The 288,358-nt window shown below is 41.2% G+C and overlaps 10 protein-coding genes and 1 long non-coding RNA gene across 31 annotated transcripts in view; 5 read left to right on the top strand and 6 right to left on the bottom strand.

Moving 5' to 3' along the window:
* Itpr (Inositol 1,4,5,-trisphosphate receptor) overlaps positions 1–21,027 on the bottom strand; it is a 266,291-nt gene extending 245,264 nt beyond the window's left edge. Inside the window, exons 1-4 of the mRNA XM_071662011.1 lie at positions 20,940–21,027; positions 19,006–19,301; positions 16,358–16,428; positions 13,368–13,483 (exon numbers count right to left, since the gene is read on the bottom strand). Of these exons, the coding sequence (XP_071518112.1) occupies positions 13,368–13,483; positions 16,358–16,428; positions 19,006–19,100 (282 nt within the window). The 5' untranslated portion in view covers positions 19,101–19,301; positions 20,940–21,027. The remainder of the gene's footprint in view (positions 1–13,367; positions 13,484–16,357; positions 16,429–19,005; positions 19,302–20,939) is intronic.
* Positions 15,072–74,234, top strand: LOC139748688 (condensin-2 complex subunit D3-like). Of its 3 annotated transcripts, none has more exons than XM_071661998.1 (16): positions 15,072–15,184; positions 21,690–21,794; positions 28,198–28,374; positions 36,763–36,929; positions 40,133–40,286; positions 42,277–42,475; positions 42,868–42,988; positions 44,738–44,927; positions 46,966–47,117; positions 50,030–50,186; positions 50,787–50,918; positions 51,570–51,741; positions 53,830–54,026; positions 63,073–63,090; positions 68,471–68,608; positions 72,932–74,234. In XM_071661998.1, exons 1-16 carry the CDS (start codon positions 15,158–15,160, stop codon positions 74,039–74,041), a joined length of 3,216 nt encoding a protein of 1,071 aa, XP_071518099.1. In that variant the 5' UTR covers positions 15,072–15,157; the 3' UTR covers positions 74,042–74,234. The 3 variants fall into 3 exon arrangements, with proteins under 3 accessions (XP_071518099.1, XP_071518097.1, XP_071518098.1); XM_071661996.1 differs by lacking the exon at positions 15,072–15,184 and adding an exon at positions 26,093–28,014 and having other exon boundaries at positions 21,701–21,794; XM_071661997.1 differs by lacking the exons at positions 15,072–15,184; positions 63,073–63,090 and adding an exon at positions 26,093–28,014 and having other exon boundaries at positions 21,703–21,794.
* A 7,887-nt stretch (positions 74,235–82,121) lies between these two features.
* Positions 82,122–102,325, bottom strand: wcd (U3 small nucleolar RNA-associated protein 18 homolog wicked). Its single transcript, XM_071662001.1, has 9 exons — positions 102,308–102,325; positions 98,037–98,329; positions 96,568–96,789; positions 96,146–96,335; positions 95,267–95,467; positions 94,015–94,212; positions 91,626–91,794; positions 91,054–91,349; positions 82,122–82,397 (listed from the first exon to the last, which is right to left on the bottom strand). The coding sequence occupies exons 2-9, from the start codon at positions 98,288–98,290 to the stop codon at positions 82,233–82,235; spliced, it is 1,695 nt and encodes a 564-aa protein (XP_071518102.1). The 5' UTR covers positions 98,291–98,329; positions 102,308–102,325; the 3' UTR covers positions 82,122–82,232.
* A 447-nt stretch (positions 102,326–102,772) lies between these two features.
* Positions 102,773–107,577, top strand: awd (nucleoside diphosphate kinase). Its single transcript, XM_071662010.1, has 3 exons — positions 102,773–103,025; positions 106,856–107,070; positions 107,252–107,577. The coding sequence occupies exons 1-3, from the start codon at positions 102,840–102,842 to the stop codon at positions 107,367–107,369; spliced, it is 519 nt and encodes a 172-aa protein (XP_071518111.1). The 5' UTR covers positions 102,773–102,839; the 3' UTR covers positions 107,370–107,577.
* A 4,312-nt stretch (positions 107,578–111,889) lies between these two features.
* LOC139748691 (peroxisomal trans-2-enoyl-CoA reductase-like) lies at positions 111,890–141,959 on the bottom strand. Of its 7 annotated transcripts, XM_071662004.1 has the most exons (10): positions 141,731–141,780; positions 139,383–139,487; positions 135,802–135,925; positions 133,099–133,259; positions 132,810–132,934; positions 131,534–131,695; positions 128,931–129,045; positions 126,829–126,922; positions 112,654–112,780; positions 111,890–112,250 (listed from the first exon to the last, which is right to left on the bottom strand). In XM_071662004.1, the coding sequence occupies exons 1-10, from the start codon at positions 141,759–141,761 to the stop codon at positions 112,245–112,247; spliced, it is 1,050 nt and encodes a 349-aa protein (XP_071518105.1). In that variant the 5' UTR covers positions 141,762–141,780; the 3' UTR covers positions 111,890–112,244. The 7 variants fall into 7 exon arrangements, with proteins under 7 accessions (XP_071518105.1, XP_071518106.1, XP_071518108.1 ...); XM_071662005.1 differs by lacking the exon at positions 112,654–112,780; XM_071662007.1 differs by lacking the exon at positions 112,654–112,780 and having other exon boundaries at positions 112,230–112,263.
* On the top strand, positions 121,225–124,297 carry LOC139748692 (elongation factor 1-beta-like). The gene has a single exon (XM_071662009.1). It carries the CDS (start codon positions 123,039–123,041, stop codon positions 123,774–123,776), a length of 738 nt encoding a protein of 245 aa, XP_071518110.1. The 5' UTR covers positions 121,225–123,038; the 3' UTR covers positions 123,777–124,297.
* An 11,130-nt stretch (positions 141,960–153,089) lies between the features above and the next one.
* LOC139748687 (uncharacterized) lies at positions 153,090–178,329 on the bottom strand. Of its 4 annotated transcripts, none has more exons than XM_071661992.1 (5): positions 178,280–178,329; positions 176,096–176,223; positions 171,991–172,190; positions 157,523–157,586; positions 153,090–154,894 (listed from the first exon to the last, which is right to left on the bottom strand). In XM_071661992.1, exons 3-5 carry the CDS (start codon positions 172,156–172,158, stop codon positions 154,740–154,742), a joined length of 387 nt encoding a protein of 128 aa, XP_071518093.1. In that variant the 5' UTR covers positions 172,159–172,190; positions 176,096–176,223; positions 178,280–178,329; the 3' UTR covers positions 153,090–154,739. The 4 variants fall into 4 exon arrangements, with proteins under 4 accessions (XP_071518093.1, XP_071518094.1, XP_071518095.1 ...); XM_071661993.1 differs by having other exon boundaries at positions 171,991–172,186; XM_071661994.1 differs by lacking the exons at positions 176,096–176,223; positions 178,280–178,329 and adding an exon at positions 178,086–178,272.
* LOC139748686 (uncharacterized) lies at positions 172,443–189,331 on the top strand. 2 transcript variants are annotated; one of them, XM_071661991.1, is made up of 5 exons: positions 172,443–172,468; positions 187,283–187,380; positions 187,661–187,828; positions 188,086–188,192; positions 188,577–189,331. In XM_071661991.1, the coding sequence occupies exons 2-5, from the start codon at positions 187,284–187,286 to the stop codon at positions 188,886–188,888; spliced, it is 684 nt and encodes a 227-aa protein (XP_071518092.1). In that variant the 5' UTR covers positions 172,443–172,468; position 187,283; the 3' UTR covers positions 188,889–189,331. The 2 variants fall into 2 exon arrangements, with proteins under 2 accessions (XP_071518092.1, XP_071518091.1); XM_071661990.1 differs by lacking the exon at positions 172,443–172,468 and adding an exon at positions 187,073–187,140.
* On the bottom strand, positions 180,024–184,567 carry LOC139748685 (uncharacterized). The gene is made up of 6 exons (XM_071661989.1): positions 184,388–184,567; positions 182,639–182,750; positions 182,082–182,249; positions 181,708–181,817; positions 181,284–181,415; positions 180,024–180,599 (listed from the first exon to the last, which is right to left on the bottom strand). Exons 1-6 carry the CDS (start codon positions 184,403–184,405, stop codon positions 180,447–180,449), a joined length of 693 nt encoding a protein of 230 aa, XP_071518090.1. The 5' UTR covers positions 184,406–184,567; the 3' UTR covers positions 180,024–180,446.
* An 867-nt stretch (positions 189,332–190,198) lies between the features above and the next one.
* LOC139748684 (uncharacterized) lies at positions 190,199–205,440 on the top strand. Its single transcript, XR_011712794.1, has 4 exons — positions 190,199–190,291; positions 190,446–190,572; positions 193,870–193,965; positions 195,901–205,440. It is a non-coding gene; the product is annotated as an uncharacterized lncRNA (long non-coding RNA).
* LOC139748683 (transforming growth factor beta-1-induced transcript 1 protein-like) lies at positions 194,850–279,326 on the bottom strand. Of its 9 annotated transcripts, XM_071661983.1 has the most exons (14): positions 279,115–279,325; positions 276,558–277,872; positions 276,006–276,521; positions 269,860–269,996; positions 256,752–256,899; positions 229,550–229,640; positions 225,441–225,603; positions 221,520–221,804; positions 220,509–220,898; positions 211,509–211,793; positions 210,703–210,876; positions 209,601–209,831; positions 199,403–199,523; positions 194,850–197,875 (listed from the first exon to the last, which is right to left on the bottom strand). In XM_071661983.1, the coding sequence occupies exons 2-14, from the start codon at positions 277,036–277,038 to the stop codon at positions 197,730–197,732; spliced, it is 3,168 nt and encodes a 1,055-aa protein (XP_071518084.1). In that variant the 5' UTR covers positions 277,039–277,872; positions 279,115–279,325; the 3' UTR covers positions 194,850–197,729. The 9 variants fall into 9 exon arrangements, with proteins under 9 accessions (XP_071518084.1, XP_071518081.1, XP_071518083.1 ...); XM_071661980.1 differs by having other exon boundaries at positions 276,006–277,872; positions 279,115–279,326; XM_071661982.1 differs by having other exon boundaries at positions 221,556–221,804; positions 276,006–277,872.
* Between the last annotated feature and the right edge of the window lie 9,032 nt (positions 279,327–288,358).

Genomic DNA, 288,358 nt, shown 5'->3' with positions numbered 1-288,358 from the left:
AAATTGGAGGAAGTGAAGTGTTTTTGAAATCTGGTAGTGGACTTAGCAGTGGATGGAACCATGGACGCGGAAGTGAGTTACAGGGTGGGGGAGGGGGTGAAGGTTCTGGGAGCAATGAAGAATGTGCAGAAGGAGAGAATGTTATCTTAAGGAGCAAAAATGGGTATATTTAAAGGAATAGTGGTTCCAACAATGTCATATGGTTGCGAGACATGGGCTATAGATAGGGTTATACGTAGGAGGGTGGATGTGTTGGAAATGAAATGTTTGAGGACAATAAGTGGTGGGGGTGATTTGATCGAGTAAGTAATGAAAGGGAAAGAAAGATTTTTGGAAATAAAAAGAGTCTGGTTGAGAGAGAGCAAAAGAGGGTGTGTTGAAATGGTTTGGACATAAGAAAATGAGTGAGGAAAAATTGACAAAGAGGATATATGTGTCTAAGGTGGAGGGAACAAGTAGAAGTGAGAGACCAAACTGGAGGTGGAAGGATGGAGAGAAAAAGATTTTGAGTGATCAGGGCCTGACCATGCAGGAGGATAAAAGGCATGCAAAGGAAAAGAGTGAATTGGAATGATGTGGTATACTGGGAGTTGACAGCACGTCAATGGACCGAACCAGGGCATGTGAAGCATCTGGGGTAAACCATGGAAGGGTCTGTAGGGCCTGGATGTGTAGAGGGAGCTGTGGTGTTGGTGCATTACACATGACAGCTAGAGACTGAGTGTGAGAGACTGAGTGTGAACGAATGTGGCCTTTTTTTTCTGTCTTCCTGGCATTACCCTACTGAAGCAGGGGGTTACGATGCTGTTTCCTGTGGGACGGGGTAGCACCAGGAATGGATGTAGGCAAGCAAGTATGAATATGTACATATGTTTGTGTGTATATGTATGTATATGTTGGTATGTTTTTGTATATGTATATGGGTATGTGTGGGCATTTATGTATATATCTATGTGTATATGAGTGGATGAGACATTCTTCTGTTTCCTGGCTCTACCTCACTAACGCGGGAAACGGCGATCAAGTATCTACGAGAATGGATGAAGGCAACAAGTATAAATATGTACATATGTATGTGTCTGCGTATGTATATGTAGATATATGTGCAAGTATAGGCGTTCATGTATATATATATGTGTGTATATGAGTGGTTGGGCCATTCTTCGTCTCTTTCCTTGCGCTACCTCGCTGACGCGGGAAACAGCGACTAAGTATAATAATAAATAAATAAATAAATAAACACACACACACACACAAATATATATATATATATATATATATATATATATATATATATATATATATATATATATATATATATATAAGTTGATGGCCTAGACAAATGCAGACTAAAACAAAACAAAATCCAGCAATAAGGATCAGAAGTATTTAGGTTTAGAGGCAACAAACATTGCATAAATGGTGTGTCACAGTAATACAGGGCTAGAGTACTATGGAGAGTGACCGTGATGGGGAGAGGACATACATCGATCTGCGAAGCCGGACGGGAACAGCCTTCATCTTTAGTGTTACGGTCTTGGGGCAGAGGAGGGAAGCACTCTGCAGCTCACGAAAATAATGCCGTCTAACTCTGTCCCAATTCATGAAATTCTGAATCCCAGTGCCACAACTATGTCACCACCCTTCTAACTCTTCCTCATCTGTCTCATGTTTTTGTCCGAGAAGTAATACTATTACTAATGAAAATTTTTTACATGTGGTCGCCTTTCTCGCCCAAGCCAGGCGAGTCACGACCAGATGAATACATAAAGGCCTCATTTCCACAAATAGAGTTTCCACCTATCTTGCGCCAACTACCTGATTTGTTGGATAATCACAGATCAAACGTCCTAATCAGGTCCCTCCCTATACACGCACTCGATGCCTTAGCACTGATTTCGGAGTTTTTTTACCCATACATCTCGGGCAAGAACCAAGCTGTCGTGTCCTTGGCTTGTAAAGCCTACATCACCATCACGTTATAAATGACACCCTTTGTAGGAAGAAGAGAGAGCCTTTTCAAAGTTCTCCAACGAGCAATCCATAATGTCTCTTGCAGCTGTAATGCAATATATCAAAATGCTTTAATCCTACTGTAATTTTGGCACCTCTCAATTTCTGGTGTAACATCTTTCATAGCCTTCCATGCTACCAAGGACTAAATAATCGATTGCAGAAACTGATAACTATGCCTCCCAAGACTTTCCATATGTAAATTATGATATATCATCCCTGTCTGCGTTCCAAGGAGTACAGCCTTAGTGCTTCCAATCGTTCCTATATAAGAGCTATAACCAATTCAGTAAGAAATGTCACAGCTCTCTGTACCTTAACAAACCCTTTAAGGATAGAAATGTCTGCACACAACAATATTCTCTAAAGCGAGAAAGTGTACTGGGGAAAAATAAATCCAATGACAGTAATGTATAATAATAAGTGGTATCAACAAATGTGACTAGGAAGAACGACTAGTTCAATACTGTCGGAGTAATTCATATGTATTTCACGTGAATAATGCTGAACATGCATGCATGTAGTAAAGCCGTGCTCAAGGGCTAATAAAGAAAACTGTGTATTACACCCGACTGAAGAGGAACCCGCCAGAGGCTATGCCACACTAAACCTTGCTATGAACCTCGACCTTAAGATAACACCAAAATCAATATCAACTTTCCATTACAAATAAATCATATGATTCTACATATGAACAGATCTTGACCTCTGACACTACCACCGAAAACCTGCAATAACCTGGAAGACAGTAATGAAAGAAGTTTTAACTCGGTGTAGAAAAAAAATAATTATTCAACCTACACACATGACTTTAGAGCTTAACACATCAGTTTTCCGCCAGGCACTAACGCCAGAGGGTAAGTGTTCCACGTTTGGTGTTCTGTCCACCTTAACCTCTGACCGAACTCTGACCTTTTGACCCTAGAATCAATAGCGATCTTACACATCCGACGGCGACCTTTCCCTAATCACAGAATTCGTGCATCCAACTGCCTGTTTCTATCCGATGAAACAGAAGTTGACCTCTAACCTTTTAACCTCAATATCATGCACGACTTGCTACCTAAAGGGGGTCCTACGAGGATTGTTTGGCATTTATCTCAGACCTGTGACTGAAGCTCCAACAATGATATATATATTTTTTTTTTCAAACTATTCGCCATTTCCCGCATTAGCGAGGTAGCGTTAAGAACAGAGGACTGGGCCTTTTTCGGAATATCCTCACCTGGCCCCCTCTGTTCCTTCTTTTGAAAAAAAAAAAAAAAAAACGAGAGGGGAGGATTTCCAGCCCCCCGCTCCCTCCCCTTTTAGTCGCCTTCTACGACACGCAGGGAATACGTGGGAAGTATTCTTAATCCCCTATCCCCAGGGATAAATAATATATATATATATATATATATATATATATATATATATATATATATATATATATATATATATATATTCAGATATAATATCATTAAACCAAGAATCATTAATTTTGTCTAAACAATGACCAAACATTAGCAACCGCTAAAAAATAGTTTTTTGTCTTCAGTATAATACCCTTCTCAACTGTTACGTTGAAACTGTCATGAAAAATAAGGTTTATCAAACTTTTGGATCTAATTAGACAAGAGTGTCCATTCAGAGTTATGACTGGGTATGTTAATTATGATAATGTAAGCTGATTATGATCCATTAGTGGTAACTAATATATCTCCCTTAACAGGCCAACTGGGCCCCGTTACATAATTGTAAAACTGTTGCTTAATCATATATCAACTATCCACAACCAATCCATTCCAATGGCCACAAATATTTACTGAAGGTTTTGAGTATTTCTTGAGGATTGTAAATGACTCGAACCTCAGCGATCTGAGCCCAGTTCGGGAATATCTCCACATCCACCTAAAACAAGGGGCGTAATTAATGTAATGTTTATCCAACGGAATTTGCGACTATTACCCAACAGTCTGACCTCTGACCTTCACCCCATCATTGGTGACCTTTCCCAAACCAAAAATACAGGTCCCTCTACCAACTGGTGTGCATTCAAATTCTCCAAAAGATATGAAACGCGTCGATAAACGCCTATACACACAGAGACTAAAGCAACATATACTAAACCCTAATGGAACTTTCCCCTCTGAGGCAACACAGGAGGTTTGTATAAGCCACATACCCCCCACGAGCAAGCGCCCACCCATCACTATATAAAGTTGATACACCGCTACCACGGCATACCCAGCCTTCCCCGCGCTTAATATTAAGTAAGGCGCAGGATATAATGAAATGTCATTTGTGCACCATGGGGACTGCCCATCCTGGATACCTACCACAGAAACCGGAGTATTTCATCTGATTGCAAGCATGTAAAAAGATGAACCCCTTGGTTACGCAGACCACACTGTGGACATACAACAGGCAGGCTGAGTCCTGTTATCGAGGTGAGAAACTTCGTAACACACACACACACACACACACACACACACACACACACATTGAACTCGTCTGTTCTACTCTCCAATATAGGTTGAAGAACCTTGAACACACCTTGATTGTATAGTTGTGAACACCAAGTGGAGAACATTGCTGTAGACGGTATAGCAGTGATGAATACTGGAGAGCAGCATTAACACCCAAAAGAACATGACTGTAACGAGCGAACACCAAAGTGTAGGACATGTTTGTACACCACAGAACTGTACTGTAGCGAACACCGGAGAACACGACTGTATAGTGTGTTACAAGAGAAAACAAGAAGCTATGAACAATACACTGAACACCGGCGTGAGATGAACACGTGCAGAAACAACGGGAGTTTCAGCCTTAAGCCCCCCAGGACCGGCCACAACAATCTATCTAATCCCACACATATCCTCTCGTGCTGTCCAGGGAGACTCGCTCTACTCTCTGGGAACTCATGCTACTCCCAAGGAACTCACGCTACTCCTAGGGACCTCATGCTGCTCTCAGAGACTCCAGTGTACTCAGGGATCCAAAAAAAATCACGTAAGAGGTGCGCTACCACCTAACCGCCCAACTACCTCACAAAGAAACCGACCACTTCAGAGTCCAAGCTACCACAAGCGTGTTGCCGCCCAGCGACTCAACGGAAAGAGGCCTTTAACGAAACGCTGTTAACATACCCTCCGTTAACGGCCAACACATCACGCAACTCACACCAGAAGAGTATTTACGGCGCGGCATCTCACGCTTCACAAGTCACGTTAACATTTGCCACCTGTTGCCCATGGCTGGGTGGCACATGCCTCCTCATACTTCGGCTTCAAACTACCGGCCACTAAATGACCCTACCGTCCAGCACCTGGATCATTCACATGGCTATTTCCTCATACTCATAGCCGCTGCCTCACACTGAAGGTAAAAATCACACTAACAGCCTAACACTGCTGCCACACTGAGTCAGTATGACACGTGCGATAACCTGTAAGTCACACTAATTGTCCTGACCTCATGCTACGACCCGTCCCTCACACTAGCCCATACTGCCTCATACTTAGGCAAATGCCTCATACTAAAGGTCTCCAACACTCCCTCCGCCCTCATGCTTACAGCTTGCGGTCCGGCAAGACACTTTAAGGGCACCGGACATTGATGCTCTTCTCTCTACTGTTCCCTCACTATGTTCCTTGGAAGAGTTAATTTGCATACTCTACCATGTCTATCTCCCAGCGAAGAATTATCTATACAGAGCTTGGCACCACGCTAAAGTACCACTACCTCACGCTACAGATAATGCAGAAGATAAATAATACATCCGGAGCCACTAGTCTTTCCTGTGATCATTGTCCACAAGTAGGGCCCTTCGCACTAGACGTCCTGAAAACCGCACTGTGTCCTTCAAACGTTATTAGGCGTCCTGAAACGAAAATACTAAACCTAAATTGTCAAGAATATTTCTCTCGCGTCCGTGTCCATGGGGCCAGTTACCCTATATTACCCCTCGGTACATTAATATTTTGGTTCCTAACATATTCCTCCAACCAAGAAAGCGGAAAAAAAATATCATATGCGCTCAAATCACCAGTTTACCAAGCAGAGACAGTTGGAACCAACAGTTATTACCCCATCTAAATTATCCAGGCCGTCAAATTAAAACCAATTTACCCGTTTAGCGTCCGTCCATTAACTTGCATTCATCTCACTTGGAGGGACTTGAAAAATGAGTCAAACAGCAGCAAAGATATCTTACTTATGTTCTGCGTGTGTGTGGGTGTGTTTACCATTTGTGTGTTACAGGAGCAATTGCCCCGTATGTAGGCACCCTGTCTTAACCCCATGTAAACATAAACACACGCAAACATATCCTAGCTTAAATTTCGTGTAAGTGTGTGTGTGTGTGTGTGTGTGTGTGTGTGTAAAACTAATATGGCACAGAAGACGGAGGAGGCGAGGAGCAGTGTGAATGGAGTCACTGATGGCAGTGTTAGTGTTACAAGGCAGTGTTACAGCAAGTCATACTACAAGTTGCTTTTATCTTCATCCTCCGCATTCTGCCGGGTTCAGTAATAGCATACTGATACGTAAGCTCCGCCAATACCCTACTCCCAAGATTTTCTGTGGTACGAATCATTTCAAGTATGCTTCCAATGGTACAAATTCTTCGAAGTCTTAGAAGGGCATTAGGAACTCCTTTACTGTTAAAGGTTAGGTCAAAGGCCAAGCCAACTTCCCCAAGACTGGTTAATGTCCTAAAACTGGTTAGCTCATTCGTATGACTAGTTAAATGTCTTATAACAGGTTGGAGGTCTAAGACAGGTTTAATTTGACGTAAGACTCGTTAGGTCTGTCCTAACACTGATTAGATCTGTCCTAAGACTGGTTAGGTCACTCGAAAGATGTGGTTAGATGTCTTAAAACTTATCATATTTGACTTTCGACAGGTTAAGTCATTCGTAAAACTGGTTATATCTAACCCAAGACTGGTTTGATGTCCTAGGGCTAACTGTAAATGATGTAAGCCACCTCGAAGGCTATAATTAACTTCCAGGTCTCTAAAGTCAGGCTTGGATGATGGTTATAAGCTTAGTGAGAGAGGCTATAAGGCTTATAATACAGCTAGAGGATTGGTTATACAACACTCACTTATAGTACGAGCTGAGGACTGATGGTGAGGAAATATTTACGTTTACCTTCCTCACCAACACCACCTCCTGTCAGGGAGGTGCTGAGGTGGAACACTGACCTCCACCCGTGTTGCACTCTATCTTAGGCTTCCGTGGCCAAACGTCAATAAAGGGCCATCTTGCCTCCCTCAGGCTCTTCCTCTAATTACCATCAATAATCAATTTCATTTCCAGGCGAGGGCTCCCAGCCTGAGCCTAAATGAGGGAAGTTAAACCATTAAAGGCACGTGCTGGACCAAGCAAACACCAGTTGGCAACCGAGGACAATTATTACCTTTGCGATTAAACCGGTGAGCAAGACGGTAGGACCCTTGACCACAACAGCATGGGCAACAACCCTAGCAAGTTCATTTAACCTGTCCGTATGGGTCATGACCCGTTAAATGGACACCTGGTAGGCTCATTAGACCTATCAGTGAGGGGATCCCTAAAGAAACCCAAACAGAGTGACGAGCTTTGGGCTGGCTGAGCCTGTCACAGCTGTGGTGCTTCGCCCCTAACCGGAACTAGTACCCAATTATATACAAACCATAGAAAGGATAAACAGCCTGCTCGCGCCGGGGCACAGACCCTGGCGAGGGGATCAACATTGGCCACATTAAACACAACACCACCGACTCACCTCTTACTAATAAGGATGGGAATAAAACGAAACAAATTTCGAACGTGAAGCTCTAGATTTACATATCTTACTCTACTCCGGCTACCACACATCATCATTTACACAACCACTGTAACAAACTTCACTCAAACAGCCAATGTAGCTAACACTGATCATTTACATAACCACTGTGCCTAGCTTATATAATATTCACAAAGTCACTTCTGAGTATTTTAAGCTCTGGAGGTCTTGTGATACAGGCCCAACCACAAACCATCCACCACATCCTCTGAATTCGACTCCCCGTGTCACTCCAGGATACTGTTTCCACTCATCCGTCCTCGAAAACCTGGCGTGAACCCATGATATGCACGACAACGCTTCTTCAGTGAATATCGCACCGAAATTTAAGAAGACACCTTTAAGGAACCCTCCACAATCATATGCAACTCGGCTGGCAATGGTGGGATCGCCGGCACACTAAGCAAGACTGGCTATCGATACGTCAATTTCAACTTTCAAGTGTTACGACCGACTGCCATATTATCCAGGGAAGAACCAAGAGAATAAAGCCATTTGGAAAGCAAATAAGGCCATATCAACCTGCTTTTACGCGCGCCTGACTGTGGAATAATCAACACTCCTGGTATTATGACCCACTGCCATTTCTCGCTAATGGTTGGCTAATTTCACGAATAAATACGCCTACGTCTCACTCCAACAACACGCCATGACTGACACATTGCTGCTACAAAAATATAAATTTCATGATTTTCCACTTCAATGACGGGGGTTAAACAATGTGCTATCTGGTACGTTCTTTAAATAAGATGTTGCTAACGATCGGTTATCAGAAGCAGCCGAACACGAGAGCGAACGAGCTCAATTATGTCTTAGGAAAAGGCCCAGGCGGGACGCCCTTATTTTCGATATCATTTCGATCATTATCATTATTTCCATGGGAAATTGCTGGCTACATAAAGACCACTCTCAAGAATTTAAAGGTTGACTCGGTCTTAAAAAATGATTACGAGAATTTCGTATTTCCTTGCCGGCTCTATCCTGTGTTCTTGACTTGCTGATGAACCAGGCAAAGCCAACCACAAGCTTCTCTGAAAGTCCACTAGTGTTTATATTCTGATTTAATAAAATCTCTTTTACGCAACCAATATGACCTACATAATACAACAAATCTTATCCCCTCCCCCTTTCAAATATGTTCCCCCGCTCATGGTTACAAAACTTAGTGTATAGATTGAAGAAAAACCTTTAATCAGTGTTGGCCTAGAAAATTCTGCCACCAAAGAGAAGAGCTCTTGGGACATGGCTACAACAGCACGTTCGCTGCGTGAGAAAAAAAGAAACATATTGAATTTCGTTATTTCATAATATAAAAACGAGTCCTATTGTGACTGTTCTTGTTCTGGGAGTATTACGTGACAAATAGAAATTCATGCTCTTTAAATATAAAAAAAAGGTAAACCCTGCAGTTACACTAGGCTTTGATTCAGAAATTTTAAACTGATGATGGTACGTGCCCTTGAGTACATGGTACGACCCTAGGGCACGACTGTGTTGGCCTGTACTCTGACCTGAAGTACAAATGAAGTTGTCACACCACTTTCAAGAGCCGTGCTATCGTGCTCAAGAGTCTTACCATAATCCTGAAGGGTCGTAACATCTTGCCAAGGGTCGTAACATCATGTTCAAAGGTCATAACACCATGCTCACGAGCCGAAGTCCCACCAGAGCGCTCACAGGATATCAATTCACACAAGAAAAATCCTGTGCAGCATGGTTCCCACTCGACACTTAAAACTCGTTCCCTATTCCCATGATATGCACAGTTTCTATTTCTTGCAACAGCACCAAGAGAACTGTCATAATCGCTTCGAGAGAAAGCTGGGTAAAAAATCTTGTATTGCTCCACAATTACATCTCCAGGGCCTTAGACAAACTGTTTATCTTCAAGGGTTTCTGAGGCCCATCCTCTCTATATGATAAACAGAATAGTCCTCATCCCTCGTGCTCTTATAGACTAATATGGTTCGTCACATTAATTTTCACCAAAATATATTACCATGAGCCGTTACTATGGGTGTCCTATGGTTTTCCCCGAATATCAATTTTGCGTCTTTAACGCATGGAGGTAATATAATGCATCTTATTTAAGTGTGTCTTAAAAGTTCTGTACATTTCTGCAAGGTTCTTTTTCTAGCTCTAATTACCTCCTTAACATACATAACGGATGCGCACATCATACAAGGCGTAGTCAAAGCTCAGCAGGAGCAATAACTACAGTACAGGATCCATTGACAACAGAATTAACAGAAGTACAAAATACAGTACCAGAACAACAGTAATATATGATGCACAAGCAGCAACAGTAACCGTAAAAAATATACAGGAACGGCATCAGAGCAACAGTATAACTGCAGTACAAGATGCAGCACAGGGCAACAGCAGTGTCCAAAGTTCAAGAGGTTATGGCGAGGCAGCAGGTAGAGCAGGGGCAGGATTGGCAGCGTGAGTAATTCAAACACTAAAGGAGAGATGTTGGCCGGGGAAGTGAGCCTGCTGCCCACGACCCCCCACCCCCCATCCCCTGCCACCCCTCAAATGCCCGTCATACACAGCCCTGTGTATTATCAACTACCATGACGTATAAAAGCAGGCACACAGGTACACTTGTGCGCTGGCTAGTTAATACAAAACACAAGTCATGGTGTGCACAAAGAAATCATAACTACGAGTGTAAACCATCACTCGTAATCCATAAATAGTACACTCACAAATAATATTTACACACACACACACACGAAGCTACACGAGTGTAAAACTCTCCCTCTGTGACATAAATAGAAATCACAAACTGTCATGAGACAGAAAAAGCTGACCTACAAGAAGATATCAACGGACACAATATTGCCCACATTGAGAGTGAAGGGTAAGAGACAATATTGCTCATTTCAAGTTTCAACATCAATTTAACAATGTCCCAATCAAATGCTTTTCTCATTCGAGGAACCGAGATACTACAAATAACAAATAATAATAATTTACAGAGATGTAAAGACATTTATAGATTCCTGAACGAATGGAACACTAAGTTGAAGAAATTCAATAAAGCTAATACTATACTTTAAATTACTGAAAAATAGGGTCCTAGAAGTGTGACATATCCTCGCCTTATGCAGGAAAACTGCAGTCAATAAACAGCAAAAACAGACTTATCAATTTACTCTACTTTTAAGGACACTCGTGTACCGTCCCTGGTTCACGTATTACGTAACGTACTATTCTCTAAAGCTACATTGAATATATAATGCTCGAGTGAAGAAAGTTTGGGTATCAATCACGAGAATAACTTGCATATAATAAAAGCCAACACTGTGTCAAAAGTTTAAACCGTTTAAATTCTAATGTTCACACACTGTTCCTACTCCCTTCAGGAAAAGTATGTGGGTCGCTACACAGGTTCTGACATATGTTTACGTCTGTTGAACGCGGATGTAAACCCAGCCTAGCTTGCCCTTACGTCTCCAGAGATTCTTCAACTGCAGATATATATAACTATATGGTTATTTTTCTCATTTCTCTAACATGTAAAAGAAAAAAAAATTACATTCCTTTGTTTTTCGAATATAATAACAAACCAAAACTTTCTTGTTCCGTCTGTCACATTAATATTAACATAGAAACAAGTCTCGTTCGTAATTTCCTAACAAAAATTGCTTTTTTTTTTTTACGTTATTTGCAGCAGCAAAGTAACGATGTGCAATTTGTGACTTTCAGTAAGTGCACCTAGCCTAATCGCCTAAGAATCGTGAGATACATGGGTTCGCCTCACTTTCGTCTACCTAATTACATTGGTTCTTGGGTGCCTGTCTTAACCCCACAGCTTACGACACCTGAACCCGGGTGGACGTGAGGCATGATGATATGCATTATTCATGAGGGCTGCCAGCACGCAAGGGTACTATGCAAGTTACTCATCTGCCTACCACAACTTGCCATTACCTTACGCGCGAAATCCCTAACTCGACTGTTATCTACAAAGTATGGTTGATCACTTCAGTTCCTCTCTTTTCCCCAAAACGTTTTTATATTTCCAGGAAAAGCTAAACAGATTTGGACCCTACGTGTTAATCTAACTAGCAGTGAGTGAGAGTTCATAGTTCGTACCATCATCAACCAGCAAGCCTAGCCAAACCAGATGTCGCACCGGGCCACGGTGTCAAGTACCTTTCTCCAGTCTCAACACCTGTGGCCATACAAATACACAGGTATCTTAATAATGCAAACGTATGTAAATATATCAGTTTAAATCATTTATATACATATCCTCAACACAGATGTAACTTTCCAATTTGCCAAACGCTGGGTTTGGGGTCTTGTGCCCCCCACCCACAGCCCAGTCTGCCACTACCGTTCCTACTTAAAGACTCGGGTCTGTTGCTTCTGTCTGTATGTTGTTGTGTAATCTGGCTCAAATGCTGTCATCTCACCCAGAGACCGTCTTTGAGAGCATGTAGGGGACTAAGCCCTTAAGCATCCTCCTGGAGTACATAATGGTATCTCTCGCATCTGTTCGAATGAGTAGTTTGAGCTATTACACGGTCCCTTTTCGTCAGACAAATGTGTTGGTGCAGAGGAGATGGGAGTTATGAGAACTTTAATAATGAACTCATTATCATACATACATTTGAGCCTTATAAAACACCACCAATGCAGTCATAATATCCAACATCGTGTCTTAACAAGCCCATTACGACTGGTGCATTCCTGTAAGGTTTCACGCCACTTCCGCGGTTATGCGGCGTACAGGTCAGGTCTCACGGCCCAGCATTACAGCACCCACTTTATAACAGTGAACTGCACAGGGAACCGCCGAAAAGATTTTATTGCTATTTCCTACACTTTTGTAAGAGCATCCATGTCCAACAACTTTAGTATCCTACTACCCTCTGCTTCTACCGCTTATATCAATATTACTACAGCAATGTAGCAAGGCCTTTGACACACATTTCGCCCTAATCGCCCACCCACAATATGTCCAAAATCAATGAAATGCGAACACACATCAGAGAGTATTGCTATAAATAAAAATAGAAATGGCAGATCCAATCATCTACGCCAGTTTACATATTGGGGAAGAAATTCTGACAATTAGTTTACCAAATTAGTTCCCTTGGGTATAAAATAAAGGGTGTGTATGTCAAAGAATCAGTTCTCTCCATCTGTAGAACACAGCTGTAGGAATGCGTCAATGAGGTATATTACTATAATGTTACTTAGCAAACATAGCAAAAAAAAAAAAATCAACCATTCCTCACCTAAAACTAATACTTATGTAAGATTACATCCATTTCAAATGTATGTGAACATTTACTATATAAATCAAGAGGTTATTAAAATGGAGAACACTCAGCTACACTTCCTCAGAAGACTTTTCAAAAATAAATGTTTGGAAGTGACAGATGAGAATCCTATAACATGATGTGGTGTGAACAATAAATACTGGAAAGCATGACACACCAAGAACAGAATAGACAGGTACAAATAAAACATAAACATACAATAAAGTTTGTTACCAAACAATCTAAGATGTATGTACTTACGTGAAGACGGTTGAGTAAGCTCGGGTCGGTGGTAGAGTTGCCACTATGCTTTGCTGCTTTCCAGAACTGCTTCTGGGCCGAATACCGGTTACTGGGGCAGATACTGAACAAGCAGTCTAGTGGAGAATACAATACATCGGTTTACAATATGTATAACACTATGGCATATATCATGGCTTCAGCAGCCTCCAACTGCCATGGTAAATATTCACACAATACTTCTGGGCACAGCACAGTCCTAAAAATGCTAAAAACAATTAAATACACATACACCATCTGTACACACGAATGGATAACACTAAGTCACATGAGGGGAAAACGTTTGAAACAAAACATCCTCTGTGCAGTCAGCATGTAGGTTTCCTTCACAGAGGTTAGAGGGTAGCTAAAGCCCACGGGAATCATATTTCTGCCAGATCAAATCAGAAATGTCAGACAAAGCCCAACTGCAAAACTTCTATATGAATCTTTTTAATACGCCTCCCTCCATAGGAAAAAAAAAAAGTTTTAACAGTTTTTTCATTCATATTTTCCTACCCAACAATTAGCACCCTAATCCTAGTTTAGCTTAAATGACAGGTTACAGCCAGCGTTGTCAGATGTACAATAATTATTGTATAAGTACGATAATTTTGACCAGTGAACGATGTACCTAAGCCTATATGTGCTAAGTTGGCCCACTCTGACTACAAATATACGCCATCGCACAGGCGGCTTCTGACGTCACGCGGCCCTGAACCCTCAGTTGCAAGGAAACTGAAAAGGTATGGATTCTGTGAGGAAAGGTATAGAAAGTGTGAGCAAAGTGTAGATTAATCAAAGTTTTTGTTAGCCCTGTACCAACATGTTTTTGATAAGGGCCAATAACGTAGCATACAGACTCCAAACACATGCATATGGGTCGACTTGGTTCTATATAGGCCTAGTTATGTAAAATAACATTCATTCGACAATTTGAAATTTGCGACGATATTCATATACAATTTGCGATACTTTTTCTGAAGAAAAGATAAATGAGAAAACAATAACTGAGAATAATGAAATTAGTTGTATCAAATAATAGCCTAACTTGTCTCGCGCAAGTGTGATGGCGCTGCGAGTAGAGGGACTTTCAGTTAATCAATTGTCGTTCATACATCATGTCTGAACATTCTGGTAAGCAATAGGGAGTGGAGAGAGGGGAAGGATCTGGTGCAGTGAAAAAAAAAAGGTGAGAAGAAATACATCGATGAGTGGGAGAAACAAAAAGATCCACCTAAGGCTTTGTCGCAACTGTAACAACTGTAATGGTGAATAACTGCTAACAACCATTAAGTTGCATAAAAAGTGAAAACTCCACAAGAACTGAAAATGAAAAGGAAAAGTGCCATAAAGCGTGTGTAAATGTTATGGTAGTCTCTCACAAAACAGAACCAAATTAAACACTTGAAGTAGACCAATTTCAGCATTCTAGTGGTTGAATCTACAGACAACCATCTCAGAATTTATGTATCATCATGGCAAGAGTGGCTGAAGAAAATGCAGTTTTTCCCAAGTTTTCGGATTTAGAGCCGATATTAACTTTCACCTCAGAAACACAGAATTATGTAATTTGAAATAGCAGTATATTTCTATAAGACTATGCTTACACCATCCTCAAAAAAATACATCCTAAAAAAAAATCATTGTACGATACTTTTGCCCAAAATACGATAATTCTAACCTGAGTGGTACGATATCTTGGCTGAAAGGATCTGGCAACGATGGGTTAAACGTACCAGTTGGCGCCAGTGTTTCTCAAAAGTGTGGAGATGACGAGCTTTACAAGACTTGTTAAGGTATGTCACTGACTAGTTCATTCAATAGAAGCCTTAGAAGGGGGCTAAAAATAATTCTAAGTCCCAAATTATATACAGTGAAGCAACAGAAAAACACAATGTTGTTAACCGAGCAAAACATGTAGTTAATAGCCATGGCATTATCTCATCATATGTACTAGTGTACATGTATAAATCTTAATCGTTCATCATCTGTCCTTTCAACATATCTGAACCATTTCAGCACATCCTCTAACATACAGGACTGCCCATCACACCTCTCTCACAATGTCATCCCTTACTGGATCAAGTTGTCACATATTATCAAGCATTTCATTTCCAACTTGAACATTTTCTTGAGTTCTTTTGCATTCCAAGCCCATAACTCGCATCAGTGCAACAATACTGGACCTAATATAACAAAAAACCCTGATCTGTCTCAGCATCAAATAAGTGTTCATTGTTTATGGCCATCTTTCATATATGTAACAACCACACCTCATAATATTTTTAGAATATGTTCGAGTTGTTTGGCATTCACGATTAAAAGATGGCAAGGTTAGGTACTTTACATTATAACACAACTAATGCTGTGCTTTCAACTGGCTAAACCAAGTAATGTGAAACAAACCATCGTAAAGTTTGTGGGACTTGGAAGTGGATGGTAGGCTTTGCTTTCAGTACACTGTAAGTGAAACTTCCATGAATGTTTGTAAAAAGGGCCACATTTCATTTGTTCCTGATACTAACTCTCTTGAGGAGGAAGGATCTGTTAATTACAAAAAGATAATAACATATTAAATAAGCATATTTGTGGGGGCAAGGGATGGTCTGGCAGATAACCTATAAGGTGACAATGAACCCATTACTACCAAAACCCCTATAAAAAATAAAATTAACCACTTACTGCAAGCCACGGTTTCCAACAGTTTGGGGAATCAATGATCCAACCCAACAGCCCGGGCTCAGTCTGAACTGTGGGGTAAAAAGAACCCAAAAGACTATGCCGCGCAAATAGGTACACCATGTACATACAACTGTCTATTCTTTTCTTTCTCTACCTCATCACTATCAATTACCACTACAAATATCTCTATTCCCCCTACACCCTTAAATCTATCTGTAAAAGATTAATTTTCACCTGGTGCATTGACAAAGTCTCAATTCATAATTCAGGAATGTGATATTACTTACCTCTGAATTTCTTAGGTGGGGTGCTGAGGTCACCCGCCTCTGGGTTTACCACACAACGAGCATCCACCAGCCTAAATAGGAAAAAAAATATGTATGACTTTTCTATCATCTGGTTGATTTATTGCAAAAATAATCTAAACTTTCATCACTGATTCAAAAATTATAGAACAAGTTATAGCCACGAAAACTTCTATCTGGAAAAACAAGAAATCTTCGGAAAAGATTCTAGTCTTGAAAGATTGCATCTGCTATCAATATATCTTAAAATAACTCTCTTCATTTAAACAAGATGAATTAAACAGACAGAATCTCATTACAACATAAATTCCAATGTGTGAAAGTGAGCAAAGGCTCCCATACGAGCAATGCACAGCACTTCTCAATTTTTCAATTTTCCACCCTGTATTAATAGACTACTACTTGTTACTAGAAACATTTAGTGGATTATGTTGAATGACTGTAATGCCACATAAGAGCATTGTGGATAACTATCTAGAACAAGCTGTGAGAAGGGAAAGCTTGAGCAAGTAGCAGTGGAAAATTCAAAAGCCTTTTTCATGAACATCCAAGGGTAAGAGGTTGGGTTCTGACAATATTAATGCCTAAGCTCTATGGGCACAATGCACATGGCTCACTTCACGAGTGCTACATGAGCCTCATACACGATCCTGGGGTTAACTAGGTTCAAGTAATGAGGAGGTAACACGTTTCTATATCTAAGAAAAAATGCACTACTAAGAGTGCTCAAAGGCTTCTGACTGTTTGGGGCATAAGTCCTTCATTCTGCAATGCTGTACCTATCACAAGTTAACATCCTGCATAGCCGCACCATCTTGAAAGCCCTTTATCATATGCCTCTTTAATGATTCTGCCACTCCCCTTCCTCCTGTCTTCATTTTTTACTTATTCTCCGAATTCCAAATATAGCATACTAAATAAGTTATCTGAATCTACTGTTCTTAATTTCACCTACATGGATTCATCCTTATATCAAAGAAGTAAAAAGCACTTCACCAGACACGTTTCATGCACACTCTAAACTTAAACTATCATCAAAATTTAAGACCTTCTTTGAACGATTTAACTCAATGAGGGACAGATTAGTTGGGGTGTGAGTTTGAATGGAGAAAATGTGGAGGAAGTAATGTGTTTCAGATACCTGTGAGAGGACATGGTAGCAAATGGATCCACAAAAACAGAAGTGAGTCATAGGGTGGGTAAGGGTGCAAAGGTTTAGGGAGCACTGTAGAATGCATAGAAAGAAGTCACTTTAATGTATATGTTTGAAGGTACAGTAAAAATGCTGAATGGATGCGAGAGTAAGCTATACATGAGAATGTGAGGAGGAAGGTGCATATGTTGAAAATGAAATGACCGAGGACAACAGCGCTATGATGTGGATTGATCCAGTAATGAAATGGTAAGATAGGGGGGTATGGTAATAATAAAAAAGAGTGGTTGAGAGCTGAAGAGGGTTTGCTGAAATGCTTTAAACATATGGAAAGAATATGTAAGAAGAGGGTGAAAGGAGTGCACAGGATAGAGTGAACTGAAATGATATGGTAAGCAGGGGTCGACATGCTGTCAATAGACTCAACCAAGGCACATGAAACAGCCAAGGGAGACCATGGAAAGGTCTGTGGTGCCAGGTTGTGGACAGGGGGCTATGGTTTTGGAGCTCTGGCCATGAAGACCAGTTGAATGGATGTGAGTGAATGCAGCCTTTATTTGTCTGTTCAGGCTCTACCTCACTACTGTGGAAAAAAGTGATCAAGTATGAAAAAACCTCACTGCAATATGTAACGAAAAGATTACCAAATACTACATCTACTCAGATTAAGTGGACATTCATGCTATTTTGCCGCCATGTGGGGTTAAGGTCGGGGGGCCCCTAGTTCTGAAAAATGGCCCATCCACTCATATATACACACACACACACACACACACACATATATATATATATATATATATATATATATATATATATATATATATATATATATATATATATCCCTGGAGATAGGGGAGAAAGAATACTTCCCATGTATTCCCTGTGTGTTGTAGAAGGCGACTAAAAGGGGAGGGATCGAGGGGCTGGAAATCCTCCCCTCTTTTTTTTTAATTTTCCAAAAGAAGGAACAGAGAAGGGGGCCAGGTTAGGATATTGCCTCAGAGGCCCAGTCCTCTGTTCTTAACGCTACCTTGCTAACGCGAGAAATGGTGAATAGTTTGAAAAAAAAAATATATATATATATATATATACATATACATCCATACACACACACACACACATATATATATATATATATATATATATATATATATATACATACACAAATTAACATATACATGCATATACGTACACAGACATATACATATATATATACAGATGTACATATTCATACTTTCTTGCCTTCATCCATTCCAGTCGCTACCCTGCCACACAGGAAATAGCATCGCCATCCCCCGCTTCAGTGAGGTAGTGCCAGGAAAACAGACAAAAAAGGCCACATTCGTTCACACTGTCTCTAGTTGTCATTATATATATATATATATATATATATATATATATATATATATATATATATACCTCTGAAACATTCTACATGAATAATTCTTAATAAATACAGCATTAAAACATTACTTACCCAAGGGTACTGATGAATCCTGATACACTGCCTTCTGCATAGAGGGACACAATGTCACCCATATGCAAGAAGGAGGCAGATCCTTCAGGCCCCATGCTGACTGCCTTCTTAATTTTTCAAGTCTGTCTCTTTAATCTGGGTCACACCAGGGGCATGACCTTACGTAGTTCACACCTGATGGTGGCCCTTAATGTATGATGTCAGGACCAAGTCATCACTACCACAGTATTCATCACTGTCATCATTTAGTCATTCTACTCACAAATCAGTTTGTCACAACTACACAAAGGAAGGCTCTACAATTTCATTGTTTAATGTGTCAGTGCATCATCAAAATTATTCAAACATTAATTCAGAAGCAAAAATACATTAGTTAACATACATGTATATCTGAACTACATTATAATTTGTACACGAAAGTCTAGGTATAGCAAAGCTACAATAACATAAACGTTGCAATAAATACAGTCTCGGTGAAACATGGGTTCTATGTTGCTTTTTACTGTATATGACTAAAGGTTAAGGAAGATTACTGGTTATCTTGATTACTTCTCAAAAGGAACAATTTCCTCAGATATGCATAATCATCGAGTTCCAATAGCAAATTCCCATAAAAATATACATAAAAATTCACTTCAGAATACTGCAATAATCTGCTTTGGGAAGAAAATGCACATAAAAATTCATTTCAGAATACAGCAATAATCGGAAGTGAAATTTGAGGAAATTGCATCCTGCTGTGCCTCCACCTGACAAAATATTTAAAAATTAAAAGCTTTCCTAGTCAGAGTATTATTCCTGCTGCATGCACCAGTAAAATTGTAACATTTATCACCATCATATTCCACGGAACTTAAGAAAAAATATAAGCAGTTTAGAAACAACTATCACCAGTCCCCTAAATTACACAGTTTAAATGAACTTAAGTTTTATAGGGATAGTTCCAACCCAGATGCCTGAGGACAAATTCATAAATGGCCAAGTTTGACCAAGAATCCAAATAACGGACCACTTTTGACCAAGAATCCAAATTACAACTCAAGGAATTTGGAGATTTCTTAAGGATTCTCATGCAGAATGTAATACTTTATATCTGATTAATACAGCAAACAATATTCACTAGTTTGCAAGAGTCGGTCGATACTACATATATTCTTAAAATACCTAACTTAATTCAGTCAGATCCCGTTAAAGCTGGATAAAGAACAAATGGGATTTAGTCAATGATGGCTAAACTAATTACAGGTTAAAATTACAGTGGTTTGCAAGCTACAGAAATCACTTGCAATCTGGAACAGTACAGTGCATACAAGGACCATCCCTTGGTCCTTCTCCAATTTTCTGATACATAGGAATTGAATTTCTAGCAACAGGTCTTACGACTTCTGCAATATAAATTACTGTGGCGATATCCCTGGGGGCCTAAGAGCCTACCTGCCATATGCAAATTGATTCAGAGTTAACATCCTAACATAATACGGATTTCCTCACCCCTAATGATTTCCCGGCACTAATTCTAAAGCTGCCACTCTTGGCTTTTCCCCCATCTCCCTACCATTTATCATCACATTAAAGAGCTTCAACCATACCACTTGGCCTTATCAACAGTTAAGTGGATCAAACCTCCACAACTAGAAATGTACCAAACAGTATTAAAACTAATTATCATTATATGAAAAATATTTCACTTTGAATGTCAGTATAAAAATGATGATGTGCTCTGGGTGCTGGCTGTGACGAGCTGATGAGTTAGAGGTGTAAAGGTAACCTCTTGTATGAAAATCCTGTTTCCGAAGATGTACACCACCTTCACTTTACGAGCAAGATGCACTTATTGCGGCCCAAATGCGAGGTTTCACAGTCATCTATCCACATTAAAGTACATCAAGAAACAAGAGTTACGTCTCTAAATATATTAATGTCATCAAACGAACTTGACAATCTGGGTGTGTTGGAGTAAAATTCACACGTCTTCTCTCCTCACCGTCACGAGCAACACTGCCGCTCACAGCCACCATCATTGCCAGAGCTCGCCGGTTGCTCTCCCTGCAGCGCTTCTAGAAATTTGTGCCATTGATTACTCGGGCCTACAGACCTTGCCATGAAAATGGCATTATTCTAACCCTAACTTTAAATGTAGATTTAGATGACTTTAATGCATCCTGTCATTGTCAAAACTTCTTTCTTGTCGAGCTCATCATTGCATATGACATCACGTGTCCCGTGATTTTTTACGTATTTATATATCACGGAATTCTGGCCCATATTGCAAAAGAGGATAGAAGCTATTTTCTAAGCGAAGATGTAGACTTTAGAAAAAGAATACGAAAATAATGAAACAAGGGTAGACGACACAGAGAGCAGTTAAAGGAAAGTAGACAACATCCCTAGAGAGAGATGAAATAAACGACTGTTATGAGTAACTGGAAATTAACAATGGCTGGGATATATTATACTTAAAGTGTGTATAGACTGATCTTAATATTGATGTTCAATCAGTATTAAGTGACAAGATTAGCGGTCTCTATACTCCTAATTAGTAGTAAAGTGAAATAAAAAACGCTACAGTATTTTTAGTTATATTCCACTGATGGACTTGCACGAGATTATATGAACTCGTATATCTGTGTGTGATCGGTATATGTCTACCTATGCCTTGTTTTAAATTTATTGTCATTTCCCAGTTTCCTGCTGAAGCAACACAAATGTCGCAGCCTCTTGAATTGTTGGTCAGAATTGAATTCTCAAGTAGGTTCTTCCAGCCCGGCGCAAGACACACATTCTCACAGGTACTTACAGATCCTCCTCTAGATGTAGGCCATTCGGCTTAGAGAACCAGCTATCTCATATTTTATTAGTATTTTTTATTCTGGCTATGTCTGATTGCTGAACCTTGTATTTGTTTGATTGCCAGGAACTTCATCCATCTACGGCACAGCCTTTTATTGTTAATAATAATTAATAATTTTGTAACAAAATAACTTTTCTCCCAAGTCCAGTCTTGGTCTCTTCTAGGATGTATTCAAACACTTATGTTGCATGATCTGAAAAACTGTAACTGTTTTGTATTACTCCTGTTTATCACTTTTTAATTTTGTAATTCTATTGTGTTTCATCACTGACTCATATGTTAATCCTGATTTAAATATCACGCCTTCTTTTCTGTGCGACACTTGTGCACTGGAACCAAATCTGTTGCTCTTTTCAGGATGGCAGTTTTGTCTCATGGTAATTCCAGATTTAATTTTCGATTTCAATATGTGAATTCATTAATCCTATATGTCTAATTTTCCTATGACTTTCCATTAAAATGAGCCCGTTTCCAATTGCTCTAATTTTGCGGTGTTGCCTTTTAGTCATTTTTTTTTTCAAATATGATTTTCATACAAGTAACTATACCAGTATATATTTTTTCAATTTCAGTCTGTTCCACTTAATTGCATTCAATGTCGAAGAGAGTAAATTTCCTTCGTGAATTATATGTTTGTGAAAGTTCATTAATTGTGTCTAGGATGATGTTTATTGTGGGATACTTTATATGAGTGCTTGTGGTGTACACTCGACTATGGAAGCAAGATGTCAGGTCTGTCCATATTCTTTCTGCTTTTAGAAGTAAGAAAACTATGTCCCACAGCAAGGTCATTCTCGACCCCCTCACACCACCTCTCCGGATTTGTATGAACGGCTTTAAGGGTTGTTACAAAAACACTGCTGACGATCTTATAAGAATTATTGTACCTTTTTTTTTTTTTTTGACTACGACAGTACGACCCATGGATTTGGAATCATGACCTTTGATGTGACTCTCAAGAATTAGGTCAGAGGCCAGGCCACGGCACCTCAAGTGCTTACCACTATCCTCGAGTCACAGAGTTCGTGCTTAAGGGTCCTGTCTTGTTCGGGGGTGTACCATTGTGCTCAAGGGTCGTTCTGTCATGCTAGAGAGTCGTTCGGTTGTGCTCAAGGAGAGTAGCCCGATAGACTCTCTACATCAGTATAGATACAAAACAGTGCTCATTAGTTGATATATTTTTTACCAACACAATTTTGCATTCGGTGAAGGTTGTTATTTTGATGAAAACAATGTACATATGGATTTACTGACTATCAACAGATGGTGGTCATTAAGCCTGTATCACTACCATACGTCAAGCTTGCAGCACACAAAAAAAAATGTATTGTCAATTGTTGTCCATTATAAAGAGATGCGATTTTTTGTGTGGGCGTTAGATTTAATTAGTAGACAGGTTTCACTTTATCCAGAAAAATTCGTCAACAAATATAGAGCATAATCTTTAATATAAAAGGATTTATGTTTTTTCTGCAAACCGCTGAAATGCATTATGTTACACGCGTTTAATCTCTTCGCCAAGTATCTAGTTCCTTGTGCACATTCACTATTGAGATTTAATTACAAAAGTATATACCTTTACCTTTCATCACGTCTCCTTTAGACAATGAAACAAACATGAACTCCACCTCTCCTGGATCGGGGCACAATATTTTGTGCAAAAGTTGCGAATAGTATTATAATAATTACTTCCATTAATATCTCGTATTCATTAACGAGATTCAGTATAATCCTGATACACATATGGGGACTATTCTGATGTGTATCTGATTTACAGACTCGTTCAGATATATTTATGAAATACTTTCTCCTATATTAAAAAGATTTATTATACATTTTGTGGAAAAATAAGAACTACGATTTCTATATTGATTTTCCAAAATTATAAGTTACATCTGGAGATTTTCTGTTAAGAAAATACATGTAATAAACATGACGATAGAGTCGTTAAAGTTATTGGGACGGGAGCAAAATGCTCTTGCCCGTGAATTTTTGTATTTATTGAAACCATGTATAGTGCCACTGGAAGTAATGGCACCCGCAGCACACACACCAGACTTGTGCCAGTAATGGCACACCCAAGAACAAGCTCTCACTGAGGCTTCCTCACTCCATGTTCACCCACCTTTGTACTTTTAGATTTTTCTTTTATTCATATCAATCAGCATGTCAAAACTGAACCCATACAACTTATGTTTATGGACATTTCTGCTGTGAAAATATATCTTTGCAGCACATCCGCAGGACCACACAATCCAGTGTCTTTCACAATTATACCAGGAGCAGCCTCGTACTTGTCATCCTGTACAGTCCAGACTTATATGTCTATATGTCCACATACACATGGGTTCTCTTCTGCGTCAACTTCCTCAGTGTGTTCTCTGTTTACTACCAGAAAGTATCGTATTCATCATATGCCTATTCCATCTGTATCCTTAAACAATTGTCGCTAAACCTATACCACCGTCGCCCCACACCCCTTGAACCTAGTTTAGCATATATCTAAATATTCTACATTTCTCTTCTTCAAGCTTTATTTTGCATTCATGATTCATTTTTCTTGTATTTCGTTCAACACATGCGAGCCTGCAGCATTTTTCGAAAGTGATTGCAGACTTGCCGTACACTACCTATGTATGAGATCACATGAACATTCTGGGTGGATGAGTTTGACAGAGGTCCCCAGACTAACCGGTTGGGTAATGTGTCTTGTGTGTGTGTGTGTGTTTTGAGAGATTCATCAAGACTAATCATAGCATGGGTTCCTGTCAACGATAGCCCAATATCGGGTGCACCATTACTGGCACAAGTCAGGTGTGTTTGTACTATGGGTGCCATGACTGTCACAGGGCTTACGTGGGCTGTCTTAAATGACAGCTTGTGTTGTATGAATTGCCTCATATCGCATAATCTGATCATTGAATGCTTGAGGGCCTAAGGTTCACTGTGTTGAATAGTTTGGCTGAATTCTTCAGACTGACTATGTGGAACAGTTTGATTGGTCACTAGGGTACCCAGCCTTCAGTGAACCATAAGTTCCTACCTACGTGCTTCTACAAGGGCATGGACGACAAAGACCCTTTGCGTGTGTGTGCTACTATTATGTGCAACCACAAATCTTTATCTGCTGGTAATACAAATTATCCCAGTGTATAATCATGGATGACTATACTCAAATGATTCTTTTACCATTGTAACCATATAATTAAAGGTGAATTTAAAGATATACGTATGAATTTTCTGAAGATGATATATTCTTCACGCCATTGTTGTCACCTTATAATTACTAGCCGCATGGCTGTTAATCATTAAGTTAGCGGAATGTGTCCGAACTGTACTGGAATATGTCATTACTAAACGTTCATCATTATAGCTTGGATACAAGAAGTCAATCATGCATATTAAATGCATTTTATAATGACTACATACTGGGAATGTGATGCGATGAAAGTAATTAACATACAGTAAATAAATTTTATCAATTCATTTTCAATACTTTATTCCTTTTTGACAATATAATTGGTTACATATTCATAGATACACAGCAATACGTGAAAAAGCCAAAGACAATATCCACTCCCCCCTCCCACCCTCTTTTCATTACTAAGATAAAACAGTAAATGCACTGTCTAAATTTGTTATTGCATGGACAGTTCATGAGATCCATCACTAGTCATATTTATTTGTCTAACCAACCTGATTATTCTGGAGGGCGATCAATCTCTGGGATGACTCCACAAAAAATGAGACTGATTTGGGATACTTGACCATATCTTGGGATATACAGTATGCAACTTGTGGAAAGTAGGTACATGTAAATATCTTGACCGTGGTCAGTTTTATTTCACTATTGATTATCCATATTAAGCAGCCTGGGCTGCTCATACTTGTCCTGTTTAATCGTTGTCGGTGCCCTCGGTATGAGGAATCTAATGTATTTTTTTTTTTTTTATAAGATGAAAGTCGTCTTTGTTTATGAATTCTCTCATCTTGAATTTTGAAAAATGTTTGTCATTAACATGTATCTTATGGAATCTTAATTTTTGGATCATTATTTTTGATAGTAGTAATCATTTGTATACTACTTCATGGTGACGTAATTTTTTTTCAAGAAACCCTTGATAAGTAAGGAAAGTTTTATATTTTCGTCTTATTAATCAAGTAATTCTGTAATGCAAATAATGTGCTGGAAACTATGATATTTTGCAAATTATTAGCGTCAATTTTCTCCCCAAGATAAAGTTGGCACCACTGAGTCGCGCGGACTGATTCAAATAATGAACACATTCAAGATGGCCGAGGCTGTGGATGAGGCCAAGGCCCACCAAGTGGTGGAGTTATTGTCAAAGTTCTCTGTAGATAAGTTAGTGCACCCCTGGATTAAGAATGTTATCGACTCGGACTTCACAGAAGTGGAAGACCTACCCTCTGAGTTTGAGGATCATCATTACAGCACAAATTTGGGCGGTTTGTTCAGCGCTGTCAATGGAATTTGTCGTCAGTGGGTGGACACCCTCCCACCCATTTCGGCTGAAGATTCGGAAAAAAGATTGTTTACCACCAGTCTCAGTACAAGTGCCGATGTCACCATACATTCAAGATTTTGGATTGACCTGTCTGAGGATTTGAAGGGTCTTATGGCACTAATGTTTTATTACTGTTCTCGGGGTCAGCGGTACGATGCTAGGGAAGCTGAGAGGGAACTGGGCATCCAGGCTGCCAGCTTGTACTTCCTTCTCCTTTGTATCCCAGGCAGTAACGCTTTTAGGCTTTTCCATCCTGTGATGTACATCAAGGCTCTTGACATCTTGCGTTTGACCCTGAAGTTGAGAGTTGGAGCTGCAAGCCCAAAGAGAGGTCGTCATGGTGTGGTTCGTGGGAGTCAGCGTAAGTCTCATGATGACCAAGTATCAGTCGAGGTTGACGATGATGACGATGGTGAGTTGACAATGCTTTCACCAAGTGAAGCTAGTAAATTGATCAGATCTTTAAACATTCTTCTGAATGATTTTCTACGCCTGACACAAAAATTTTCACTGAAACATTCCCCAGAATCCCTGGACGAGACCATTAGTATATTGATAGATGTGTCCCGCTGTGAAACGAACAGTGCTCATGGAATATTTATTGGGAGGCATGGCTCTGCTACTGTCACCGCTTTGGCATACAATGCTTATGTTGCTCTTCAATCTGTATGTAATTCAATTCATGGTAAGGTTAAGAAAATAGTTATAATTATTATGAAATACATTATGCATAATATACTAATGAAGTCTCGAGGATCATCTGATTTGTCAGCTCGATCACTGGGAGTTATTCGGGACCATTCACAGATTTTTGTGAAATACCTCTTGACCCAGGTGAAGCAAGATGCCTATGAAGGAGTATATATTCTTATTCAGCACCTTTGTATTCGTGTTCCTGATAGAGCAGAATTTCGACAGAAGACTGCTCAGTCAGTCGTTGAAATTCTGCGATATCTCCCTGTTCAACTCTACACGCGTCTTATGAAGTGGTTCTTTAAGTTCTCCCACAATGAAAAGGCTGGTCATAGGCTGTTCTTGCTTGAAGTGATATCAAGGATGTTAGGGGAGGAAGAACGGCACATTGAGGGTGAGGAGAAGACACCTAGAGAAAGCATACAAGATGATCAACCTCGTAGGTCAAGACTCCAGTCAATTGCAGAATCTGAGGAGGATGAAGGAGATGGCGAAATTAGTTTTCTTAATGTCTCTGTAGACCATCCTGTTGAGGTCCCGCAGGATCGTAATATTCTCTCCCACAAGTTCTTGCTGAGCATTATTTTCTCCAGATGCCGTGACAGTGCTGCTACAGTGCGTTCAAAAGCACTCGCCCTTCTTGCTGAGTGTACATTTTCCAGTAATCCTACCATAGTGCTTGCCATGAAACAGATTTTTTTCCGTGGGCGGCCAACAATGTTCACAACACCACACATTCCAAATAATAATATCAACTTGGAATCTCCTCTCAACATTGAGGAAGAGGAAGATCTTGACTTGCCAAATGCTGTAAGAGTGGTGTCTATGTTGCGTAGACGAGCATTAGATGAGAAGGTGACAGTGCGCAAATCAGCCCTACAAGTGATGGAGAACTTAATGCGATTAGACAACGAAATGCTCTCTGACAGGAATCTAGAGGTACATTATTCAACTTACATGCTGTTAAAAGATTTACTTGAGAAATGAAGAATAGAATGATTTAGTGAAATGCAATAAATGTCATACATATACATCTATTTTTTTTTTTGCTGTTTATGGGATTGGGAATAGAGAATTGGTTTCATCTTGTTTTGGCACTAGGATTAATGTATAATTTTCCAGGTGTTAGTAGAACATTGCCGGGATCCATCATTACTTGTAAGGAAGCAGATAATTACATCTCTTACAACTCTTGTGGAGTGTTACCCGGAGCATGAAGCTGTCACTACAACCTGGATTAAAGGGGTTCTTCCTCTCATCCTTGATCCTGAGACAAAGGTTCAGGAACGTGTTGTGGAGGTAAAGTGAATTTTATTTTATATTATTTTCTAACATAAGTTTATGTGGCAGATATAGGGTGTTTTGGTCGAGGTGGTGTGCAAAGTGAGAGGGTTAGGGAAAATGATTTGGTAAACAGAGAAGAGGTAGTAAAAGCTTTGCGGAAGATGAAAGCCGGCAAGGCAGCAGGTTTGGATGGTATTGCAGTGGAATTTATTATAAAAGGGGGTGACTGTATTATTGACTGGTTGGTAAGGTTATTTAATGTATGTATGACTCATGGTGAGGTGCCTGAGGATTGGCAGAATGCGTGCATAGTGCCATTGTACAAAGGCAAAGGGGATAAGAGTGAGTGCTCAAATTACAGAGGTATAAGTTTGTTGAGTATTCCTGGCAAATTATATGGGAGGGTATTGATTGAGAGGGTGAAGGCATGTACAGAGCATCAGATTGAGGAAGAGCAGTGTGGTTTCAGAAGTGGTAGAGGATGTGTGGATCAGGTGTTTGCTTTGAAGAATGTATGTGAGAAATACTTAGAAAAGCAAATGGATTTGTATGTAGCATTTATGGATCTGGAGAAGGCATATGATAGAATTGATAGAGATGCTCTGTGGAAGGTATTAAGAATATATGGTGTGGGAGGCAAGTTGTTAGAAGCAGTGAAAAGTTTTTATCGAGGATGTAAGGCATGTGTACGTGTAGGAAGAGAGGAAAGTGATTGGTTCTCAGTGAATGTAGGTTTGCGTCAGGGGTGTGTGATGTCTCCATGGTTGTTTAATTTGTTTATGGATGGGGTTGTTAGGGAGGTGAATGCAAGAGTTTTGGAAAGGGGGGAAAGTATGAAGTCTGTTGGGGATGAGAGAGCTTGGGAAGTGAGTCAGTTGTTGTTCGCTGATGATACAGCGCTGGTGGCTGATTCATGTGAGAAACTGCAGAAGCTGGTGACTGAGTTTGGTAAAGTGTGTGAAAGAAGAAAGTTAAGAGTAAATGTGAATAAGAGCAAGGTTATTAGGTACAGTAGGGTTGAGGGCCAATTCAATTGGGAGGTGAGTTTGAATGGAGAAAAACTGGAGGAAGTAAAGTGTTTTAGATATCTGGGAGTGGATCTGGCAGCGGATGGAACCGCGGAAGTGGATCATAGGGTGGGGGAGGGGGCGAAAATTCTGGGAGCCTTGAAGAATGTGTGGAAGTCGAGAACATTATCTTGGAAAGCAAAAATGGGTATGTTTGAAGGAATAGTGGTTCCAACAATGTTGTATGGTTGCGAGGCGTGGACTATGGATAGAGTTGTGCGCAGGAGGATGGATGTGCTGGAAATGAGATGTTTGAGGACAATGTGTGGTGTGAGGTGGTTTGATCGAGTAAGTAACGTAAGGGTAAGAGAGATGTGTGGAAATAAAAAGAGCGTGGTTGAGAGAGCAGAAGAGGGTGTTTTGAAATGGTTTGGTCACATGGAGAGAATGAGTGAGGAAAGACTGACCAAGAGGATATATGTGTCGGAGGTGGAGGGAACGAGGAGAAGAGGGAGACCAAATTGGAGGTGGAAAGATGGAGTGAAAAAGATTTTGTGTGATCGGGGCCTGAGCATGCAGGAGGGTGAAAGGAGGGCAAAGAATAGAGTGAATTGGAGCGATGTGGTATACCGGGGTTGACGTGCTGTCAATGGATTGAATCAAGGCATGTGTATGGGGGTGGGTTGGGCCATTTCTTTCGTCTGTTTCCTTGCGCTACCTCGCAAACGCGGGAGACAGCAAAAAAAAAAAAAAAAAAGTTAGAGTATTACTGGTAAATTATATGGGAGGGTATTGATTGAGAGGGTGAAGGCATGTACAGAGCATCAGATTGGGGAAGGGCAGTGTGGTTTCAGAAGTGGTAGAGGATGTGTGGATCAGGTGTTTGCTTTGAAGAATGTATGTGAGAAATACTTAGAAAAGCATATGGATTTGTATGTAGCATTTATGGATCTGGAGAAGGCATATGATAGAGTTGATAGAGATGCTCTGTGGAAGGTATTAAGAATATATGGTGTGGGAGGCAAGTTGTTAGAAGCAGTGAAAAGTTTTTATCGAGGATGTAAGGCATGTGTACGTGTAGGAAGAGAGGAAAATGATTGGTTCTCAGTGAATGTAGGTTTGCGGCAGGGGTGTGTGATGTCTCCATGGTTGTTTAATTTGTTTATGGATGGGGTTGTTAGGGAGGTGAATGCAAGAGTTTTGGAAAGGGGGGCAAGTATGAAGTCTGTTGGGGATGAGAGAGCTTGGGAAGTGAGTCAGTTGTTGTTCGCTGATGATACAGCGCTGGTGGCTGATTCATGTGAGAAACTGCAGAAGCTGGTGACTGAGTTTGGTAAAGTGTGTGAAAGAAGAAAGTTAAGAGTAAATGTGAATAAGAGCAAGGTTATTAGGTACAGTAGGGTTGAGGGCCAAGTCAATTGGGAGGTGAGTTTGAATGGAGAAAAACTGGAGGAAGTAAAGTGTTTTAGATATCTGGGAGTGGATCTGGCAGCGGATGGAACCATGGAAGCGGAAGTGGATCATAGGGTGGGGGAGGGGGCGAAAATTCTGGGAGCCTTGAAGAATGTGTGGAAGTCGAGAACATTATCTTGGAAAGCAAAAATGGGTATGTTTGAAGGAATAGTGGTTCCAACAATGTTGTATGGTTGCGAGGCGTGGACTATGGATAGAGTTGTGCGCAGGAGGATGGATGTGCTGGAAATGAGATGTTTGAGGACAATGTGTGGTGTGAGGTGGTTTGATCGAGTAAGTAACGTAAGGGTAAGAGAGATGTGTGGAAATAAAAAGAGCGTGGTTGAGAGAGCAGAAGAGGGTGTTTTGAAATGGTTTGGTCACATGGAGAGAATGAGTGAGGAAAGATTGACCAAGAGGATATATGTGTCGGAGGTGGAGGGAACGAGGAGAAGAGGGAGACCAAATTGGAGGTGGAAAGATGGAGTGAAAAAGATTTTGTGTGATCGGGGCCTGAGCATGCAGGAGGGTGAAAGGAGGGCAAAGAATAGAGTGAATTGGAGCGATGTGGTATACCGGGGTTGACGTGCTGTCAATGGATTGAATCAAGGCATGTGTATGGGGGTGGGTTGGGCCATTTCTTTCGTCTGTTTCCTTGCGCTACCTCGCAAACGCGGGAGACAGCAAAAAAAAAAAAAAAAGTTAGAGTATTACTGGTAAATTATATGGGAGGGTATTGATTGAGAGGGTGAAGGCATGTACAGAGCATCAGATTGGGGAAGGGCAGTGTGGTTTCAGAAGTGGTAGAGGATGTGTGGATCAGGTGTTTGCTTTGAAGAATGTATGTGAGAAATACTTAGAAAAGCATATGGATTTGTATGTAGCATTTATGGATCTGGAGAAGGCATATGATAGAGTTGATAGAGATGCTCTGTGGAAGGTATTAAGAATATATGGTGTGGGAGGCAAGTTGTTAGAAGCAGTGAAAAGTTTTTATCGAGGATGTAAGGCATGTGTACGTGTAGGAAGAGAGGAAAATGATTGGTTCTCAGTGAATGTAGGTTTGCGGCAGGGGTGTGTGATGTCTCCATGGTTGTTTAATTTGTTTATGGATGGGGTTGTTAGGGAGGTGAATGCAAGAGTTTTGGAAAGAGGGGCAAGTATGAAGTCTGTTGGGGATGAGAGAGCTTGGGAAGTAAGTCAGTTGTTGTTTGCTGATGATACAGCGCTGGTGGCTGATTCATGTGAGAAACTGCAGAAGCTGGTGACTGAGTTTGGTAAAGTGTGTGAAAGAAGAAAGTTAAGAGTAAATGTGAATAAGAGCAAGGTTAATTATCAGGTACAGTAGGGTTGAGAGTCAAGTCAATTGGGAGGTAAGTTTGAATGGAGAAAAACTGGAGGAAGTAAAGTGTTTTAGATATCTGGGAGTGGATCTGGCAGCGGATGGAACCATGGAAGCAGAAGTGGATCATAGGGTGGGGGAGGGGGTGAAAATTCTGGGAGTCTTGAAGAATGTGTGGAAGTCGAGAACATTATCTTGGAAAGCAAAAATGGGTATGTTTGAAGGAATAGTGGTTCCAACAATGTTGTATGGTTGCGAGGCGTGGGCTATGGATAGAGTTGTGCGCAGGAGGGTGGATGTGCTGGAAATGAGATGTTTGAGGACAATGTGTGGTGTGAGGTGGTTTGATCGAGTAAGTAACGTAAGGGTGAGAGAGATGTGTGGAAATAAAAAGAGCGTGGTTGAGAGAGCAGAAGAGGGTGTTTTGAAATGGTTTGGTCACATGGAGAGAATGAGTGAGGAAAGATTGACCAAGAGGATATATGTATCGGAGGTGGAGGGAACGAGAAGTGGGAGACCAAATTGGAGGTGGAAAGATGGAGTGAAAAAGATTTTGTGTGATCGGGGCCTGAACATGCAGGAGGGTGAAAGGAGGGCAAGGAATAGAGTGAATTGGATCGATGTGGTATACCAGGGTTGACGTGCTGTCAGTGGATTGAATCAGGGCATGTGAAGCGTCTGGGGTAAACCTTGGAAAGCTGTGTAGGTATGTATATTTGCGTGTGTGGATGTATGTATATACATGTGTATGGGGGTGGGTTGGGCCATTTCTTTCGTCTGTTTCCTTGCGCTACCTCGCAAACGCAGGAGACAGCGACAAAGCAAAAAAAAAAAGAAAGTTTTTGTGTGCCAGCCAGATGATTTTGTCTAATATTTTGGGTACATCTAAGCATGTGGTTGTGCCTGAATCCACGTTTGATGTTTACTGTTATTTTCTATCTTTAATATTTTTTTTTATTTACAGATGGTAGATGTAACATATAATATGTTACATTATAGAGCCTCACCAAAATTAACCTAGCCAAGGAAATATTGAGTAGAACTTTGAAATGCACCCACATACTTGGATGTTCCTTGTAGTAGCAGTTGATAATGACACATAAGTCATTTTATAGGATTTTATGAAGCACTTTTGATTGTCTCCATTTTTAGCACTTTTCCTCATGCACATCTGTCAATGTTTCCCCCATGCCAACTGCATTAGCCTCTCAGGCCTTAGCAGTGAGAGACGGTTAGTGTAAGTAAGTGTGTTATTTCTGAGTTTCCCCATTATGTTTGTAATTATTTGAATAACATGTAGATTTGAGATGGGAAATGACATTCTGCAGAGAACTGTGAAGAAAAATGTATTCACACAAATATCTTTGATATCATATTAAACTTTTGCTTCTCTAAAGGCTCTTTCTACTTCTGCCCATATTTTTCATTACTTTAGTAGATAACGAAATTATTATTGAAGAGAACTGTGTGGGAAAAAAGATGATCCTGCAGTTTCCATATGATTTCAAGAGTTCATGTGAAGTAGCTATCAATGTTTGCAGTTTTGTATCCTCTTTCTTCCTAAGTTATACAAGTATATATAGATAAATGTTATATTGTGATTTAGGGAAAAATAAATGATGTACTAGCTAAGTTTTGACTGATTGGTCATCTGGGTTATCAAGTTATTTTTATATTTTTATTTGCCCTGAACTTAAAGTGCAAAAACTGTGATTTGACTTTTGTTTTTATATTTTGATAATGTAACATGTATCTAGGGACCAGTGTTGAGTGCACTTTGATTGTATTTGGACATGTTGTTTTATAGACCTAACATATAATCGTAAAATCTTTTTTGTTTATCTTCTCTTTTCTACCCATTCCTCATACTGTTATTAATTTAGATTACCTTTTTAGCTACTTCCACTCTTACACATCCTTAAAATTCATCATATATCATTTCTTTTATTATCCCATTTTCTCTTTCTTGCTAAAAAAAAAAAAAAAAGTTCTCAGCCCCAATATTGCTGATAAATTCCTTTTACTACTTGTCCTACAAGCAGATTGTCCCTGCATGAGGTTACACTGCAAGTGAAAAGTAACCTTTGGCAAGGCTGTATCATTGGAAATATAGTCTTGTTCTTTGAAATTTTAACTCCTAAGGAGTCCATATTTCTCTCTTAGTGAAAGAGGTGTAATCCTGGGTTGCAAGAGTCTTTGGAAAGACTTCCTGGGTAACACCAGAATTCTTTCTAAGGAAGAGGTCCTAGGATAATTATAGATAGGTCTGCACAAAAAAAATGGCACAACGTTTAAGGATCAATACTTAAAACAAGTCGTATTTCAGGACTCGCATTGGAATTAGTCTGAAAGTATTTATTTTTGTTTTGCAATGGTAGTATAGTGTTTAGAGAATTTGATTAGGCTGGTAGAGCATGATTTGAGTGCAGTGATTTTTTCATTTCTCCAGTAACAAGTTAATGGTAGAGAGGACTGTGAATATAAGGGTAAATATTGGGTTAATTAACTGAAAAAGTAGCTGAAACACCTCTAGACATCTTTAGAACTTATGAGAGCCTCACATGTTAATGCAATTATGTGATCGCATTCATTTTTGTATATTGAATGCACATGGCTTTGATTAAGGGAAATGTGGGGTTGATTAATGGAAAAGTATGGTAAATACTTTTAGAAATGAACAGAATTTATGAACACCTTATCAGACTTCACACAGGTGCTACAATTTTTTATTTCAGTGTTTTTTATTTCTTTTTTATTTTACATATTGTTCTGAGAGCATTGAAGAATGTGTTGAAGGTGAGAATGTTATCTTGGACGCAAAAATAGGTATATTTGAAGGAATAGATTTTCCAACAATGTTATATGGTTGCTAGGCATAGGCTATAGATAGGGTTGTGTGGAGGAGGGTGGATGTGTTAGAAATGAAATGTTTGAGGACAGTATGTGGTGTGAAGTGGTTTTGATTGAATAAGTAATGAAAGGGTAAGAGAGATGTTTGGTAATAAAGAGAGTGTGGTTGAGAGAGCAGAAGAGGATGTGTTGCAGTGGCTTGGACACATGGAGAGAATGAGTGAAAAAAGATTGAAGGAATAGATTTTCCAACAATGTTATATGGTTGCTAGGCATAGGCTATAGATAGGGTTGTGTGGAGGAGGGTGGATGTGTTAGAAATGAAATGTTTGAGGACAGTATGTGGTGTGAGGTGGTTTTGATTGAATAAGTAATGAAAGGGTAAGAGAGATGTTTGGTAATAAAGAGAGTGTGGTTGAGAGAGCAGAAGAGGATGTGTTGCAGTGGCTTGGACACATGGAGAGAATGAGTGAAAAAAGATTGACAAAGAAGATATATGTGTCAGAGGTGGAGGGAAGAAGGAGAAACAAGAGACCAAATTAGAGGAGGAAGGATGGAGTGAAAAAGATTTTAAATGATCAGGGCCTGAATATACAGGAGGGTGAAAGGCATGCAAGGAATAGAGTGAATTGGAATGATTTGGTATACTGGGGTTGATGTGCTGTCAACGGATTGAACTAGGGCATGTGAAGCATCTCAGTTAAACCATGGAAAGGTTTGTGGGGCCTAGATGTGGAAAGGGAGCTGTGTTTTCGGTGCATTACACAGGACAGCTAGAGACTGAGTGTGAGCAAATGTGGCTTTTTTTTTTTTCTGATGCTGCCTTGCTGGAGGGGGAGATGCTAATTCATGTGTGGTTGGGTGGCGATGGGAATGGATGAAGGCAGCAAGTATGGATATGTACATGTGTATATATGTCTGTGTATGTATATGTATGTATAGGTGTATGTGGGTGGGTTGGGCCATTCTTTGTTACCTTGTGCTACCTCACTAATGCGGGAGATGGCGATTAAGTATAATGAATAAATGAATAATATTGTTTGATGCTTGACATCACATGGTTAGATATACAAGCTTCTAACGTGTTTGGGTGAAGGAATACACTTGTGTCTGCATGAATTTATTCAATGCCAGCAACTGATTGCAATTATAACACCATAAAAATTACATATTTTTCAGATAATATAAGAAATAAGGTAAATATCAGCTACAGCAGAAAGTTGTGTGAAGTTTTCTGTTGATTCATAGGCATTTTTCATATACTTTTTACATTAATTAACCTAACAGTTTTCCAGATCTTTATAGCTCTTCTGCTCAACTACTGTTATTTATTATTACATTAATTAATCCAAATCACACTTCATTTTATTCTCTTGACAGTACACTGTCATTGCAAAACAAAAGGAATATATATTCTAAAGCATGTTTCATAATGAGACTAAGCTGAAAATTTATCCAGATTGGCTCTCAGTCTTGTATTTCAAAGATGTTTGATCTTTATATAGTAAGGGAGGGTGTGTTGTTGCAGCATTTGTTGCTCTCTTCATGTCTAGAAACTTATAAGCGGTGTGTATGCTTATGAACTTTCACATACCATAATTTTCTCATCCATTCCTCCATCACAGTCGGGTGACTCTAAGCATTTTGAATTCCTACCCTTTGGGAAATTTTGCGTTAAGGCCTGATTTCATATTTTGACACCTACATCTCAGATGTAGCAGTTCAGTTTTGTAAATCCACACTTTTTAATAGGTGCTTCACCAGCTGTTATTGAAGCGCTTGCTGGTTCATGGCCATCCACAATCAGAGACTCCTGAAAACAAACTTCCATGGTGCATTCTTAAAATCATCACCAAACATAGCTATCATAAATTCTTCAACAAGGCTCTGCTTTTGTGGTCCAAGTCAGAATATCTGAGGTAAGTATTTGTAAGTCTTATTGATGATGTAGAATTAGAACCACAAGCTGATTTACACATCACTTGTCTGAAAAAATTTCTGAGTGGAGATTGTTTTAATGATTCAGATAGAAATATTCAAATATTAAAGTAAACTCTGGTTGCTCTTAGTTTCCCCAAAGGAGCTTTTTTCTCAGAAAAGAGAGGGATTTCCTTCTCCATCATTGAATCTTTTTTACCTCTCACATTGAAGCTCCATCTTATTGTTCACCAAACACTATTAAACTGTGTACAATCCTTTTGTGATTGAGGTTTTATCATTCCTGCACTTTCCAGCACCTGATACTGTATTGAACTTTACCTGTAACCTGTACTGCACACTGGTTTTTGGTCTCCTTTCCACCACAGCTCAGATGTCAGCATGCTGTCCCATTACTCCTGACTTGGTGCAGTAGCATCAGGGACAGATAAACAGTGGTTTCATTTGAGCACATCCCCTTTGGCTCTCGGGTATATTGCATCAAAAACAGAATTACCATCCACAGCTAAGCCCCACTTAGCATATGACCGTTTATCTTGACTGCTATGTATATTCTGGTTCAGTCCATCGACAGCATGTTGCCACACATTATACCTCAGCAGTCCAATATGTTCTGTCCCATACATACATCTCCCTTCTAAATGTTCAGATTTCAATATTCCAAAGCTTATTATTACCCCATGACCAATTTGTGGAAGATTCTTGATGTTAACCAACTTTCTAATAGTACCTGCATCTACTCTACTTCTAGTAGCAGGGAAATACTGAGTCCTTTGGACTGTGAAGTTCTTTGATGAGACCATACTTCCAATGATAAAGCCTGTCTAAAGGTTACATTTCACTTGTGATAAAACCTCAAGCAGGGGGAGTCCAGTAATACCTGGTACTATATTGTCCTTCCCTTTCCGTCTTCCACTTTTGACACATAGATCTTATTGTTTCTGTATTCATCTTATCAAAATGCTCAGGTCATTTCACCAAATCTAGGTCAGTTCTCTTAGACTGCACATACTGCTGCACCTCTCTCGTGTATTATCTGGTTAAGTAATTGGGGGAGTGTTGGTGAGAACATTCACCATTAGAAATAGAACACTGATGGAGCAGTTCAGTATGTGCATATATAGCAGAATTTTTTAGTGTTACATTTTACAGTCTTCATCAAGACTAGAGAAAGTACAAATTAGAATGAATTCAAAAATGCTTCTCAAGTAAAATCTGTGGAATGAAGTATTCATCATGAGAGTTAAAAGAAGTTGAACACTGTAGCCTTGAAAGAATAGAGATATATGATGACTTTTACTAGGCAGTGAATAAAGGGAATTAAAAACAATATATTTTTTCCATACATATTCACTATTTCTCGTGTTTGCGAGGTATTGTTAAGAACAGAGAACTGAGCCTTAGAGGTAATGTCCTCACTAGGTCCCCTTCTCTGTTCCTTATTTTGGGAAATTACAAATAATGTACTTGCTATAAAAGCATCTCATTATAGAAGAAACTTAGTAATGATGTACCAAGTACCATGTATCAAGAGGACATCAGACAAAATTAGATTAAAGCCCATCAAGAATGATAGAAAGGTTGTTCATTGTGCTGACTGGTGAAATTATGATCATACATTAGGTAACCACAGAAATATTCAAAATAAGCCTAGATGAATGGCTTGCAACAGTTCCAGGTGTGCCCAAGATTGGTACTTATATAGCTGTGCAATGTGCATGGCAGCGGTGACAAACAGCATTGTTACTAAGCGAGATATACGGATAGGATTTTGCACACGTTCTGCTTACTGGCAAAAATCTCATTGTAGATGTGATAGGTAGATTGGTACACTTTTATTCCTTAAACAATCAACATGCCCTCCATCACATGTCATGTTTATCATTTGTAACATGTTCACATGTTTCCATTCTTTTGTATTTAAAGCCCAAGTCTCACATCCATAAACATTGTTGGGACTACCATACCTTCAAATGTACCCAAACAGATACTGGCCTTTCCTTCCTCATGCTCCTTTTTGTATGTATGACCTCAGCCCCATCTTTGACCCCATGGCTCTTCATCCCTCATGGTGCTATCCACTGCTACATCCACTTCCAGTTGGTTAAAGTACTTTATGGCATCCAGGTCTTCCCTATTCAAACTTTCACTTAGACCATCCTGTGTGACCCCCTAGCTGCACCTCATTATCTTAGTTTTGTTTACATTTAATGCCAACTTTCTTGTTTCATACATACTTGCAGACTTTTGCCAACTTCATAAGATTCTGTTTGGAGTCTGCTGTTAGAGCTGTATCATATACAATCAACAACTGGTTCTTTTCCTTGCTCCTACACTGTGTGCTATATACATGCCCTTGTTCTAAGGCCCTTGTATATACCTCCATAAGTGTATTAAAGAACCACAGTGACATCACACAACCTTGATGCAGAACCACCTTCAGTGGGAATCACATACCCTCCTCCCTTCCTTCTCCCAAACAGCCCAAATCTCCTAGTAAAACTCTTCATTGTATATAGTAACTTTCCATTTACCCCATATATTTGTAGCACTCTCCACATGGGCTCTGTCAGCCATATCATATGCTTTTTCTTGTTCCATAAATGCCATGTACAGACCAGTCTCAGGAATAGACAAATGATGGCCTCAGTTATGCACAAACTACTGGAGATTGCGTGTCTACAAATGAAATCATTGTACGTAGATGGGCAAAAGACATATTTATACTGCAAATGATCCTCATAGAGCTTGGTGATTTTTTCTTTTTTAGTCATTTCATATTAATTTTCCTGATATGTCTCCTAAAGATTGGTTTCTGATTAGCAGCTTTGCAAAGTCAGGTTGGACTTGAATAAAACACCTTAAAAATAAACTTAACACGGAAACATATTGTAGCTTGAAGATGATCTTAATCCTGTGTTTGTAGGTGAAACTAAATTAAGCACTCTTATGTACGTCTCTGTTAACATTATAAATGGTGGTGGATTCTGATAATTAATTGCTAAATCATACTGTATTGTTGTTAGACATTCTCAGATAATACTTTTTTATGTAAGAGGTAAAGGATGAGATGCTTCTGTTACAATTGTATTGCATGCATTTATGATAAATTTTAGTGCTCTTCAAAATTGATTATAAAACATGTTGATGGTTATTAGAAAACAAATGTTTTTCTATTTTTAAGGCCTCAGGTGATGGATGTATCACGGACTCACATTGGCAAGGAAAATAACGAGGAGGTGTGGACCTTGTTGGCATTGATATCAAATTATGTAACTGTGAAGGATGCTACTTTTGCTGTAGACTACTTTGAAGAGCATTTTCAAGTCAATTCCACGGTAAGCCTTGGTACTGTACATAAATATATATATATTTATGAAGTATGACCTCTGTTGTGAATGAGAGAGCTTGGGAAGTGAGTCAGTTGTTGTTCGCTGATGATACAGTGCTGGTGGCTGATTCATGTGAGAAACTGCAGAAGCTGGTGACTGAGTTTGGTAAAGTGTGTGAAAGAAGAAAGTTAAGAGTAAATGTGAATAAGAGCAAGGTTATTAGGTACAGTAGGGTTGAGGGTCAAGTCAATTGGGAGGTAAGTTTGAATGGAGAAAGACTGGAGGAAGTAAAGTGTTTTAGATATCTGGGAGTGGATCTGGCAGCGGATGGTACCATGGAAGTGGAAGTGAATCATAGGGTGGGGGAGGGGGCGAAAATTCTGGGGGCCCTGAAGAATGTGTGGAAGTCGAGAACATTATCTCGGAAAGCAAAAATGGGTATGTTTGAAGGAATAGTGGTTCCAGCAGTGTTGTATGGTTGCGAGGCGTGGGCTATGGATAGAGTTGTGCGCAGGAGGATGGATGTGCTGGAAATGAGATGTTTGAGGACAATGTGTGGTGTGAGGTGGTTTGATCGAGTAAGTAATGTAAGGGTAAGAGAGATGTGTGGAAATAAAAAGAGCGTGGTTGAGAGAGCAGAAGAGGGTGTTTTGAAATGGTTTGGGCACATGGAAAGAATGAGTGAGGAAAGATTGACCAAGAGGATATATGTGTCGGAGGTGGAGGGAACGAGGAGAAGTGGGTGACCAAATTGGAGGTGGAAAGATGGAGTGAAAAAGATTTTGAGTGATCGTGGCCTGAACATGCAGGAGGATGAAAGGCGGGCAAGGAATAGAGTGAATTGGATCGATGTGGTATACTGGGGTTGACGTGCTGTCAGTGGATGTATAGGTATGTATATTTGCGTGTGTGGACGTGTATGTATATAGATGTGTATGGGGGTGGGTTGGGCCATTTCTTTCGTCTGTTTCCTTGCACTACCTCGCAAACTCGGGAGACAGCGACAAAGCAAAATAAATAATAAGAAATAAAAAAAATTTATATATTATACTTTGTTGCTGTCTCCCGCATCAGCAAGGTAGTGCAAGGAAACAGACGAAAGAATGGCCCAACCCACCCACATGCACATGTATATACATACACGTTCAGACACGCATATACATAACCATACATCTCAACGTATACATATATGTACACAGACATATCCATATATACACATGTACATAATTCATAGTCTGCCCTTTTCATTTCCGTCGCCACCCAGCCACACATGAAATGACAACCTCCTCCCCCCACATGTGTGGGAGGTAACACTAGGAAAAGACAACAAAGGTCACATTGGTAAACCATGGAAAGTTTTGTGGGGCCTGGATGTGGAAAGGGAGCTGTGGTTTGGGTGCATTATACATGACAGCTAGAGACTGAGTATGAACGATTGTGGCCTTTGTTGTTGTTTCCTAGTGCTACCTCACACGCATGTGGGGGGGAGGGGGTTGTCATTTCATGTGTGGTGGGGTGGCAATGGGAATGAATAAAGGCAGCAAGTATGAATTATGTACATGTGTATATATGTATATGTCTGTGTATGTATATGTATGTATACGTTGAAATGTATAGGTATGTATATGTGTGTGGACATGTTTATATATATACATGTGTATGTGGGTGGGTTGGGCCATTCTTTTGTCTGTGTCCTTGCGCTAACGCGAGAGACAGCGACAAAGTATAATAGATAAATAGATAGATGTATAAACTACATATGTATAATGTGGGAAATGGCAATCAAGTTTGAATGGAGAAAAAATGGAGAAAGTGAAGTATTTAAGATATCTGGAAGTGGACTTGGCAGTGAATGGAACTATGGACGCATAAGTGAGTCATAGGATGGGGAAGGGTATGGAGGTTCTGGGAGCTTGCACAGGAAACAGCATAAGTATGAAGAGAAAATAATAGGATTTGTTAAATCTGAATATTCCTAACTAAAAACTATTTTCAGGTGGGCTCTTATACCTTGCTTCAAGTGTTAAAGGTGTTAATTAATAGTATAAAGCATGTGCCTGGGGATCGTGCAGAGGCATTGCAGCAGCAGCTTCTCAAACCTATCACCAACTTCTGTGTGGGTGCTGAGCTCATATCTTCAGTGATGGATACCATAACACTTCTCAGCTACAGTTTGCATGGTGATGATACAGAAGGTATGAAAATTATTTCCTTGTATATTTGATTGAAAATTAACCATGTTTTAAGAAACACTGTTCATCCTGTTCCGTTTTAAACCATGTGTCCAAACCATACTTATGCTTTATTTTTTGATATCACAGCCCAACCATTCTATATGTCACACATTCTGACATTTGCATACAGTATTTCTGATTTGTTTTGTAGAATTATGGACAGATTAAGATTTAAAGAGTGGCTTTTTTCATCATTTGAATTTAGTAAACCAAGTGCCATTTGATTATATACCAATAACATAGAATATGGATGAGGGATAGTATAAAATTATTCCTGGCATTCCAACTTGGCTCTTAATTCTAAGAAATTGCAATTTCTCAATTTTTGATTTATTCAGCAAAATCTTTTCCAGGTCAAAAAGCAATAGAAAAATGGGCATCTCCAATTTTAAAGGCATGTGATGAACACCTGAAGTATGTTTTATTTGAGAAAGCAGATCCATTGGATAAAGCAGGGGAAGAGATGCTTTTCAGGTAAGGGCCTAGAGATATTAAATTCCCTTCATAGCATGTAGTGAAATAATGGATATGGCAGCAAGTGGAACCATAGGAACAAATGTGAGCCATATGGTGGGTGAGAGGGGAAAGGTCCTATGCACATGAGTTTATTTTTTATTATTATACTTTATCGCTGTTTCCCATGTCAGTGAGGTAATGCCAGGAAACAGATGAAGTGTCTTTAAAAGCAAACATGGATATATTTGATGACATAGTAGTCCCATCGATGTATGGATTTTAGGTGTGGGCCTTAGGTAAGAATGTGTAAAAGAGGTTAGATGTGTTTGAAATGAAGTGTTCAGAGACAGCATTTGGTGTGAGGAAGACTGGTCATGTAAGAAACGATAGGGTGAGAGAGAGGTGTGGTAGTATGAGGAGGATTTATGAGAGAGCTGGAAAGGGTGTGCTGAAATGGTTTGTGCATATTGAGAGGATGACTACCTATCTATCCATCTATATCTCTGACGCCCATTCCCTCTGGGTACTCCCATCAAGGAGTTGCCATGGCAAAAGTCTCCACATCCATTCTTACATGCCTCCCTGGTATACACCATTCCACTTATTCTTTCTCTGTTTCTCTCCCTCCGGTATTCCTCCGCCCTATTTGCCATGTTACGGGTGGTCTTCCACCCACATCAACCCCTTTAATTATACTATCATACACTCCTTGTGAACTCCCAGTCTTGCATTCTTTCCACACGCCCAAATCGCCTCAAAGTATTATGTTTTAATCATTTTACCACTTCACAATTCACTTCCTTTGCATTCCTTGCCATACCACATCTCTCATACACCCTTTCATTTCTTTCTTCATTCCATCTAGTCATTCCACATGCTCTTCTCAAATAATTCATTTCCACAGCCTGGATTCTTGACCTCTGTGCCTCATTTCATGTCCACGTTTCAGCTGTATAGGACAGGGTTGGGAGGACTATGCTGTCCTTTAGTCCTCTCTTCGCTTCCATACTTACACCTCTATGCTTCATTATTCTATTAAGGGACCCAATGACTCTTCTACCTTGCACTGCTCTCCCTTATCTCCCCTTCCCTATCACCACACTTATCCAAGACAGCTCCCAAATACTTAGATCTCAAGTGGAGGGAACAAGTTAACAGGGAAAACCAAGGAGGAGATGGAAGGATGGAGTGGAAGATGCTGTGATTGTTTGGCGCCTGAACGTGGAGTAGGGTGTGAAGCATGCAAGGAAAAGAGTGAATTGGAGCAATTTGGTGTATGGCATGCTACCAGTGAGCTGTACCAGGGCATGTGAAGCAGTTTGGAGAAACTACAGAAAGGTCTGTGTGATCAGATTGTGGATAGGAGGCTCTGGTTTTGGTGCATTATATATGACAGTGGATACTTCTTTGGTTCCTGGCGGTATCTTGCAAACATGGAAAATGGCAATTATGTATGAAAAAAATAATTTAGAATTACTTCCAGAGTGGTAATCTTTGTAATAAGCACCATTAGTGACCAGGAGACACTTATTAGCTATACAAGTATCAAAATACTGACAAGTTTGTTCAAAATAAGCCTACAAAAACTTGCACTCTTAGGATGACTCCCGTTGCCTGATACAAATATACAATGACTCTTGAAGTTTAAGGGTTAATAGCTGATATATTTGTAATCTCATATGTTATGGTGAACCTTGGAAGAGTCTGTGTCAGATGCGAGTTTGGTTTCCATTTCATTCTGAGTATCATTTCTTTTTTCCCTAACAGACATCTGTTCACTTTGGGAGAGGCATCCATGTTGTGTCCTCATAAAGTGAACAAGAGAATGTTCCTCATGCTTCAGAGTATCATTTTCCATCAGCCTGGAGAGAAGTCCAGCTCCACAACTGTCCCATGTTCACAAACTCAGAGCTCCCAACCTGCTATGATTGCCTTCACTCCCTCCATGCGTGTCCAGGTGATTATTAAAGATTCTAAAATGATATTGTTTGATTTAGGTGTTGTTCATGTAATCCATTATGAGGTTTATGTACAGAGGCTGAATAGTAGCATTATCAAGGAGTAACTTCGTCAGAGAGTGCTGGAGGGAGAGAAAAGGAGGAAGAATTCATGGATTGGTGTATATAAAGGTGTCATGTAAGGACAGGGATAAGTAGAGACTCTTGCTGTGGCCACCCCTTGATAGGAACTCCCTGAAGGAATGGGCATCAGAGATATATAGTTAGATTGAACATAGTTTCATGAGCCACCCCAACAGCCCTTGTAAGAATTCTTTCATCCTAGAAAATAAGGAGTATTGGATGAGTTTATTAGATGAGGAAGAAAATTTCATTCTGATTTATGTGAAGAGAAAAGCAGAGTTGAAATTTACTGCATAGTGAGTGAAGAGTACATATATGAGAATTGTAGGTGCACCCAGTGGAGGACTAGCAGGATCAAAGGTGAGTTTTGTTGTGTTTGTGTGGTTAGAAGGTAGTGATTATAGACTCGGTGTGCATTCTTTTAATAACCTTGATTGCAGGATCATAATTTGTTAAAAGTAGATTACAGTTTTGATGTTTTGATACTGCTGGTTATGTTTGAACATACAGCAAGGCATAGGCTATAGATAAGGCTGTGTGGAGGTAGTTGAATGTGCTGGAAATTAAATGTTTCAGAACAATATTTAGTGTGAGGTGGTTTGATTGAGTACATAATGAAAGGGGAAGATTGATGTGTGGTAATGAGACGAGTGTGGTTGAGAGAGCATAAGAAGGTTTGCTGAAATGGTTTGGACAAGGAGAGTGAGTGAGGAAAGGTTGACAAAGAGCATATGTGTGTCAGAAGTGGAGGGAACAAAGAGAACATGAAGGCCAAATTGGAGCTGGAAGGATGGGTTGAAAAAGTTTTTGATCAGGGCCTGACAATAGAGGGAATTAGAATGATTTGGTATACTGGGGTCAACATGAACTAAACTAGGGTATGTGAAGCATCCATGGTAAACTGTGGAAAGGTCTGTGGTGTCTATTTGTGGATAGGGAGCAGAGGTTTCAGTGGATTACACATGGCAGCTAGAAAATGGATGTGAGTGGATGTGCCCTTTCATTGTCTGTTCCTGGCACTACCTCGTTGTTTCCTCCATTAATGGGGTAGCATCAGGAACAGATGACATCCATTATCTATCTGTCATGTGTAATGCACGAAAACCATAGTTCCCTATCCTCCTTACTCCAGATGCTTCACACGCCCTGGTTCGGTCTATTGACAGCATGTCAAGCCCCATTTTTTCATACTTGTTCACTCTATCTGCTTGAGTGAGCTAGTGTCAAGAATAGATGAGTTAGCCTAAAATGAAAATAGACCCTTATATGGCTCCTTCCTCTGTTCTTACTATTGGAAAGTAAAGGAAGGGAGGATCCCCTGCTCCTTGCCCTCGTAGTTTCCTTCTGTGACACGCAGGAAATACTTTGGCAATATTCTTTCTCCCCATTCCCCAGGGATATAATTATATTTATGGAGGATTTAAGAAAAATGTATTCCATGTATTATGGCAGCTTAGTTTAGATGAGATAGTTTTTGTAGAGGATTATACTAGATCAGTAATCCCAGTTATCCCTGGGGATAGGGAAGAAAGAAAACTGCTCGCATTTCATGCGTGTCGTAGGAGGTCACTTAAGAGGGGTTTGAGTGAGTGCCTGGGAATCCTCCCTTCCTGTATTATTTTCCAAAAGAAGGAAAGAGCAAGGAGCCAAGTGAGGAATTTTCATCTAAGGCTCAGTCATCTGTTCTCGATGCTACTTTCTCATGTGGGAAATGGTGAGCACATGTGAAAGAAGTAACCTTACTGCCTTTAGATTATATTGTATTAGCAATAATTTTTCAAAAGAAGGAACAGAGAAAGGGGGGCCAGGTTAAGATATTCCCTCTAAGGCTCAGTCCTCTGCTCTTAACACTACCTCGCTAATGCAGGAAGTGGCAAATATGTATGAAAAAAAAAACAAATTACACTTTTACAGGCCTTGGCTGTCGTAACATTAGGTAAGATGTGCTTGCAACATGAGGATCAGGCCAAGCGCATCATTCCTGTTCTGGGCAAGATGTTGGACACGTCTAAGTATTCTGCTTTGAGGATAAATATTGTCTTCACCTTGTCAGATATGTGTGTCAGGTATGTCAAAAAGGTTTACTTGATTATCATGAGTCATATATGTTTTTTAGTGCTAAAAAGAAATGTGCATCTACCTTTATTTATTTATTTATTTTATTTTGCTTTGTCGCTGTCTCCCGCGTTAGCATAAGTGGGAGGCCATTTCTGTGATAACAGAGGGCCGAAAGTGAAATACCACTACTTTGATCGTTTCTCTACATACTCGGTTAGACGGAACCGGAGCTTTCCCCAGGCGGGATAGCCTCCTCCTTCTAGACCTAAGTGGCGGAAGGGTTCTTCTCTCTTGTTCTCATCCTCCTCTTCATTTCGAAGATAGATATTTATCTACCTTAATACTGTCATGATAATTTTGTTCTGTAATATTAATTACCTTTTACTCTTAAGATTTGTTAACTTATTCCCATTGTTTAATGGAAATGTGATATATATTGTATTATTTATGCTATACTTGATTGCCCTTTCCTGCGTCAGTACGGTAGCACCAGGAAACAGACGAAGAATGGCCCATCCTCTCATGTACACACACACACACATATATATATATATATGTTGTTCGCTCTTGATACAGCGCTGGTGGCTAATTTGGGTGAGAAACTGCTGAAGCTGGTGACTGAGTTTGGTAAAGTGTGTGAAAGAAGAAAGCTGTGAGTAAATGTGAATAAGAGCAAGGTTATTAGGTACAGTAGGGTTGAGGGACAAGTCAGTTGGGAGGTCAGTTTGAATGGAGAAAAACTGGAGGAAGTGAAATGTTTTAGATATCTGGGAGTGGATTTGGCAGCGAATGGAATCATGGAAGCAGAAGTGAGTCACAGGGTGGGGGAGGGGGCGAAAGTTCTGGGAGCATTGAAAAATGTGTTGAAGGCGAGAACATTATCTCGGAAAGCACAAGTGGGTATGTTTGAAGGAATAGTGGTTCCAGCAATGATATGTGGTTGCAAGGCGTGGGCTATAGAGTTGTGCGGAGGAGGGTGGATGTGCTGGAAATGAGATGTTTGAGGACAATATGTGGTGTGAGGTGGTTTGATCGAGTAAGTAATGAAAGGGTAAGAGAGATGTGTGGTAATAAAAAGAGTGTGGTTGAGAGAGCAGAAGAGGGTGTATTGAAATGATTTGGTCACATAGAATGAGTGAGGGAAGATTGACCAAGAGGATATATTTGTCAGAGGTGGAGGGAATGAGGAGAAGTGGGAGACCAAATTGGAGGTGGAAAGATGGAGTGAAAAAGATTTTAGGTGATCGGGGCTTGAACACGCAAGAGGGCGAAAGGTGTGCAAGGAATAGAGTGAAGTGTAACGATGTGGTATACCGGGGTCGACGTGCTGTCAATGGATTGAACCATGGCATGTGAAGCGTCTGGGGTAAACCATGGAAAGTTGTGTGGGGCCTGGATGTGGAAAGGGAGCTGTGGTTTCGGTGCATTATTACATGACAGCTAGAGACTGAGTGTGAACGAATGTGGCCTTTGTTTTCTTTTCCTAGTTATTCTTTACCTAATAACCTTGATCTTATTCACATTTACTCTCGGCTTTATTCTTTCACACACTTTACCAAACTCAGTCACCAGCTTCTGCTGTTTCTAACATGAATCAGCCACCAGCGCTGTGTCATCGGCGAACAACAACTGACTCGCTTCCCAAGCTCTCTCATCCACAACAGACTGGATACTTGCCCCTCTTTCCAAAGCTCTTGCATTCACCTCCCTAACAACCCCATCCATAAACATATTAAACAACCATGGAAACATCACGCACCCCTGCTGAAAACCAATCACTTTCCTCTCTTCCTACATGTACACATCCCTTACATCCTCAATAAAAACTTTTCACTGGTTCTAACAACTTGCCTCCCATACCATATATTCTTAATACCTTCCACAGAGCATCTCTATCAACTCTATCATATGCCTTCTCCAGATCCATAAATGCTACATACAAATCCATTTGCTTTTCTAAGTATTTCTCACATACATTCTTCAAAGCAAACATCTGATCCACACATCCTCTACCACTTCTGAAACCACATTGGTCTTCCCCAATCTGATGCTCTGTACATGCCTTCACCCTCTCAATCAATACCCTCCCATTTAATTTCCCAGGAATACTCAACAAACTTATACCTCTGTAATTTAAGCACTCAATTATATCCCCGTTGCCTTTGTACAATGGCATTATGCAAGCATTCGGCCAATCCTCAGGCACCTCACCATGAGTCATACATACATTAAATAACCTTACCAACCAGTCAACAATACAGTTACCCCCTTTTTTAATAAATTCCACTGCTATACCATCCAAACCCGCTGCTTTGCCGGCTTTCATCTTCCACAAAGCTTGTACTACCTTTTCTCTGTTTACCATGCCATTCTCCTTAACCCTCTCACTTTGCACACCTTCTCGACCAAAACACCCTATATCTGCCACTATCATTCTCTCTCTCTCTCTCTCTCTCTCTCTCTCTCTCTCTCTCTCTCTCTCTCTCTCTCTCTCTCTCTCTCTTCATAAATGCCCATACACACCCTTTCATTACTTAATCAAACCACCTCACACCACATATCGTCCTCAGCATTTCATTTCCAACATATCCACCCCCTTCCATTTGACCCTGTCTATATCTCATGCCTCGCAACCACATAATCGTTGGAACTACTATTCCTTCAAACATACCCATATTTGCTCTCCGAGATAGTGTTCTTTCTTTCCACCCATTCTCCATTGCTCCCAGAACCTTTGCCTCCTCCCCACCCTGTGCCTCGCTTCCACTTCCATTTGCTGTTAGGTCCACTCCCAGATATCTAAAACACTTCACTTCCACCAGTTTTCCTCCATTCAAACTTACCTCCCAATTAACTTGTCTCTCAACCCTACTGAACCTGATAGCATTGCTCTTATTCAAATTTGTGTGTATTCTTTCAGGTATGCAACTTTAGTTGATCCATTAATGCCACAGGTTACAGCCTGCCTCAGAGATCCAGACATTCAGGTCCGTCGCACCACACTGACTTTACTCATCAACTTGTTACAGGAAGATTACCTGAAGTTGAAAGGATCTGTTTTTTATAGAATATTACAGGTTAGGAAAATTCTCATTTACTTTTGCAAGGGGTTAAACTCGGAAGGATGCGTTGTGACTCAAAGTGCAGCTCCCAGTTATAACAGAATTCTTAGTGGTTATGGAGACTATTGCTGTGGCCACCCCCTTTAGGGAGTTCCTGAAGGGAACATGTGTCAGAGAAATAGATAGATAGCTTAGTGGTTTCTAACCCCATTTTGATTTCTTTTCTTCTTTGCTTAAGGTGAAAATACATAACCCCATTTTGATTTTTTTTTTCTTTGCTTAATGTGAAAATACATACCTGAAAATACTGTAAATTGTATTGTAATGAGAAAGAGTAATTTAGCCATGTACTTTTAGTGCAAAGGAAGATTTTTTTTTTTTTTTTTTTTTTTTTTTTTTTTACCATTTTTCTGAAAGTAAATTTTGATCCTCCAACCTAATTAACAGGTTTGTCTGTCTCTTTGTAAATCAGTAAAGTAGGACTTGCTAGTTGTTGCCTTTTGAAATGATAGAAGTTTTTATTGATAATGCCATTCTCCAGTGTAGAGGTTTACTACTTAGAAAGTTTGTGGCTATAAATTGCCTGTCTAAATGGTAATTAGATATTTCTTACAGTGTCTTACAGATGACCATGAGGATATCCGCAGCACCGTTGTTTTTTACGTTACAGAAAGATTGCTGAAACGCTTCCCAAAAATTCTGTGTCAGCACTTCATTGAATGCATTTTCCACTACAACTGTTATGAGGTAAATGTTATTTATGATTTTGATCCAAAATTATCTATCATCAGTTTATTAATACTCATGCCCAGAGGGATGAACCCCTTAGGTATCTCTGAATATGTAGAATTGTAATGCTGAAGTGATTGTTTGAGACTGTTAATCAAAGAAATTTTTTTTTTTTAGGAATTGGGCTCAGTTACAGCCCCAGAAATTGGTTAAAAAAAAGCAGTGTAGGGTATGGTTTTGAAAAGTTATATGTAATAACTCCCTCTGTTTCTGATGCATAGAACTTTGTCTTTCTGCAGCCATCTTCTCCATATGTCTGAAACATTTCAACACACTGTACTCAGATCCTTATATCAGTCTGCATACCACTGCAGAGTCATTCCTCACCCAATCAACCTGCTCCATGCCACATATTATCTTCAGGCATTTCATTTTTAACATGTCCATCCTCTTTTATTCTACAGTTGTCAGAGGGTAGAATCATAGAGAGTATGCTTTATTCTTTGGGCTAAAACAACATTTAACCCACATGTGGCAATTGCTTTCTCTGTTTCTTATGGGCTCTGCCCTCAGTAGAAAAATAGAAGAATAGTTTTTTATACTTTAGAACTTTCATTTTCATCCGTAATCAGTACAATGAAAATAGAGTTTTTCGTGTGCTCATTACAGGAGCATGAGAGTTACAACAAGTTTACACAGAGTACCTTAGAAAAGGAATTGTTCTCCCTCGCGGGTAAAGAGCACTCAAAGGATCGCCATATGATATACAGATTTATGTTGGACCACATGTCAGATGACCAGCGGTTTACAACTACTCAGCGACTTTGCCAAGATGTTCTTGGTAAGTACACTACAATGATTTTAATTTGGGTTAGGCAGTCCTTTGGAAGGTAGTAGTTGGTAGGCAGCCACCTACCAAGGAGCTATGTTACTGGTACTACCCACCTGGGTTTTGGGAGGGTTAGTGACGGTTGCATAATGACCCAGCACTTCAGTGGTTGTCAAGTTGCACTCCATTGACTCAGGTAGCTGTCTTTTCTTTCTGCCTTACCTACGAATTGACTGCTAGCATTATGTCCACATACAATTTCTCTCCTTGTCACACATAACACTTGACAGCACTTAACACCCTCAACTCACTCTTCGCAACTTTAGATTTTCCTGCGGTGAGCTCTTTGCACTTGCCCTGCCTTTTGATAAAATGGTAGGAGCAGTTGATAGAAGTAGCAGGTTGGAATGTGAGGTACAAGTAGTGGGTAGGAGCATTAGGTAGAAGTTTGGAACATAAATCTGGAAAATTAGGTAGAAACATTAGGTAGGAACACTAAGTAGGGGCCTTTGAAAACACTGTGCTAGAGTTTCCTTCTGTCATTGGCCTATAAGGGTGAGGTACTAAAGGCTAAGAAGTGACACTGGAGTTCACCAGCTATGGTGCCTTTTTTTTTTTTTTTTTTTTTTTTTTTTTTTTTTTTCCCCCACCCACCCACTTAATGGAGTTCCCAAAGAGAACAGGCATCAAAGGTATAGGTTTATGCATTTTGAAGAGGGGTAGGTAAAATTGAAGAATCTGATATATTGTTGATTTGTAAAAAAAAAATATGGGATAATAGTAAAGTAGAATTGTAGTATTAGCTTTAGAATGATAGGGGAGCAAGAATACTTCCCACGTATTCCCTGCGTGTCGTAGAAGGCGACTAAAAGGGGAGGGAGCGGGGGCTGGAAATCCTCCCCTCTCATTTTTTTTTTTTTTTTTTTTTTTTTTTTTTTAATTTTCCAAAAGAAGGAACAGAGAATTGGGCCAGGTGAGGGTAGTCCCTCAAAGGCCCAGTCATCTGTTCTTAACGCTACCTCGCTAATGCGGGAAATGGCGAATAGTTTGAAAGAAAGAAAAGAGTAAAGTAGAATTGTAGTATTAGCTTTAGAATGACTAAATTCATTGTGTAGAGAACTGCTCTTTGTTTCTATAGTTATTAACTTTGAAACATGAGCCTAGATTATCTGTAATATTTAAGATTTTTTATAAGAAGCGTAAAGGACATGAGAAAATAATTTATTATATTTCTACATGTTTTTATTTTTATTTTGATTTTTATCTGTCTCAGCTAATGTGTGGATGTGAACTTTGAATTTATATAAGTCAAGATAAATATAAGGATAAGAGCAGTAGAGATGGATAATTTGAATACTTCAGTAATGTTGAAATTGGGTTAATGGAATATGTAGATCATGGGGTGGGTGAAAGAGCAAATATTGCGAGTGCAGTGAAGAGTGTGTGGAAACAGGTTACTGTTTGTGATGGCAAAGATTGGTGTACTTGATGATGTAATAGTCCCAACACTGTCGCATAAGTGTATCTTGGACCCTGCACATAAAGGAATGGAAGAAGGTGGATGTGTTGGAAATTAAATCCCATAGTGCAAAATATGATGTAAGTTGAGCAGATCACATGAGGAATTGACAGGGTAAGCGAGATGTTTGACAGTAAGCAGAGTATGATTGAGAGTGGACCAGGGTGATTTGAAATAGTGAGGTTAAGCAAAGAGACATTGAAAAAGGAATCACATTTCAGGAGTGAATGGAGCAAGTGGAAGACCAAGGAGAAAGAAATATAGATTGAGAAAAGCTGAGAGCTGTTGGGGCTTGAATATCCAGAAAAATGAGAGACATGCATAGGATAGAGCAAAGTGGAATGATGTAGTATAGAGGGGGTGACTTGCTGTCATTTGGCTAAACCAGGGCATTTGAAGGGGTCATGGTAAACCTCAGAACAGTCTCTGGAGTTTAGATATGGTTTGGGCCTCTGGTTTTGGTGCATTTTACATGAAAAGTTAGAGTGTATGTAGGAAATGTTGTACACGTATTAAAAATGGCTGTTGTATATTTGTGTGTATTTTTTATGAGCTTATTTTACCATGAAATGTATGCACAGGTGGAGTGGTTGATAGTCGCATTAAGCTAACCCCATCTAGCCTGCCCATGCTAGAAGATACACTCACTGTGCTAAGCAGTGATGAGATAAAGCTTGCATCATTGAAATCCAGGCCAGAGGACCTTGACCAACCCACAGACCAGGCTGAACAAGCAGCTATGGCAGGCATTGCAATTAAGAAGACTATCATATCACAGGTCAGATTGTCTTTTACATGTAGTAATGTGATCTTTGTCTTTCAGCATTGTTTTGGATACAGTTACTAGATTGATTGATGTATTCAGTTTTTATTTACACATGGAGTAAATAGCAGTGGTAAAAGGTGACAAAAATTAATGCATACTTGTTTGTAAATGCTTTGTTATTTACTGGTGCTAGGCATGTCTTAAGCTGAGTGGAAAATTAGCTTTACACACATACTGTGCAACCAGCATTCTGTATATTCTAACCTCAGTCATTGTAAATACATTAGATTAAGTTTCATGAGCTTGGACATTAAATACTATTCAAGCAAACTTTAGGGAATGAAACACAAGCTATCCTGAAAGATTGAAAGAACGTGGACCATATTAGCAAGAAAGAGAAAGATGTGTGATGATTAGTACACTACAACAAACTGAAAGAATTAAAGAATTATTTTTTTATTCTGAATTGTCATGGACTAAAAATTTCACATTTTGGGAGGAACGGGGTAATCAGATCAACAAGAATTCCTTAGAATATATTAAGAGGCATTAAACGAAGATATTGAAGAGTCAAGCAAGAAACTTTAGATACTTTTAATGTATTGCTAGTTAAAAGACCTACAAGGAGTTAGTAGTGAAATCTTTAAAGGAATTGTAGACAAATGGCTAAAAGCAATTTAGGTGTACCCAAGGTTGAAATTTATGCAGTGTGCTTGGCAGCAGAGTAAATTTAAATTTTCATTGTGAGACATGCAGTATATGTAGTTAAAGTCTTGTATTAGCCTTGCCTCATGACAAAGGTCATTGTAAATATTCATAGGTAGGCATTGTCTCACTCCTCCAATATTGGAATAATGTTTTTAAAGACAGGTTTAATACTCATGCGTTAGTTTAAAACAAGGGAATAAGGAAGAAAAAGGAAGATACTAAAAGGTAAAAAGCAATAGATGAATAGAAGAGAATATGAAGAGTTGTATCAAGTAAGGGAAGGATAGAAGAGCCAGGAGAAAAAAGTAAATGTTAAAGAATCAGTGGAGTTTCATGAAAAGGAACAAAGAATGAATTGAGAAAATAATCACGAAAATTGAAAAGAACCAGAAATTACTGAGGCTAGAACTTTTAAATTTGGAGAAAAGTATGGAAACGGCCCCAAGTTAACCTACATAATGTAATGAAACAGAAAATTATATTTGACCATCAGATTGATGTGAATACCATCTTGAATGGTACAGTAGCTGAGGGTAACATGGTAGAAGTGATAGATGAACTTGTAGAAATCTCAGTTGGTACTAGATGAAGTACAGGCTAGCATAGTGGAAATGGCTTATATAATATATTACGAATTGGTGAAATAGATAACTCCCAGATGAAAGAGTATAGACCAGTAAATTTGATATCCCTGGGGATAGGGGGAAAGAATACTAACCTTGTATTTCTTTCATGTTGTGGAAGGCAACAGTGGAAATTGGTAAACAATTTGGATAAAGGAAAACACTTGTGGAAATTTCACATATCGTTCTCTCCTGATTTCTCATTACTTGTTAGTAATGATTTTTGTATTTTTGATATGACAGCTTAATGTCCATCATAATGCTGTATTAGATTGAATGTATGCTTCTTTTTGGTAAGAAGTCACATGCAGAGTGTTTGGATGAAAGGTTTTGGTTTCTCACATATAAACTGAGTAGATAGGCTTTTGAACATTGGAAGATTCTCCATGATTGGCTTCTCATGCAAATTTGTAGAAATAGGTTGACAAAGAGGATATATGTGTCAGAGGTGGAGGGAACAAGAAGTGGGAGACCGAATTGGAGGTGGAAGGATGGAGTGAAAAAATATTTTGAGCGAGCAGGGGCAGAACATACAGGAGGGTGAGAGGCATTCAAGGAATAGAGTGAACTGGACATTGTGGTATACCTGGGTCGACGTGTTGTCAGTGGACTGAACCAGGACACGTAAAGTGTCTGGGGTAAACCATGGAAAGGTCTTTGGGGCCCGGATGTGGTTAGGGAGTTATGGTTTAGGTGCATTACACATGACAGCTAGAGGATGAGTGTGAGCGAATGTGGCCTTTTTTTTTTTTTTTTCCTGGCACTGCCTTGCTGAAGCGGGGGGTAGCGATGCTGTTTCCTGTGGGGTGGGGTAGCGACAGGAATGGATGAAGGCAGGCAAGTATGAATATGTACTTGTGTATACATGTATATGCCTGTGTATGTATATGTGTTTATGTGGCATTTATGTATATATGTGTGTATATGAGTGGATGGGCCATTCTTTGTCTGTTTCCTGGTGCTACCTTGCTGATGCAGGAAACAGCAGTTAGGTATGATAGATTCTTTAGTGATGATCTCTATGCCTCATTTATCTTTTAGCTGCTAAAAATTGGTTATAAGCTTTAGAACACAAAACCATTTACAATAGACTGTGGGAGCAACACCTACAATCATAATTCATGTATAAAATTAAGTAGATTTTTGAAAAGAAACATATTTTCAAAAAAGAAAACTTCCTGGGCAGGAACAGACATACATTAGTCTCATTTGCTTAAATACCTTTTGTAGCTATCATGCTGTCATTTATAATGTGCTGAAAATGGGCCCTACCCTCCACAGCCAGGCCCCACAGAGTAACTCCATAATTTTCCTTAACATACCCTAGGTCAGTCTATTGACTGCATGTTACACACACACACACACACACACAACATAATAGTGTTATTATAGGAAATGTTCTCTCCTTACCATATGATATTGAATTTTACACCTCATAAAAGTGATGTGATGTCAGACTGGTTGGAATCTAGGAAGGCTTTATGCATCAGATTTGATTAAATTCCTTAACTCTGTTTATCAGTAAATATGATATCTATAGACTCATAGTTCAGTGTACTTCACCAATGCAGGAAAGATGATTTAGGTATAGAAGTCAACATGTTGCATTTCACATTTTGGGAGGAACGGGGTAATCAGATCAACAAGAATTCCTTAGAATATATTAAGAGGCATTAAACGAAGATATTGAAGAGTCAAGCAAGAAACTTTAGATACTTTTAATGTATTGCTAGTTAAAAGACCTACAAGGAGTTAGTAGTGAAATCTTTAAAGGAATTGTAGACAAATGGCTACTTCACCAATGCAGGAAAGATGATTTAGGTATAGAAGTCAACATGTTGCATTTACAACACTTGGACTTTTTATTGTCTGCATAGCTTTGCTGTGTTTTAAGAGAAATTGAAGTGGTATTTAAATTGAGTTTGTTGTAGCTTTTTATGTTTTTGTTAAATTAATCATTAGAGATATGATTGTCAACCTTGATTGGGAGTATTTACATGCTTGTAAGATCATTATTTTCAGTATTGCAATTCATGGTCAGACATGTTGATTTTTGAATTATAAAAGCAGTTATCGAGGATGTAAGGCATGTGTACGTGTAGGAAGAGAGGAAAGTGATTGGTTCTCAGTGAATGTAGGTTTGTGGCAGGGGTGTGTGATGTCTCCATGGTTGTTTAATTTGTTTATGGATGGGGTTGTTAGGAAGGTGAATGCAAGAGTTTTGGAAAGAGGGGCAAGTATGAAGTCTGTTGGGGATGAGAGAGCTTGGGAAGTGAGTCAGTTGTTGTTCGCTGATGATACAGCGCTGGTGGCTGATTCATGTGAGAAACTGCAGAAGCTGGTGACTGAGTTTGGTAAAGTGTGTGAAAGAAGAAAGTTAAGAGTAAATGTGAATAAGAGCAAGGTTATTAGGTACAGTAGGGTTGAGGGTCAAGTCAATTGGGAGGTAAGTTTGAATGGAGAAAAACTGGAGGAAGTAAAGTGTTTTAGATATCTGGGAGTGGATCTGGCAGCAGATGGAACCATGGAAGCGGAAGTGGATCATAGGGTGGGGGAGGGGGCGAAAATTCTGGGAGCCTTGAAGAATGTGTGGAAGTCGAGAACATTATCTCGGAAAGCAAAAATGGGTATGTTTGAAGGAATAGTGGTTCCAACAATGTTGTATGGTTGCGAGGCGTGGGCTATGGATAGAGTTGTGCGCAGGAGGGTGGATGTGCTGGAAATGAGATGTTTGAGGACAATGTGTGGTGTGAGGTGGTTTGATCGAGTAAGTAACGTAAGGGTAAGAGAGATGTGTGGAAATAAAAAGAGCGTGGTTGAGAGAGCAGAAGTGGGTGTTTTGAAATGGTTTGGTCACATGGAGAGAATGAGTGAGGAAAGATTGACCAAGAGGATATATGTGTCGGAGGTGGAGGGAACGAGGAGAAGTGGGAGACCAAATTGGAGGTGGAAAGATGGAGTGAAAAAGATTTTGTGTGATCGGGGCCTGAACATGCAGGAGGGTGAAAGGAGGGCAAGGAATAGAGTGAATTGGATCGATGTGGTATACCGGGGTTGACGTGCTGTCAGTGGATTGAATCAGGGCATGTGAAGCGTCTGGGGTAAACCATGGAAAGTTGTGTAGGTATGTATATTTGCGTGTGTGGATGTATGTATATACATGTGTATGGGGGTGGGTTGGGCCATTTCTTTTGTCTGTTTCCTTGCGCTCTTTCGCAAACGCGGGAGACAGCGAAAAAAAGAAAAGAAAAGCAGTTATGACTATTTATTACATATTTGATGGAAAAAACATATTCCTGAAAACAACATTGAAGCTGTAAAGTCCGGTATAGTTTGTTTATATTAAATTTTCAATTATATTATCATTGCCCATGTAAGTTTGCTTTTTGTCACTTTAAGGAAAACAATTAATCATTACTTTTACCAACCTCAAGATTGTCTCCAAAATTATTACCACCTTTTTTAATCATTTAGCATCATTGTCTGTATATCATCATCATCATCACATGAAAAAATGCTTCAAAACTGTTATATATATTTGAGGGGATAGGGGAGAAAGAATACTTCCCATGCATTCCCCGCGTGTTGTAGAAGACGACTAAAGGGGACCGGAGCAGGGGGTTAGAAACCCTCCCCTCCTTATACTTTAAACTTTCTAAAAGGGGAAACAGAGGAAGGAGTCATGCAGGGATTGCTCATCCTCCATGAAGGCTCAGATTGGGGTGTCTAAATTTGTGTGGATGTAACCAAGGTGAGAAAAAAGGAGAGATAGGTAGTATGTTTAAGGAAAGGAACCTGGATGTTTTGGCTCTGAGTGAAACGAAGCTCAAGGATAAAGGGGAAGAGTGGTTTGGGAATGTCTTGGGAGTAAAGTCAGGGGTTGATGAGAGGACAAGAGCAAAGGAAGGAGTGGTACTACTCCTGAAGCAGGAGTTGTGGGAGTATGTGATAGAGTGTAAGAAAGTAAACTCTAGATTGATATGGGTAAAACTGAAAGTGGATGGAGAGAGATGGGTGATTATTGGTGCCTGTGCACCTGGTCATGTGAAGAAAGATCATGAGAGGCAAGTGTTTTGGGAACAGCTAAGTGTGTTAGCAGCTTTGATGCACGATGGGTAAAACTGAAAGTGGATGGAGTCAGAGATCATGAGAGGCAAGTGTTTTGGGAACAGCTAAGTGTGTTAGCAGCTTTGATGCACGATGGGTAAAACTGAAAGTGGATGGAGAGAGATGGGTGATTATTGGTGCCTATGCACCTGGTCATGTGAAGAAAGATCATGAGAGGCAAGTGTTTTGGGAGCAGCTAAGTGTGTTAGCAGCTTTGATGCACGAGACCAGGCTATAGTGATGGGTGATTTGAATGCAAAGGTGAGTAATGTGGCAGTTGAGGGTATAATTGGTGTACATAGGGTGTTCATTCTTGTAAATGGAAAGGTGAAGAGCTTGTAGATTTATGTGCTGAAAAAGGACTGGTGATTGGGAATACCTGGTTTAAAAAGAGAGATATACATAAGTATACATATGTAAGTAGGAGAGATGGCCAGAGAGCGTTATTAGAGTACTTGTTGATTGACAGGCACATGAAAGAGAGACTTTTGGATGTTAATGTGCTGAGAGGTGCAACTGGAGGGATGTCTGATCATTATCTTGTGGAGGAGTAGGTGAAGATATGTAGAGGTTTTCAGAAAAGAAGAGAGAATGTTGGGGTGAAGAGAGTGGTGAGAGTAAGTGAGCTTGGAAAGGAGACTTGTGTGAGGAAGTACTAGGAGAGATTGAGTACAAAATGGAAAAAGGTGAGAGCAAATGATGTAAGGGGAGTGGGGGAGGAATGGGGTGTATTTAGGGAAGCAGTGATGGCTTGCACAAAAGATGCCTGTGGCATGAGAAAGGTGGGAGGTGGGTAGATTAGAAAGGGTAGTAACTGGTGGGATGAAGAAGTAAGAATGTTAGTGAAATAGTGCAAATGACAGAGATGTACAAAAGAAAGAGGCAAGAGGTCAAGAGAAAGGTGCAAGAGATGAAAAAGAGGGCAAATGAGAGTTGGGATGAAAGAGTATCATTGAATTTTAGGGAGGTGAAAAAGAGGGCAAATGAGAGTTGGGGCGAGAGAGTATCATTAGATTTTAGGGAGAGTAAAAACATGTTTTGGAAGGAGGTAAATAAAGTGCATAAGACAAGAACAAATGGGAACATCGGTGAAGGGTGCAAATGGGGAGGTAATGACAAGTAGTAGTGAAGTGAGAGGGAGATGGAGTGAGTATTTTGAATGTTTGTTGAATGTGTTTGATGATAGATTGGTAGATATAGGGTGTTTTGGTTGAGGTGGTGTGCAAAGTGGAAGGGTCAGGGAGAATGGTTTGGTAAACAGAGAAGAGGTATTGAAAGCATTGTGGAAGATGAAAGCCAGCAATGTGGTGGGTTTGGATGATATTGCAGTGGAATTTATTAAAAAAGGGGGTGACTGTGTTGTTGACTGGTTGGTGAGGATATTCAATGTATGTATGGTTCATGGTGAAGTGCCTGAGGATTGGCAGAATGCATGCATAGTGCCATTGTACAAAGGCAAAGGGGATAAAGGTGAGTGTTCAAATTACAGAAGTATAAGTTTGTCGAGTATTCCTGGGAAATTATATGGGAGGGTATTGATTGAGAGGGTGAAGGCATGTACAGAGCATCAGATTGAGGAAGGGCAGTGTGGCTTCAGAAGTGGTAGAGGATGTATGGATCAGGTGTTTGCTTTGAAGAATGTATGTGAGAAATACTTAGAAAAACAGATGGATCTGTATGTAGCATTTATGGATCCGGAGAAGGCATATGATAGTTGATAGAGATGCTCTGTGGAAGGTATTAAGAGTACATGGTGTGGGAGGTAACTTGCTAGAAGAAGTGAAAAGTTTTTGTCGAGGATGTAAGGCATGTGTACAGGTGGGAAGTGAGGAAAGTGATTGGTTCTCAGTGAATGTTGGTTTGTGGCAGGGGTGCATGATGTCTCCATGGTTGTTTAATTTGTTTATGGATGGGGTTATAGGGAGGTGAATGCAAGAGTTTTGGAGAAAGGGTCAAGTATGCAGTCTGTTGTGGATGAGAGAGCTTGGGAAGTGAGTCAGTTGTTGTTCGCTGTTGATACAGCCCTGATGGCTTATTCAGGTGAGAAACTGCAGAAGTTAGTGACTGAGTTTGATGTGGTGTGTGAAAGAAGAAAGCTGAGAGTAAATGTGAATAAGAGCGAGATAATTAGTTTCAGTAGTCTTGAAGGACAAGTAAATTGGGAGGTAAGTTTGAATGGAGAAAAACTGGAGGAAGTGAAGTGTTTTATATATCTGGGAGTGGATTTGGCAGCGGATGGAACCATGGAAGTGGAACACAGGGTGGAGAAGGGGGTGAAGGTTCTAGGAGCGTTTAAGAATGTGTGGAAGATGAGAATGTTATCACGGAGAGCAAAAATGGGTATGTTTGTAGGAATAGTGGTTCCAACAATGTTATATGGTTATGAAGCATGGGCCATTGATAGGGTTGTGCGGAGGAGGGTGGATGTGTTGGAAATGAGATGTTTGAGGACAATATATGGTGTGAGGTGGTTTGATCGATTAAGTAATGAAAGGGTAAGAGAAATGTGTGGTAATAAAAAGAGTGTGGGTGAGAGAGCAGAAGAGGATGTATTGAAATGGTTTGGTCACATGGAGAGAATGATTGAGGATATATGTGTTAGAGGTTGAGGGAATGAGAAGTGGGAGACCAAATTGGAGGTGGAAGGATGGAGTGAAAAAGAATTTTTTGAGTGTTTAGGGCCTGAACATACAGGAGGGTGAAAGGCGTGCAAGGAATAGAGTGAATTGGAACGATGTCGTATACTGGGGTCGATGTGCTGTCAGTGGATTGAACCAGGGCATGTGAAGCGTCTGGGATATACCATGGAATGTTTTGTGGACCCTGGATGTGGAAAGGGAGCTGTGGTAATGGTGCATTACACATGACAACTAGAGACTGAGTGTGAACGAATGTGGCCTTTGTTGTCTTTTCCTAGTGCTCCCTTTCACGCACGTGGGGGGAGGGGGGTGCCATTTCAGGTGTGGCGGGGATAATTGAAAGCAGCATATATGAATTATGTATATATGTATATGTCTGTGTATGTATATGTATGTATACATTGAAATGTATAGGTATGTATATGTGTGTGTGTGGGCGTTTATGTATATACATGTGTATGTGGGTGGGTTGGGCCATTCTTTCGTCTGTTTCCTTGCGTTACCTTGCTAATGTGGGAGACAGCGACAAAGTTTGATATTAATGATAATAATAATTATTATTATTACCACCTTTTTTGGTCATTTAGCACGATTATCCATCTATCATCATCACATGAAAAATGCTTCAAAACTGTTTTATGTATTTGAGGTATTCTGTAATGATGGCCAAGTGGTGTTGAATACAACTTCATTGGCCATTGTCCTGGAAAGGTGTTTTGAACATACTTCTACCATCTGTATATATACAAGAAGGTAGACTGGCAGATAGAAATATTGTTGCAAGTGTTTTAATGCCTCTTCTTTGCTTAAAATTTAATCATGGCTTACCTCATCCCTATCCAGGATAAAAGTTTTAATTGTTTGAAAAAGACTGATTTAGATATGAAAACATATGAGTCATTATTTATATATAGTACTTTTTATAGTTGGTGATGATGATCATGAATATATAGCTAAAAGAATTTCATGCATTTTTCTCAGAATCATGGGATAAACAAGGTAATCACGAGAAAGTTTCTCTTATACCTTAGCTTTAATTGTTCCTTATTTGCCTTGTCTCAATACGTAATACATTTTCTTCCTTAGTTATTCATGTTAATAAATGAAAAGCCATTTTTCAGTTGTATACAACAGCATTTTGGAGCTATCATATTGTATGAATTTTAGCATTTTTGTTTTGCATGGCATTGTTAAAATAACACCAAAACATAGTATTTTTTGTATTTGTAATAGTTTGTGATAAAAAATTTACACTGGTTATAAAATTTCATCTGGAAGTTATAGCTGCACTTTGACTTTGTAAAATGTTGATCATCTGACAGAAATAATATATAAAACTTAAAACATCTTTTGAAGAATAATTTACACGATTTCAGAGAATTCTATGTGTTGGTGTTATCTTCAGTTTAGGCATGTTCTGAAAAATTTAAGATTGCTTGACTCAGGTTTTCTCTAAAATATACTCCAGACAGAATATGAAAAAAACAATGTATAAGCTGTTTCTTGTAAACTATTATAGAAAATGTGGATACATTGTATGAAAGATGCATGTATCATTTAACGGACGTGCTTTACCTCATTTTTATGTCCACGGATACATTTTGATTTCTTTAGTTATAATAGTGTGTTTAGTAAGAATTTATCATTTCTTATGCAAAAACCACTTAATTGAGGTATTTTATCTCATTCTGGTTGTATGTAACTCAAGGATTCAGTTAAACATAGTTTCATGTACAGCAAAGTTTTGAAGCTGCTCACATTAAAGCTTTTTACTCACTCATGCCACTTACTTCAGAAGAAAGTAGTCCATTAAAATGCAGTGAAAACCAAGAAATGTATGCTTAAAGCAGTTTCAAGCTCTGTACAATACCAAGGTGAGATGTACAGTTAAAGACTTAAGAAAGAGCACAGATATGCAGTAGAAATAAATCTTTTATGATTGTCTTAAGTTTGACTACTCATCAGCATTTGGATACTGGAGGTTGATTACTCCCATCATAGTGGCATCTGGAGAGTGCAGTTTCTCAAAGCTGTGATCATTAAAGACTCACAGTTTATACCAGAGCATTAAGTTGATTTTGCATCATTTATCCTTGAATTTAATATCCTGGGGACAGGGGAGAAAGAATTTCATTCAGATAACTTCTGCATGACATAGAAGGTGACTAAGAAGAGAGGGGGAGGGGGCTGGAAGTTATCCCATCTCATATTATCACTTTCCAGTAGGAGCAGTGAGGATTTTTCCTTTAAGGCTCAGTCATCTGTTCCTTGCACTACCTCACTAAAGTTGAAAATTGTGAAGAGATAATAGTGATTAGAGGAAGAAAATATATATTAATTTTTTTTATGTTTGTGTGCCTATCTGTCTATCTTTGATGCCCATTCCTTCCTGGAACTCCCATCAAGTTGTACCCATGGCAAAAGTCTCCACTTATCCCAGTCCTTACATACCTCCCTTGCATACATCATTCCACCACACATTCTTCCTCTGTTTCTCTCTCTCTAGCATTCCTTCACCCTATTTACCCATATCACAGGTGGCCTTCCACTCACACCAACCCCTTTACTGTCATACATTCTCCTCGTTTGCCATTTCCTGTAATAGGAAGGTAGTGCCAGGAACAAATGAGGAATGGCCTAATTCATTCTAGCTGTCATGTCTAATTCATCAAAACCAGGCCTCAAGGACCTTTGCATGATCTCTAGACTGCTTCATGTGCCCTGGTTCAGCCTACCAACAGCACATCTTCCCCTGTATACCACATGAAGAATGGCCTCATTCACTCTAGCTGTCATGTTTAATTCATCAAAGCCAGAGCCCCATCTCCACAACCAGGCCTCAAGACCTTTGCATGATCTCTCTAGACTGCTTCATGTTTCCTGGTTCAGCCCACCAACACCTCATCTTCCCCTGTATACCACATTACTCCAGTTCACTCTATCTTATGCATGCCTCACACCCCTTTGCATTTTCAGGCCTTGATGTTATACAGGCATTACTGGACTCCTCCTGCTTATAGTTATGCTGTAGGGGAAAACTCACCTTTGAAGAGTTTGTATCATTAGAGTACACCCTTGTTACAAAATTCACTCCAAAAAAAGGCCATCCTGTCCCTGCTGCTGATTGAAACACAACTTTGAAGCTGCAGGAAACCCTGGAGATTTTTTTTTTTTTTTTTTTTCTAAATCGCCATCTTCCATGTCAGCGAGGTAGCACAAGGAAACAGATGGGGAATGGCCCAACCCATCCACGTACACATGTATATACATAAATACCCATACACACTTTTTTTTTTTTTTTTTTTCTGTCTCCCGTGTCTGCGAGGTAGCGCAAGGAAACAGACGAAAGAAATGGCCCAACCCACCCCCATACACATGTATATACATACGTCCACACACGCAAATATACATACCTACACAGCTTTCCATGGTTTACCCCAGACGCTTCACATGCCTTGATTCAATCCACTGACAGCACGTCAATCCCGGTATACCACATCGCTCCAATTCACTCTATTCCTTGCCCTCCTTTCACCCTCCTGCATGTTCAGGCCCCGATCACACAAAATCTTTTTCACTCCATCTTTCCACCTCCAATTTGGTCTCCCTCTTCTCCTCGTTCCCTCCACCTCCGACACATATATCCTCTTGGTCAATCTTTCCTCACTCATTCTCTCCATGTGACCAAACCATTTCAAAACACCCTCTTCTGCTCTCTCAACCACGCTCTTTTTATTTCCACACATCTCTCTTACCCTTACGTTACTTACTTGATCAAACCACCTCACACCACACATTGTCCTCAAACATCTCATTTCCAGCACATCCATCCTCCTGCGCACAACTCTATCCATAGTCCACGCCTCGCAACCATACAACATTGTTGGAACCACTATTCCTTCAAACATACCCATTTTTGCTTTCCGAGATAATGTTCTCGACTTCCACACATTCTTCAAGGCTCCCAGAATTTTCGCCCCCTCCCCCACCCTATGATCCACTTCCGCTTCCATGTTTCCATCCGCTGCCAGATCCACTCCCAGATATCTAAAACACTTCACTTCCTCCAGTTTTTCTCCATTCAAACTCACCTCCCAATTGACTTGACCCTCAACCCTACTGTACCTAATAACCTTGCTCTTATTCACATTTACTCTTAACTTTCTTCTTTCACACACTTTACCAAACTCAGTCACCAGCTTCTGCAGTTTCTCACATGAATCAGCCACCAGCGCTGTATCACATATACACATAAATATACATTTCAATGTATACATACTTATACATACACAAACATATACATATAAACACATGTACATATTCATACTTGCTGCCTTCATCCATTCCCATCGCCACACATGAAATGGCAAACACACACACAGACACACACACCACCGCCACCACCATGTTGTGTGTGTGCATTATAAATGTCTGGGAGTGGAAATTGCAGCAGATGGACCACAAGAGCTGAAGTAATCCATAGGTTGGGTGAGAGAGCTGAGGTCCTGAGTGCACTGAGGAGGTTGTTGGAAAATGATTGATAATAGTCTTGATGGTGCTTTATGGATGTGAGGTGGGCTATAGATAAAAATGTATGGAAGATGGTGGATGTGTTGGAAACAAAATGCTTGATGGCAGTATGTGAAGTGATTTAACTCAACAAGAACTGATGAGGTAAGAGAGAAAGGTGTTTGTAGAGGATGCTATTGGATTTTTTTTGTGTGTCTGAACCCAGCACCAATAAGTGGTTTGAGGGCAATTAGTTTGTTGCATTTGTGTGTTTAAGGTCGGATGTTGTGTGTGTTTGTGTTATAGATTTGTGGGATTGAAAATGGCAGGAGATAGAACCATGGGACCTGAAGTAATCCATAGGATGTATGAGGAGGTAAGGTCCTGGGTGCACTGTGGAGGGTGCTGGAAGAGAGATCACCATTTGTGAGGGTAAAGAAGAATGCAGTTGATGTTTCAGTTAGTCTTGACAGTGCTGTATGGGTGCAAGGCAGGTTTTAGATTAAAAAAAAAAAATGGAAGAGCGTGGCTGTATGTGTTGGGTCTAGTTGTAGAGAGGGTGCTGTGGTTTTGTTGTATTATATAGAACTAGAGAGTGGATACGAGTGAATGAGGCCATTTCGTCATCTGTTCCTGGAACTGCTTCATAAATGCAGGATGTGGCAAACGTTCGAAAAAATAAAGAATTTTTCCATACTCCTTCGCAGTTTCCTGCGTTAATGAGTTAGTACCTGGAATAGACACAGAAATGGCCTCTTTGGTGAAACCAGAGCCCCAGATTTGGGTCTTACAGACATTTCCATGGTTAACAAACCACTTCATATGCCCTAGTTCAGCACATTGTCCTCTGTATACCACTTTGTTCCAATGCTTTCGATCCCTTGCTTGCCAGACTTCCTCCTGTATGCTTGGGCCTTGAACCTTCAAAGCATCTTCTACTCCATATTTCCACCTCCTCCATGGTATTTCTCCATTTCCTTGTTCCGTCCACTTCTGATATGTATTCCATCATTGTCATCCCCTCTTCACTTATCCATTCCAGACATCCAAACCATTTCAGCACACCCTCTACAGCTCTCTGATACATACTCTTTGTATCATATTGTCCTCCAACATTTAATTTCCAAAACTTCCACCTTCTTTTTATTTTTGCCTCATCCATATAGCACCTACTTGAGTACTATACCATTAAACATACCCACCTTTCCCTTACAGATAGTGACCCCTTTCCACACATAACTGAGATGTGCCCTGGACCTTTGCTCTCACCCATCCTGTGGCTCACTTTATCTTCCATGGTTCCTTTCACTACCATATTCAGTCCAGTTTACATATAATTATCCCAGGACCAATTTCAGTGAAAGAGTCGTGGTGTTACCAGATATCGCTTGAACAAGGTTAGACTGTGAGTGAGTAATTTTTGGCAAGGCTTTATCATTGGGTATATCTCATTGAAGAGCTGTTCACACTAAAAGAGCCCATCGTTTCCATACTACTGGATGTAGTGAAGCCTTGGGCTGCAGAGGCCTCAAGAAAGGAGATTCTTGGTAATACCAGGATCCTTTCTGAGAAAGTGATCCTAGGGAAAGTATAAATGAATAAAGAAAATATTGTTTAGTGACTTGTAGTTAGGTGATTTACTTACCTTGAATGTTTTCTTTTTTTCGGTATAATTTGTGCATATGATACAAAATAGATTTAGCCAGAACATTTTATATGGGGTTGCATGAGTCTTGTAGATTAGAAAAGTTTATTTAAGAAAGTTTGGGATATGTATATATAATAACATTTGTATGTATTTAGATTGAAAAGTAGAACTGTTATGCTGTTTTGTAGCTGCAAGTTTTTAATTTGTTTTTGTATTCAATAGGTAGTGAAGCGCAATGTGATTGAAAATATTGTCCCAATTCTTATTGCTGTTAAGCATAAACTGGAAGAAAATCGCTCGCCTCTCATGAAGCACCTCTTGCTTTATCTGAAGGAGATCATGAAGGATTACAAAAATGAGGTACGTTTATGTCAAGGTACTTGAGATGTTTTTGATTCCTTTGTAGTACAATAGGTCTTGATCACATGTGGAGTATTATTTTAATAGGAATTTGAAGTGCATAAATGCACACACTCATGCAGAGACAGATAAAACTCCATGAGTATAAAATTAATTTCCCTGTAATGCACAGACAGTAATCACATTCTGGATTTTACAATAAGTAGTCAAAATTTTAAGGGCATAGTTGGGAAAGGAAAGGAAAATTTATCCCTGGGGATAGGGGAGAAAGAATACTTTCCTCGTATTCCCTGAGTGTCGTAGAAGGTGACTAAAAGGGGGGAGAGTGGGGGGGTGGAAATCCTCCCCTCTTGTTCTCTCTCTCTCTCTCTCTCTCTCTCTCTCTCTCTCTCTCTCTCCCCCCAAAAAAAAAAAAAAAAGGAACAGTGAAAGGGGCCAGGTGAGGATATTCCCTCAAAGGCCCACTCCTCTGTTCTTAACGCTACCTCGCTAATGCGGGAAATGGCGAATAGTATGGAAGAAAAAAAAGAAAGTTGGGAAAGGAGGAAACATTCCCACTTATTCTTTTTTGAAATTACATCTGCACTTTCTGATGATATGCATGTTTTTTGAATATTATATTTTTAAAAGACAAGCTATTTTAAATGTTGTTTGGAATGGATTTTCTCATTAATTGAGTTCCTTCAAGGAGAGCAAGTGGCATATGCAAGGGGGGGAGGGTAAGGACAGGGTTATGTGGAGAATCTTTTGCATTGGCCACCCTCTTGATGGGAATTTCCAGAGGGATTGGGTGTCAAAAATTTAGGTAGATAGAAAAGTAAGTTTTAATTTTCAAGATCATTTAGATAAAGGCATCTTTAAGGTAGTAGTTTCATCTTAAGGGGGCTTGATTCCTTTCCTTTAAGTGTATACAGCATCCAAGTGAGTCTGGGGATGAAAATTCTTTGGCGAGTTGGTATACTCAGGTGGGGCACAACCTAGCTAAAATTATTGCATGTTATGTCTTTAGTATCATTAAACTCTAGGGAGAATAAAAAGATATTGTGGAAGGAGGTAAATAATGTGCATAGAGAACAAATGGGAATATTGGGGAAGGGGACAGTGTGGAAGTAATAACAAGTAGTGAGAAGGAGATGGAGTGAGTATTTTGAAGATTTGTTGAATGTGTTTGATGATAGAGTGGCAAATATAGGTTGTTTTGGTCAGTGTAGTGTACAAGGTGAGAGGGTTAGGGAGAATGGTTTGGTTAAGAGAGAAGAGGTAGTGAAAGCTTTGCAGAAGATGAAATCTGGCAACCTGGTGGGTTTGGATGGTATTGCAGTGGAATTTATTAAAAAAAGGGGTGACTGTGTTGTTGATTGGTTGGTAAGGATATTCAGTGTGTGTATGGACCAGGGTGAAGTGCCTGATGATTGGTGGAATACATGCATAGTGCCATTACACAAAGGCAAAGGGGATAAAGGTGAATGTTCAAACTACAGAGGCTTATGTTTGTTGATTATTCCTGGGAAATTATATGGGAGGGTATTGATTGAGAGGGTGAAGGCATGTACAAAGCGTCAATGGGGAAGAGCAGTGTGTTTTCTGAAGTGGTAGAGGATGTGTAGATCAGGTGTATGCTTTGAAGGATGTATGTGAGAAATACTTAGAAAAACAGATGAATTTGTAAGAGGAAGGTCTTAAGAGTATATGGTGTGGGAGGTAAGTTACTAAAAGCAGTGAAAAGTTTTTACCAAGGATGTTTACAAGTAGGAAGAGAGGAGAGTGATTGGTTCTCAGTGAATGTTGGTCTGTGGCATGGGTGTGTGATGTCCCCATGGTTCTTTAATTTGTTTATGGATGGGGTGGTTAGGGAGGTAAATGGAAAAGTTTTGGAGATAGGGGCAAGTATGCAGTCTGTTGGGGATTAGAAGGCTTAGGAAGTGAGTCAGTTGTTGTTCGCTGATGATACAGCACTGATGGCTGATTTGGGTGAGAAACTGCAGAAGTTGGTGACTGAGTTTGGAAAAGTGTGTGAAAGGAGAAAGTTGACATTAAATGTGAATAAGAGCAAGGTTATTAGGTTTGAAGGACAAGTTAATTGGGATGTAAGTTTGAATGGAGAAAAATTGGAGGAAGTGAAATGTTTTAGATATCTGGGAGTTGACTTAGCAGTGGATGGAACTATGGAAGCGGATAAGTCACAGGGTGGGGGAGGGGATGATGTTTCTGGGAGTGATGAAGAATGTGTGGAAGGAAAGAACATTATCTCAGAGCAAAATTGGCTATGCTTGAAGGAATAGTAGTTCCAACAATGTTGTATGGTTTCGAGGCATGGGCTATAGATAGGGTTGTAACGAGGAGGGTGGATGTGTTGGAAATGAAATATTTGAGGACAATATGCGGTGTGAGGTGGTTTAATAGAGTAAGTGATGAAAGGATAAGAGAATTGTGTGATAATAAAAAGAGTGTGGTTGAGATAGCAGCCCTATCTATAGCCCATGCCTCGCAATTATATAACATTGTTGGAACCATCATTCCTTCAAACATATACATTTTTGCTCTCCAAGATAACATTCTCACCTTCCACAGATTCTTTAACACTCCCAGAACCTTTGCCCCCTCCCCCACCCTGTGACTCACTTCCGCTTCCATCCGCTGCCAAGTCCACTCCCAGATATGTAAAACACTTCAATTCCTCCAGTTTTTCTCCATTCAAACTTGCCTCCCAATTAGTTGTCACCTCAACCCTACTGAACCTAATAACCTTGCTCTTATTCACATTTACTCTCAACTTTCTACTTTCACACACTTTACCAAACTCAATCACCAACTTCTGAAGTTTCTCACCTGAATCAGCCACCAGTGCTCTATCATCAGCGAACAACTGACGTGCTTCCCATGCCCTTTCATACAAAACAGACAGCATACTTCCCCCTCTCTCCAAAACTCTTGCATTCACCTCCCTAACAACCCCATCCATAAACAATTTAAACAACCATGGAGACATCACGCACCCCTGCCACAAACCGACATTCACTGGGAACCAATCACTTTTCTCTCTACCTACTTGCATACATGCCTTACATCCTTGGTAAAAACTTTTCACTGCTTCTAACAACTTACCTCCCACACCATATGCTCTTAAAACCTTACACGAAGCATCTCTATCCACCCTATCATATGCCTTCTTCAGAGCATACACCTAATCCACACATCCTCTACCACTTCTGAAACCACACTGCTCTTCCCCAGTCTGCTGCTCTGTACATGCCTTTACCCTCTCAATCAATATTCTCCCATATAATTTCACAGGAATACTCAACAAACTTATTTTGAACACTCACCTTTATCCCCTTTGCCTTTGTATAATGGCATTATGCATGCATTCTGTCAATTCTCAGGCACTTCACCATGATCCATACATTCATTGAAAATCCTTACCAACCAATCAACGACACAGTCACCGCCTTTTTTAATAAATTCCACTGCAATACCATCCAAACCCACCGCCTTGCTGGCTTTCATCTTCCGCAAAGCTTTCACTACCTCTTCTCTGTTTCCAAACCATTCTCCCTCACCCTCTCACTTCGCACACCACCCTAACCAAAACACCCTATATCTGCCACCCTATCATCAAACACATTCAACAAACCTTCAAAATACTCACTCCATCTCCTCACTTCATTACTTGTTATTACCTCCCCATTTGCCCTCTTCACCGATATATGAATGGATGGGCCATTCTTCATCTGTTTCCTGGCACTACCTCCCTGACGCAGGAAACAGCAATTAAGTATAGTAAGAATAATATACCTATAGTATTGTCGATAACAATGTGAGCTTGAACCCAGAGGAATAAGTTGGAGGATCCTTGAGAACATTAGCCTTTGCATGATTTTTAAACTCATAGTGATTGTATTACAGTTTCTTCTGTATCTGAGCTCCTTCACTTAAAACTTCTTACATATAATCCATATTGGTCAAAAGTATAAGCAGTGAATAGGGGAGAAAGAATACTTCCCACGTATTCCCTTCGTTTCGTAGAAGGCAACTAAAAGGGAAGGGAGCGGGGGGCTGGAAATCTTCCCCCTCGTCTCTCTCTCTCTCTCTCTCTCTCTCTCTCTCTCTCTCTCTCCCCAAAGGAAGGCACAGAGAAGGGGGCCAGGTGAGGATGTTTCCTCAGAGGCCCAGTCCTCTGTTCTTAACGCTACCTCGCTGAGGCGGGAAATGGCGAATAGTATGAAAGAAAGAAAGATTGTTGATATGGATTGTGTAATAAAGTAATATTAAATAACATTTTGATGTTTTTGTTACTTCTAATTGGAATGTTTCAATCCTCAGGTAAAAGAGATCCTTGCAGGAGACAAACACCTGGCAAAGGAAATAGAATTTGATTTACGGCGGTTTGATCAAGAACAGTGGGTAGAAGAGGAGAGGACAGATGAAGTGGAACATGATGTTGGTCAGGAGACTGAGAATAATCAAGAGCAAGTCGATAACCATACTGAAGGAATAGGTGAGAGTGGTGTTCAAACAGATACTGTGGGTTCCTCCCCACCTCTTGTAAAACGAATATTAACCCCAGGCAAAGAGAACCCAACTTCCATAATTGATTCAGCTAACAGAACCTCAGTTTCCAATCGAAATGAGCTCAGGAAGGCCTTACTTACCAGCAGAGCTGTTCTGGCCAGAAGGAAGAGTATTGATGTTCCATGCTTTGATTTGTCCAGCAAGTCTTCACAAAAAATTTCGATTGAAATGAGACAGCGGAGAGCTAGTTGTAGTGACTTTAGAGAAAAAAGTGCTGAGACTCTTGTGTTAAAAACACTACAGAAAAACAAGAGTCATGTGGATCCACATCCATGTGGTTCATTCTCAGCTGATCAGAACATATCAACACACACTCCACAAAAAGGCAAGAGTAGAGAGGACTTAATACGTGCAATTAGTACCCCTCAGGCTGAGAAAAGTGTCATCAGTAATATAACATTTGTAAATGAAACACAGGAACTTAGTGAAATAAATTTAGAGTCAACCTTGCTGCCAGTTGATCACACACAGGAAGGGAGACAACCAAAATTGCTTCTTCACCTTAAAAGTCCTGAGGCCTATGCAAAAGAATCTGAGTTTAGTCGCTTACGTAAAACTACAAGAAGAGATCTTAACTCTGATCTATTGAAGGTTAGTAAAGATAAGACAAAAGAAACTCGTAAATCAGGAAACCTTTTTGAATCTTGTTCCAGTGAAGTAACAGATAGTGAAGATGAGTCTCTTATCCAAGACCCAATACCAAGTAACAAAAATACTGGCAAAACTAAGAAATTGGAGAGTCGTGCAAAAGTGAAAAGAACAAGAGATGTGGCATCTCTTAGCCCTGTTCCCACGAAGACACAACCGCACAGTGCAACAACAAGGCCGAGTCAGAAGAAAAGCAGAACAAGAAGTAAGTGATCAAAAACATGTTATTAGAAATAGTATACAGGTTTCTGTAAATAAATTGTAGAAAAAAAATTATTCAAGCATTTAATAGTCTTGTAATATATATTTTTACCATGACAAATTTATGAAAACTTTTATTAGAAATCTGATGAACATTTTTGAGTCTGAGTATTAAAAGAAGCGTTTGTCTGCATTTTATTCATAATTTCTTGTCCTCCAGCAGTACTTGACCATTTTTTCATATTATAGACTCTTTTTGAAACAATCAAGAGACAAGAAGCATGTTTACAAGGATTTTCTTTAAATATTACAGTGTAATGACTAAATTAATTGTACACAAGTTAAGATAATTCTCAAAAATGAAGAAAAAGTGTGGTGCCCAAGCATATGATTGATTTTTCAGGGGAAGATGAAGCAATTGTTGTAGGGGGCATTATACATAACTAGAGATGTTTGTAGTCTGTTCCTGAAGCTATATTTTCTGACACCAGAAACTAAACAAACATGAAAAAAGAAGTGGCATCAAGTCAGGGTGGCAGATGTGAAGTGTTTCAGACTTGGAGGTATATAAAATGGAAAGTCATGGCAATTGGTTTGGTGCAAAAAGGTGGTGAAAGCCTTGCATAAAATGAAGTGCAGCAGAGTAACTGAGTGGTTGGGATTGCTGTTGTATATTTTAAAGGGAGTGACCATGTTGTTGATTAGTTAAAGGTTTTCAGTATATGTATGGCTTGCTGTGAGGTGCCTCAGGATTGATGGAATGCCTGTGTAGTACCATTATTTAAAGGCAAAGGAGTGAATGTTTGAATGACATTGGATTAAGTTTGCTGAATGTACCTGGTAAGTTGTATGGGAGGGTTGTGATTAAGAGGATAGTAGCATGCACAGAGTATAGGTAGATGTCTTGGGAATAAAATTTTTGAGGACAGTTGATGATGTGAGGAGGGTTGATCGAATACAGGAAATGGTAGGGTAAGATACAGTGGTGAAAGAAGTCTGTATGAGATAACTGCAGAGGGTGTGCTGAAACAGCTTAGACATTTGGAGAGGATGAGTGAGATGATGATTAATAAAAGAGGGTATACATTTCAGAAGTAGAGGGAATAAGAAAAGGAGAAACTAAGGAGAGTTGGAAAGGGTGAAGTGAAAGACGCTTTGAGTGCTTAAGGCCAGAACATCTAGTCAGGTGTAAGGGGTGCAAGCAATAGACTAAGTAGAGCAGTGTGGTATCCAGTGGACGATGTGCTGTCAGCGGACTGACAACAGACATATGATGTGATTGGGGGAAACCTCAGAAAGTTCTTTGTTAGTTTGGTTTTGGATAAAGGGCCCTGGTTTCAGTGCATTATTCGTGACAGCTACAGAGTGGATGCAAGTGAATGAGGCCATTTCTTCGTTCATTTCTGTTGCTTCTTTGCTATGCAGGAAACAGTAAACATGTACATACAAGAACCTAATACCTTGCTCTTATTCACATTTACTCTCAGCTTTCTTCTTTCACACACTTTACCATACTCGGTCACCAGCATCTGCAGTTTCTCACCCGAATCAGCCATTAGTGAACAACATGTGACTCACTTCCCAAATCCTTTCATCCACAAAAGACTGCATACTTGCCCCTCTCTCCAAAACTCTTGCATTCGAGGTACCTCCCTCTAACAACCCCATCCATAAACAAATTAAACAACCATTGAGACCACGCACCCCTGCCGCAAACCAACATTCACCGGGAACCAATCACTTTACTGTCTTCCTACTCGTACACATGCCTTACATCCTTGATAAAAACTTTTCACTGCTTCTAGCAACTTACCTCCCACACCATATAATCTTAATACCTTCCACAGAGCATCTTGATCGACTTATCATATGCCTTCCCCAGATCCATAAATACTACATACAAATCCATTTGTTTTTCTGAGTATTTCTCACATACATTCTTCAAAGCAAACACCTGATCCACACATCCTCTACCACTTCTGAAACCACTCTGCTCTTCCCCAATCTGATACTCTGTACATGCCTTCACCCTCTCAATCAGTACCCTCCCATATAATATCCCAGGAGTACTCACTATATATATATATATATATATATATACTACACTTTGATCTTAGCCAAAAGGCCGAGAAGCGAGGGCCAGGTAAGGATATTCCCTCAAAGACCCAGTCCTCTGTTCTTAACGCTACCTCGCTATCGCGGGAAATGGCAAATAGTATGAAAGAAAAGAAAAAAGCTTGGGAGGTGGGTCAGTTGTTGTTCGCTGGTGGCTGATTCATGTGAGAAGCTGCAGAAGCTGGTGACTGAGTTTGGTAAAGTGTGTGGAAGAGGAAAGTTGGGAGTGGGTGTGGATGGGAGCAGGGTTGTTAGGTGCAGTGGGGTTGGGGGTCAAGTCAATTGGGAGGTGAGTTTGAATGGAGAGAGGCTGGAGGAAGTGAAGTGTTTTAGATATCTGGGAGTGGATCTGTCAGCGGATGGAACCATGGAAGCGGAAGTGGATCATAGGGTGGGGGAGGGGGCGAAAATTTTGGGAGCCTTGAAAAATGTGTGGAAGTCGAGAACATTATCTCGGAAAGCAAAAATGGGTATGTTTGAAGGAATAGTGGTTCCAACAATGTTGTATGGTTGCGAGGCGTGGGCTATGGATAGAGATGTGCGCAGGAGGATGGATGTGCTGGAAATGAGATGTTTGAGGACAATGTGTGGTGTGAGGTGGTTTGATCGAGTAAGTAACGTAAGGGTAAGAGAGATGTGTGGAAATAAAAAGAGCGTGGTTGAGAGAGCAGAAGAGGGTGTTTTGAAATGGTTTGGGCACATGGAGAGAATGAGTGAGGAAAGATTGACCAAGAGGATATATGTGTCGGAGGTGGAGGGAACGAGGAGAAGAGGGAGACCAAATTGGAGGTGGAAAGATGGAGTGAAAAAGATTTTGTGTGATCGGGGCCTGAACATGCAGGAGGGTGTAAGGAGGGCAAGGAATAGAGTGAATTGGAGCGATGTGGTATACAGGGGTTGACGTGCTGTCAGTGGAGTGAATCAAGGCATGTGAAGCGTCTGGGGTAAACCATGGAAAGCTGTGTAGGTATGTATATTTGCGTGTGTGGACGTGTGTATGTACATGTGTATGGGGGGGGGGGGGGTTGGGCCATTTCTTTCGTCTGTTTCCTTGCGCTACCTCGCAAACGCGGGAGACAGCGACAAAGTATATAAAAAAAAAATATATATATATATATATATATATATATATATATATGTTATCCCTGGGGATGGGGGATTAAGAATACTTCCCACGTATTCCCTGCGTGTCGTAGAAGGCGACTAAAAGGGGAGGGAGCTGGAGGCTGGAAATCCTCCCCTCTCGTTTTTTTTTAATTTTCCAAAAGAAGGAACAGAGGGGGGCCAGGTGAGGATATTCCACAAAGGCCCAGTCCTCTGTTCTTAACGCTACCTCGCTAACGCGGGAAATGGCGAATAGTTTAAAAGAAAGAAAAGATATATATATGTGTGTGGATGTATGTATATACATGTGTATGGGGGTGGGTTGGGCCATTTCTTCCGTCTGTTTCCTTGCGCTACCTCGCAAACGCGGGAGACAGCGACAAAGCAAAAAAAATATATATATATATTATTTTTTTAATATACTGAACACCCCATGGTGTACATGGGATGTTCAGTGTTGTAAATGGAAATGGTGAAGAGGTTGTTGATTTGTGCTGAAAAAGGGACTGGTGATTGGGAATACCTGGTTTAAAAAGAGAGATATACATAAGTATACATATGTAAGTAGGAGAGATGGCCAGAGAGCGTTATTGGATTGTGTTAATTGATAGGTACATGAAATAGAGACTTTTGGATGTTAATGTGCCGGGAGGTGCAACTGGAGGGATGTCTTATCATTATCTTGTGGAGGCGAAGGTGAAGATTTGTAGAGGTTTTCAGAAAAGAAGAGAGAATGTTGGGGTGAGGAGAGTGGTGAGAGTAAGTGAGCTTGGGAAGGAGACTTGTGTGAGGAAGTACCAGGAGAGACTGAGTACAGAATGGAAAAAGGTGAGAACAAAGGATGTAAGGGGAGTGGGGGAGGAATGGGATGTATTTAGGGAAGCAGTGATGGCTTGTGCAAAAGATGCTTGTGGCATGAGAAGTGTGGGAGGTGGGTAGATTAGAAAGGGTAGTGAGTGGTGAGATGAAGAAGAAGATTAGTGAAAGAGAAGAGAGACGCATTTGGATGATTTTTGCAAGGAAATAATGTAAATGACTGGGAGATGTATAAAAGAAAGAGGCAGGAAGTCAAGAGAAAGGTGCGAGGGGTGAAAAAGAGGGCAAATGAGAATTGGGGTGAGAGAGTATCATTAAATTTTAGGGAGAACAAAAAGATGTTTTGGAAGGAGGTATTGCAGTGGAATTTATTAAAAAGGAGGGTGAGTGTATTGTTGACTGGTTGGTAAGGTTATTTAATGTATGTATGACTCATATTGAGGTGCCTGAGGACTGGCAGAATGCTTGCATAGTGCCATTGTACAAAGGCAAAGGGGATAAGAGTAAGTGTTCAAATTACAGAGGTATAAGTTTGTTGAGTATTCCTGGGAAATTATATGGGAGAATATCGATTGAGAGGGTGAAGGGATGTACAGAGCATCAGATTAGGGAAGAGCAGTGTGGTTTCAGAAGTGGTAGAGGATGTGTGGATCAGGTGTTTGCTTTGAAAGATGTATGTGAGAAATACTTGGAAAAGCGAATGGATTTGTATGTAGCATTTATGGATCTGGAGAAGGCATATGATAACAGTTGATAAGAGATGCTCTGTGGAAGGTATTAAGAATATATGGTGTAGGAGGCAAGTTGTTAGAAGCAGTGAAAAGTTTTTATCGAGGATGTAAGGCATGTGTACGTGTAGGAAGAGAGGAAAGTGATTGGTTTTCAGTGAATGTTGGTTTGCGGCAGGGGTGTGTGATGTCTACATGGTTGTTTAATTTATGGCTGGGGCTGTTAGGGAGGGGAATGCAAGAGTTTTGGAAAGAAGGGCAAGTATGCAGTCTGTTGTGGATGAGAGAGCTTGGGAAGCGAGTCAGTTCTTGTTCGCTGATGATACAGCACTGGTGGCTGATTCGGGTGAGAAACTGCAGAAGCTGGTGACAGAGTTTGGTAAAGTGTGTGAAATTAGAAAGCTGAGAGTAAATGTGAATAAGAGCAAGGTTATTAGGTACAGTAGGGTTGAGGGACAAGTCAATTGGAAGGTAAGTTTGAATGGAGAAAAACTGGAGGAAGTGAAGTGTTTTAGATATCTGGGAGTGGATTTGGCAGCGGATGGAACCATGGAAGTGGGAGTGAATAATAGGATGGGGGAGGGGGCGAAAGTTCTGCGAGTGTTGAAAAATGTGTGGAAGTTGAGAATGTTATCTTGGAAAGCAAAAATGGGTATGTTTGAAGGAATAGTGGCTCCAACAATGTTATATGGTTGCAAGGCGTGGGCTATAGATAGGGTTGTGCAGGAAGGGTGGATGTGCTGGAAATGAGATGTTTGAGGACAACATGTGGTTGGTGGTTTGATCGAGTAAGTAATGAAAGGGTAAGAGAGATGTGTGGTAATAAAAAGAGTGTGGTTGAGAGAGCAGAAGAGGGTGTTTTGAAATGGTTTGGTCACGTGGAGAGAATGAGTGAGGAAAGATTGACAAAGAGGATATATGTGTCAGAGGTGGAGGGAACGAGGAGAAGTGGGAGACCAAATTGGAGGTGGAAAGATGGAGTGAAAAAGATTTTGAGTGATCTGGGCCTGAACATGCAGGAGGGTGAAAGGTGTGCAAGGAATAGAGTGAATTGGAACGATGTGGTGTATCAGGGTCGACGAGCTGTCAATGGATTGAACCAGGGCATGTTAAGCATCTGGGGTAAACCATGGAAAGTTTTGTGGGGCCTGGATGTGGAAAGGGAGCTAGGGTTTCAGTGCATTATACATGACAGCTAGAGACTGAGTGTGAACGAATGTGGCCTTTGTTGTCTTTTCCTAGCGCTACCTGGCGCACATGCAGGGGGAAGGGGTTGTCATTTCATGTGTGGCAGAGTGGCGACGGGAATGAATAAGGGCTGACAGTATGAATTATGTACATGTGTATATATGTCTATGTCTGTGTATATATATATATATATATATATATATATATATATATATATATATATATATATATATATATACACACGTACGTTGAGATGTATAGGTATGTATATGTGCTGTGTGTGGATGTGTATGTATATACATGTGTATGTGGGTGGGTTGGGCCATTCTTTCATCTTTTTCCCTGCGCTACCTTGCTAACGTGGGAAACAGTGACAAAGTATAATAAATAAATAAATAAATAACGTTGTCACTGTCTCCCGCGTTAGCACAATGAAATAGACGAAAGAATGGCCCAACCCACCCACATACACATGTTGTATATACATAAATGCCCACACACGCACATATACATACCTATACATTTAAACATATACATACTTATACATCCACAGACGTACAAACATACACCTGTACATATTCATACATGCTACCTTCATCCATTCCTGCTACCACCCTGCCACACATGAAATGGCTTCCCCCTCCCCCTGTGTGCATGCGAGGCACCACTGGGAAAAAACGAAGGCCACATTCATTCACACTCAGTCTCTAGCTGTCATGTGTAATGCACCAAAACCACAGCTCCCTTTCCACATCCAGGCCCTACAAAGCTTTCCATGATTCCCCAGACACTTCACATGCCCTGGTTCAATCCATTAACAGCACATTGACCCTGGTATACCACATCGTCCCTCCTGTATGTTCAGGCCCCGATCACTCAAAATCTTTTTCACTCCATCCTTCCACCTCCAATTTGGTCTCCCACTTCTCGTTCCCTCCACCTCCGACACACGTATCCTCTTTGTCAATCTTTCCTCACTCATTCTCTCCATGTGACCAAACCATTTCAATACACCTTCCTCTGCTCTCAACCACACTCTTTATTACCTCACATCTCTCTTACTCTCTCATTACTTAATCAAACCACCTCACCACATATTGTCCTAATTCATCTTATTTCCAACACATCCACCCTCCTTCACACAATACTATCTATAGCCCATGCATCGCAACCATATAATATTGTTGGAACCACTATTCCTTCAGACACCCATTTTTGCTCTCCAAGAATAATGTTCTTGTCTTCCACACATTCTTCAATGCTCCCAGAACCTTTGCCCCCCCTCCCCCAGTCTGTGACTCACGTCCACTTCCATGGTTCCATTCACTGCTAAATCCACACCCAGATATCTAAGACACTCCTTCCTCCAGTTTGTCTCCATTTAAACCTACCTCCCAATTAAACTGTCCCTCATACCTACTGAACCTAATAACTTTGCTCTTATCCACATTTAATCTCGGTTTTCTCCTTTCACACACTTTACCAAACTCAAGAGATCAACGTATGCAGTTTCTCACCCAAATCAGCCACCAGCGTTGTATCATCAGGGAACAACAACTAACTCACTTCCCAAGCCCTCTCATCCACAACAGACTGCATACTTGCCCCTCTCTCCAAAACTCTTGCATTCACCTCCCTAACAACCCCATCCATAAACAAATTAAACAACCATGGAGACATCACACACCCCTGCCGCAAACCATCATTCACTGAGAACCAATCACTTTCCTCTCTTCCTACTCGTACACATGCCTTGCATCCTTGATAAAAACTTTTCACTGCTTCTAGCAACTTACCTCCCATACCATATACTCTTAATACCTTCCACAAAGCATCTCTGTTAACTCTTATCATATACCTTCTCCAGATCCATAAAAGCTACATACAAATCCATTTGTTTTTCTAAGTATTTCTCACGTACATTCTTCAAAGTAAACACCCGATCCACACATCCTCAACCACTTCTGAAACTACCCTACTCTTCCCCAGTCTGATATATATATATATATATATATATACTTACCCTAGCCTGAGTCAGGTACCAATTAGTTCAAAGTTTGCAGCTGTAATCTTCCTTCAGATAAGGTATCCATAATTCCTTTGGAGGCATAGAGATGTTGTTAACAATTATATTAAGAAAAAAAAAAGGGAAATTTATTAACTAATTACAACTTTATCTGGTTTGAATATTAAAAGAATATGTTTTGGAGTTATAAATTGCAACAAATGCTACAAAATATTTGATGTTAAAATTAATAACTGGAGAAATGTTTCAGTCTGTATAAAAGGGCATTTCCACGATTGTTCCCTGCTGCTAAGAAACCACTCTTTGGAGAAAAATTAAGGACTTGCACCTTGTGTAGATTATCTTCAAATGGAGGAAAGTCAGTAAAGTATGTCAATGATGGAAGGTGTACCTGCAGAGGAGACAGAATAAATTAAAATCAATATAAACAAGATTAAATTGAAATATCATTGCTGTTCCAATCCATATCCAAAGAGGATTTAGTGGTACGTTACCACCTGCACAAAATAGCCCAATACAGTGGATCTCGTCTACATCTAGAAGCAACCTCCGTATTGTTCTATCTATTTAGCTTGATACTTGAAATGTAAATTATTTAGTTATACCTGATGATTTCCTTCCGCCACTTTGAAAAGTCAATTTATTATCCTGGCTAACATCTGCATATCAGAATGTCAAAAAGAGAACATCAGGTAGGTAGGTAGGTAGTAATTAGTATGCAGCCAATGACCAGGGAGGTATAATTACCAGTATTACTAACCACCTGAGTAACAAGAGGGTTCGCGATGGCTGTGTAGAGAGCCAGCACTTTAGTTGTCAAGTTTCACTCTTCTGATCCAGGGAGCTATCTTATAGCCTCATCCACATGTGGACTACTGGCATTCTATCCACAAAAATATTATATCCTTGTCACACATATCATTTAACATTACTTAACTCACACAGCTCATTCTTCGTAACTAGATTTTCCTGCGGTGAGGACTATGTGCAAGTCCTGCCTCTAGGCAAAATTGTAGAAGCAGTAGGTAGAAACATTTGGGTTGGAGCATTATGTAGAGACATTAACTAGAAATAGTAGGTAGGAGCCTCTGCAAACACTGCATTAGAGTTGCCCAATACCAGTGGCCTGTTAAGGGTGAGGCACTAAAGGCTAAGAAGCAGAGTTCACTAGTTATGGAGACTGCCATGGCCACCCCCTTGAGGGAGTTCCATACAGATGGAAGAGGGTGCATGTTTAGGAAGTAAATAAGGTGTAGTGTAAGAAGGGTTGATCAAGTATGTAATAAGTAAGAGTTCTGGTAGTAAGAATAGTATGGTTGAGAGAATTAAAAGGGTGCGCTAAAATGGTTTCGACTTGTGAAGAGATTGAGTGAGGAGGAGGTAGTAGTTGGTAGGCAGCCACTGACCAGGGAGACATCTTACCAATTTTCTGTGGTGAGTGCTATGTGCTAACCCTGCCTTATGGCAAAATGGTAGGAACAATAGACAGAAGTATGTAGGAACATTAGGTAGTAGTCGTAGTAGGTTGGAACATTAAGCAAACAATAGGTAATAGTATGTCGAAACATTAGGTAGGATCCTCTGAAGACACTACACTAGAGTTGCCATCTGCCAGTAGCCTGCTAAGAGTGAGGCACTGAAGGCTAAGAAGCAGAAATGGAGTTCACCAGTTAAGGAGACTTTAGAAAGTGTGGCCATACCCCTTGAGGGAGTTTCCAAAGTGAACAGGCATCAAAGATACTGATAGATAGACAGTGAGGAGAGGTTAACAAAGAAGTGGAGGGGTTACGGAGAATGGGGAGATCAAACCGAGATGGAATGAAAAAGATTTTGAGTGCCTGGGGTCTGAACATAAAGGAGGATGAAAGGCATGCACAGGAATGATTTGGAGTGATGTGCTCTACAGTGAGCAACGTGCTGTCAGTGGACTGAACCTAGGCATATGAACCAGCCATGGGAAAGATCTGTAGGGCATAGTTGTGGATAAGGGGCTGTGGTTTTGCATTACATGTGACAGCTAGACAATGGATTCGAGCAAATGAGGCCTCCTCTTCATCTGTTTACTAATCTTGCTATTGCAGGAAACAGTGAAAACGTATAAAAGAAAAAGAAATGGGTATATTATACTTTGTCACTGTCTCCTGCGTTAGCGAGGTAGCGCAAGGAAACATGAAAGAATGGCCCAACCCACCAACAAACACATGTACATACATAAATGCCCAAACATGCACATATACATACCTATACATTTCAACATATACATTTTTTTTATTATACTTTGTCGCCGTCTCCCACAGCAGAGGTAGTGCAAGTTAACAGACGAAAGAATGGCCCAACCCACCCACATACCACATGCATATACATACACGTCGACACACGCACATATACATACCTATACATTTCAACGTATACATATATATAATTTATTTATTTATTTATTTTGCTTAGTCAGTCTCCCGCGTTAGCGAAGTAGCGCAAGGAAACAGACGAAAGAATGGCCCAACCCACCCACATACACATGTATATACATACACGTCCACACACGCAAATATACATACCTATACATCTCAATGTACACATATATATACACACAGACATATACATATATACACATGTACATAATTCATACTGTCTGCCTTTATTTATTCCCATCGCCACCTCACCACACGTGGAATAACAACCCCCCTCCCCTCTCATGTGTGCGAGGTAGCGCTAGGAAAAGACAACAAAGGCCCCATTCATTCACACTCAGTCTCTAGCTGTCATGTAATAATGCACCGAAACCACAGCTCCCTTTCTACATCCAGGCGCCACACAACTTTCCATGGTTTACCCCAGACGCTTCACATGCCCTGGTTCAATCCATTGACAGCACATCGATCCTGGTGTACCACATCGTTCCAATTCACTCTATTCCTTGCACGTCTTTCACCTTCCTGCATATTCAGGCCCATATCACTCAAAATCTTTTTCACTCCATCTTTCCACCTCCAATAAGGTCTCCCACTTCTTGTTCCCTCCTCCTCTGACACCATATCCTCTTAGTCAATCTTTCCTCACTCATTCTCTCCATGTGACCAAACCATTTCAAAACACCCTCTTCTGCTCTCTCAACCATATTCTTTTTATTTCCACACATCTCTCTTACCCTTACATTACTTACTTGATCAAACCACCTCACACCACATATTGTCCTCAGGCATCTCATTTCCAGCACATCCACCCTCCTGTACACAACTCTATCCATAGCCCACACCTTGCAACCATACAACACTGTTGGAACCACTATTCCTTCAAACATACCCATTTTTGCTTTCCGAGACAATGTTCTCGACTTCCACACATTCTTCAAGGCTCCCAGAATTTTTGCCCCCTCCCCCACCCTATGATTCACTTCTGCTTCCATCCGCTGCCAGATCCACTCCCTGATATGTAAAACACTTTACTTCCTCCAGTTTTTCTCCATTCAAACTTACCTCCCAATTGACTTGACCCTCAACCCTACTGTACCGAATAACCTTGCTCTTATTCACATTTACTCTCAGCTTTCTTCTTTCACACACATTACCAAACTCAGTCACCAGCTTCTGCAGTTTCTCATATGAATCAGCCACCCGTGCTGTGTCATCAGTGAACAATAACTGACTCACTTCCCAAGCTCTCTCATCCACAACAGACTGCATACTTGCCCCTCTTTCCAAAACTCTTGCATTCACCTCCCAAACAACCCCATCCTTAAACAAATTAAACAACCATGGAGACATCACACACCCTGCCACAAACCTACATTCACTGAGAACCAATCACTTTCCTCTCTTCCTACACGTACACATGCCTTACATCCTCGATAAAAACTTTTCACTGCTTCTAACAACTTGCCTCCCACACCATATATTCTTAATACCTTCCACAGAGCATCTCTATTAACTCTATCATCTGCCTTCTCCAGATCCATAAATGCTACATACAAATCCATTTGCTTTTCTAAGTATTTCTCACATACATTCTTCAAAGCAAACGCCTGATCCACACATCCTCTACCACTTCTGAAACCACACTGCTCTTCTCCAATCTGATGCTCTGTACATGCCTTCACCCTCTCAATCAATACCCTCCCATATAATTTCCCAGGAATACTCAACAAACTTATACCTCTGTAATTTGAGCACTCACTCTTATCCCCTTTGCCTTTGTACAATGGCACTATGCAAGCATTCCGCCAATCCTCAGGCACCTCACCATGAATCATACATACATTAAATAACCTTACCAACCAGTCAACAATACAGCTACCCCCTTTTTTAATAAATTCCACTGCAATACCATCCAAACCTGCTGCCTTGCCGGCTTTCATCTTCCGCAAAGCTTTTACTACCTTTTCTATGTTTACCAAATCATTTTCCCTAACCCTCTCACTTTGCACACCACCTCGACCAAAACACACTATATCTGCCACTCTATCATCAAACACATTCAACAAACCTTCAAAGTACTCACTCCATCTCCTTCTCACATCACCATTACTTGTTATCACCTCCCCATTAGCCCCCTTCACTGAAGTTCCCATTTGGTCCCTTGTCTTACGCACTTTATTTACCTCCTTCCAAAACATCTTTTTAGTCTCCCTAAAATTTAATGATACTCTCTCACCCCAACTCTCATTTGCTCTCTTTTTCACCTCTTGCACCTTTCTCTTGACTCTTGCCTCTTTCTTTTATACATCTCCCACTCATTTGCATTTTGTCCCTGCAAAAATCGTCCAAATGCCTCTCTCTTCTCTTTCACTAATAATCTTACTTCTTCATCCCACCACTCGCTACCCTTTCTAATCAACCCACCTCCCACTCTTCTCATGCCACAAGCATCTTTTGCGCAATCCATCACTGATTCCCTAAATACATCCCATTCCTCCCCCACTTCCCTTGCTTCCATTGTTCTCACCTTTTTCCATTCTGTACTCAGTCTCTCCTGGTACTTCCTCACACTAGTCTCCTTCTCAAGCTCACTTACTCTCACCACCCTCGTCACCCCAACATTCTCTCTTCTTTTCTGGAAACCCCTATAAATCTTCACCTTCGCCTCCACAAGATAATGATCAGACATCCCTCCAGTTGCACCTCTCAGCACATTAACATCCAAAAGTCTCTCTTTCGCACGCCTATCAATTAACACGTAATCCAATAACGCTCTCTGACCATCTCTCCTACTTACATACGTATACTTATGTAAATCTCGCTTTTTAAACCAGGTATTCCCAATCATCAGTTCTTTCTCAGCACACATATCCACAAGCTCTTCACCATTTCCATTTACAACACTGAACACCCCATGTATACCAATTATTCCCTCAACTGCCACATTACTCACCTTTGCATTCAAATCATCCATCACTATAACCCACTCTTGTGCATCAAAACCACTAACACACTCATTCAGCTGCTCCCAAAACACTTGCCTCTCATGATCTTTCTTCTCATGCCCAGGTGCATATGCACCAATAATCACCCATCTCTCTCAATCAACTTTCAGTTTTACCCATATCAATCTAGAATTTACTTTCTTACACTCTATCACATACTCCCACAACTCCTGTTTCAGGAGTAGTGCTACTCCTTCCCTTGCTCTTGTCCTCTCACTAACCCCTGACTTTACTCTCTAAGACATTCCCAAACCACTCTTCCCCTTTACCCTTGAGCTTCGTTTCACTCAGAGCCAAAACATCCAGGTTCCTTTCCTCAAACATACTATCTATCCTTTTTTCTCATCTTGGTTACATCCACACACATTTAGACACCCCAATCTGAGCCTTCGAGGAGGATGAGCACTCCCCGCGTGACTCCTTCTTCTGTTTCCCCCTTTAGAAAGTCAAAACACAAGGAGGGAAGGGTTTCTGCCGCCCCCCCCAGTTGCCTTCTACGACACATGAGGAATGATTGGGAAGTATTCTTTCTCCCCTATCCCCAGGGAAATGGTGAAGAGCTTGTAGTAGATTTATGTGCTGAAAAAGGACTGGTGATTGGGAATACCTGGTTTAAAAAGAGAGATATACATAAGTATACGTATGTAAGTAGGAGAGATGGCCAGAGAGCGTTATTGGATTATGTGTTAATTGATAGGTATGTGAAAGAGAGACTTTTAGATGTTAATGTGCTGACAGGTGCAACTGGAGGGATGTCTGATCATTATCTTGTGGAGGCGAAGGTAAAGATTTGTAGACGTTTTCAGAAACGAAGAGAGAATGTTGGGATGAAGAGAGTGGTGAGAGTAAGTGAGCTTGGGAAGGTGACTAGTGTGAGGAAGTACCAGGAGGGAATGAGTACAGAATGGAAAAAGGTGAGAACAAAGGAGGTAAGGGGAGTGGGGGAAGAATGGGATGTATTTAGGGAAGCAGTGATGGCTTGTGCAAAAGATGCTTATGGCATGAGAAGCGTTGGAGGTGGGCAGATTAGAAAGGGTAGTGAGTGGTGGGATGAAGAAGTAAGATTTATTAGTGAAAGAGATGAGAGAGGCATTTGGGCGATTTTTGCAGGGAAGTAATGCAAATGACTAGGAGATGTATAAAAGAAAGAGGCAGGGAGTCAAGAGAAAGGTGCAAGAGGTGAAAATAGGGCAAATGAGAGTTAGGGTGAGAGAGTATCATTAAATTTTAGGGAGAACAAAAAGATGTTTCGGAAGGAGGTAAATAAAGTGCGTAAGACAAGGAAACAAAGGGGAACTTCAGCGAAGGGGGCTAATGGGGAGGTGATAACAAGTGGTGGTGATGTGAGAAGGAGATGGAGTGAGTATTTTGAAGGTTTGTTGAATGTGTTTGATGATAAGAGTGGCAGATATAGGGTGTTTTGGTCAAGGTGGTGTACAAAGTGAGAGGGTTAGGGAGAATGATTTGGTAAACAGAGAAGAGGTAGTAAAAGCTTTGCGGAAGATGAAAGCTGGCAAGGCAGTGGGTTTGGATGGTATTGCAGTGGAATTTATTATAAAAGAGGGTGACTGTATTTTTGACTGGTTGGTAAGGTTATTTAATGTATGTATGACTCATTGTGAGGTGCCTGAGGACTGGCGGAATGTGTGCATGATGCCATTGTACAAAGGCAAAGGGGATAAGAGTGAGTGCTCAAATTACAGAGGTATAAGTTTGTTGAGTATTCCTGGGAAATTATATGGGAGGGTATTGATTGAGAGGGTGAAGGCATGTACAGAGCATCAGATTGGGGAAGAGCAGTGTGGTTTCAGAAGTGGTAGAGGATGTGTGGATCTGGTGTTTGCATTGAAGAATGTATGTGAGAAATACACAGAAAAACAAATGGATTTGTATGTAGCATTTATGGATCTGGAGAAGGCAGATGATAGAGTTGATAGAGATGCTCTGTGGAAGGTATAAAGAATATATGGTGTGGGAGGCAAGTTGTTAGAAGCAGTGAAAAGTTTTTATCGAGGATGTAAGGCATGTGTACGTGTAGGAAGACAGGAAAGTGATTGGTTCTCAGTGAATGTAGGTTTACGGCAGGGGTGTGTGATGTTGTAGGTTTGCGGCAGGGGTGTGTGATGTCTCCATGGTTGTTTAATTTGTTTATGGATGGGGTTGTTAGGGAGGTGAATGCAAGTTTTGGAAAGAAGGGCAAGTATGCAGTCTGTTGTGGATGAGAGAGCTTGGGAAGTGAGTCAGTTCTTGTTTGCTGATGATACAGCACTAGTGGCTGATTTGTGTGAGAAACTGCAGAAGCTGGTGACAGAGTTTGGTAAAGTGTGTGAAAGAAGAAAGCTGAGAGTAAAAGTGAGTAAGAGCAAGGTTATCAGGTACAGTAGGGTTGAGGGGCAAGTCAATTGGGAAGTAAGTTTGAATGGAGAAAAACTGGAGGAAGTGAAGTGTTTTAGATATCTGGGAGTGGATTTGGCAGTGGATGGAACCATGGAAGCGGAAGTGAATCATAGGGTGGGGGAGGGGGCGAAAGTTCTGGGAGCATTAAAGAATGTGTGGAAGTCGAGTACATTATCTCAGAAAGCAAAAATGGGTATGTTTGAAGGAACAGTGGTTCCAACAATGTTATATGGTTGCGAGGCGTGGGCTATAGATAGAGTTGTGCGGAGGAGGGTGGATGTGCTGGAAATGAGATGTTTGAGGACAATATGTGGTGTGAGGTGGATTGATAGAGTAAGTAATAATAGGGTAAGAGAGATGTGTGGTAATAAAAAGAGCGTGGTTGAGAGAGCAGAAGAGGGTGTTCTGGAATGGTTTGGTCACATGGAGAGAATGAGTGAGGAAAGATTGACAAAGAGGATATTTGTGTCAGAGGTGGAGGGAACGAGAGAAGTGGGAGACCAAATTGGAGGTGGAAAGATGGAGTGAAAAAGATTTTGAGTGATCAGGGCCTGAACATGCAGGAGGGTGAAAGGCATGCAAGGAATAGAGTGAATTGGAACGATGTGGTATACCAGGGTCGACGTGCTGTAAATGGATTGAACCAGGGCATGTGAAGTGTCTGGGGTAAACCATGGAAAGTTCTGTGGGGCCTGGATGTGGAAAGGGAGCTGTGATTTCAGTGCATCATTACATGACAGCTAGAGACTGAGTGTGAACGAATGTAGCCTTTGTTGTCTTTTCCTAGTGCTACCTCGCACACATGAGGGGGGAGGGGGGTTTTATTTCATGTGTGGCGGGGTGGCGATGGGAATTAATAAAGGCAGACAGTATTAATTACTTACATGTGTATATATGTATATGTCTGTGTGTGTATATATATGTATACGTTGAGATGTATAGGTATGTATATTTGCGTGTGTGGACGTGTATGTATATACATGTGTATGTGGGTGGCTTGGGCCATTCTTTCATCTGTTTCCTTGCGCTACCTCGCTAACGCGGGAGACAGCGACAGAGCAAAATAAATAAATAAATATAAGAAAATAAAGACCTTCAAATAAGTAGTAAAGGCCTACACTACACAAAACAATGTTCAGCTACACCTTGTAAAGCAGTGTTATGTTTTATAGCTGGAGATAATAAAGTATAACAAATATAAATAATAAACATTACACTGAAACACTCTTACCAGTTTCACAGCTTTATCCATGTATGCAGATGTCATTGCCAGAATTTCAGAGGAAGGATTAAAGGTAAGATCGGTAACTTTAGTTAACAGCTTATCCAAGACCTTTACTGGACTTGGTGTTCTATTAGAGACACTGGCCATCTCATAAACATTGACGATTCCAGAGGAAGATCCACATGCCAGATAGCGGTTGTTAGGTGATACAGTTATGCTTGTCCCATCTACACAGCCATCATCATAAAACTTATGAATACAGAGACGTGAAGTCATATCCCATACCAAAACATCACCACCACCTGAAAGGTACAGTTCTGAATACTATCTTCTAAATTCAACATTTCTTCCATTTTGCAATGATTAAAAGGTCTATTTTTTCTTACACAAAGATCAGCTTTTCTTGACTCAAATAGAAACAAACCTACTGGTCATTTTTTATACCAAACTGTTTACATTAAATCAAAGAATTATGAGGTGTGAATCTAGCCAAAACAATGTGTTGGTGTCCAGCCATACTATATCACTAGATTAAGTCTGTATCCATGAAAAAGAAATGGTGATGCATCTAAACTTACTGCCATGTGTATACATCCGAGAGCCATCATTATTGAATGCGACTGCTTCAATTTCCTCAGGAGAATGTAGAGTTTCAATAAGGGAGAGTGCATTAGCATCAAAGATGTGAAGCAATCTCTTTGTCATCAAGAGCACAATAAGCTTTCCATCAGGCGACACATAAAAATTCTAAAAGAAATAAGAAAAGAATCATTGGAAAAGTAATTATCCAAAAAAATGCACAATCAGACATGTTTGAAAGTAAATCTGTTAAAATTTATCTGCATTTTTATGGATATGCTGTAGAAATACTTGATAGTCTGACTTGATTAGCCAGTTTAAGCACTCAAACAATAACCTAAAATCAAACTACTTGGAAAAAGTACAGTTATTTCTCATTCTAACAGACTAACTAGGGGAATGGTGGACTGTTAGAAGACAAATTCCAGTGCATCCCAATTTTTCTGAGGAAAATCAATAAATAACTAACAACTGTAATGGATCCTAACTTATTCCTTCAGGCTAGAGATGTTCAAGAAGTAGCAAAACTACCCTAAATCAGACTGATATAGTTCCAGGGTCACCTGGAGACATCTGAATCACCTACCGATTGAAAATTGGGCTTCCATGATACAGAAGGTACTCTTTCCATGCTTGTGACTCTCAATAATCTTCAGCTTTACAGCAATGCTGTGGTGTTTTTAGGATCTCTTTGTTACATACAGTATTGATTGCACTCATCTGTCTTGACTTATTACAAAACATCTGGCCTTTGTACCAAAAACACAGTAACTGCATGAATACAGAGGCACTTTGTTTATGTGTTGACCAAGTAAGCACTCATTGCAGACTGATGGGCAGTGACCAAGCTGTCTTGTTTGGTTCAAAATTTCTACTTAAATTATCTTTGTAAGTATTAATGCACAAAACACTGCACCATTCAATTTTTGTAAATCAGTGTAAAACTACAAATATGTGTAGAGAACATCAAATGTTAGTTACAGAAAAAATTCACGAAAGCTGCCATACTTTCTTGACACCCAGTGTCACAGACTGAGGTTGGGAACTAAGACTATTCAGTTACATCCCAAACTCATTCCTATGGGTCCTTAACCTACTGCACTAAATTTGTGATGTAGTGTATTTTAAGAAAACTTCCTATAAATCCTAAACTTAGTCTGGTGGCATCCGAGGTACCCATTAATAGCTGAAGTCTGATGCACAAATATCACTGAATGAGTGTTTACTGTAGGTACACATTATCCTACTGGTATAACACTTTCAACAACTGGGAAACTACTCTCGTAATGATCAGTTGCTAATAAACCACTCCAAACACTTGCCATTATTATTGTATATGACTAAAAAATTAATGAGCTTGCATCTAATTAAACCATTCTATGACGACTTGGAATACAGGACTGAAAGTGTGTATTTTATCTCCTCACAACAGCTGAACTTATCCATACAAGGCTGGGGACTTTCAGCAAAAATTATAATGGGGATAATTTCTCTCTTAATTGTTTCTAACAATCCTGCCAATACCACTTCTAAAAACAAAGGATTCTGTAATAAGCATTACTACAACTTAAATATTTCAATCATAATGAATGTGTGTAATCTCAGTCCAGTAAAATGACTGAAGGTTTTGGAGGAGATTCTTGCTGCACCAACATACCCGTAAATATGGTAAGTGGCAGATTTGAATACTAATAAAATAATTCTGAGCAAGATCAACAAGCTGTGAAAGCAGTGATGACTTCATGCAAATAAATCCTAATCATCACGTATTACTTTTTTTGTATACCCATATCTATAGGTTACACTTCAAGTACCTCATGGGGGGGTGACCACAGCAGATATCTCCTTAAATGGTAAACTTCATTGCCACTTCTTAGCCTTGAAAGCCTCATCATTAATAGGCCATTGTCAGAGGCCACCTCTAGCTAAGTGTTTTAGAGGCTCCTACCTAATGTTCATAAGGACTACTTTTACCTAATGTTACACTCTAATGCTCCCAAATGATGTTCCTACCTGCTAAAACCACCTTATTACTTCTACCTATTGCCCCTACAATATAGCCAAGAGGAAGGGCTAGCACAGAAAAATCTATAGTTAGAAGAATAAATCTATAGTTACGAAGAATGAGTTGAGTGTCGTTATATATGTGAAAATGGGAGATTTTATGTTTGAGGACAAAATACCAGCAATCCATGTGTTAGTGAGGCAGAAAGAAAAGACAAAAAAAGACAGCTACCTGGATCAGAGGAATGCAAACTGAAAACCTTTATTATGCAGACAGGTAGTCCAGGTAATATAACTCCCTAGTCAATAGCTGCCTAACACCTATTACCTAAAAATATACATCGACAAAAAGAAAAGGCTTAAAAGACTAATTTAATTACAAACCTTAATATAATGATGCCCTTTACTTTTAACACTAGGTATCTTGGTTTCTCTTGCTGCTTCCATGTCATACACATAAAAATAACCATACAAGTTGGATCCAGTGATATATCTTCTGCCACCTTTTAGGAATTTAGCACATTTTATTGGATATTGTGGAAATTTGACAGACTGAATCTTGTGATTATATTCCCCATCAACCTGTAAAGGAAAACGAGTTTGATACAAATTCTTATTCATTTAGCAGAATATGATATGAGCTACAAAAACAAACAAACTGGAACTTGAAAGTTGTTGCTGTTAAACAACCAATAAGAGAACAAATACCAATATAATGAGACTGTCCCTCCCTCAAGTGACTTGGAAAGGAAAATCTTAAGTCTAACTGGAAAAGACTAATTAATCACGTGCTGAACTGCTCATAATGTTTGCTGTACCCCTTAGGTGGACAGGCACTGTGCAGATATCTTGATGGAAGTTCATCTGACCTTTGACATTAGTTAATGAATAAAACATAATGAGCAATTAGGTCTGGACCAATGGCCAATATGAGTCTTCACAACTGAAAACACATCAAAGAGCTGGTTCACTTTAACTCCTTTTCAGTTCCAAATACTGTCACATCCACTCAGAGGTATCTAAAGCATTCTACTTCCTCCAGGTTCTACCCAACAAATTCGCTTTCAAATCACATTTACTCATCATACTTTCACATATTTATACAGATAAAAACAGCTTATGCATCTGAACCTTAACTTGTATGCTTACTTTCATAAAGCAGGTTCAATACATAATTCTTATTCAGAGGATGGGCAGAGATCTTGGAAGATAACAACTATGTGACCTACCTAGAGTAACATCATTCAATTATTGACCTACCTGGAGTAACTAACACCTCTCAAATATTTGATTAACACTCTAACCTCATAATTACACATTGTGAAGAGTAAGCAGACTCATAAATAACATCTTCAGCTATAGTGGGAGAAAAGCCTCTGAAATCTAGATATAAGTATAGTGACCTTTCTGTATGATTAATTTTTTCCCTTATGTGCCCCACTGTATTTGAGTATTACTAAAAATTCCGTTAATTTGTTTTTACTTGTGCACTTTTTTCTTTAGTTTCTGACTACATGATAATTCTTTTCTTTTCATTCACCACAATTTTCTATGGGTTTCAGCTTATATGTCTTCTCAGCAGACTAAACTGCAAATATATAATGAATACAATTTATCACAAAAAGCTATTTCTCACCTGGAAAAGAGTGGCAGCCCCAAACCTATTATTCGAAGATCCAGCAACCAACCCCACCTGGAATGCTGGGTTAAATTCAACTGCCTTAATTATAGCACCCTCAGAATAGGATGTATGATTCAAACTGTGCAGCTTCTTGAATTCTAGTCGTGTCTTAGGAAGGTTGACTGAGGGCTCTTCTGATAAGTAGTTAGCCGTGCTCTGGAATTAAAGTACAAGTATTTTCAATGCCACCTCTTTCCATTCCTTAATGCTTCAGAGCTAAAAAGTCAAACAACGATTAGTCTGAACATGTAGGTAGTTAATAAGATTTAACATACACCGAAGCTGAACTTACAAATGCTTAACTTATAATCCTCTAAAAGGGATAAGATCAGGTATCTGAACATTATACAACTTAAGGGCTGCCTTGTCATTCATTTATGTTGGATATATTTTTTTGACAGTTATAAAGTAATAGTCATATGTAAAGCTACAGCAGGTTTAAATGCATTCACATTTTTTTTTAAAACAATACATTTCATACAAGTATACTAAAAAGTCTTTTGACATAGCCATTTTGGACCTGCTAAACCAACAAAAACAGTAAAAAGAATATACCAATACAGACAATATGCATGTAAAATGCTTTGTTTTCATGGAAAGACAAATCCTGTCCATTAGCATTACAGTGAGCTTATGACTTAATAATGATTGACTGCTAATTTATATGATGCCCAACAGTAAGGGTAAGTGGCAATGACAAAGAAAACAAATGGTCCATATCACAATCTTGACAGACTACAACATGATGAATATAAATCACACACAATACAGGAAATATAAAGTATCAATACAACAAGCAAGCAAACACACAATATCAAGAATCATGGAACTTACACGAATCATTTCGTCTTCATCATCAGACTCCTTTTTGACTTTGTGGTCAAGCTCAGCCCATTCAGGAGTACTGCTAAACACATGTTTAAACATTCTTTGCAGAGTCAATTCATACTTTTGTTCTGAGCTTTCTGTGATACCTCTCTTGCCTTCAGCTTTTTTCATATGGCTGGTCACTACATCCTTAACTCTGTTGAGTCAGATATTTTTTCAGGACAGAATTTTGGTATTAAACATGGAACAGTACTCATATATTGCTCACTAAACAAAAAAATTGTTTCCAGGCACATGAATGAAAGTAAGTTGAAAAAATCAAAATCGCTTTAGTAAAATTCCTAAAGAGCAAAAAGTACCGAGAAAGGACACATGGAAACTACAGAACTGAATCAGGACATTAAGAACAATAAAAGGTTCAAACATACTTGATATTCTCGTCATCTTCATCAACCCAAACTGGCTTTCTGGAAGGCTTTGTCACCTGGTGATGAACATCATAGGGGTCATCAGGAATTATTGATTGTGGGACTTCCTCAAGAGGGCTCTCAGTGGATACTTGTGCAGTGGGAGGATCATCGCCACTAATTTCTCCAGTGATGTTGAATGGGGATTCTGCATCACCTCCAAACAAGTCTGTAGCCAATTCTCTAAAAATAATGCAAGTATGTGAGCAGAATCAATAGCTTTAGACATGTAAATATATGCATTTGCATAGCAGCAACAAAGACTGTTCAAGGGATACATAAAATGCAATTACCCATTCTGTATACATCTTATAAAAATAAAGAGACATGTAAGTACATGTCCGGAAAACAAGAAAACTTTAAAAATGAGTCATTAAAATAATATAAGTAACATCAAAAATATTATCTTATGTTCCATTCTTTAAAAAAGGGGGACTGCAAGTCTATCCTTAACAAATGTCAGCATCAATATAACTTGAATTTTTCAAATGCTTAGCTAAAACTAAAGACAGCAAACATTACATCTTGTAGTTTACTATTTTTAGCCTAGACCATGGCTCTCAAAGGAACAGCCTTTTAATTCAACTTTTGTTGCAATCTCATCAATACATTGTAATATATTCTTATCCTGAACTTACAGGAGGGTGAGAGGTGTGTAAGGAATAGAGTGAATTGGAACGACGGGATATACTGGGGGTTGAAGTGCTGTCAATGGACTGAACCAGGGCATGTGAAGCATCTGGGGTAAACCATGGAAAGGTCTGTGGGGCATGGATGTGGATAGGAAGCTGTGGTTTCTATGCATTACATATGACAGCTAGAGACTGATTGTGAACAAATGTGGCCTTTTTTGTCTGTTTTCCTGGCACTACCTCACTGAAGAATGGGGTAGTGATGCTGTTTCTTGTGGGCCAGGGTAGTGCCAGGAATGGATGAAGGCAAGCAAGTATGAATATGTACATTTCATATATGCTTATGTCTGCGTATGTATACACATATATATATATATATATATATATATATATATATATATATATATATATATATATATATATATATATATATGAGCATGTATGGGCATTTATGTATATATATGTGCATATGAGTGGATGGTTCATTCCTTCTTTGTCTGTTTCCTGGCACTACCTTGCTGATGTGGGAAACAGCAATTAAGTATAATGAATAAATAAATATTCTTATCCAATACTTCACAAAGAACTGCTTCCTGCAGCATTCCAAACTGTATAATACAAACCCTCCTAAACAACACCAGTTCCCCTGAACTTTTGCATTATAGTAAGTGTATTGTCTAGCAACATCTGACACAAGTCTAGCCAAGTTAATACCTCTGTAAACCTGTTTTTTTTTTTTTTTTTTTGCAAAAATGGTAAATAAATGGATGAAAGGATGAAAATGTAGGAAAAGATTACCTTTCTTTTTCCAGCACGCTGTCATGACCCAATACATCTTTCGCACTCCTTTTTGATACCTTATACTGTGATGGTGTCTTATGCTCAGAAATACTGCCATCCCTATCTATAATGAATTTACTTGATTTTGCATTATTTTTGTTTTTAATCAGTTTGGTACTATTTTTGTTTTTTTTCAATTTGGTACTAAGTAATTTCTTCTTTGGAAATTTCTCAGGTACATTTTTAGACGAAAGCAGCTGTTTCTTTTTCATCCTCTTAAAGGATTCCAAAACTTCCACAATATGGGAAACCTGAAAGATAAAATCATATATCTTAGCCACATAAGTCTGATCAAGAAGGGTCTCCATACAGCATACCAAAGCAGAGTTCTTAGTTGGCATTAGGAACTATTATACATCAAACTACCCCAGAAATGCCATACATTAAGTAACAATTAGGGTAATTTTTAACACTCATTATTACTGGATTCATCATCTTATCCTACTGTAGAAAAGATGTTACAATTATCAAGATTCCTATAAACAAGCATTCTGACATGCAAGAAATATGAATCAATTTCTATATTTAGTAAAGGCAAAAAAGGCCACATTCGTTCACACTCAGTCTCTAGCTGTCATGTATAATGCATCGAAACCACAGCTCCCTTTCCACATCCAGGCCCCACACAACTTTCCATGGTTTACCCCAGACGCTTCACATGCCCCGGTTCAATCCATTGACAGCATGTTGACCCCGGTATACCACATTGTTCTAATTCACTCTATTCCTTGCACGCCTTTCACCCTCCTGCATGTTCAGGCCCCGATCATTCAAAATCTTTTTCACTCCATCTTTCCATCTCCAAATTGGTCTCCCACTTCTCCTCGTTCCCTCCACCTCTGACACATATATATTCTCTTGGTCAATCTTTCCTCACTCATTCTCTCCATGTGCCCAAACCATTTCAAAACACCCTCTTCTGTTCTCTCAACCACTCTTTTTATTACCTCACATCTCTCTTACCCTATTATTACTTACTCGATCAAACCACCTCACACCACATATTGTCCTCAAACATCTCATTTCCAGCACATCCACCCACCTCCGCAAAACTCTATCTATAGCCCACGCCTCACAACCATATAACATTGCTGGAACAACTATTCCTTCAAACATATCCATTTTTGCTTTCCGAGATAATGTTCTCGACTTCCACACATTCTTCAACGCTTCCAGAACTTTCGCCCCCTCCCCCACCCTATGATTCACTTCCGCTTCCATGGTTCCATCCACTGCCAAATCCACTCCCAGACATCTAAAACACTTCACTTCCTCCAGTTTTTCTCCATTCAAACTTACCTCCCAAATGACTTGTCCCTCAACCCTACTGTACCAAATAACCTTGCTCTTATTCACATTTACTCTCAGCTTTCTTCTTTCACACACTTTACCAAACTCAGTCACCAACTTCTGCAGTTTCTCACACGAATCAGCCACCAGCGCTGTATCATCAGCGAACAACAACTGACTCACTTCCCAAGCTCTCTCATCCACAACAGACTGCATACTTGCACCTCTTTCCAAAACTCTTGCATTCACCTCCCTAACAACCCCATCCATAAACAAATTAAACAACCATGGAGATATCACACACCCCTGCCGCAAACCAGCATTCACTGAGAACCAATCACTTTCCTTTCCTCCTACACATACACATGCCTTACATCCTCGATAAAAACTTTTCACCACTTCCAACAACTTGCCTCCCACACCATATATTCTTAATACCTTCCACAAAGCATCTCTATCAACTCTATCATATGCCTTCTCCAGATCCATAAATGCTACATACAAATCCATTTGCTTTTCTAAGTATTTCTCACATTCTTCAGAGCAAACACCTGATCCACACATCCTCTACCACTTCTGAAACCACACTGCTCTTCCCCAATCTGATGCTCTGTACTTGCCTTCACCCTCTCAATCAATACCCTCCCATATAATTTCTCAGAAATACTCAACAAACTTAAACCTCTGTAATTTGAGCACTCACTTTTATACCCCTTTGCCTTTGTACAATGGCACTATGCAAGCATTCTGCCAATCCTCAGGCACCTCACCATGAGTCATACATACATTAAATAACCTCACCAACCAATCAACAATACAGTCACCCCCTTTTTTAATAAATTCCACTGCAATACCATCCAAACCTGCTGCCTTGCCAGCTTTCATCTTCCGCAAAGCTTTTACTACCTCTCTGTTTACCAAATCCTTCTCCCTAACCCTCTCACTTTGCACACCACCTCGACCAAAATACCCTACATCTGCCACTCTATCATCAAACACATTCAACAAATCTTCAAAATACTCACTCCATCTCCTTCTCACATCACCACTACTTATCACCTCCCCATTAGCCCCCTTCACTGAAGTTCCCATTTGTTCCCTTGTCTTACGCACTTTATTTACCTCCTTCCAGAACATCTTTTTATTCTCCCTAAAATTTAATGATACTCTCTCACCCCAATTCTCATTTGCCCTCTTTTTCACCCCTTGCACCTTTCTCTTGACCTCCTGCCTCTTTCTTTTACACATCTCCCAGTCATTTGAATTATTTCCTTGCAAAAATCATCCAAATGCCTCTCTCTTCTCTTTCACTAATAATCTTACTTCTTCATGAATCAATTTCTACTTGAACATTTATCGAGTGGGAGCTGGAGTAGAGGTCTTACCCTTGACTGTTGGGTACTTAGGCTGAATTTGAATAATGTTCTTCCTTTAAATCTATTGTTAGAGTCTGTTTATGATTTTTCAATTTTAGTTTCTGTATTTGGAGAATATTAAAAGATTTTTATTTTTTTAAAAAGATTTTTACTGGAAGACAATATTTGCTTTAGCTAAGTCTCAAAGCAATGCAACCATACTTTCAGCAATTTGAATCATTTGCAGCAAGGTGGGAAATCAAAGTCTATGCTTATTGTAGCTAAGAAATTATCATACATGTGTGAGTTAACAGAGGTAGGCTAGGGTCAAGGGGCTTGCGATGACAGAGCCCCTACAATCAGTGGTTAAGTATAACTGGTTTGTCTGTTTTAACTGAACAGCTTCTTTGTACTTCATTATGGCCGTGGGTTTGAGCTGTCATCTGTTTGATCCCGTAAAATTTTCATATGGGAATCAAAATTAATCTTTTTGAATATAAACATACATTCTTATAGGAATCATTATGATTGCACACACTGTCTATAAAAAGTCAATAAATCCAGTAATTTAAATGCACAAGGAAAGTAAATGATTAATGATAATTCAAAGAGAATAACCAGCAAATTGTAAATACGACTAATCAGACATGAATAAAGTTGTGATTTAAAAATACCTGCAGTCAACCAATATACCTCAAGTTTTCTGTACTGACCAATATCTAATAAAGTACAGTAATGAAATACATCAGGTAAAACATGGAAGTCTACATTCATCATTACCTAGTGATGAACATGCTTTTGTAGGTTATGATAATTTTATTTCTCTATATAACTTGCACCTACTTTTACATTAACCTTACAGTTGTCCTAATATACACAGCCCTCACTAGCATCGCCTTATTTACTATGGTGAAAAAAAAAATGCTGAAAGTCATGCTCCTGAGAAGAATGTAATCTGACCCAACAAAGCCAAAGTATCGGCAAAATAATCGCTACGGTAAACATATGAAGGGAACCTCACCCAAGCCGAGGAAAATATAATCCGACCCACCACTGTCAAAATATCGGCAAAATAATCATGTATGCAATTTCACAATACATCTTACTTGCCTAATACCTAACACAGTCAAATTAAGAATGTACCAGCCACTGATTAGTCCACCTCTACCCCCTTGATCGTACTTCCAACATCTCCAGGACGCCAGAGAAATTAAATGATTCTACATAATCATTCCCAACACAACGAAATCACAAAAATATCTGCTTCTGCTCATGTAACTCGAAAACTTAAGCAGCACTTTTAATATACTTACACTCCACAAAGAGCACTTAAAGGTCTTACAAACCAACGAGAGAACAACGTGTTGGTTTGTGAGCATTCAAATGTCATATAAACCAAAGAGATAACAGCTTGTTGGCTTGTGAACATTAAAATGTCATTTGAACTAACGAGTAAACAATCAGTTGGATTGTGAGCATTATAAGACTACGAGAGAAAATGGGTTTCCCTCGAGTTTTGCAGCGCTCGTTCACATGGTGAACCAACATTCCAATTTCAGAATACAAAGATATTTTATGGGTTACTTGTGATGGGTAATACAGATGTGTCTATCATTACTTTCACGTGCACATGAAGAAAGAACACTACACTAATAACCACCTAATACGTGTTTGTGAAATATTCTATTTTATGCGGAATATAAGTTTCGCTTCGACTTAATTTTATTATGCCAAACATCCACTGAAATAAGTTTAGGCTATTTGAGCACTAGATTTTATTTCCAAGTCAAGACTAGTGATAATCAGATCTATGAAAGCCTTCTACAAATACTTATTAAATTAGAGCATTAACCCTGCTATCCCTCACCAACATTTCCCATTCTACTTTCTTACACACATATATATGTTACGGTAAAGTACGGAATTCTACTCCCTAGAAATAGTACTGAGGCAAGCAAATATATATATATACAAGTTAAGATACTGTCAAAAAATATATTATGTCGACTGGTTACAAAAAAAAAATACAAAAATATTGCTACCGGCGAGACATGGCAGTTAGCGTGGCGAAGCCGGGCTGAGTGTCAGCGGGATCCTTCTCTCTCGAGCGAACCTTATGCTGGTTAGCTTGTTGTCCTTTGTCTCCTTCATCGCACGTCAACTCACGCCAATATCCATCATGGTTCGCGAACGTACCTTCATAGCTGTGAAGCCCGATGGCGTCCAGCGTGGCCTGACTGGCGAAATCATCAAGAGGTTCGAGGCTAAGGGCTTCAAGCTGGTCGGCATGAAGTTCATGCAGGTAAAACAAAAACTTTTATGGCAGAGCATGGCGCTCTTGCCGGCTCCGGCATGCCCTTGACCACTTGTAGGACTTCAGTGTTTAAGGATGTTGGAGGATTTTGAATGATAATCCAGTTATTAAGGTAATAATGGGGTGCTGATGCCAGCTGTCGATGGAATGACTCGATTGGGAATTGTCTGCTACTGGAACAGACTGGAACTTCTCTGGAGTCTTCCAGGTATGTTCCTAGTCCAGAATTATTCCTTCCCCACATATCTCTGGAAGGTTTCGTGGCACACAGCAGTGGATTCCAGTGACTGGTTTATTCTTTTTGTGACAAAACCTGTCACTGTAGATTTCTTTGAGGCTTGAGTATAGTAAACCAGATGTTTTGCAGATTATTAAATGACTCGTTACCCATTCTCATGTGTAGTATTTAATTACTCGTTATCCTTTCTCTTGTGTCCTTATGGTAATCTTCGTACAATTAGGAAATATATGTAATATACTTTATATTTTTCTTAGCCTTGTTCTTCCTTTGAATAGCCTTGGTGATGTTTACTTATGCCGCCACATTGTTGATTTTTTGTAAAACACCTTATTAGGGTAATTAATTTGATGCTAGAAATGTGGAATTTGTAAGATTAGCAACAATGACCTCCACATGCAGTAAGTGCACTATCCCCCCCCCCCAGTTCAAAGTGGTTAGGACTTTAAAAATCGTGGAATATATACCATAAAATAAAATATGAAAATTTTTGCACTACTTAGGTTACCCCTAGCTTAATCTGGGGTTAGATAAGGTTGATGCGTGAACTAGTTATCTCGGTAGAATAGTGGGCTACAGGCTGTATCTGGTAGTTGTACGGAAAGACAATGGTAGCACGTTTGATTTTGAATATCCATTACACATATTGGTGTCAAAAACATGCGTAAAATCTGCATCAACCCAGCAATCTTGGCCCACCCTTATTATGACTCGAAGTGTTGATTGATAACTTGATTTATGTAACTTCAATGGGCAATACACAAACTAACATGCATGCACGAAAAGTTAAAGTTCACAGATTAAATGGCATAAGGGACAAGAAAATAACATTTAGTTGTGGATTTCTCATGTCTTTCATTTTTACCCTCTTCAAATAGCCTTTCTTTGAATTAGGTAAAAAAAAGTTAACAAGCAAGCTCTTGTTAGAGGACATGTGCTTTTGTTGGTACTACAGTTTATTTTGTATTACGCGTTAACACCTAATATTGGCATTTATCGGCCAGATTTCTGACTATTCAGTAATGTGGTAGTTAAAAGTGCCAAGATTAAAAACTTTTCATTGCAACCCAGACCTACAATGTATACTAGGTGTGGTACATCGAGAAGTTACATTGAAATTTCAAGAGATAGTTTCACTAGAGGTATCAATAAATCTGGGAGTTGATCTGAGAGGGGTTTCATTCACTGGTGTTCCAATTTCTAAAACCTCAGAACTGAAAGGAATGTATGAGAGATACCCTCACGTCGAGTCTGATAATCATTCAGCAGGACTTCTCCCACTCGGTGACCCATCTGGACACTATGAATTTACATTTTAGTTGATGAAAGGTGTGCTTTGGCATACGTCTGCCTTTTTATTACCAGCTTGGTGGTCTGCTTGCCTGTAATGACATTTTTGATGGTTTCTGAGCTTGAGTTCTGGTACTTCTTATCCTATTTAAATTTTCATGGTTAAATGTCACAAGTATCCTGTTCTGTTAGGAATAACAGGGTTGCAGGCATCACTGTAGCAGATGTTTTGCCAATGAGGGAGGTCAGGGCATGCACATAAACATCAGTAGGGCTTTTATAGTGTTTGGGTAGGCTGCTGAATGGTTCGAAAGTCCTAATGGATGATGATCAATCAGCTTGATATAATTTGCTTTTGCTGAAAGGTGATTATTTATATGGATATTCTTAATTTTGTTGTGGTAAATGGAATTTCACCTCCTCCCCTCTTTCATGAGCTGCAGCTCTCATATGCTCACAGTGCTCTTCTTTTGGTAAAATGATTTAAATTCCTCAGAACCTACTTTCTGATGGACACTGTGTCATAGCTTCTTGTAGTGTGGTGTAATATAACCAGCAGCAGTTGAAGTACAGCTTATTTTTGTTTTTCCAAGGCTTTTTGCATTTGGGTTTTTACTTGGGCAAAACATAGATTTTGCTACACACTTTGGATGGTTATAGCACTAGATGTATTCAGTATATGCTTTAATATAGCTAACAGTAGTTAAAGCAGTCTGTTTTAAAAGAGTAAATAAAAGTTTTTCTTTTCTCGAGGCTTTTTGCATTGTTTCTTTACCTGGATGTATTTTCTTGCATCCCAGTGAAATTCCTTGGGCTACCTTGCTAATGCAGGAAACAGTGATTAAGTATAATACAATATATATATATGTAATTTTTTTTCATACATATTTGCCATTTCCCGCATTAGCGAGGTAGTGCTAAGAACAGAGGACTGAGCCTTTGAGGGAATATCCTCACTTGGCCCCCTTCTCTGTAGTACCTTCTTTTGGAAAATTAAAACCGATAGGGGAGGATTTCCAGCCCTTGGCTCCCTCCCCTTTAAGTTGCTTTCTACGACACACAGGCCCCTAACACACTGTAGGTTTTTATCTCCTACTTAGGTAGACTAGTTCACTCTTTTGGCAGAGCTGCTTTCTGAACACCTTCTAAGTCACACAGTCTTCTCGCAGGATATCTGCTTGTTCCATGTATATTTTTTTATCTACAATAGCAGTACTGTGGTATCCACTACATTCTTCACTTTTTGTTTTCGGAACCTTATCTAACATATGTTTCATATGGCTGTTCTCAATTGTGCCAATAGTTTCTTTCTAAATCTGATATGAGAAACATGTTTAGTTTTGATATCTCAACATTTTTTCATATCTCTTGTTAATACAGAATAAGATGGAGCACTCTCATCTCTGCTGCTGGGATCTTCAGACCTGGTCATATGCATTTCTTGATATACCATTCATCGCTGAGCAATCACTTGCTTAAAACCTATATAGTGATAAAAAAAAAATACTTCCAGTACAATCCCATCTTAGTACCCAGTTCTTTGCCACAAAATTATCCATTCTGCTTAACTAACCACAAACTGCTTGGCAAAAGGAAGAAGTTCACCTTCACCTCGCACATTAGCAGCCTGTACTCGTAAATTACCCCTCCCCAACAGACAATTGACACATATTGTAAAACCTTGATAAGGCCTCGCTTATCCTGCACTCGCTCCAGACACACATATCACTGTTTTTGCCCTATGTTCCTACTTGGGAGATGTGGCTAGCTTTGCGAGTGCTGCAGGAACCTCCATAGAAGGAGTTCCAGGGGCTCAAATATTTAAGAAATAATTGTTTTCTACCCCAGGATCCCCTTGGGCTTCCACAAGACTGTGGAAACTGGTCATATTTGCCAGGTAGGACCACATGTCAAGAATTGTGAAGTGCATGTGTGAGTTGAGTACAGGAGTATTGAGAAGTGCATGTAGTGTCATCATTGTGAAAGCTGCATCTTGGACATGAGGGGGTCTTTATGTTGAATGTGATTATGATGGAAAGATTGATAATTTTAGAATGCAGATGAAAAAATGCAACTCAAACATGCCTCGGTATGTACATTTTCAGGTAGGTGATTATTTAGGTTAAGTTTACCCACACGGTCATTTCACTTTACCAGCCTGAGGGATGTGGGTTCCTGGTTCTGCAAAATGACTTTCTTCCATAGTTGCACACCTGTAATGCATTTTATTTGCCTGTGTAAATACAGTAATATAGTGATAATCAAGTTAAACGACATACCTATCAAACAGGCATCCGAGGATCATCTTAAGAAGCACTATGCTGATCTTTCTGACAAGCCGTTCTACCCAGGCTTGTGCAAGTACATGTCATCAGGCCCACTGGTAGCCATGTGCTGGGAGGGTACTGGTGTAGTGAAGACAGCTCGTGTCATGATGGGAGAGACACGCCCAGCTGACTCCAAGCCAGGCACTATACGTGGAGACTTCTGTATTGAAGTTGGCAGGTAGGGTTATTTACTATTATGGAAGATTCCAATTTAGGTATTCTAAAACTACTTTTGATATTTACATCGTGGGGGGTTGATAAATGTGTTATTTTCGCGTGCATCTAATAACTAAAACAAAAGCTGCTGTTGAATAGAAAAATTTTCTTTAGGAAAATTATTTTGAAAACATTGTTTTCAGGAACATCATCCATGGTTCGGACTCCATTGAATCTGCGAACAAGGAGATTGCTTTGTGGTTCAAGCCAGAGGAGCTTTTTAGCTGGACACAGGCTAATGAGACCTGGATCTACGAGTAAGGCGTGAGAAGTAGACAGGGGAGGAAGGGGACTATTATAGTTCCTTGAGGTGATGTGAAATGGCGCTCATGTGGCTTAGCCTGTGACCCGCAATTTTAGCTAGTGCCATTCACCCACTGCAGGACTAGTCTTGGGACCCTTCATACTCAGGCTTTTTTTTTTTTTTTTCTTCTTTATATATATATATATAATAAAAACCTTTACTCTATTGGCAGTTTTATTTTTGAAGATTATTCCTCTTATCACACTTATCTAGGATTAGTAAGCTCAATTGACTGAGAAGGCAAGGTTTTAATAGTAATTTAGTGAAGGAGGGCTTATTTCTTTTTAAAATTTTCATTGTATAAGTGAACTTTAACATCACAGTAATAAGACCTTTCAAAAAAATTGCACAACTTTAGGAAATTAGTGATAATGATTCCACATTTTGTTTGCTTGAATTTTAAAATAGTGGTAGTGGTTGTGCAGTATGAAGTGTGATTATATATAATGGCAGTAATTAAGTTGCAATGAAAATGAAGCATAATTATCATCACAAGTTTAACGTCAACAAAGATGTTTTAAGCAGTGGCATGATAGATTCATCAGATAATATTACAGGCATCATGATTCATTCCTTGAATGTTGATACTGACATTGTTTGAGTAAACAATATCTGAAGGAAATGATAGGGCTTTCCATGAAATGCAGACCCATTAGGGATTTTCTGTACTACAATTTGGATACAAGTCTTCATATCTTTTATCTTGCTAATTTGTATTTTTCACAACTTTCAATGAAAGGCCATGGTATTTAACATAATGGAAGGGAGATAAGAAAAAACTAACAATTTTACTGTACAGTGTTTAAAAAAGTTTAACTTAAATTTGTACCAAATTAATATGAACTAGACAAACTGACAGTCAACATAATCCCCTCCCCATGTTAGAGGTAGCATGAGGAACGGATGAAGAAAGGCTGCATTTGCCAATGTCCATTCTCTAGCTGTCATGTAATGCACCAAAACCACAGCTCCCTATTCACAACCAACAGACCTTTCCATGGTTTACTCTTGATGATTCACATGCCCTGGTTCAATCCGGTGACAGCATGTCAAGCCCTGCATACTGAATTATTACAGTTGACTCTATCCTGTGCATGCCTTTTACCTTCCAGCATGTTCAGGTCCAGATCGCTCAATATCATTCACTCCATCCTTCCACCTCCAATTTGGTCTCATTCTCCTTGTTCCCTCCACTTCTGGCACATGTCCTCTTTGTCAACCTTACGTCATTCATTTTCTCCCATGTGTCTAAACCATTTCAGCACATCCTCCTCATCTCTCAACCACACACTTATCATACTTCTCTTCTTACCCTTACATTATTGATCATATTGCCTCACAACACATATCGTCCTCGGACATTTTGTCTAACACACCCGCCCTCCGCCAGACAAGCTTACCTACAGCCCATATAATATTGCTTGAACTACCATACCTTAAAACAAATCCATTTTTGCCCTCCCAGATACCTATGTAAAGATAAAATAAATTTGAGTACTATGTAAAATATGGTAGGTGAGTGTGAAGTGTCATACATGTACAGATCATGCCTATTAGGCTATAAAAACAATAATTGGCTTTAAATCATTCTATCATACTCAAAAAGAGAGGTTTTATAAAATAACAAAAACTGTCATTTCAACAACTAGATTTTTTGTTAAACAAAAAATCTTGGAAATATATTTGCTAAATTTTTTTAAATACTTGCTATTTTTGTAAGATGACTGATAAATCCATATGCCAACTGCCCTGAATGTGTGTACTCACATGCTTGAATTGGGGGTAAAAGTCTGTCGAGTATAAATGGGAAGGTGATAATTTACACAGCAGCAACATATGCAAAGCATCAGAGCAATGAGATGCATGGTGATTGAGAGGGCCATGATATGCACAGAGAGTGAGACGGGAGGAGCATTGTGACTTCAGGAGAGGTACAGGATGTATAGGCAAAATGTTTTTGAAGAATGAGAAATACTTGGAGAGACAGGGATTTGTACGAGGCATTTATGGATTTGGAGAAAGCATGATTGATAGGCTTCATATAAGGTACTGCGAATAAAGGGTGTAAAAAAGTTTCTAAAGGCAACATAGAGTTCTTACTAGGGGAGTAAGGAATGTGTCAGTAGGGATGAAGTGCCAAGCGTTCCTTAAGGAAGTGGGTGTGTTGAAGATGTGTAGTTGTATCATTATGGACTATATTAACAGACAAGGTGGTGACAAAGGCAAATGCAAGAGTCTTTGAAAAATGGGTGGGTATATGGTGTGATTGGGGTTGGGTGCCTGTGTGGGTATGGGAGGTGAATTGGTTGCCATCTGCAGATGAAAAGTATGTTGCAAAATTATAGAGACAACCTATTGAAGCTGGAGACTGTTTGGGAGTATGAAAGTTGAGTAAATATGAACAAAAGGTAATTATGTGCAGTAGGTAAATGAGTTAGGAAGGTTTGAAGGTATAATTGTTCAACAATAATGTTATGTGGATGAGAGTCTTGGGCTGTGAATGTAAAAGAAAGGAATAGGGGGGAGCACTGGAATTAAATGCACAAGGATAATGTGGTGTGAAGCTGTAACAGGAATGTCATAATAGGTGTTCTAGCAAGCGCTTTCTGAAAGCTGACCAGAGGTGAAATTGTTTAGGTGTTTGAAGAGGATGAGTGGAGACAATCGACTAACAGGATCTACACCACACCACTTTTATCCTGTTAATCCTCGTGTGCTCAACCTGCTTCACACATTCTTATTTCCACGTGCACCTCTTTCTTTTGCTTTTAAGGCCCAAGACTTGTCCATGCAACAATGTCAATATAATATCTTGAAGCACATCCATACCTGTCCTTATATGTTTACTATGTTTACATCTTCCACATGCTCTTCAAGCATCTATGACCTTAGTTCCCTCCTTCCCACTCTTTCTCCCTCAGGATCCCCTTTTGTGGGGTTTTGACAGCAATGGGAGCATGTCCTTTCTGCAGGACTACAGGTCAAGAACTGGTGATATGCACATATCTGCATTGAATGAATGCAGGACAACTGAGGAGTAATTGTTCAGTGACTATGCTATGTTAGTTGTATCTTAGGAATGGGTTTTGTGATATGCTGAACATGTTTGTAATGTTGGAGACTAAACATGCCTGGGGAGTGTAGCTTCATATGGATGCATGTATGGTGGAACTGAGCTAAAGTGGATTGGAAGGGAGTCAATATTGGAATAGGGGAGATGCATAAGTATGATACAGGTTGCTGAAGTGTGAATTAGGAATAAGCTCTTAATCTGGAGTGGTTTACAGAGAATAACGTGTCAATAGGCTGAGGTAGGGCATATGAAGCAGTCTTAAGAAAACAGTGAAAGGTCTGATTGTGGATTGGGGCTGATTTCGTTGCATTACACATAGCTTGAGAGTGGATGTCAGTGAATGAGGACTTTTCTTTGTTCCTTATGCATACTCACTAATGTGGGAAATGGCATACATAGGGAAAAATAAAACAAGGCATATGAAATTGCCGAGAGAAACCATGGGACCTAGTTGTGGATAGGGGGTTGTGGTTTTGGTGCACTGCACATAACAGGAAAAGAATGGAAATGATCAAATGAGGCCTTTCTCCATCTGTTCATAGTGTGCTACCTCGCATATGTGAGTAAATGGAGGACAAATATGAAAAAGAAAAAAAAAATCATATGTTCACCATTTCTTGAGTTAAGAATAGAGGACCGAGCCTTAGAGAGAATATCCAAGCTTGGCCCCCTTCTCTGTGCCTTCTTTTGGGAAATTAAGAAACAGGAAGGTAGGATTTCCAGCCCCCAACTCCCTCCCCTTTTAGTAGCTGGAAATCCTCCCCTCCATTTCTTACTTTAACAAAAGAGGGAACAAAGAAGGGGACCAAGTGAGGATTTTCTCTCTCTAAGGCTCAGTCCTCTAATCTTAACGCTACCTCAATTATGCAGGAAATTGCGAATATGTATGAAAAAAAATAATTTTTCTATTTTATTATACTTTGTCGCTGTCTCCCGTGTTAGCGAGGTAGCGCAAGGAAACAGACAAAAGAATGGCCCAACCCACCCACATACACATGTATATACATACACGTCCACACACAGGCACATATCCATACCTATACATCTCAACGTATACATATATATACACACACATATATATACACATGTACATAATTCATACTGTCTGCCCTTATTCATTCTCATTGCCACCCCGCCACACATGAAATGACAACCCCCTCACCCTGCATGTGCACGAGGTAGCGCTAGGAAGACAAGAAAGGCCACATTCGTTCACACTCAGTCTCTAGCTGTCATCTGTAATGCACCGAAACCACAGCTCCTTATCCACATCCAGGTCGCATAGACCTTTCCATTAAATATTTACTAGCCTTTTAGGAAGGGAATGTGGTCAACTTTTTAAAGAACTGTACAGCACATGAATTATTTACCTTGCCTTCTGAGTTGATGGTCCAAAGTCCTTACAGTGCTTTTGATGTGAAGTGATTCTGCATGTTCATTTTACCACATACATTGTGATCCTACTGTATGGCAGTGGCATGAGAAAAATGTAGGCATTTTGTTTGAGTGTGCAGAGTTAGGCTTGCACTGATTTGGCTTCAGGGTCCCCAAACCAGCTTATATTGCCATGTTGCTTTGTATAACTGGTTATTGTTTTTAGATGTGTAGGGGCAGTGTTTGGTTTCTGGTATATGGTACACTGATTCAGCATTTTTGAAGGACTCTCCACTACCATTAACCAATTCCAGATAAGCAAGTTTCACCACTACCCTCCTCTGGAAGTGAATTCCAAGATGAGGCTGATAGCAACTTGAAGTCCTCAAATCTGTAAAGTATACCTGAAATTAAATGCATGTTTATATACTATAGAATTTAGGATATTAAGAAGCAAAGATAAAATCTGTATTATGTTGGCAAATGAAAGGTTCATAGATAGGGGTAGGATTCCCACATGATGGTGGGTTTGCAAAGTCTATAAATAAGGAGATATGCTTAGCTGATTAAAACTCTAGGATGCAGCTGGGAATACAGTTACTGATGCCCTCAGTTTAAGTAAGATGATCTGCTTCAGGCAGTAATAGAGTACTCTAATCTGGACTTAATTATGGTCTTTGACTTTAATATGGCTTTTTTTTCCAGAAATGGCACAGACAACTGAATGCCCTAATTAAGGCCATCTCATTAATGCTTTGTTTACCCAAGCAAAAGGCAGATATCCATTGACCAACCTCTAGGGGAGGATGAACAGCAAGGGTGACTATGGACCAAATGCTGCAAGCAGGATTCGAACCTATGTGCTTGTTCCCAGGAAGCTTGTGATTTATAAATAAGTCGCAAGCTGGTCCATGTAGAGTCCTGGAAATTTATAATTTTATCGGGCTGAATGTTGAGATTACCATGATTTATCTGCATCACAAATGTGTATAAAGCATCATTAGTTTCCTGTATAAGAGATGAAGGCAAGTCTCTTAATTGTGGACGTGTATGTAAAAGCACATTCCATGCTTATATGGTGTAAATACCATATTTTAGGAGTTTTCTTAAAAATTACAATAAAACTAAACCACAAAAACTTGCACTGTTGAGGCTCAAAACCCACAGATGGGTAAACACTTTCAAGAAACTGAAAGTCCATGATAAATTAAGTCGGTAACACCTAGAGCACCTTTAAAGTCTTGAATATGACCAATGTGCTGTAGTTCACAAACAATTATCATTGTGCTAGAGTTGTCCTCTACCAGTGGTCCGTTAATGGTGATGCACTAAAGGCTAAGAAGTAGCACTGGAGTTCAACATTTATGAAGACTTTTTTGCCATGGCCACTCCCCTGAGGGAATTCCCAAAGGGAATGGGCATCAGAAATACAGATAGATAGCTTAAGAATCGCATCTGCTTCATACCATGTACTGATCTGTTATAAACCTCCTACGTAAATTAGCAACAACTGATAGTATGGTATGCTTTTTGAGTACTTGACTAATTTTATACTAAGTTTATCTGATCCCTACTTACGATCTATGTGACTTATGCCTATCCTTGCATACAATTGGAAAAAGTATAAATTGAAAAATAAAAATGAATTATGAACTAAAAAATCTTAAAAAGAAACCCCAGAATCATATAATAAAGCTGGTTAGTGAAAATGAGATAATCATGATAAACATTGACTGGGATAAAAGAATGCTATACAGGTATACGAATTCTACATGCCTTGCAGACGTGTCTGACAAGTCATTTCGAGATCCGACCAGTTGGTCGGAACAGAGCTTGGATGTATGTTGCGAGGGAGGTACCATACGTTTTTTATCGATTCATCTTAAAAAAAAAAATTATCAAGATAAAAGAGACTTCATCCATAATATGGCAAGGTGCTTACAATACAATATTACTAGTTGTAACTGGCTTCACAATTATAGGCACTGACCAACAATGTTCTGTATACATTATCTCTATGGTTTAAGAAGCTTGCAGCTATGTAATGTCATAGGAAAGTTTCTTGAATGCCCTGACAAGGACTCTACTATTTTAACCTACCAGACTTGGACTTGTACTCAACACTAGCCTCAGGTTCTGAGTTTACGTAAATTATGGCAAGTGCATTGTAGGTTTATTAAATGTATGAGAGCGTTGAATGCTACTGTAATGGTTTAAAACCATCTATCAAAACATTCAAAAATTAACAAATTATTCTCAGCATGGTTTTTGATGAAATTGCTCATCTGACAAATCTGCATTATTTCTTTTATGATGCAATCATCATGTATAATGACAGTAAAGTGGTTAATGTCGCCTATCCAAATTTAGAAAAAAATCATTCAATAAGTTTCTGCATCACGGGTTACTAGCAAACATTAAGTCACATGGTACTGCCAGAGTTATACTTCGATGGACAGGAAATTGGTTGGCTGGCCATAAACAAAAAGCTTTCATTATTGGTCAAGCCTTAGAATGGTTAGACATAAGAGTGCCACAGGGATCAGTCTTGAGAGCGGTTCTCTTTCTCATATCTGTTAATACTGAAAATGAGCTGCATTGTAAAATATCAAAAATTCACTTTTGATACAAAGATGGGAAAAAAATATGCAAATGACCTTGAATGTCCACAGTTTCGAACTAACAAACTAATGGACTAGGCTCATAAGGGGCAAATGATTTTAATGTCGGTAAGTGCAAAGTTTTAAATGTCTAGCAAAACAAAAAGGCAAGCTATAGTATGAATTTTGTTGAACTGCAAAATGTAAATGACAAAAAAGATGGGCATGATAATATCTGGTCTTGTAAAACCAAGTAAGCAGTGCACAAAAGCAGTAAAAAGAGCGAACAAAATTCTTGGATAGGTGATAACTGTCTACAGTATTTGTTGTAATTGTTTGGGACTGGTGGAAGAATGCTGGTCTTACTCTTCTCTATGGATGTGAAACTAAGTTTTTATATAATGTAGGAAAGGATGAAGGATTAAAGAAGCAGACATGTTTTTGAACCATATATCTCTCCAATGTAATCTTCCTTCTCTATTTGCAGCTAAAGGTGCTGATGTAAATGCACTGTAGATTTCAGACTCCTCTTCTAATGGTAACGTGTAATGCCTATGGAAGTCAAATTCCAAATTCATGTTTACAAAAAAATCAAATAGCAATTTAGTTTCCACAACTGTCTCCTATTTGAGTCTGGTTTCCTTTCTAATCATGTTTTCATTAACTAAATATTCAAACTTAAGAACTACACGACCACCTTTTCCAGATGCTTCACCATACTTGCATTTTACAAATGCCATGCTACTGTGTATAACATAAGACAGTGATGGTGTATCAGCCCATCTAATTTTAATGTGTTCAGTGATGTGCTTATTCAGGATATTTTCTTTATGCACTCTTAAAACTTACTTATGACACCTCATGAAAATCTAAGTTCTCCCAGTCGGTTTCTTTCTGAATGAAGTCATTCATATATATTACATCTTAACTATTTTTGCATGTTTTGTTGCTTCCTGCACTGCACCATCTTGGTTGTTCATTAATTTCCATTGCTGTATATTTACTATGGTTCATTAAAATTCGTAGGAGGATTGTAAAGTGTCACCACTCATGGAAATCTTTCCTAATGTATGCTCTTACAATTATGTGTTTCAATTGACCATCCATCAATTTTTCCTGCAACATAATGTTGTACCGTGTCAGAGGGCCATCCTCTCCTTTTTCTTTTGTCTTTGCGATCATGCATTTCTTTGCAAAAAATAGGTAGGATCTTCTCTTTATAAGTTTCATTTCTTTCACTGAAACGGCATTTCTTTGCACAAATTAGGTAGGATCTTCTCTTGTAAGTTTCAATTCTTTCACTGAAACAGCATTTCTTTGCACAAATTAGGTAGGATCTTCTGTAAGTTTCATCTCTTTCACTGAAACAATGTCAGGTTCATATTTCTTTCACTTATAATCAGGAAGACTACTATCATGGTGAGATTTGTGTTAATAGTATCAATTATACCTGAAATATATTTTCAGAATATTTCAACCATAAACTAACCCCTAATTGTCATTAATACATGCACTTCAAATCTGCATTTAGTGTAATTAGTCTGCATCTCCTCCTGTTTGAATTACTGTATCTATCACTACTAAATAAAAATAAAAAGATGTTCTGGAAGGAGGTAAATAGGGTGCGTAAGACAAGGGAGCAAATGGGAACTTCAGTGAAGGGCGCAAATGGGGAGGTGATAACAAGTAGCGGTGATGTGAGAAGGAGATGGAATGAGTATTTTGAAGGTTTGTTGAATGTGTCTGATGACAGAGTGGCAGATATAGGGTGTTTTGGTCGAGGTGGTGTGCAAAGTGAGAGGGTTAGGGAAAATGATTTGGTAAACAGAGAAGAGGTAGTAAAAGCTTTGCGGAAGATGAAAGCCGGCAAGGCAGCAGGTTTGGATGGTATTGCAGTGGAATTTATTAAAAAAGGGGGTGACTGTATTGTTGACTGGTTGGTAAGGTTATTTAATGTATGTATGACTCATGGTGAGGTGCCTGAGGATTGGCGGAATGCGTGCATAGTGCCATTGTACAAAGGCAAAGGGGATAAGAGTGAGTGCTCAAATTACAGAGGTATAAGTTTGTTGAGTATTCCTGGTAAATTATATGGGAGGGTATTGATTGAGAGGGTGAAGGCATGTACAGAGCATCAGATTGGGGAAGAGCAGTGCGGTTTCAGAAGTGGTAGAGGATATGTGGATCAGGTGTTTGCTTTGAAGAATGTATGTGAGAAATACTTAGAAAAGCAAATGGATTTGTATGTAGCATTTATGGATCTGGAGAAGGCATATGATAGAGTTGATAGAGATGCTCTGTGGAAGGTATTAAGAATATATGGTGTGGGAGGCAAGTTGTTAGAAGCAGTGAAAAGTTTTTATCGAGGATGTAAGGCATGTGTACGTGTAGGAAGAGAGGAAAGTGATTGGTTCTCAGTGAATGTAGGTTTGCGGCAGGGGTGTGTGATGTCTCCATGGTTGTTTAATTTGTTTATGGATGGGGTTGTAAGGGAGGTAAATGCAAGAGTCCTGGAAAGAGGGGCAAGTATGAAGTCTGTTGGGGATGAGAGAGCTTGGGTAGTGAGTCAGTTGTTGTTCGCTGATGATACAGCGCTGGTGGCTGATTCATGTGAGAAACTGCAGAAGCTGGTGACTGAGTTTGGTAAAGTGTGTGGAAGAAGAAAGTTGAGAGTAAATGTGAATAAGAGCAAGGTTATTAGGTACAGTAGGGGTGAGGGTCAAGTCAATTGGGAGGTGAGTTTGAATGGAGAAAAACTGGAGGAAGTGAAGTGTTTTAGATATCTGGGAGTGGATCTGTCAGCGGATGGAACCATGGAAGCGGAAGTGGATCATAGGGTGGGGGAGGGGGCGAAAATTTTGGGAGCCTTGAAAAATGTGTGGAAGTCGAGAACATTATCTCGGAAAGCAAAAATGGGTATGTTTGAGGGAATAGTGGTTCCAACAATGTTGTATGGTTGCGAGGCGTGGGCTATGGATAGAGATGTGCGCAGGAGGATGGATGTGCTGGAAATGAGATGTTTGAGGACAATGTGTGGTGTGAGGTGGTTTGATCGAGTAAGTAACGTAAGGGTAAGAGAGATGTGTGGAAATAAAAAGAGCGTGGTTGAGAGAGCAGAAGAGGGTGTTTTGAAATGGTTTGGGCACATGGAGAGAATGAGTGAGGAGAGATTGACCAAGAGGATATATGTGTCGGAGGTGGAGGGAACGAGGAGAAGAGGGAGACCAAATTGGAGGTGGAAAGATGGAGTGAAAAAGATTTTGTGTGATCGGGGCCTGAACATGCAGGAGGGTGAAAGGAGGGCAAGGAATAGAGTGAATTGGAGTCATGTGGTATACAGGGGTTGACGTGCTGTCAGTGGATTGAATCAAGGCATGTGAAGCGTCTGGGGTAAACCATGGAAAGCTGTGTAGGTATGTATATTTGCGTGTGTGGACGTGTGTATGTACATGTGTATGGGGGGGGGGGGGGGTTGGGCCATTTCTTTCGTCTGTTTCCTTGCGCTACCTCTCAAACGCGGGAGACAGCGACAAAGTATAAAAAAAAAAAAAAAAAAAAAAATCACTACTATGCAAATGGATTTGTATGTAGCATTTATGGATCTGGAGAAGGCATATGATAGAGTTGATAGAGATGCTCTGTGGAAGGTATTAAGAATATATGGTGTGGGAAGCAAGTTGTTAGAAGCAGTGAAAAGTTTTTATCGAGGATGTAAGGCATGTGTACGTGTAGGAAGAGAGGAAAGTGATTGGTTCTCAGTGAATGTAGGTTTGCGGCAGGGGTGTGTGATGTCTCCATGGTTGTTTAATTTGTTTATGGATGGGGTTGTTAGGGAGGTGAATGCAAGAGTTTTGGAAAGAGGGGCAAGTATGAAGTCTGTTGGGGATGAGAGAGCTTGGGAAGTGAGTCAGTTGTTGTTCGCTGATGATACAGCGCTGGTGGCTGATTCATGTGAGAAACGGCAGAAGCTGGTGACTGAGTTTGGTAAAGTGTGTGAAAGAAGAAAGTTAAGAGTAAATGTGAGTAAGAGCAAGGTTATTAGGTATAGTAGGGTTGAAGGTCAAGTCAATTGGGAGGTGAGTTTGAATGGAGAAAAACTGGAGGAAGTGAAGTGTTTTAGATATCTGGGAGTGGATCTGGCAGCGGATGGAACCATGGAAGCGGAAGTGGATCATAGGGTGGGGGAGGGGGTGAAAATTCTGGGAGCCTTGAAGAATGTGTGGAAGTCGAGAACATTATCTCGGAAAGCAAAAATGGGTATGTTTGAAGGAATAGTGGTTCCAACAATGTTGTATGGTCGCGAGGCGTGGGCTATGGATAGAGTTGTGCGCAGGAGGATGGATGTGCTGGAAATGAGATGTTTGAGGACAATGTGTGGTGTGAGGTGGTTTGATCGAGTAAGTAACGTAAGGGTAAGAGAGATGTGTGGAAATAAAAAGAGCGTGGTTGAGAGAGCAGAAGAGGGTGTTTTGAAATGGTTTGGGCACATGGAGAGAATGAGTGAGGAAAGATTGACCAAGAGGATATATGTGTCGGAGGTGGAGGGAACGAGGAGAAGAGGGAGACCAAATTGGAGGTGGAAAGATGGAGTGAAAAAGATTTTGTGTGATCGGGGCCTGAACATGCAGGAGGGTGAAAGGAGGGCAAGGAACAGAGTGAATTGGAGCGATGTGGTATACCGGGGTTGACGTGCTGTCAGTGGATTGAATCGGGGCATGTGAAGCGTCTGGGGTAAACCATGGAAAGCTGTGTAGGTATGTATATTTGTGTGTGTGGACGTATGTATATACATGTGTATGGGGGTGGGTTGGGCCATTTCTTTCGTCTGTTTCCTTGCGCTACCTCGCAAACGCGGGAGACAGCGAAAAAAAAAAAAATCACTACTATGAGCATTTTACCTCAGGTCTATTATTAAACTTTTTTGTTCTGTAATTTTATCATATTTTTCCTCTCTACTCACCTGCTACAATACTACCATGCTTGTCTTTCACTGTGAAATAGGCTGTTACAGGCTCAGTCTGAATATTCTACTTTCAGACATTGTGACTGTTCAGTCTGAGACTTAATCTTGAATTACTTTAATTTCACCTCAGTATTGGACTAATTATATATTTGGCCCCAAATACTATCTGATTTGTTTTTAACTCATGATTCACTGAAGTAATTTGAATGAATCAAAGAGTTTCAATATTTCTAACATTATCATTATCTACTCAAATCTCGTCTTATTGAGAAACTCGTCCTTTAACTTCAAGCATTTGCCCCAAATACTATACAACTGCTATAACTTAGGTATTATATACCTGTCATGTGTAAAAATACTTGCACTCTTTTTTTTTCCCTGACATTTCCAGTTCTATCGGTCTGTGAACTCTGATACATTTCTGTGGGCTGAATGGCTCTCTTAGCTCCTACCTTTTCCATAATCATAATTACTCAGCTGTCACCTTTCGAAGGACATTTCATATTTTTCTAAAATGTCATTACTCTTTGATAAACTTTTTAGTCCTCAAATGTTAAACATATCAGACTTCTGACCTTTCCTCTTGGTCAAATAGCTGTTTCTTTAGCTTATTTTTCAATTCTTTGGTCCTGTTGTTAAAGTGTCTTCATCTGAAAGTCCACACTTAGGGCTACAATAGTCTTACTTGAGGCTTCCAGCTGTTTCCCTTTTGGATGTAAACTGTTGTTTTAAAATGAGTGAACCAGTTCTCTATTTGTTTTCCTCCATGTTTGCACCCCCTTATCACTATTTGTATCTTTTCAGTCTACAGAGCTTTCTCCTTATGCCAATTATAGTCATTACTTACAATGTCGTTTTTGGCATGGTGTTTACAGTTGCTTAGTCTTATTACTGAAATAGTGTAAACAAAGTTATTACTTATTTACTCATCTCTACTGCAGTTACTTCATAAATGCAGTTGTCTTTGTTCTGCTGATCTGATATCAGACTTCCCTAATAGTTACGTGGCTAACAATGCCCAAAATTTTTAAACCTCACTATTTGACTTTCTTATCTTTGTACTTTCTGGGCACAAAGTAATGAAAGAACTAATCTATTTCCCAAGGCAACCAATGGCCACACCTTGGTAAGGTTCAAATTTAACATTCAGTTGAGTTCTCACCCTTTATGAGATGAACAGTCATATATATGATTATACATATGCATAGTGAAATAGGCTTCAGCCTCCTACTAAAAGTAGGTTACACCGATATACATTTCACCCATCATTGTCTCTAGGTAGTTTTGATTCTTCAGTTCGGTTCGCAACCACTGTGGTGTACATTTGTGTTACTGTGTAACCTTTTATGGTAATGCATAATGAATAGCATTCAGCACCTCACAAAAGTAGGTTGGTCTGACCTATATATCATGCCTTGTTTACTTTAGTTTTTACATCTGAGTTTAGTTCTCATCCATTACTTTATGTGCAATTATAAACATCATATGCTGATGCATACTAAGAAGCATTTTAGCAATGAACCAAAAGCAGGTAGCACTGACCAACAGTTCACACCTAAGTTAGGTTAAGTTTTATGTTCGAGTTCTTTTCTGAGCCACTCTTTGATGTCTGGTTATGCAATTTTACATTCTTCAGCATACCACCAAAAGTGGGTCATTTGACCTGCATTTAGACCTTGAGAGGTGACATTCAAACAATCAGAAAGTTCTTGTGCTGATGTTTTCTTTTTCACAATCAATTAGAGTCTGTATGCTCAAACTAGAGATCTGTACGGTTATACATGCTCCACATTTGTCTGAAAGGCAAATAATTTCAATCATTGTTCACTTAGACAATAGACATTATTAAATTATGACATGACTATACCAATATTGTCACTTGATAAGCTTCTTTATAGGTATGATCATTTCTTACCTTGGTGACACTTAGTGGCTGATGCATGCTTTATGTTGTGCAGCTGATTCAGCAGACACTACTTAAACTAGCATGCAATGATGAGGTATTAGTGGAAGTAACAGATCTAATATGCACATCTGTTTGGTCACTGTAAGATGATATTCAGGCTTTATATATTTCATTCCCAGCCACTTATGATTTGAATATCTTATCAGCACTATTACAATTATTCTGTCTTGTATGTTCCAGATTAGTCTAAATCTCATCAGCTAATTTGGTATGGACTGTTTTCAAACAGGTAGCTTTCGTGTGGTTATATGCATACCGTATATCTGTGAAGCAACCGTTTCTTATTTTGTGCATCTTATGTATGTTTCAAATTCAGTGTTTGTAACTTGTAAGTTTGAGGTAAACTGCTTTGAAAATTATTGGTTTTAATCACTTTTTCAAAAAGAAAAGCATATCAATGTACTGTTGTGCCCCATTATATATTTATTTAGGAACTTTATAAATGTTCATGATCCAGACCCTGTAGCAACTGTTAGGCCTTTCTTAGGCAGTTTTGAACTGGGCAGCTTTTATTCCTAAATATTAAGATAAAGATACTTATAACAATTGTTTCAGAAATTACTGACCTTATGTCTTGTGTCTAAAATAAGTATTATTTTGCAAAAGATTGTTCAGATTACTTCAGAACTCTTTTTACCATGTTATGAAGAATATGTGCAGCTAAAAGGCTCATGTAATTTTTTTTCCCCCAGCTTTCACAAAACTAATGACCTTGTGCTCTCAACTTACTACAATCTTGAGACAAACTACTTTAAAATTTTGTGACAAACCACTTTAAATTTTTTCAAGTTTTATTTCCATGTGGCTAGGTAAGATTTAGCATACTTAAGGTCTATGAATATTTAATTATATCAAGCAGAAGCAGTGTCTTAAAGACTTCTATTTAAAGGACATTAGTAGCTGATATACTGATTTCATAACACATCATACATGTCTTCAAGGATAGTGAAGTAGGTGTGAAACTGTATTTCTCAGTATGAGAGCAAAGCAAGGGAAACTTGATAACAATGGTTTACAGAGTATTGCTTACTGTTCACAGTTTCTGAATGTAGCTATTATTCAGATGTTCTGAATATTTATTGAGTGTGCAGAGCCTGTCCCTGCAACCATGGCTAACTTCAAGAAGAATGCCACCCCTTACCCTAGGCTGTTACTACATACTGAAAATTTTCCAAGCAACTTTGTCATCTTGTACCCCTACACTTAATTTCTGCTTAGAAGCTACCACCCTATTCACTCAGCAACCCTTAGTCCAACACCATGCTGGTAAGGTTATCATTCCACCAACTCTGATAGCTGGACTATCTGAGAATCTTAAAAGAAGTCTGCCACTGTTTATTTTGCTTCTGGCCTATCTTTCCTGCCTGGATTGTCATTACCCTATTGGATCAAGCCACCTTGACCCCAGACTAGCCAGCTCTTCTAAAACAATGCCACTACATTCATCCTTTCATCTTTGTTACCTAATTGTGTAATTTTTTTCATCTGAACTTTGCCACATTAAATGCTTGAGTAGCCAGCCATCACCCAAGTGAAATGATGTTTTTGTTGAGTCAGACAAACTTTTTACTGGGGTTTTATTGCATTAAACTTGCATATATGTTCACATTGTAATACTATGTTGATTGAGCATAAAACTTTTTCAGATTAATGGAATTTTTTGGTGATGTGAAAACAGCTTGTGGACTCCAGGTTTTAAATGACTACCTAGAAGAACGAAGTTACATCTGTGGGCATGCCCCTTCAGAAGTGGATGTTGAGGTGTTCTCTGCCCTGACTAAAGCTCCAGAAGAAACCTTTCTTCATGCTCTTCGCTGGTACAACCATATTAAGTCGCTTGGAATTGAGTTCAAGTTAACATTACAAGATGGTCTAACTTCCCCTACCATTTTACCAATGAAAGAAGAGAATGAATGTCAAGAGACAACAAAAGGAAGTGAAACACTAATGGAAGCTATATCAAATTCAGAAGTGAAGAATGAAGAATTAAAATGTGGGGATAGTGATCATGGTTTTGATTTCTTTGGTTCTGAAGATGTAGAAGATCAGGAAGCAGCAAGAGCTCGTGAAGAACGGCTACAAGCTTATGCTGAAAAAAAGTTGAGGAAACCTGGCACTACTGCCAAGTCTTCTGTGATGCTGGATGTGAAACCAAGGAATGATGGAACTGACATTAAGGCAATGGAGGAACATGTACGTTCAATTAAGGTGGATGGTCTTCAGTGGGGTGCAAGCAAACTAAACCCTCTTGCAAGTGGGGTTAACAAATTATCAATCTTATGTACTGTTGAGGATGATAAAGTTTCAATTGATAATCTCATTCATAAAATTCGTGATTTTGCTGATACTGTACAGTCTGTTGATATTGCTGCATTCAATGAGATATAAGGCCCTTTATGTCTCATGCTTTTTTGAATGCTTTGGTGCTATGCTTCCTTTACATAATCTAAATGTACTTTAATATATGATGAACTGGAGAAATTATTATACACATTTCGGAAATATATATATATATATGAGACAGCCTGGTTGAGAATTATAAATTGCCAAAGCATCAATTTAAGGTAAGTTGAAAGCAATGACAATTTGAGTGAAATCTTTAGATATGGAAAAATAGGCTGAATATCTGTATAATCTGAAAGACCATATGCTTTAGATCCACCTATAGCCACTGAAGGTAGAAACAAGATAAAGGTACGTTTTTGTAAAATCATGCAGAAATGTAGAAACACATTTTTCATCATATATATTCAAGATCCTTACTCAGAATCCACCATTCCAATTTAGAACTCATTTTCCTCAATTGCATTACCATAAATCATTCCCATTTTGGTATGTAGTGTACAGAAGAAAAGTACCAATACACATGCCATTCTTTACATAAAAATTTTAAGACAGGATGAAAAGCAGTGATAAATTCTCATTCTCCTTGGTCTTATCATGTATTGATATGCCTTGTTACCTTACCTGGAAATGATACTACACAAGACAGGGAAGCTATTGGGTACAAATGAGGAATGCAGGAACTTCCTTCAATGGCATTACGAGATACCTGTATATTATTATCATCTGCCATTTGATACTGTATGGGGAACACATTCTTGTACTTGTTGGCAAATGTTACCTAAATATTCAGTATGTAAAAAATAGCTAAGGATTATAAATTTAAGAGAAAAATACAAAAGAGAATATTTGAAGAATCTGGCATAATCACTGCATATGTGGTCATGTGCCTGTAGGCTGGACTACAGCAGTAGTAATTCCACCATATAAAAGTTTGAGTAATAATAAATGATTAATAGAGTGGAACAATTCTTCCAGGTTTGGGTGAAAAGGAGTATTCTAGATCAGTGGTTGACTGTGATAAAAAGATCAAAGAATTCCCTGATAGGTGATGCATAGTGGATTTAGGAAAGGAAGAGGGCATATAGACCAATTGTGCACCCATATCATAGAGCAAATTCTAAAGGAATAAGTGTGCAGCATTTATGGTTTTAAAAAAGGAAGATGATAAAATGAAAGCTTTCTAAGAATTTGACTCCATGAAGTGCACGCAGGTGGAGGGGGGTGTCATTTCGTGTGGCGGGATGGCGGCAGGAATGGATGAAGGCAGCATGTACGAATATGAGCATGTGTATATGTCTGTGTATGTATATATATATGTATATGTCTGTGTAAAGTGTAAAGTGTAAAGTTTGGTAAAGTGTGTGGAAGAAGAAAGTTGAGAGTAAATGTGAATAAGAGCAAGGTTATTAGGTACAGTAGGGGTGAGGGTCAAGTCAATTGGGAGGTGAGTTTGAATGGAGAAAAACTGGAGGAAGTGAAGTGTTTTAGATATCTGGGAGTGGATCTGTCAGCGGATGGAACCATGGAAGCGGAAGTGGATCATAGGGTGGGGGAGGGGGCGAAAATTTTGGGAGCCTTGAAAAATGTGTGGAAGTCGAGAACATTATCTCGGAAAGCAAAAATGGGTATGTTTGAGGGAATAGTGGTTCCAACAATGTTGTATGGTTGCGAGGCGTGGGCTATGGATAGAGATGTGCGCAGGAGGATGGATGTGCTGGAAATGAGATGTTTGAGGACAATGTGTGGTGTGAGGTGGTTTGATCGAGTAAGTAACGTAAGGGTAAGAGAGATGTGTGGAAATAAAAAGAGCGTGGTTGAGAGAGCAGAAGAGGGTGTTTTGAAATGGTTTGGGCACATGGAGAGAATGAGTGAGGAGAGATTGACCAAGAGGATATATGTGTCGGAGGTGGAGGGAACGAGGAGAAGAGGGAGACCAAATTGGAGGTGGAAAGATGGAGTGAAAAAGATTTTGTGTGATCGGGGCCTGAACATGCAGGAGGGTGAAAGGAGGGCAAGAAATAGAGTGAATTGGAGTCATGTGGTATACAGGGGTTGACGTGCTGTCAGTGGATTGAAGCAAGGCATGTGAAGCGTCTGGGGTAAACCATGGAAAGCTGTGTAGGTATGTATATTTGCGTGTGTGGACGTGTGTATGTACATGTGTATGGGGGGGGGGGGGTTGGGCCATTTCTTTCGTCTGTTTCCTTGCGCTACCTCGCAAACGCGGGAGACAGCGACAAAGTATAAAAAAAAAAAAAAAAAAAAAAAAAAAAAAAAAATGTCTGTGTATGTATATGTGCGTGTGTGGGCGTTTTTGTATATACATGTGTATGTGGGTAGGGTGGGCCATTCTTTCATCTGTTTCCTAGCGTTACCTTGGCTTATGTTATGCTATCAAATAAGGCCATTTCTTTTTCTGTTCTTGGTGCTACCTCACTAAATGGAAAATGGTGAACATGTATGAGAAAAAAATCTTGGGGCTAATCTTTACTGCTGGATCTTTATGAATATCAACAATCTTTTGTATCTTCACTAAATGGAAAATGGATGAAGGCAAAATGTATGAATGTGTATGTGTGTATATGTCTGTGTATGTATATGTATGTGTACGTCTATGTATGTATATGTGTGTGTGGGCGTTTTTGTATATACATGTGTATGTGGGTAGGTTGGGCCATTCTTTTGTCTGTTTCCTAGCATTACCTCAGCTTATGCTATCAAATAAGGCCATTTCTTTTTCTGTTCTTGGTGCTACCTCACTAAATGGGAAATGGTGAACATGTATGAGAAAAAAAATCTTAGGGCTAATCTTAACTGCTGGATCTTTATGAATATCAACAATCTTTTGTATCTTCACTAAACTATGTCACAACCCTCCCAACAGCATCAAATGAGGTGATAAACCATCATTTTGCCTGGAATTACTAAGTCTAAATATACAGATACTGACTAAGGTGCTTTTTAGAGGTTAAAAATACTACTGATGATCTCAATCATATATACATTAGTTTTACAAAACTAGAGATGTTCTACATTTGAAGCACAAAAATGAGTAATATTAATATGCTGGATACTTTATATGCAGAAGTCATACCTGTAAGCATTACAACTTCGCCTTTGGTAAATTGTCATCTTCATCTTCATCTGAATTTTGTAAGTCCAAGTATGTGCTGGTAATTTTTTGTGCTCTGTTAAAGAAAGAAAGATTCTGCAATTGAAATTCTGCATTGGCTATGCATGCATTTTGTCTTTAGTAAAGGATACATAGTAGCCATAGTAGCAAGGGAAGAAAGATATGAGGGACGGGTAAAGGTTTCTCTTTTGTAATGAGAAACCTCAAAGTTGCAGGGATTACAAGCATATGATGGTCCCTCACATAATGAATATATATTTGGGAAAAGCAGCAGCAAGGAAAGCCAAATTAATTTTGACAGATTATCCTCAAAAACTGATTGATGAAGCACACCAGACATTTGATGAAAATAATTTGGGCATAATCAGGACAAGGCAAAAGATAATAAATAAGTGAAGGTTGCTAACTATAAGTTAAGGCACTTGTAGATGGGGTTGTACTTTGGTTATTTGAAAATTGGCTGACTGGCTGTACACATAGATTTGCAAATAAGGGTCAACCCTCAAAATGGTTGAACAAAACAAGTGCTGTGCCACAAGGTTCTCTCTCATATATATTAATGATATTGATGATGAGCTTCATTGTAAGATATCAATATTTGCAGAAACTACTAAGCTGGGATATAAATCTACTACAGAAACAACATTTTCAGCTTTAAGTGGGAGAGAGAAACTGATGATTGGGCTAACAGGTAGCATATGAATTTTAATAGGGAAAAGTGCAAAGTTATACATATCAGTAGTCAAAAATGAAAAGGCAACCTACAGTATGAATTCTCTTGAACTACAAGGGATAAATGATGAAAAAGACTTGGGTGTAATAATCTCTTGAAATCTAAAGTCAAGAAAGCAGTGCACTGGGTGAACAAAATGCTTGCGTTTAAAGGTAGGGCTATTGAATTTAGGTTCCTAGTGCATCCCCAACTTGAATGTCATGTACAGTTTTGGTTACCCTACTATAAAAAATACAGAGAATACAGAGTTGAGCTACCAAGATGATTCCCAAACCGAGAGACAAATCCAATGAAAATCAAATAAATACCTGAAATCAATTTAGTTTAGAAAAGAGAGGGTTAAGAGGTGATTTACATGGGTATTCAAAATCATCAAAGGCTTCCATAATCTTGAACTAACAAGCTACTTAGGGACAGATTCATTTGATTTCACTTGTAGTAATGATTACAGACTTGTGGGCAAACATTTGACCTTAAATGAAGCAAAGTAACAATTACATTGGTTGAAAGTATTACCATAGATATGTTTAAAAAGATGATAAATATTTCACTTTAAATCCCTGCTTGACATTATTTTCAACCAACCTACATGAGAAGTCTAGAATATTTTTGTTTTAAAAACTTATGTCTTTACTCTTACCACAATGATCTTAGAGATTCATCTCTTCTTCTATTGCAAAAAGCCTAAAAGGGACTCAGGGGTCTGTTAGTGTTTGAATTTCTTTGTATTCCTTTGTGATGGAAAGCTCTATTTAAAGGATTTTTAACTTGGGTCCAGAAAATGCTTTGGGAAAAGAAAAACTTAGGGGTATATCTCACCTAATGCATCAAGGAGAATTTCCTTATCAACAGGTCACAGAACTCACCATTCACTGGGTTAGATGCACCATCAATGATGCTGTGATATGCAATATATTCTTGAAGACAAAGAAGATAGTATACTACCCATGTACCTCCTACAAGGTACAAAAGGCAACTAAAAGGACAGGCATGGGTAGGTTGGAGATTCTTCCCAACAGTATCATCACTTTAAAAGGAACTGGAGCTGAGAGATTTTACCTCATGGGATTAGCCATCTGTTCCTGATGCTACCTTACTAAGGAAGGAAGCTGAGCACGTTTTGAAAAATTAAAATGATGGTTTATATGTAAATCTGCCTTGATATGATGGCACATCAATATGTAAAGAAATAAAACATTTCAATTAAATCAAGAGATAAAAATTGCTTCCACAGTACACAGTAACTTGCTCCCTTGAAGCACAACTATTTGATATTTGAATACACAATTTACAGGGTCCACATCTTGTGTAGCTACATATAAGAGCTCACCTTGAACTTGCCAAAAGAGAGGGGAATAAAGGCTGCCGCCCCCATCAACCTTCAGGGTTTCACCAGTAATGAATGAGGCTCCTGGAGACAGCAAGAAACATACTGCACATGCCACCTAAATATATGATACAATGTGAACATAATTTTATAAGGGAGCTATAAATATTGCCTTAATTACTTGCATTGTTATTTTCTACATTTAATGGATGGTGTTACATGCAATACTTCAGTCATTACAACTCTTAAACAAGACTCTCTTTAACATGAACTTTTTACTTTGCCTTTCTATTTCATTATCACTGTCCTGTTAATACATGTTACAGCATGCCCCTGGGGCTCAGTTCTCTGTTCTTGGTGCTACCTCACTAATGCAGGAAATGGCACATATGTATGAAAAAAAATATATATCTATATTTATCATACTTTGTCGCTGTCTCCTGCGTTAGCAAGGCAGCGCAAGGAAACAGACAAAAGAATGGCCCAACCCACCCACATACACATGTATACACATACATGCCCACACACACACACACACACACACACATATACATACATATGCATTTCAACGTATACATACATATGAATATATTTCTTTTTCTTTCATACTATTTGCCATTTCCTGCGTAAGCGAAGTAGTGTTAAGAACAGAGGACTGGGCCTTTGAGGGAATATCCTCATCTGGCCCCCTTCTCTGTTCCTTCTTTTGGAAAATCAAAAAAAAAAAAAAAAAGCGAGGGGAGGATTTCCAGCACCCCGCTCCCTCCCCTTTTAGTCACCTTCTACGACACACAGGGCATATGTGGGAAGTATTCTTTCTCCCCTATGCCCAGGGATAATATATATATATTTATTATTTATTATACTTTGTCGCTGTCTCCCGCGTTTGCGAGGTAGCACAGGGAAACAGACGAAAGAAATGGCCCAACCCCCCCCCCATACACATGTATATACATACGTCCACACACGCAAATATACATACCTACACAGCTTTCCATGGTTTACCCCAGTCGCTTCACATGCCTTGATTCACTCGACTGACAGCACGTCAACCTCGGTATACCACATCGCTCCAATTCACTCTATTCCTTGCCCTCCTTTCACCCTCCTGCATGTTCAGGCTCCGATCACACAAAATCTTTTTCACTCCATCTTTCCACCTCCAGTTTGGTCTCCCTCTTCTCCTCGTTCCCTCCACCTCCGACACATATATTCTCTTGGTCAATCTTTCCTCACTCATTCTCTCCATGTGCCCGAACCATTTCAAAACACCCTCTTCTGCTCTCTCAACCACGCTCTTTTTATTTCCACACATCTCTCTTACCCTTACGTTACTTACTCGATCAAACCACCTCACACCACACATTGTCCTCAAACATCTCATTACCAGCACATCCATCCTCCTGCGCACAACTCTATCCATAGCCCACGCCTCGCAACCATACAACATTGTTGGAACCACTATTCCTTCAAACATACCCATTTTTGCTTTCCGAGATAATGTTCTCGACTTCCACACATTCTTCAAGGCTCCCAGAATTTTCGCCCCTCCCCCACCCTATGATCCACTTCCGCTTCCATGGTTCCATCCGCTGCCAGATCCACTCCCAGATATCTAAAACACTTTACTTCCTCCAGTTTTTCTCCATTCAAACTCACCTCCCAATTGACTTGACCCTCAACCCTACTGTACCTAATTACCTTGCTCTTATTCACATTTACTCTTAACTTTCTTCTTTCACACACTTTACCATATATATATATATATATATATATATATATATATATATATATATATATTCTATTTATTTATCTTAACCACTGTTTCCTGCGTTAGTGAGGTAGCACAGCACCAGGAAACAGACAAAGAATGGCCCATCCACTCATATACATATAAATGCCTATGCACGTACATATACATACATATATATATCAACATATACATACACACATATACATATATACACATGTACATATTCATACTTGCTTGCCTTCATCCAACCTGTTGCTACCTCACCACACAGGAAATAGCGTCACTACCCCTGCTTCAACAAGGAAGCGCTGGGAAAAACAGACAAAAAGGCTACATTCGTTCACACTCCAGTCTCTAGCTGTCATGTGTAATGCACCGAAACCACAGTTCCCCAACCACATCCCTGGGGATAGGGGAGAAAGAATACTTCCTATGTATTCCCTGCGTGTCAAAGAATGCAACTAAAAGGGGAGGGAGCACGGGGGGCTGGAAATCCTCCTTTCCTATATTTACTTTTCCGAAAGAAGAAACTGAGAAGGGGGTCGTGAGGATTTTTCCTCTTAGACTCAGTCCGCTGTTCTTAAGGCTACCTTGCTTAGGTGGGAAATGACGAATATGTATGAAAATAGAGGAGATGGAATGATGGTAAAGAAGCCATTAGGATATCACTAAACTTGCTATATCTTCCTTTTCATTGTCAGTCTCAGCATATCTTTAGGGAAATAAAGTCCTTTTTTTTATCAACTTCATTCTCTGTTATAATAATATCCATTCTGTGGCACATAATTCATTCTCAAACTACTTTGCCACATTTACTGTATCAAAAACACTACACCATTCATTAGATACAAACCTCTTGTGGTGTTCCAAGTCTTTTTGTTGGAATGGCTTCACGTACTGCACCAAAGATGTTTCGGTCTCCATAGTTTGCAGCCGCTGTTGGTGAGTAAATGGAGCTTCCTGGTGCCACAGCATTTACCCGAACCCCATCGTGAGCCCACTCTACTGAAAGAGACTGAGCCAATATGATTACTATGTTTTAAAAAACTGTAATCATACATCAAGTTATCAGTGACACATGAGCTGCATTGGATATGAAAGGTATTCTTAATCTAAAGAATCTAAACTATCTAAGTTTTAGATAGTTCTAAAAAAAATTTCTTCCTCTATCTAAAAAACACTGAGGTGACCAGTCTGTAAATACTGTATGTTTTATTTTCATTTTTCCCTACACTCAAACAAGTAATCTAGCTTTTTCATTCACCTCTCTGAATTACCTGTAATAAGCCTTGTTCACAAACTCCTATTATAACAATGAGTATAACAATGAGACGTAAAAGAGTCCACTTATAGGATAAGGCAATGTTGAATAGCAGCCTGATCAGTAAATCCTCATATTAAAATCTAAGATGAATTGGACATAATCCTTAATAGCTAACGATCATATACCTGTCTTATCAAGCACAAAGATTCTTGCCAACACTAAGCATACGATCACCTGTCATATGATTTTTACAGAATGCATTGGTACATGGCCCCTTTATTACACCATCTGGGATGGACCAAAGTGTCTGCCTTATGCAATCGTGTACAGGACTGTTTCTATTTTATGGCTGGCTTTCACAAGTTCAATTATCTGATTTGAGAAGATAACAACCTGACCCCTCATCTATTTTTGAGGATCATAACAAGGTGGGGAGTATTAATACTTTGCATTTTCAAAATTCAGAGATGCTACACAAGTTTCTCATCTCCAGAGCTTGCTCCAAACCCTGTTCCCTTCCTTGTTCATTATCTATATGAGGTTGGTAATTTAGTTAGATGTGATTAATCACAATCCTATGACTTACAGGACTTTGCCAGAACATGTCCCTTTAAAAACCTTACAACAGTTCTTATTTCCTTTCTCTTAGTACAGTGGAACAATTACAACCTTTCTCTGACCATCAAGCAAATGACCATTTTTCTACGTAGCCAAAGTGTATACACTTTTTAAATCAATTCACCAGCAACGCAACTCCATAAATAAAAATAAATCATACCTGTTTTCAAATTACGTTTGTTAAGATCTATATAAATACACAGACAATTAAATGAGAGGGCAATGAAAAGAAATACACAACAAATACCTTGGTCAAGTTGTCAACTGCTGCACGAGCTGCTCCTGTGTGAGCCATGATTGGAAAGCCACGGAACATATCCGCAATGATGTTAACAATCACACCACCATTTTCTCTCATCCACTGACCATGGACTGATGAAAAAGCAGTCGTCTATAATGCAGGAAGAGTATATTTTTTCATTTCATGTATCATTTGTTTATCTGAAACAATAGTATTCACACACATAATTATATCAAATATGACAACCTAGCATTAATCACACTCCTCAGGCTACTGATCAAAGCAAGTACAGTACCTTCCCTACACATCAAAAAGGTGCCAGTAAGGTTGGTTGTTACAACAGCATTCCAGCCCTTGAGGCTCATCTTGGACACAGGCGACATAAATTGACCCCCACCATTGTTCACAAGAAAGTCTACCTTTCCAAAGTCACTCAGTGTTGAGCTGATTAGATTTCTGTAGATGGAACTTCAGCATAAGGAATATAAACATAAGCAACTTCATCCTCTACTTCAACTAAGTTCAGCCATGCTACTACTGTGGCACTGTATCAAAAAAGAATCCTGCTTCTGATTAATGAGTTGGTTTGTGTAAGAGAGTGTAATGTTTTCACCAACTTCACTCTTCTGAAGATATTTTACATGAATGATAGATACTAAAGCAACCCTCATAACAGGTGCTCACTTTTTGAAAGACATGAATCATCTTCAGATAACCAATGATTTTCTTCAATTTCCATTTCCAAGATGTGGGTTCATTGCATACATTTTCACATATCATTCACACATATATATCCTCAACAAATCACTCATGTGATCAAGAGAACAGTTTTCCATACTACAGTATATGTAGCTGATCTATATCAATACATACTATACACTAACCTGTCAAGAAAGCTTGTATTTTCACTCTCATGACCAAAGTGTGCAAAGTGCCTGCACTTAACACAATCATTCTCATAACAACCCCACCTGATGCTACATCAACCTGAAACCCTTATTCACTGTATCTATAACTTTTTCCTGTCTTTCTTTCCTTTTAATATCTTATAAAATACAATTGTAAAGCTTCATCAACCTCTTAACTGCCATACATTCAAGATGGCTGAATCACCTAAACAAGCTTTTTCCAAAGTACCATTGTAATACTGTACTTATACCAAAATTCTGACATCTTGTATTCGTTTAGATCTTATCAAACAATCTTTCCTCGCCTTACGTAACACTCGACAACACTTAATTCACACAGCTCATTATTGATAACTAGTTTTTCCTGTGATGAGTACTATGGAATAGTCTTGCCTTTTGGCAAAATGGTAGGAGCAGTAGATAGAAGTAGTGAGTAAGAACATTTAGGCAGGAACATTAGGTAGAAATAGTGGGTAGAAGTAATTGGTAGGAGCATTATATAGTAGTCAGTAGGAACATCAGACAGGAACCTCAGGAAACACTGCACTAGAGTTGCCCTCTGCCAGTGGCCTGTTAAGGGTGAGGCACTAAAGGCTACAAAGTGGCACTGGAGTTCACGGGTTATGGTGACTCTACTGTAGTGGCCACCCCTCTGAGGGAGTTCCTATTGCAACAGGCATCAGAGATGTAGATAAATAAATAAACAAAGCAGATCATCCATCACTACTGTTCTAACCTTTTTCTCTCTCTGTGTACCTATAAACACTAAAAAAATTTACATTCACATGAGCTACAATCGCTCCTCTGTTGCACTGTTATTGCTCATTTCATACATCATCTTTCCATTAACTAATCCTCTTAGAGCACCTCTAAGTCACTAACCATTCCTCTTTGAGCACCTATAAGACTTCTTGCATCATTTTATTGTCACTGCCATCTTTATCTATCAATTTATGTATAAACCTTAACTGCTTTAAAACATGATTTTTTTTTTCCAAGCAAATTGATATTATGATGAAATTATCAGTCTCTTTCAAACATTAAAAACCAAGCTCTTACTACCCTTTCCTTTTAATAACCTCTTCGTACACACATCATGAAAGTAATTTGCTGTCCTACACAACTCTTCGGTCTTAGAAAATGGACTAGCATCATCTGTATTGTCAAGCCCTCATCTTGACGTGATTGGCTGAAGGAGGCCTAAGGTCCGGCCCACATATGGCGTGAATTCAAAATCCTTTGTTCCCTTGTCCACGACAGCAGCGAACATACGGGATGACATACCCTGCAGCTGGCCCCACGCCTTGACCTGACGCCGCTGGTAAGGGTTTGGGTGCTGGAGGACTGGTCAACATCTGCTTCACAGAATTACTAAGACAATTAACACGGTCAGGGAAGTGAGGTCCAAGCCGATAGCAACAACACCCTACACAAAGGCACACCATACACATATACGTACATGTGGACACATACACACGTGTTCGTAACAGTATACAATGTGAAAGCCTCCGATCTGTTTTCTCATACTTTTGTTGCACTCCAAAAACAATATCATTATATTCTTTCCTCAGTAAATGCCTCACTCAGAAATGAAACAGTTCAATGACCCAAAATGAGAACGAGGCCAAGTTTTGTAAGTCCCTTAATTCAGTCTCATCATGTGGTCAAAGAAAACTGTGCAAAACTTGGAAAGTTAACAACTAAAAGAAATCAAGCACATAATTATAAATAAAAACATATTCATGTGAATAACAATCTATACAATACACCAAAGAACTCACCAAAAGCCACCTGGATTAAGTTAGGTTTGATAAGGGGTATAAATCTTCCATGATTCCCTGCTTAGCATTCACAGATGTTGGAGGCGTCAAAATGAATGATAGTCATAAGCTTCTCGAAACAAGAATTATATGAAGAATAGGAGGTATTATACTGGGATTTGTAGGCTCAAGGAATTCTGAAGCTGCATGAATTTCTAAAAAATGGTATTAAAAAGGGTTCAGCTAGTGAGTTCCATAGAAACACAGAAAACATTTCATTTTAACTTTTCCATCCTAATTAAAACTTCTTAAAAGTTTTAGAATACTAACTTAACTTGGTTCTCATCTCTGATATCACAGACTTTTCTTCGAAGTCTTGTGCCATCTGGATACAGTTCCTTAACTGCCTCTTTTAATTTCTCTTCTTTCCTGGATGCAATTACCACCTTACAACCTGTAGTACAAACTACATCAGAAAATGTGAAACAATTTTTGTACAAGTGTACTAAAAGAGTGCACAAACAATTTATCTATATATCTATACACTACTTTACCCTCCTGCCTTAGGTGCCCCTTCTGCAGGGCTCTTGCAGCACTCAGGAAACCAGCCATTTCCATTATAGGGAACACAGGTTAAGAAGTGTAATGTTGTGTGTATGTCTTTGTTAGTAAGTACAATACAACTGAGGAATAAGAGTTCAGTGTTTAAGATGCAAAAGTTGCATCTTTGGGTCTTGCATTAAGCTGAATCAGTGTTTGTAGGACTACTGAGATGGATGTTCTCTCCAATGCAGATAAGAAAGGATTATTTGTACAAGTGTGGGAACTATGACTTCAGATGGGTGTACATCTGGTGCAGTGCTGTTTAAGACTGGGTTGGGAGGGCAGATGCTTAGTGTTTGTTGGGTCATTTCAGTACATTTTGTATAAAGTTGTGTTTGTTGGGGGATGGGGGTGGGGGAATCTGTAAATACAGGTTGCTAAAGAGTAAAGTAGGGTTAAGTTTTTATTTCCACTTAGAAGATCATGGCTGGCTTTGAGTTGTTTACATTGGAGGGATCCAGCACTACTACAAAGATGTGAATCCCTTAGTTAAAAGAAATGAGATTGTATTGGAACTCTATTTTCAGGAAGAATTTTTTGGTTGCTAAGAAGATGGTAATCATTTTGAGTGCTCTTATCTGTGTAGTTTGCAGCTTTGTTATATATGCTTTAAATAGAGTAAGTAACCAGGCAGGTGAGGCACAGTTCAGGAATGAGGACAAATTGTCCAAAGAAAACACTAAGGGCATCTTTTTCTATCCAGATCTGTGGGGACATTCAATTTGTTTATAGCCTCTGTGTTGGCATTTGAAGTTTGTGGAGCGAATGTCACATGTGTTGTAAGTAAAGGCCATTATGTTTAAAGTTTAGTTGAGAGGGAGAGTTTGACTATATAATGGTGATGGGAGCATGCAGGTTGAATTCAAATTTGTCAGACATTTAAGAGGGCAATGGTTGATTTTTGTGGTGATGCAGTCATTCTGTCTTGAGTTAGCCAATGACCAAACTGTGATACAGTGATTCATGTTTGTTGCTGCTAGGTTAGTGTCACTGACCTGTGATGTGACTATGAGATACATGGGAGTTCATGGGGAAGACAGAAAAAATGGGGCCTATTGGCCCATGTCTAGGCTATCTGTTTTGAACTAAAATCTAAAACATGTAAATGGATGAGGTAAAGATAGATTTCACAGAATTTCACTTAATTGAAACAAAAGGAAAAATCTTACTAATCCTAAAATGAGCCATCTCTGATGCCAGTCCTCCAAGAACTCCTGTCAAGCAGGTGGCCATGGCAAAAAAGTCTCCACTTATCTTTCTTATTACATGCCTCCCTTGCATACACCTTTCCACATATTATTTTCCCACCATTTCTCTCCCTTCAGTACTCTTACACCATTTCCCCTTGTCACAGTTGGTCTTCCTCTCAAACCAACACCTATAAATGTAATATCATACACTCTGCTTGTAAATTCTGTGTTGCATTCTTTTCATATGCCCAAACCAATTCAAAGTATTAAGCTTCACTTACTCTACCACTCCCTTTGCATTTTCTGCCGTATCAAATCTCTCATACACCACCTCATTTCTTTCTAGATTCCATGTAGTTTGTACAACATGCTCCTCTCAAATAGCTCATTTCCACAGCCTGGATTCTTGACTTCTGTGACTCACTCTGTATCATGACTGCATAAATCAAGGTCGGGAGGATTATAGTGTCCCTTAATCCTTTTTCTACTTCGATAGTTACACATTTACCCTTCATTTTTCCATGAAAAGTACCCTACGTCTCTCTTACCCCACACTGTTTTCTCCCTTATCTATCCTTCCATACCATCAAACTTACCGAAGGTAGCTACTAGAGACAAATTATGTCATCTCTTCCAGTCTTTCTCCCCAAATCTATAGTAAAGTTTAGTGCACTTTCTTCTCTCAAGCTTTAGGGCTTTGCAAAATCTTTACTTTCATTCTATTTCCTTTCAAACACCATCACTTTACTTTTACTCACATTTACCTTCACTTTCCTACGCTTATACGCATAAAACATAATAATAACCTTCTGCAACTCCACTTTCAGTAAACAACACATATCATCTGCAAACTGCTTTGTTACTGACCACCATACCTCACCATCACATGCCATCTCTGCAACCCATTTCCTTAGTTTTGCTTTCATCTCTCCTATCATGCCATCCATGTATACTTAAAAAAGCCACATTGACATCACAAAGGTATGCCTCACACTCATATGTATTCCAAAACTTTTGCTTAACTCTCCATCAACTTTCACACATGCACACAGAGAGCATTTTGAAGAAATGATGAATGTGAAAGAACATGAGGCTGCAGCTGTTACATGCACAGATATAGAGGATGGAAGGAAAAAGATAAAAGCATAGGAGCCTGTAGCAAAATGGGAGGTAAAAGGGCAATAATAAGGTTGAAGGTAGAAAAGATACCTGGAGTGGATGGGATAATGACTGTAATGCTGAAGTATGGAGGATAAAGTGTGACAGAGTGGATGCATTTGATGTGTAATTCAGCAAGGAAGCAGAAGGTTATGACTGAAAACTGGGTGATAGCTAATATTGTTCCTTTACTTCAAGGAAAAGGTGCTAAGGATGTAAGTAGCAATTATAAGGGAATAAGTCAGCTGAATATATTTGGAAAAGTGTAGCAAGAATGCGACTTGATAAGAGGTGGAAGTGAATGAATGCACAATGAGAGAAGAACAAGGGGGTGTTAGGAGAGATGAAGGATGTGTGGATCAGATTTTTGTGAGGACACTGACTGTGGGAAAGTCTTTGGCAAAAGGTAAGAAGCTGTATGCATCTTTTATAGATTTGGAGAATGCATGTGACAGTCGAGTGGAATGCTTTATGGGACGTGTTAAGGATACATGGGGTATGGGGGACAACTGTTGGATAGTGTGAAAGCTTACTAAAAAGAAAAAGAGAAGAAACTGCATTATCCCATTCTCTGTCGGACTGTAGTGCAAGAGTCATCTACAAATGAGAAGATTTTCACATGAAAAGACTGAGGAGAGTTGGAGAAAGAACAGTTCCTTGGGAACCTCATTTGTACTGTATTTAATTGTACACAAATATTGATTTGTGGGTATTGGACATCAGTATCATAGTATATACTGACTCATGAGCAATGAAAACATCTAATCATTAACAGGGTATCAGTCATAAGATCCATACATACAGTGGCTATATATTTCACTAAGTCATTTTAAATGTGACATTATAACACACAAAAAAAAACACTGATTCTGAAACTGCTAGAATATTCTCTACTTCTATTACAAATCCTATTATTGATGCAAGCAATCTATTTCTACATAAAACAAATAAAAGTCCTACCAAGGGAAAGGAGTTCCTCTGTGATGGCCCTTCCTATGCCTGTAGCACCTCCTGTCACTACAGCCACCTTGCCCTTGAAAAGTCCTGGCCTGAATATTGACATATCTAGGAAAAAAAATATATGTATTATCAATTATGCACACTAAAACACAATGTTTTTGGGTGTAAATGTGACAAGAGGAACATGACGACCCCAACTCTGTCTTCAGAATATAATTTAGGAAAGCATAATTCTGTCTTCAGAGTTTAATTAGTGTAAGCACAGCAATGCATTGGTTATGGTAAGTTACACTTGGGATCCTTTCCAACATATATTTAGAGAGAGAGAGAGAGAGAGAGAGAGAGAGAGAGAGAGAGAGAGAGAGAGAGAGAGAGAGCATCAATGAGATGGCTTTAATTAGGGCATTCAATTGCCCTTGCTGTCTTAGAAAGAAAAAGAGAGGCACCTGCAGTTTCACTGCTCCATTACAACCCAGAGCAGAGAATGATGGACCCTCCTGGAGCAAGAAGTTCCTTAACGAGACTTTACTCACTTTCATCCAGCGACAATAATGCAACTTTGCTGAAGGTGAATTTTCACTCAAGGTATAACCATATGCATATGGTGTGCAGTAATACCTGACATTCTAGTCTTTATAAAATAGAATAAAGTATGACAAAGTATGGTTGGGATAATCTTTTAATCCTGTGATACTAAACTACTGATAAGTGGTTGGGTTAAATAATATAAAAATAAGTGAAACACATTTACAAACAGAATATATTAAGTTTCACTAAACTTTTACTATTAACCAAATTTACCTTATTTTGTTGTTATTGAAGAAAACAAAAGATTTTTAACCATTCTTTATCCATCAAGCAGCAAATGTAGATATGGAAACAGCAGGAAGCAAGCAAAAAACATAATCACATATTCCTTCACATAATATTTTACTTCCTATTCCTGATTATTTTACTTCCTATGACAAATAACCACAGATTTGTATATGTACCAGTTATGATGAGCAAAATGACAATTTCTAACTGACCTAAGCCCACTGAGATAATGGAAAAGTTCATATCCATCGTTATCTTGAAGCCTCAGGAAAGTGTATGGCTAAAACAATCGAGCCAATCATCCTTACTTCACCCCTAGCTGGACAGCTCCACCCACTGGCTCCCAAATGTAACTAAATGTAACCCAGAAATGGTGTGAGGGAGAGAAAACATCAAAAATGAACCAGACAGCAAAATAAAGTTTTACTAACCAGTTCTAGCTCATTAGGAAAATAATCAATATATCAAAGATGAGTACAATTTCATCTGCTACAGGAATTTTCCTGAGATTTTCATTGATTCCTTAAATGTGGTTCACCATTTTCTAAATTCATTAACATCACCTCCTTGTTGATTGCCATAGCCCTCACCAATACTGATCTATCAATTATGTACCTGATAGTTCCATGCATTCTACAAGGTATCAGATGTTAAAGGTTATAATCAGTGCAATTGGTATATTGTCTCGTAACTTCACCAAAGCTAATGTAATCTTATTACTTAACATATTCTTCAGTATGCATGAAAAGCACCATGCATTTCATGACTGCTCTTAAAAGGAGCCAAAGCCTATCTATCTATCTATCCTTAACTGTTACACTCCAGTGCCGCTTCTTAGCTTTTAACGCCTCACCATTTACAGGGTACTTGCAGAAGGCATCCCTAACTCGTGTTTTCACAGTCTTCTACATACTGTTCCCACCAATTACTTCTACAGCCACTTTGTATTCATCATCATAAACTATAAAAATCATCCTAATCACGATGCACAACTTTCAATAGCACTCATACTACAGAGCTGTGATGCTAATATCACTCATACCCCAAAGCTGCAATGCTAATATCATTCATACTCCAGGGACGTAATGATAATATCACTCACGTTACAGAGCTGTAATGCTAAAATCACTCATAATACAGTGCTGTAATGCCAAATTGGTACTTTTGTTTTCACAATGTCTAGTGAGAAGAAATGGTTGGGGGGGGGGGGGGTCATTCTGAGCAAATAGAGTAAGATTGATAACAGTCAAACTATTCAGTCTTTAAAACCCTCAAATAGCAAGCTCCACCCAACCCTGGTCTACCCCAGTGCTCAGTGAACGAGTTCGAAATATACGAAATAAGAAGCCAAATGAACACCATGAAAAATGTTGGCATAATATCATGACCCACCAGCGCCTATATTTCCACATGTCTGGAGACACAATATCAACTTACTTCAAAGTACTGTTTCAGCACCCCTAATGCTAATGTTACCGATTATTACTCCTTACAACAACAATTACTGATAAAAATCTACAAATTACTCCCACCTTGACGGTAGTCTGATGCACTCGTCAACATCTACCTCTAATACAAGATATTACCACTTTACCAATCAACGTTCATTAGATATTTCAAAAACATATCAGCTAAGACATCACAAGTGACTATAAACAGATACTAGGAAAGTTATCAAGGACCTTTAATCTTTAAGTGGAACACCAGAGCAATGTATGTTGATGCTGTGAGGCTGGAGATCACGTGACGTCACCACGTGACAAGGTACACAAATCAGCAACCTCACCATGACTTTACCTGGCCTTTCATCATTCTACTCTCACCATGACTTTACCTGGCCTTTCATCATTCTACTCTCACCATGACTCTATCTGGCCTTTCATCATTCTACTCTCACCATGACTTTACCTGGCCTTTCATCATTCTACTCTCACCATGACTCTACCTGGCCTTTCATCATTCTACTCTCACCATGACTTTACCTGGCCTTTCATCATTCTACTCTCACCATGACTTTACCTGGCCTTTCATCATTCTACTCTCACCATGACTCTACCTGGCCTTTCATCATTCTACTCTCACCATGACTTTACCTGGCCTTTCATCATTCTACTCTCACCATGACTCTATCTGGCCTTTCATCATTCTACTCTCACCATGACTTTACCTGGCCTTTCATCATTCTACTCTGTATATCTGATGAATTACTTTATAACTTGTGAAACAGCATCATGTATATACATATATACATTTCAATCCAGTTATATAGCAATGAGCTGGTCAATATAAAGGAACTAGGATTGTTTATTTTCCCAAAAAAATGGTAATAAAAAGTCGCTTTTTTTCAGGTGTACCTTAAGGTGAGAACAGGAAAACCTGATGGTACGTCCTCTGGTGTGTTGTGAACAGAAAATCACGGGTGTGTTTTGAACAGAAAATCACGGGTGTATTGTGAACAGAAAATCACTGGTGTGTTGTGAACAGAAAATCCAGACACAAACACACACTTGCAATATGTGTAGCATGGAGACCACATAGAACAAGATGGGTAAGTACTGTTATTTGCTCTTATGGTATCCTTATTGACCCTTAACCCCAGAGTGAGATTATATGTAAAGTAGGTTTACCCGGCAGCTGGGAAGGTGACACCATACGAATTTTAGTTCATTTATATTTGTCAACACTTAATTTGGAAGAATTCCAGATCACGATAACAGTTTCTGCCAGTGTATTTTGTGGCAGAATGCTGTCTGTGTGCCTCATATTATGAATGTAAGTGCAGAGAAATTGCACAGAAGCTACAAGGGCAGACCAAAATATAAACAATGTAATATGCATATGAGGACATTATATGACAAATAATCACAGATTTATATTTTTAAAATTCTCTGACTTCATTTTGATGTACTTGATTCATGTGCATTACTGAAAACATATTGTAAGGTACATGCTTCGAGGTGCTTCATTACACACTACACAGGCAACTTCATTGCTTTCAGGTGATTCAGGTATTGAATTACTGTAGCGCACATTATCCTAAATTATTTGTACCATATCTCTATGTCTACCCATAGCAGTCTGCTTTCATGTCATCAAGACTGTTTACACAATACCTGTACTAGAGGTATTTATCTAATGATATTAACTTCTTTAACAGGCGATATCAGCATTGATCTACAGTATCAGCTACTTCCTCATATACCACTTGCTGAGGCTTCACAGATGAAAGACCCAGGATTTGGTAAGTGTTTTGAGAAAATGCTTAAAGTTATGAAATTTAAGATAGCACAGTTTTACAGTCTTGCATCATGTGCCTATATAGTACATAACCATTGCGTACAATAGGGAAGATATTATGAATGTTATTTAACCGAGTTTATATTTTAAGTTGATGTAATTCTTTACTGTCCACAGGTAGGTTACTAGGATACAAAAACTTTTTTTGATGTCTCCTTCCACAGCTAGTATTTAGCTGCACATCTAAATTAATCAGTCTAGTTAATTAAGTGTAATGTTAGTGTGTATACCATTTACTTCACACATGCACCTTAGGCTGGAATCTGACACGTGGCAAAATTTGAGCATCATGTGAGTGGGAGAACTTAAAGTGAGAACAGAGGTATGTTTTCATCCCTAAAACAACAAATGAGTAAGATATAAATATTGCATTATATAATACAGTGTAAACACAGTTTTCAGGAATAATGTTAATTGGTTTTTGACTTACATCTTGCATTTCTTCTCGTATTTCTTGGCTTTATGCACCAAACTAAACCTATATTTGTGGTTCTCCCACTGTGCACACAAGGGTTGTCCTCTATCCTGATGATGCAGTTAGAACCTTTATTTTTTTGCACAAATTTTATGAACAGCAAATGATATTCTGTGCATATGTCAGATGCTGTGAGACAGATGGGACTTATTGGTTGTGTTCATCATGTATGGTGTACACCATTCTAATGAACTGATCTGAAATGCTTAGTTATAAAAGTATACAGATTACATATACTGTACAGCAAAAGGAGGAGATGGGTCTTATCACACACTTCCCTCAGCAAATAAAATAATGCATAAACTGATATACAGCTTTACTTTCAAAGCAGTACCAGTCTGTTGGATTTTTGTGTGTTCATGTGTGGTGTACACTATTCTGTTTTGCTGCTTAGGCATTCCTAGTTTATTGCCTTTTATGTTACTTCATGTATGATATACACAATTCTAATTTGCTGCATAGGCATTCCTGGTTTATTGCTCGTAATGTGTGTTCATGTGTGGTGTACACCATTCTGTTTTGCTGCTTAGGCATTCCTGGTTTATTGCTTTTTATGTATGGTGTACACCATTCTACTTTGCTGCTTAGGCATTCCTGGTTCGTAGGATGTTGTACTTCAGTAGGTGCATGCTTGGGAATTTTAGTGTAGGCCTGTAGTGCTTATTCGGAATGCTATATCACACATCAAAGCCAAACTTTGTCATGCATAATTCATGGAGTATGCAGGTGGCTATTGGAAATTCTTTTTATATACTGGTGATTGGAAAGGTCTGGATGCTTAACATGATGTCATTTGCATTGTTGGTTTCATTATTCATGATATATTAAATGATTCAGAAATATTTGAAAGAGAAAAGAAATTAGGAGAAAATAGAGAAAAATATCCAATACACAGATTCCAGAGGAGAAAATAATTCTAATCATGTTACTGACCAGGCTACATTCAGGATGATGCATGAAGAATAGACAGTTGTTATCAAAATATGTTACATAACATCAGGATGATAAAAAGAATGCATATACTGCTATTAACAGATAAATAGTAAAGCAGAACAAAAGAAAAGCAAGTAGGTTAAATTTCCAATACATCAGTTGAATGAGGGGAACTATAGAAGCCTGTACACCTGTTGTTGACCATATATGTTCTGGGAGAAAATTTTAATGAGAGATACACATCGTTACTTCATAATGCAAGGATCAGTGAAACAAAATACTGCCATTAGTGTGTATTATAGATTTATATTAGTTATCCAATAAGGTATTTTTTTTGCATTAGATGGACTCCAGTGTTGCCTGCCAACCATGGATGTGATGACCCTTGCCACAACGACCCATTCCCCCTTCCTTCCTCCTTGTGACCTAACCATGGTGTTGTCTGACAACATTAACACCCATTCAACACATCCTAACTATACAAAACCACAGAAGGCGACACAGGACTAACACCCATTCAACACATCCTAACTATACAAAACCACAGAAGGCGACACAGGACCACTCTCACGTCTATGTAAACGACTCTGTCCGAAAAACACGACCTACTAAGGTCAATATGGTTGTTACCATTACTACAAGGTCAAAGTTCAGGTCTTTTACTGTTACTGAAACTATTTGAGGAGCGTTTCCATTACAGGTGTGAACTGATGTATGAGATATGGAGTATCATTTCTAAAGAAGTACCGTTATAAAAACCTGGTATTAAAGTTAGAATATTTCTATAATACTATGATAAGTAGAGGGATGTATATACGTTAACTGTCACAGGGAATTTTTATATCTTATCAAATCCTGTCTATTCCGGGTAGAAGATAAGGGTATAGTGAACCTGAGGGCTTCAGCACCATGAGACCCGGGCAGGGACATCGCCTGGGACCAGGGCTGGGGCATCCCCTGGGACCAGGGCTGGGGCATCTCCTGGGACCAGTGCTGGGGCATCTCCTGGGACCAGGGCTGGGAAAGGCCAACAAATCAATAACTCCCTGACTTCCCTCTCCCTCCCACTAACTCTTAAACTAACTTAATACCTCCCCTAATCCCCTAGTCTCCTCATTACTAAAGCTCCGTCTCCCTAATTACCTTCCCGCCACATCTGATCAACTGGGATATTCCTCTACTCGCTCTGCAGTCCTTCATAAACAATTCTCTCAAGGGCTGGTCAACTACTTTGGCAATCCTCAAATGGAAGGTTGACGGATGCCTCTGTCTGTCTGTCTTTCTTGTTAGTGTCGTCAGTCGTAATTTGGTACGACGGTACAGCCCATGAAGAAGGCCCCAGAGCACAATGGTACCATTCACGAACAAGACGGTACGGCCCTGGAGCACGACGGTACAGTCCACGAACAAGACGGTACGGCCCTGGAGCACGACGGTACAGTCCACGAACAAGACGGTACAGCCCTTGAGCACGACGGTACGGACCTGAATATAATGACCTGGTCTCTGACCTAATTCTTAAAGGGTCAGGTTAAGGACCAAGTTATCATACCCAAGGGCCGTAAGGTCGTGCTTAAGGGCTAAACCTTAAACAAGGGCACCAGGGGTTCGAACCGCTGCTCACAAATTGGTCACACCTTCACAAGCCTGACCACATCTCACTCCGCTGGCCTTGAACTCTGACCTGAAAATTGAAGGATTCCTGTATTCGTGTGTAGCCCACACGAACGACACGAAACTTGGCAAGAATGACTCTACCTTTCGTCACTCTTAAAGATTTCTTCATAGAACTGTACAATCTCATTCCACTGATCAAATATCATGAAAAATATGAAATTAGAGAACTCAAATAATCCTTAAAAATTGTCTGCAAACAAGTCAGACTGAGAGACACACTCACAGATAAAGAGCCAAGAGATATCTTTTTATCTTAGATATCAAATATATTTAGGTCTAGATAGTCCAAAAAATATAACCATTCAGCTAATGGGAAGGACTGACGAACCCAGCAACGTCTTCCAACCCATTATCTATCGACCAGCCCATTATCTATCGACCCACCCATCATCTACCGATCAACCCATTATCTATCGACCAACCCATCATCTACCGACCAGTCCACTATCTATCGACCAGCCCATTATCTATCGACCAGCCTATCATCAATCGACCAACCCATCATCTACCGACCAACCCATCGTCTGCCGACCAGCCCATTATTTGTCGACCAACCCATTTTTTTGCCGATTTAGAAAAATCCTCTTCAAAAACGCCCTCTTGCCGTGCAACACTGCCCGGGGAGGCAAGTTTCACCCTAATGGCCCGTGACTGAGGGGCCAGAGTTAATAACACGTGAGGAGGATAAGCACCAGCTGCTGCTTTCACCTCTATGGCTTTACGTCCGAAAGGCGAGAGTTGATAAACCTACACTGACAGGATGAGCTAGGGTGACGACAGCGGACATAGGTTGACAAGGAGGGTGAGCCAGGGTGTGGGGACGGGAGCTAGGGTGAGCCAGGGTGTGGGGACGGGAGCTAGGGTGGGCCAGGGTGTGGGGACGGGAGCTAGGGTGGGCCAGGGTGTGGGGACGGGAGCTAGGGTGAGCCATTGTGTGGGGACGGGAGCTAGGGTGAGCCAGGGTGTAGCGACGGGAGCTAGGGTGAGCCAGGGTGTGGGGACGGGAGCTAGGGTGAGCCAGGGTGTGGGGACGGGAGCTAGGGTGAGCCAGGGTGTGGGGACGGGAGCTAGGGTGAGCCAGGGTGTGGCGACGGGAGCTAGGGCGAGCCAGGGTGTGGGGACGGGAGCTAGGGTGAGCCAGGGTGTGGGGACGGGAGCTAGGGTGAGCCAGGGTGTGGGGACGGGAGCTAGGGTGAGCCAGGGTGTGGCGACGGGAGCTAGGGTGAGCCAGGGTGTGGGGACGGGAGCTAGGGTGGGCCAGGGTGTGGGGACGGAAGCTAGGGTGGGTTAGGGTGTGGGGTCTCTCTCTCTCTCTCTCTCTCTCTCTCTCTCTCTCTCTCTCTCTCTAGTCATGATCCTGTGGCTCTGACAATCCCTGAAATCAGTTTTAAGTCCAGCTTGAGATGAAGCTATGTTGGCCTGGTTAACACAGTTGTGTGACGTATGAACAGTACTGAGGCAGGGGTGACGTCATCAGCCTACGTCACAGTTGTGACGTATGAACAGTGCTGAGGCAGGGGTGACGTAAACCTCCGCCATTAGCCTACGTCACAGGTCTTTCAGGTCCTGTAATCATGTCCACAACCTGAGGGAAGGCAGGTCATCCCTGGGAAAGCAGGTCACTTCCACACCTGGTTCCCACACCTGAGTTCTGACCTTCAAACTTTGACCTAAGATAACGCGTGGTTAATCTGACCCTTGACCCAGGGTCACTGGTCACGATACAGTTCGTTCCTACACTACACGTAATGGTTTCAGTCGCAGGGCAATCCACTCATGGCCAGGAGTCGTACCGCTGAGCTCAAAGATCGTAGCGTCGTGCTCAAGGTTAAACATGTCTGTGAAGAACACAAAGTCATCACTTGATGATATATTCTGAAAACAAAAGACACATTCTGATCGCCTCACAGAAGGTTCCATCTTTCCCCCTTTTCCCACAGCCATCCGGACGCACCAAATATATTCCACGGAACAAAAAACTTCCGCCATATACGGCACTGGGTCTCCCATCGCGAGCCAGAAAAGGGACAAAATCCCCTCAAATAACTACGACATAAAAGTAAGGTATGGTTCCCACATCGAGGAGGGGCTGGGAGGGAGGCAAGGAGAGCCTGGAGCAGCGGCTGTTTCATCTAATCTTATAACGAGAGTTCGAATCCCGGCGTAAACTAGGTCGGCCAGAGGGCCACAAGGTTCAACTTCCAACTGTTGGTCTGCGCAATCTCACCCTTACAGCCGGAAGGAGTTACTCTTTATCTTCGTCCATAATCTAATCTGTTGTTCTTCACGCAATAAATAAAGATGGAAATTCTATTACTTTATAAAAGCAAAGTTTACCTTATTGTCTGTAAAGCTCGACCATATACAGAAATGATACAGCTTCTATACAGTGGATACATCAGGAGTAAGTGATAACTGACCACTGCTGAAAAATAACGAATGATAAGAATAATAGAGAGAGACGTGTCTAAAGTCTTAGCATGTCTTTCCTCTGTACATTTGTACAGGAGGAACAATGCTGCGTGGTAATGTCCACATAGACTTGAATTAGATCCTCAGCTTTGACACCCGACGCCAGTAGAATACACCTTAAGCTTTGACGTCCGACACCAGCAGAACCCATCTTTGACACCCAACACCAGCAGACGACACCTTAAACTTTGACATCTGAAATCTGCAAAATATACTTACAGCTTTGACACTCAACATCACAATATATTCTCAGCTTGGACACCCGAAACCATCTGGGAATATATCCTCAGATGACACCCGACACCAAGGGAATATATCCTCAGATGACACCCGACACCAAGGGAATATATCCTCAGATGACGCCCGACACCAAGGGAATATATCCTCAGATGACACCCGACACCAAGGGAATATATCCTGAGCTGTGACACTTGACACCCCCTGAGGCAGGGAAGGTAATACATGCACGTTGTAACAAGATATGAATATTCATGGCTGCTTGGAGCTTCAGGTGGGGGGAAGTGAAGCGAGTCCAGGAGACACCAGCTCTATACAGTAATGAACAGCAGACATCGACAGAGAAATATCTTCCCTATAGTGATGAAGACAACGTGTGACCGGAGTCTGCGCTGCAACGTAGATACGTTGATATATGAGATGAAGATTTGCCACGACCCTCGCACTCAATGGGACGACTCTTGGTTAGGGGGGTTGGACTCGAACACAAGGGACGACCCTTGAATACGAAGGTACGACCCTTGAACTTAACGTTGGATCTGATTAGTAACTGAACGGGTGACCGCCAGAGAGAATCAGAAGCTATTTAGCACACTCGATGAGCGGTAGGCGCTAAGCATCCTTAATGGCCAAACATATTGAGCAATCGTCATAACTATATATATATATATATATATATATATATATATATATATATATATATATATATATATATATATATATATATATATATATACACACATATATATACACATATATATACTTTTCCTACGTTTTCCATGGTATGTTTCATATTCCCCCCAACCCCTCGTGTGGATTCAAAATAATTCATGGCAAGAAATGCCAGACATTTGTCGACACTGTGGCTGCGTGTGTTGAGGGCAGCGGCAGCCCCAGGCCCAGCTACACCCATAATGCAACAGACACAACCACAACACCCTTACTGGCCCTGCCTCAACCCCACACAGACACCCCCTCCCCTCCCAGCCCTCAGGGGTTCACAGACACAGACCTGACCTTTCCTAGTCTCCTGCCACGGAGTTCTTGACCCCTGATTTAGGACCAGCGGGTATACTAACGACTGATTTAGGGCCATTGGCAACTCAACCCTGATTCAGGCTCACACCCTACTGACCCCTGATATTAGACCACTACAGTCTAACCCCTAATTCAGAGCCACTACACACTGACCCCTAAATAAGGGTCACTACTCACTGACTCCTAATTTAGGGCCATTAATTACTAACCCTTAGTTTAGGTTCATTAACTATTGACCCCGAGTTGCCCGTGTACTGTTGGAGATGTATGGCTAGTGCTGGAGGTGGTTGGGTTATGCTGGAGATGCTTGGCTATTGTTGGTGCTTGGGTAACGTTAGAGATGCATGGCTGCTGTTGGAGATGCCTGATGGTGTTTGCATTTGAGGTACGGGGATGCGGAGAGGGTTGGGTTTCTGGTGAAGATTCAGGGAGTGTTGGAGGTCTGGCAGGGTAGGTTGGGAGGGGGAGGTAAGCAGTGTCTGGGGCGAGAGATAAGGGCCCCAAGTTGGCCTGACTTCCCCTGAGCTGCGACCTACACCAACCAGAGCAGACTGACATCAGTGTGTCTCCTCAGGTACCAGTAAATCTCTCCTCAAATCATTAATGTGGTTTATTACCCTAATTAATAATCAGATGATTAATATCTCTCATTACACACATATTCCTAACAACCACAATATTCATGCATTAACGAGTTTTAAAGATTTTACACAATATGATGAATATTTACTACAATATTGCATTATTTTATAACGAAGTACTGTGCTCTCATTCACGTCAAACGCTGAGAATATTTTTTTCTTTCATCTTTCTATGTTCCCGAAAGACAGATATGAATGCGTCATGAATTAAATTATAAATGAGTTAGTGAGATGGAACAAGATTACCTTCATGACACGACCTTACGACCCTTGGTATGGTACCTATCATCATACCCAAGGGTACTACCGTCGTGCTCAGGGGTCGTAACATCCTATCAATTCGTTGAATATGGCTTGTTGTAAGCCAATATGTGTTCGTTATGTCATTGTTTATCAATGTCTCTATGTATTTATGTGTCTGTTCATAGACTAATCACTGTCCTCATTTGCGCATGAAATGAATCACTCAAAAACATATACGTACATACCCATCATAATAACATATCATATACATATATATATGTAGCCATTTTAAAGTATATCTTCATACATGTGTGGGACAAGGCTTCACCCAAAACCTAACCCACACACGCGGAAGGTGTCAGGCTGACTCAAGAAATTCAATTAACTACATTAAACGTAATTTAATGTAACTGAAACTTCAAGAAGTGAGAGAGAAGAAAGCTAATTACATCAGCTGTATTGCAGCAGCTGTCCAGGATTCTCCGGTATATTGATAATAAAAATATGGAGTTGGGTTGAATGACATTCCTGACATCACTCGAAAATGCTCTTAGCAGTATAGATACTTCTTAATCAATCTCGAAGAATAATCGAGCATCACACAGTGTCCTTAACATTGCAATTAATAACAGCTGCTTACCATACACGTTTCCACAGTGAGTGAAAATTGAAGAGCAAGTCAACTTTCAAGCAAATCACAATCTTAATGTTTACATTCTTCCCGGGTTGGTGTCCAAATGAGAAACTAAGTTAAAAACTATAATAAAATACTTTGCAATGTGATTTCTTGCACTGTTTACACTCCAAATTTATTTTTATCACTGAAATTTCTATCATACGTTTTTTGAGTTGATTCTAACTGTTAATGTAATGCAAATGCAAAGAATGAAATTATCAAACCTGAATTATAGCCAAGAAAGAAAGCTGATCAGTCACGTAATCCATATATGATGTCATATTTTTAGATCATAAATATATTTCGATTTTAAAGGATGGTAGAAAAGAAGATACTATTTCATGATTCACAAGAGAAAAAAGTCAATAGTTCAAGAAAAGAAGATACTATTTCATGATTCACAGGAAAAAAGTAAATAGCTCAAGTCACAGCCAGGGAACATTACCGGACGATTTCTGTTTATCACTACTATATTGTCATTTCTAAAGGATATTAGGGGAATGATGAGAGATGATGTGATTCGAGTCTAAATACAAAAATAATATAGAAATGAGTTCATGATATAGGAAACAATCAATTTCAGGTAGCTGTTGCTATTATACTCTTGTCTAGGACTTTACATAGCAATTTTCATAACAATGATTAAAGTATCAGTATTTCACAGCTTACAAAGTTATATCCAGCGTTATGGAAAAAGTAACCATATATAAAGTTGGGCTTTCAATTATTGTTTAGGTTCGTAGTACCCAGAGTAGCAGTCGCTTTCACTCCTGATCACTGGGCGGCTCACTTTCCTTTAAGTAAAATTCTACAAAGATGAAATGTTTTCAATAAGTCTTCCCCTTGGAGTGAAAATCTATAGTAGTGAATAAAGACATCAGTCAATCATTTTCCTCACGCAAATTCTATAGAATAGAATAACTTTTACCATAAGAATAGCAAGTGACATCTTGATTTTATCCCACCCTCCCTGTTTTGATCCAACTCTGCTTAGCATTAACCGACTATCACTAACCTGACCCAGCTTTCTAGCCTTATCGTACTCTCACTAATGTGACTCATTAGTTGCATATTTCTTTCCAAAACTTTTTATAAACTTTTTGCACATTGTACCTCGTAAAAAAAGTCAAGGGAATTTTCAGAAATTTTCGTTGTTGCTTCACAGGTTCGTCATGGAATATAGGATATACAGAAACAACCTCTTTCGTTATAACATACCATATATTCGGCATAACATACTTTACAAAACAAGAAAATAGCAAATAAAGCCACCAGCGGAACTCCCCAATACACATTCTATAAGAAATAATTTCCCTACATACCCCTGACATACTTCACAAGAATATATTTACAAATAAATTCAATATACATGATAATGCTGACGGGCCTAGGGTTGGCTTACAATACACATACACATTTAATGTTAAATACTCTACCTAAACAAACTACACTAATTGATATTTCTTTTTTTTTTTATTCATATGAACCTCACTTAACATTATGTTTTATAACAAAAAGATTGGGAGATGGATGACACATATAAAAGCCTCAAAATCTCTTATAAATACAGATTCTGAAAGAATTTTTTTTAAAGAGCAGAGTTCTGACTAGCTTTAAGTAATACAGTCTTACATACATACATTTCTCACAACCCTGTTCAAAACTAATGGATTCCAAATAAATGGTTTACCATATACATTTACATTGTCAAAACCGATCCAGATTTACAACTTTTTCAAATAACTGTGATCTCAGTACATAAACACAAAGTTATATTTTACTTCCAAATGAAATAACTTGAAAATAGATTCTCACTTACGTCGAGGAAAGAAGTTAGAGTAAGGTGTAATTGAAAGCAAATAGATGACCATATGAGTGTCTCTGGACCGAGACCAGTCAAATGACGGTACGAATCCCTCGCTCTGGACCGGGGCCAATCAGCATGGCGATACGACCCTTGGGTATGATGACCTGGCCTGTGACCTGACCTTTAAGGTCAAGGTCAAAGGCTAGGCCGTCATACTCAAGGCTGATATTGTTGCGCTCATGGGCCTGTATCATCGTGCTCAAGGGTCGTACCGTCGTGCTCAAGGGTCGTACCGTCGTGCTCAAGGGTCGTACCGTCGTGCTCGAGGGTCGTACCGTCGTGCTCAAGGGTCGTGCCGTCGTGCTCGAGGGTTGTACCGTCGTGCTCAAGGGTCGTACCGTCGTGCTCAAGGGTCGTACCGTCGTACACATGGGATTAAAGTGACATGCAGTCCAGGGAGCTGGGATAATGTTGTGTAACCAATAAATGAAAGTCATTTACATGCAAATTTCTTCATCAGTATGTAAAACCTGAACAAAGTGAGAGCAACCTTTCTGAAACAATTGTTTTGCTCTCGAAATGGAGAGGAACATGGCTGACCGTCGAATTATAGACCATTGGTTTATTGAACAGAATGACCCAATGGGACGTGTTAGCAACACTGCCTCACATATCATAGATCAAGGCGATGTGTTTGCATATTGGTAACACTGACTTACGAATTATACAACCACGTGGTCGTGTTGGCACCACTGCCCCACGAATTATAGATCACACCAATGCATTGGCAACACTTCACTGCGGATGACGGATCAAGGTGCCGTGTTGGCGACACTGCCTGGTGGATCATGAGGACGAAAGTCACAAGATCTGAGAGAGAGAGAGAGAGAGAGAGAGAGAGAGAGAGAGAGAGAGAGAGAGAGAGAGAGAGAGAGAGAGAGAGAGAGAGGAGATAACAGCAGGCGCCTGAGGGGCACAACATAAGACACCCGTCCTGGACGCCAGCAGGGGGGGTTGGGGGAGGAGGAGGAGGAGTAGGAGGAGATCAGCAGTTGAGGAGGAGGCGTGGCCCGACGGCAGCAGAAGGCAGCAGGAGGAGTAGCAGCAGGAGCGGTGCCGGGCTCACGCTTGAGGCCAGGTTGCAGTTGCTGTCTGTACAACAGTGGACCTCCGTGTATTTGGTCTTTAGTTCCTTCTCGCCTGGAAGAGATGTAAGGAAAGGTCACCAGTGATTCATAACTGGATATCAGAGGTCAGCCTGGGTCACTGGGCGATCAGCAGGGGTCAATATATATATCGAAAAAAAGGTCATTAAAGGTCAGCCCTGATCACCAATCGTCGTCAAAGAACAACACAGGAAATCAAACATTTGACCTGACTTAATATCTCAGTAAATAGTTAACAGGTCACCAACTGTTTGTTTAAAAGGTCATTGGTGAAGATCAAAGGTCAAGAGAGGTTAGATATCAATACATGTCTCTATAAGTATCATTATTAATAAGTGTCATCTAAGGATACCACCAGAATTACTTTCGGTTAACGACAATGAACCACTGATGCTATTAACGTCTTGCCCTGGGTGAAGCAAACTACCAGCAGTAGTTAGTTGTGAGGCCATCATCGTGATAGGTCAAGGGATAATAATGTGAACATAACTACTAATATTACCAGTCTATATCACAACCTTACCTTAGTGTCACGTACATACCCACACCAGCCAGGGAGGTGGACGTATACTCTGCATACATAAACACACACAGACAGACACACACACACCCACACACACACAGCTGGTTGGCAGTGAGCCAGCTGCCGTCCGCAGCCCTCACTAGAGCCCTTAAGAGCAGCATAGAATCCCTGAGATAGGCCACTTGAGGGCGTTGTATGGGCTCGTCTCCTCAAGCCTCCCTCACTATATCCACGAAGGAATTAGACGTGTACTATCCCCTCTCTCCATAACTCACCCTAACTTTTAAAAAGCTTTTATCTCCTTAACAGGTTGAGAATATTCCTAAATATGCGTGTTAGGCTGAAGGTCCTTTGTTAATCACCGACTATTGACCTCTACTGTCGTTCTTACGATGAACAAAATACGTGTATGATTAGTGATAGAAAATGAATATGTTAAAACACATTACAGGAGAAGCATGTTAGAAAACAGAAACCTTAATAAGGAAAACGGAATTACCCTAGAGAACCGATATTTCAGGACACCTAAAGCTTAGAGAACATGCACTATGGTTCACAACACTCAATGTAAAAAACGCATATTGTGATCTAGAAAATACACTTAACTTTTAAGACCAAAACCTTACGTATTTGGCCAGTTTGAAGCTTGAGATTTCAGCCTGACACTTGCTGTCACAGCTTTAACAGCTTAATCAGTCAGGAAAACAGCTTACTGTGGGGCAATGGACCACAGAGACAGTTTTCCTCTAGATATTCAAAACAATGAAGACATAGCGAGGTGGACACCAGTGTTCAGCCATGATGAGATGAAGGGTTCTCAATATTCAGCAGTGAGGAGATGCATAATATTTGGCGGTAGATAAGTAAGTAATTCCTCAGTCACAAATATAAGTAATATTCTCCCAACATTCAAAGATTAGTTCACTAAACACGTATAACTCTACGGATGGAGCCACTCACGTTTAACTAACCCGGCAAAGTCTACGGACATATCCACCCATATTTAACTAACAATAGAGACTATATAGATACGCCAGCCGATAATTTAGTGAGAAAACACATCTACAGTCTGGCTAACTCACAGTTCAAATCACTGCAAGGATCAAGGACTTATCATTTAAGTGATCATAAAAATGAAAAATAGTTAAAAGAAATAGTATGAATGGGAGGTTTTTAGGAAAAATGCGAAGCGTTTTACAAGAATCTATTTATGTTCAGGGCGAGTATGGGTCCCTGTCTGGCCAGGAGCAATGTAGTACCAATCTCTGAGAAAGGTGACAGAGAAGTAACCTCGCAGGACAAAGGTATGCATAAATTACTGGAGAGAACAGATTATGTCTAGCGAGACGAGGTTAAGATGGGACACCAACTGAATATTCTTGCAGATGATGATGTTGAAATCACACTTGAAGTGGGGAGATGTAGACTGTGCAACAGAAATCCTTCTCAAATGCAACATTGTCAAAGTAAATGGTTGATAACAAGTAACCCTTAAGACACACAAACATTACCATACTTCACATATGGGCCCGCCCAGGTTCGAGTCCTGAGCGTGGCTGACGACCCACACCCAACTCAGGTGTTCATTCTTCCTCAAAGTTGGCTTAGATTGGTGTGTGTGTGTGTGTGTGTGTGTGTGTGTGTGTGTGTGAGTGTGTGCGTGTGTGTGTGATACTCTCTTCGTACCCTGTCCTCTCTCTCTCTCTCTCTCTCTCTCTCTCTCTCTCTCTCTCTCTCTCTCTCTCTCTCTCTCTCTCTCAGGCAGGACAATCACACACCTTTATCTCATCTCATATCTTATCTCTCTCTCTCTCTCTCTCTCTCTCTCTCTCTCTCTCTCTCTCTCTCTCTCTCTCTCTCTCTCTCTCTCTCTCTCTCTCTCTCTCTCTCTCTCCCAGCCTCCCTGACGGGACACCACCAATGTCTCTATTTAATGTCTCTCGTGCATCTCTTGACTGCCCCCCCCCCTTTGCAAGCAACCGCTTAAGTGCTGCTCGCTACCACAGCGCTGCCTGCTTTAAAGAGAGAGAGAGAGAGAGAGAGAGAGAGAGAGAGAGAGAGAGAGAGAGAGAGAGAGAGAGAGAGAGAGAGAGAGAGAGAGAGAGAGAGAGAGAGAGAGAGAGATTCACTTTAACTTACTATTCAAGCACATATCCTGTGTCCCACATCGCCGCTGCACTTGGCCTGTCTGCATATGCAGTTTCTGCAAGAACAAAAGTTCCGGATAAGAATATACTAACATCAGAAGCTCAAACATAAATGAATTATAATAATTAGTTAAACTTTCCTCACGCTTTAATGAAACAACGCGAATTTTCAGAAAAGAATCGTTTGTCAGGCAGCGAAGCGTAAGCGTCAGGTGTCGAAAGTGCCGTACACTCGAATCAGGTCGCAAGAATTCTATTTTCTTTTTCTTTCATTTCTTGGTTCCACTCACGGCCATCAAGGACAAAAGTCCCCACGAGGTTAGGACTTAACTGAAATACAAAGGTGGATTAAAGAGATAGAGAGAAATTACATGAGGAAAGTGTTTTAAAGAGTTTTTGGTGGAAGGTGCGTGCATGTGTGTGTGTGTGTGTGTGTGTGTGTGTGTGTGTGTGTGTGTGTGTGTGTGTGTGTGTGTGTGTGTGTGTCTGTAAGTACATTCCCCTGCCCGTGATGGACGAGTATCTCTGGCAAGCTGAAAGCGGTGGTGGTCACTGGCTGTGGTGGTGGTACGTAGGAAGGACAGATAACAGTAGACCTGATGGTCTATGACCAGGTTATTATACCAATATATATATATATATATATATATATATATATATATATATATATATATATATATATATAAACAAATGATGGCACACAGCAGGCTCCTCCCGTAACCATCATTCCCTCAAACACAAATAATAAATTTAAAGTTACACCATAGAGTGTACTGCCTTGGAAATTTTGTAGGAAACGATAAATGGAAACTACCATTTAATAATTCTAACTACTGTTTAGTCTGATAAGGGTTTATTGATCTCTGAAGAATCTGAAATACAGACGTATAATAATGTTATTCTGAAACAAGCTAATAATCAGATAATCAACATGATTAGAATAATTCTTTGGCCAGTGACTCAAAATTATCTTATAGAATCTTCACTCTACGATGATTGGAACTGACCTTAACATACGATTGGAATCGACCTTATACTAGGATTGGAAGGGACCCACTGCCCAATCACTTCATCACCTCCTGGTAACAATGACTATTTTTCACGCCAGGATGGAGTAGGATCCCGGCCTGCCTGAACAATGTTGGGAGGGAGGTGAAATATATATACGTGCTACGTCAGCCAGGAGCCAGGGAGGGAGGGTGAAGAGCCCCGAGCCATGGAAGGTCTCAGAGAGAGAGAGAGAGAGAGAGAGAGAGAGAGAGAGAGAAGAGAGAGAGAGAGAGAGAGAGAGAGAGTCTATGTGGCCCTCTCATCATGCAGACAACCCATACCAGAGATTGGGCCCTCACGACACACAGACAGGGCCCTCACGACACAGTATGGGCCCTCACGACACAGTATAGGCCCTCACGACACAGTATGGGCCCTCACGACATAGTATGAGCCCTCACGACACACAGACAAGGCCCTCACGACACAGACAGGGCCCTCACGACACAGACAGGGCCCTCACGACACAGTATTGGCCCTCACGACACAGTATGGGCCCTCACGACACAGTATGGGCCCTCACGACACAGTATGGGCCCTCACAACACACAGTATGGGCCCTTACGACACAGTATGGGCCCTCACGACACAGTATGGGCCCTCACGACACAGTATGGGCCCCAGGGAGTTAGGTAGTGGAGTAACCCTCTGGACCCCCCCCCCTCCTCCTTATCTCTTATCTCTCATTGATCTCTCTCAGCACCATTGTTGTTCGTCGTACATCTCACCCAGAGAGATACCTGCTCTCCAATCAGTAGCATCTTTCATATAAACTCATTTATACTTCCCTAAAATCTCTGCTATTCCCTAAAATGTATACTTTTCTTAATACCTTTGATTTCCTTGAAACTGTATATTTTCTTAAGTATCTCGAGGTATCAGTAAATATAAAGTTTTTTATTGGTACTGAAAATAAATAGTATTTGATGAAGAAAACTAACTTGATAATTTTTTTATTTGGTGTTTATAGACAGGATGAAAATCTTGGATGATTGTGTTCCCAAATTTGAAAAAGTTATAACACAGGAGGAGAGGATTTCCAGTCCCCCATCCCCTGTCAACGTGTACCTTTAAAAAGTGATAGTACAGGAGGGGTTGATTTTTTTGGCCCCTCCCAGCTCCCGCTCCTCTTGGTCACCTTCAACGTTTAGAAAGTAATAAAACAGGAGGGGAGGAGCTCCACTACACCCCCAGTCCCCCCCATCCACCCCTTGCTACCCGCCTGGTCACCGTGTTGGACACGCAGGGAACACCTGGGTTGTGCCCCCCCATCCTCACCCCACAGCACCAGCACCCCAGCTGCTGGGGAGCCATCTAGCGGCACCCCTGCCACACTATCAATCACTGATAAAAAGGCTTTAACAAAGGCTATGACAAAAATCCTATTTGGGAGCCATTTCATACCAACCTCGGGTTTAACGAAGCCAAACTCGGGTTGAACGAAGCCAAACTCAGGTTGAACGACGCCAAACTCGGGGTAAACGAAGCCAAACTCAGGTTGAACGACGCCAAACTCGGGGTAAACGAAGCCAAACTCAGGTTGAACGACGCCAAACTCGGGGTAAACGAAGCCAAACTCGGGTTTAACGAAGCCAAACTCGGGGTAAACGAAGCCAAACTCAGGTTTAACGACGCCAAACTCGGGGTAAGCGAAGTTAAACTCGGGTTTAACGAAGCCAAACTCAGGTTGAACGAAGTCAAACTCGGGGTAAACGAAGCCAAACTCAGGTTTAACGAAGCCAAACTCGGTGTTGAACGAAGCCAAACTTGGGGTGAACGAAACCAAACTCAGGGTGAACGAAGGCCAAACTCGGGCAGGTCCTCTGCTTTGACAAATGAGAGCCAGCCTTCGAACCCCCAGGCTGTAATCTTCCTCGTTGCTTCCAACAACAATATATTCTCGATGTGGATGATGATGTATTGTTATGGAACTTGTAATACAAGTGATTATATACATCACTGTGATCATATTGGTAATACACTTATGATCATATTGGTAATACACTTATGATCATATTGGTAATACACTTATGATCATGTTGGTAATACATTACTGTGGTGAAATTGGTAATACGTTACTATAACTGGTAATACATTATTGTGATGTGATTGGTAATACGTTACTGTAACTGGTAATACATTATTGTGATGTGATTGGTAATACGTTACTATAACTGGTAATACATTACTGTGATGAAATGGGTAATGCGTTACTGTATATTGGAAAGTCTTTACTATGGGTAGGTTTCCAATGGTAACCCAGCGATCCTGAACCATATTTACGAAATATTTTCATTATAACGAAAACGTTATCCCTGAGCTTCATCATGTGTTCCTTTGTAAGAATTTTAATTTCAGCTTCAAAGAGCGTCAGGAAATGTAAACAATCAAAAAACCAAACAGTCGAGTCTGTTTACAATAGCACTGATCTGACCTGTAAACAAACTTACAGTTTGCGATAGAATATAAGATTATGAGCCAGTTTAAAGCACATGATTTACGCAAACACGACTGTACGACCCTTGAGCACGACGGTACGACTCTTGAGCACTACAGCACGACCTTTGGGTGCGACAGCCTTGCACACACACACACACACACACACACACACACACACACACACACACACAGATACACAAGTCCTATCCCATGGGAATGCAGCCAACGGTAAAATATCGGCCACGCTGCAGATGGCATGAGCGCAACTCATCTGTATTGTGCTGGCGAAGTGTTGTTTTGTTCCAGGGAGAAGACCGGGGACTGAGAGAGAGAGAGAGAGAGAGAGAGAGAGAGAGAGAGAGAGAGAGAGAGAGAGAGAGAGAGAGAGAGAGAGAGAGAGAGAGAGAGATCGTCTTTACCAATCTCAGTTCCTCCTTCAGAATATAAACACATGTTATCATTCTCTTTCGTGAAGCCATCAGCCTCGTATTCAAATATTTTTTTTCTGCAAAATAAAAATAAATATAACTTAATAAATGTAACTTAATTGAAGCTGATTGTGTCTTTTGAAGTAAACTCATCTCATCCATTTCTTCATTTTTAAGCCTTTTCTCCTGTAACATTAAGGAAAACATGAGATAAATGTATCATCTCATTGTAAATATAATTTATTGTTTGTTTACAATGATTGTTAACTAATGTAGCCCAGCGCTGTCAGGAAGTCTTCAGCTTTTAGTATTGCGACATCTGGCAACTCAGCTCTATGATGAGAGAAACCTATAAAAACCAGATTGAATGTCCATTTTTAACTGCTGGTTTAATTGCAATCTTGTCATACTCCACACAGGACGCATTTACGAGAATGAAAAATGACTTCTGAAGACTGGTTACGAAACGCGCGGATTTGCGCGCCAAAATCCTTGGAATTTAACGGACGTGAGGTGTGGAATTTACGCGGGAGGAGCCAGACGGACGACCACCTCAGTTTATTTCGTCTCTCCGGTGGGGGAAAAAAACCTGGTGAGATTACCAGAGCCGGGCTGACGGGCGGCTGACAGGCGGCAGGTCGTGTGCTGACACTGGCCGGGGGAAATGGAGTGGTCCATGTGTTTGTTTGTGTGTGTTTGTGTTGTACCCGGACCCCGGGCGTTTACTGCCCAGATCACCGGCTCAGCTGATATTGTTGCCGACATGAAATGGAATATACTAAAACGTAGGTACGTGGAAACTGTTATAATATATATATATATATATATATACATATATCATACAAACCTCTAACAGCCAGGATCGAACCCGGGACCCTTGTGCAAGAGGCAGAAATGCTAACCGCTAGGCTATTGGCCAGGCTAATAGTACATAACTACTAGAATACTAACTATTCGAATGCCCTTCGTCTCACAATGGTGAGCAACGGGGTCTACACCGGTTATCTCCCAACAGGTTAGCATTCCTGCCTCTTGCACAAGGGTCCCGGGTTCGATCCTGGATGTCGGAGGTTTGTTTGTATGTTCTATGAAGGTGTGCGTTTCTATACACTTCATTATATATATATATATATATATATATATATATATATATATATATATATATATATATATATATATATATATATATATATATATATATATATATATATATATATATATATATATATATATATATATATATATATATATATATATATATATATATATATATATATATATATATATATATATATATATATATATATATATATATATATATATATATATTCTTAGTTGCCTTGTACGACACGCAGGGAATACGTGGGAAGTATTCTTTCTCCCCTATCCCCATACGTCAATATGAATGACTGTGGTCAGGATGCGGGCACACAGACAGACAGACAGACAGAGAGAGACGCACACATATACGATCAAATCTACTCATAATTCTCACATTCCGTTTTCCTGGTGAGATGGAATGAGACCAGATGGATTATTTCTGCCTCATTCAGTAAGCTATAATTACTTCAACATAGCATAATAAAACATATTGTATTTCTTTATTGAAATATTAATTAATCCAGATGAATGTTGAATGAAATACCACAGTGAATATTACTTGTCTTCTCCAGGTTCCCTACACTTCGTCAAAAGCAAAATTATATTAAATAATAATTACGCGCTACTAAAAGCTTGATGTAATCACTGAAAAAAATCATAAGTTCTACAAAATATGATTTATGGAGCTGGTTCTTACATCAGGTCACACGGAGAGGCCAGACCTCGTCTGGTTTACTCTCGTGATGTTCAGGCTTTACGTTGAGAAATCCCAGGCAGCACCACACTTGGGATTACTCCCCCGTGCCATCATAAATCCCCCCCTCCCCTGTGGCCCCCCCAGCTGTGAGGACTGACGGCGGGAGAGACAATAAATGGGAAGGATATAAGGCGTTCCTTCCGGGTCGGCCATGTTGGATGCTCCAGGGATGCTCTGTTCTCTCAATATTTGCACAGACGAGGAATTAACGACAGTAATATGTAAATGAATTAAGGTTTTTATGTAGTGTGTGTGTGTGTGTGTGTGTGTGTGTGTGTGTGTGTGTGTGTGTGTGTGTGTGTGTGTGTGCAAGTCAAGGGAGAGAGAATCAAGGGGATGGTACCTCTTTAAGGGGAAGGACCTTTAAGGGGATAATCTCCCTTTAAGAAACTTGTTCTCTCAGTAACAGCCACTTTAAGGAATTGTTCCTTTTACCCGGTAATCTCTCAGGAATATTGACCTTTTTAAGGAACCTTTAAGGGGACGTTTCGTGGATGTGACCTTTGACATGGATATAATGGGTCAGGTCAAGGGAGCTGGTCATCACCCAAAGATCGTCCCGTCGTGCTCAAGGGTCGTCACGTCGTGCTCAAGGGTCGTACCGTCGTGCTCAAGGGTCGTACCGTCGTGCTCAAGGGTCGTACCGTCGCGCTCAAGGGCCGTACCGTCGTGTTCAAGGGTCGTCCCGTCGTGCTCAAGGGTCGTACCGTCGCGCTCAAGGGCGGTACCGTCGTGCTCAAGGGTCGTCCCGTCGTGCTCAAGGGTCTTACCGTCGTGCTCAAGGGTCGTACCGTCGTGCTCAAGGGTCGTACCGTCGCGCTCAAGGGTCGTCCCGTCGTGCTCAAGGGTCGTCCCGTCGTGCTCAAGGGTCTTACGGTCGTGCTCAAGGGTCGTCCCGTCGTGCTCAAGGGTCGTCCCGTCGTGCTCAAGGGTCATACTGTCGTGCTCAAGGGTCGTCCCGTCGTGCTCAAGGGTCGTACTGTCGTGCTCGAGGGTCGTCCCGTCGTGCTCAGACGTTTTAATTTGTTTGGAAACATAATTTGTGATAGGGTCTGTGTGCGTTGGTCTGTGGCACAGCAGAAGTCCGTGTCTGTGGCACATCAGACCGTGTGGAACACAGAGCCCAGCGCGACCCGGCAGCCAGTATGGGGCAGCTCGGGGTCAGAGGTCAGGTCATAGGTCATTAATGTCGCTCAACTTTAACCGCGTGGAATAATTCACTGGCGGGAACTGCCCAGCAAAGTTCACACGGTCACGCCTCGCGACACTGGTCGTGTTGCCCTTGACGGCCCCACGGTACGACCCCGTGTCTGACGACGGTACGACCCCGTGTCTGACGACGGTACGACCCCGTGTCTGACGACGGTACAACCCCGTGTCTGACGACGGTACGACCCCGTGTCTGACGACGGTACGACACCGTGTCTGACGACGGTACGACCCCGTGTCTGACGACGGTACGACACCGTGTCTGACGACGGTACGACCCCGTGTCTGACGACGGTACGACCCCATGTCTGACGACGGTACGACCCCGTGTCTGACGACGGTACGACACCGTGTCTGATGACGGTACGACCCCGTGTCTGATGACGGTACGACCATTACGTGCTAAGGACTGGCCCTTGGGAGAGAGAGAGAGAGAGAGAGAGAGAGAGAGAGAGAGAGAGAGAGAGAGAGAGAGAGAGAGAGAGAGTGTTTATAAATTCAGTTTAAATAACTACGTTTTATGGAGAATGATATATGTGGATATCTTTTCTTTTTTTATAAGACTATGTGAAGAAGATCGCGAATTCCTCTCAGCCTCTGAGAGCTGCAGATTGCTGGAACCCGTGCAAGATATTGGCCGCCATTTGGCGTTCCCTTCCTACATAAACCAGTTTTACAACGTCAAACTTTTCAACGAAATAACGAAATACGAGAATGTAAGATTTTCTTGTAATGAAGTTTTCTGAAGACTGTGATATATATAATTCTTTCATACAGGAGCTTATATATATATATATATATATATATATATATATATATATATATATATATATATATATATATATATATATATATATATTTCCATGTGTGGCGAGGTGGCGATGGGAATGAATAAAGGCAGACAGTGTGAATTGTGTGCATGGGTATATATGTATGTGTCTGTGTGTGTATATATATGTGTACAATGAGATGTATAGGTATGTATATTTGCGTGTGTGGACGTGTATGTATATACATGTGTATGGGGGTGGGTTGGGCCATTTCTTTCGTCTGTTTCCTTGCGCTACCTCGCAAACGCGGGAGACAGCGACAAAGCAAAATAAATAAAATAATATATATATATAGTCCTGACCCACCCCGACCTTTCTTTTGGTCGTCTTAACCCACCACGACCTTCCAGCTGGCCGTCCTTAGCCAACACGTTGTAAAGTAAATCTCATTTATACTTGTTGTAAATGGTTTATTTATTTACGTTCACCTCATGAGACTGTTTAGACGAGCTGTTTAGCTCCGGTAGGTATTGTAACAACGAGTCTATGGTGATATCTTGAGCACGACGGTACGACCCTTGAGCACGTACCGTCGTGGTCAAGGGTCGTACCGTCGTGTTCATGGGTCGTACCGTCGTGTTCAAGGGTCGTATCGTCGTGCTCCAGGGTCGTACCGTCGTGCTCCAGGGTCGTACCGTCGTGTTCAAGGGTCGTATCGTCGTGCTCCACGGTCGTACCGTCGTGCTCCAGGGTCGTACCATCGTGTTCATGGGTCGTACCGTCGTGCTCCAGGGTCGTACCGTCGTGGTCAACACGTCGTACCGTCGTGCTCCAGGGTCGTACCGTCGTGCTTATGGCTTCGACATCATCATTTTTCAAAGATATTAGATGACCTTTTGAAATATAGCGATTCCCACGTCAAATTAACTGTACATGATAAATCAATTAACAAAATATTAATTACCCTGTACCGTAGTTGCCAAAAACACTCCCTTTTTTCATGTACGTGACGTCATTAATTCTTTGTCTGAAACAAATCACATTAATTGAACCTGTCACAAGCCTCGACACATATACGTTGCAGGGAGCTCTCATCCAGAGCCAATCATAAGTCCCCTTACATATATCATAGGGAGCTCTCAACCTAAGCCAATTACAAGCTTACAATTGTAGCACACTTTCCAGGGAGCTCTCAACCGGAGCCAATCACAAGACTTGTTATATGCTTTGTAGGCGACTATCAGCCTCTGGATGCGCTTCTGTGATTGGTTCGAACTTGAAAAGCTTTCAATGAAAAAATATAGCATTGATCTAGGCTGAGAATAATTTCTCAAATTGCTCAAGTTATAAACTGCTGGGAATGGGAACTTTCAGATCTTGTAATTAAGTCGGCTCCTAAATGTATGCAAATTACTACATGGATTAAACAAAGCCTGGAATGTTGATTAAATGACAACTTTTGTAAGATATTTTTCTCTCCCTCAGGCCTGTCATGTGTGTGTGTGTGTGTGTGTGTGTGTGTGTGTAGAGAGAGAGAGAGAGAGAGAGAGAGAGAGAGAGAGAGAGAGAGAGAGAGAGAGAGAGAGAGAGAGTTTATGTGTGAATGTGCATGAGTTCTTACGTGTGTGCGTTCATATGCACTATATTCGTGTTTTGTGTGTGTGTGTGTGTGTGTGTGTGTGTATATATATATATATATATATATATATATATATATATATATATATATATATATATATATATATATATATATATATACCCTGGGGATAGGGGATTAAGAATACTTCCCACGTATTCCCTGCGTGTCGTAGAAGGCGACTAAAAAGGGAGGGAGCGGGAGGCTGGAAATCCTCCCCTCTCTTCTTTTTTTTTTTTTTAATCTTCCAAAAGAAGGAACAGAGGGGGCCAGGTGAGGATATTCCAAAAAAGGCCCAGTCCTCTGTTCTTAACGCTACCTCGCTAACGCGGGAAATGGCGAACAGTTTAAAAGAAAGAAGAAAATATATATATATATATATATATATATATATATATATATATATATATATATATATATATATATATATATATATATATTTCCCTGTGTATTTCCCTGTCCCAGCCTCTACCTTCCCTGGGAGACCACATCTTTATTTACTTCAAGAGAAATATATGCTCAGCTTATGGCAACACTCGGATTAAATGGCTAGTGACGCGCGAAGATTTAAATGCCTCAGTCGCGCGCTGGGTTTTAAATGTCTGAGAGCCGCGCGCTTGGGTTTTAAATGTCTGAGAGCCGCGCGCTGGGGTTTTAAATGCCTCAGCCGCGCGCTGGGGTTTTAACTACATGAGAGCCGCGCGCTTGGGTTTAAATGTCAGAGAGATGATGTTTAAATGGCTGGAATTGCTAAGATGGTTGACTATGTTATCTATAAAACCGAAGGTAAACTATTCAAAGAAAGCAAAACAGTGTGAGAAAGAAACAATGACTAAGAACATTGCAAAATTTAAAGAAGGAAGAGTTAAAAGCAAACAAGAGAAAATTAATAACAACACAATCATTTAAAAACAAAACGTAGGAAACAAAAGAATTGAATGAACAGAAGGAATAGGTAGTAGAGGATAAAAGTTAGTAATATAAATAGAAAAGAATATTAGACGAAATGCGAGTCGGACGAAAGAGAAGTTAACAACATTCATCGGTGAGATAAAACTAGGAAAGATGGAAAGCAAAGTTAAAACTGTAATAACAATACAAAGATGACGGTAGAGATGAGGGCAAGAGAAAGACAGAAAAGTTGAAATGATTCAAGTTATGAGAATCAGGTCCAGAACATAGAAGGAATATCACCATGGCAATGAAATAGAGAAGGAACAACTGGAAATTATGATTCTATATTAAAGTAAGAATAATGCATAGCTGGTAAAGTGAGAACAAAATGAAAGGTGAAAAAGAAACTTATCAATGGCAGAAAAGTGTGAAATGGAGGACAGAGATAAAAGCATGAGAGATATGGGCAGTTTCGAAAAAGAAAGAGAAGAAAGCGAAAAATATTGGGATCGTAACTACACCAGTGAAACTGAGAATAATATGGGAGGCAATAAAAGTGAGAATAAGAGAGAGAACAAGCGGACTGTCGCCCATCTCGGACAGTCGTGACGCGCCATAAAGAATATTGCCAAATGTCGCCATCGGTGGCGACATTTTATTCCCCTTGGGAACTGCCCGGCCAACCGCCGCGCGCTGCCATAAACCCAGACTCAGGATGTCTGCTGCCCATATTTTGCCACAAGAAAATGATTGCCTGACGTTTGCCTCAGTTATTAATGTCTGCCACTGGAAGTCTGGAGCGGCAGTTACAGGATTTATTGTCAGAAAATAACTAGGAATGCAGTTGTAAAGTTTGCCTCTAGATATCGACGAGAATGCAATATCCAGTGCGTCTGGCAGCAAAGACTAGCTAAGAATATACCCATTCAGTATTTGCAATACCTAAGCCTTCCCATTTCTGTGGGAAGCCACCCGTAAAATACATTTGTACATCTTATTACGAGACAGTCTGACCTTTGACCTGACCACAGCAGGTCAGATTAAAGTCTGGGGGGACATGTGCCCAAATGTCGTACCGTTGTTTACATCATACGAAAGTCCTAAATGATTGTACCACTGTGTTCAAAGATCATACACTGTGCTCATGGATCATACCAGTGTGCTCAAGGATCGTGCCACTGAGTTCAAGGATAGTACCACCGTGTTCAGGGATCGTACCACTGTGCTCAAGGATAGTACAGTTTGGGAAAAAGGTGAATTCAAAATTCTGACAATCCTATAATGTGAACAGTTCCCAACTTGGAGAAAGCTAATTATATCAAAACTTTTGCTGCAACTGTAGCTATGTGTAACTTTGCTAAACTTCATTTAACTTAATTTTGGAAGAAAAAAAAAGGTTGTCTTTAAATGCATGTTGAATCCTTAAACTACATGAAAACTAGTCCACCAATTCAAGACAGCCTTGTACACCTTACTTAACTAGTAATTCATGTTTGCATATAATTCACTCAGTTTTTCAGTGTATTACCGTAGTGTCTTGTGTAACCTTTTTTTTTTTTAATGTAATATTTACTTTATTCTTACATTGTGATCATCTAATTCTCTATACTTGGTTTATGTATTTGTATTTACTTTTAATTTTACTGTACAACTTCGTCCTTGCCTCTCTGTTTATATTCAATATTTACTGTCCACATTCGTATATGCATTAATGAAGTTTCTCAACTCCACCTGACAGACAGACACGGTGTCTGGAAGGCCTTTGAGCCGATATAACCTTTGCTACGAGCACTTTGAACCTCTGCTAAAAGCATTTGCAACCACCCTCCCTCCCACCCACTGGAAGCCCAGCTGGAAGCTACAAGCCCCGCTGGGAGCCTCTGGAACCTGGAAATATGTTCCTCATATGCTGAGGAAAATGACTTTTCCAGGACTCACCAAGGCAGGTGTAAAATGCTATTCTCTTCCTCTTAAAGCTGCCCACTTCAAGCTTAAGCACAGGTCTGGATGGTGAGCCCAAGGGCCGGGGGAAGCTTTAGCCTGTCAGTCAACAAGGCCATCTTCTGGGAACCCCTTGTTCCAGGGCCAAGGGTTTCATCACGGCAGTCGGCTTTAAGAGAATATTTCGGTCTGGAGGGTTCAGGGTAGCTAGCGGTGGTCAAAGGGTTCACAGCTCCCTGGTCTGGAAAGCTTCATGGCTTAAAAACGCTTAGAATCGCAACAAAAACAAAGAGGTCTAAGGGCAGTTTTCAGGGTCAGTGCACCTGCTAAGGCTAAGGGCCCCAAGCACCTTAGAGGACAGAGTCTCAGGGTAATTTTCAGGTCTGGGGGTCTTAATGGCAGCTTTCAGGGCCAGGATCTCCAAGAGCTCTTTCAGATCTAAGGGCTTCAGTGGACCTAGAATAGCAAGATGCTTCAGGGTAGTTTCCAGGGGCCTTAGTGGATCTGAAACAACCAGATGTTTCAGGGTAGTGTCTAGGGGCCTTAGTGGACCTGAAACAACCAGATGTTTCAGGGCAGTCTCCAGGGAACAAGATTCAAGGGCAATCACAGGCGCTCAAGTCTCGGTGGTGACTCCCTACATCACAAGTTTTTGGGTAATACATATGACCATAATCTTTCTGATGACTTCCCTGGCTGAAGTTATAAGGAAGTTCCTCAGGTCAAGGTGTCAGGTCCCAGGGCCCTCAAGACCCACCACAGCATCCAGGCTCCTTTTCAGGACCAGGAAATTACAAATAAATTCAGGGCCTCTGAACTGAGGGTATTTCTCATCCGAACAAGGCCTCAGGGTCATCCCTGAGAGGTTACAACCTTGTTACAGGTTATATAACAGGACCAAGACCTGTAACTTGATATTTCAGAGTATTATGATAAAGAAATCCACAGTGGCGTAACAAACCACATTACTATTCCATAAATACAGCCATGTATTAAAGATGGTAAATACGCCCCATTGCCTCGTGTTTATTGAATGTGGGAATACGAAGGTATAGAATGAAACATATTCTTCATGCTGACGAAAAACATTGAAGTTATATTCAGTAAAAAAGAGAGAGGAACAATTGCTGAAATAAACTCCGTTTCTTTCCGTCTTAAGGAGCGGTTAAGAGACCTTGCAAAGGGGTTGTTGGTGCAAAACATTACCACATTCTCAAGAATATGTGTTAATGTTATATACATATATCCCGGGGGTAGGTGTCCCATGACCCTCCCACATCCCAGCTCATGAGGATATACTACATCCCTGCTGGGAGGGGAGGAGGAGGGGCCCCAAGATAGCTGCCGCAGGAGGCAACCCAGAGCGCCAACTGCGACACATTTCAGATGGATATTTTCCGGTTCGAATCCCCTCGAGCGCAGCCTGACTCCGTGAGACATCCTGCTGGAGCCGCCACGGAGATATGGAGAGATTCTGGCTCGTCTTCACGGGAAACTGGAGTCAAAAATGCAGGATATGGTAGCACCTTTAAGTCTCCCTCGACGCAAAACTTCACAAGAAATGTTTTGTTTGTTCCTCTGTAGACCAGCCCGACCCCCTGGCTGGCTCAACGCGACTGGGGACCAGAAGTCTCTCCCATGACCTGTGTATTTCCACACACCACAGGTCACATGTACCATACCCAGCTAACTAGACAAATGGTGGACCATGTATATACCAAAAAAACGCTCCATAACAAATAGGAAAAGCTGTCACTTAGAATAACCTATCACATCCCTGGGCTCCCAACCTCTGATATAATCTACGATAAGATTACCTGGATATTATCACACCTTAAGTCTGGCTGCCAGGTGGTTAACTTATACACTTCGTAACAGATTAGTAAACTGTGAAATCCAAATGTCATTTTAAAATCCTGACTGAAAAGTCCAGGTCACTGTAGTACATGTCTGTACATAGAAATATTAATATTTACATTATTATTATGAATAATATATTATCAATACTGTTTAGATGGCTCATGAATAATAATAATAATAATAATGATAATAATAAAAATAATAATAATAATAATAATAATAATAATAATAATAATAATAATAATAATGACAATTATATATTATTATTATTATTATTATTATTATTATTATTATTATTATTATCGATAATAATATCAATAATGGTATTGTTTCTAGAAATAATAATAATAATATCAGTTCAGAGACATTGCTTACCATACATCGAGTGTCGTCTGCTCCACAGGCCTGTGATTGGCTCTTCTCATACTTGATACAGTTGTGGCAACGGTAGCATCTGAGGCCCTCCACCACCCTGGGACCGCCCACTGCCACACCCACAGCCACAACCATCATCGCCCACTGCCACGCCCTCACGCCCATCATGCAATGACTTCGTCTCCTCGCGCCAACACTGTCTGGGAGACCATGATGTCAAAGGAGGATCTACATTATCCGGTATTCATATATATATATATATATATATATATATATATATATATATATATATATATATATATATATATATATGATTTGGAATAATATTTCCCCAAAGAATGTTGTATATTAATTTGTTTATGCATTTATATATGTAGATGTGTTAGACTCTCAATTTATTTAGGAAAATGAGTATTTCTTGTTTACAAGTGGAACGGAGCCGTGTCTGAGTCAGTTATGAAGGAGACAGACTTCAAAGGTGAGTTTTCATGCAAGCAAACTTAACTCTGGGTTTTTCTTTCAGCTAAAACGAGTCCACACATGACTTTACCTTCGAAAGACTCTGGTTACATTACTCAGCCAAATTTCGCTCACAACAGAAGACAGACTGTTGTGAAATGTACTTTAGGGAAACCTTAATCCTAGGCTAATGCTAATTCTCTCTCTTGATTTCCGTTTAACGGTAGATTTAACTCCTAGGCTAATGCTAATACTCTCTGTTGATTTCCGTTTAACAGTAGATTTAACTCAAGATATGGATCGCCTTACGATATAAGCAGGAAACCATCAATATTCATTACCGTTGATGAAGCTCCATAGCTTTATATAAAGCACTAAGACAAGTAATGTTATTCATCCGGATTATATCAGCGTCGGTCTCATTGTGTACATACAAGTGGCGCCCCGCCATCAAGGCTGAAGACATGAACATTAAACACAGGAACATTACATGGGTGAAGGTAACAAACCATTAGGAGAGATGAGTTCCAGAGAGAAGTTTGGGCTAACCTTACTCACCAGGGAAGAGAGAAGTTGAGGTTAACTTGATCACAACATTCATGTTTGTAAACTTATCTGATGGCACGGTAAACAGTTCTAGGAAAAGATACATATGTAGAACAAACAAGCCATAACAGGAAATTAAGGAAGCAGATTGTTGGATAGGATGTACAGGAGTACTTGGAATAACTGAAAGGTGATTGTATCAGTTTTCATCCATTATATGAAAGCTTAAAGAATTGTGTAACGAGAAAGTTTAAGGGATGAGGCCCCACGAGTGTAGAACTCCCCCTTCCCTAGTATAAACAAGTAATTACAAACTGCTACAGACACCTAAACAAGCATACCCTTGAGGGACATGCACAAGCACCTCAACACCTTATCTATACTTGTGTACTACACGATACCGAATACATCTAACGGGACAACACAAACCCCTAAAACATCTTTAGACTAGGGTCCATAGTGGGCGTCACACGCCACTGAAACCGTCAATACAAAACAAAACACGTCATTGAAATCCCATTTTCTCGGCGTCTGTACTCCACTGAAATTCCACTTTACGGTTTTTATGTCAACAAAAAGAATATGAAGTCGATCTGGGGCTTTTCTCACAACTCTTCTCCTTATATACAGAGTCATAGCTTTTTATTCTCAAGAAAAATCCGCGATTTCAGCAACACTTACGAAAACGGCCTTTATGGAAACGGTCCATTGGAGTCAAATAAGTTTCCCCGCGAGCAGAACACTGTCTTCCTCACACTGTGAGATGAATGCGACCAAAATTCTTTTGTTCAGCCAGAGTTTTGTCCGCTGCATTTCTTGAATTGTCTACATTTGTTTCTTCACTTCTTTAACAATGATCATTAAAAGGACTTTTGAGTGTGTGTGTGTGTGTGTTCCCGTCTCTTAACTTGTATATACGTATGTGTGTATACATGTACACACCCAAGCTTACGCCAGGCACCCGTTCATCGACCAGCCTCCATGGAAGGTGTTAACAATAGAGATGATTGAGAACCGGCTGCCCTATCCGGGATGCGAACCCGGGCCCGGTAGAATGTGGATCGCATTGCTAACCACTGCACTACAGAGGCTCTTAATACACATGTATGAAGGGTTACATTATTCAGTAAGTAAAGTGAGCCAACCCACTTGTGTAATTAAATAACTGGTAACCGTCTTACGCAATGTCTTTCATAGAACAAGCAAAACAATTTAGAATGTTTCATCGTAGCTTTTATCATTATTTTAGTATTTTGTCCCAATTCTTGCTGAAAACATAATTCTAAATCGTAATGCAAACAGGTTTTCTTACAAAAACTGTTTAGAAACAAAGTCTTGTCTTATTTTCGTGAGATGCATCGCCATAACATTCTATGTCCTCGTTTTTGTTAAATCATTCTCGTTCCATAGAATATTGACTACTGAAATCTTTACTCCAGCTCTGGCTAGAAACCAGATATTCAGTCTCAAAACCCACGAGAGACCTATTCTTTCATTAGTGTGTTCTCGTGTCACAAACTTTCCCCATAAACTTGGCGGAGGGCAGAACTTTTAACCCTGCAATCACGAGGAAAAACAAAAAAAGAGGAACTTATCCCAATTTTGGCTTGAGAGCCATACGTTTGACACGAACTATAACCTGAAGCAATTAATTTGCTGGAGAGAGAGAGAGAGAGAGAGAGAGAGAGAGAGAGAGAGAGAGAGAGAGAGAGAGAGAGAGAGAGAGAGAGAGAATTTTCCAAACCCCTCACATTGGCTCCTGGTGTCGTCACCCACACACTACGTACACTCAGGGAAGGATGGCCAATATCCTGCACTGGCCAGAAGATATATGGCTAGGATATTACAGAGGAGACCCCTCACGCCTCGTACCAACCTCACCAGGCAACAACGACCTCAACATTACTGGAACACTACTGCAGGATATAATTCTATAGGGTAAAATTAGATCTCTCTCTCTCTCTCTCTCTCTCTCTCTCTCTCTCTCTCTCTCTCTCTCTTTATATATATATATATATATATATATATATATATATATATATATATATATATATATATATATATATATATATATATATATATTGATGGTCTTGAAATCGTAGGTCAATATATATACTGTATATAGAAAGCTCATAATGTTATTAACGACAAAATTGTTCTGTAAAGTCATTAAATACATCGGAGAAGAGAGAGAGGAAGCTTGCCTCACAAAACTTATCCCTTGCATTAATTACCCCCTTACAGTAATCACCCATTACAGTGATTAATTGCCGGTTACAGCCCACTCTCGGTAATTACTCCTCCCGGCCAAGATAATGGCTCATCATGGTGAATTAGGCCGTCCTTGTCCTAATGACTGCTCAATTATCAAACGACTATTCTCGCTGATTTTAAAGAAATTCAACGAAGCCATTCTTAATATATATATATATATATATATATATATATATATATATATATATATATATATATATATATATATATATATATATATATATATATATATATATATATATATATATATATATATATATATATATATATATATATATATATATATATATATATATATATATATATATATATATATATATATATATATATATATATATATGTACTCCCGCTAAAACGAAGTGTTTGTTTGAGGGCCGAATACCTCATATTGACACTATAGACCGCGTTATATAACGGTTAACATCCACTAACAAAATACAAGCGCCTGAGGGAAAATCCCCCTGATGGAGAAATATGAGGGATACGATCCCGTGTCTTGAGATCCAACACCCTACAATTTGTTTGGCTTTTCTCTGGATCCTACTGGAGCCGTTGAATTACAGGAGTTTATTTCTTTGTTTCGCTGACGATGTCTGAGCGTCCGAGAGAAAAGATTTGTCTCTTTATGTGGTCATATTTCCTGTGTATTGATGGCGGAGGGATATGTAAATGAAGGGGGAAATAAAGGGTTAATACGTGCAATAAGGGGGAATAGGACAATGTACATAACATGGTTATAGAACATATACATAACTGACAAATGATCATGGATGCTAGATAGGGATGAAGACAACAAGGGATGTATACACATGGGAGACAAACTCACCTTGATAACTCAGGCCAGCACTCCACACCTCACACTCACTCACTCGCTTCCCATGAAGACGTCCTTTTATTAGTCAATTTGTTTTAGCTTTTAATGTGATGGAGATACAGATATTGACGCGACAAAAACTGAAAAACAATTATATAAATGGCGTCCTAGCTTCGTCTCTTGGATGTATATCAACTGACTGTTGTATTTCTCTCTTGTGTCTCCCCTGATGATGTGATTATGACACGAAAGTGCACCTGGGAACTTATCGTGTTTCATTTTCCCCGTGGACTCATAGGAATATATATATATATATATATATATATATATATATATATATATATATATATATATATATATATATATATATATATTCCTATGAGTCCATGGGGAAAATGAAACACGATAATTTTCCCCGTGGACTCACAGGAATATACCTGATCACTCGCAAAATTGTGATCCTTTCCATATATATATATATATATATATATATATATATATATATATATATATATATATATATATATATATATTGTTTATACTTAGTCGCTGTCTCCCGCGTTAGCGAGGTAGCGCATAGAAACAGACGAAAGAATTGCCCAACCCAACCATATACACATGTATGTACATAAACGCCTACACGCGCACATATATAATCGTTTTAAATGATACGCAGCAGAATTTAAATGCCGCTTAGAAAATGGTGTTAATAATTCGTGTCAGACAGGTGTTGAAGCCGTGAGTCATAGGAATATTGATGGTTTCTGAATAATATTGATGGTTTCTGAATAATATTGATGGTTTCTGAATAATATTGATGGTTTCTGAATCATGAATATGTTAGGAGAATAAGGCATTAACAATGTGTGTCAGCGCTGGTGTCACGAGCAGTTATAACCGGGAAACATGTGTCAGAAGTGAATATGTCAGAACATGTGTGTTGGAACCACAAAAATAATGCTTTGGTGCTATGCCATATTAGCATGGGAACCACTGGTGTCATAAAATGAGTGTCGGAACTACTAATTTAGAACGAGTGTGTCGGAACTACTAGTTTAGAACGAGTGTGTCGGAACTACTAGTTTAGAACGAGTGTGTCGGAACTACTAGTTTAGAACGAGTGTGTCGGAACTACTAGCTTAGAACGAGTGTGTCGGAACTACTAGCTTAGAACTAGTGTGTCGGAACTACTAGCTTAGAACGAGTGTGTCGGAACTACTAGCTTAGAACGAGTGTGTGGAAACTACTAGCTTAGAACGAGTGTGTCGGAACTACTAGCTTAGAACTAGTGTGTCGGAACTACTAGCTTAGAACGAGTGTGTCGGAACTACTAAGTTAGAATGAGTGTGTCGGAAGCACTAGTGTCAATGTGTCAGCCCCACAAAAGGGATAACATGAGTGTCAGACTCGTAATAATTAAAACCATTATTGTCTGATGATAATGTGTCGGAACCTTCATACACGAGTGACGACATCACAAGTGTCGGAACTACCTGTCCGTAAATCAATGTCGGAACTTGTGTTACAATGCGTGTCGGAACCACCAGTGTAACGACGAGGGTCAGCACCACACGTCTCTCAGAGCGAGTGTCAGAACCACTCGTGTCAGGACTCCACTAGCGAGGTCAGGCCCTCCAGTAGGCTTGGGGTCAGCCATGTCGTCAGCACCACAACGCTGGTCAGGCAATTAATCCAGAGAGAGAGAGAGAGAGAGAGAGAGAGAGAGAGAGAGAGAGAGAGAGAGAGAGAGAGAGTGCACAGTGGGGAGGTCAGATGTATGCGAGTGGAAATACGTAATATTTATTGTATATTAACTGGTGTAATTCTAACTTGCTCACTCGTGTATAAACGCATGAACAAATGGAAAATTATCAACTTAAGTGAAAAATGATTTTATGTATCTTCATTTTGTGATCCAGTTTACGTATGTGCGGGAAAAGAGGGAGATGTTCCATCATCTAAGGTGATTATTTTCTAAGAAAATGATTTAATGTAATTTTACAGTTGGTTGTGATTGCTGCACTCAATCAGGCATGACCGATGAGGTCTCCACGCGGACTCATATCACTTGTTATCGTTATCTTAACAGCTTCGTCTCAGTCTGATATAAGGTCGTCTTCTCAACACGGACGACCCTCGCGCGTTCATGCAACACAATAGAACACAAGAGGACACGAAAGTTAATCTCGCGCGCACCGATAAACACCACCTCCCTCTGGAAAGGCTTGGCGCCTACTGAACCCTCCACCACCAGGCGAACCCAGATGTAGCCTCCCCGCCCCCTCCGCTCTCTCTCTCTCTCTCTCTCTCTCTCTCCCCCAGCCCCGCCATCAATGGACTCCTCCCCCGCGTCTGCACCATCATCCTCGCTCCTCCTTGATCCGTGGCGGACTCTGCAGGGGAGGATGGGACTGGGGAGACTACCCTCACCCCAGCTCTGGTCTTACGAGGATAAGTGCCGGCCAGAAGGAGCAGTTCACAGGGAGAATGCGACTCCCAATAATCATATTGTCCAACTCGATTTCAAAAAATGGTCTTACAAGACGAGTGAGAGAGCTACGTAAACCTCGTCTTATATCGTTATTTTTCACCCGCCACCAGATCGCTCATTCTCTCCCTCGCAACCTGGTAAATATCGTAACAAAGTCTGATTTTTTTTTTTTCATTACCACAAATTTTCTCGAAGTTTCTTCGTTTTGCCGTGAGGTCCACACACGTCCTTCCCCGACACCCAAGTTTATAAGAGTCGTGTCTGAGTTTCACTCGCCTTTTAAATGAATTCCTTTTTCCCCTCAGCGTTCACACCTCGCCACAATTATCCCCAGATTTTTTCCCCCCACCATTTCCGACCAGTCGTATTAATCCAATGAAATGAACTATAATGAATAGATTAACTGGTATATAAGGACTATCGTAATGGTTACTATCGTGTTTGAATGTTAGTTTCAGGTTAAATTCTACGTTCCTTCCAATGCCCGACTCCCAGACCACCTCTTACTGCAGAAAACTCATCTGTTTCCCCCCATGGTTTATACTCTCATGATTTAGTTAATATAAACTTCACTGTAGTTACTGACCCGATGTATTTTCCTGTACGTAGACTATTAGTATGATGTACGTAGCCCATGTGCGCTCTACTGAGACACAGGTCCACTCGACAGTCCAAAAATATTTTAAAAATCCTGAACTCTTATCCTTCCTCCTCCTCTTCCTGTCATTTGCATCGTGCAATATGCAATACCCTCTTGCCTGTTTCTCCTTTTCAACGTGTGTAGCACATGTTTTGCATATTCACTTCATCCGTTACTTCAATGTTCGATTCACAAGTTATGCATTTATATAGTCAATTTAAACGTATCTTTAGTTGTGAATAAGTTATGATTGTAAGACATTATGTGCTGTTATTATTATCATTTACAGGAAGATGTTTCAGACTATGTTGCGATCTCCAGACTCAATTATTTTAATTTCAAAATGTTTGCACGAAATTTTTTTACGAAGTTCCTTATGTATATAAACTGAATGTCTGAAGCCTCGGTGTGTCTGTCCCAAACAGCTGATGGATATAGGTGTTCAGGAACTAAAGATTATGGCATAATTGATGAATTAAGAAAAATCCTCGTAATTCAACCCTTTATGACTTGAATGCGTATCTTTTTGTTAATTATTTCTAACTTTGATCATTCTCTGTCTCCTGCCTGGCTCTCTGAGGAAGAGAGTTTAGCCTTTCCCTGATCATAACGCCGTGAATTATGGGTTGTAAAGCCTTCACTACGCCAGTTGGGGCTGTCGGATAGATAAGGGGGTTATGGGTACTGCAGGGTTGTGAGGTTATGGGGTTTCTACTTCCATAAGTGGTACAGTTAAGAGCGAATGGGGTTGCAATGGTGGACACACACAGGTACACAGAGGTTATAAAGTTGTGGATTACATCCATGAGTCTAGTCTAACTTTATTTGTGTGTGGATGTACACAAAGCATTATGTTTTCCCTGAAAATAGGTCTATATGTGTGCGTATAATAGACATAGTTTGTTTACACGTATGAATAGACGTATTTACGTATGTATATCTATATAATCTTCAGTATAAGACATACGTATCATATATGATGCACAGATAAATACTAAATAATGATCAAAACAAAGACGCAGCCACTGTCCACAAAACACTCCAAAAACAAATTTGTTCCCCCGTCATATTTACGGGGTGTTGCTGGGGGACAGGGGGAGACCCACCTGTCCTTCTGTCTACGGTTCTGTCTAAATCAGCCACCTCTTCACTGTCTTCAAAATCACCTCTGAAGACGGTGCAGTCGACGGATTCACGTCTGTCCTTGCTGAGGGACGACTGTCGTGTTCCTGCTAGTGCTTCTTGCATTTCTTTCCCTTCTTGCCTCGCTTGCATTTCTTGTCGTCGTCGTCTTCGTCGTCTTGGAAGAAGACAGGCAAAGCGGCGACCTTGGCGGGCATGTCCTGGATGCACGACGAACGCACACACGACAGAAACGACGACATCTGAGGGGGAAGAAGGTCAGCCTTGTTGGAATATTGTCGTTGTTCGGAAATCCGTCGTTTACAGTAGGAATGGGTGGTTTTCCCATGGTTAGAAACGACCAACTTAATGATCGTTGATCAAACTTAACGACCATTTTTGTCGTCTGCACCCCACCTCCTCCCTGGTCCACCACTGTCGTTGACCCTACCTGACCCACCCGTGTCGTTAAACCTCCCTGACCCTCCTGTGTCGTTTGCTCTACCTGGTCCACCACTGTCGTTGACCCTACCTGACCCACCCGTGTCGTTTATCCTCCCTTGTCGTTTTCCTCCCTGGCCCACCTGCTCCCTGCAGCTGTTCATAACCCAGCTGCTTCCCTGGCCAGGCTGGCTGGGTCAAATACTGTATTGATCGGCCACATCTTTCTCGGGCCGATGGCACGTCTCGGAATATATGATATTATTACCGTTACCTCCATGACCACGGGGGTACGACCCTTGGGGACGATGACCTGGTCTTTGACCTGACCCTTCAAGGTCACCACACCCATGGGCCGCACTGTCGTGCACCAACCCTCAATATAGGTGGAGGAGGGGCGCTCACAATATCACCTTGGATCAGTTTACAAGTTCCTTACGCTCGAACTTCCGTAATGGCGTCTCTCAAGACATTACCTGGACCTAGACGAAGCCCCTGGGGCTCACCTGGAGGTTCTCTGGCTCCGGGCACTCGGCCACGGCCAGAGCGATGGTGTCCAGCACGGCAGGGTGTGTGTAGGGAAGACTTTGAAGTTTCTGTACCATGGCCGCCCGGTCTAGCGTGCCGTTCACCGTCACCTGGTAGACAACAAGTTATTCTCGTCAATCCAAATCGTTCTCCACTAATTATCCTACAAATTGTACCTCAAAGTTTGTGTTCTACTGATACTCGTGTGTTGTCGACAACGAGAAGCGATGATCGAGCGAGTTGTGTACAGGGAAACATTCAAATTGTGTTGCTGGTGTTGATCATGGGAGGTTCCGTACAACCTGAGTGTTTATTGTGTGTTTTCCTACCCACGGGTGTGTTGATGCCCTGTGTTACCTGTGAGGGACAACACCCGCGTGACCTGCCAGGTCAGGTACTGACCAGACCTCCTGCGGTGTACACACACCGACGTAGTTGAGATGCAGCTTGGGTGTCGTTGCTGATGACGCGGTCAACAATGGTCTCCGGCTGGCCCGACTTGAAGGCCGTACCTGCAACACAGAAGGCCGTTGTGTACATGCAACACACGGAAATATCATCCATTACATCTGTAATAACAAAAATATATATTTTTCCCTGTTTCTTGCCAAAAAGGACAAGTTCTCGATGAATTGGTGGTACAGGGAGCAATTCTGATGACTCTGGATATATTTACATTAAAGTTGAATGAGTTGAATCAAAGATAATTATAGAAAAATACTAAAACTGTTTATATTGGCTGTGAACGTTGGTAGAGTAGTATCTGTGATACTGACTGAGGACGTTGATGACCTGCATCTTGGGGACGCCCTGGGCAGCGGCACAGTCGAACACGTCCTTGACGGGGCCAGCCTTGCCCTGGGCCAGCTGCCTGACCACCTTACACCGGCTGTCCCTGACCTTACACTCCCCTGGACCCAGGCTGCCACACGCCGGGTCAACACCTGAAATAATGTTTTCTGTCCAGTGAAACTATTCAGTTGCCTAACGAGGTCATTCTGCCATTAGGCTCTCCGTACGACGGTACAGACCTACAGCACGACGGTACGACCCTTAAGACCTATGTTGCTCTTCCCCCTTTTGACCTGACCCTTAAAGGTCAGATCAAAGGTCGGGTCATCGAACCCACCATGAGCTCTTACGTAGCGTAAACCATCCTATGTATATTACACCATACAGCAAACCATAATACACATCCTACACAATATAAACCACAATACACATTCTACACAATAGAAACTATATACACACACACTGGTTGACAGGTTTAGAATTCGACCTCCCCGTACCATACAAGCACCTAATGAGCCACCCGGGGATCGAACACAGGTACCTGGAATGACGGTAGCTCGGGCTAAGCCGAGGAGCAAGCTGGCCCACGCCAGCAGCACCAGGGAGGCCCCAGACCTCCTCCCGCCAACCATTTTCTTCCCGCCCCTCCTCACCTGTGGGGTATAACACCTTAATTACCACTCATAAACAACATAAAGTGTCATAACCTCTCATTTATAGTTATATAAAGTGTCTAGTCGTTGTAGAATATCAGTCAAATGGCCATTATATACGGTCATTTATCAACAAACGCCTTAATATTTCCTTAATTGAAATGAGAATCAAGAAATGTACATGTGGGTATCAGCTGTCCATTGGCCCAGTCATTTATATTCATAAGGAATCAGTAAACAACTTGTATGATACGTCTGTGTACCTGTAAACAACTTTTGTAATCCGTATGTGTACCTGTAAACAACTTGTGTAATCCGTATGTGTACGTGTAAACAACTTGTTTAATCCGTAGGTGTACCTGTAAACAACTTGTATAATCCGTAGGTGTACCTGTAAACAACTTGTATAATCCGTAGGTGTACCTGTAAACAACTTGTGTAATCCGTAGGTGTACCTGTAAACAACTTGTATAATCCGTAGGTGTACCTGTAAACAACTTATGTAATCCGTATGTGTACCTGTAAACAACTTAATCACTTGGTAACTATACGTAAACAACTTAGGTCCTCTGCAGAAGTATGTGATCAATCGTCAAGTATTTTCAATTACATGTACACCATCAACGCTCAATTTTTTTCACAGCAGAAAATTTCGCGTTATTTGACAAACAGCTGAAGTGTTGCCGTCGTGAGCCTTTTACAGGGGTTCGAACCAACGTCCGTGGTTTGAAAAGGTCATGAGAGTGACCACCCGTTAACAGCCTGGGTCGTTAGCGGGTTGGTCACAACACTTAATCACGTTCGAAACCCATTAACGATTGTTCAGGTCCTGCCGGGGTCGTTGACTCAATAATAGATTGTAACATTAAAATGAAAAAATCTAAATTTCTAAAGATTTGAATTCTACGGGAAATTGTAAATTTCTACGAAGCTAATATTTTGAGATAAGATGCGACACAGTAGGAAGTTACGTAAAATAATGGTTTACACTAGACGCTTCACATGCCCTGGTTCAATCCATTGACATCACGTCGACTCCGGTATATCACTTGGTTCCAGTTCACTCTATTCCTTGCACGCCCTCCTGCCTGTTCAGGCCCCGACCGCTCAAAATCTTTTTCACTCCATCCTTCCACCTCCAATTTGGTCTCCCACTTCTCCTCGTTCCCTCCACCTCTGACACATATATCCTCTTTGTCAATCTTTCCTCACTCGTTCTCTCCATGTGACCAAACCATTTCAAAACATCCTCTTCTACTCTCTCAACCACACTCTTTTTATTACCACACATCTCTCTTACCCTTACGTTACTTACTTGATCAAACCACCTCACACCACACATTGTCCTCAAACTTCTCATTTCCAGCACATCCACCCTCCTCCGCACAACCCTATCTATAGCCCACGCCTCGCAACCATACAACATTGTTGGAACCACTATTCCTTCAAAACATACCCATTTTTGCTTTCCGAGATAATGTTCTCGACTTTCACACATTTTTCAACGCTCCCAGAACTTTCGCCCCCTCCCCCACCCTATGATTTACTTCCGCTTCCATGGTTCCATCTGCTGCCAAATCCACTTCCAGATATCTAAAACACTTCACTTCCTCCAGTTTTTCTCCATTCAGACTTACCTCCCGATTATTGACCATGAATTAGCCAAACCTGGGGTGGTGGTGGAGGATGTTGTTGGAACGCAGTGTGCACGACAGACTTCTGAAAACAGTACTGGACGCTGGTTTGTGCGTGTGTGTCTGTGTGTCGAGCGGTTATGGCCAGATGCGTGGCTACGCCTGGCTGGTGGAACTGGCTCTGGGACGGCGCGCGGGACTCTCCTCCTGTTTTATACTCCACGTGATCCACCCCCGTCAGCAACCCCCATCCCGCTACACCTCCACACCTCACACCCCACAACCCTCCCTCCTCCTCCACTCCTTCCACCACAAAACGCAGCAAACTGCGCCTGCGCAGATTAACTGCACATTTCGGCATCTATTTTGCGATGTTTATTCTAGATTCCAGTTTCTTGTGAAAAATCATCGTAAATCTGTGGCTTATTTAGAGATATAGATACTAGAACGTAATGTGAAATGTGTTATAAATACACAGCACATATACCTATGTGTTCATGGTACATATAAGAGTCTTATATGTGATATGTAAGAGAGGTCGACAGTAATCCTCAGTGATGACAATTCCTGCACGTTTGATCTGGGTGTTGGATGATGAGCCTTGTGTTGGTGATGCTGAGTCAGAGACCTTGTGGCGACACACGTGAGCCTCACACCTCATCTCCACCTCACGATCTACCTCCCTCATCTACCACACCACCTAGCCAACAGCACGTCTGTGACAGCTCTCTTTCATCGCTAGAACAATGGCCAATATTTTCAGAACTCAGACACAGAGTGCCTCACGTACATACATACATACATACATACATACATACATACATATATACATACATACATGCGTTATAATATACTTAATTATGTAGGTGTTGGTTTGACTCGTGTATGTCAGTATACTGTCATGTCAGAGGTCAGATGTAAGGTATAACAGGAGGTTTTGCGTGCAAAGAATACTTCGGTTACGATGCGTCGTGACCCTCTCGACACATGAGAGATCCTGGTCCATAATTAATTAGATTACCGACTTGGAGGGTCACACACACACACACACACACACACACACACACACACACACACACACACACACACACACCCGCAGGTTTCTTTTCTTTCCCATCTGTTTTACTACAATCTGTTCCTCCCTCCCAGCTCTCTGGCCCTCCCAATTTTCCATTCCCCTTTTCCCTGCTATTCCACATCTCTCCATTCCTCTCAGCTACCCATCTCCATCTTTAAGTTCTATCTCCACAACTGTGTCTATAAACGTCTGACCTAATCTCTGTGTGGGTCAGGATCTCTGTGTGGGTCAGGATCTCTGTGTGGGTCAGGATCTCCCCAAATGCTTTCAGACACCATCAAGTCTCTCGTGTTGCTCAGCCACACGTCTGGCTGGACCAACACACTGTACACCTCAAGCCTCCTACAGTCCGGGGAATATATGTAGGAATATCTGTGTTAAATTGTTAGATTCGTTTAATAACATGTGTGTCTCCTTTCCCTGTATCAGACACGAATAAACTTTTCTCGTACGTAAACAATGATCATATCAATTCTTAAACAACAAGAAAGAAAGAATTTACAAGTTCCATCGAAAATAACGAGGAGAATTTTGACACAAGTTCAAGTAACTATGACTGAAATCAAACTGATCAAATGTTTCTGGAGAAAAAACTTACCGATAATATTTCATGAAAACATTAGCGGAGTTTTCTCATCTTCTCTGCTTCCAAAAGATCTTACAAAGACTTGAGAAAATTGCTCTATTTGCGAACATGGTCTGAGGCCCGAAGTTTTCCCTGTACCGTGTTCAGATACTAAGAGAAGTGGTCCATGTTCCAGAACACTCTGGGCAAGTGTCTGGACCATGAGGGAAGTGGTCCATGTTCCAGAACGCCCTTGGTAAGTGTCTGGACCATGAGGGAAGTGGTCCATGTTCCAGAACGCTCTGGGTAAGTGTCTGGACCATGAGGGAAGTGGTCCATGTTCCAGAACGCTCTGGGTAAGTGTCTGGACCCCTGAGGGAAGTGGTCCATTTTCCAAAACACTCTGGGTAAGTGTCTGGACCATGAGGGAAGTGGTCCATGTTCCAGAACGCCCTGGGTAAGTGTCTGGACCCCTGAGGGAAGTGGTCCATGTTCCAGAACGCCCTGGGTAAGTGTCTGGACCATGAGGGAAGTGGTCCATATTCCAGAACGCTCTGGGTAAGTGTCTGGACCCAGAGGGAAGTGGTCCATTTTCCAGAACGCTCTGGGTAAGTGTCTTCTTGTTCCTGGAGGATCTTGGGTAAGTGTTCGAGCAGTGAGGACAGTGATACGTCTCCTGGTCCAGTCCTGCACTTGTCATGTTTGACGATAAATGATTTATACGTTCGTTATAACGAAATGACCTCACTCTTCAGTCTTTGAGGCCTCCCTCCGGTGCTTTTAATCCTCGTATTACACGTTCATACCATCAGAAACGACTGATCTGGTGTCCTTATGTACGCAACACATAACTCTCATCATCATATTGTCATTTCCTCGTGACCTTGTGTGTGTGTGTGTGTGTGTGTGTGTGTGTGTGTGTGTGTGTGTGGCATCACTGAGGGCTCCACCAGTCACAGACCACCTTCTGTTGGTGGCCACCACTAGCGGAACATCTGAGTAAATCGTGATTTGCTATTGGTGGCCTTTCACGCGAGGTCACGCCCCTTCGGCTACCTAGGTATATAAATCAAACTTCTCGGTTCCGTTTGGTCAGAGGCTTCGTGGAGTCAGGTTAGATATTGAACATAATCTTCTGTGTTGATCTATGATGCTCACGTGTAGTTAGTGAGCCCATGTTGTTGTAAACACTGTCCAGGCTGTTGTGAGGTTCATGTTCTTGATGAAGACGTTGAAACTGACCCACTTTTTCCAGGATGAAGGTTGTTGTTGTGTTGTTGTTGTTGTCTGTCCTGGTGTGTTGTGGCTCCGCCCTGACGCCACCAGGCACGTTTGCAACGCCGTGGATGGACAGTGAGTAACTGACTTACTTTACCTTACGTCAGTACATACGCAGGTCTGACCCAGGAGCCCGGATGGCTGTTCATGTGTTCTATATATACCATTTGAACGAAGTGTTTCTTGGTTGTTTTACGTCCTACTTAGAGAATAATGATAATGACTTTTGTAAAATTGATTGACATTGGAGACATACGTATTTTTTTCTGTAATTACTATTTTATTGTGATATTCCTCTGCATGTCACCCTCCCCCTCGTACTTGCCTGATTGTGACCTTGCTTGACCCCGGCCAGCCTCGCTCTGCGCGCCTGCCGACTCCCTGACCTTGTGCCAGCTGAAGAAGAGCCAATGTGCACCGCTGGACCAGCTGTTGACCCCTGCTGGTGGGGTGGTAGGGGCCGTCACCACCTGTGCCACAGCTTCTGGTGTGACCCTTTCTGCCACGTTCTTCATGGGAGTAGGTCAGTCATGAGGCATATGTGTATGTACACATGATGTATGTGTAGGTATATGTACACATGATGTATGTGTAGGTGTATGTACACATGATGTATGTGTAGGTGTATGTACACATGATGTATAGGGTTTGTGCTTAACATTCATCGTTTACTGGGAGAGTTTTGAGTTCTTGTTGTTTGTTTTGTTGTCAACAAGTGGTGGAGAGAGACCCCCCCAGACCCCCCTCCCTTAGTACCCCCTGCCTCTCCTTCCCCCACAGGCACTGCCTTCATGCAGGGTAAGCCAGACGCTCTTGTGGACCAGGCCTCCCCGGATCCTGCCACCGCCACCACACTCCGACGCTGTGTCCTGAACACTACGGGCCTGGTGAGTACCCCCAGCTTCCCCCAGACTTGGTAAGTACCCCAGATGCACCAGGGCTACCTACCCAGGCTTGGTAAGTACCCCAGATGCCCCAGGGCTACCTACCCAGACTTGGTAAGTACCCCAGATGCACCAGGGCTACCTCCCCAGACTTGGTAAGTACCCCAGATGCACCAGGGCTACCTCCCCAGACTTGGTAAGTACCTTAGAGGCCCCAGGGCTACCTTCCCAGGCTTGGTAAGTGCTTTAGAGGCGCTAGGGCTACCTCCCCAGGCTTGGTAAGTACCTTAGAGGCCCCAGGACTACCTTCCCAGGCTTGGTAAGTGCCCAGCTCCCCCCAGAACTGCGCTACCAATAGTCTGACCTTTGACCTTTACGATCCTGCAGCTGGACCCTGAGACGCTGACCCTCAACCGGAGCGCCGTTGCCGCCCTCGTACGGGGCGCCCTAACGTCTCCTGAGCTGGGCGAGACGGTCGCCGCCGGCGCCATGGCGTGCCCAGAACCCCTGGACTTCGACGTCAAGATATACAAGTCATGCATGAAGGCTGTGTGCATGATGGAGGCGGCTAACTCCCCTGTGGTGTCCATGGCTCAGACCTTCCTGCCAAGCCTCGCACCCACAGCGAAGACAGCTACGAAGAAATCCCCGATCACGACCGCTAAAGCACTTCACCCAGTCCCCATCATATTTCCTTAACGCACTTGTATAAGTAACTTAAGAAACCATCGTTACTCGGTGGTAACTTTATATGCAGCATTCACAACGCAATAAGGAAACCTTAGACAACTTTTGACGTAAAGTGAGATAAGAAAATATCCAAAACAAAATATAAAGCATCTTGTTTTGACATGAAATGAGATTAGAAAATCTCCAAAACAAAATATAAAGCATTTTTGTAGAACCTTTTAAGAAAACTAGTCTTTAAGATATCTAAAATATCAATTTCCAATCAGGCAAACATGAAAGTAGCTTGAGGAATGTCTTAATCATCAACCAATCGATCATAATCAATGGTGTACTGGTAACCATACACGACTACGTAAACAACACTACGATATTTATGTGAACATTGTATGTACTTTCAACTTGTATCAGACAGAATAAAAGAAAAAAAATTCCTAATACTTTAAATAATCAAATCGTCTTCTCATTCATCCTAAACATTCATATTTTGTTGTTTATTATGTGTGTCAGTGTCCCATAGGATGGCTTTCCATTCACGTCTCGCCCCACACAGCTTCCCATACTTTTATACGTTACCTCATGACTCTCAGCCAAGATTCAACCTAACCTCACTTTCTCTCATTTCATTTATATTTCTAAACCTTGTTTATCATCCTCTCTTTAACTATCTTATATATCTTATTACATTGTTGAGAAATCTATTGGTACAGCTGCTCTTCTGTAATTCTCTCTCAAATCATTCATTATAAAGTAAGTTTGGCTAGGCTGCTCCTATCTAGCTTTGATATACTGTACTTTCATCAAAATCTAGCCTAGCTTTTGTGGAGCCGGGAAATACAAATGTTGGGTAGTGTATTATGTATAATACAGTATACGAGTGAGGCATAAGTTACGTGGTGTTATATAATAAAACCATAAATGAGACTCACTTATGTTTCATGTCAGCTCATGATAACCTGTGATGTATTAAAACAGAATCATCGGAAGTTTACCCATGATATGATTGTCTATCTCAACTTTGAAATTAGATATTTCGTATAGATTTCCTTTCCTACTAAAAGGTGAAATATAGACACATTACCAGTATAACACGATCCTATTGCATCAATAAACAAAAAAAAAAATTATTTAAACATACGTCTACATTCATAGAAGATTTTTAGTCGGAAAATAATAATCAGCTAAAGAAATTATCATAATAGTACATAAACGTAAAACAAATTAGTCTCCCCTATTTGTTTCAGTATAATGATACATTATTCAATAGATGGCGTTAACCGAGATCATTTCGTGTGATGTATCTTTTCTGGGTCGCCGGAGTTCGGCGTCAGAGACTTCTCTGAACTAACAACGCAGCAAGTCAGAAGCTTGTGTGTCCCCGTCAGGTACAGACCTGCTGCTATATATTTCCTAATGTGAGTGTCGGTGGCTGTTTTTCAGTAGCTATAGAGTCGATATATCGAAGTGAATATAAGACTACGGTTGTCTGTGATCATTAAACATATTTAGATGGTTGCTAAGGAAATGTTTTTGTGAGAATCTGATGAAAATTCTATGGACTCGTTGCAGTTTCACTCAAATCACCGTTCACGTTGTGCCGTACCTCATGGGTGACATGGAGGAGCAGCAGGTCGACTTCTGGCTGGTCACATCTGCCTGGAACATGTAGACGATCCCGAAGCAAAGAAAATATGATGTAAGTTGCTTGGTTATGTTTGTTAGGAACTATGTTTACCTTTGATCAGTTCCTTGTTGATTGTGTGTGTTTCTCCGACCTTGTATTTCTTGTCAGGAACTTTGATAACACCGCTTTTTAGTCAACAATTGAGTCAACCTGAGTCGTAATACCATATAAAAGTGACAAACGAATCTTACACGGGTCATGGAACTGAGGTATGAAAGATACGCTTGTGTGAACTTTCGTGTGGCTTTTCGTGAGGGAAATTTGGAACGGAAAATGTCATAAAGATGGCAATGTATTGCCACTGCTATGAAGTATGTATGTTACGGGTGTAGTAATGATAATGTGCAGTGTATTTCATGGGAAAGACTTTAGCTTAGGTATGAAATAACTGTTTTAGTGTGGAGGAATAGTGGTTGTTGGGCTGTTATCCATTGAATACTTTGTTCGTACAATCAGTGGTTATATATTTATAATTAATTTTCGTTGTTCATAGCTGCTAACGCGTTTAGAATTTTTCCTTTTTTGATGTTATCCTGAATTTTTTATTTGATTATGGTCAGTTTCCATGCTATTTTTTTTTTTTTAGATTATTACACATTTGCTTTTATTGTGCTTGCACATTTTTTTTTCAAATTTATTGTCATTTCCTCTTTTGAGGTGATGTCTCTGAGATCCTGTTATCATATTTTTTCGCAGATCATAATTAGAATGCAATAGTTAGTTCAACGTAGAGAAATAGAACAGGGAGAGTCAAAGTGACGTCACTAGTGATGACTGGTGATTTCGGTAAGTGGGGAGGGCAATGCCTACTTTTGGCTTTCGATTACTTTTTTGGTCTCATTCGGGTCATTTACCGTTGTTTTCTCCGTATAATCTCTATTTCCTTTTTTTTTTTTTTTTTAAACATTGAACAGTTGTCGGATATGCCAGTCGGCAAACTATGAGTTTAGATTTGAGTTTTTGGCAGCAGTCGAAAAGGTTTTAAACCCTTGCCCAGACGTGAGTGTATGTTGCCTCCATTTCATCAGTGGTAACTAAGTAGTTGCTTTAGTTAGTATTTAGTTTCAGATTCAGGCTATATGTTAAGGTGTTTGTGAACGTTTCTCTTGTGTATGCCTCAACATCCACACAACAGTATAGTCATCTTAAATAATTTCTTGCATAGTCAAGTTTGGCTTTTGCTCCTGAGTTTAAAGATAGTTTTATTCAAGCTGATTATTGAAGGTGTGACAGCTCCACTGGGCCCATAAGCAATATTTTAAAGAGCAGAGCAGCTTATATGACAATCGTTTGCAAATTGAACACTTCTCTTGTACGTTCCAAGGAACTTGTGTATTTTTAAATCTTTTCTGGTGAAATTCCCGGGTATCAGAGTCATATATTTTTCAAAGCAGCGCCTAGCCATGCAAATTGCTGTCAGCCCAAAAATTAGTCAAAAAATAAGGATCTGGTGGGCTTCGTGTTCGCTCGTAATAAGTTTACTTATCTTCGACTCTTTGATTTGCGCCCTAGAATCCAAAGTGTGATAAATTGACATCATATTAGATGCAGATTCAACGGTCATGATTATAGTTTTGCGCAAAAACGTAGAAAAAAAGGTGTTGATTTGGCGATCGGCCTCATACTCAGTTTCTGCCCCATATGACACTTTATAATGTATAATGCAAATCAAGACACGACTGGAGTGCACATTAAGCAAAAGGCTATATTTCATTTCTCAAGTAGATGGCTCAGTGTTGACCGACAGGTCTGCTGACACTGGAAAGAAGTGGAATTGCTTGTGGTTCCCATTGATCATCTTGTCATGGAATGCGAATTGTTCCACTGGATCCAGTCATAGGTAGACACCATTATCACAAACGTTTCTAGCCTCGACCAAATATTCTTTGTGAGGCTTCATTGTTTATCACGTAAAAGTCTTTTTCTGCTCGAGCTTAAAGTTGGAGCCTAACCTAACCAAACCGGAAATACAGTTGTGATGAAAGATCAAAAAGTTACAATTTAATAGCAAAATCCAGAGGGATGGTGGGTGGGTCCGTTTTACTGAATTCATCGTCGCCTTGAATTGTGAACAAAGTTTTAAGTTGAAACACTCTAACCAGTTGACTTTACAGAACACAACCCATAGACCTAAATTTGACTCGGTGTGTTCTGAGTTTACCCTTAACCCTATTATTGATGCAGAGCTAAATAACGGTTCCCCTACCATTATTTACTTGTCTTTTAGATACATAGTACATTCACACTTTGAATACACACGCAAAATAATGATTAGAAAATGATACATTTTAAAGATTAGCCCGATTTTAGAATGTGAATTTTAGGCATTAGAAACGTAGTTTCCCCAACTAAGTATATAATTTTCTTTGTCAACACAGAGAAAATGTTGGGGGATACTACGATATTTTCGTGTGGATTCCTGATTTTGTTTACGGGCAAATAGATGGATGGGATGGTTATTAAAATATGTTTTAGTAAATTTAGAACACTTAGTACCTTCTATATATTATGCTTTTACAGGTATCGTATTGTACTTTTTTCGTATTGTACTGTTCTAGTACTGGCACCCCCAGTACAGACACCCGACCTTTGCTAGTAATGGCACACCCTAGAACGAGGTGTCATTGGCATAAACACAATATATATTGTACAGTGAACACGCTATATATTGTACAGTGCGTCTACAGGTAAAGAGCCTTTGGAACAGAGACCCTTTACCTATATTAAGGTAACATTATAGAAACACTTTGCAAGACTTCACATTTATTATAGAAACATGTATTTGTATTGTTAAGGTACGATAATGATTATTCGAAAAATAACAGCAAAAGTTACAGATAGGATTACTTATTATTCAATTAAAGAAAAAATTAATAACACACTAATGCATCACTGCAATATTTAGGTAAATCACAGTCAAAGGTAAATTGTTGAATTAACTGTGCAATCCTTTATTCACATGTACATTATCATTTTCCAAACTTTATTTTAGAGAGACATGAGCTTATCCATGATAGTTAGGCACTTCCATAACAGTTGCACCAGTTTCACGTGTCCCCTGAAAAGTTTTTACCATCCCAAAGGCCCCACACACTACCAAAAGCTCTAGACCCTCCCAGCTGTCTCAGTAGTTTGAAATGGTCTAAAGCCTCAAAGAGAGAGGGAGAGAGAGATATAGGTTCTAAGCCCTGTTACCAGACCTTTCAAGAGGTCTCCACCCTATTAGAAGATCTAAACGTTTAACTTCCGTATGTCATTCATCTCGTCTCCCTGGGACCTGTCATTCCATGGTATTATCTTTGACTACAGATATGACATTCAAGCTGGAAACCTAGGCTCCTGGGCTGACCTAGTGTTCACTGATGATGCCACCTTCCATTGCTTTGCTCTTGACGCTACTGCCCCGTGAGTAAATTTTAGTTTACAGTTACCCTTATGTTTTTGTTCCATTAGTACCCACATCTCTTAGTCCTATTATTAGCCCTCATCAGTACTGTCCAACAGCTGCAGCCATAAAATTTTGTTTTTCATGGTTAACATTGGGAATTTTAAGCTGCTCTTGTTGTAAAACTCAAAATAAGAACATTTTCATTGTAAATAAAGATAAAACAGTGGAACCCTGCAGTTCTTGAATGTCACTTGAATTTCGGGTTAATGGGCTGATATGGTTTCTATTGTCTCAAATTGCCATCGGAGGAATTATGAGAAGGATGAACATTTCTAGGGTCATAGGCAGGACGGAAAAAGTTAGAACCATCTGTGGCAGTGTGCGAACCATTACTGTTATGGGAATTTGTATTTGTTTCTGGTATGGTTGAGTCTTTATGACCCATTATTGGTGTTATGCTAATGGTGGTGAGTCTTTCGTGTGCTGTTGGTATTGGTGCAGCAAATTTTCGTTCTCAAAAATTCCTAAACAGTGCCCTGTGGTGTTTAAGATTACTTGACACGTGTCACTGTTTTTGGTTTTATGGCCTAGCATGTGATTGAACTACCTGAAGTTGATTCTGCTCCCCATATTGTTTCTGAAAGGATTTATTGTAAATGGAAAAGACTAAAGGAAAGTCACAAAAAAGCTTTTAGCTGCAGGAGTTTGATGGACCAATAGTGTTGGAAAATTGTCAGTATGAAAGCTTGCGTGGAGGGTACCCAAGTTCTTTAGAAAGTAAATGCCATCATTTATACCCATGGAAGGCTTCTATACCTTACTTGATTCATCAGAGGCAATTTTCATGAGTTTATATAAACTTTGGTATTCAGTAAAATAAAAGAATATTAAGACAACCACATGAGAGACTGCTTTATTTAACTTAGCATATGAAGTGAACATGGCATAGCAATATTCTACACTGATCTAATATTTTAAAAACATATATATATATTAGGTACAACACAGTGAAGTTTATGGCTTAACCTTAAATTTTTTTGTGCATTGTGTATTCACTGCACAATAGCTGTATAAAATACACATAACTCTTTACTTGAAGACCAAGCTATGAACATGTTTTACTGTGCGTGTCGTTAATAACAATTGAACTTTGTAATCTAATTCTGGTTATAATCAGTCTATAATTTTACAGACTATCCATGTCACAATGTAAGCACCCAGCCTGTCGAGCAACTGTCCACTGTATTTTGTCACTAACACTGACACTGCTGCTGTCAGACAAATACTTGATGTTCGTATCTTAGACAGTTGGCTGTTTGGCAAGACAAGGATTGAAAATTCAACCCTTTAACATCTTGTATAAGATACTCAATAAATTTGTAAGCGTACATAGACAGGATCATTGTGAAGGGTATAAATCAAGAAAGATGCTGGTGTTTAGGAATTAAACTAATGGGTGCTTATAGGAAGCAAAAAAATTTCTTGCCTTTTCCTTAAACTTAATAAAATTTTATTGTTGCCAGGTCACTATTTGGTATATTACTTAGTCAGACTATGTGGTTAGATTGATAAGCTACATGGGACTCCATAGTTAGTCTCGTATCTGAGCAAAATTGAGAATTGACAATATTGGTATAAATTACTGTGAAAGCCAAGTAGTTCTTGAAATAGCACAAAAGCATTCAATAATGTATCTGATGGGATACAAGCTAATAGAAGTCTTGTCATTCATAATCATATGATTGACAAGATATATCTAGAGCAATTGCATGACCTAAAATGACCAATTGAAAGGCTACCATAAAGTGTATAGTGCATATTAATAAATAGATTGGACTTCGGATAGTAAAATACGTAAGATTAAGCAATATACCCATCAGAGAAATCACAATAGGACTTAAAGTATTTATCACTACTATACACTGAAATTAATTTATATTTTTTAATTTCAGAAACACAGAGAACTGAGCCAACAATTGCATGAACAAATATATATAAGAAAAAAAGTGCAAGCCAGAACCATTGATGATATTTAGTAATCAGTATTGTCCTCCACGCACTGCTGACACTGACAAACAGAAAGTAACATATATCCCTTTTGCAATTTCATTTCCTGTAAAAAGCAGGGTTAATCATAATTTGTATGACAACACTGAGAAATACTCGAGTCACTGTCTTTAGACTTTAAATGCTGTCTTCTCCATACCATCAGCATTCATGGCATTACTAATAGATCTCACTTTAAGAGATTCATGTAAGATTAACAGCTGAATTTACACCTGCAGCTGGAAATGTACAGCAGATACTTATAAGGTTTAATACAAAGTGTTGAATATTTTGAGAAGTCAGCTCTAAATCCTGATACAGAACCAGGTTTGTGTCTAATACAAACCTGGTAGCATTCTGACCTCAAGTTTTTACATGTTTGATCACTTGACCTTGTGATAAATATACAGTGAGAAGAGGAACACTAAATATGATAATTTGCAGTATATTGGTTTTAATTATGGTTAAAAATGATAAAACCATCATCTTCATTGAACAAATATTCATAACAAACTGGACAGCTCAAGAAAAATCAGCATTAATGGATCCTATAACATAATGATTAATCAAAAAAACATTCTATTGCACTCCAGCTGAACTACATATTCACGCACCGTTTTCCATGCCTCTTAGGTTATACTGCGTTAAGATTTTGTATTGAATTATTAGTATTCATTAATTTGTATTACTTTGTGTTTATATTCCAGTACTATTAAAAACCGATATTTTGATGCCTTACCATTCTTTTGCATAATGCAAATATATTTTAATTGGAAGCATTGCACAGTAACTTGAATACACCACCTCAGTATTTATCCTATACTGTACTGTGCTTTAAACTGAGATAAATGATTGTCAGGACCACACATTTTCACTGGCAATAAATAAAGGTTCTTAAGAACATAAACTTATGGGTAGCATTAATACTGAAGACAGAATCCCCTTTCGTAATTTTCTATGTAAAAGATTAACATTTGATGTTGCACACAGTTCATCACCATAAATCTAATGTAATGCTACAGTATTTAAAAGGTATGTTGTACTCAGCTTCTCTACTTAATAAACATTTAGGAAACTTGTTAAACTGGAGAATGAATAATTTTAATTAGACAAGGTTTCACTTATTACGTGTGTACTGTATATATTATGGGGTTGTAATTATAAATGAGATTATTCATTTCACAGCAATAGTGCATCATATAATGGTCATCTCCAGTTCTCAACAATACCCAAAAATCTAAATATACCTTCAACCCTTTACAATATGAAATTACAAAACCATTATACAACACCTGACAAGAGATGAGCTTTTGATACTGATATGAGCAATAGGATTTCTCCTGGCAATATGTGTGATTGGCTAAAGGACAAGTAGGATACCTTACGAACTGTATGTAGGATGGATAGAATTTTTTGTCTTTACCTATCACTAAGACACCATGAAATATTTCCCCTCCTCGACTATCTCTCTTTATTTCAAACACAGGAATCATAAAAGTTCTTGGGGAAATCTGTTTTCTTTTCTGTGAGTATATATACAATCGTCTTTGTTTTCCTTTTGCACGTTTCCTTACTTTGTCTAACAAATTTTTGCAAGAATGATCTTGTCTTTTCTCCATAAAATCAAACCCATTTTCTTTCACTCGTAAATTTCCTGTTTTCACTGTTTGATAACAATAATAAAACGCTGTTGCCATCCTTTCATCAACACTTTCTTCCAACTTATCGTTAATTCTTATCCAAAGAGCTTGTCGAAACATCCATGGCAGTAGGGTTTGTCGTTCTGTTCCTTGAAAGTACCCTTGTTCAGTTGCTTCAGACAGAAAGAACAGACAAAGTGTTCTGGATGGAACTTTCGGAACATGGCTGTGATGCAGCGACCTGTGAAATATTTGAAATTTAAGTAAATCTTAAACTAATGTGCTTAAAGTATTTCAGTAATTAAAATCTATTAATTCCTTGGTGTGCATAAGAATGAAGTTAAAGTTGTAGCATGAGGATGTGTTGGCAATAAAGAATGCCTGTGGACAATATGTGGTGTAAGACAGGTTGATCATATGAGATTGACATTGTAAGAGAGTTGATGTGGTAAGTGTAGCCTGACTGAGAGGGGCAATCAGGGCTGATATGGTTCAAGCATATGTAAAAAATTACCAGAGAGAGATTGACAAAGAGGATCTGTGTGTCAAGTGGATGGAACAATGAGTGAGAGGAAGGATGGACTGGAGGTGGCTTAGGGGTATTGGGGTGTAAACTTTCAGGAATATGTGAGGGGTGTAATGGATAAAATGAAATGGTGTTGTATATGGGCAAGAGGATAGGGCAGCAGGTTGTCAACTTGTGGAACCAGGACAAATGATGTGGGTGAAGGTGAACCATGGAGTAATTTATATGCACTGGTTTTGATACATCATTAATGATAGCTATGACTACTAGAGGCCACTGTATGTTCTTGATGTACCTTGCTAAGGCAGGAAAAGTAAATATAAAGAAAAATGATGATGGTATGTCTAGTTAGAAATATTCACCGAGGAACCTTAGGCTGTGATAAAAAAGGAGCAGCTTGAATTACATTTGTCATGCAGTTTCCTGTTATTCAACTTGGTCCTCTTGCATCCCCCCACCCCCCCAACAATTTTAGCACTGGCAAACTTTTTTGATCATAATTCTTCCCAGCCTGTACTGTTTGAAGGGCCCACTGTCTCTCTTACCAGGTATGTCGTCATCACTCAACCTCCTTTACTTGCTTTTCCCTTTCTTGTCATTATGTAACTTCCAAGAAAAACTGGTTGAACTTCCTCAGTATGTATTTCCTTTGATTGTGTCAGCTTGTTTCAGAAAAAGTTAAATGAAATGTGCTTTATTAGAGAATGCAAGGTCATGTATAGTGATGAGGGAAACAATGCTAAATTGTGTTGTTAAGGAAGGGTAGAAGAGATGAGATTATGGAGTACTTATGAGTGTTTATGACAAAACTTTTCCATTAGGTAGGGCTAGTGCATGTTACTCCCCACACATTAACCTTCCATACTGTACTTAGGTGGTCACCCATTCAAGTACTAACCATACCCAACGCTATTAAACTTATCAGAGAAGTGCTTTTGCCGGTGTGGTATTACGAAATAAGGTTATATTAATTACAAGAATGGTAAATAGTGTAATGAAAGGAAGGGGAGATGCTAAAGAGAGATGAAGTATTGTAAAAGTGGTGTGTGAGCAGGGAAGGCAAGGTGAAATGTAGATATCATTAAGGGAGGCTGCTTCAGGAGAGGATTGTGAGACATGATATCATTAAGAACAATGATCAAGTCAATTAAAGTAAGGTTAGGAGATATGAAGGAACATTAGGTTGAAAGAAAAGAAAAATATGGAATTCTCCAAGAAAACTATGGTAAGAGTGATACCAACCAGTGATGGGTTTGTTGCAGCCAGCACATAGGGAGCCACGTTTTGCATGGTAGTGGGTTTCGCAGTAGGGCAGACCCTCGTGGTCGAAGAATGAACCCCCATTGAATGGCTGCCGGCAGTCCTGCGAAGGCAACATACAGTTAATCACTTAAGACGTACAGCTTTGTACACTTGACAGTAGTTTACAATTACACAGTTATTAAAAAGGGGAAATAAGGGTTTTGTTCCATAGTGACAATCAGATTTATTGCTTGTGATTACATGGTTGAATGGAGAGGAGTTTGTTGTTAATGACTTTAAATATTTAGAGTTGATGATCATTGAGGACTGTCATCAGAAATATGAAGTTGAAAGCATTCAAATATGGGAGAAGAATTGGAGGTGTAGGTAAGAAATCTGGTTAATGGGATGAATGTATGTGTAGAGCTCGCTTGAATGAGTGGTCATTCTTGCGTAGATATAAAGATAGAAACCTTAATTAGCTTGATAATTGAAAGCTTAATGAATGTAGCCTGAGAAGTCAAGTCTAACTGTATTTAAGAGCTTTAGTGGCCTCCTTATGCCCTGTCCATCAGTCTTAATTATTCCTATAGCCACACCTAAGCCTCTACTCATTTGTGGGAGATATGGTAATGTGCCTTTTACTGTGAATGTGTGTTTTGGAACTTAACATTTAGCTCTGTGTTTTTCCTCCTCTGCTTCAACAGTCTGTCTTGTTGAATACTTCAGTCTGATTACTTTTATTTACCACACAATTTGTATTTGTAGCATTCATGGAAGTGCATTGGATTATCATTTGTTTTGTCTACATTTTTTTTTTATGATTTTCTGCTATCATTCCTTTTGCTGTTGTATTCGTTTTTATCCTATTAACCTATGAAATGTTTTGTGTAATACACACCTCCTCCAATATTTTTCGGTTTCTCTTTGCTCTGACATTTGTTGAACCATGTCCCTCCTTTTCTGATCAGCTCTTTCCATTCTTTGCCATCAGCACTCATTCACTGAGTCTCTCTTAACAGACTTCATAGAGCCTCTGTAAACAGTTTAATTTTGTAACTGTGGCATTCCTTTTCCCAGTTTGTTCTATTAATGAAATTGATGCCCGAAAAGTTACCACAGTTATATATCCCGGTATAATTTCCTCTCAGATCTGTATGTCATTTCCTAACTAGCTTTATATCTCAGATTGAGGCAGTGCATTGTCACTTTTCTAGTTCCTCATTTTTGTACAGGAAAATAAGGTAAATGTTGATGTATCACTGCTTATTACTGTAGTTTGCTTAGTAACATACTGGTGGAGAAAGTTTTCTTTAACATTTTTAGAATTTGTTTCTATTATTCTCTTCCCCCATACATTCACAATCAGTTTTCTTATATTTAAATTCACATTTATTAAAACTTTTTCATTTCTGAAGAGGGTTGGTCTTGCTGGCACGTGCAGCATCGTAACAGTGTTTTTGTTTTGTCATTAAACAATTGATTTGATTATCAGATCTCTTAAAAGGATTGAGTACTGTTGAAAGAATTATTGTATGCAGGTTTATTTCCTATTATTTTTCTCATTATATATTGTGTCATAGGATTGTTGTCTGCTTGTAATTCATGAGGTTTAAGGTTGTCTCAGAAGGGCAAAAGCTCCTTTTCAGACTTCTACAGCCATGTATTCCTTTCGAGATCAGGTGAGCATCCATGTAGGCAAGCTTTGTCAATAATTGTGATATTTGGTTTGATTTCCTGGAATAGTCTCTGTACTCCAGTTGCTTCTACAGAGTATTAATCTATCTACATTTGGATATACCACTTAAAACTACTACCTATTGTTTGCTGATCCTGGGCTTCTCACATTAGCGCTGAAGGTAAACTGATTTATGGGGTTTATGTTTCTCTCATTTTTACCTGAGGGTAACCTTTTAAGGGCTTATTATGGCTTTTTAGATTACTTCACTCTAAAGTTCTTTTTGGCCCTCAGCCTAAACTGATTCTTGTGGGTGACTTAGTTTTGGTCTTTGAAACTGATCCCACTTGACACGTCTCTTTGATTACTCATGTTCACTGATCCATTAGTTTCAGCTCTCCCAGTTTCCCTTCCATCATTGCAAAATTATTATAATGGGCCTTCACTTATTTCCTTTCTAAATTTCTTCTTATGTAACGTATGTTTTTCTGCTGTTCTTAGGATATTACCAACAGTTGTTCATCTTCTGAAGCTATTCTAAGAATATTAATTGGTTTGTCTGTCAGTTCATCGCTACTTTGGACTCTTCAGACTTGGAGTCCATCAAATTCTCGGTTATTAAGCTTCAAGAACTGCATTGGGTATAACTTCATGATCATTATTTTCCATTTAAGGAACGAAGTTTCCCTACATATAACTTAGGTCCCATGATTTTAACTATTTTTTTCATTTTTATTAGATATCAAATTAAACATTTTGAAAATATTCTCTAATACTCCAGTATTCTGGTTGTTAAAGAATGTATTTATTGAAAATATGACAGTATTCATGCCGAAGTTTAAGTGTATGTATTTATTCAAGTTGGACCACATATATATGTATGTATACTTATCACCATGTATATGCTAAGGTGTACCATGTGTATGTATATGCTTCAGTATGACCACAAATGCACTGGTAAGACCTTTTTACATGTGTGATCAGGTAAGACTATGTAGATTATTTTTTTATTCATGTAAAGCTGGTCATGTACAAGCCTGCATATCTACATTCCTAATTATGACTATGTACACGAATATGGTTAGGTAGGGGGAAAACATTCATTTTATGCTCAAGGAATAATGTTTGCATTAAATGCACAAATGTTTATTAATATTTTCATGTGAATCTCAATGTCTCTGTGTCTGAAATGAACATTTTGGTATTCGTACATGTAGGTGCTTATCCTTTGGTGTACATGTATATACACTGTGGGTGCTCATATGTTAGTAAGTATGTACACTGAAGGTGCTCGTGTGTTGTAGACAAAAAAGTAAGTGCTCAGGAGTTTGTATATTACTGTAGGTCCTCATGTGTTAGCATGTCTACAGGTGTTCATGTAGTGAGATACATGCTTAAAGGTGCTCATATGCTGGTATATCTACATGTGGGTGCTCTTGTGTGTATGTGTGTATACATACATGTAATGATTACATAACCACTTGTACAAGTTCATACCTACTTGTATATAGGGATGTATATACATATATTTATTCTTCTAAGGGTACATGTGCATCGTAATGCCTGAATGCATATATTGCATATGCATATGTATATATTTGTTTATGTATATAAAGACATGAGTATGTAAATGTCCGAATACAAAATGAATATGCTAGCCTGTATGTATGTATGGATACTGCAGTATAGTTACATGTATAATGTTTATGTGTTCTTGATACGTGGATATACGTACATGTTTGTATGCATTCGGTTGGTGTTACCGGATTCTACCTTCGTGCGGCTACACAGATAGTGCAAAATCATGTTCAGTTTGGTCATGTCATCATCAGTGGACCGAAATTAGTCCAGTTTGGTTGGGATGTTCTTAATCCAAAGGAGTGCATCATTTCCCGGGTTTTGATTGTAGCGCATCCCCGAAGCCACAGGTGTTCCATACAAGGGGTCCAGGAGTTATGTATATGTTTGCTGGTCAGCCAGAAAGTGTATATGTAAGTTATCCTACACATTCATGTGGAATAATGGCTAACGTACTTGTTTACACTATTACGTAACTATAAACGTGTGTACATGGATACCCTAACGTACATGTGCTTATTGGAGGTGTGGATTTGAAAATCATGCACATGAGCTAGTCTCTGTGCTGAAATGTCTGAAGTTTATTCATGTTTTTAATTGCTATTCACGTGTAGTTTGGAATCGTTTGGCGTCGGCTGTACAGAATTGTGTGTGTGTGTGTGTGTGTGTGTGTGTGGGTAGTGGGAACATAACGGTGGGAGGGGTAGCAAAGGCCTTCTTATTCCTGTGGTTGTGAGGAGCCAAGATGGCAACACCTACTGCCCGGCTCGCCCTATCCCCTGGGACGATGCGGGCGTCCCCCGCCATGGGATTATTGTCTTATAAGGTAGAATATAGTAGGTTAGAGTCGTGGCTTAGCACTGTGTGAGCCCTACCTCCCACCACCCAGGAAGGAAGGCTGGGCAGACAGCCAACCCGGCTTGCCAAGTATAATCGCCTAATCATAATTACCATAAATAAAACCTGACCCACTTCCACAAATTTATCATTCACTTCTCAAGAATACCGAAATGAAATGGTTATTTTTACGGGTATTTGAGGAGGAAACAATGGGTGATATATAGAGAAATACGGAGTGGGGTATTCTGTATAATTGACGGGAAAGACAAACTACGTTTATAAGCGTCCGCGGGACAGCATCCCTAGCCTAGCCCTCCCCAGTCTAGCATCTGCCTGGCGCAAAAAGGTCATGATTATGACCTAGTAAGGTGCACAGCAAGCAGGTACATGGAGGGAATACTTGCGACATTCCACATACTGATGTAAGCAGATTATTTCTTTATATTGTTGTATAGTGTTGAATGAGGCAACTGATAATGGGACAGTTAGCTCGCCATATAATATACGCTACCCCATGTCTAATATATTAGGTTCGGTAAATTAAGGTCATCGTTTGGTAGATTTTATACCAGGCCATAAATTTTTCAGATTATCTTCGTGCAATTGATTATATCTTACATAAATATTATGCAATCATCCTTTTTACTCTTATTCGTGCGATGAATGGAGTTTAGAAGTCTATATTGCGTAATGAATAAGCCGGGATTACTTAGGAAAGCTAGACTGTATCATTTTTCCCGATTTATGATGTATTTCCACTGCTAAATTCAGCTGTGATATCCCCACCAGCCGATAAAACACTGGACATTTATTTGATCGAGTCATTAAGTGTAGGTGATAACGTATAATCCTCTGATAACTGGGTCTTTATGAAGGATTAGCCTCCAAGCCTCGTACAGTGCACCCTTACGTAAACAGATATTAAAGCCTTTTTCCTAATAATGAGATTTATTTTGGGAGTAGAACAACGAGGACCCAGAGTGCATCAGAGGGCTGGGGAAAAACGTGACCATCCCAAGCTTATTTTTAGTTCCTAAGAGCAGAGTTTAGTAGCATCAGTGACCTTTTTAAACACCCCTGGCAACACCTCTACCCGCCTGACTAACAATTTGACATGTAATCATCTTGTAGTCTTTTGGGATGATAATGTTAAGTTAAAATGCTGGATATTGACGTCAAATACCAATGCAACTGATAGCTGGTTGCAGTGCTGGTCACTTTAGTGGGTTTTGAGGTCATCTGGATACTAGTCTAGACTGAAGCTTTCAAGAAATTGGCAATTATCGTCACTGGAGAGACACAGCTCAAGCTTTACAATAAGAGGATGTTGAGATGCACGTAAGCCTCCAGTCCTTCACACCAACGACTCTACAAACTTCACAAAACAGCATTTCCCACCTTCTCACGGTCCGCTTTCAGAAGCCTGGCAATAACAGTTACACATACACTCTTACACTTGATATACAATCACACACACAGTTACCCACACAAACACTACACCCGGTACACAGTATTTCCTCGCCTCCAGTACAGCACATGCCATATGAAATCAAAGTCCATTCACCCGTCATTCAACAACATAGGCTATTGACAACCAAAGACGCTCAATATATTAAAACTTTTATTTCATCAACAATACAAAATAGTGTCTGAGATTTAGGTATGGTAGGTATATATATATATTTAAGGCTAAGTTAACAGCAACTATCATATACATATATGAAGGGAGAAGCGAGAGGACGTAGAGGTCGGGAATAAATAAATAAATCCAAGGATAAGCAGGACCAGGGGGCGGGGGGAGGAGGAGGAGCCTCGTTCTTATTGTTGGGTTTCGACAACACTGTGGGTCGTGAGCTGTGAACTTGAGGGACCATTAAGCCAGTGATGGAACGGTCGTAAGACTGATGGAGAGAGAGAGAGAGAGAGAGAGAGAGAGAGAGAGAGAGAGAGAGAGAGAGCATCTTTGCCGCGTGAGGGAGGGGGTTCTGCCACGGGTTCTGGGGCTCCCTGATGTGCCGTGTGTCTGAGCGTTAGGTTGAAGTACGTGAAGGTTTAGGCCGTGACCTGGACCACGGTACGTCAGCCTACCATCATCACTACTACACCAGTTATGCTAACATCACTACACCAGGTAGGCTGCCATCATCATCACTACACCAGGTATGCTCCAGAATAACTGCCTCACACTTCGTACATCACAAGCTGAGTATGATGGGAGTGGTGGCCACGCAGAGGTGGCATTGGTAGCTTCTGTCATGTGGAGGTGGGGCGAGTTCCGTCCAGATGAAGAACCTAACTCAGTGTACTTCTTGTCCTGTGGTCAGTGTAAATCACCACCTTTTAAAGCATGTCGACTCGGCTTCGTTCTGACCGCTGGTGATTTCAGTTTCTACTGTCGAATCCTCTCGTACACGACTGTCAAATCCTTTGGGTATGATGAGGTGGCGTGTGACCTGATCCTCTAAGGGATGTGGTCGGTACGCCAGGTCGTCATACCTGTAGGGGTCGTACGGTCGTGCTGAAGCTGGTGTCTTCAGCATACTTGGGGTATGGTAGGTAGTCCCAGATTTCAAGTGTAGGGAGATGTGTGACGGCCATCTTGGTATAGACAAAATTGGGGTTTTGGGTACATCACTCTCTGGCTAAGGAGGCCGATGTTGTGTTGAACCTTTCAGCTTCAGGTTAGAGGTTGCCGCACCTCTGCTGTTGGCATACCAGAAGCCACAACTACTTCATCACCACCTCTGGTTTGTGTTTGGTCTTGGGTTGTGTGCAGACCTGCCAGCAGGTGGGCGGTGCAGGCCACCTCGCCACGGTAACATCCAACACTTCTCTCGTCAGTAACCAATTTTCACGAACTCCTAAACACGGACACAGTTTGGTGTTTTCGTCCACGTCTCTCATTCTTCACCATTGCACAGGCCTCGCCTCTATAATTACTCCGGGTCTGTGAAGTTTTCCCCCAAAGTGATGGGACCTTGTGAAGGTCGTTTGTCTTCATCAGGAGCCGCAATGTTCTTAACAAATTAGGGCAACGGCGTGGGCCTCGTGTGTGAGCAGATGTTGCGTGTGTGTTGGCATGGGTCGCCCCTGGCACACCTCGCCACGCCTCACCCAACACAACGCTCCATAATTATGACCGTCGCCTACCCTTGTTTCCAAGCCTGCGTCAGGTCTTCGTCAGGCATCTCCTCCGTGTGGAATAACTGAATTCACGACTTGGGTTCTTTCCTCGGCTTGGTCTCGCGAGCGTGTCTGATGATCTCCATGACTGCCTTGGTTCGCAGGTCAAGTCTCCAGGGAGATGGTTGTGTGTGGTTGCAAGATCACCCCCCTCCCCCCTCTCCCTAGTCTATCGCTGTGGTAGGATGTGGTGGTGGTGGTAGCGGTGTGGTGTGGTGGTCCATCGTGCCTATTCGTCGTCTTCTTCGTCGTCTGATACTCCCATACAGTCAGGACACACTGGCTTGTTGTCTATACAGTAGAACTGTTTCTTGCGCATGCTCTGCTTGCAGTCCTTCAAGGGGGAAGACGGTCACCGCTAGTTATATTGTACTCGCTGCTACACACATGCACGCAGTGCCTGGCTCTGCTGAAGCCAGGCACTGCCAGGTGTTACAGTGACGTATCTTCATGGTGTTAAACAACCATAAGTGTTAGACAAGTGTTACATGGTGTTACAAAAACACGCACGTTAATTCACACGACACAGCGGCAAACTAGCGTACTGGTAGTTAGACAGTAGTTTGATCTTAGGGCTTTAGTTAGGCAAGGAAAGAGTAAATTTCATATTTCAATATAGGAGTAAGAGATATTGGATTAGCGAAGCGTCACAGAACGTATATACGACAGTTTCAATACAGTCTAAAGTATCAGAATTTATCCAACAAAAGAATGTAAAACTCGTACTGTAAGTTTCCTCGGGAAACTACGGATCATAAAATGTTTCTGATAACATTTTCATCCTCGTCTTCTCAACGGCGTCAGTCAAGTTTTCCCCACCAGCCAGCCAGCCCACAGCACTTGTCTGAGGCAGCCGTTTTGTTCCTCACACCCTGACAACCCCTCCAATCTTTCCTCTCTCTCTCTCTCACTTGGGTGGTGACGTTCCTCACTTTTTCCCCCCCCGCCTCGGTGGCAGTGTGTATAGTTATGAAGGAGGCGGCACAGCTGCTGCCGATGCGGGCCATGTGGATGTGAAAACATGTGTGCTATTATTCAAGGGGGTAGCTAGGTAGGTCACCTACTTGCTGGGTATTCAGATGTGGTAAACAGCTCGTAAGGTTTACTTGGGCCATTAGCTATATTCGAGTCGAGTGTGTTCACAGCGGCCAGGAAGTTCGTCTCGTCCGTTTCTTGAGTGAAGCCATCATGGTTACGTTTAAGGCAAGGGTCACCTAAGTATATCCGGTCAGAGGTCGGGGGTCATTATAACCAAGGGTGATATATCGTAGTGTTAAAGGTCTGTACTGACCTCTACTGGTTAATTATAACTCTGTTATGGGCGTCATACGCTTCCACCAATGATAAATCGCTGCCTTTGTACTGTTCAAATGTTAATCACAGCAATGTGAAAACGGGACTATGTGCAAACATACATGGTCCTTATATGTTCCCATCCCTTATTTACAGCACCGGCCATTCATCCTTCGACGCCTTTCAAAACGTAAATTACAGATTTCCAACTTTAGGGTAAACTTAAAGTATTATTATTATCACATATTCGGCGAGGGGTCCCGGCAGATCTCAAGGCAAAGTTGTATAGGGATGGTGGAAGCCACTGAACTGTTACTCTAACTCTCCGTTTCAGTATAGTTAAGTCATGTCATGTTGTCGTGTCACACGGGGCTGAAGACCTCACCACAGGTCAACAGTAGCAGACACAGTACAAGTTCTTGTGCACTTCCTGAGGGGAAACCTTATCCAATCAGCGGCATTGGCAGTACACACACCTCACATGCCGGGGTCAAAGGACATTCGATACTAGACAATAATTTCCGTAATTTCCGTAATGTGTTATAGAGATAATGTGATTCATGCACACAAGACGAGACCAAACGGAGCCATGCATGCGTGTTCGGCTTGTGTCCAGCCACACCTGTGTTAACTTCTTCCTTCGTTCATATTTATATTTTAGTAACAAGATTGCGTCCGTTAGTTCTACATGCAAGGTACAATAAGGGAATAATTACATCCTATAATGATAAACAAAACATCTATGTTATAAGCTATGTATTCAGCTTTCTAAACCATCAGAGGCCAAGTACTTGATGTTTTGATAATTAACGACCTCAATTAAGGTTGACTTTAAACTACATATTAAAGTAAATAACTGACATTTAATTTTCATGATATTCAGCAGCAGAATGTACAGCAATGAATATATAAAACTTCAGTGTCTATATTGGGTTCAATAACAAATTAAAGTCTGGAGATATATATTTATGCAGTGACTGGATGTTTGTGGGAACATAAGAAAATCGGGCCGGAAATACCCGCTTAATTAATGAAACAAATGGTGTATAGTTAGTGGTGCCAAATGTGCACCAAAATAAACCGAGGGTGACATAGGGGAAGATGCAGACACCAGCAAGATGGGTTCTTGTGGGTGAAAGAAAACGGAGAGTATGTCACTCGAAAACAACTGAACTTTAAGAATAACTCTATTTGATGGTGAGTGGAAGGAGGGGTGGGGGGTGGGTAATGTGGGAGTGGTAGGGAGAGGGGGGGGGGGGCGGTTGATAGATGACGGCAGAAGATGAGGGTGATGGCCAATGGAAAGGGAGGAGAAGACTTACCTTGCATGACGCCAGCAGCAGACGGGGTCCCACAGTCCATCCACACTCGACTTACCCGTCGTCATGATGGTGAGGTTTACACACTGCAGGTGTGGTGTGTGGCCACACACACACACACAACATAGTGTATCTCTATCTTTAGATGCGCGCACAACAACGGGAGTTAGAAATGTGATTGTAAAGGTCTTTGTGTGTGTGTGTGTGTGTGTGTGTGTGTGTGTGTATTGAAGCTTGCACGAGTCAGTATTGTGCTTGTGTCCGGATGCGGGTAGGTTGAGACAGAGACACAACAGGGGATACTCACCCTGCAGACAAAGCACTCCGGGTGCCACTGGGCGTTGAGGGCGGAGATGTAGTTCTCCATGATGGGGGAGTTGCAGCCGCCGCACTTGGGGGCGAACATGTTGAAGTAGTCGTCCCTGCAGTAGGGCTTGCCGTCCTTCTCGTGGAAGCCGTCGTCGCCGAAGGTGTTGCCGCACTGCGTGCAGAAGAAGTGCTCCGGGTGCCACGTCTTGTCCAGCGCCGTCACGCATTTCTGTCGTGCACAAGAGAGGGGGAGTAGGAGGAGGAGTAGGAGGAGGAGGAGACGACCCTCGTGCTCAAGAGGGAGAGTGGGAGGAGGAGGAGGAGGAGGAGACGACCCCTCCCCCATCCCCTCCGCCCCAAGAGCGAGATCATGTGAAGTGTGGTGAGGGAGTGTGCTAGCCAGGTGGCCAGCTGTGTGCCACTATCCCCAGCTGGGTCGTCTCAATGCTAGTGTGTTACCAGCTGGGTCCTCTTAATGCTAGTGTGTTACCAGCTGGGTCCTCTCAATGCTAGTGTGTTATCAGCTGGGTCCTCTCAATGCTAGTGTGTTACCAGCTTGATCCTCTCAATGCTAGTGTGTTACCAGCTGGGTGCTGTCAGTGCTTGTTTTACCAGCTGGGTCCTCTCAATGCTAGTGTGTTACCAGCTGGGTGCTGTCAGTGCTTGTTTTACCAGCTGGGTCCTCTCTCTGGCAGCGTCCCCAGCTGGGAGCGTCGCCCGCTGTGTGGCCATCATTGACCCATTACCCTATCTGACCTTCTAACCACCCCCGACAGAAAGTGGAGAGGTCATTAACCAGCAGTAAAGCCCAAACTAGTTGAGATTCCTCCCATCAATAACTCTTACCACCACCGTCTGTCCTGGCTGTATGATATCACCACCCATCGTTACTGCTCCCCTAATCACCACACCACCCATCATTAATGCTCCCTTACACCACCCATCACTTGGCTCCCCTGTGCCCTAAACCCACTCACATCACTGCTAGTACCATCCCTAACACCAAAGTAGGTATATCAGTTCCTCTATTTACTGGAGTGTGCCTACCCTCGCCTCAGCCCCCTTAACTACCATTACCGGTCATTTCACGAGAGACTCACGTCTAGGATTGGTCCGTTGCAGTAGGCGCAACGAGGGGAGAAGAGGTTGTGGTAGTCCGGCTCGCAGTAGGGGCGACCCTCACGCTCGAAGAAGTTGCGGGTTCCCAACTCTTGGTTACAGTGGGTGCAGGTGAAGTGCTCCGGATGCCAGGTCTTGCCCAGGGCTGTGATGACCTGCACACACACACACACACACACACGGGGGAAACAAACAGTGTTATGACATGTTCAAGCTGGAGATAGTATGACATAGTTGCATATAAAGACATATCAAGGTGGTACATGAAGTCTCACGTTGAGAAACCACTTCATAAACAGACTGTTACATGTCAAGTTAATCGTTAATTGGTTAACGACTCTGGAAAGAATGACTCGTCCCGCGACGAGGTGTTTGTGGGAATGACAGGAGGGCAAACTGGGTGAAACGTTATGAACAAGGAAAGTTGGGACCAGCGAGCCTGGCGGAGGAACACACTGGAGATGATAGGGAAGACACGATGGTCTGTGACCCAGTCATCTGTTGGTGGACGGTAACAGCAACTCCATACGTCATTCACAGAGAGAGAGAGAGAGAGAGAGAGAGAGAGAGAGAGAGAGAGAGAGAGAGAGAGAGAGAGAGAGAGAGAGATCAGTCAGCCAGGCAGGAGCGAGAGGAGCGAGTCCTTCTAGAGAGAGAGAGAGAGAGAGAGAGAGAGAGAGAGAGAGAGATCAGTCAGCCAGGCAGGAGCGGGAGGAGCGAGTCCTTCAGTAGGAGTATTGCAGGTGGGAGGAGGGGGATGACATGGGTCGTTGTAGCGCTGCCTCACCTGTCCGACGATCGGTTTGTCACAGGCGCAGCAGCAGCCCTTCTGCGTGGTGGTGATGCCCTGCTCCGTCATGTGGGAGGCGAGGGAGCCCAGCATAGAGTCTAGCTGGTTGGGTGGGGGCGGCGTAGGCGTGGGCGTGGGTTCCTTGGGCGGCGACGGCGCTGGCACTGGCGACGGCGAGGCTGAAGGTATGGACGTAGCTTCTGGAGGGGACGGGCTCTTGGCCGGTTTCTGGGGCTTGGCGTAGGCCGAGTCTACCTGCGTCTGGAGGGTGCTGGCGTTAATCTGTAGGACGTAGGAGAGTATCAGTACCTGGGTAGGGCGTAGGGAAGGGCGGGTAGGTCAAAACCCTGTTGGAGGATGACCTTGTATAGGTCGAGAAAACGGGTTAACTTCACCCATTGTCTCACCATTGAGTATTACCTCACACTCCACCCTCAGACAGCCTTGTGGCAGTCGAGGGCGACCTCTTGGATCAAGTGTGAGGTGAGAGGGGTTACTGTAGGCATCGGTCGGGGTTCAAGGATGTGAATGGTGGGTGGGGAAGTGTCTGGTGTGCAGGTCTGGGGTGGAAATGTGTCGGGGTTTGCGATAGATGTGTGGAGTGTAGCAGGTGTTTGGTGAGTCGGGTTCTGTTGGGGGTGGTGGGTTGTGAGGCTGAACCTCTGAGTGAAGGAAGGATGGGGGGGGGGGGGTCAGGGTGGAGGTAGAGGAAGAGGAAAACTGGTAGCGGGCCTGGGTGTGGGCGAGGTGCAGGTGGCAGCCCGCACCACCTGTTCTCACAGTGTCTTGGTCGCCAGGTGGCTACAGTCAGTTGTTTCCGTCCCCGCATATGACCACCTGTGAGGTACCGCTGGTTGCTTAATCTGAAATGTGTAAGGATGATTCGACCACTCTGGGTTGAAAGGTCGCGGGTAACTCCCTGTTACCAGACTGTGTGTGTGTGTGTGTGTGTGTGTGTGTGTGTCTGATGAAATCTTCGTGTGACATGTGTTTGCAAACTGGTGTCTGTTGACATATTACTCGTCTGGAAGGGGTTCTGGTAACTGTAGTTTGCGGTTCTGTCTGTCTGTCAACCATCTGTTGTGGTGTACGTCACATGATACAGCGTCACTTAAGGTGATTGATCCCGCGCGGGTGTAGCCTCTTGCAGAGTCTGGGGTTGTAGCAAAATATTCGATGGTGTCATACGAGGATCCCAGACCACAACACTGTCCCAGGTCTCCACTCTGCAGTGTGGCTGTCTCTCTATCGTCTGTGGCTTCAGCAAGCAGGAGTGTGTGTTGGTCGGGATGTCCAGTTGTGCTTGCGGTACAGACGTCTTCACTGTGGTCATAGGTCAAAAGGTCGTGCTTGAGGTCCCTTTATATGGGTGGTCGTCGTCGTGGTAAATTGGTCCTGGGTCGTAAGTTGTGGTAATTCCTAGGGTCGTGCTTGTGGTGGAGGTCACGGTACAGTGGTCCTAGGTCGTGCTTGCGGTGTGGCCCGGTATGGAGAGGTCGTGGCTATGACCCCTGATGTACGCACGGGTCGTGGCCCAGGTGTCGTCTACACAGCGCATGGGGGAATTTCTTCCTCCTTGAGTCGTAGAAGTGATCTCGTTGTAGACTCCCTACGCATATAGTCCATAGGTCGCTGGGGGTCGTCCTGATGTAGACGACACACACACACGGATCTTGGATGCGGGTCGTGGAGGTCGTCCGAGTCACAGGTCTTGGGGATTGTGTGGTACCGCGTCGCTAGTGCTCAGGGTGTTGAGGGAGGAGGGGTCGTCGTGTTGCAGTAGGCGTGGTCTAGGTCTTGAGAACTTTGAGTCGTGTGGTCGTCGTCGTAGATGGCTGGCGAGTGGTCCTCGTGTCGGGTCGGGTAGGTGGTGGTCGTCGTGGCCAGGACACACCCGAGGCCTGGAGGAGGAGGTGCTGGTGTTGTTGGATGGGGGTTTTAGAGTTGAAGACACTTCGGGTTTTGGCCCCAAGAAACATGGCGGTTCTCACCTGCGCCGAGGGCAGCGACGGGGCCACGACTGTTGTGGCTGGCCGGAGGCCTCACGTATTTATGGCAGCCTGGCGTCTCTTCCTGTGCCTCCCCTCCCTCCTCCTCCCCCCCAATGTACCCCGCCCACCTCCATCTTTCTCACCTCTTTCATCATTTCTAATAACCTCCTCACACTCTCCCCTGGCCCCGTCTTCCTCCTTGGCCAACATCATTCCTTCCCTCCAGTGGTGTGTCGCGACCCGATGACCCCTCTCCATCCCAGTGACCTTGACCCAGGGGGGGGGGGGGGGGGGGCGTTGCCCACGCCCTACACACAGCAGGAAGCCGCTGGCACACCACCCGGAACCAGACGTCGACTTCAACATGTTTGGTGAAACCCGAGGCTCCGGGTGGCCCGTCAGCTGACAGCTGGGGTCAGGATGTACACGCCTTGATATATTGCATTCTGTATCGCACCGTCAGCAGATGTGGGGGTGACGCAGGTGTGGGGTGACGCAGGTGTGAACGACAGGTTTGGGGGGGGGGGGTGACGGGTGTGGACAACGCGAGACGTCATATATGGTAGAAGACGTGGACGACGCTACGCTCTGGGTGTGGTCGGGAAGTGGCGCCTTTACGAACAGTCGGACGTCCGGTTGTGGTGTCGCAGGGGAACATAGGGTGATCTGGTAGACGACAGTTCTGGGTTGGTGGGTGGACCATAAACCAGGTGTGGGCCATGAAGGAGGTCAGTGGTGCGGGAGGGGGTCGTCGTAAAGCATCGGTAAGCACCCCCAGGGCAAGACACAGGTGGTGTTGGCCATGGTCGATCTCTCAGCCTGGCACCTGCCTCCTCCTCCTGCGACATACCTCCCCCCTCCCCATACATCGCCTCCCACCATTACCATTATGAGATGGCCTGTCACCTGGAGTCATCCGTAACCCGCATCCTGGCAACCGCTTCTGTCCTCAGGAACTCGGGCTTGTTGTTTTCCCCCCAGCGTTGTACCAAATAAACACTTTCTCGCCATTTTTTTTTTCTTTATTTATATCAGTATCTTGATCTGTGACGCCTCTTGCTCTCTCTCTCTCTCTCTCTCTCCTACGTACTCTCATTGCTCAGTGTCAGATAAATGTTTCCCTTGCAGAATTTCTTATCTTGTGTGTATTACTTATCCAGCCTCTGTTAGTGTTGTCTGTTTATACGAGTGTTTATCTTCCGTCTAAATTGTCTTTTACCTCCTCTCTCTCTCCTTAATGACTTGTCTATACTTTTTTCTATCTGTTGTTATCACCAAGTGTCTCCATGCTATACCTTCATCTGTCTATATGTGTATCTGTCTCTATATATCTCTAGCTAACTGTATGCCACCCATATTTGGCCTTGAGCAGGGCCACCCCCCCTCCCCCCACCAACGCCCTCTCACGGTTAAATTGATCACTAGGCCATCATGGCTCCCTTGCCACTCCCACTCCTCGTCTATACCTTCCTCCCCTACTCATTTACTTCTCTAAATTATTATACCCCTTTCTTCCTTTTCCACGCGGGTCCTTGTTGTCCTCCACGCCCTTCCATAGAGGTAAGATTCCCCGTTCTTCCTACCGGACAGTCGTCACGCCCCTCCACCCCAACACAGCTATAACCGGGAATATTCCCGCTCCTGTTACGGCCGACTTGGATGCTGGCAAGGCTATTTATAACTTACAATAGAGCAACGACTGTGTTGCCTGGTGCACAGGGCCGTGGCAGCGGCATAGAGCGAGCAATGGACGTAGCCTCTCGGGGTAAAGGCCAAATGTGGTGTGAAAATAGTTGGGTTGCTGACGAGGTTCACTTTTTAGTTATCTTATTTACTGAGACGCGCATCTCATCTGTTACCGGTAAGTGGTCACCTGGAGTACAGTAGGATGGTACATCAAGCTTCACGTACACCCACACACACAAGGTGTAGTGCTCTTCCCCAGCACTGTACACATGAGTAAGCACAACCTCTTCACAGCTTACACAACTCCAGTTGTACACTGTAACATTCGCCATTCCTCACGATATGACTTTACTCGCTAATTTCAGTTCTCTCGCCAACGACCCTACAGAGTCTCTCTCCTGAATACTCAGCTATTTATCTTCCTTTCCGATGAAGGCGATTTTGTCCTGGGTCTGTCCGACACCTTTAGCAAAAACCCGTGACTTTCATCCATTCACCAACAAGTGACATTATTCATTTCCGCGACCTGTACAGCTCCCCTTGTTGTTGCGACGTAAGCTTCTGGTTACCTCGACTATAAACACACACTACCATCTCTGCACATATCAAACAGCCACGGTGACAAGACGCCGACCTAACACACGCCACTTTATCTCCAACTCAACACTACAGTCGGTGTTTACTATTATAGAAGCCTTAATCCTATCGTAAAAATTTAACAGCATTCAGCAGTCTGGTATACACACCAACGTGTATCACCACTTCGCATTTTTCCGTTTCCTGTACCAGACTCCGACACCGTTACCAACTCGCTGTAAATCTTATCTGTAAATCCTTCTCGAACACTCGCTATCGGGTGGATGAAAATGTACGACAACGTCTGATGAAATCTATTACGTGCAGAAGCAGGTGTGATTCAACATTCCCAGGCGAGGCGGCGTTTTAGTGCAACCTCGTAAAGGAGGAAAGGTTCAAACAATACAACTTTGTGTCTCGAACAGTTTAAAATTACCTGTGGCTCACGGAGGACCTGCACTGCCTACACACCTAATTTAACACCATTACATACCTGACTGTAGTCCACCAGCTCATTACCGAAACCAAAATAGATTTCTCTCCCCAAGCCAAGCCTCTTTAGCGCCTTATCTAACCGATCCTGTCTTTCTAACCTTTCTCTGTCCACACTCCAACTTCTCATGTATTCTATTCCTGCCAGAGTTTTTGAAAGGGGTCTTGTTTTCTTAACTTTGCAGCCCGGCCAAGCTTCCTCTATGAAGGCTTGGTCCACCAGTCTGTTTGTTGCAGCACCTCGACAACTGTGTGGGCCCAGCCTGGTCGAGCTGGTGCACCTTGGAGGAAGGTTTGCAGTTCTTTCTTAGTGCAAATGTTAGGGTTATTCCTCGATGTTTCCCCTTGTCGACAATAGTTGGTTGAGACGAACATGCCCTGCGATCATTAAGCTACTTTTCCTTACGTTTCCCCCCTCAGAAAAAAAGAACATTGTTCTTCAGTGTGTATTTTGTATTCATTTTACCCAAGTGTCTTTCCCGCGAAGTATTATCTTGACGTGTTGGGGATCAGGTCTTCCAGTGTGTGTCATGTGTCCTTTCGGGGACTGGTGATGGCGGAAGTGATCAGTGTGGGTGAGATCAGAGAGCATAGCAGACAGTCTCCCTCACGTCTGCCTTCTGATGAACACATTCCAGCAGCTTGTAGCAGGTGCCAGTCGTTCACACGTCCTCCCCCGCCCCACCCCTCACCTCCAGCCTCCTCCTCCTCTTACCTCACTACACCACCACTCTCCTCCATCATCGCCACCCGACATTGCATCAGCGACCCAGTTTCCCTATGCCCATGATTGGCTTCGTCCTACTGTGTGAGCTCCGTCACGCCCATATTGGGCGGCTGTTTGGTTTTTGTGGAGTCAGGCAGGGAAGGGAGTGGGGGTTGGGACACGTACACCTGCTGCCCCCTCACCTGGTGACATAGCCTGACACTCGCCACCTACACCGTTGGAGAGGCAGGCAAGAGGGAGACACGAGTAACAAGTGGTTGGCGGGGGAGAGTGGGAGAGGATCCTCGTATCAGGCCAGGGCTGCAGGAGGGACGTAGGTTGTTGGGGGTTGGGATGGTGCAGGTGTGGGTTGTGTGGAGGGGCGACGTGTGTGTGTGTGTGTGTGTGTGTGTGTGTGTGTGCTGGGAGGTAACAACTGGTGTCGGCTAACTGTGTGGGACAGGACTCCCTCCGGCCTGAGTCGCCAGGCGTTCTGCTGGCCAGTAAACAGAACACGACTCCGTTACTAAGAGTATAGTTCAACTTCCAAACGAAAATAGAGAAAATAATATTGTAATTATCTCTGTTTTCGTCTGGAAACTACGCTTTTACATGAAAGTACATGTTAAGTGCAGTATATGTATACTTGGATATATGTATTTACGTGTTTACAAGTTGGACGAAGGTTTTTGTTCATGTCGGGTTGAAAATTTGGTGTAAACAGGAGGAGTTGGTGTCCCCAGCACCCACCTGTGACTTACCTGATCCCGGAACTTGAGAACATTATAAATGTATACAACTCCTCAGTTAAGTAGTGACCTCTTGCTCCCGTACACCACAACCCTTCACACGTAGGTAACCTACAGATTAATTAATCACAGCCTGCTAAGACAAGACCATTAGCGTTGTTACGTCACACAGGGTAAGTTCCTCCCGTCATGCACATCATGCAAGGCGCCTCCCACCACCACGGGTGGGGGCGCAACCCCCCTTAACACCACCACTCAAGTTAGTCAAGAAAAAATATTTCCGGCACCTGCGGCGTTGGTAACATTGGTATGTTCACGTGTCAGGCGTTGGTAACATTGGTATGTTCACGTTTCAGGCGTTGGTAGCACTAACGTGTAGATGGAAGGTTGGAAACAGTGATGGTCAGTGTTGGCAGTACTGTGATGTTACCCTGGTGTCATTAGTATGTACTGACGGCCGTACTGTTGTGTGTACTTGTTAAACAGGTTGTACCCTATCGTCACGTTTGTGACTGCAGGGTGGGTGTGTTGGCAGAGCTGTTAGCGGAAACGCGTGTTGTCAGTTAGCCGTGGCACTCTCACTTCACCAGTGTTGTCAGTGTATTAGTGCCGTCAAAGCACCAGTGTTAACAACGACCTTGTATGCCGGCAGTGGACCAGTGTGGTCAGTTTATGTTTGTCGACGTCCCTGTTGTGTGTTAGCATTAAAACTGTTACAAATATGCTGTCAGACACCCTGTATGTTGGCAGTAAACCACGGCAGTGAACATGCTGGATGATATAGTAAACTGACAGAATGAACTCGGTCCGGGTATCGAACCCAGTTATTGTGAGGTGGTCTTCCGGAGTTCCCAAAGGTGTTTGGTTGGGTCCCACACTATTACTGGTGGAGATCTTCAGTGATGGTGTGCCACTGGTGTGGGCACGTGTGTGTGTGTGTCTCGACCCTTCCGTGTATGGCCATACCCTCGCCATGCACGTATCAGAGCCACCGTTAATGGTTTCCCGTGTCAGGGTTACATGACGTCGACAGAACCTGACGTGCAAATCCCGGGGTCCGAAGACGCCTGTTAAGAGCCTCGTGTGAGGTAAATGTGAGGAACGTTTGTTGGTTAACTCCACGTCCAGTGGCAGGGAAGATGGAACCCACCACCAAGAGGGGTTTTCACAGCCTTGTGGACACCAAGTGGGTTTGTACTCACCAACTTGCGGACCAGCGCTGGACTTCGCAGCTTCTCCTGCTTCTGTGATGAAAGGTGGGGAGTCGAGAGGAATTGGTTATTTACACAGGTCATCAACAGGAATTTACAGCTAGGATGGCGCTAAGCTATCTCCTCAAGAGCTAAAATGGTATCGATGGCTACAGCTACAATTATACAATAGCTCTCACAGATACACTACCATCTGTGGCTATAAGGCGTTCAGGTGGTCGAACCCTTATACACGCTGCTCTGCCCCGTGTCCAGCAATGAGCCATTTATATACTGAATATTACAGATCTGAAAGATGTTGCATTTTGAAAATCACTCACGAAGTTGAGGTGGGCCAGAGCCTGGGCGTGGTAAGGGGTTCGATTCGCAGAACCAAGCCAGCATCTAGCAGAGAAGCAGAAGGTGAAACTGGAAAATACACAGAGCACTATACTTAAGAGGAGGTCACAGTCTCCGGGCTAACCTCTGCTCTACCTCACCCGCCAGGCGTAGCTCGAGAGCCGGTGAAGAGTGATGGCGCTACATGGGGAAAAATGCGGAATGTAAACCTTCAATATCTACAATCCTGACTCTTCCCTTCTGTCATACTTGAGTTGGAAGCCTCCGTCAGCTGAGGATGCTAGAACTAAGAATCTACCCAAGAACTTCATCTATCTAGAGGCACTACACTACTATGTTAGATGGTCAGAGCTGACACTAGGATGTGGCCTCTGCAGCACAAAGCACATTATAACGTGTACACACTAATGAAAATAAATATTGCTGTTAGAGGAATACAAACTCTACTCATATCTTACAGTAATACTAGAAAAAAATAAACCGGAAAATACTTTAGGAAGTCAGTATAAATAGGCAGCGTGGGTTAACAGAGTGATGGTGGCTCTTGGATATAACCACAGCCATAACTACTGTTACTCTTCCCCAGCCACATCCAACCACTCCTGCCTCTACCACATCCACCACTCCTGCCTCTACCCCATCCACAAGCAACCCCTTCCAACCCCCTCGAGGGAGTCTGTGTACTACTCCTAACAAAGAAGGTCACATATTAAGCATCGGGTAGACACTAACAAGCTGTACTATATGCAGAAATGTATTAATATTTATACATAAAGGTGGAATGATGGTTTTAAGTAAAGGTTATTGAGAACTGGGTGAGTGTGTGAAGACTCCTGTTAACACTGCTGGCGGCTGAGTCCTGAGGGGGCCGGACGCCCGGCAATTACTCCTCTCATGTCGTCAACGTAGCGGAGTTAGTGTTGCACTCCACTGCTCACTAACACACAACCGGACAACACAGGACACTGTACTAACTCGAGGAGCATCAGCCTCGAAGTGGCACCTTGGAGGAGCAGGTACTTACTGATGATGACACCTCAGAGTCAGCCGGACGAGACGACAAGTCTTTATGTATATGAGCACTCCATGCACACTCCTCTACGTCACTAGTGTCAGGTAGGCACAACACGCGCTCCCAGGAATGGGCGGGAACTGTTAGGCTGATCACTGGCAGACGGTGAGTGGCGCCCAGGGGGACCACTCGGGGTGAGGTCAGGGCAGGAGGAGCCACACGCCGGGGTACTCACTATCTCCGAGACGTAGACCTCTTGCGTGGCGGGAGCTTTGTCGACGACAGGAGCTTTCTCTACTGCAGGAGCTGCCTGGACGACAGGAGCTCTCTCGACGGCGGGGGCTCTCTCGACGACAGAAACCTTCTCCGCGACAGGAACCTTCTCGACGGTAGGAGCCTTCTCGACGGCAGGGGCTGTCTCGGCTGCCGGGGCTCTCTCGAAGAGACAGACTTTCTCTGGTATGCAAACCTTTTCCGAGGTCGAGACTCGCTCGGAGACGCAGGGGAAATCGATGACCTCCCTGGCCTCGTACTTGGTCTCGTCGGTGACCCAGCGGTACTCTGCGTCGTTCCGCTTGACGGGGCCTCCCGAGGGAGGCCGGTTGAAGGGGTCGTCCGCGGGACTCTGCAACGACGTAGCCACGGCAGGTCACGCTCCGGTCGTGAACCTGCCTTTCTAAACTACGTTCACTTCAGTATATGAGACAGCGTGGGGTCCTCAAGCCACCGTGAGCTAGCTATATGTTGTGTCAAGATATCACACACTAGTGCTAGCCAGTCCAAACATATGGTCGCCGTGGACGAGGAGGGGGTCGGACATACACACACATACACACACACAGAGACACAGAGGACGCGTGTTATGACAGCCTGGGTGTGGTGGGTCCCGCACACACGCGGCACAGGTGGCACAATACAACAGGCCAGCCAGACGGCCCTTATTCGGACGGAAGCTCAACATCCACTGGCCGGGGTGGGTTCGGGGCATGTAGCTGAGGCTCAGTGTTATTGAAGGGGTGTCACACTTGTTAGCGCACCAACTAACACTAGCGTGAGTAGGACAGCCGGAGTGTGAGGGGTGACTACACTGCTCTAAGGCCTTGGCTGGGTCGGCAGGTCACCAGGGTCAGGGGGGTCACTAAGCCTCGCCGCCCCTCCTGCCCATAGGCCGCCCGCCCCCCCGCCAGCACAGGTGATGGCGGTGGGCTAGGGTGGGTAGGTGGGCGTGGCGGGCCACACTACTTACGTTAATAATGTGGTGGATGACGATGCCGCCACCTACCCTCGGAGTGCCGTGCTGCCAGGCCGGGACGATGGACACCAGCGGCGGCACGTAGAGATACGCTTCTGGGGGCAGAGGGGAGGCCTGGGGTGCTGGGGGCCTCGGAGGGGGCACGGCCAGCACGTCGGCGTCAGCAGGGGCAGGTGGCCGTGGAGGGGAGGGGCCAGGGGCCTCCTCTATCTTGGTCTGCGACCTGACGTGACCCCCGGTCTGCAACACCTGCCTCTCGCACTGCGTCACGTCGCTCCTCTGTAACCACACCATGTTACACAGTCACACACACACACACACACACACACACACACACACGGTGTACTAGTCATAAAGTGTACAGACACACGGTGTAAAATTAATGGCATTTCTTCCTGGTGAATGAACTCTTGGATAAGAGCCTGGGGGTGGGGAAGAACTTCACTACTGTGGTGTCAGTTACTGTTTCAAGCTGAGAACTCTCAAGTCCGGCATCTGAAAAGAGGGTGGATTCGACCTTGAGGATCGAAGAGGGAAGAAGTGTTCATCCGGCGGTGAGGTGTGTCCGCGTTGATGCTGGGGGTCGTGTAGGGTGAGGGTGAACCTTCCCATGCCACGATGAGACAACAAGACGGGTAGGCGGGAGTTCAGAGTCTCTATATGAGACGTAACTGTAGCCCAAGTCCAGAGCTCTGATGATGACGGATCAGCGGCACATTAATAACGTCAATGAAATTTGTAAAGAAGTGTTAGGGTTTCACATTAGAAATGTTGTGGCCATTATCTAGGACCATTTGTGCATGTCTGAGGCCTGAGCAGGATTGGTCCACAGAAACATGAGCGATCAGGATCAACACCAGAGACTTGCCTCATGCCATGGCCCGACCTTCATGAGGCGTGGTCATAGAGGCAACAAGACTTGGATCCTTCGCTGGGACCTCCAACCCAAGTTGGAATCCGACCTGTGGAAACCACGTGGCCTCCCAGACCCACGAGGAGTTACGAACGCGACTTTTCGGATGGCAAGATCATGGCCTTGATTTTCCTGGATTCCAATGGATTCTGCTGATGAACTGTGTGCCACATTGAACCATCACAGGTGCCGTCAAGCAGAACAATAGGGAACTTTGACTAAAGATGTGTTCATATGAGGCTCGTGTTGCTGAAGCTGCCTGGATCTGGCCCGCATGCGATAACCCTCTACCTCAAAACTTGGTGTCCTTCCTGCGTGGTTGTCGTATCAAGAAAGACATAAGAATTTACAGAGGCTGCTGAAGACTTGTGTCATCATGTTGGATCGCGTGGTGGTGCATCATACTCAAGATCTGGTCGATTGCTCAGTTTATGCCATGTTTGCACAACTCTCCGACTTCCCCTCGTAAGTTCTTCGTCAGTATACCACTTCCAACTACCCAAAGGCATGGCGCTCACGCCACTTTCAACCATCAACACCAGCATGTAGACGTACACACACACACCTTCCCAGGTATACGACAGCTGCCGCATACTATTATACAGGACAACTACATAACGAAATGGGAGGTTGTTACCCTACTACCACCCACACTAACCCACCACACAACCGTATATCTACTTGCACACACAGCCAGCCACATAACCTAGAGCATTCGCTTGCACATCCTCCCAGTTCTATATGTATCACTTCAGGGGAACTACTTGCTTATACCAGTACATACGTCAACCGTTTTCAATACACGTGGAGAGGGACGAACGATTTCCACTCGTCATACGAAACTAAACTTTATTAATGACACACACGAGAGAAACATGTGTCGTCAACTGTACAATACGCAATATCCTCGACCGGCATTATGTACATGTGACGCACGACATGTCTCCAATGCACAGCCCTAAGACACAAAAAAACATAAATCGTGTCACCTATATACACGTACAGCTTCTCTGCAGTGATTGTGTGCCAAATACACACACACACACACACACACACACACACACACCATGGCACAGAAAACGTTGAGGTCCGCGTCAAAGCCACGCCCTAGGAATACTTCATAACATTGAAAGATTAATATATACATTGCAGAGGTCGCCTTGACTGTAGCCAACCTACCTGTACCAACGAAAATGTAAAGTGTTTGGTACATATAAAGTAACAGAGTCAACCAAATATGAATTTTGAAAAGTGATAGCCAATGGGACCCTGAACATGTATGCATAATGACTATATACATATGTGGCCACTATGTACATATATGGCACTATGTACATATATGGCTCTATATTCACAAGTATACACGTGACCCACGTGTATACACAAGACTGACTGCGCACTATGTACATCTATGACAGTGAAGCTGCGGGAGATGGAGGCGGTGAGCTGTTCAAGATGTTGCTATGGCAACCACAGTCGGGCCTGATCGTTGGGGGGGGGGGGGGGGGGGTGAACGAGATCACTGGGTCAATATGGGTGATAGACTGGGGCTGTATTAGGGGGGCCTGGGGTGTAAAATGAGGGTAACGGATGAAAATGGGGCGTGTTAAAAGGTGAGAAAATGAGGCCATCACCTTAGTGAGAGAAATATTACTGAGTTACGGGTTAGGAGAATATACGGATCTGCTGTAGAAAATGAGGTGTGGGGGCCGATGGAGGAAGAGCTGCACCAGAGGCGTCGCTGTTAATGCTGTTACTGCTGCTGCTACTGCTGTGTAGGGCCCGCAGACACCCCCAGCAGGGGACACGGCCTGGCTTCAGGTCGACAACCATCCTCACCATGCGTGTCGTCCTCATGATGAGGGAGGTGTGAGGCAGGCTGGTGAGGGGAGGAGTAGTACGTCATGCTCAAGAACCGTGAGGGTGGAAGTGACGGGGGGCCAGAGACAGTGGAAAGACTGATCCCAGACGGCACGGGTGCGTCCCACATGCATGGTCGTGGCGGTGGTGGTAAGGTAGACCCCCGGACTTCTTGCAGGACCGTGAGAGGCCGCTGTGCCTCGCACAACTGCTACATCTTAAAATAAATGGCAAAAAAGACGAAAAAAAAAAAAGCTTCACTGTGGACAGATCGGCGTTAAGGAAGAGACTTGAAGAAGAGGTGAAGCATTTCCTGATACATGATGAAGGCCGAGAAGCGGGGATGAATCAAGCGGGATGAAAACTGCTGAAATCTATGAGTGACAGAGTGAGAGTGGGAGGCGGTAAGTGAGAGCAGAGGATGAGGAAAGCATAGTGAGAGTTGGGGCGCTAGTGAGTGCAACATGTGAGATGGCGGGTGGGTTCCCGCCACTGAAGCCAGATCATCATGTCCCTCCTGTGGGCGGCCGTCCCCAGACCGCCCACCCTCACCATCCGCCGCCCACACATGCCCACCCACACATCACCTCGCCAACAGGAGCTTCTCATCTCTCCTTGTGAGTGAAGATCAACAACCAGACAGGATGGTATTGCTTCTTACAAATTAACGTTTTAAGAAATCTTTTCATATTTACGTTGACGTCATCAAGAATCGTCTGGGGTTGTAAACCCTGAACACGACGGGCACGACCGACCCTTGGGTTCGACGGCTTGGTTTTGGACATGGCCCTCCATGATCGGGTCGAAGACCAGGCCATGACACAGCCCAAGGTCGCTCAGTCCTACCTATGTGCCTTCAGACTGGGCCTTACTGCCTCAACTCTGGCCGTCTTGAACATTAGAAAAATATTGAGGTGATGTGTGGTTGAGCCAGGGCGTGTGTGGGAGGCGTGGTGAGGTGCGGGCGTGGAGGGGCTGGCGTGGGAGTGGGTGTGCCGTACCGTAAGTGTGTTGACGCCGCTGCCGAGAGCGGCCTCACCGCCTCCTCCTCCTCCTCCTCCTCCCACAGCCAGGCCCGGCTGCGGGTGCTGCACCTCGACAACCATCACCTTGGTGGCCGCGCTCACGGGTTCTTCCTTTACCTTGAAGTCGCTCAGGGAGGCCATGAGGTCGTCCAGCTCCTTGGTGGCCGTGGAGGCCGAGGGGTGTGGCCTGGGGCTGACCTGCGGCTGCGGCTCTGCCTGCGGCAGCGTCTGATGCGTCGTGGTGAACTCGTGGTGGACAGTCCGGTGTTCAACCACTTCACTGGGGAGCCAGAAACAACACAATTATCATCACATACTACATGCAATCATTTATTTATGATAATTTGTTAACAGGATAATTGCTGGGTGTGATTACACGAGTCAGTTATGAAATGACGACCACAACAGTTGTGACCGTTACAGCCGTTACATCAGTTGTGGCCGTTACAGCCGTTACATCAGTTGTGGCCGTTAAAGCAGTTACGTCAGTTGTGGCCGTTAAAACAGTTACATCAGTTGTGGCCGTTAAAACAGTTACGTCAGTTGTGGCCGTTAAAACAGTTACATCAGTTGTGGCCGTTAAAATAGTTACGTCAGTTGTGGCCGTTAAAACAGTTACGTCAGTTGTGGCCTTTAGAACAGTTACATCAGTTGTGGCCGTTAAAAGTTACGTCAGTTGTGGCCGTTAAAATAGTTACGTCAGTTGTGGCCGTTAAAATAATTACGTGAGTTGGAGCCCTGAGAGAAGGTTTTAACAGCAACCACCCACGGGAAATCCACCCCTCCATGTTCCCTTTGGCCGACGGCGCAGCCAAGAAGTGAGACTTGGGAAAGTGGAGCAGTGAGAGTGGTGGGAGAGGCTGGGAGACTGGCAAAGGGGGTTGGGGGAGAAGAGGGATGAGGAAAAAAAAAACACTTTTCCTCTCCCCAAGCGACAAGTGGAAAGACTGGCACACAAAAAAGACTCGTGTGTGTGTGTGTGTATATATAACAGGACGACAAGCGTCGCCATAAACGGAGCCATGAGAGACAATAAATCTGAGCGAGACGGAGAGATGGTTACAGCCGAGGCGCCAGGCACCCGCTCGACCGTAGAGAGAGGGACACACCAGGAGACTTTTGAGATAATCCAGGAGATGCCGCACTTCCGGCGATGAGGGAGACGAGAGAGAGAGAGAGAGAGAGAGAGAGAGAGAGAGAGAGAGAGAGAGAGAGAGAGAGAACTCAATCCCAGCGAAGCGACCATCATCATCACGCCACACACACACACACACTGCCGCACCAGGAAGCGACTGGGAAACGTAACTGTTCCTAACGTGTTGAGGGGACAACAGACGCGCCAGGTCTGTTGTCAGTGTGTACGTCCGACACGACAACCAACACTTGTTTACACGTCGTCCGCAGCAGCATCCACCTGCGGTCAAGGTCGCGGGGGGGGGGGGGGGGGGGGGAGGTAGAGATGGCGCGAGATAAGCGGGGGGGGGGGGAGGTAGAGATGACAGCGCGAGATAAGCGGGGGGGCTCCGGAAGAAGATGAGGCCAGGGTACGCTGGGAAAGGGTGGGAATAGTGAAGATGAAGAGAAGGTTGGTGGACACGTCGTCACTGCAGCGAGTGGCCGCCCGTGGAAGAAGCCTCAGCGGCTCTCGCACTGGTCGAGAGTGACGACCTTAGCGGTCGTATTGTGTACCCCACACATCACTACTGTTCATACACGACGCTGCAGACAACCTCCTGGAATACATGCGGGTCTACGTCGTTAAAGGCCGCGCCATCAAAAGATAACTTCCTTCCCCTTGACCATGCGTCAGGCCAAAGGTCAGGCCAGTGTACGGGCAACGCCTCCACCACGAGTCTTGCCCCCAGGAGTGTGTGTGTGTGTGTGTGTGTGTTTTGCGTTCGCAGTCCGTGTGACAGGTTCTTGGCGAGTCGAGCCTGTGCGGAGGGGTGGTTGCTGGCACACTGGCACCTCGCAGTCAAACTCGTGTGGGTTGGTATCTGGACCACGGGAGTCTACAGTCAGTCTGGTGGTGTGTGCAAAATAACCAACCGACCATCTGTATGAGTCTGGAGAGGGACGTGCTTCTTTAAGGATATGAAAGCTAATGATATATATATATATATATATATATATATATATATATATATATATATAATATATATATATATATATACACCCCTGGGGATAGGGGAGAAAGAATACTTCCCACGTATTCCCTGCGTGTCGTAGAAGGCGACTAAAAGGGAAGAGAGCGGGGGGCTGGAAATCCTCCCCTCTCATTTCTTTTTTTTTTTAATTTTCCAAAAGAGGGAACAGAGAAGGGGGCCAGGTGAGGATATTCCCTCAAAGGCCCAGTCCTCTGTTCTTAACGCTACCTCGCTAATGCGGGAAATGGCGAATAGTATAAAATATATATATATATATATATATATATATATATATATATATATATATATATATATATATATATATATATGTGGAAAGGATCACAATTTTGCGCGTGATCAAGGCATTCCTATGAGTCCACGGGGAAAATGAAACATGACAAGTTCCCTAGCGCACTTTCGGGAAATAATCACATCATCAGGGGAGACACGAGAGAAATGTCAGTTGATATACATCGAAGAGAAGCTAGGACGCCATTTCGTTTACCAAATGGCGTCCTAGCTTCGTCTCTTCGATGTATATCAACTGACTTATATTTCTCTCTTGTCTGTCCCCTGATGATGTGATCATTACACGAAAGTGCACCAGGGAACTTGTTTCATTTTCCCCGTGGACTCATAGGAATGTATATGCGTATACTTGCGTCGCTCACCTTAACTGTCATGCATTCCTAAGACAGAATAAACAGGTACTGTTCAGGAGATAGTCGAGGAATCAGTAATGAGCCACTAGCAGAACTATGGGTATTGTATGTGTGTGCACACCCACACAAACACTCGCCAGCGTTAGCTCAGTACCCATTTATCGATCAGTCATGAGGATGAACACCTAGGTTGGTTGGGGGGCCTGTTGCCACGCCCGGAATTCGAATCTGGGTAGGCCCGTACGTGAACTATGGTCAACGACGCTAACTGCTACACTAAGGAAACTCGTGTGTGTGTTTGTATGAAGAGTGTTTTATCCCTACACCATTAATCTTTGCAACTCTTTACCTTCCCGTCTTCTGTCACCTACTATCTGATTCTTTGTAAAAGGGCTGGCTTTTCCCACTTTTTCAATAACTTTCCGTTTTCTTCTTGCCTCCCTGTTTATTTTGGTTAACTTTTTTTTTTTTTGTATCATTTAAGGTACGAGTTTGACGAGGACGTGAGTCTGGCTACAGCCTTCCACAAAGTAACTCTGACCAACACATAAGATCAAGTTTAATTTGTTAGCGTTATTGGGATAATTAATGACTCAGTGTTCTCAGCTTTGCAGATAGTCGTCTGGAAGCAAACTGGCTGACACCACAACTGATGTCTGAGAATGTTTGCTGCTTCTCACACGACGAGAGAAAACTTATTTATCATCTGAAGAAATAACTGCCATTATAAAGAAAACGATAACATTACCATAAGCCAAACGTGTGTGTGTGTGTGTGTACGTGCTCCACAGCTGTAAAATCTCTGGGGATCATTTAACCCGAGAGTTGTCACAAATATGAAGGCGGAGCCTGGATCATAATGGATTACTCTCGCTTCCCAGACGACCTCCCAAGATCCTTGCCTTACACGAGGCCGTTCACCTCAACCCAAACCACACGCCAAATGTTCTCCTCCTTTCATAGACCCAGCGAGACCTACAACTGACACGGAGAGAACACACGAGGCCAATGTTCTGAGACATTCTGACGTACTAAATATTTATGGTCGGTCGCGCTATACCATATTGCGGTCATAATTTGATGTATACAACTCGAAGAAACGTGCAACCTTCTTAACAAACGTCTATAAATTGTCAGTGACATTTATGTTTCTTCCAAAAGCAACAGTGGCACAAGGGAGAGTGTCTAAGTAAGAATCATTCAGGTCCTAAGTGTTGCGATTTGACGAAACGACATGACATTCCTGTAACCTCACAAATGATGGCAACAAAGGCAGATTCTACAACTGGATCAGACACTGGAATCCTAGAGACCACTTGGCTAATCACCTTTCCTGTGATGATTATCGTCGGGTCTTAACCATAGCAGCAGACCCGACATTGATGAACAGTACAAATGGGTAATTAACAGTACTCACTGGCTCGTGTCGACACTGTTGAGTTCGTCCAGTAGGGAATCAACGGAAGGCCTCGTCCCATCAACGGTCCCGTTGGTGGCGGCCCCCGGCTCTGTTGGCCACACAACAGAAACGAAGTTAGTCTTGCATATATCAGACAACAGACTAGAGTGCGTTTGAAATAGGAAGGGAGTAATGGTATCTAACAATACAGTAGATGGATAAAAGTGAAACAAAATTATGATTACAATATAATACTAGAATCAGTTGGTCTTATCAAGAACCATCAATAATGATACCATGAACACAAATACAACAATATAAACCAGTATGCTAATTACACGACTAATTATACGAATTTTTGGGTTTTGACAACAGATTCTTATTCAGCATACCTAAAACCATCTATCCTGAAATTTTAAAGAAAATCCATCCATATTTTCAAAAAATCAAAATTCCATTTTCCACAGATTTTCAACATAAGATTTTAATGAAAATCCGGGTATAAATGGTACTTTACATGCTGATTAAGAATTTCGAGTCAAGAAACGGCATTTCGCATTATCAATGCCTTTAATAACCCCGTAGATTAATTTTAATATTAATATGCTAATTACTCTTCTAATTACAGGAATTTTTAGGTTTTTGACCACAGGTTCGTATTCAGCATAAGTAAAAGCATTTATCCTGAAATTCTCAAGAAAACCCATTTTTTTTTCTTGATTTTTTTCAAAAAATAGATTTTCTTGAGAATTTCAGGATAGATGCTTTTAGGTATGCTGAATACGAATCTGAGGTCAAAAATTCGTGTAATTAGTCGAATAATTAGCGTACTAATTTTATAATTAATCTTAGGAGTAATTAAAGACATTAATTATGCGAAATTCTGTCATTTGACTCGAAATCCTTAATCAGCATGTAAAATAACATCACCCAGATTTTCATTAAAATCTGAAGTTGAAAATCTAAGCAAAATATTTTGCTAGTCTTGCATTTTTCATTTTTTTTTCCCAAAAATTGATTTTCTTGAGAAATTCATGATAGATGCTTTTAGGTATGCTGAAAAGGAATCTGAGGTCAAAACCTAAAAAATCGTGTAAAGAGAGTAAATAGCATATGATTAATCTAACGGGTAATTAAAGGCAGTAATAATGCGATATGCATTCATTTGACTCGAAATCCTTAATCAGCATGTAAAATAACGTCTATACGCAGATTTTCATTAAAATCTGAAAAAGTTGAAAATCAGCGAAATATTTTGGATTTTTCTTGATTTTTTCAAGAAATGGATTTTCTTGAGAATTTCAGGATAGATGCTTTTAGGTATGCTGAATATGAATCTGTGGTCAAAACCCAAAAATTCGTAAGATTAGTATAGTATTTTGCATACTAATTTTATAATTAATCTAAGGGGTAATTAAAGGCATTAATAATACGAAATTCTGTCATTTGACTGGAAATACTTAATCAGCATGTAAAATTACATCTGTACCCAAATTTTCATTAAAATCTGTAGAAGTTGAAAGTCTGAGCAAAATATTTTGCAAGGCCTTGAATTTTTCTTGATTTTTTTTTGCAGAAAATGGATTTTCTTGAGAATTTCAGGATATCTGCTTTTAGGTATGCTGAAAACCAATCTGTGGTCAAAACCTAAAAATTTGTGTAATTAGTAGGGTAATCAGCATATTAATTTTATAATTAATCTAGGGTAATTAAAGGCAAAAATGCGAAATTCTGTCATTTGACTGGAAATACTTAATCAGCATGTAAAATAACATCTACACCCAGATTTTCATTAAAATGTGAAGTTGAAAATCTGAGCAAAATATTTTGCAAGGCTATAACTTTGGATTTTTCTTGATTTTTTTTTTTTTTTTTCAAAAGATGGATTTTCTTTGAGAATTTCAGGATAGATGCTTTTAGGTATGCTGAATACGAATGAGGTCAAAACTCAAAAATTCGTGTAATTAGTCGAGTAATTAGCATACTACAGATTCGTATTCAGCATACCTAAAAGCATCTATCCTGAAATTCTAGAGAAAATACATTTTTTGAAAAAAATCAAGAAAAATCCAAATATTTTCCTCAGATTTTCAACTTCATATTTTAATGAAAATCTGAGTATAGATGTTATTTTACATGCTGATTAAGGATTTCGAGTCAAATAACAGAATTTCACATTATTAATGCCTTTAATTACCCTTTAGATTAATTATAATAAAATCAGTGCTAATTACTCGACTAATTACATGAACATTTCTGTTTTGACCACAGATTCGTATTCAGCATACCTAAAAGCATCTATCCTGAAATTTTTAAGAAAATCCATTTTATGAAAAAAATTAAAATCCAAGGCTATAGCCTTACCAAATATTTTGCTCAGATTTTCAACTTCAGATTTTAATGAAAATCTGGGTATAGATGTTATTTTACATGCTAATTAAGGATTTCGAGTCAAAAGACAGAATTTCGCATTATTAATGCCTTTAATTATCCCTTAGATTACTTATAATAAAATCAGTAAGCTAATTACTCGACTAATTACACGAATTTTTGGGTTTTGACCAACTATTCGTATTCAGCATACCTAAAAGCATCTATCATGAAATTCTCAGGAAAATCCATTTTTTTTAAAAAAATCAAGAAATATTTTGCTCAGATTTTCAACTTCTTCAAATTTTAATGAAAATCTGGGTATAGATGTTATTTTACATGCTAATTAAGGATTTCGAGTCAAATGACAGAATTTCGCATTATTGCCTTTAATTACCCCCTTAGATTAATTATAAAATCAGCATGCTAATTACTCGATTAATTACACGAATTTTTGGGTTTTCACCACAGATTCGTATTCAGCATACCTAAAAGCATCTATCCTGAAATTCTCAAGAAAATGCATTATTAAAAAAAGTAAAGAAAAATCAAAGACTATAGCCTTACCAAATATTTTGCTCAGATTTTCAACTTCAGATTTGAATAAAAAACTGGGTATAGATGTTATTTTACATGCTAATTAAGGATTTCGAGTCAAATGACAGAATTTCGCATTATTCATGCCTTTAATTACCCCCTTAGATTAATTATAAAATCAGTATGCTAATTACTCGACTAATTACACGAATTTTTGGGTTTTGACCACAGCTTCGTATTCAGCATACCTAAAAGCATCTATCCTGAAATTTTTAAGAAAATCCATTTTATGAAAAAAATCAAGAAAAATCCAAGGCTATAATATTTTGCTCAGATTTTCAACTTCAGATTTTAATGAAAATCTGGGTGTAGACGTTATTTTACATGCTAATTAAGAATTTCGAGTCAAATGACAAATTTCCCATTATTAATGCTTTTATTTACCCCCCTTAGATTAACTATAAAATCAGTATGCTAATTACTCGATTAATTACACGAATTTTTGGGTTTTCACCACAGATTTGTATTCAGCATACCTAAAAGCATCTATCTTTAAATTCTCAAGAAAATCCATTTTATGAAAAAAAAAAAAAAAAATCCAAGGCCTTACCAAATATTTTGCTCAGATTTTCAACTTCAGATTTTAATGAAAATCTGGGTATAGATCTTATTTTACATGCTATTTAAGGATTTCGAGTCAAATGACAGAATTTAGCATTATTAATGCCTTTAATTACCCCCTGAGATTATGAAATCAGTATGCTAATTACTCTATTAATTACACGAATTTTTGGGTTTTCACCACTGATTCGTATTCAGCATTCCTAAAAGCATCTATCCTGAAATTCTATGGAAAATCCATTTTTTGAAAAAAATCAAAATATTTTGCTTAGATTTTCAACTTCAGATTTTAATGAAAATCTGGGTATAGATTTTATTTTACATGCTAATTAAGGATTTCGAGTCAAATGATACAATTTCCCATTATTAATGCCTTTAATTACCCCTTAGATTAATTATAAAATCATTATGCTAATTACTCGACTAATTACACGAATTTTTGGGTTTTGACCACAGATTCGTATTCAGCATACCTAAAAGCATCTATCCTGAAATTCTAAGGAAAATCCATTTTTTGAAAAAAAAAAAAAATCAAGAAAAATCGAAGGCTATAGCCTTACCAATTATTTTGCTCAGATTTTCAACTTCTTCAGATTTTAATGAAAATCTGGGTATAGACGTTATTTTACATGCTAATTAAGGATTTCGAGTGAAATGACAGAATTTCCAATTATTAATGCCTTTAATTACCCCATAGATTAATTATAAAATCAGTATGCTAATTACTCGAATAATTACACGAATTTTTGGGTTTTGACCACAGATTCGTATTCAGCATACCTAAAAGCATCTATCCTGAAATTCTAAGGAAAATCCATTTTTTGAAAAAAATCAAGAAAAATCCCAGGCTATAGCCTTACCAAATATTTTGCTCAGATTTTCAACTTCAGATTTTAATGAAAATCTGGGGATATATGTTATTTTACATGCTAATTAGGGATTTCGAGTCAGATGACAGAATTTCGCATTATTAATGCCTTTAATTACCCCTTAGATTAATTATAATAAAATCATTATGCTAATTACTCGACTAATTACACGAATTTTTGGGTTTTGACCACAGATTCGTATTCAGCATACCTAAAAGCATCTATCCTGAAATTCTAAGGAAAATCCATTTTTTGAAAAAAATCAAAAAAAATCCAAGCCTTACCAAATATTTTGCTCAGATTTTCAACTTCTTCAGATTTTAATGAAAATCTGGGGATATATGTTATTTTACATGCTAATTAAGGATTTCGAGTCAAATGACAGAATTTCGCATTATTAATGCCTTTAATTACCCCTTAGATTAATTATAATAAAATCAGTATGCTAATTACTCGACTAATTACACGAATTTTTGGGTTTTGACCACAGATTCGTATTCAGCATACCTAAAAGCATCTATCCTGAAATTTTAAGGAAAATCCATTTTTTGAAAAAATCAAGAAAAATTTTTTGCTCAGATTTTCAACTTCAGATTTTAATGAAAATCTGGGTATAGACGTTATTTTACATGCTAATTAAGGATTTTGAGTCAAATGATAGAATTTCCCATTATTAATGCCTTTAATTACCCCTTAGATTAATTATAAAATTATGCTAATTACTAGTCTAATTACACGAATTTTTGGGTTTTGACCACAGATTCGTATTCAGCATCCCTAAAAGCATTTATCCTGAAATTCTAAGGAAAATCCAATTTTTGAAAAAAAATCAAGAAAAATCCAAGGCTATAGCCTTACCAAATATTTTGCTCAGATTTTCAACTTCAGATTTTAATGAAAATCTAGGTATCGATGTTATTTTACATGCTAATTAAGGATTTCGAGTCAAATGATAGAATTTCCCATTATTAATGCCTTTAATTACCCCTTAGATTAATTATCAAATTATTATGCTAATTACTGGACTAATTACAAGAATTTTTGGGTTTTGACCACAGATTCGTATTCAGCATACCTAAAAGCATCTGTCCTGAAATTCTAAGGAAAATCCATTTTTTTTTTTAAAAATCAAGAAAAATCCAATTTTGCTCAGATTTTCAACTTCAGATTTTAGTGAAAATCTGGGTATATATGTTATTTTACATGCTAATTAAGGATTTCGAGTCAAATGATAGAATTTCCCATTATTAATGCCTTTAATTTCCCCTTAGATTAATTATAAAATTATGCTAATTACTCGACTAATTACACGAATTTTTGGGTTTTGACCACAGATTCGTATTCAGCATACCTAAAAGCATCTATCCTGAAATTCTAAGGAAAATCCATATTTTGAAAAAAATCAAGAAAAATCCAAGGCTATAGCATTACCAAATATTTTGCTCAGATTTTCAACTTCAGATTTTAATGAAAATCTAGGTATAGATGTTATTTTACATGCTAATTAAGGATTTCGAGTCAAATGACAGAATTTCGTATTATTAATGCCTTTAATTACCCCTTAGATTAATTATAATAGAATCAGTATTCTAATTATTCGACTAATTACCAGAATTTTTGGGTTTTGACCACAGATTCGTATTCAGTATTCGTAAAAGTATCTATCCTGAAATTCTCAAGAGAATCCATTTTTTGAAAAAATCAAGAAAAATCCAAGGCTATAGCCTTACCAAATATTTTGCTCAGATTTTCAACTTCAGATTTTAATGAAAATCTAGGTATAGATGTTATTTTACACGCTAATTAAGGATTTCGCGTCAAATGATAGAATTTCCTATTATTAATGCCTTTAATTACCTCTTAGATTAATTATAAAATCATGCTAATTACTCGACTAATTACACGAATTTTTGGGTTTTGACCACAGATTCGTATTCAGCATACCTAAAAGCATCTATCCTGAAATTCTAAGGAAAATCCATTTTTTTGAAAAAAAAATCAAGAAAAATCCAAGGCTATAGCCTTACCAAATATTTTGCTGATTTTCAACTTTTTCAGATTTTAATGAAAATCTGGGTATAGATGTTATTTTACATGCTAATTAAGGATTTCGAGTCAAATGATAGAATTTCCCATTATTAATGCCTTTAATTACCCCTTAGATTAATTATAAAATCATTATGCTAATTACTCGACTAATTACACGAATTTTTGGGTTTTGACCACAGATTCGTATTCAGCATACCTAAAAGCATCTATCCTGAAATTCTAAGGAAAATCCATTTTTTGAAAAAAATCAAGAAAAATCCAAGGCTATAGCCTTACCAAATATTTTGCTCAGATTTTCAACTTCAGATTTTAATGAAAATCTGGGTATAGATGTTATTTTACATGCTAATTAAGGATTTCGAGTCAAATGATAGAATTTCCCATTATTAATGCCTTTAATTACCCCTTAGATTAATTATAAAATCATTATGCTAATTACTCGACTAATTACACGAATTTTTGGGTTTTGACCACAGATTCGTATTCAGCATACCTAAAAGCATCTATCCTGAAATTCTAAGGAAAATCCATTTTTTGAAAAAAATCAAGAAAAATCCAAATATTTTGCTCAGATTTTCAACTTCAGATTTTAATGAAAATCTGGGTATAGATGTTATTTTACATGCTAATTAAGGATTTCGAGTCAAATGACAGAATTTCGTATTATTAATGCCTTTAATTACCCCTTAGATTAATTATAAAATCAGTATGCTAATTACTCGACTAATTACACGAATTTTTGGGTTTTGACCACAGATTCGTATTCAGCATACCTAAAAGCATCTATCCTGAAATTCTAAGGAAAATCCATTTTTTGAAAAAAATCAAGAAAAATCCAAATATTTTGCTCAGATTTTCAACTTCTTCAGATTTTAATGAAAATCTAGGTATAGATGTTATTTTACATGCTAATTAAGGATTTCGAGTCAAATGACAGAATTTCGTATTATTAATGCCTTTAATTACCCCTTAGATTAATTATAAAATCATTATGCTAATTACTCGACTAATTACACGAATTTTTGGGTTTTGACCACAGATTCGTATTCAGCATACCTAAAAGCATCTATCCTGAAATTCTAAGGAAAATCCATTTTTTGAAAAAAATCAAGAAAAATCCAACTTACCAAATATTTTGCTCAGATTTTCAACTTCAGATTTTAATGAAAATCTGGGTATAGATGTTATTTTACATGCTAATTAAGGATTTCGAGTCAAATGATAGAATTTCCCATTATTAATGCCTTTAATTACCCCTTAGATTAATTATAAAATCATTATGCTAATTACTCGACTAATTACACGAATTTTTGGGTTTTGACCACAGATTCGTATTCAGCATACCTAAAAGCATCTATCCTGAAATTCTAAGGAAAATCCATTTTTTGAAAAAAATCAAGAAAAATCCAAGGCCTACCAAATATTTTGCTCAGATTTTCAACTTCTTCAGATTTTAATGAAAATCTGGGTATAGATGTTATTTTACATGCTAATTAAGGATTTCGAGTCAAATGATAGAATTTCCTATTATTAATGCCTTTAATTACCCCTTAGATTAATTATAAAATCATTATGCTAATTACTCGACTAATTACACGAATTTTTGGGTTTTGACCACAGATTCGTATTCAGCATACCTAAAAGCATCTATCCTGAAATTCTAAGGAAAATCCATTTTTTGAAAAAAAATCAAGAAAAATCCAAATATTTTGCTCAGATTTTCAACTTCTTCAGATTTTAATGAAAATCTGGGTATAGATGTTATTTTACATGCTAATTAAGGATTTCGAGTCAAATGATAGAATTTCCTATTATTAATGCCTTTAATTACCCCTTAGATTAATTATAAAATCATTATGCTAATTACTCGATTAATTACACGAATTTTTGGGTTTTGACCACAGATTCGTATTCAGCATACCTAAAAGCATCTATCCTGAAATTCTAAGGAAAATCCATTTTTTGAAAAAAATCAAGAAAAATCCAAGGCTATAGCCTTACCAAATATTTTGCTCAGATTTTCAACTTCTTCAGATTTTAATGAAAATCTGGGTATAGATGTTATTTTACATGCTAATTAAGGATTTCGAGTCAAATGATAGAATTTCCCATTATTAATGCCTTTAATTACCCCTTAGATTAATTATAAAATCATTATGCTAATTACTCGACTAATTACACGAATTTTTGGGTTTTGACCACAGATTCGTATTCAGCATACCTAAAAGCATCTATCCTGAAATTCTAAGGAAAATCCATTTTTTTAAAAAAATCAAGAAAAATCCAAGGCTATAGCCTTACCAAATATTTTGCTCAGATTTTCAACTTCTTCAGATTTTAATGAAAATCTGGGTATAGATGTTATTTTACATGCTAATTAAGGATTTCGAGTCAAATGATAGAATTTCCCATTATTAATGCCTTTAATTACCCCTTAGATTAATTATAAAATCATTATGCTAATTACTCGACTAATTACACGAATTTTTGGGTTTTGACCACAGATTCGTATTCAGCATACCTAAAAGCATCTATCCTGAAATTCTAAGGAAAATCCATTTTTTTAAAAAAATCAAGAAAAATCCAAGGCTATAGCCTTACCAAATATTTTGCTCAGATTTTCAACTTCTTCAGATTTTAATGAAAATCTGGGTATAGATGTTATTTTACATGCTAATTAAGGATTTCGAGTCAAATGATAGAATTTCCCATTATTAATGCCTTTAATTACCCCTTAGATTAATTATAAAATCATTATGCTAATTACTCGACTAATTACACGAATTTTTGGGTTTTGACCACAGATTCGTATTCAGCATACCTAAAAGCATCTATCCTGAAATTCTAAGGAAAATCCATTTTTTGAAAAAAATCAAGAAAAATCCAAGGCTATAGCCTTACCAAATATTTTGCTCAGATTTTCAACTTCTTCAGATTTTAATGAAAATCTGGGTATAGATGTTATTTTACATGCTAATTAAGGATTTCGAGTCAAATGATAGAATTTCCCATTATTAATGCCTTTAATTACCCCTTAGATTAATTATAAAATCATTATGCTAATTACTCGATTAATTACACGAATTTTTGGGTTTTGACCACAGATTCGTATTCAGCATACCTAAAAGCATCTATCCTGAAATTCTAAGGAAAATCCATTTTTTGAAAAAAATCAAGAAAAATCCAAGGCCTTACCAAATATTTTGCTCAGATTTTCAACTTCTTCAGATTTTAATGAAAATCTAGGTATAGATGTTATTTTACATGCTAATTAAGGATTTCGAGTCAAATGATAGAATTTCCTATTATTAATGCCTTTAATTACCCCTTAGATTAATTATAAAATCATTATGCTAATTACTCGACTAATTACACGAATTTTTGGGTTTTGACCACAGATTCGTATTCAGCATACCTAAAGGCATCTATCCTGAAATTCTAAGGAAAATCCATTTTTTGAAAAAAATCAAGAAAAATCCAAGGCTATAGCCTTACCAAATATTTTGCTCAGATTTTCAACTTCTTCAGATTTTAATGAAAATCTGGGTATAGATGTTATTTTACATGCTAATTAAGGATTTCGAGTCAAATGATAGAATTTCCCATTATTAATGCCTTTAATTACCCCTTAGATTAATTATAAAATCATTATGCTAATTACTCGACTAATTACACGAATTTTTGGGTTTTGACCACAGATTCGTATTCAGCATACCTAAAAGCATCTATCCTGAAATTCTAAGGAAAATCCATTTTTTGAAAAAAATCAAGAAAAATCCAAGGCTATAGCCTCAACCAAATATTTTGCTCAGATTTTCAACTTCTTCAGATTTTAATGAAAATCTGGGTATAGATGTTATTTTACATGCTAATTAAGGATTTCGAGTCAAATGATAGAATTTCCCATTATTAATGCCTTTAATTACCCCTTAGATTAATTATAAAATCATTATGCTAATTACTCGACTAATTACACGAATTTTTGGGTTTTGACCACAGATTCGTATTCAGCATACCTAAAAGCATCTATCCTGAAATTCTAAGGAAAATCCATTTTTTGAAAAAAATCAAGAAAAATCCAAGGCTATAGCCTTACCAAATATTTTGCTCAGATTTTCAACTTCTTCAGATTTTAATGAAAATCTGGGTATAGATGTTATTTTACATGCTAATTAAGGATTTCGAGTCAAATGATAGAATTTCCCATTATTAATGCCTTTAATTACCCCTTAGATTAATTATAACATCATTATGCTAATTACTCGACTAATTACACGAATTTTTGGGTTTTGACCACAGATTCGTATTCAGCATACCTAAAAGCATCTATCCTGAAATTCTAAGGAAAATCCATTTTTTGAAAAAAATCAAGAAAAATCCAAATATTTTGCTCAGATTTTCAACTTCTTCAGATTTTAATGAAAATCTGGGTATAGATGTTATTTTACATGCTAATTAAGGATTTCGAGTCAAATGATAGAATTTCCTATTATTAATGCCTTTAATTACCCCTTCGATTAATTATAAAATCATGCTAATTACTCGACTAATTACACGAATTTTTGGGTTTTGACCACAGATTCGTATTAAGCATACCTAAAGGCATCTATCCTGAAATTCTAAGGAAAATCCATTTTTTGAAAAAAATCAAGAAAAATCCAAGGCTATAGCCTTACCAAATATTTTGCTCAGATTTTCAACTTCTTCAGATTTTAATGAAAATCTGGGTATAGATGTTATTTTACATGCTAATTAAGGATTTCGAGTCAAATGATAGAATTTCCCATTATTAATGCCTTTAATTACCCCTTAGATTAATTATAAAATCATTATGCTAATTACTCGACTAATTACACGAATTTTTGGGTTTTGATCACAGATTCGTATTCAGCATACCTAAAAGCATCTATCCTGAAATTCTAAGGAAAATCCATTTTTTGAAAAAAATCAAGAAAAATCCAAGGCTATAGCCTTACCAAATATTTTGCTCAGATTTTCAACTTCTTCAGATTTTAATGAAAATCTGGGTATAGATGTTATTTTACATGCTAATTAAGGATTTCGAGTCAAATGATAGAATTTCCCATTATTAATGCCTTTAATTACCCCTTAGATTAATTATAAAATCATTATGCTAATTACTCGACTAATTACACGAATTTTTGGGTTTTGACCACAGATTCGTATTCAGCATACCTAAAAGCATCTATCCTGAAATTCTAAGGAAAATCCATTTTTTGAAAAAAATCAAGAAAAATCCAAGGCTATAGCCTTACCAAATATTTTGCTCAGATTTTCAACTTCTTCAGATTTTAATGAAAATCTGGGTATAGATGTTATTTTACATGCTAATTAAGGATTTCGAGTCAAATGATAGAATTTCCCATTATTAATGCCTTTAATTACCCCTTAGATTAATTATAAAATCATTATGCTAATTACTCGATTAATTACACGAATTTTTGGGTTTTGACCACAGATTCGTATTCAGCGTACCTAAAAGCATCTATCCTGAAATTCTAAGGAAAATCCATTTTTTGAAAAAAATCAAGAAAAATCCAAATATTTTGCTCAGATTTTCAACTTCTTCAGATTTTAATGAAAATCTATGTATAGATATTATTTTACATGCTAATTAAGGATTTCGAGTCAAATGATAGAATTTCCCATTATTAATGCCTTTAATTACCCCTTAGATTAATTATAAAATCATTATGCTAATTACTTGACTAATTACACGAATTTTTGGGTTTTGACCACAGATTCGTATTCAGCATACCTAAAAGCATCTGTCCTGAAATTCTAAGGACAATCCATTTAAAAAAAAAAAAAAAATCAAGAAAAATCCAAGGCTATAGCCTTACCAAATATTTGGTCAGATTTTCAACTTCTTCATATTTTAATGAAAATCTGGGTATAGATGTTATTTTACATGCTAATTAAGGATTTCGAGTCAAATGATAGAATTTCCCATTATTAATGCCTTTAATTACCCCTTAGATTAATTATAAAATCATTATGCTAATTACTCGACTAATTACACGAATTTTTGGGTTTTGACCACAGTTTCGTATTAAGCATACCTAAAGGCATCTATCCTGAAATTCTAAGGAAAATCCATTTTTTGAAAAAAATCAAGAAAAAACCGTTACCAAATATTTTGCTCAGATTTTCAACTTCTTCAGATTTTAATGAAAATCTGGGTATAGATGTTATTTTACATGCTAAATAAGGATTTCGAGTCAAATGACAGAATTTCGCATTATTAATGCCTTTAATTACCCCTTACATTAATTATAATACAATGTGCTAATTACTCAACTAATTATACGAATTTTTCTGTTTTCACCACAGATTCGTATTCAGCATACCTAAAAGCATCTATCCTGAAATTCTAAGGAAAATTCATTTTTTGAAAAAAAAAATCAAGAACAATCCAAGGCTATAGCCTTACCAAATATTTTGCTCAGATTTTCAACTTCTTCAGATTTCAATGAAAATCTGGGTATAGATGTTATTAAACATGCTGATTAAGGATTTCGAGTCATATGACAGAATTTAGCATTATTAATGCCTCTAATTACCCCTTAGCTTAATCATAAAATCAGTATGCTAATTACTCGACTAATTACTCGAATTTTTGGGTTTTGACCACAGATTTGTATTCAGCATACCTGAAAGCATCTATCATGAAATTCTCAAGAAAATTCATTTTATGAAAAAATCAAGAAAAATCCAAGGCTATAAATCTTAGCAAAATATTTTCGTTTTCTCTTGATTGTTTTTTTTAATGGATTTTCTTGAGAATTTTAGAATAGATGCTTTTGGGTATGCTGACCACGAATCTGAGGTCAAAACCCAAAAAATTGTGTAATTAATCGAGTAATTAGCATTATAATTATATAATTAATCTTAGGAGTAATTAAAGGCAATAATGATGCGAAATGCTGTAATTTGACTCGAAATCCTTAATCAGCATGTAAAGTAACATCTATACCTAGATTTTCATTAAAATCTGATGTTGAAAATCAGCAAAATATTTTGCTAGGCTATAGCCTTGGATTTTTCTTGATTTTTTTTTTTTTTTTTTTTTTTCAAAAAATGGATTTTCTTGAAATTTCAGGATAGATGCTTTCAAGTATGGTGAATACGAATCTGTGGTCAAAACCCAAAAAATTGTGTAATTAGTCGAGTAATTAGCATACTAATTTCATTATAATTAATCTAAGGGGTAATCAAATAGCACAAATGGTGATATTTCTAAAAAATAGAACTTTTCCATAAATAACTAACAGCATCTTACACAACCTTTTATTTAAACGACTTGCATAATGTTTCCTCTCTCTCTCTCTCTCTCTCTCTCTCTCTCTCTCTCTCAACCACTTAACATTATAACTTGACGTCTCTCACATCTACCCACATCTTACAGAAGACCGCTCCACACACACACACACACACACACACACACATATATATATATATATATATATATATATATATATATATATATATATATATATATATATTTTTTTTTTTTTTTTTTTTTTTTGCTTTGTCGCTGTCTCCCGGGTTTGCGAGGTAGCGCAAGGAAACAGACGAAAGAAATGGCCCAACCCACCCCCATACACATGTATATACATACGTCCACACACGCAAATATACATACCTACACAGCTTTCCATGGTTTACCCCAGACGCTTCACATGCCTTGATTCAATCCACTGACAGCACGTCAACCCCGGTATACCACATCGCTCCAATTCACTCTATTCCTTGCCCTCCTTTCACCCTCCTGCATGTTCAGGCCCCGATCACACAAAATCTTTTTCACTCCATCTTTCCACCTCCAATTTGGTCTCCCTCTTCTCCTCGTTCCCTCCACCTCCGACACATATATCCTCTTGGTCAATCTTTCCTCACTCATTCTCTCCATGTGACCAAACCATTTCAATACACCCTCTTCTGCTCTCTCAACCACGCTCTTTTTATTTCCACACATATCTCTTACCCTTACGTTACTTACTCGATCAAACCACCTCACACCACACATTGTCCTCAAACATCTCATTTCCAGCACATCCATCCTCCTGCGCACAACTCTATCCATAGTCCACGCCTCGCAACCATACAACATTGTTGGAACCACTATTCCTTCAAACATACCCATTTTTGCTTTCCGAGATAATGTTCTCGACTTCCACACATTCTTCAAGGCTCCCAGAATTTTCGCCCCCTCCCCCACCCTATGATCCACTTCCGCTTCCATGTTTCCATCCGCTGCCAGATCCACTCCCAGATATCTAAAACACTTCACTTCCTCCAGTTTTTCTCCATTCAAACTCACCTCCCAATTGACTTGACCCTCAACCCTACTGTACCTAATAACCTTGCTCTTATTCACATTTACTCTTAACTTTCTTCTTTCACACACTTTACCAAACTCAGTCACCAGCTTCTGCAGTTTCTCACATGAATCAGCCACCAGCGCTGTATCATCAGCGAACAACAACTGACTCACTTCCCAAGCTCTCTCATCCCCAACAGACTTCATCCTTGCCCCTCTTTCCAAAACTCTTGCATTCACCTCCCTAACAACCCCATCCATAAACAAATTAAACAACCATGGAGACATCACATGAATTACGTTCTCGTCACTTCACAAAATAATTTCGAATTCTCTCGTCAGAAGGTAATTTCCAAAAATTACCTTTTCTTTATTACAAAATATTTTGAATTAATTACCTTCTCTAAAGCTCTTCAGAAAATAATTGCGAAAACATCACCTTCTCTTTTCTTTACCATAATTGTGTAAGAAATAATTATTGTATCAATTCTAGAGTACTATAATCTCCGTCTCTGGTTCCCATGTGGTTTACGGAACCACATTCGCCTCTATAACCATAGTACCCAACTTCGATTCCCTCAAGTCACTCATCCTTCACCACTCAAACCCTACCAAGATGGCAAACATCCCACTACACTAATTATTTCTTCGCCGCCATTTTGTCCGACTAGATCTGCAGATGGTATTACTTGCGCAAACCTCTCAGAGGCTGGATATTTATTTCCCTAACTTTCTAACCTCCTTCTTGTGTATAAAAGCTAAGTCTCTGCCGTTCTATAAACAGATGCGGAAAGTTCAATGATTCTATGATGAGCTCAGTCGCTGTTTATTTCGTGCGTCAGATATGTTCACTGCTTCATACCTACACGCTGTTTATTTCGTGCGCTAGGCATGTTCACTTCTTCATACCTACACACTGTTTATTTCGTGCGCTAGGCATGTTCACTTCTTCATACCTACACACTGTTTATTTCGTGCGCTAAGTATGTTCACTTTCATACCTACACACTGTTTATTTCGTGCGCTAGGCATGTTCACTTCTTCATACCTACACACTGTTTATTTCGTGCGCTAGGTATGTTCACTTCTTCATACCTACACACTGTTTATTTCGTGCGCTAGTTATGTTCACTTCTTCATACTTACACACTGTTTATTTCGTGCGCTTCATACCTACATTTCTTTCTCTCTGAGTATCTACCTACAATACCACGAGTCGTATCATCATGTGTATCAAAATTACAGAGTTAAATGATAATACCAAGAAATGAGGCCGTTGTTTGTCTGTTCCTGGCGCCCTCTTGGTAAGGCAGGAAACGGCGACCATGGAAAAAATACCAGTATCATAATCACTTGCAAGTAATCATAAATATCTCTTATATTCATCGATGTAATCGTCCCATTATCTAGAGACCGCTATACTGTCCTATACGTCAGGCACAGACTGAGGGAAGCCCTCCTGGCGAGCGATCTCACCGGCCAACATCTCCCTCCCACCTGCATCATAGGGATGGTAACCTTCCTGGCGAACAACGTCACCAACCAACACGGTCTAAAGAAAGCTTGGGTTTTTTCTTGAGATAATACGGGCAACCCCCAGAGGTGGATGAACAGCTGGGTTGACTGTGGACCCACTGCCGCAAGTAGGATTCGAACCTTTGCTCTCCTCGACCCAGGGCTGCCCGTGAGTGCGTCAAGGTCAGGAACGCTACCCGCTCTACCATTGTTGTCCTCATAATTAGACTCGCTACTCGTCCTTAAAGTCGTCGACTTATGTGCGAGTAATTCAGGAGATTAACTGTGTGTACTACAGGAATTTCAGCCTCCCTTCTCTAACACTCTCTCCCAAGCGATAACTGCTTACTACTACACTCATGGTGTATATGGTGGAGGGTTGTGGAAGATTGTACCAGGTGTACATGGTGGAGGGTTGTACCAGGTGTATATGGCGGAGGGATGTACCAGGTGTATATGGTGGAGGCTTGTACCAGGTGTATATGGTGGAGGGATGTACCAGGTGTATATGGTGGATGGATGTACCAGGTGTATATGGTGGAGGGTTGTACCAGGTGTATATGGTGGAGAGATGTACCAGGTGTATATGGTGGAGGGTTGTACCAGGTGTATATGGTGGAGCGTTGTACCAGGTGTATATGGTGGAGGGATGTACCAGGTGTATATGGTGGAGGGATGTACCAGGTGTACATGGTGGAGGGATGTACCAGGTGTATATGGTGGAGGGATGTACCAGGTGTATATGGTGGAGGGATGTACCAGGTGTATATGGTGGAGGGATGTACCAGGTGTATATGGTGGAGGGATGTACCAGGTGTATATGGTGGAGGGATGTACAAGGTGTATATGGTGGAGGGATGTACCATCGACAGTGTAAATATTGGGGGGAATCAGGCCACAAGGATGGTCTCGTACAAACACCATGTACCCCACTGCTGGGGTCTGGCTTCAACCCTCACCAACTATTCACAGTCATATCCTCATGTACACAGATACAGCCTCCTGTGTGTGTGTGTGTGTGTGTGTGTGTGTGTGTGTGTGTGTGTGTGTGGGGTACACTCCCACGTACCCGTAGCCATCTGTGCTCGAGGCAATGCAGCCTCGAGTTAGTGTACATACCTAGAAGAGCATTAGACCTCTACAGGATCTCAAAAAGTTATTATGGAGTTTCAAGTATCATTTAAAACCCTCCCACTAAGCTGCTTTTGACTGGGCTACAAAACAAAACAATCATCACAAGGCCACACCTACAATGTCAACACATAATGCCATAAGACAACATACAAGAGAAAGATTGAAATGGACCAGCATTCAGGCCATTAGTCTATTCACTTCACCTTTAACCAATCACATTAGTGATAGATGTTACGTCACTGTTACCAAATGACACTGCAAATAGCTACACATTACGTAAGTGTTACGCAATCTACTTTATTTCAGTTGAATAATGAACATGTATGATGAAGGTAAAGCTGTTGATATCATCTATTTTGATTTAAAAAAAATCAGTATGTATAACTAATGAAAACTAAGTCACGTGGTACAGATGGAGATGTACTTCGAGAGGTAGACAATTAGCTGACTGGCTGTTAAGAAAATATTGCGATTAATGTTCCAGCCTCAGAATGGTTGGACGTGACAAGTGGTGTGCCACAGGGTTCTGCTCTGGGAGCAAGTCTCACATTTACACCGACAACATTGTTTATGAATTTTCACGATGTTAGAGATGAAAGTTCTGAAATGATTCTACGTTGGAAGATAAATCTACAACTACAATGAAATATGTACAGATGCAAGGTGACATACACCGGGTTCGCTGGTGCCATATGTATTCTACGATGGAGGAATACAAAGTCTGAAACATTAGTAGTAAAACCAAGAGATCAAGCTAGAGCTGGAACTGTGTTCCGCTACAAAGGTATATGAGGACATATCTGCGGTGTAATACTCTCTGGCCAAATGCCCAGTGCCTAAAACAGTTTATAAAAAAAGGCAAAACAAAATTCTAGGCCTTATAGGAAGGGCTTTGACATTCGTCTTTACAATTCACTGTCATGCATCACACTTGGGAAAAGACAGCGGTCGGTAACCAAAATGATTCCCGCAATGGGTTAAAGAAAAAAAAAAACTAAACTTATTCACTTTAGAAAAGAGAATGTTGTGATGTGATCTAACAAAGGCATTCAAAATCGCAGTCTTGGATCATCTCGATCTAAATAGGTATTTAAGTCAGACCTGTCTGGTTTCGACTGTAAACATATGAACGTAGTTGATGAAAACAGCACTACTGATCCCGTCAACAAAGACATGAAAACTAATTCCCTGCAGGTCCACAACTGATATCATTTGCGACGCTTCCTTAGCAACATATAGAGTGTCAGGTATTTCTTAAGCTTTCCCGATGTTACCACAGTAATCCTTAATGTTTCTGATCCCTACCATCATCACAAACAAACCCTCGATAGGACTAATTGACCTGTTTGCATCCGTCTGTCATGTTAGGTTAGGTCCCAGGCCGGGCTGTGGGTGATGAAACCATAGTAAAACGTTCATAAAACATTATAAACCACGACTCTCGTTGCGTTAATTGGGTCCCTCCATAAAGCAAAGCCTTGACACATCACAAGGAGGTATAACCCAGTTTCTCCTCCTTATAAATATATCTCACACATGATGAAAGATATGCTCGGGGTGATTACGGTCACGTGGTGTGGGGAGTTTACTGACTTCTTCCTCCCTACTAAGGGGGGGCCTAGTTCTCCCCAACCCTATAGAACTTTAGCCTTCTCCCCACGACAGCAGGTTACCTCCCCCATCTCCTACCACCATAGTACATTCTCCTACATCGCCTGTATCTCAAAATATCTTTCAGTTTAGGAGAATCGTGTCTGGCTACACCAGCAGGCTAACCAGGTCACCTGCTCGACACTCATCAACCGGTCGGTGTCTCCAAGCTAACGAAGGTGTAGTACACACCCGGGAGATGCCGGAGCCAACACATACACCTTCAAGGACTGAGAAGTGTAGACACACACGCACACACACTCACAAGGGCCAAGCATATCAACCCGATATACACTTACTGATAAGGAAAGACTGTCAACAAACACAGTTCAAAGAAAAACAATAAAGGAGATAAAATCAATTTCCTTGATAAGGATAGCGGGGTCAGGTCAATGACCTACATCAAGGCAAGATGGAAACAGCGATAGGTGAACAATCCACATAACTGCGGGTATATATATATATATATATATATATATATATATATATATATATATATATATATATATATATATATAAACTGACTTATATTTCTCTCTTGTGTCTTCCCTGATGATGTTATTATTACACGAAAGTGCACTTGGGACCTCATCGTGTTCCATTTTCCCTGTGGACTCATAGGAATATATATATTTATTAAGGGGTAGGTAGAGTGCTTGGCTGCAGGCGTGGTGTAGACCTCCACCTACCTACTTCCTGCTTGCTTGCTCACATCTGCCTGGTCATCTCCTGTGGTTGTTAAGACTACTGTAAGCTCTCCACCTGGCTAACTACTGATGGTAAACTATAATGTAACCCACACGTAAACCAGCTGGTAACCTGCAAGGGTTGTTTAAATGGCTACCTTCACTATATCGCCACCGCCGCCTCTTCTTTCATACATCCCTTCTCATAATGGATTCCTTCTTCATTCATGACATTGGTAATCGTGTTCAAAGACCATACCGTCGTGTTCAAAGACCATACCGTTGTGTTCAAAGACCGTACCGTCGTGTTCAAAGACCATCCCAGTCGTGTTCTAAGAGCCAGTATTATAACCCACTACACAACAAGTGCTTCCACCGAGCCATTACTCGATCACGAGGACAGCCATGACTGATACACGTCTGGCGGCCACAACGGAATCAACTAATGTGCAGCAACGGACGCCAAGCGACCCGGAGGAATGCGTTAATCTGAACCAGTTTTAGAGGTTCAATATTCATAATCCAACCCAGCAGTATTACTTCAACATTACCACCGTCCTGTACAGGCAAGACTGTCCACCAGGGAAGCAAGACTTACGTGCAAGTGAGTGGTATAACACATCGCTCCCTCACCATCTCTGTCGCACCCGCCCGATGTATATACAATCCCGTCCAGAATGTTGACTACATCCTGTACCAAAGGACCGTCCCTCTCTACCACAGGACCGTCCCTCTCTACCACAGGACCGTCCCTCTCTCCGTCAGGTACGGCAGTAAGACCTGCCTTCGTCCAGTGCCTCCTCCATTCCTTCCTGTCGACCACCTCAACTCAAAATATAAAATAACCATAAACCTGAAGGGTCTTGGCAACGGCAAGGTTCACAGCCACGCACTGTCGCTCCACCAAACTAAACAACGCCATCTTTGTGTCCCGTCGTATAGCAACGCCCGAAAACAAACCATAATAAAGCAGATGAAGCATACCACAGTTCCTGCCCGTTAGACACCTGCCAGCCAGGTGGCAAAAATACCACAGGATATAAATAAACTGAAAATACTGACGGAAATTCATGTGCGTCTTACAGCGATGAATTTATGTGCGCGAACAGACGGAACGGTGGCTATGCTCAGCGATGGTGGTCGCTGGCCTCTTTGACACAGTTTTCCGCTGTCTTCCCTCTGATATAGATTATACATAAGAGGATTAAGGTGTCGGAGGTCGAGGAAGAAACTATGAAGGGGATTTCGAGATCAGGGCCTAAACATTCGCACAGCGAGAGGCACGCGATTGAGATATAATCAACTGGACTGAAGCTGTATATGGGGGGCGACGTGCTGTCAATGGGCTGAACCCAGGAATATGAAGCGGTCAAGATAGATCATGGAATAGTCTATGTTGGGCACGGGTTTCACTGCATTCTACACGATAACTGGAGACCAGATGTGTACAAGTTAGGCATTTGTTTGCGGTGCGTGCGCGCGCGCGTGGGAACTTTAAAAGCACACAGAAATACGAGAGTGGAAGAAAATCATATCAAAGCGGGTAATATTAAATACAAGAGAATAGGTGAATCACTGTACAAATCACCAGAACTTATAAAAACCTGACCTAACTTTACCCAGCAGTCCAAACCCACTTAAGGTTTCAGTGTTATAAACAAATTACCCGAACTACAATGAAGACTTTCGGCCTCCCAGCGCCCGTCGATGTTCGCTGGAGATGGTCGCGTGCTGAGGTGGGAAAGCGAACAAACACAGCGCACTAAACAATGTAAACAAATGACCACAATAAAGTATTCTTAAAAGAAAAAAAAATTCGAAATCTGGGTAAATGTTGGCTAATAGAAGAGGTATGTGGTTTTTATTGGTTAATATATACAGAAGTGTTCAACCTACTTCCAGGTTAATTAACCCCATATTTCCCTGATCTTCATAGCCCCGTAAATTATCGTATTATTTGTTTTTATAAGACTATTGTCATTACCTGTCAACCGCGGACTTATACTTCAATTCTACGAGATGTTAATAGTCCAATCATACGTTGTTTTTCCACCTATTGCCCTCCATATATATATATATATATATATATATATATATATATATATATATATATATATATATATATATATATATATCGCCGCAGGAGTGGATGAGATAGAGAGTAATGACGACAGCGACCCACGTACACAAGACCCGACACTATGCCGGAATTCGGAAATACCACAACACACACACACACACACACAGAGCAGGTGATCCATCCCTGGTGGCCCCAGGTGTGTGTGTTTACTGCTGCCGAGCGCCAGGTGTGGCGGTGACGGAGGTGAGAAAGGTATATCAACACGGCTCTTGGATAAACCCCGACATTTCTAAATCCCAGGCGGGCGCCATTACTCGCTCGCGGCCCAGATCTTGGCGCGCCAGGTGGCTGGCGAACACTGTGCCCAGCGCTCACTCATGCCAACAGATGGATCTACTCCACCTGTCATGTTTCTCCCAGGATGATTAAAGTTGTCTTGACTACAAAGGCTGGAAATTTACATACAGCACTTTAAAACCATTCTTGCGTTTAATTTACTGAGAGTAAGAACGGTGAAACACATCACAGTGAAAAGAATGAAACAGAAACAAAAAAAAACGTCCATAAAAAAGATACAAGGTACGTACTATGTTTGTTTTTGTTAAGACGACTGTCAACTGTTTCCTGTCATGTGACATAAACAATACGGCGTCTGGACTGTCATTCGCTACATCACGAGGGAAGTGAGGCGGAGGAGGAGGAGGAGGAACTGCATGAGCCTGCAAGGGGACCATGACACATTCCAAACTTGATCTGATTCTTGATCCACGGAATTCCTCCTCAGTAAATGTAAACTAAATACGGAAATGAAAGAATATATATACATATATGTGTGTGTGTGTGTGTGTGTGTGTGTGTGTGTGTGTGTGTGTGTGGCGCCGCTTCACAACGTTCTTTGGGAGAACAAAAGAACATAAAACAGTGTTATGTCTGTTGTTCTCTGGTAAGTGCTCGGTGTGCGATGAGCCAAGACAAGAGCCACTGGGCCAGCCGAGGTCTCGACTGTCGTATATGTACGACACCCTTGTAAGTTACCGACATACTGGGGGAGGGCATTACGGGTGCTGGGGTGTAGTGTGCTGGGGTGTGCTGTGCTGGGGTGTAGTGTGCTGGGGTGTGGTGTGCTGGGGTGTGGTGTGCTGGGGTGTGGTGTGCTGGGGTGTGGTGTGCTGGGGTGTGGTGTGCTGGGGTGTAGTGTGCTGGGGTGTGGTGTGCTGGGGTGTGCTGTGCTGGGGTGTAGTGTGCTGGGGTGTGGTGTGCTGGGGTGTGGTGTGCTGGGGTGTGGTGTGCTGGGGTGTGCTGTGCTGGGGTGTGGTGTGCTGGGGTGTGGTGTGCTGGGGTGTGGTGTGCTGGGGTGTGGTGTGCTGGGGTGTGGTGTGCTGGGGTGTAGTGTGCTGGGGTGTGGTGTGCTGGGGTGTGGTGTGCTGGGGTGTGGTGTGCTGGGGTGTGGTGTGCTGGGGTGTGCTGTGCTGGGGTGTGGTGTGCTGGGGTGTGGTGTGCTGGGGTGTGCTGTGCTGGGGTGTGCTGTGCTGGGGTGTGGTGTGCTGGGGTGTGCTGTGCTGGGGTGTAGTGTGCTGGGGTGTGGTGTGCTGGGGTGTGGTGTGCTGGGGTGTGGTGTGCTGGGGTGTGCTGTGCTGGGGTGTAGTGTGCTGGGGGTGGTGTGCTGGGTGTGGTGCTGGGGTGTGGTGTGCTGGGGTGTGCTGTGCTGGGGTGTAGTGTGCTGGGGTGCGCTGTGCTGGGGTGTGGTGTGCTGGGGTGTGCTGTGCTGGGGTGTGGTGTGCTGGGGTGTGGTGTGCTGGGGTGTGCTGTGCTGGGGTGTAGTGTGCTGGGGTGTGCTGTGCTGGGGTGTGCTGTGCTGGGGTGTGGTGTGCTGGGGTGTGGTGTGCTGGGGTGTGCTGTGCTGGGGTGTGCTGTGCTGGGGTGTGCTGTGCTGGGGTGTGCTGTGCTGGGGGGTTATTGGACGTAAATAACCCCTGCAAGTCTCGCACGGTTTGCGAGTCTAACAAAAGCGGTACGAGACAGCAACGAGGCGGTGAAGGGCGGAAATAGCCGGTGGGTGGGTGGGTGGCACGAAGAGAGTGGCGGGCCGCTGCCAAATGCTGGGGGTGTCAAACATGATGTATAGCTCACGTGAAGACTGCACCACACACACCCACCCCCACCACACGCCAAGGTCACTACCAAACAACACACACACACACACACACACACACACACTTGAAGGTCATAAACCTGCACCCTCATGACCCTATGGGTTCATGTCAGAGGTCACACTGCTGTACTGCAGTATTCAGGTTAATTCAACGAGACAACGGAAGTTACGATCCTTAACCACGACGCTACGACTGTGGGCACGACGCTACGACCGTGAACACGACGGTACGACCGTGAACACGACGCTACGACCGTGAACACGACGCTACGACCGTGAACACGACGGTAAGACCGTGAACACGACGCTACGACCCTTGACCACGACGGTACGATCCTTAACCACGACGGTACGATCCTTAACCACGACGGTACGACCCTTGAGCACGACGGTACGTTCCCTGATCACGATGGTACGTTCGCAAAGTACGACGGTGCTACTATTATTAAGCACGACGGTAAGAATCGTACAGGTCAGGTCAAAGGTCACGTGAATCACGCAGGGTGCACAGCAGCTTAATAAGGGACGGAGGTTGGAGGTATATAACACACACACACACACACACACACACAGACACACACACACAACAGAAGGCGTTCCAAGTTACTGTCTACAGGACACAGAAGTGAAGGCCAGATGGTCATTTGTACCCACAGCCACTACACACCCCCAGAAGGACCATTTCGTGGAAAGTCGACTCCTTATGTATACATAGACAGACAGACAGACAAGACAGGAACAGGTGGATCTCCACGCCCTACTTCGAGCCAGAGCAACAGCCGACAGAAAAAAGGGAGAGAGAGAGAGAGAGAGAGAGAGAGAGAGAGAGAGAGAGAGAGAGAGAGAGAGAGAGAGAGAGAGAGAGAGAGAGAGGTACATCGTAACTGCCAAAAAAAAAAAAAAAGAAGACAGATGACATTAACACACACGAGAGAAACTTTGGTCTTCCAGACGCCATGAGAAGTGGCAGACAGTAACAGGCAAAATGAACACATAACATAAACCATCAGTGTCAAGAGACGAATATAAATAAGGAGTGCACATCACTGGCTGCCCAGCCAACATGAACGGTTAAGCCAAACGACTGACGGGAATAAGCCTGAGAAACTGTTACACGCCATTTTCTACGAAAAACGGCGGGAACTGAAAACGGGGAGAGGTCGTGAGGGATAGACGGGGGCGTCAATCACGTGATCACCTCGTTCAATTTCCCCTTCCTACGCCAACCAACCAACCACGTGACAAATTTCACGTCACGTAACAAGGATATGAGCAAACACAAATGTGAAATCTCTCTACTTATGTTCTTGTGATAATATCTGGGTAATACAAGAAATCCACACACACACACACACACACACACACATATATATATATATATATATATATATATATATATATATATATATATATATATATATATATATATATATATCGCATGTTTACCAAATGGCGTCCTAGCTTCGTCTCTTCGATGTATATCAACTGACTGTTATATTTCTCTTGTGTCTCCCCTGATGTGATTATTACACGAAAGTGCACTTGGGAACTTACCGTGTTTCATTTTCCCCGTGGACTCATAGGAATATATATATATATATATATATATATATATATATATATATATATATATATATATATATATATATATATATCCTTGCCCCCCTAACAGTGTATATGGCCGTTATTAAGTTTAATCAATAACAATGACGTGTACCAACGTGCTGTACGGGGGTCGTCTCCAAGGTAAACACGTGTCATCATGAGCGCCAATATGAGGATATATTTAGCCCAGCTTCCTCTGTAGTTCCCGCCCCTCAGCCTGGCTGCCACCTTAACAATATGTCCAACGCCTACCACTAAGGTATTTTCAGCCGCTCTCCAGCTATACAAACTACACTCCTCCCAAGCCTCGCTGACATAACTTCTTCCCTCCCTAACTTTCCTTGTCTATACGTGTACAACAACAACGCGCACAACCATAAGAAACTCAGAACCATCTTTATTGTAGTACTGCTTCTTGATCTCAATAATCCTGTCTTTATACAATGTCAAGTGAGAATAAAGTCTTTAATCTCGAGAGAAATATTTATCTTAGCATTTCCTCTTTTTCTATTTTCCCCCAGCGACGCCGTAACCCCTGTGGGAGGCCGGCCAGGGCGCCAGTTCAGTCTCAGCTTCGTAAATTCAGGTGACAGTCGGTGGAGCAGCGACGACCCACGGGGGAAGGTCTTCCCCACACAGATGGTGGACAGAAAATAACACGAAAATGACAGATGGTATGAAGGAATGACATATATACATAACTGGAAAAGGTTAAAACTTACCTACATTTAAACTAAGAAGGTAATTAATTCATGTTAGTCACCAAAATACAGGCAAAGTATTTACAAACATTTCTATTCTACAACTATATACTACATACTAGATACTGATCTAATTGCTCCAGTATAATTTCTCTATCGTTAAGGTTTAGTTTTGAGAGTGAGAGCCCAAATTACGTGCAATCAAAGCCCAAGAACCGGTGTGAGATTAAGCACTTACCGTGTGGCGGCATCAGAAATGAATTCTGTTACGTCTGCCAAGTTTCGACACTTCTGTGAGGAGGATCACTCATAATCATCCGACGCAAAGATGAACACATATATAAAATGTGCAACACTGACATGGATGAGGCAGATGACTAATGAATATCCCGTCATGAGGAGCCTGATGGGTGTAGAGGGGGGTCACCTCATGACTCATTACCCCATGAAGACTTGCCTCTGATGCAACCGTATGACAATTCAGTGTAAAAACCGCAAAATAATCCACTGACCATAACAGCCTGGACAAAAACTATTTCTTCAAACTGCTTATGCGAGACATATTGAGTCTGATGATCTTATTTACACAAAGTTTTAATTCATTGTTTTGTTTGGATTTCAGTAATAACGACGCGGACCTCCTCTTCATTTCAACCCATATACTGAAATCTCTTTCATAAATAACAACAATAATGATAATAATACTTATCAAGTTTCTTAGGGTAAGACAATATACATTTTTTCTTTACAATGATATCATTTCATTTCGATAACAGCAACGCATCCTCGGCAAATGTATTATTAAAGAAGTTTCCCATACTTGGCAGACGAAGGTAACAGAAAACGTGTAAACAAACACTACAGAGAAAACGGATAAAATACATTCTCAGGGATAACTACAACAAACCTTTAAAGTTTCCTGTGTAACGCGCATTGTTGAGGTCTTGCAGCAAGGAGTCAAGTTCAGACAAGTTATTATTAAAGGAAGATTTCTTGCCCCCACCAGATGATCTCTGCTCTGTGCGCACCTCCTCTACTCTCTCTTGGTGATACATCTGTCGGAATGAGAGAATAAAATAAAAAGTTAATCTAATGAAAATTGTAATACTGGAGTACCATGACTTTTATTGATATAACGAGAAAATCTATCTATTTTTTGTTGTTAGTTTATTACAGTCATTCTACTATGCTCCATCTCGACTATATACAAAGGTACTACAATCGAAAATATTAGTAATTTCATCATAATTAACAACAGTTTACCATCTTTAGTGTAAGAGGAGTGAAGTGATGAGTGCAGGTGACATACAGGAATAGTTACAAATTACAGAGACACCTGAAACCTATATGACCCGATGATACTCGCTCTCTACATACTAACCTCTACCTTCCCATCTACAACTCTAATATATACATAGCTGTGGTTCCACTCTATCTACAGGTGTACAAAACCAGACTATCCATCCGTCTACAAAGAAATCACTGGTCTCTTACCATCTAGAGATGTGTGTGGGCTGGGGTCCCACACCACATCTACACAGGTTCCATCCACAGTAATACATGAAGCGTACTACATAATATACATATATGCTTAGCTTTGTGGTTATTGAACAATGAATCTGGAGACACATACACGCACCTGGCACGGGTGTGGGTGACGCTGGGGGTAAACCAGCTCATGTAAACCCAACCTGCTGGTTCTCAGCTGGGTCAAAATAGTACACATACAAAATTAGAATAAGGAACATAAAAAAAATTATATATATATCCTTTTTTCCACGAAGAAAATTTGGAAGATGTCATACCCAGACGCTTGGCTGTCAGTCAACACTAAATATAAACACGGCGGAACATGTAGGTCGTGGCGATGGTTCATTCAACACACACACACACACACACACACACACACACACACACACACACACACACTTGCCTCCCTAGCTATAGCTCGGGCTGAGATGTGCCAAGTTTATAAATATGGGTACAGAGTGGTGGGTGGGGCGGGGGGGGGGGGGTGGGGGGGGCTCACAAGGAAGGTAATTCATGCAGTTAATCCTCCCGAAAGGCGATAGTCCCACACTGTTTGAATGCTTCACCGCTTCTACCATCTCTCAATCGTACGTGACTCTTTTCACATCAATTCATAATTCAAATAATATCTTCATTATAATTAGGAATTCACACTAGATCAATTAATTCTAAATCTATACCGAACAGTACAGACTGTCAAAGTAATTTCTATTACTGTACTTCACTTTGTATAATTCTGTATTCAATAAAACAGAGCAAACATGAGAAGAGTCACTGGGGAAGTACAGAGAGCTAATACAAAATACTGATGAGAACGAAGCATAACCATGATATATGACCTGATGCACAGTCGCCTTTACACAACCCTGGAGCGCTTACATATAATTATACATTACACACATAACCCTGAGATAATACACACACACTATGTACCAGATTACAACAGAAAACGTAACGCGCACGACAACCGTATACAACAAATATCAGACATGAAAAGTGACATTACAATGTTAAAAAACGATATTTGGACAATATGGACTGTGAAACATGATATAAAGATATATCACTATTCAGCAACGATAATAAAAAACTGAAACGTAAATTAGGACACAAATTTCTTGTCATTAAACAGAAAACGACGGATCCATCTGAAACATGGATGCGCTCTGAACTAACACGTCACAAGGGCGCCATGAGATAAACAGAAGATGGGAAGCTAAACATCCTACAGACCAGGGAATAAACACACAGGCTGAAACAAAATAACATCGGAGAGAGAGAGAGAGAGAGAGAGAGAGAGAGAGAGAGAGAGAGAGAGAGAGAGAGAGAGAGAGAGAGGTTGTGTGTACGTGAAGCCATCCATCAAGTGAGACGGCTCGCGCGTCGGCATCACTGCGCCATCACCGAAAATGGGAACCAGGAGGAAAAGTTAGGCGGGGTCTTACCTAAACTGGTTTGTAACACTTTACCTTAAGTAACAGCGACTTTTCTAACCTGTTCAACGCTGGTTCGGATAAAAATTACATTTTCAGGTTGATGAATTATGACATTATCATCAAAAATATATATATCCTTGTTGTCTGACAACAGAAGGGTATGCAAGAGACCTTCTTCAACCATTTCAAATGGATCATGACATCTTCACTGCATCTCCAGTTAACACTGCTATGTTCCTAATACCCTCATGTATCTAACACACTTTAGAAATATCAAAAAGAATAATTTCTTAAGAAATTCAGTTATGAATTAATTCTACCGGTACAGTTGTCTTCATGAATTGTCTCATTTGTTTATGTAAAATACCACAAAAACTCCTCAACTTTCAATTGTTCTCTTCTTTCAATAACCTCTTCCCTTACCTTCCTTCATTCACGCAACAGTACCATACCTCTTCCCATCTTCTATAACTGCTTCCTTATTCCTGGTTTCCGCTACGGTTCACCTGCACACCTCAAGCAAGCAAACATCACTTGAATGATAAGCCAGATAAGATATTTCGTCTCTTCACAAACATACAAGAATAAATTCACGTATAAGCCAGCTTTGACATGTGTGTGTGACCTGGATCTTGTGCAGCGAGGCTCGATCTTACTTCCGGGTTATGAAAATGTCACAGACATACAGTCTTCACCATTAAAGGGAATCTATAAATGGAACTCGGCAACTGATTAGAAAAAATTTAGGGTCTTGTCAAAGAGTAGGTCATCATTCTCTTGGGTCGTACCGTCGTGCTCAAGGGTCGTACCGTCATGCTCAAGGGTCGTACCGTCGTGCTCAAGGGTCGTACAATCGTGCTCAAGGGTCGTACCGTCGTGCTCAAGGGTCGTACCGTCGTGCTAAATTAATCATGTACTCGAAAACTTGCCCACAATAATCCATGGTTTACGGTCCTTTATATTCGCCTCACAAAGAAACTTGTACCACATAAAAAACACAATCATGTCATATATTAAAATCAAGAAAAAATAATGAATGACTTTAACACATAAACAGGTTAGGTTACAGCATCTCTATATTCTATTATTTGACGATAGCAACAAATGCCGGATAATGTATACAGTGTAAACATTACTACTAACAAAATTCCTCTTAATGTTTACAGTGTAAACATTACTACTAACAAAATTCCTCTATCATGACGCGGGATAATCCTTGACTATATGACACATCTTTCGTTAGATGAATATATGTAAACATGAGGATCAAAAACAACTTTGCGTTTTCTGTTATTTTCTCTGACGACACACAAAAAAAATCTCACATTAAATGACCTCCAAAAACCTACAGCAAAATGTTCTGTAGCTTTCTACTTAAGTACACATTGTATTTCTCCATTGTATACTTACTTGAAATTATTTTCAATTACGGTTCCGACCTCCATTTTCTGAAGTAGATCGGCTTTGCACTACAAAAAGAGCCTACGAGAATGTTTTCTTTCTTTCTGAATGGCTCAAGAGCCAGCCATCCGTTTTCTATAACTGAGTAGCATGGGACCCTGAGACCGTTTTCTTTCCAATGCCGTGGCCCTGGAGCTTACAAATCTTTTTTTTTTTTCTTTCTTCCTCTTTGACGGTGGAGGAACCAACGCCCCATTTTCTATCCCCTCGGGAATATGCCACACCATACCCCAACGCACTGCACCATATACCACAGCACAAAGCATACCACAACACTGACATTATACCACAGATGAAGCATACCACAACACTGACATTATACCACAGATGAAGCATACCACAACACTGACATTATACCACAGATGAAGCATACCACAACACTGACATTATACCACAGATGAAGCATACCACAACACTGACATTATACCACAGATGAAGCATACTACATAATCTAACCTTACAGTAAAACACAAGTAGGGTTGCCCGCTGCTTTGGGGTACACATAAAGTGGCACTAGACATATATAAAACCCCACATATACTGGACACACACAGGCCACTGCCTGTTAAGGACAAGAGATAATAACCTAATAAGCACAATCAACTATAATTTTTATAATCTTATTCTCGTATCTTTATTGTTTGATATAATACACGAGTCTTTTATACTTATTTTGGAAATGTTACAATCAGCTTATGAATAGCCAGGTCCATTTTTATCCCAAGTTAATTAATATATCTATGATAAATATAAATAAATCATACATTTTCTATTACTGAAACAAGTGACAATTATTGTTGTAAACACGGGACCAGAGAGAGTGGGTGTGGGTGTGGTCAAGTACACACAGAAGACGGGCTGTGGGTGGGTTGCTGTCGTGATGAGGAAATGTAACAAGGCTGCGTGGGAGGAGAGTGTGGGAGTACACTGTGGGAGGAGAGTGTGGGAGTACACTGTGGGAGTATACTGAGGTGTAGCAAGGTCAGATCTGTGTGGGATGGAATGTACGTACAACACAGGAATGTCAACCAGACTAGATATTGGTGGTGATGGTGAGTGTTGGTGATGGTGATGGTGGAGTGTTGGTGATGGTGGAGTGTTGGTGATGGTGGAGTGTTGGTGATGGTGGAGATTTGGTGATGGTGGAGTGTTGGTGATGGTGGTGATGGAGTGTTGGTGATGGTGGAGTGCTGGTGGTGGTGGAGTTCTAGTGATGGTGAAGTGCTGGTAATGGTGGTGGAGAGTTGGTAATGGTGGAGCGCTGGTGATGGTGGAGTGTTGGCACTACCATCACGTGTAGTGGTGGAAGGGTATGGTTATGATGGTGCAACTGCCACCACCATCACCGAAAGTGGTGGCAGGAGCACATCTCACGGTAGTGTTGTCACTTGGTGGTAGGGTAGGAGATGGCCTGGATGGTTGGTAGTGTTGTCACTGACGGTCATAAGTGTTGGCAGTGGGTAGTTAGCGATGTTAGGGTGCCAGCATTGTTGCCAGCATTGGCGCTGACAACAGCGTTGTTAGAATGTTGAATACGACTATCTGTGGTGTTGGCGATGGTGGCAGAGGTGTTGGCAGAGCCCGGAGACTGACAACGTCGCCCATGGATGTGTCATTTCCTTTCGGTGGCCAAGTGTGGGTGTGTGTTCCCACCCCAGACCAACGCTGACGTCATCAACCGCGGGGGAACAACAGACCATCACGGTGCGCTCCCTGACCACGACGGTACGACGCTTGACCACGACGGTACGACGCTTGACCACGACGGTACGATCCTTGACCACGACGGTACGACGCTTGACCACGACGGTACAAACCATAGCCAGGACGGTACGACCCTTGAGCACGACGGTGCGACCCTTGAGCACGACGGTACGACCCTTGAGCACGACGGTGCGACCCTTGAGCACGACGGTACGACCCTTGAGCACGACGGTACGACCCTTGAACACGACGGCACGACGCTTGAGTAAGGCTGTATAAATAATCACAAAACCCTTCTAAACGACCAAATCAAAATACTGTACGAAACATTATCAAAAAGTTCCAAATCTAGACATAACCTCTGGATCTTACACATGAAACTGATCTTTAAAACCAGAACCACGAGAATATGTGAGGCCAAAACATACTGATATATTCTATATTTGAGAAGCAATCACAAACGTATGATGATAACACGACTCTTAACTAGCTGTGCGGGTTGAGTACATCACGAGAGTTAACTACTGAGCAGACGATCATGAGGAAGAAATGAGTCTTGCTTGTTTGTTCAAGTTGAACGAAGGAGAAAGAAAGAAAAAAAGGTTTTTCAAGGCTTGGGCGGAGCTCCTGGTCTAACGATATGAACAGCCTTGTTAAATATCAACTGGTGGGGGGGGGGGCTATAATGCAGGGGGGTAGCCCTCCCCCACCACAGTGGTAGCCCACAAAACAGGAGGAGGAGGGGTATGTCCACCCCCACTCCCCCCTTCCCCTGGCCCTACGTCATCATCCCTCCAATGCTGGGCTACGAAAGCAGGCAACCCCCCCCACTGTTTCCTGTCATCTGCAGTTATAATCTTAACCTCTGATTCGTGGTTCAGCGTCGTAGAGAGATGGAAGAACAGGCCAGTCACACGTCACGTGGACCCTTGTCCACACCAAGCTGTTAACGTAGGCCGCGTGCACGCTGCTCACACACGCCCCACGCCAGTTGACACCCACAACCCGCACTCAACACCACATGAAGAACAGCACAGCTAATCCTTAACACTGACGCGGAGAACACCTCCCGCACTCACCGCCAGGTGAAGAACAAGGTGTTCTTCAGCACCGATGAACACCCGACTAAGAATTTGGATTTTATCAAAAGCGATTTCGTTTTAATGAGTTTTATCCTGACTATAATTTCATGGCCAGATGTGACCACTAATTGATTTTACAGTGAAAAATAAGGGGAATATTAGTGAAATGACATGAACGCTGGTTAGACACAACAGGTGTGCTGGGTGAGGGTTGAGTACACTGTGTGTGCATGACGGAATGTGTCCTGGGTGTGGGTTGAGTACACTGGGTGTGCATGACGGAATGTGTCCTGGGTGAGGGTTGAGTACACTGTGTGTGCATGACGGAATGTGTCCTGGGTGTGGGTTGAGTACACTGGGTGTGCATGACGGAATGTGTCCTGGGTGTGGGTTGAGTACACTGGGTGTGCATGACGGAATGTGTCCTGGGTGTGGGTTGAGTACACTGTGTGTGCATGACGGAATGTGTCCTGGGTGTGGGTTGAGTACACTGGGTGTGCATGACGGAATGTGTCCTGGGTGTGGGTTGAGTACACTGTGTGTGCATGACGGAATGTGTCCTGGGTGAGGGTTGAGTACACTGTGTGTGCATGACGGAATGTGTCCTGGGTGTGGGTTGAGTACACTGGGTGTGCATGACGGAATGTGTCCTGGGTGTGGGTTGAGTACACTGTGTGTGCATGACGGAATGTGTCCTGGGTGAGGGTTGAGTACACTGTGTGTGCATGACGGAATGTGTCCTGGGTGAGGGTTGAGTACACTGGGTGTGCATGGCGGAATGTGTCCTGGGTGTGGGTTGAGTACACTATAGTGTACTATGCGGTGAAAGGGTTAAGTCTCTCGGCAACTGTACATTTCAGTACAACATCTGCAGCATGTGTGGTGTGTGGGATAATGACATGTTCCTCACATTATATCAACATAAACATCATATGTAAACATCTAACATCCTGTACCACGTACGGTTCACAACGAGCGTTCCTGGGTTTGGACAAACTACAGACACGAACAGTTGGATTATCCTTGGCTCTCTGTCCTTAATACAAGCCCTAAATACCAACACTAGAATGTACCAAGGATTTCTCTACAAGAAACACACACCACACACACATGATGTTTTAACCATACTTACATTAGATAAGGAAGATGTATGAGTAAAATGTTGTTAATTATGTGTGTATATAAACTGTAGCTGTGAAAGATCTCTCATACACATTGGAAGCATGGCGAGGACATGTAGGAACAGATCCATCGTTCAAAATCAAGTGTACAGTACCAAATGTTGAGTGTAGTGAGAGAAAGAACACTAGACCACAAAATCTACTCTCTACTGACCGGCTGATTCACCCGGGGGGGGGGGGGGGTTACATGGGAAGAACTACACCCCCCCCCCCATGAACTGACTCACGGGCGGGAAGGCTGAACAATGCAATCTTTATAACAAGGTGGTCACACACACACACACACACACACACACACACACATGGTTAGCGTTACTGACCATGAGTCACCGGGCCGGACCCACACGGGTTCGAATCCTGGGTGTGGCAATCGGCCCACACCCAATACTAGGTGTTCATCCTCCCCACGGAACTGTGTGTGTGTGTGTGTGTGTGTGTGTGTGTGTGTGTGTGTGTAGACACGTCAAGACACGGGGTAATGCTAGTGTAAGACTCTCTCTCCCCGTAACACACACACAGCAATCACCCTCACACACACCTCATTATGGACAGGTCGTATGTTGTCAAACCACAAACAATCTTTGAATATTTCGAGATCACAATTACTATATTGGCAAGGCTACATGGCAGGTGGGGGGGGGGGGGTCAGAAGACATGGCACCCGTGTTGGCAGGGTCACAAACGGGGGAAGATGAGGTGGCACCACCAGTGTTGTCAAAGGTGAGAAGAGGTGGCAATAACGTTGGTAGGGTCACATAGTGGGGTCAGACGAGGTGGTACCAGAGGTGACAAGGTCAGACTGAGGTCATACAGAGGTGGCACGTTCTGGTGGTGTCACATGGGGTCAGGAGGGGTGACATCAGTGTTGGCAGCGTCTGAACAGGTGGCACTACACAGGTGGCACCACACAGGTGGCGCTAGTCGCCACACCATCACAAACAACTGAAAATCGTCAGTAAACATGTCTTCAATGTGACTGTGTATGATAGGCTTCGAGCAGGTGTGTGTGTGTGTGTGTGTGTGTGTGTGTGTGTGTACGGGGGCAGGGAAAGGCAGGGTGAAAGTGAGGATTTGGTGAAGGTGAAGAGGTTAATGTGGAGTGTGAACAGATGACGGTTTGAGGATGGTGAAAATGATGGATATGTGTGTGTGTGTGTGTGTGTGTGTGGACTTCATAGTGTGTACTGTGTGAGGGTGAAAGTGAGGGAGGGAGCAGTCAAGGGTGGAGTTAAGGTCGAGGGTGGTGATCGTGGTGGAGGGAGGAGTAGGGAGTCTACTAAGTGAAAGGTGGAGATAGTGTGGAGGAGGGGGGGTCAGCTCCACATGAGGGGGGAGGAGGGGGGGTCAGCTCCACATGAGGGGGAGGAGGGGGGGTCAGCTCCACATGAGGGGGAGGAGGGGAGTCAGCTCCACATGAGGGGGGAGGAGGGGGGGTCAGCTCCACATGAGGGGGAGGAGGGGGGTCAGCTCCACATGAGGGGGGAGGGAGGGGGGTCAGCTCCACATGAGGGGGTCAGGGGTGGGTGGTTGTGTGTGGGGCCCCGACTGGCCTCACTCCACCCAGCACAGCTTCCCTAGTGTTGTGTGGAGCCAGGCCAGGCCAGGCCAAGCCCCACAAGGGAAAGCTTGGAACAAGTGAAGCATTTGACGAGGCAGATGAATGGCTGAGCCGGGGGTTCATGGCGGTGCCCTCCCTGCCACGGATACTACTGCTGTCTACATCTTCTGTACGCACCTGCCACAACACACGCCCACCCAGCCTTCGTACACACGCCCACCCAGCCTTCGTACACACGCCCACGCCCACCCCACCTTCGTACACACGCCCACACGACCGACATGGGCGATCATGCCACACACAGCCTAGCACTACACCAGCGCCAACACCCTAACCCTAACCAACTCTACCAATTCGCCACTTATCCCCAAACTAGATCACAAACGATCCACAGTGCATGTCCTACATCCTCTACAATGCACTGACTGTTGAGGGAAGTTATCTGGCGTCTAAAAATACCGTAATACCCGTACGTCATGTTGGGAGGGAGGGGTTGAGGAGGGAAGGGGTAACACCAGGGTTTCCTCACCTGTACGGCCGCCATGATGCTTCTCTCGGCTTCCCGCGCACCACAGTGTTATCCCTGACCACTACGCCACCGATACCCGGCCACGCACTCGCCACGACCACACGCACGGCTACGAATATGGAAGACTATGGCAGGAGCACGGTCCAGCACGCGGGGCACACGACGCGACCCTCACTACCACCGTCCCTCCCTCCCTCCCAACACCCACGTCATCCTCCCCCCCCACACACACACAGGGGGGCCCCGCCGCCACAACCCCCCCCCTCCTCTCAACACACACATGCCCACAACCCACAATTATTCAGCATTTGTTTACCCTCTACAGCCTTCGTAGGGCCGGAGTCCGGGTCCTGGATGGTCAAAGTTTGTGTGTGGAGGGAGATGTGTGGTGTGCGTCATGGCTGGGGGCACGACACATGCAAGATGGGTACCAAACATCGCCAGCCAATCATACCTCACACCCCGGGATGTCCAAACCCCTCCATCCATCACTACCCAACACACATATATATACACATCTATATAAACATCTAGCCCACACACTGACTCCTTGTAGACTATATAGATGGAGGGAGCAGTTGAGACTCTGGCTTCAGGTTGAAATACATCGATAAAAAAAGTTGGGAATATTTCCAAATCTACACAATTTTGGGAGGCGCCGGGGTCCACGTGCCCCGCTGCCAGACGCATGACCAAACACGTTACCACCCAGATGGATTTAATCACGACCTGTATTTTCTTTTCACAAATACAAACACACAGTCAAGTACACTTTACCTGAAGCTTCGTCAACTAATTTTCCAAACGTAGCCTTTTCTAAGACTGGTAAGATATGTCTAAATATAGATGGAGACAGGTTTTTAAATATTTTTTTTAAATACTTAAACTCGTAACCTTCACACTTGGCCAAGCTCCTCCCGCAGCCTCCAGCATTAACAATGTAAACATGAGGGTTTCTGCCTCGATGATAATACCAAAAATACTTACACTAAATACCAGTGAAGGTGTTTGTATGGTCATATGAGTGAGTGTCAAGAGGACCAATGTGAGACTATGTCTATTATTGCATCATTTCGCCACGCCCAACAATGGCGGGGGGAAGTGGCGATCAACATTCAAATGAGATGTTTTCAGTCCAGCAGTTTTTTTCTTCCTGTGAGAGGCGCGCGCATGTTTCTTCCATCCATGTGTTACCCTTAATGCACTGGGGCAGCCAGGAGGCGTGAGTCAAACCTCATAGGAATGTGAGCGATCATTAGTGTGAGCTGTGATGATGTGCACTGCAGGCAACCCACACCACAGTCTCGCTTGCTCGCCTCCTGCTTCACCATCATCCACCTCACAATACTTGCATGATAATCTATAATCTACATGTCTACACCACGGTAGCGTACTATTCTAAACTGGGGATCGTGGTTCGGAATGGCTGATTTTCTTCCTTAAGACAAAGTTGACATAATGAAACAAGCCAATGATCCTTAGTCCACAGAGATGCCCATCTTCCTGAAGTGCATTATTATATTCACAGATCAACAACCTCCATATAATAACCATATATAATTATCACAATACACACTGCACTATCCTTACAAGGTCATACAACAAGAGATTATTAATATAAGAAGACATTATGATGCCCACAACCCACCTCTCTGTATTCCATAAACAACCCTTAATATACTCTTAATATGGCTCACACAATGCACTTTAAATACCCGGGGTATTCGTGACATTTTAAATACCCGGGTATCCGTGACTTTAAATTACCCGGGCATCCGTGACTTTTTAAATACCCGGGCATCCGTGATTTTATATACCAGGGATATCTGTGGCTTTTTAAATACCCGGGTATCCGTGACTTTTCAAATACCCGGGGTATCCGTGACTCTTTAAATTACCAGCGCATCCCTGACTTTTTAAATATCCGGGGTATCCGTGATTATAAATTACCAGCGCATCCGTGACTTTTTAAATATCCGGGGTATCCGTGATTATAAATTACCGGGGCATCCGTGACTTTTTAAATACCGGGGGCCATCCGTCTCTTTAAATACCCAGGGTATCCGTGACTCTTTAAATTACCCGGGCATCCGTGACTTTAAATACCAGGGGCATCCGTGACTTTTTAGATACCCGGGTATCCGTGACTTCTTAAACACCCGGGTATCCGTAACTTATTAAATACCCGGGTATCCGTGATATAGTAAAGGAGTGAAAGTCCTTTTAATGCACTATAAACAAAGATTTGCCTGATGTACTTGACTGAAACAGACATCGGGGTATGTTTGTTATAACCATACACCATCATACACGCGCATGTCCCTCATGATACCATCATACTCAAGGTTTCATAAGATAATACGTTTCAGTACACAGTTTCATACATCATACATGGGATATCCCTCATGATCTCTCACACATCATACATGGGATATCCCTCATGATCTCTCATACATCATACATGGGATATCCCTCATGATGTCTCATACATCATACATGGGATATCCCTCATGATCTCTCACACATCATACATGGGATATCCCTCATGATCTCTCACACATCATACATGGGATATCCCTCATGATCTCTCACACATCATACATGGGATATCCCTCATGATTCATACACCATACATATCACTGCAGTTGTATACCAGCCAAAACCAAAGGAACATATAAAGGCTGATTACATGTCAATATCGAATTCAAATTACCTGAGTATGATGAAGTGTGTTTATGAGTTATGAAATATAGTACAACATACGACTCCGGACAACAACTTAGTATACTACACACCTTCTATAGCACACAGCACACCACACAACACCCACTACACCATACACAGGACCACACAACACCCACTACACTATACACAGTGCCATACAACATCCACTACACCATACACAGGACCATACAACATCCACTACACTATACACAGGGCCATACAACATCCACTACACTATACACAGGGCCAACAACATCCACTACACTATACACAGGACCATACAACATCCACTACACTATACACAGGACCATACAACATCCACTACACTATACACAGGACCATACAACATCCACTACACCATACACAGGGCCATACAACACCCACTACACTATACACAGGGCCATACAACATCCACTACACTATACAAAGGGCCATACAACATCCACTACACTATACACAGGGTCATACAACATCCACTACACTATACACAGGGCCATACAAGTCTTGGTTAAGACAGTACCTTTCCCTGGCGCCAACACTGACCCTGAGATATGGGTCAGGGTAAAGCTGTATGATGACCGGCACTCTCCCACCTCTCCACTCTCACTCCGCTCTCACTCCCCTCTCACTCTCCCACTCCCCTCTCACTCTCCCACTCCCCTCTCACTCTCCTCTCACTTCTCACTCCGTTCACACATATAAACATCACATTACTATCCTCATCAGGTAGACGCAGGCCACCATGGTAGATTATGGTAGACATTACCATGATGTCGGCCCCGACGATGGGCGGGCGAGGGGTGCACTAACCTCGTGGCCATTGTGGGCGTGGTTGTGGGCGGCCGTGGGCGGCGGCGGGGTGTGGGCGGGGCCATTGTGGGCCGGCGGGGGAGGCGAGGCAGTCCTGGCCGGCGTAATGGTGCTCTGCAGGTCAGCCAACAGCGCGTCTGGTATAAACAAACACTTGTTAAAAATACCATAAAAAACAACAACAAAATACCATAAAAATCAACAACAAAAATCTCCAAAATATTGCGTCTAAAACACGATAAATCCCCATCAAAATATTGCGTCTAAAACACGATAAATCTAATTCAAAATAGCGCGTAGTGGGCTTAAAGCACGAACATAAACATATTCCACATCACACTACCGGGGCTAAAGGGGCGGAAGTCGTGCCCGTTACCAACAGGTGTTGCACCTTACGAGCACAAGGAACTGTACAGGTATATAATGAAATATATGAGTGAACAGGTGTTGCCGGAGATACACAACTGGACAGATGTTTAGCGAAGTATACACCTGCACACACGAAGTATACACCTGCACACACGAAGTATACACCTGTACACACGAAGTATACACCTGCACACACGAAGTATACATCCATCAAATATTCACGAAACTGATGTATTTCTTGAAATATGAATAAATGTCATCTGAAAATACAATAAGATATATGATTGTAGAAACAGACAAGTGTACTAAAATATTGATCGTAAACAATATACATATATCTCACCCAGTACTGGACCGAACTATATACATTGTGTATATACTATTGATCTTCTATCTTAATATCGCCAAGTGTCATTACCACCCGAGCTGAAGATACAGGTGTGCGCTGAACACAAGTGGTTTTTATAAGACACGCCCTGTTACTGATATAGAAAATGGGAAGTGGCCCAAACAAAACACGAACTAAAATATTTTTTTGTACTTTTTTTTTTTTTTTAAATCTGAGAAGCTTGACTAAGACAAACCTTCAGCCCAATTCTAAGGCCTGACTGTATTATTCCTACATCTATCAATAAAAGTAATACAGTAACTTCAAAATACTACAGCGATATACAGCATTGTTAATACAATATACAACCGAGGTAACAAAATGGTAAGCAGTCTATATGGAAATCACCTTGACCCCCATTCCCGTCATGGTTCATGTAACTATCAAACGGATAGCTCGTCAGCAGACCGCCTTAACAACGTAACTACCTAACAGGTAGTCTTGTCTGTAAACTGCCATACAACATAACTACCAAACTGATCGTTTGTCTGTAAACTTAAACTACATACAGTTGACAACCAGCAATAACTAATGACGTGTTCGTTCGTTTGTTCTCCGTTTCCCATGGTTTTCTGGCAGGCGTATGTAGAAAACGGGGGACGGTTGTGTGATGTATAACATGAACACGGAACACATCCCTCTACAGACGAACGGAATTCGAGTTAAGAATATTTTGCCATACATGAAGATGATGGAGTCGTGGACACACACACACACACACACACACACACACACACACACACAACTAATGCTCGGGCATGTCTCCTTATTACTTACAACTTCCCCACTTTAACTCTTGACACTTAAATCCGCTTACTTAACTCGGCTCTCTCTCTCTCTCTCTCTCTCTCTCTCTCTCTCTCTCTCTCTCTCTCTCTCTCTCTCTCTCTCTCTCTCTCATCGTGACACACACACAGGGCATCATGAGGGGCGTAAGCCGGAAGTCTGGGGACCCCCCCCCCCCCCCCACCTCACCTATGGTGTCCTGCACCTGCGCCGAAGGACACGTTGGACGTGTTACTGTCCTGCCTGGCGGCCATCCTGCAGGATATGACTGTAGGAGGCGCAGCTGGGGGTTGCTCAGGGCTCGGCCCTTGTACTGGGGCGTCGCTGGCTCTATATACACACTTGCCCTTACTGGTCGCTCCCAAGGGGACTTATCAAGGGCTTCCGAAGTGGTTTTCCTAAGGGCTTTTTTTCAGTGGGATTGTAAGTGGGTCTTCCTCAGTGGTCGTCTGAGTAGATCTTCCTCAGTGGTTTTCTTGAGATCTTCCTCAGTGGTTTTCTGAGTGGGTGTTTTTGGGGACTTGTTCAGTGGGTGTAGACACGACTGGCAGAATGTCTGGGTGTACCACACACCCAGCACTGCCGGAAGACTGGACGCGTCACACACGGGGCCGTAACACTGCCGGACGACTGGACGCGTCACACACAAGGCCTTAACACGCTGCCGGACGACTGCACGCGTCACACACGGGGCCGTAACACACTGCCGGACGACTGGACGCGTCACACACGGGGCCGTAACACTCTGCCGGACGACTGCACGCGTCACACACGGGACCGTACCACACTGCCGGACGACTGGACGCGTCACACACGGGACCGTAACACTGCTGGACGATGACTGACGTCGTCCGTGCCAAGACGATGGCTGAAGACGCCTCCACGACACTCCTCCTCTGGCCCACCAACACACCGGATACAACATCCGGACCAGATAACAACGCTCACTCACCTCTTCTCCTCTCGCCTCGCCTTAACATGGACCTGTAATTTCAACTTATCAACAAAAACCCTCAAAATAAATTACCTTTAACGCGGGATCTCTCCTGTACTAAGGTTCCACGAATTACATTGGTACTAATGAAGTTATTTTGATAACTATAAATAACTATATGTACTCATTAACAGGTACATATATGATTTAACTTAAATGTTCTCTTCTAATTCATCAAAAAGTATATATATATATATATATATATATATATATATATATATATATATATATATATATATATATATATATATATATATATATCTTGTGTCTCCCCTGATGATGTGATTATTACACGGAAGTGCACTTGGAAAATTATTGTGTTTCATTTTCCCCGTGGAAAAGCAAAAATGGGTATGTTTGAAGGAATAGTGGTTCCAACAATGTTGTATGGTTGCGAGGCGTGGGCTATGGATAGAGTTGTGCGCAGGAGGATGGATGTGCTGGAAATGAGATGTTTGAGGACAATGTGTGGTGTGAGGTGGTTTGATCGAGTGAGTAACGTAAGGGTAAGAGAGATGTGTGGAAATAAAAAGAGCGTGGTTGAGAGAGCAGAAGAGGGTGTATTGAAATGGTTTGGTCACATGGAGAGAATGAGTGAGGAAAGATTGACCAAGAGGATATATGTGTCGGAGGTGGAGGGAACGAGGAGAAGAGGGAGACCAAATTGGAGGTGGAAAGATGGAGTGAAAAAGATTTTGTGTGATCGGGGCCTGAACATGCAGGAGGGTGAAAGGAGGACAAGGAATAGAGTGAATTGGAGCGATGTGGTATACCGGGGTTGACGTGCTGTCAGTGGATTGAATCAGGGCATGTGAAGCGTCTGGGGTAAACCATGGAAAGCTGTGTAGGTATGTATATTTGCGTGTGTGGACGTATGTATATACATGTGTATGGGGGGGGGGGCATTTCTTTCGTCTGTTTCCTTGCGCTACCTCGCAAACGCGGGAGACAGCGACAAAGTATAATAATATATATTTTTTTTTTTTATATATATATATATATATATATATATATATATATATATATATATATATATATATATATATATATATATATTAAAGAAGTAACAGAACGATATATCAATGAAGATAATCTAACAATAACAATTATTCTGTATATCGGTTTTACGAGCATCAATACATCCCGTTTTCTATTGTGGTTGCATATCACATTTTCTGAAGTGGTTTTACACTTCGTTTTCTAACGCCGTTGGATAAACAATTCTTATTCACTTCACGTTTCTACCTCTTCTGTCATCTAGTGTTCGTGGAAATCTTCATTTTCTGTGAGATTCACATTGAAATAATGTTCTTCAAAATACCTTCTTTCCCCGAGTGAAAAAATCATGGAATTCACCAGTTATACAGAACGGATGACGTTTTCTACGTCATATACCACGTTTCCTGTCGCTTTCTTTCCTAATATTCGATAATTACGACTTGATTACCGTTTTCTATGATTCTTATCATTCCGGTACAGTAGTTGCGTACTGCCGTTTTCTTTGGTTAACGGCTATTGGTGTGATTTCTAAGGCCGTTTTCTACTGTTCTCCACCATGGCTCTGGGTCTTTGGGGGGAGAGGGGGGTCGGAGAGGGGGGGGGGATGTGTGTGTTCTGTGGTTTCTGGACAAGGAGTGGACATGGGGGGGGGCATGGGGAGGGGGGTATAATCCGGTCAAGGTGTGGTTTAAGTGCGACACATAACACACACACACACACACACACACACACACACACACACACACACACACACACACACCACCTGGGAAATCCCTCCTCCTCCCCCCCCCCCTCAGCAGACCCCACTGGTAACACGTACACCTATACAGCGTCACCGCAGCCCTTTAGTAACGCGTTACATCCCCCCACCCCCTTACCCGTGACGCGTCACGCTAGCGGGGGGGGGGGGGGGTCCTGTCCTGGCCAGTCAATCGTCCACAACACACACACACACACACACACACACACACACCCGTATCTTCTATATGTGGACGGTGTTATCATATAAGGGAATGGACTATATGAATATATTCTCAAGGTTAACAATGTAAGGGAAGCAATATAAAGGGCTATAGTATAACACTATATTATCGATATAACATTATATAATCGATATACCATTATATTATCGATATAACATTATAATCGATATACCATTATATTATCGATATAACATTATATTATCGATATAACATTATATTATCGATATAACATTATATTATCGATATAACATTATATTATCGATATAACACTATATTATCGATATAACATTATATAATCGATATAACATTATATTATCGATATAACATTATATTATCGATATAACATTATATTATCGATATAACATTATATTATCGATATAACATTATATTATCGATCAATCCTTTAAAGAAGATGAGGTGTGGGGCGAGCGTAGATTGCTATATATATTTCCCACACTCTGTACCATATTACGTAAACAGTGTTGCCACACCGGCCGTCAGGGTTACCCACTTTACCAACATGCGGGCAGTGTTGCCACACGTCTACCTTTCCCAGAACATCAAACCCACAATAACACATCTAAATTGTCATTCATTTTTCTGGTAACACTGGTGACCTCACCCTATACTGGGTCATGTGTCGTTAACCTTCTACTTCACTATCTATCGATACTACTTCATTATCTATCACATATACTGTAATAAATTGGCATTATTATTATCATTATTATTATTATTATTATTATTATTATTATTATCATTATTATTATTATCATTATCACTATTATTATTATTATTATTATTATTATTATTGTTATTATAAGTAGTAGTAGTAGTAGTATTAATAGTAGTATGTGAATTCTACGGCCCACAATATACGATAGATGGTTGTACACAGTACACGACTTCATCCCTCTATCTATCATGAGTAATAATAATGGCCATGATGCTCTCTGTACACACACACAGCACACACACACACACACACACACGCCAGCCAATGCCTTTGGGTCATCGGCAGTTCAGACACGCCTGACAACCTGCCAAGCTATGATACAACCACAACCACGCTGCCAACAACAACAACATTCGCTTCCTCATACAGTATGGGGGGGGGGGATGCATGCCTGATGTATCCAGAACGGTAATGTATCGCGAATACATTAACATAAGGTCAATAATCCTTACACTCTGACCTGATGACCTGGTTCGTTGATCATCCGAACGAGGTCAATCAGTCGTCAAAGACGTAGGTGATTCAGTCAGCTGATCCATCAATACAGCAGGTCGTTGTATAATATCTTAAATGTCATTATGTAATCCTACAATACCCGGCTAACACAGTTATTCTGAACAGTCGTACAATCATCTTAAATGTAATTATGTAATTACCCAAACCTTGGTTAATCAACCACTTAACCAGGAACTAACTATTACCCACTCTAACTACCTCCCTCAGTCACCCATGACCTTGCTAATTACCCAGAGGGCCATTAGCACACCACTCTATGAACCAGCCAGGTTAATTACCCTGGTGTGGGGGTGGGGGGTGGGAGGGGGGTGTCCTTGGTGAGCCGTAGGACCCCCCCCCCCCCCACATGGTAGGACCCAGGTGAAGGATACTCACTCATGTAGTGCTGGAAGGTGGTCGTCCAGTGCCACGGGTCGTGCTGCTCCCCAGGACGGGCCAGGCTCTCCCACTCCCACTGGTCAGAGATCCTTCGCCCCTCCTGTGGAGATCCTACAGCCAGGACCCCCGCCGCCGGCCCATCCTGTGGGACCTCCTCGACATCCTGCTCCTCCGCTGTGCTCTGTGACTCGCCCAGGTCCTCGGAGCTGTCTGCCTTCTGTGAGTCCTCCAGGTCCACTGCTTCTCCTGGCTTCTGTGAGTCCTCCTCCAGGTCAGCTACATCTGCCTCCTGTGAGTCCTCCAGGTCAGCTACATCTGCCTCCTGTGAGTCCTCCAGGTCAGCTACATCTGCCTCCTGTGAGTCCTCCAGGTCCTCTGCTTCTCCTGGCTTTTGTGAGTCCTCCTCCAGGTCAGCTACAACTGCCTTCTGTGAGTCCTCCTCCAGGTCAGCTACCTTCTGTGAGTCCTCCTCCAGGTCAGCTGCATCTTCCTTTTGTGAGTCCTCCAGGTCACCTGAATCTCCTGCTTTCTGTGAGTCCTCCAAGTCACCTGAATCTCCTGCTTTCTGTGAGTCCTCCAGGTCAGCTGCATCTTCCTTCTGTGAGTCCTCCAGGTCACCTGAATCTCCTGCTTTCTGTGAGTCCTCCAGGTTAGGTGCCTCATGTGACTCCCCCAGGTCCTCTGCCTCATGGGACTCTCCCAGGTCCTCTGCCTCATGGGACTCCCCCAGGTCCTCTGCCTCATGGGACTCCCCCAGGTCCTCTGCCTCATGGGACTCCCCCAGGTCCTGCATATTCTCCCCACCCCCTTCCACCTGCGTCCCCTCCAGGTCCCCAGACTCTTGCAGGACCCCTGGTTTCCCCAGGTCTAGGATGTCCTGCCGCATGGTCGGGCCCTGGGGGTCCTGCGGGTACTGAGGATCGTCAGGTCCCAGCAGCTCCCGGGTTCCCAAGAGGTCTCCTGGTCCCCGGGGACTCCTCAGACCCAGGTCCTTCTGGGCCATGTGAGTTGGGAGCGCCACGTCCACCATGGTTGTGGGTCCTCACCTCCTGCTTCTGGGGTGTCTTTCTACTGAGGGCCTTCCCAGAGACGCCCTTCTAGTTGGGGGTCTTCGCAGAGGCGCCCTTCTAGTTGGAGGTCTTTCTAGAGGCGCCCTTCTAGTTGGAGGTCTTTCTAGAGATGCTCTACCAGTTAGGGAACTGATCTAGCTCGGGGGTTCTCTCTCTCTCTCTCTCACGGCACCGTCTCCTACTGGGGTGCTTTCCAGGAGCACTATTCTTCCCGGGGTGTTTCCAGAGGGCGTTGGTACCTTCCTCGTCTGCCTCCGAGGGGCGTTCTTCCAGCCGACGTGCCCCCCGAGGCTTTACTCACACTGCACCACTTCCAACAGTTTCCCAAAGGCTGGCTTCTCAACCATGTGCCTCCGTACAGTCCTTCTCTATCTGGGGTGCGTTCCAGAGTTTCTCCTCTATCTGGAGTGCGTTCCAGAGCTCCTACTCTTTCTGGAATGCGTTCCAGAGCTCCTACTCTTTCTGGGGTGCGTTCCAGAGCTCCTACTCTTTCTGGGGAGCGTTCCAGAGCTCCTACTCTTTCTGGGGTGCGTTCCAGAGCACCTACTCTTTCTGGGGTGCGTTCCAAAGTTCCTTCTCTATCTGGGGTGCGTTCCAGAGCTCCTACTCCATCTGGGGAGCGTTCCAGAGCTCCTACTCTTTCTGGGGTACTTCCTTAACGCTTTGCACTAATTAGGGTACTTCTTGAAGACTCCGCTCAAGCTGAGGTTCTCCGCAGATGGAGCTACGCTTGAGCTGATGTGCTCAAGCTTAAGAGCCTCGTCTCTGGCTGGAGTGGCTCTCCCGGAGATAAGCTTTTAATATAAGTAGTATATTACTGCTCCGTCCGTGTAGTGCCTGGGGCGATGTATGGTACTTTACTAACGTTATAATTCTCTCTCTCTCTCTCTCTCTCTCTCTCTCTCTCTCTCTCTCTCTCTCTCTCTCTCTCTCTCTCATACAATTTCTCCTCAAAGCCACATCTGTTGTCCCTCACCTTCACCCCCCCCCCCTCTCTCTCTCTCTCTCTCTCTCTTCTCTCTCTCTCTCTCTCTCTTACTACCTCTTCGCTACTATATCTATCTATCTACCTACTTACCTCTCTCTCTCTCTCTCTCTCTCTCTCTCTCTCTCTCTCTCTCTCTACTGTGTATGATCCAGTGATGGCCTTACGAGAGGGCAAGCCAGGTCATCATCTAGCCCCCCCTCCCCCCTCATCCGGAATGTTTATATATATAAATTTTTTTTGGTACTGTCTGAATCCATTTCTGGTCACTGTATCACCAAACCAGTATCAAGCCACCTTCACTACAGGGTCAGAAGAACGGCAGACTGTAACTGTAAAGGAAAATATTTTGCCTTCTCATAAAATCATGACAACTGATCATACTAGGGGGGGGGGGACCCACTGACACCAACCCAAGGCCACCTTTACCATCTCACACGATCTCTCACAATGTCTATTCTATCTATCTCTCCCTCTAACGTATGGCTCCATATAATGACCATCTCCCACCTCCTCTACCTTATCCCATTACTCCAACAGTATCCACTTAATGCTTCTGACACTCGGATCTTCCATTACTTTACACTTTACGTTCACTTACATAAATGGTTAATACGGTATAAGTAAATCCAGTATATACACACTTATAAATCGTTTTATCACTTACAAACTTTTAACTACTTCAGATATGTAACGTATTTCGTAGGTGTTGTAGATGTATACCTGGGCCATATATATATATATATATATATATATATATATATATATAGCCTAGATACTTATATCTCTCACTTACACATCATCTATAAACTTAACTCCACTTCTGAACTGGTAATATACTTATATTTACACATGAAGGCCACTTATACATAGGTTCGCCAGTAGCCAAAATTCGATTGCACTTTTAACCGAGTTCATTATAGAGTACATGCCTTGCTAATGGTCCTCCTCTGGTCATACAGTGACCACTGTTAATGGGTCTACTAGAATGTGTTAATTCCCGATATCACTAAACGTTCACTTTATACCCACACATTTCAGATACACTCACTTATACATCGGCTACTGATGTGTCTTATCACTTTTTACATTCACTTAGGATCGACACAAGACACGTCTCCGTCACCCAGGAACCAGCTAGGATGCACCAGCTGGCCCTCCAGCTGTCGTTCCAGTCTGCACACGACCACCTCACACCTCACTGCTTCCCTTAAGGGTGATTGGAGGCAAACGGCGTAGTTCACAGCCTGGTCACAGCCGTTACGTAACCCGGTGTTAGCGCCAGGGTCGCGGGACGGGGTTGCCAAAAAGCGACACGAGACTCGCCCATGTCCTCACGGTTTCCCCGTAATATTTCCCGGGATTCATGTGTCCCTCGGCCACCAGGGGTCCGGCCACACACTGCCAACAGCCCGGCCTCACCGTGGCAACGCTGCCATAGTGACCACAGCGCGGGTTACCAACACTCTGCCAACACGACGACGCGAGCAGAGAAAGATTTGGAAGACAACTTACCAGCACACTTGAGCATGTTACCAGTCACTATGGCCCACCCCAGCCCACCCCCAGCCCACCACACACACACACACACACACACACACACACATGCACGCACAGAGAGACATGCAGACACAAATACTCTCTCTCTCTCTCTCTCTCTCTCTCTCTCTCTCTCTCTCTCTCTCTCTCTCTCTCTCTCTCTCTTTCTCTCTTACGTAGAGAGAAGATTATAAGAAAAACAATTACTGCTGCTGCTGCTGGAAACAAACTCAGACCTCCCCCCCCCCCCCACCATCAAGGTTCAGAACGCACTCTGTAAAGAAACAAATGAACAAGAACAACAACAAGAGAGAGAGAGAGAGAGAGAGAGAGAGAGAGAGAGAGAGAGAGGAGTGCTCCTGCTTCCACTGTGGTGATTCATCACACTACCACACTCCCTACCACAACCCACCACCACCAACAACAACAACAACAACAACACTACCACAACTCTACCACCACTACCAACAACAACAACAACAACAATAATAGTAATAACAATAATAATAGCAATAATAATAATAATACTACTACTACTACTACTACTAGTAATAATAATAATAATAATAATAATAATAATAATAATAACAGTAGAGTGTGCATCAAGTGTTGTATGGTTGTACAAGGTGGGGGGCCTGGTTGTACAAGGTGGGGGGCCTGGTTGTACAAGGTGGGGGGCGTGGTTGTACAAGGTGGGGGCCTGGTTGTACAAGGTGGGGGGCCTGGTTGTACAAGGTGGGGGGCCTGGTTGTACAAGGTGGGGGGCCTGGTTGTACAAGGTGGGGGCCTGGTTGTACAAGGTGGGGGCCTGGTTGTACAAGGTGGGGGCCTGGTTGTACAAGGTGGGGGCCTGGTTGTACAAGGTGGGGGGCCTGGTTGTACAAGGTGGGGGCCTGGTTGTACAAGGTGGGGGGCCTGGTTGTACAAGGTGGGGGCCTGGTTGTACAAGGTGGGGGGGCCTGGTTGTACAAGGTGGGGGGGGCCTGGTTGTACAAGGTGGGGGGCCTGGTTGTACAAGGTGGGGGGCCTGGTTGTACAAGGTGGGGGGCTGGTTGTACAAGGTGGGGGCCTGGTTGTACAAGGTGGGGGGCCTGGTTGTACAAGGTGGGGGGCCTGGTTGTACAAGGTGGGGGCCTGGTTGTACAAGGTGGGGGGGCCTGGTTGTACAAGGTGGGGGCCTGGTTGTACAAGGTGGGGGGGCCTGGTTGTACAAGGTGGGGGCCTGGTTGTACAAGGTGGGGGCCTGGTTGTACAAGGTGGGGGGCCTGGTTGTACAAGGTGGGGGCCTGGTTGTACAAGGTGGGGGGCCTGGTTGTACAAGGTGGGGGGGCCTGGTTGTACAAGGTGGGGGCCTGGTTGTACAAGGTGGGGGGGCCTGGTTGTACAAGGTGGGGGCCTGGTTGTACAAGGTGGGGGCCTGGTTGTACAAGGTGGGGGCCTGGTTCCCACACCATCCCTGGCCAGCGGGGTCGGACCATGCACAAGGCGGGGGTGGCCCGTGTGATCAATCCTCAAGGACCATCACCAAGACCTGAAGCACTAGTGGGGGTCCCCTAGGATACCAGGGGGGGCCCCTGACGCTGGCCCCTCAGGGGGGCACACCCGGGTGCTGGCCCCCAGCTGGTGTGGGATGACGGGTGTGTACGTGGTACCCCGGGGGCATCCTACAGGACCTGCTGGTGGTGGTGCAGGATGAAGGACGGACGCCGCGACCATGATATCCTGGCATCCTACAGGACCTGCCCCCCCACCACCCACACATGGGTTGAACTAACAAAGCGAAGGACTGGCTGGCTGGCTGGCTGGGTGAGTGGCTGGGTTATAAACTGGCTCCTAGTCTGATGGACAACACAGGACTCCATCCTACGCCATACCCCTCCTCCCCCTCCCTCCCTCCCTCCTCCAGGAACTGCCAGGGGGGGGTTCCCGGGGAAGGAGGGGGGGGGAGGTGCTTGTTACCTAACGCATGAAGATGCTGGGCCAGGGTCACCACCCCCCCCCTCCCCCCATCTTTCCCCCCCACGCATATCCTGCTATGGACACGCCCCTCCTCCTGCCACGTAACAACAACAACAACAACAAATACAACAAATAATAATAATAATAATAATAACAATAATAATAATATAATAATAATAATAAATAGTAGGAACAGGAAATATATTCTAACTTCATATATATATATATATATATATATATATATATATATATATATATATATATATATTGGAAAGGATCACAATTTTGCGCGTGCTCAAGATATTCATATGAGTCTACGGGGAAAATGAAACACGATAAGTTCCCAAGTGCACTTTCGTGTAATAATCACATCATCAAGGGTTCTGATGCGTGGTGTTACCGGATTCCGCCTTTTTGTGGTTACACCGTGAGTCAAGGTCATCTTTGGTGACCTTGTGTCACTGTCATGGGACTAATTACTTACCCTTCCCCTGCTCCTGATTGCAGCGCAGCCTTCGAGCGTCAGGGGGCGCCCGGGATAATGGGGCCCCCAGGAGGTGTAGGAGGAACCCCCCCCCCCAACCTTGCTTTAAATGCCCCCAGCTCACCCAACCTCACAAGATAACGTAAGAGCATGACCACGTCAACACGAGATCAAGATAACAAGAAAATGATGATATCAAGATAACAAGGAAACCTTGAGCACGACGGTACGACCCTTGAGCACGACGGTACGACCCTTGGTCACGACGGTACGACCCTTAAGCACGACAGTACGACCCTTGATCACGACGGTACGACCCTTGAACACGACGGTACGACCCTTGAACACGACGGTACGACCCTTGAGCACGACGGTGCGACCCTTGAGCACGACGGTACGATCCTTGAGCACGACGGTACGACCCCTTTATACGACGGTACGACCCCTTTATACGACGACGTCCAGTCTTTTTCGGCCTTGCTTCTTAAGGGTCCAGTCAAAGGCTCAGGGTCGTACCGTGGCCCTTATGGGTCGTACCGTCAGGCTCAATAGGCAGCCAAGAGGTTGATGTGTATAAATTAGAGGCCTGATAGGGAGAGGCCATTCATCTCAATGGAACACCAGTTCCTATCATTGCTCACTCCATTGCAAGTGTTTGCCTCCATCAAACGTAAACTCGTCCACCTCACACGAACGACACGAAGCAGGTGGTTCACCGCTACACATCCCTAACAAGCGACACGAGGACATAAAACACTGGAGGATTAAGAACGACAATGACGGGTAGTTTGCCAGCCCTCACCACACTCACGTCAATTGGGTCGTTAAGAGTATAGGAGGAACGTGATGGTTGGTGTGCAGGGCAAGACAAGATCTGAGAAGAAGTAAACAATCGTTCAGTGTTGAGGGGTATGTGTGGAGTGGGGAGGGGCTGTATGGGGTCTTGTCTCCCCAGAAGGAGGGGTGTTGGGGAGTCTGGCTTGTGGCTGGGTGGGTAGTGGGGTGCGGGGGGGGGGGGAGAGCAGGGGTGGTGGCAAGGGCGTGTGGGGGGGGAGACTTCGTTGCTGGTTGAATGGCTCCTGCGTGGGAAGTGTGGCGGAGGAGGTGGGGGCAGGGGGGGACTGGCTCAGTCTGGGGTGTGGGGAGAGAGAGAGAGACTGACTCACTGTCGTGGGGGTGGGGTTGTGGGGTGGGGGGGACAACACGCCCCCACACGGAGCAATGGAAGACGAACGTACGTGCACCACAGACAGACGGACAAACAGACAGACACACAGACAGACAAACAGACACACAGACAGACACACAGACAGACAGACAAGCAGACAGACACAGACAGACAGACACACAGTCAGACAGACAGACAGACAGACAGACAGACAGACAGACAGACAGTCAGACAGACAGACAGACACAGTCAGACAGACAGGGTGTATTGTGTAACCGCGGGGACATGTGTACACCTTGATGATGCAAGCATGACGACTGGCCAACACAGGCACAGCATTATGCTGAGGGGACATCATCATGATGGCCAACACGTCAGTAATGTGATAATTGATAACTGATAATTGATAATCTGTATTGAAGCTGAGGCTGGTGTTGTGGTGTGGTGTGGTGTGGGGGGGGGGGTCATCATCATTTCACTAACTCACTGTACATGATCTCTCTCTCTCTCTCTCTCTCTCTCTCTCTCTCTCTCTCTCTCTCTCTCTCTCTTTCTCTCTCTCTCTCTCTCTCTCTCTTTGTATTCTTCCAAAATCATCTCGTTATTCTTGTCGTTGTTGTTGATCTGGTGGCATGTGGCACCCGGCCTGACCCCCCCCACCCCACACCCCCAGCATGGACCCCAGTGCCACCAGCTGGCCACCCGACCCCCTAGCTCCCGCCCAGGCCAGCCCAGGCCAGGCCAGGCCAGACAGTACGTGGGCAAGACAGACAACACACGACCAGAGGGTCTATCACGAGGTCATCTACAGGAGGACGACGGTAAAATCCTAACTTCCCTTATCTTTATTATCAGTGAGACAGTAACACAGAAGGCGCCTCCCCGCCCTCCACCACCACATCAATATAGCATCTTGCTTTTAATCTTGTCCTGTTAGACTCATCAATTCTTTGTCTATCGTGAGTGAACTGTCATGTATTAGGTCTGGATATCTTCTGGTGTTCTCACAATTTTCATCAGACCAAAAACTTTACTCCGAGTCTTTCTTCTTCAGAGATTTCCCTGAATGACAAAATAATTTCGTTGCTCTTCTTATTCGTTCTATTCTTTTTTTGTCTAAAACCATGTTCAATAACAAGCTCTGAAAAACACTTTCAAGATGAGGTCTCACTAAGCCGCTGTAGAGAGTAAATATATAACATATATCATTACTATTACTATCAAAATTAAAACGACGAACTTCTACAAAAGTATCCCCTCTTATATACATCGTTTTCTCTAAATCAACACCATTTTCTGTAGCTCATGTTTAAAGGATAACTTAGCTATTTTTTAAAAGCCACACAACGAAAACTATTTTCCTTACGAATAATACCATTTGAACATACATTTATCTCTAACAATTAACAAACACTAAAAAGCACAAAACCAAAGGCAACGAAGTTATAACATTAATTTTAATCTTTTGTCGGGAAGACATATGACCGCAAATCAAAGATGTAAAAATTGTGAACTTATACGAAAAACAACTTACACATTTTCATTAATGCAAGTGATGTCTTATATTTCAGGACGGTTTGAAGGTAACAAATTGTGGTAACAAATTGTATCATTTATCATTGGTTTATAATTACAGAGGAAGCAAATGTGCATGTACCCCTTGAGAACGGCCCTGAAATATGACAGCACTGTCTTTGATCTATCCCTCAGAGGTCAGGTCAGAGGCCAGGTCATCCTACCCAAGGGTCGAACTCAAGGGGTTACAGCAAGATACAAGACATATGAGACATGGGAATAAACCTTGAATACGTCAGCTGATCAATGTTGACAAATATAACAGAAGGTAAGAGGAAAGTCATTGTTTACATATAGTGTATCAGAGATAACATTATTTGACAGTAAAGATATGTACTTACCGTTCTCCTTCACTTATATGTTATCCACAATTAACTTTACTTCACTGGTCAGTTTGGTTTAAGACCTTACCAACAGCCGAGGGTCATCAAGACCGACTGCTGAGGGTCATTAAGACGGTCAAGTTATAACCACCAACCTTGAACATGTCCTTCACCTGTTCAACATGATTCTGACACCATAATAAGACATGTTGAAACCTACTGCTGTTATGTACATTGTGTATATATATGGTGATCCTTTGTTTACAAAAACCAGTATAGCAATCAATCATGCATTTCTTATTAGTGTGTATATATATACATATATATATATATATATATATATATATATATATATATATATATATATATATATATATATATTGTTGGTGATGTTGAATATAATACTCACATCCAGGAGCAGGCCGGAACCTGCAGGCTATGTCATATGGCCTGTAGGAGTCTGTAGGATCCCTGCCGTACTGTGTTCCTGTCCATACTGGCTGCAGGATACACCCTCTTCCTCGGGCCCTTGAGAACACCAGCTAAAATATTTTTTATCCCAACACCAGGATGGCCGCGATATTTTCTTACAGTCTAGCCTCACTGTTGTCAATCTATTTTCTGTTCTTTACACTTGTCCTGCCTCTCTGATACCATTCCATTCACTCTCTACAGCTCTCTTTATCTTCCGTTTCCAATAGCCAGCGAATTCGGTTTTCTTTTATCAAAATATGAGATACAGCTGTCTAAATGAGGCTATTTTCTAGTCCTTGGCTAAATTTCAACACACAGTACTTTCTGACACCTTGAATTTGATTAACAACCCACTAAAATTAATTTTCATTAAGTTAGAGACACTTAAAAGTCCACAGCACTAATGTACAGACTTTACCCCAAACATTTAAAACATAAGTTCAACACTTACAACAACAGTCTTTGTCACTAAAAAAAAAAATGGTTTGTTTCACTTGACTGGTTTTGTAAAACAATAGATATATACTTTGTACCACCCTATGTACTCGAGACCTGACCTCTCCTTAACACTTATTTCTCAGCACTTAGAATAATCAGTCCAGCAACACTTTCCACTTAAGCTTCACACTTTACGTATTCAGCGGTCAGACTCGCGAATATCTTTCACAATCTCTACAATATTCTGATAATCTACTGATTGTAAAGTGTCTATGATGTATAAGGAAATAATTAGAATATGATCTTTGATAAATACCGGAAGAACATAATGTTAATCCTTTGAACATAACGATATGAAGAGGATAAGAATCCGAAACGTAAACAAAATACAAACACAATGTTCAAATTCAAAAAAATTTCCTAAACGATATTGAATATAACTGAAAATGATAAATGAAGCAACAGGCAATATTTGTTACGTTCAAACATATGCTCCCACCTACATACATTCACAACACAACATCCAACAACTCACAGCAATAAAGTTTAATCATAAAACAACTCGCCAGAGATTTCCTATCTTAACCTCAACAAATATATTTCTGACGATCGTAAATTCGACACAAAATGTCCCACACGAGTTTACTGCAAGACGTCATGGAGAAGCGGCTCTGAAAAACGGCAATTTACTCCAGTTATCTTTTATAAAGAAGATGGAAATCATACGCAGTATAGGAGCACTTGGTCTGGCACCATCTTGATTGGTGATTACTATAATACGGAGGATAAAGATGCCTTCCTGATTGGTGGATATGGTTATGTGACATAATCAATGTCGTGATGATTGGCGGATGATTACAGAATCTCGTCATTTATTGGCCGACTCTAGCAAGTAACTTGAAAGTAAACCTAATGATGACATTGCTTATCCTCTTCCATTCTATGCACTGCAAAGAAACTAAATCAAATATACGAAATGTAAGTGTACTTTCCTGTACTATATAATTATACCCGGTAGTCAAATATTCTGACAACACATGGCAGCCTTCAGACAAAGTTAACCTACATTCGTCACTCCAAGGAATCTCATCAAAGAAAACGAGAATGAAAATAGCTATGATGTCGAAACAAGAAAATTACGCTTTGTCACGTTTATATTTACACTTGGACACGTTTATGTGAAGTACTTTGGTTAAAATATTTTCTCTGGCATAAGTACAACTTGTATCAACTTTGTGTATACAAAAACCGAGCCAGAAGGTTTCCATTAGTGATCCGTACAAATGTCGCAATGCCTCTAAAATGACGTCACGAGGACTTGTAAACAATAGGTACAGACACCGAGCGTTAGAATTTACGCCTCTCGGGCACCCGTGAACAAGGACTAGATTTCTCCTTGGATTGCTTTATAACTTCGGCCAGTACAATTATCTTCGCCCACACTCTAGAGGACAACAAGAGTTAATTAGGTTTTGCACTTATGATATAACTTATAGCAGTGCCATGTATGGAAGCCCTCAAACAGTTGTGCAACTCAGAAACACGTGAAATAATAAATATAATAAGGGAGTGTACGAGTATCTTAGTCTTTTACTGAGTTCATGTGTATCTACCTGTTTATATATAAATACATATATATGTGTGACATCTTCAGCGAAGCTGTATCGTCATCAATGAACGGAAAGGAGTATACAATCCTGTCGAATAATTTGTCGCTCCAATATAATCCATCATTACGCAGCTCCTGCGCGGAGTGCACCCTTAAAATTGACAGTCCCATAATTAGGGTTCAACCGTTGTATAATAATAATAATAATAATAATAATAATAATACTGCGCACGTCTGCGTGTCAGTGTTACCTTACGCAATACCTGGTTCTGTTTAGCAAGGACCCAGCGAGACGTATTAGGCCCTGACCAAGCAGGGGCCTGTGTGTGTGTGTGTGTGTGTGTGTGTGTGTGAGGGCAGGACGCTGGGGGGCGTGGGTGGGGTAGCAACAACAAGTGTCGAGGAGGGGGAGGGGGAAGGGGGGGGGGGGGAAGATGGAGGTGGAAGATCTAACGCCATCTCTCTCTCTCTCTCTCTCTCTCTCTCTCTCTCTCTCTCTCTCTCTCTCTCTCTCTCTCTTTCTCTCTCTCTCTCTCCCTATAGCACAAAAACGCACCACTATGTCACTCAGGCATCACCAAGCCCCCGCCGTCTCTGTCGACTTCAAACGCATTTTCTCCACAAAGAAAAAAAGTTACATAGTAGTCAAGTCTGGGCCATGAGTCTACCATATATATATATATATATATATATATATATATATATATATATATATATATATATACT

Source organism: Panulirus ornatus, chromosome 5, assembly GCF_036320965.1.
Source record: "Panulirus ornatus isolate Po-2019 chromosome 5, ASM3632096v1, whole genome shotgun sequence".
NCBI lineage: Eukaryota > Metazoa > Arthropoda > Malacostraca > Decapoda > Palinuridae > Panulirus > Panulirus ornatus.
Note: the sequence above shows the minus strand (reverse complement) of the source record. Positions and strands in the feature narration are given on the sequence as shown.

Excerpts from the sequence above, each read along its gene's own strand:
- LOC139748691 (XM_071662002.1), bottom strand. The coding sequence starts at position 141,761 with ATGTTGACGAGTGCATCAGACTACCGTCAAG. Across the intron at positions 131,696-132,809 it reads CAGTTGACAACTTGACCAAG|TCTCTTTCAGTAGAGTGGGC; the intron begins GTATTTGTTGTG and ends ATATTGGCTCAG. Across the intron at positions 126,923-128,930 it reads TCTCTTTTGGCAAGTTCAAG|AGCACAAAAAATTACCAGCA; the intron begins GTGAGCTCTTAT and ends TTTCTTTAACAG.
- LOC139748692 (XM_071662009.1), top strand. The coding sequence starts at position 123,039 with ATGGAATTTTTTGGTGATGTGAAAACAGCTTGTGGACTCCAGGTTTTA.
- LOC139748687 (XM_071661992.1), bottom strand. The coding sequence starts at position 172,158 with ATGATGGGCGTGAGGGCGTGGCAGTGGGCGATGATGGTTGTGGCTGTG. Across the intron at positions 157,587-171,990 it reads CAGACGACACTCGATGTATG|AAACTGCATATGCAGACAGG; the intron begins GTAAGCAATGTC and ends TTGTTCTTGCAG. Across the intron at positions 154,895-157,522 it reads ACAGGATATGTGCTTGAATA|GCGAGAAGGAACTAAAGACC; the intron begins GTAAGTTAAAGT and ends CATCTCTTCCAG.
- awd (XM_071662010.1), top strand. The coding sequence starts at position 102,840 with ATGCTGGTTAGCTTGTTGTCCTTTGTCTCCTTCATCGCACGTCAACTC. Across the intron at positions 103,026-106,855 it reads TCGGCATGAAGTTCATGCAG|GCATCCGAGGATCATCTTAA; the intron begins GTAAAACAAAAA and ends CCTATCAAACAG. Across the intron at positions 107,071-107,251 it reads TTCTGTATTGAAGTTGGCAG|GAACATCATCCATGGTTCGG; the intron begins GTAGGGTTATTT and ends CATTGTTTTCAG.
- wcd (XM_071662001.1), bottom strand. The coding sequence starts at position 98,290 with ATGAAAAAGAAACAGCTGCTTTCGTCTAAAAATGTACCTGAGAAATTT. Across the intron at positions 94,213-95,266 it reads GGGCTGCCACTCTTTTCCAG|GTTGATGGGGAATATAATCA; the intron begins GTGAGAAATAGC and ends TTTCCTTTACAG. Across the intron at positions 91,350-91,625 it reads TCGGATGTATACACATGGCA|GTGGTGGTGATGTTTTGGTA; the intron begins GTAAGTTTAGAT and ends TGTACCTTTCAG.
- LOC139748685 (XM_071661989.1), bottom strand. Across the intron at positions 182,250-182,638 it reads CCGAGCTACCGTCATTCCAG|GTGTTGACCCGGCGTGTGGC; the intron begins GTACCTGTGTTC and ends ACATTATTTCAG. Across the intron at positions 181,416-181,707 it reads TGTACACCGCAGGAGGTCTG|GTGACGGTGAACGGCACGCT; the intron begins GTCAGTACCTGA and ends GTTGTCTACCAG.
- LOC139748688 (XM_071661996.1), top strand. The coding sequence starts at position 26,134 with ATGAACACATTCAAGATGGCCGAGGCTGTGGATGAGGCCAAGGCCCAC. Across the intron at positions 28,015-28,197 it reads TCTCTGACAGGAATCTAGAG|GTGTTAGTAGAACATTGCCG; the intron begins GTACATTATTCA and ends ATAATTTTCCAG. Across the intron at positions 44,928-46,965 it reads CTCCCTCCATGCGTGTCCAG|GCCTTGGCTGTCGTAACATT; the intron begins GTGATTATTAAA and ends ACACTTTTACAG.
- LOC139748686 (XM_071661991.1), top strand. The coding sequence starts at position 187,284 with ATGAAGGTTGTTGTTGTGTTGTTGTTGTTGTCTGTCCTGGTGTGTTGT. Across the intron at positions 187,381-187,660 it reads TGCAACGCCGTGGATGGACA|CCTCGCTCTGCGCGCCTGCC; the intron begins GTGAGTAACTGA and ends GACCCCGGCCAG. Across the intron at positions 187,829-188,085 it reads CACGTTCTTCATGGGAGTAG|GCACTGCCTTCATGCAGGGT; the intron begins GTCAGTCATGAG and ends CTTCCCCCACAG.
- LOC139748683 (XM_071661980.1), bottom strand. The coding sequence starts at position 277,038 with ATGGTGGACGTGGCGCTCCCAACTCACATGGCCCAGAAGGACCTGGGT. Across the intron at positions 269,997-276,005 it reads CACCTTCCAGCACTACATGA|ACGCGCTGTTGGCTGACCTG; the intron begins GTGAGTATCCTT and ends TGTTTATACCAG. Across the intron at positions 220,899-221,519 it reads TCATCCACCACATTATTAAC|AGTCCCGCGGACGACCCCTT; the intron begins GTAAGTAGTGTG and ends ACGTCGTTGCAG.